The sequence below is a fragment of the Armigeres subalbatus genome, chromosome 2, assembly GCF_024139115.2.
Source record: "Armigeres subalbatus isolate Guangzhou_Male chromosome 2, GZ_Asu_2, whole genome shotgun sequence".
Taxonomy (NCBI): domain Eukaryota; kingdom Metazoa; phylum Arthropoda; class Insecta; order Diptera; family Culicidae; genus Armigeres; species Armigeres subalbatus.
The window spans coordinates 204,729,376-205,005,246 of record NC_085140.1 but is presented as its reverse complement, the minus strand read 5'-3'; the positions used below and the strand labels follow the sequence as shown (position 1 = coordinate 205,005,246).

General features: G+C 40.0%; 7 protein-coding genes and 2 long non-coding RNA genes across 20 annotated transcripts; 5 read left to right on the top strand and 4 right to left on the bottom strand.

Annotated features, from left to right (window-relative positions):
* The first annotated feature begins 12,275 nt into the window (after window positions 1-12,275).
* On the top strand, window positions 12,276-14,586 carry LOC134215793 (uncharacterized). The gene is made up of 2 exons (XM_062694908.1): window positions 12,276-12,428; window positions 14,295-14,586. The coding sequence occupies exons 1-2, from the start codon at window positions 12,414-12,416 to the stop codon at window positions 14,520-14,522; spliced, it is 243 nt and encodes an 80-aa protein (XP_062550892.1). The 5' UTR covers window positions 12,276-12,413; the 3' UTR covers window positions 14,523-14,586.
* A 20,654-nt stretch (window positions 14,587-35,240) lies between these two features.
* LOC134215791 (uncharacterized) lies at window positions 35,241-35,862 on the bottom strand. Its single transcript, XR_009980312.1, has 3 exons — window positions 35,550-35,862; window positions 35,431-35,466; window positions 35,241-35,364 (listed from the first exon to the last, which is right to left on the bottom strand). It is a non-coding gene; the product is annotated as an uncharacterized LOC134215791 (long non-coding RNA).
* A 181-nt stretch (window positions 35,863-36,043) lies between these two features.
* Window positions 36,044-37,343, top strand: LOC134215792 (uncharacterized). Its single transcript, XR_009980313.1, has 3 exons — window positions 36,044-36,553; window positions 36,620-36,687; window positions 36,767-37,343. It is a non-coding gene; the product is annotated as an uncharacterized LOC134215792 (long non-coding RNA).
* Window positions 37,344-50,109: 12,766 nt separating this feature from the next.
* LOC134215790 (bifunctional endo-1,4-beta-xylanase XylA-like) lies at window positions 50,110-53,150 on the bottom strand. 2 transcript variants are annotated; one of them, XM_062694906.1, is made up of 3 exons: window positions 53,021-53,150; window positions 50,612-50,662; window positions 50,110-50,522 (listed from the first exon to the last, which is right to left on the bottom strand). In XM_062694906.1, exons 1-3 carry the CDS (start codon window positions 53,030-53,032, stop codon window positions 50,247-50,249), a joined length of 339 nt encoding a protein of 112 aa, XP_062550890.1. In that variant the 5' UTR covers window positions 53,033-53,150; the 3' UTR covers window positions 50,110-50,246. The 2 variants fall into 2 exon arrangements, with proteins under 2 accessions (XP_062550890.1, XP_062550891.1); XM_062694907.1 differs by having other exon boundaries at window positions 50,110-50,498; window positions 53,021-53,149.
* An 11,710-nt stretch (window positions 53,151-64,860) lies between these two features.
* Window positions 64,861-65,687, top strand: LOC134211538 (uncharacterized). The gene is made up of 3 exons (XM_062688478.1): window positions 64,861-65,016; window positions 65,250-65,563; window positions 65,619-65,687. The coding sequence occupies exons 1-3, from the start codon at window positions 65,008-65,010 to the stop codon at window positions 65,662-65,664; spliced, it is 369 nt and encodes a 122-aa protein (XP_062544462.1). The 5' UTR covers window positions 64,861-65,007; the 3' UTR covers window positions 65,665-65,687.
* Window positions 65,688-78,347: 12,660 nt separating this feature from the next.
* Window positions 78,348-79,085, bottom strand: LOC134215789 (uncharacterized). Its single transcript, XM_062694905.1, has 3 exons — window positions 78,969-79,085; window positions 78,819-78,869; window positions 78,348-78,751 (listed from the first exon to the last, which is right to left on the bottom strand). Exons 1-3 carry the CDS (start codon window positions 78,978-78,980, stop codon window positions 78,455-78,457), a joined length of 360 nt encoding a protein of 119 aa, XP_062550889.1. The 5' UTR covers window positions 78,981-79,085; the 3' UTR covers window positions 78,348-78,454.
* Window positions 79,086-113,329: 34,244 nt separating this feature from the next.
* LOC134211535 (coronin-1C-A) lies at window positions 113,330-211,740 on the top strand. Of its 5 annotated transcripts, none has more exons than XM_062688470.1 (6): window positions 113,330-113,484; window positions 147,401-147,874; window positions 189,154-189,276; window positions 192,932-193,783; window positions 210,578-210,823; window positions 210,881-211,740. In XM_062688470.1, exons 2-6 carry the CDS (start codon window positions 147,677-147,679, stop codon window positions 211,160-211,162), a joined length of 1,701 nt encoding a protein of 566 aa, XP_062544454.1. In that variant the 5' UTR covers window positions 113,330-113,484; window positions 147,401-147,676; the 3' UTR covers window positions 211,163-211,740. The 5 variants fall into 5 exon arrangements, with proteins under 5 accessions (XP_062544454.1, XP_062544455.1, XP_062544457.1 ...); XM_062688471.1 differs by lacking the exon at window positions 113,330-113,484 and adding an exon at window positions 118,604-118,847; XM_062688473.1 differs by lacking the exon at window positions 113,330-113,484 and adding an exon at window positions 118,604-118,969 and having other exon boundaries at window positions 210,599-210,823.
* Window positions 211,741-212,877: 1,137 nt separating this feature from the next.
* LOC134211533 (AT-rich interactive domain-containing protein 2) lies at window positions 212,878-255,575 on the bottom strand. 6 transcript variants are annotated; one of them, XM_062688467.1, is made up of 10 exons: window positions 255,248-255,575; window positions 251,720-253,952; window positions 243,400-243,540; window positions 242,623-243,003; window positions 215,615-216,724; window positions 215,124-215,447; window positions 214,215-214,961; window positions 213,382-213,654; window positions 213,210-213,301; window positions 212,878-213,147 (listed from the first exon to the last, which is right to left on the bottom strand). In XM_062688467.1, exons 1-10 carry the CDS (start codon window positions 255,445-255,447, stop codon window positions 213,033-213,035), a joined length of 5,616 nt encoding a protein of 1,871 aa, XP_062544451.1. In that variant the 5' UTR covers window positions 255,448-255,575; the 3' UTR covers window positions 212,878-213,032. The 6 variants fall into 6 exon arrangements, with proteins under 6 accessions (XP_062544451.1, XP_062544448.1, XP_062544446.1 ...); XM_062688464.1 differs by having other exon boundaries at window positions 214,215-215,447; window positions 215,615-216,393; window positions 216,457-216,724; XM_062688462.1 differs by having other exon boundaries at window positions 214,215-215,447.
* A 1,432-nt stretch (window positions 255,576-257,007) lies between these two features.
* LOC134211531 (tyrosine-protein kinase transmembrane receptor Ror2) lies at window positions 257,008-268,333 on the top strand. 2 transcript variants are annotated; one of them, XM_062688461.1, is made up of 5 exons: window positions 257,008-257,648; window positions 264,717-264,996; window positions 265,064-265,306; window positions 266,619-267,798; window positions 267,864-268,333. In XM_062688461.1, exons 1-4 carry the CDS (start codon window positions 257,316-257,318, stop codon window positions 267,788-267,790), a joined length of 2,028 nt encoding a protein of 675 aa, XP_062544445.1. In that variant the 5' UTR covers window positions 257,008-257,315; the 3' UTR covers window positions 267,791-267,798; window positions 267,864-268,333. The 2 variants fall into 2 exon arrangements, with proteins under 2 accessions (XP_062544445.1, XP_062544444.1); XM_062688460.1 differs by having other exon boundaries at window positions 266,619-268,333.
* Window positions 268,334-275,871: the final 7,538 nt, after the last annotated feature.

Sequence of the window (275,871 nt, the reverse complement as noted above, 5' to 3'; positions counted from 1 at the left end):
GTGTATTCTCAATTTGCAATAATAAAAATAAGCAGCCATATTAAATTTTGCCGCCATCTTGGATTTATTTTTAAAAACTATTTTTCCGCCAAGTTTGCAACCGCCGATTTTGAATATTAATACAGCGATGGAAAGCTTAGCTTATATTGTGCATTGTGTTCGAAAATCTCAGGTGTATGTTTTTTCTATCAAAAGTTATGTACGATTTACTAAATTATATTTTTAAGGGCCATCTGACCAACGAATATTATTTTTATGGTTAAGGTGATTATACAATCAAGCCATGTGATGAATTTTAAATTCACCACACGGTTGTCTACTCCTATTATCGAAAGTTCAAATCTAGCGTAATAGTTTTCGTACAATGTTGAAATTAAAGTCGATTGTTTAGCATAAGTAAACAAATGATCTACGGATGTATCATTCCTATGGGCGTTGTAGTTCTCTCAATTCGTGCTCTTGAAAAATCACTAGAAAAAACACGTTGCTTCCAAGATGGCCGATTTGTGGCTTTGTTGTATAACCACCTTAATGTGGTACTACGACGTCAGTTCCTTGATTTCATACACTATTCTAAGCCAAATATGTTTTAAAAATGAAAAGCATATCTACAACAGTATTTTATTTGAAGGGCTCAAAAGTGTTGAGCATAACGGAGCCGTATTCAAGTTATTGTATTATATAATTCAAGGATTTTTGTATTGGTAAATCGTACATAACTTTTGATAGAAAAAACATACACCTGAGATTTTCAAACACGATGCACAATATAAGCTAAGCTTTACAGCGATGTATTAATATTCAAAATTGGTGGTTGCGAACCCGGCGGAAAAATAGTTTTCAAAAAGAAATCCAATATGGCGGCCAAACTGAATACGGCTTCTTATATTTTTATTATTGCAAATTGAGGATACACGCTTCCTCTTTCCAACGATATACTGATCTCTAAGATCGGTTCAGAAATGTTGGAGTTATGACAGTTTGATTGATTTCGTGTATAACTAACGAGGGGTTCATCTTTCTGAAGAATTTAACTCGGATTTTTAATATACTCGCCGAAAGCTTTCGAAAGCTTTCGAAAGTGGCCCGGTTTCAGCGAGAATTACTCATTTGTGTGTGTGCAGTAATTATTACTCAAATATTTAACCGTTTTGAAAGAGACTTATATAACGCAAATAATGTACCCTTAGCTAATTGTGTGAACAATTCCGAATGGTTAGCTCTATAATAACATATAGGGATACATGTTATTAGTATCTTACAATACCTTATTTATTATAAATTATTTTATCAAGTACATCCCATTAACAAAACGAGCCAAATTTAATTGCGCACGGGTAACCAGTTGAAAGCATAAAATGTAGAAAAGTTATCCCGGCCTATTTTTTTCTTTCTTTTGCAAAGCATCCGTTTGCACTTCTTTCAGAGCGATACTTTGGCTTAACAACTTCAACCTGGGGGCACGTTCTGCTTTTGCAATCTGCGTTCTACATTCTGCTAAGCTGATACCACAACGCTCAGGAATGTGCCCGATACATACATATGTATTTATTTTGTGGATGAGTAGTTAATAATGCTCTCGCGACTCGATGGCAGTCGGCTCTTTTTCCGTTGAAAAAGGGTCAAATTTTCGAGCTGACGCTTTTATTAGAATGAACATGATTAGCGATAAAATACATATAAAAAGAGTGTGTAAATGCAAATTTGATGGAATGTTGCCTTACCAAAGAACACTGAGTACAGTCACTCTCAAAATTGAACGTACATTATGGATTAGATGACTACATTCGAAAATTTCATAGGAAATGAAATTGTTGGCTCGGTTGTTTTTAATGCATTTCAATATTCATCTCTTCCTTCAATGTATGCGTACATAAAATGGTTGAAATTTGTTCTCTAAAGTTTATTTATTTGAAAATTAACTCAAAATACGCCTGTTAGATGTGACAAAATTGAGCGTCCAGCGATTTTTTTTCTATAAAATTTCTTATTATAAACACGATTAATGTATTTTAATATCGTTTTTTCATGATTATATTTATAATAATAAACATTCAATGTTTTGAAATTAAACCATGTTTTGGTCAAAATGGCAAACAAGTGAGAGGTAACAACAACGCTATTTAACAATTCAATGTTTTACAATGTTGTGAAAACTCATATGTGAATATGTACGTTATGTGGAAGATATTGATTTGGAAAATGTATTGGAGGTAACCCTTTCCCTTCGATGGGACTCGAACCCATGACCCTACAGTACGCTAGACTGGTGCTTTAACCAACTAAGCTATGAAGGACCTCCGTCGGCCTTCGCAATCTAGCGGCTACTGACGAGCTCGAGATTCCCTAATTGGACGCATAGTCAAATCACTCGCAATCCATTTCTTAAGCCAACACAATTCAATGCTGCTGGGCAAAATAGATGCTTTAATTTGTATGTTTCACCGGCATCGTATCTTATATTTGATAGATGATCGAAATCGAGCGAGAAATACGACTAATTTGGGAAAACTCAGTCGGTAAATGATGAAAATAGATGTAAACATATTAAGAATAATATTATTGAATCCAATCATTCACAGTCAAATTCTAAAAGTACAAGGTGTATCTTAAGGTACCGAACATAAAAACAGCTTTTCAACCCTGTAGAGCACTTCTGATTTAATATTGAAAAGATAGCTTAAAATCGTAATTTCATAATTAAATTTGGATCAAACTCCACGACCATAAGGGACACAATTGGAAAATTTCCATTTGGCGTGTAAAAATAAACTTTTTTAAGAGTTCGGCAGCATATTTAATGATATATTGGTGAATTTAAATAATTCAACCAAATTTTATTAATACGGTGACTGATTCTTCAAATATAAAATTATATCTTATAATATATCCGTATGCTGCTCTTTTATTAATATTATTATTAATGAGTGTCTGGAGCTTATAAGCTACCTATAGATCGACTTCTAAATAAAGTTATACTTAATTTGAATTATGCCATTCCCAATCATTTACATGTTTTCATCATTTACCGACTAAGTTTTCCCAAATTAATCGTATGTCTCTCTCGATTTCGATTAGCTATCATATATAAGACACGATGCCGGTGAAATCCATATCTTAAAGCATCTATTTGGCCAGCAGAATTTTTAAATGGCATTGTTTATACATCTTACTTGTTCGCCATTGGGGGCAGCAGGGACTATGTCCAAGGGCTTGACGATCCTTCCCCAGGCCATCTGCGAGTTGTGGCGCCTGCCTAGGATGTGATGGGGTTTGACAGTGGGCCCTGTTAAACCTCTATAAAAAGCTGCATGTATCCGCAAGTAGGCTCCGCCAAAGCGACTGTGTGCCGCTCAAAGCGCACAAGCCCAAGTTCTGGTGTTAGGTGGGACGCTAAACAGCCCTGAAACGACGGCTCTCCGGCGAGACAGGATTGCGCAGGCCCAATAAGCCGCCTGGAAAACCAATAATTACGAACAATATAAGAGATAATGCGACTCGATATAATCGACAAAGACCTAGGCGACGAATAAAGGATCACGATTGGAAGCTTGGAACATGGAACTGCAAGTCGCTAGGTTTCGCAGGTTGCAACAGGATGATCTACGATGAATTATAATTCAACCGGCTCCGGATCTCCAGGAAATCCAGGAGGAGATTGGCCGGCTGAAGAACAACAAAGCCCCTGGGGTTGACCAACTACCAGGAGAGCTATTTAAACACGGTGGTGAGGCACTGGCTAGAGCGCTGCACTGGGTCATTACCAAGATTTGAGAGGAGGAAGTTTTGCCGCAGGAGTGGATGGAAGGTGTCGTGTGTCCCATCTACAAAAAGGGCGATAAGCTGGATTGTAGCAACTACCGCGCAATCACATTGCTGAACGCCGCCTACAAGGTACTCTCCCAAATTTTATGCCGTCGACTAGCACCAATTGCAAGGGAGTTCGTGGGGCAGTACCAGGCGGGTTTTATAGGCGAACGCTCCACCACGGACCAGGTGTTCGCCATTCGCCAAGTACTGCAGAAGTGCCGCGAATACAACGTGCCCACACATCATCTATTCATCGACTTCAAAGCCGCATATGATACAATCGATCGGGACCAGCTATGGCAGCTAATGCACGAAAACGGATTTCCGGATAAACTGACACGGTTGATCAAAACGACGATGGATCGGGTGATGTGGGTAGTTCTAGTTTCATGGGCATTCTCGAGTCCCTTCGAAACCCGCAGAGGGTTACGGCAAGGTGATGGTCTTTCGTGTCTTCTATTAAACATCGCTTTGGAAGGGGTAATACGAAGAGCAGGGATTAACACGAGTGGTACAATTTTCAATAAGTCCGTCCAGCTATTTGGCTTCGCCGACGACATAGATATTATGGCACGTAACTTTGAGAAGATGGAGGAAGCCTACATCAGACTGAAGAGGGAAGCCAAGCGGATCGGACTAGTCATCAACACGTCGAAGACGAAGTACATGATAGGAAGAGGTTCAAGAGAAGACAATGTGAGCCACCGACCGCGAGTTGGCATCGGTGGTGACGAAATCGAGGTGGTAGAAGAATTTGTGTACTTGGGCTCACTGGTGACTGCCGAAAATGATACCAGCAGAGAAATTCGGAGACATATAGTGGCTGGAAATCGTACATACTTTGGACTCCGCAAGACGCTCCGATCGAATAGAGTTCGCTGCCGTACCAAACTGACAATCTACAAAACGCTCATTAGACCGGTAGTCCTCTACGGACACGAGACCTGGACGATGCTCGTGGAGGACCAACGCGCACTCGGAGTTTTCGAAATGGATTCAAATTTAAATTGGACAAACCAGACAAACGCTGTTTCCAGTGAAGTCTACAACGCCTTGCACTCCCTACTTATGCTGCTGCATTGTACTCCTCAGCATATCAGGATTCAACTTGCCAGGTCACTTTTAGTACCTCTATTCGATTATGGAGGCATATTGTTTGGTCTTGTATCAAAGGGCCCTCCTTAGCCGTGCGGTAAGACGCACGGCTACAAAGCAAGACCATGCTGAGGGTGGCTGGGTTCGATTCCCGGTGCCGGTCTAGGCAATTTTCGGATTGGAAATTGTCTCGACTTCTCTGGGCATAAAAGTATCATCGTGTTAGCCTCATGATATACAAATGCAAAAATGGTAACTTGGCTTAGAAACCTCGCAGTTAATAACTGTGGAAGTGCTTAACGAACACTAAGCTGCGAGGCGGCTCTGTCCCAGTGTGGGGATGTAATGCCAAGAAGAAGAAGAAGATCAAAGGCAAATCTAAAAAAAACCAAACCAGGCTTTCAATGCAGTCGTAAGATATGCATACAATCTAAAAAAATATGATCATATATCTGCCTATAAGAAGTCTTTACTTGGTTGTGATTTTGTGAATCATCTTAAGCTAAGAACATGCATCCAAACATATAGAATTATAAATGATCCCCCAATTTACCTCCGAAACTTCTTCAAGGTTGCCCGCTCTTCTCGAGCATTAGGGTAAAGGATGTATTTTGGACCACCCTTACGGGGGATCTTATTTTGGACCACCAAGAGGAATTTGCACTCGGTGGTCCAAAATAAGAGCCGTCGAACTGGTGGTCCAAAATACCTCCCTTACCCTACTACTTATTGTTCCAAAAGCCCTTTCTAATAATTTGAGAGATTCTTTTCGTGCCCGTGCTGTCAAAATTTGGAACGAATTACCTCGTAATCATAGAAGCGAAATGACATTTGTCTCTTTCAAACGAAATATAAGCATTCACTTCAATTCCCAATAGTACTTTGGTAAGAAATTACTTATTTTGTGTTAGAAAATAGTACATAATTGCGTAAGCTTTGATAACTGTTAAGTGGTTATTTATGCGATTATAAAGATTATGTAGATAAATAAATAAATAAAAAAATAGTAACAATTCTAATGCTGTTTGGCATAATATCGTTTGTCATAATAGCCCTTCAGCATAATGGTCGTTTGGCATAACAGCCGTTTGGCATAATGGTCATTTGGCATAATTGTTCTAAGAGCTAAGTTATTGATGAATAACATTTGTCATGCGATTCATTTACTTTGTTTCCACCATATGGACAATACGTGATAATTGGAAGTATGGTAGAACGACGCTGCAAAAGAATAAAAAGGCTCCTCAATCATTATTGATTTATTGGTATTTATCGGTAAGGTGTCGAAAACGAGCGACCAGTATGAGGCGAACAGAAATTGAATTTTGGCAGAGGGCCAGGTGTAAGAACAGCATTGTTGGAATCGCTGTTATTTTGCCTAACGTCCACCCAGGAAGGGCTTGGTTAGTAGCGTGGTGAATATTGCCTCAAATCCAGTAAATGCCAGAATTGAAAGATGGAACCATATTCTCTCTTGTCTTCTGGTGGGAATATGTTTCCCTTTTGAAGGAATCGTATCTTCCTAGCAAATGCCTGAATTTAATAAAGGAACAATATCTTCTCTTCCCTACTTCCGGAGAAAGGCATCCTTTGAAAGAAGGGATCATATGTATCTGTTCTTGCTTTACTACCATTAAATGCCAAACGACTTTAAGGTAGCCTCAGACCTCGGGAATTTGGTCGGCGGAATTTTTCCCCATGCATTTTTGCATATGCGATGTTTTCGAGATTTGGGCACGGAAAATCAAAATCCCGGACCCATTTAAAATGCACGGGGACCAAAATCCGGCGGAAAATTTTCCCGAGGTGTAAGGTAGCCTTTACGGGTTAGTACTATCCTTGGATTACTCGTCCTATGATAAGTGAAGACATTCCACTGGAATATTTTCTACTCAAAGTGTCTACAGAGTTTAGTTCAGTTCGAGAACCTCTGGGAAATAGTGAATCGAAGAATAAATTATAATGATGATAATATTACTACCATCTATTGTAACAAGGCACATGCAAGTAGCACTGGTCATATCTGACAAAAGATTTGATCATGCTTATATTATTGTTTGCATTTCATCAAACTCGTGTATGAAAGGCCAAAAATAGGATTTAATCAAAATAGTTTAAAGTGGCGACGGTGACTGTTATTATTATTATTTATTCAGACTAAGGCCGAAGTGGCCTGTGCGGTATATAAGAGTCTTCTCCATTCGGCTCGGTCCATGGCTACACGTCGCCAACCACGCAGTCTACGGAGGGTCCGCAAATCATCTTCCACCTGATCGATCCACCTTGCCCGCTGCGCACCTCGCCTTCTTGTGCCCGTCGGATCGTTGTCGAGAACCATTTTCACCGGGTTACTGTCCGACATTCTGGCTACGTGCCCGGCCCATCGCAGTCGTCCGATTTTCGCGATGTGAACGATGGATGGTTCTCCCAACAGCTGATGCAATACGTGGTTCATTCGCCTCCTCCACGTACCGTCCGCCATCTGCACCCCACCATAGATGGTACGCAGCACTTTCCTTTCGAAAACTCCAAGTGCGCGTTGGTCCTCCACGAGCATCGTCCAGGTCTCGTGTCCGTAGAGGACTACCGGTCTAATTAGCGTTTTGTAGATTGTCAGTTTGGTACGGTGGCGAACTCTATTCGATCGGAGCGTCTTGCGGAGTCCAAAGTACGTACGATTTCCAGCCACTATGCGTCTCCGAATTTCTCTGCTGGTGTCATTTTCGGCAGTCACCAGTGAGCCCAAGTACACAAATTCTTCTACCACCTCGATTTCATCACCACCGATGCAAACTCGCGGTGGGTGGCTCACATTGTCTTCTCTTGAACCTCTGCCTATCATGTACTTCGTCTTCGACGTGTTGGTGACTAGTCCGATCCGCTTAGCTTCCCTCTTCAGTCTGATGTAGGCTTCCTACATCTTCTCAAAGTTACGTGCCATAATATCTATGTCGTCGGCGAAACCAAATAGCTGGACGGACTTATTGAAAATTGTACCACTCGTGTTAATCCCTGCTCTTCGTATTACCCCTTCCAAAGCGATGTTGAATAGCACGAAAGACGAAAGACCATCACCTTGCCGTAACCCTCTGCGGGTTTCGAAGGGACTCGAGAATGCCCCTGAAACTCGAACTACGCACATCACCCGATCCATCGTCGCTTTGATCAACCGTGTCAGTTTATCCGGAAAACCGTGTTCGTGCATTGGCTGCCATAGCTGGTCCCGATCGATTGTATCATATGCGGCTTTGAAGTCGATGAATAGATGATGTGTGGGCACGTTGTATTCGCGGCATTTCTGCAGTACTTGGCGAATGGCGAACACCTGGTCCGTGGTGGAGCGTTCGCCCATAAGACCCGCCTGGTACTGCCCCACGAACTCCCTTGCAGTTGGTGCTAGTCGACGGCATAAAATTTGGGAGAGTACCTTGTAGGCGGCGTTCAGCAATGTGATTGCGCGGTAGTTGCTACAATCCAGCTTATCGGTCTTTTTGTAGATGGGACACACGACACCTTCCATCCACTCATGCGGCAAACCTTCCTCCTCCCAAATCTTGGTAATGACCCAGTGCAGCGATCTAGCCAGTGCCTCACCACCATGTTTAAATAGCTCTCCTGGTAGTTGGTCAACCCCTTTGTTGTTTTTCAGCCGGCCAATCTCCTGGATTTCCTGGAGATCCGGAGTTGGTAGAATTATGTCCTGCACGCGTTCTCTCAGGTCCATCGCCATACCGCCATCTTCGTCTGCCACATCGCCATTCAGGTGTTCTTCGTAGTGCTGCCGCCACCTTTGGATCACCTCACGCTCGTTCGTAAGAAGGTTCCCGTTTATGTCCTTACACTAATCAGGCTGTGGCACGTGGCCCTTACGGGAACGGTTAAACTTCTCATAGAACTTTCGTGTGTTATTAGCGCGGTACAGTTGCTCCGGCTCTTCGCGATCTTCCTGCTGGCGCTTTTCCTCCAGAAAATCGAGTTTTGTCTGTTCCGCGCCCGTTTATATCGTGTCTCGTTCGCCCTTGTGCGGTGTTGCAGCAATCTCGTCCATGCTGCATTCTTCTCTTCCACTAACTGCTAACATTCGCCGTCGTACCAGTCGTTTCTCTGATCTGGGGCACCGTGCCAAGTGCAGCGGTTGCGGTGCTACCAATGGCGGATCGAATATCTCTCCAGCCATCTTCAAGAGACGCTGCGCCTAGCTGCTCTTCCGTTGGAAGTGCCACTTCCAGCTGCTGCGCGTATTCTTGGGCTAGTCTACCGTCTTGTAGCCGCCCAATGTTAAGCCGCGGCGTCCGACTTCGACGCGTGTTGTACACCGTCGAGAGTTTTGAGCGCAGGCATACTGCAACGAGGTAGTGGTCGGATTCAATATTCGCACTGCGGTAAGTGCGGACATTCGTGATGTCGGAAAAGAATTTACCGTCGATTAGAACGTGATCGATTTGGTTTTCCGTTTCTTGGTTAGGTGATCTCCATGTGGCCTTGTGGATATTTTTGCGGGGAAAGAAGGTGCTTCGGACTACCATTCCGCGGGAGGCTGCGAAGTTTATGCATCGTTGGCCGTTGTCATTCGATACGGTGTGCAGACTATCCGGTCCGATGACCGGTCTATACATTTCCTCCCTTCCTACCTGTGCGTTCATGTCACCGATGACGATTTTAACGTCCCGCAGTGGGCATCCATCGTATGTCTGCTCCAGTTGTGCGTAGAACGCTTCTTTCTCGTCGTCGGGTCTCCCTTCGTGTGGGCAGTGCACGTTGATGATGCTATAGTTGAAGAAACGGCCTTTAATCCTCAGCTTGCACATCCTTGCGTTGATTGGCTGCCACCCAATCACGCGTTGGCGCATCTTACCCAGCACTATGAAGCCGGTTCCCAGCTCGTTGGTGGTGCCACAGCTTTGGTAGAAGGTAGCCGCTCGATGCCCACTTTTCCACACTTTCTGTCCTGTCCAGCAAATCTCCTGCAGCGCCACGACGTCGAAGTTGCGGGGATGTAATTCATCGTAGATCATCCTGTCGCAACCTGCGAAACCTAGCGACTTGCAATTCCATGTTCCAAGCTTCCAATCGTGATCCTGTATGACGGTGACTGTAGCTCGTGGATAGAACTGAAACTAGTTTGTAATTTATTTCATATAAATAAAGTTCAGTAATAATTGATAATTGAATAATAAATTTCAGCTTTCCAGCTGTGTGAAATGGACACTGCTGTAAAAGCCATTACTTTCGAGCCAGAAAAAATCCGACGCCACAACCAGCTTTTTGGGTAGAAGAATATAAAAAAACAAAAACCACGTGGCTCAGTCGCCGAACGGTGGTATCACCACTGAATGGAATCTTCCTGAATATCTTGCGGTTTCCATAACAGTAAAAATAAGTTCAAGCCACAAGAAGCACAATAAATATTTTCAAATTACTGTTCCGCACAATGCAATGTCGAGAAGAGATTTCAGTCCATGAGTCTCCATTTGCCTTTAATATAGGCAGCTCCGAGATAAATAGCCTTCTCCCGACATGACATCAAAAGATACACAACCAAAAGCACTCCGAACACATCATAAAGCATTCAAGCTCCATTGATTTTAAAATCTCCGCAAGGAACATTGTGGATCATAATTAAGTGATTACCACGAATGCAGCGATTGATAATCGATAGAAGAGAGGTCAGATCAATTTGTCTATTACTCTATATTTCTTCTTCTTTCTTCTTCTATGGCTCTACAATCCAATTGGAACTTGGCCTGCTTTTCAACTAAGTATTTTATTAGAATTTCCTTAGTTATTGAAAGCTTTTCTACGCCCGCCATTGCATGAGAGTATGTATCTTGTGTGTCAAGTACAATGAATACACTATGCCCAGAGAGTCGAGAATATTTCCCACCCGAAAACATCTTAGACCGGATTAAGAATCGAACTTGCCATCTCCAGATTGGCAGTCCTACGCCTTTGTTCGCAAGGCTAACTGGAGACCCTAAACAAGCTCTATATTTGCCTATGTGTAAATTGTTTTGGGAATGCTTGGATTCCAGAAGACATAATAAATCTGGCATTTGGCTTACTTCTTGAGCTCTGCTTATTGAAATTTCGACATGAGCATTTACAACACACATTAATTACCCGGTCACTATTGAATTGAACATTAACTAAACTGAAAAGTTGAAGTAATAATTTATTGAAGTAATAAATTATAATTGATGATATAAGATGGCCATTTCAAGACTACAGTATGTTTTTATCAATGAATGTCTCTGCAATTTATAGACTTGTTTATTGATGGCACTGTCTTGCTCACATTTAGTCAGAACATCAACTTTGTATGGTTCGATACACCTTTTATTTTCATCATAACTTAATAACGCAATGGTCGCTGATTATTTAATCGGGATCAACTAGGTTTTATTCCCTGTCGAATGTTGCGAGAAAATCGGTTAAGCATTACTATAAGAAAAGTTGCACACACAATACACACGAACAGACAAACATATGCTTAGTTCGTTGAGCTGACTCGATTGGTATGAAATACCATGGGTCTCCTATTCTTCTATAAAATGTTCGTTTTTGGTGTGAAATGATAGGCTTTTGGCATAATTAGCTTGTACGAGAAATGCAATTAGTATTAGGAAACTGAATATCTGGTGAGACACAGGTGATAAGAAACATAAAATAATTGTAACATTAAAAATGCGAAAAAGTTTCCAACAGCTATATCAATGAACTTGTTTGATTTTCTGTAACGGTTCGCTTTTCAATCGAATAGGGTAGTGTACTACTTCGGAATTATAAAATGCAAAATCAGACATAATTCAGTTCGCCATAGCTGTTTTTAAATTTTATTCTGTAGTGACCTAGATATTATAATTGAAGCTTCATTATTCAAATATAGAAATAAATTTCAGGCACCCTAACCTTAAATTCTGATCAACATAATGATCTTCATTTTATATTTTAGCACAGACTCTACTATCATCCTGAAGCGCAGATAGTAGAATCTTCAAAAACCTGTTTTTCGCATTTTGTTTATTGTTTCCTCTTTATTGAGTTTGAAATTTCCCTACACCGTCCAGTAAGATGGCTTTAGCCTGATGATCGCAAAACATGTATGTAGGCATCGAAGTTAAGCAAGAAAAAAAAACAGAATATCCATTCCACTACGTCATCGTGGTCGCTTGTAGTTCTCTGAGTGGCTGCTGTTAAATATACGAAAACAGAACGAGCAGATTGAGGCAATAATAATGCTGTTTGCTCTTGATACTTGAATTCCTCCGCTTCTTGAAATCTCCGGTCACAGGCGAGGATCGACCGCCGGACGCGGGCTGTAGCGGAGATATGTGTTTTTCTCTGTCATCTTTCAGGTCTTTAATTAAGGTAACGCTTCTTCTCGTTTTTCGTGGTTTTAATTTTTGTCCTGTATAAAAGAGTGTGTCCAGCGTGGAGTTCAACTTAGTTGATCAGTTAGAAGGATTGCGTTCAGAGCTTTAGACGAGTTCCCTAGTTTTCGTTCCAAAATGGCAAAGTTGGTTGTACGTGTTGTTTTTTAAATTAAATTTTTAATAATAGTTTAGAAGACATGTGTGTTTCTATAAAAGTGCAAGATCAAACTTATAAGACACTATTTGGATAATTCGGTTGCTGACAAAATGAACAAGTGATATTATTTGTTAGACGTTTGCTGCGATGTGGCAGTATTCCAAATTGTGTATTCTCGTCAAAAACTGTATCGGCTCAATCGATTCATTATTTTATTAAAAGTCAACTCCCCTAAAGAACCCATACTTTTTGACGCGTTTCAAAGAAAAAACAAGTCGAAAAAGTGCTGCTATCCAATGCTTGATATTTGCCCAAATGTAGACCAACATAAGAAAGGGGTTTCAATCAAGTTCAAATAGAAAAAAAATCGGTTTTCAATCTTTAAAATACCTAGTTGGAAGCGTAAAATATGTAGGCGCTTTTGGAAAGTTGACCAATAAGGGGCAATCCACAAAGTACGTCACGCTCCTAGTGGGGAGGGGGGGTTCCGAGCAGCGTGACGACTCATACAAAATTTTTAGAGGTTTAATACAAAAAGTGTGACGAGGGGGGAAGGGGGGTTTAAAATCCTGAAATTTAACGTGACGTACTTTATGGATCTTCCCTAAAAGAAGGTATTTTTTTCTGATGGAAAAGTTCAATCGACCTATCTCGTTAAAAATTGTGTCTTGTTTTATTGGCCATATTCTAGGAGATTAATTTTTCCAAAGAGCATTATTTTTCGATGCTTCTAACAATTCGATAAATAAAAAAAATAATAATAAAAAGCGCTTGATACGAGCGATGTTGTCTTAATTCGGGCTAACATTAGGTTAGAGTTTGATTGCAATTTTGTTTTTTATTTGTTTTATTTTTAAAATAGTTAATGCCCTTGAGTACGGAAATAAAATTAATTGAGCTTTCACAAGTTTGTATCATCAGTTGTTTGGCGTCAGATTAGCATTTCAAGTGTAACAGTTCAGATTCCTATTCGCTAGTTACATGCGTTGCATCGTAAAGCGTGATTAGTTATCAATTGCTTACCATTCTATAATAAATATGTCTACAATGACAACACAAACCCGTACATTGCTTATATTTACAAAACCTTATAATTTCACAGCAAAAAAGTGGACGGGTTAACTACGTTATAGTCATCGAACATTGGTCAGACCATGAGTTAGATAAAACCGTGCCAATAACCTGAACAAATTTCTACCAATTTAAAATCATATAAATCTTGAATTCAGTTCTTCGAAGACATTTAAAATTCTCATGATTCCCACCACAAAACAAGGTTTTGTTTTTCGTAAATTAGTTTTATTTACAAATTTCAGTTTTGTTTCAAGTTTTATTTAAAAAATTCAGAACAATCTGTTAGGTTAAAACTAAGCATTCCCATTTAGCCCGGCAAACATGAGCATTATTTTCAATTATCAGAATTTTGTTAGTAACTGGATTGCTCGCAATTCTTTGATTTGAATTTATGACCCTCCTTACCGATTCAATAATCCTGTTTTGTTCTGCACTGAGAATACGAAGAAACATTTGTAACTTTTTTATTTTGATAGTAACGCGTAGACCGTAACAACGAAATTTATGGAGTTTTGTTCAAATTTTGTGTTCTGAAGCTTTCTAATTGAACTTGTGACGATCGATATGAATTTTTAATCATATAAAATGATTTTGAGGAAGATACAAATCATACCTCCGCTTAAATCTATTGATGCATTACTCAGCAGGACATTTATTCAACATTATATAAAAGTGCAAAAAAATGCATGTCAGGAATGAACACATTTTGAAATGATTAGTTTCAATAATCACTTTTAAAACCATTGACCAGTATGCTAATCTCACGGTGATAAATTCTATTACAGATCGCCCTTGTTCTCTCCGTTTTGATCGTTGTTGTGGCTGCCAGGCCCGATCATGGAAAGCAACATAAGCCGCAGGCTCACCACCAACCTCAGCCGCATCAAGCGCAAGTGCACCACCAGGCGCAAGGCCATAAGCAGGCTCAACACCAACCACAGGCTCATCACGGTGTCAGCAACCACGGTTCCAGTCATGGACCGCAGCATAATAATCAGAAGAAGCATCACTGAGCAGCGTCCGGTAGTTCAATATTTAATTAATAATGGAAAATAAACGTTTGAAGTTTTCGTGTAATACGGTTGTTACCCTTTATTTCCTCTTTCGTGCCAACCTAAAGATTATTTGGTAAAAAAAATAATTTTTAATGATAACTGTTTTCGAAATTTCGTGAAATTTTCATTGCTTATAGTCTTCATTTGCTAATTGGTTTGATCAGGGAAATGAAAATTCGAGAGTGCGCATAACTCGCACAATCGTAAATGTTTCGATTTACTCGAGTTGCATTGAAACAGTCGATTCCCCGAAGACTTGCATGTAAGTATTCCTCAAACATTGTCCTAGTTTCGTATCCGTGGACCAGGTGTACTAAAAAGACAAGATCACCGGCTTCGACCAGAAGTCGCACAGACTGAATACATACATTACACCTAGCATTAGACAACGAACAGGACATTATACAACAACCCAGAGGACTTGTGAAGAGTTTTTCGTTTTCCAAAATAATTCTCCTTACTAGGGCAGGAATCGAACCCACACCCCACAGCATGCTAATGCGCCCAGATGACTGACGTCGCTAACCGCACGGTGCAATCTTTGATTGGCCAGGCGATGCCTTCAACTTCGAACTTCCCCGCATTACATCCGACATGGTGATAGCAGCAACGCAGAAATTGAAGCTATCGTTCGTTCCAGGTCCCAACGGAATACCCACATCCGTGCTTAAACTATGCAAAGACGTTCTAAGCCACCCATTAGCAATGCTTCTTCTTCTTTTTCATTGGCATTACATCCCCCACCGGGACATTGTCGCCTCGCAGCTTCATTCGCAGTGTTCATTAAGCACTTCCACAGTTATTAACTGCGAGGTTTCTAAGCCAAGTTACCATTTCTGCATTCGTATATAATGAGGCTAACACGATGATACTTTCATGCCCAGGGAAGTCGAGACAATTTCCAATCCGAAAATTGTCTAGACCGGCACCGGGAATCGAACCCAGCCACCCTCAGCATGGTCTTGCTTTGTAGTCGCGCATCTTACCGCACGGCTAAGGAGGGCCCCACTGATAGATTAAATAGCAATGCTATTTAATCTATCAGTTCAGCGTAGTGAGTTCCCGACACACTGGAAATTTTCCTTCATGTTTCCGATCCACAAAACAGGAGACAAACGCGATATTGCAAACTATCGGGTTATTTGAAATAATAGTGAACGATTGCCTGTTTAGGTGTGGCAAAAACTACATCGATAAAGATCAGCACGGAGTCTACCCGAAGCGTTTAGTATCCACGAATATGATACAGTTTACTTTCTCCTGCTTACGGAGCATGGACTTAGGTTGGCAGGTTGATGCTACATACATGGATTTGAAGGCGGCATTCGACACAGTTTACCACGGAATTGTGCTTGCCAAACTGGAGAGACTCGGATCATCCTCAAGGAGCGTAGATCCTACTTGCGAAACCGTTCAGTCAGCGTAAAAATCAGCCTGGTGGCATCCCTATCTCACACAATAGGTTTGTTTTGCAGCCAACATTGCGCGACCGTATCCCACTGACAGTTCTGTATCCTAATGGGAATCAAATATGATGTTTGTAAACAAAACACATACCATCATGAATTTTACACTGAGATGTTGGCTACAGAAACATGGCGTCGTGCCAGGTGGCTGGTAAAAATAGGTTGTTCGGAATCCCAACTGTTTGCCAATAATAAATACAATTTTCTATTTTCATAAATGACGCCTCCCTGTTGCTACCTCTTGGATGCCGCTACTTATTCGCAGACGACACAAAAATAATCAAAATAGTAAAATGTTACTCGGACTGCTATTATTTACAAAACATGGTAAACATCTTTGCTGAGTGGTGCTCAAGAAACTTGCTAAGACTAAGTTTCGAACAATGCAACATTATCTCGTTTCATCGAAAAAATCAGCCATTCACATTCGACTACGTCCTCAACGGACAGACTCTTCTTCGGGTTCAGCAAATTAAGGACCTTGGTGTTATGCTGGACAGTGCCCTCACATTCCGTGTCCACTATAACGATATCGTGGCTAATCGTCAACTTGGCTTTATGATCAAAATCGCTGAAGAGTGAAGAGTTCAAGGATCCGATGTGCCTCAGGTCTCTCTATTGCTCCATTGTGAGATCTTTATTGAAATCGGATACGGTTGTGTGGTGTCCTTTTCAAACCAATTGGATTGCTCGAAGCCGTTCAAAAAAAAAGTTTGCCAATGAAATTTGTCACCATACGAGGAGCGTCTTTTGAGAATCGAACCACTTGACGTGAGAAGAAGATTCGCTCAAGCAACGTTTGCAGGAAAATTGCTCACAGGTGACATCGATTGTCCAGCATTGCTGGCCCAAATTCAGATATACGCTACAGAAAGACCGCTCCGTCATCGTAACTTTCTTTTTTTTGAATCGAGGGGCAGAAATTATGCTTTGAACGAGCCCGTCCGTGCAATCTGCCATCAATTAAATCAATTCTTTTCATACCTTGACTACAATGTTTCTGCTGACGTGTTCCGTCAAGGACTACTAGAAGTTTTCCGGACCGCCGGACGTTACCAAATAGATTTAGAATAGAATAAAGTCATATTAATTGAGACAACCATTGTCCGTTGGATAATAAACAAACAAATGTCAAATAGTATTCGAAGACATAGCCCTGGAAAATTATTAAATTTTGTGATATTTTTGCCTTTCTCGTATACTAAGTATACGTAATTGCCTTTCTCGTATACTAAGTATACGTAAAGGCTATATGTTCGCTCCAAAAACGAACTTTTTATAGGAGGCCTGGAGACCCATAGTGTTATATACCGATCGACTCAGCTCGACGAATTGCGGTAATGTCTGTGTGTGTGTTTTTTTTCTTCCTAAGCAATGGAGGGGGAATCTGCTCAACAGACATCCTGGGTTGTCCAGGAAGTGCGGGGTTAGGGACCACCTCCAACAGCAAACGAGGGAGGCAGGACTACATCCCCAACCCGTTAAACCGTTTCCATTGCCGCCAAGCCCATCGTCCCTTTGGTACAACCAGAAAGTAATGCTTCAAAGGGGGGCCAGTGCACAACGCACCCTCGAGGTTAGCTGCGTGTCCTTGCAGCTTCGAACATCGTAACTCGCTGTTTTTAGCAGAACACCATGGTATCGTGCCAGCGCATTGCCGGCTTTCCAGTTGGCCTTACCACGCCCTATGTCCTCGGAAGGTGGGAAGGGTCGACTTCGCGCCTGCTCCCTCTGCACGACTGGTATCAAGAATGATGATGCCGCGTGCGTCCCAAATTGAACTCTCTGCGACAGGGCCTATTCGCCAACACACAGAGGGACTTGCCGACGCGGTGCCTACGCCTGCCCCAGCCTTGTCCGGTTGACCGATGCCGCGAAAGCGACGATACCATGTTGTTCTTCATGCGGCCACTTGTTCGATAAAAGGATCGAGTTCGACCACAGAGCATGGCCACCGGTATGACCCATGAAGCCTACTCTGATCCCTTGGACCACCTCTTATTTGCGCCTGAATTAGCCATCCTTGAGTCCACGCGCCACCTTCTGTGTAGCTCCGAGACGATTTGGGCGATAGCCGATAAAACGGCGTTCCAGCCAACTTCATCTTTACACATCCACCGAACTAGGTTGTCCGGGGTAGTGTCCAGACCACATGTGGCAAGCATGTGGTCACGCATTGCGCGAAAACGTGGGCACACGAACAACACGTGTTCCGCCGTTTCCTCTAAACCTGCGCACACCAAACACTCGGGCGAGGCCGAGCAAGCCAGCTGCGTTACCTGCACTGTGATTTTGCAGCACGCTTAAACGCTGGGCACATCGAACCCCCCATGGGGTGCTTTCTGTTCACAGCTTTGCTGGAACAAATCAGACAATGAATCGCCTGCTTTTAGCGTGCTTACAGCGGCACACTAGAAGTTAACTTTCTGAAATCAGTATGGCGAAAGGCATCTAATGTTCGATTTCTCAAAATTAAGCACTTTAATCGAAAAAATATTTGGTAGGCGTAGTAGCAGACACCATCCCTCATAACCGGTACCAAATAGTTTTTCATGAGAAGTTCCTAATTTTGAGAAAACCAGCGTTAGATGTCTTTCGCCATACAAATTTCTGGCGGTTAACTCTTGCTGGCTATTTTGTGCATATACTATAGCGCCTGGATGTGGCTGCGGCGAGTAGAAAATCAGCCACTGCCAATAATTCATTGGGAGGGTTCGTGCAGCATTGTGCCTTATGTCCTTCCAATCCGCAGCGTCGGCAGAGATTTCTTCTGTCAGGGCCTTTGCAGCTCCATTGCTTGTGCCCCGGTCCCAGGCACTTGAAGCAAAATTCGGGTTCCTCGTATATGCCCACAGGGCACACCGACCATCCCACCTTAATGCTACGTTTAGACAAGGCAAGTGAATTGAGCAAGTCGCTTGAATCGAACGCGAACTGAACGTGTAAACACCTTAATTCAATTCACTTGAACGAAAAGAAAGTTGAACATGTTCAACTTTTGGCAAGTCAATTGAATTCAACTGAGTTGTTCAATTCACTTGCCCTGTCAAAACGTAGCATAACGCTACCTAACTTGACTACCTTGGAGGCGTCCGCTGCAGATAGCCGAACCAATGCTACAAATATATTATATTAACAATATGGTTCACTTCGAGTTTTCCCATTCATCGAAATGGCGAACAATTTGCCGGTGATAACAACATCATCTAGCGAGCAAAGAGAAATCTAAACATGTTCTTTTTTAACTTGTGCGGGAAAACCCTCCTGCCATCTTCCGGTGAGTAGTCACACAGTTGTTCGATGACATTCTACAGTGTGGGGATGTCCATACATTTGTCAATACATCGATTACCGAAATATCGTTAAATGCACACTACTGTAAATATTGCGAAGAAGCAGTGCAATGCAGACAAACTACAATTTTGCTTTAATCGTTCAAACTGTAAAAGCCGTTCTGAAAAACATTAAAATGATTGATCCACTATAAACATTTCAATCATTATCTTCAGCAAGAAATTTGATTAATTCTTTATGAATATTATCGATATTATTCCAGCATCGTTCTTCTTCCTCTTCGGTGTCCTAAATTCCTACTGGAACTTGACACCTGCGTTTCAACTTATTGTTTTATTAACATTTTCCCTAATATGAATTGAAAACTTTTCGCTGCCCACCATTGAATGAATATGTATATTGAGTGGAAAGCGAGGAAAATGAAACTCATCCGATTGCGTTTTGTTATGTTGCGCTTATCATAATGGGTATGACCATTATGTTGCGTTTAGACAAGGAAAGTGAATGAATTATTGGCAGTGGCTGATTTTCTACTCGCCGCTATCACATCCCGGCGCTATAGTATATGCACAAAATAGCCAGCATGAGTTAACCGCCAGAAATTTGTATGGCGAAAGACATCTAACGCGGGTTTTCTCAAGATTAGGAACTATTCATGAAAAACTATTTGGTACCGGTTATGAAGGATGGTGTCCGCTACTACGCCTACCAAATATTTTTTCGATTAAGGTGCTTAACTTCGAGTAATCGAACCGTAGATGCCTTTCGCCATACTGATTTCAGAAAGTTAACTCCTAGTGTGCCGCTGTAAGCACGCTCAAAGCAGGCGATTCATTGAACAAGTCGCTTGGATTAAACGCGTCCAAACAGCTTCGTTCAACTCACTTGAACGGACAGAAAGTTGAACATGTTCAACTCTTGGCAATTCAATTGCATTCAACTAAGTTGTTCAATTCACTTGTCCTTTCAAAACGAAGCATTTCGGTGAGCCATTTCCACTAAACTTCATTGCGCTAATTTTATTGGGCTTTTTCGATTTCGTATCCAATATCAGATATTTTTTGGGATTTGATAGATAATTTTGCAAGAAAAACTGATTTTCATCAATATATTGTTGTAATTATGTTTGAATTGTATTTGTATCAGACTCTTATATCGGGCATATTGTTCACAAAATTTCTTTTCTCTCTGTCAAATCATTTAAAAAATTGATAACGATTTGGGAATTCTCATAAATGGGATTATACATGCTAGTTAATTTAGAAAATCATCATAAAATCAGGATAATCCAGAGGTATCGTCCTTTTCGGTGGCAAGCACATTGGATACACTATGCCTCGGGTCGGGAGCCCCAAACCTCTTTACTCACAAGGTTGACTAAAGACAGTCAAAGATGAATTATTCATTTTAATTTGGAAATGAATTTAAAATGTAAACTAAATTATTTGAATCCATCCTATCATAATGATTATAAAAATAAATTTTCCCATTGAATTCCACCACTTAATTGTATCTTGACAGATACGTATTTCGACCTCAACAGTAAGGCCGTCTTCAGTGTCTCGTACTTGACTCGACTCGGAATTCAATGGGATTGTACAAACTCGTCTTATGACAAGTGAAGACATTCCACTAAAAAGCTCAAAATAATTTTCTTAACTATTATAGTAGTTAAAGGTAGTTATTTGGTAGTCTATGAAGTCGCAAATAAAAAGTCGCAATATAAAAATATTACAGAGAACACGTAATAAAGCTTTTTTAAAAAGTCGTGAAAAATTGGATTTCAACAACCTTAACCAAAGACGTTTCATAGCCCCCTATAGTATTTAGTGCCAAAATAAAAACCATTCTCATTCACCAAGCAGTGATGCTGCCTTTCTCGCCTTCAGTAAAGACACCAACCTTATGTGAGGCTTATATGGTAATATGTACCATTTTCTTCATAACTTTCAAACGCAGCGGTCGATCGTTATGAAATTCAATAGTGATCAACAAGGCTTTGTTCCCTATCGAATAAAACTTGTTGCGAGAAAATCGGATAAAGATTACTACCTATGTAAAAAAATGTCTAATGTTTTTCTTAGGTTTTGTGCACACACATACATACACACGGACAGACAGACATGTGTTCAGTTTGCCGAGCTGAGTCGATTGGTAAATAACACTATGGGTCTCCGATGCTTTTATAAAAAGTTTGTTCTCGGAGTGAAATGATAGCCTTTTGGTACAACTTCGTTGTACGAGAAAGGCAAAAAGGTTACAAATCCTTATGTGCTTGACAGCTTGACATTAAAAAAACAACATGAGTCCGTTTGCAGGTATGAATTACTGCTGCCGAGCTCTCCACGCTTGTGTCCACATGGCAAGGGCATACTGTCCTGGCTACACTGAGGCGTTTTGACCGATTAAACATATTTTCGAAAAACGTTACATTTTTGAAGATGAAAGCAATTTTATATCATACTAGCTTTATGTACCCGGCCTTGCTCAGAATTGCCAGTTTGGTTTGCAGATTTTTTTTACAATCGGAAAATGATAAAACCAATTGGTCATCAGGGTAATTGTGTTTACTTATTGATACTTCATCATTTGATTAAAAGAAGGCTTTTGGAAACATTGACTGATTTTGAAGAAGGGAGCGTGAGTTTGAATAGTCTTATTCCGGGCTGTGTGGGGCGAGACAGCCCTGTTGTATACCACTCTATATTATATGCTGTTTATGCCGTCTTGGTGTTGGTGACGAGCAAGCAGCCAAGCATCGTTCTTCCTCAGTCAGAGTCCACCAGTGATCCGAGTAAGGCGATACCTTCGCCGAGTGCAATAATGCGCAATGGGTGATTTCCTGGCGCAGCAGCAAGCTACACATTTGGCGACAGTGGCAGGTTTTACTGCTCATTTTTTGTTAGTATCAAGTGGAATAATGTTAAAACTAATGTGCCTGACAAAAATACTGCGTCATGGAAATCACCCACTGCGCAATCTCAGAAGAAAAGGTAAATTCCTGAACCAAGAAGGAAGTTTGCTTTTTGCAGTGTTTACGTGGGGACCGGTGCTCCAAATTGGGAGAGACGCGGTTGCGTAAGTAAGTAAAACGGAAAAGATTCTAAATTGTTTGAGTGACTTGAGTACCACAATGGCGTGTTTGGCCAAAAAAAAATGAAATGATTGGCGAGTTTTGAGGACCGCAATGGTGAGTTTGGAGGACCGCCAAGAAAAGATTAATTGTTTTGCGAGTTTTGAGGACCGCAATGGCGTGTTTGGAGGACCGCTTAGAAAAGATGAAATGATTGGCGAGTTTTGAGGACCGCAATGGCGAGTTTGGAGGACCGCCAAGAAAAGATGAATAGTTTTGCGAGTTTTGAGGACCGCAATGGCGTGTTTAGAGGACCGCCAAGAAAAGATGAAATGATTGGCCAAAGGTTGAACATGTTCAACTTTTTTTTCGTGCAAGTGAGTTGAACGGAGGAGTTTAGACGTTCAAGTCAAGCGACTTGCTCAATTCACTTGCGTAATCTAAGCTTAGTTCATGATTACCAATGACTCACCTGGTCACGTATCAAATATCAAGTTTACCTCAGCCTAGCAGCCAAAGTACCAGTACTATAAGTGCCAAATCGATGTATCAGGTATCAGGTATCAGAACGTCGGCTCAGGAGGCACGTTCCCCGCAATTTGGGAGATTTGTGCCATCGCCTTCACTGGCCTTTCTCATAATTTACCTGACGGAAAAAGAAAGTAAAAAGAGGAAGGGAAGAGGAAGTGAAGTTGGAAAGGAGAATGGAACCATTTATAGGAAAGCCAATTATGTAGACTCACACGCATTCAGCTAGGGACTAAAGAGTGGTGTCACAAAAACACAGAGCACGTAACAATGGACGAACGTCAAAGAGGAAACACAGACCCTACTCTTATTTAACCTCACGATGAGGTTGAATAATAGTAGCCGATTATCTCGGAGAAGTAAGAAGTCAACTACGCAATAGCTCCGGTTAGCGCAGCGAGGGCTAAAATACTGTGAAGGGGGCCCTGGTGCTTCACAGGCTCCGTTTGCGGTTAGGTTCTTATTAGACCCCCCTAACCATTCATTTGTAGGCACGGTAAGCATAAAGCCGCATCACACCGAAAATTAGGGGTCACCTGTATGGTGGACTTTTACCACTGGAACAGGCAATCCGTAATGTTATTCTTAGCCAGATAACCAGCTGCCGACACCACACGGCTATCTAGGCTGTTCGTGGAGAGAAGTTGACATTGACTTTACGTCAACTCTCAATGTGGCCGAACAGCCGAATTTTCGTGCAAGTGAGTTGAACGGAGGAGTTTAGACGTTCAAGTCAAGCGACTTGCTCAATTCACTTGCGTAATCTAAGCTTAGTTCATGATTACCAATGACTCACCTGGTCACGTATCAAATATCTAGTTTACCTCAGCCTAGCAGCCAAAGTACCAGTACCATAAGTGCCAAATCGATGTAGGTGATAAAACAAAACTCACACTACAACATACTGCATAATAATCTGCCAAATTCAGCTTATTGTAGCATGGTTCTACTTCTCAGGTTCTACTGAACCATCGAATAAAAAAATGCGAATTGAAAAAAACGGCAAAGGCACGTTGTAAGAAAGTAATATTGAAGTTGTGGATGCCGCAATGACGCTTTTGAAGAGCTTTGATTTCAAATTGCAAAAAAAAGTAATGTTTAGCAATTGTGATATCCCATCTATGGCTCTGCATTTCAACTTCGTATTCTATAAGCAGTGACAATTCTACGTTTTTGCTCACAAGGCTAACTGGAGACCCCAACTTGGTGCAGCTAATATCGAATGTTAGGAATAATATTGAATGTATCTCCAACCATCGTGGTTAAATAATACCCAGATCCCTGCCCAGATCTTAATATTGGAGTCCTAATGTTTTGGAAAACTTGCTCGCAAATTTGAAGAAATGGATTATGCTTGAGTTTTAATTCATGCGAAATCACGATGTTTCGCTCCAGAAGCGAATAGAATTAGTCGAGGTTCTTGTCTTATGAGAAGAACACTGCATTAACAAAGTAGAGTCAGTGCATGATAACCTTACATGTCGTAGTTGCTACTCCGTGTTTTACCAGAACATTCGCAATTGCAAAGAGAGCCAATGGCATGGGCATGGGATTTGCACTGAGCACCTCAATGTGCTCAGTTCAAAAGCTCTAGGGGGGTTAACAAACGGCGCTGGCCACGTGCTCCGCCACGGTTACCGTAGATGTAAAGGAATTGATAAAAGATGCAGTCACTCGCCACATTGTAAACCAAGAACACTTCTGCACTCGCCACGAGAATATTATTGGAATCTAGGGGATAGGTTCTATGGAAGAGGCTCATCTTGATTAACAGGTTGCAATGGATGCCAAAACGAGCTTTCTTTCGCTCTTTTCGATTTCAAACAGTTACGGCTAGAATTAGTCAAGTTGTAGATAAAGAATAGAAGATTGAACCGGTATTCAGTCTATTTCTAACCTTAGCGATTGCTAAAACATCAGAAATATATGGAGAGAAAAAAGTAGGAGAATTGAACTTGGGATTGATCCCACGACCAGCTGCGTATGAGGCAGAAGTAATTATCATATGATTACCTTCCTTTACATGTTATGGGCATACTAGAGAATATAATACTAAAAATAAATCTGTATCGTTTTGTTATGTTCGTTTGCTATGGCATTTAATGCACGAATGTGAACTTTCGGATAAACTAACAAGATGTTAAGGCTACGTTGGAAAGGGGAAAAACGAGTATTTCAAATTACACGAACGCTTCCGATCCTTTCGGGAACATTCAGAGAGTTACGCTTTGGTATGGAATAACTCTATTAGTATGATTTGTATAAGGACCGTTTAGAAATGTCGGAATTGGTGCTTTGACACGGAACGACAAGATAGAGGAAACCTGGAGTCATGACCACCTGGAAAACGATGTACATGACAGGAAAAGACATAAAAAAGACAATGTAGCTGCACTATGAGTTTGCATCGATGGTGATCAGTCTTGTCTTGAGATGTATTTATCATTCAGATACAGTTTCATATAAAAAAGAATTTGATATTTCGCTAGCTCTGATGCTCCCTAAAATATCGTGTCAAATTTGATCAGTACTCGGAATATGGCACATATAGTGATGTCGATCACTATTTTTAGAGAATGTGCGTGTGATTGAATAACGGAAAAAAGAGCGGATAATAAATGCAGAATTTGCTTATCTGCTAAATGTGGCCGATAATTTTGCTTGTGTAAGGAATGAAGGCTCTTGAACGAATGCGAAGATGCACAAGATAGTGGTGCACTGCTAGCGTGTTTTATCGATGCGAGATAGCTGGTGTTTATGTCATCATAGCATGCAAGATATAGGCTAGAAACTAAACTTCGGACGAAGTGCGTTAGATTCTCATAAAATTGCACTAAAAAACGCATCATTTAGTTTGACAGATCAAACTCCGAGAGAAAGTTCGTTTCAGAAGAATTTCGGAGCTGAAACTAGGGCGGTTATTGTGTTCGCGTACTTTGTTTGACTGTAGATCTACGGAATCAATACCAGCCACGACAGATCCAGTCAATTTATTTGTTTCGCGAGTGACATGGACATTGTCGGCTGAACATTTGCAAAGGTGGCAGAACTGTACACCTACCTAAAACGTGAAGCAACAAAAGTTGGACTGGTGGTGAATGCATCGTAGACAAAGTACATGCTTGTGGGCGGAACCGAGCGCGACAGGGCCCGCCTGGGAAGCAGTGTTACGATAGACGGGGATACCTCCGAGGTGGTGTAGGTATTCGTCTACCTTAGATCCTTGCTAACGGCTGATAACAATGTTAGTCGTGAAATACGAAGGCGCATCAACTGTGGAAGTCGGGCCTACTACGGGCTCCAGAAGAAGTCAAAAAAGATTCACCACGGCACCAAATGTGTCATGTACAAGACACTGATAAGACCGGTAGTCCTCTACGGACATGAAACATGGACAATGCTCGAGGAGGACTTGCTTTATTCGAGATTATTCGAGAGACGGGTGCTTATAGGACCATCTTTGACGGTGTGCAAGAAGACGTTGTGTGGCGGCGAAGAATGAACCACGAGCTCGTTCAGCTCTACGGCGAACCCAGTATCCAGAAGGTAGCTAAAGACGCAAGGGTACGATGGCAGGACATGTTGCAAGAATGCCGGACAGCAACCCTGCAAAGATGGTGTTCGCTTCCGATCCGGCAGGAATGAGACGGCGTAGAGCACAGCGGGCGAGGTGAGCAGACCAGGTGCAGGCCTCAAACCGTGTATTATAGCGTCAAATTGTTGATTCAGTGTTGTCTGTTTAGATGTAAACTGAATAAATGAAATGAATGAACCAGCGACGAAATTCGGAGACGCATCTGTAGGGATTGAGACGGGTATGGTAAATGACATAAACCGAATAAAGGGCATATATATTAGCCATTAGCGGCAGATTAGCCCTAGATGGGAAAATGACAGATGAGAGAATGGAATATTTGGTAGGAGGTCGAGGTGTTGTGTTGATGTGCTTCGCTCAGCAGCTGGAAATTGACGCGCCAAAATTATAGTAGAAAATCGTACTTACAACTACCTACAAAGTGCGATGGCCCTCTATGGGTTGAAGACCAGGAAGACCAACGTACAAATTGAATCTTGGAGCATATGAATGAGGTGAATGAACAACCGTTGGAGGAAACTTCATCTATTCAAATCGAAAATATCTGTTCGTTGCCTGAATATAAGACAATATTCCGTAGAAAATGGTTTTCGATTTCCTTGGCCTTTGAATAGTGCCTTCGGCAAATAAATCTTTGTAGTGGTATTTTTACCGTGTGTTTAATTAAATATAAGCTCAATAATACATTTACAATAAAAGAGAAAACCTAGGACAAATTATAATTGCAAGAGACTAATAAAAAAGCCGGAGATAAAGGGGGATGTGTGGGGCGAGACAGCCCTGTTGTATACCACTCTATATTATATGCTGTTTATGCCGTCTTGGTGTTGGTGACGAGCAAGCAGCCAAGCATCGTTCTTCCTCAGTCAGAGTCCAACAGTGATCCGAGTAAGGCGATACCTTCGCCGAGTGCAATAATGCGCAATGGGTGAATTCCTGGCGCAGCAGCAAGCTACACACGGGCAAACGTTTATTTCTAAAGAAGGAAAAACATCCACCGATGCCTTATTCCGGGCGAAAGCATATTTTTAAAGAAGAGATCACACCCTCCGGACAAATTCCTACTTTTGAAGAAGCATTCACATCTACTATCCAGAAGAAAACACATTAATCATTGCTTTTCACTGGGCAAACCATTATTCTGATGAAGGGTAACAATAATCATTGTTTTATACCCAACAAATGCTTTCTTTCGGAGCCTTGTACAATGTCAAAGAACATCGGATGAACTAAATAAGAGGGATTTTAAATTAATTCGTTTTCTAAACAATACCAAACCCCAATAACCTCCTGCATTCCTCCTAGCCTCTCTTTAATAGCTTCCTTTGGGTAGAGATGACGTGCTTACAAATTTGGTTTGAATTGACTCATGCGATAAAAAGGTATGCTAAACTGTTAGTTTATCAAATATATCCTCTCTCTCATTCAGCTATGACACTCCTACCCAGTCTGATATAGTCTTCTTTAGACAGAGAATATGGGTTCAGATGTTATGCTGAATTAGACGATAACTAAACAATACCCCTCTCTCACACCCTCCCTCTTTTAAAATGACCTACCCACATCCACTAAAATCGCTTCCTTAGGACAGAAATTATTTGATACAAATTTGGTTCAAATCGGTCATAGGGTTCAAGACTTACACTGAGTTTATCGATTACCCAGACAACCAGAATGCATGCATAATAGAATTGTTTTTCTGTTACGCGATGCCTATGCGCACAAATTTCATCGCTTACCAGTCGCGAAAACACTTTTTACGTACAAAAGTGGAGGCGATATAAGTGTATTTCTTATCCGACGTTGCACGGAAGTGTATGCGATGTGCACGATTTTTATGCGAGTTTGTTCGTTATGCATTGCGATGTAGTTTGTGATAACAAACTCTGTTTGACAGATAATCCGATTTCATGTGAGTTTGATTGCAGGAATATGCGATGTCAACAAATGAAGCTGGAATAAACTCGTAAAATAGCCTACTGTGCGGGAAAATTTATAAATAAACTGATGAGCTTTGCACAAGAATGCGAATCTGATGAAACTTGGATCGGTAAACGATTTTGATCGTGCATTCTTATGCGATGTGTGGTTGTCTGGGTACTAAGGGTACCCTCCCCCACACCCTCTCCCTTTTCCAAAGAGCATCCATAACCCCCATATAGTCGTCTCCTTAAGATAACGAATTTGTGTTCCAAATTTGGTTGAAATCGTCCAAGAGATTCAGAAGTTACACTAAGTTATAATATAATCAATAATATGATCAAGCAATACCCCTCCCCCCACACCCTCCCCCTTTTCCAAAGATTATCCCTAACACCTCTATCGCCGCCTCCTTAAGATAAAGAATGTTTGCTCCAAATTTGGTTGAAATCGGGCAAGGGATTCAAGACTTACACTGTGTTGATAGATAACTAAGCAATACCTCTCCCCCCCAGATCCTCCCTCTTTTCCAAAGAGCATCCCTAATCCCCATATCCCCATTATCCTTAAGATAACGAATTTGTGTCCCAAATTTGGTTGAAATCGGCCAAGGGGTTCAAAAGTTATATTGAGTTGATCGACAAACTAAGAAATACCCCTCCCCCCACACCCTCCCCCTTTTCCAAAGAGCATGCCTAACCCCCCTATCGTCGTTTCCTTAAGATAAAGAATGTGTGTTCCAAATTTGGTTGAAATCGGTCAATGGGTTCAGAAGTTATGCTGGAACATACATACAAACATACAAACATTGAGTTTTATATAGATAGATAGATAGATAGATAGATAGATAGATAGATAGATAGATAGATAGATAGATAGATAGATAGATAGATAGATAGATAGAAGATAGATAGATAGATATAGATAGATAGATATAGATATAGAAGATAGATTAACCACTGAGAAAAGTTATTTTATTGCCGAACTGAGTGTTCCAGTGCAAGTTTTGTGGACAGTATGCTAGAATGTTGAGCAAACAAACATTGAAAGTTTTGCTATTATTATCATTGTGTTATACAAACATATTTCCAGGTTCACATAGTATGATGATTTTACTAATACTTAAAGGTACCAATTGATTTTTACCCTGAGTTAGTTATAGTTTTCTAGAAATCAAACAGGGGCGTTTTGGCGTGGTGAGGCGAATTATACCTTCTTTTACCCTATTTATATATATTGTTTGAGTTTTCGAACTTTCGTATTTTCATATTTTTATTTTTTAGCATGCTAGAATACAAGGTCCGTCAATTGAACTGCTACATTAGTGAGTGAAAATAATATTTTACAAAATACGTATTGGAAACTAGGTAGGAAACTGGGTTAGATCAAAAAACGTCGTCGAGGCGTGGGCTCGTCATTATTTTGGTACCAGAGGTTGGATTTTACTACAGAATTAGATGCCGGCTCAAAAAGTGAAGAAACCCCAACTAAGGGTTCATTCCGAGCTCACTATGGGGCGGCTCCATACAAGTAGGTGACCGAAAATATTTTCACGACATTTCTGCAATATTTAACACTTATTTTGAAGATTAATGGCTAAAATATAAAAAATGATGTATTTTGGACATCTGAATATATTTTGGACTTTTGGCTATATTTTGCGTGTTTTTATACGTAGCTTCCGTTTAGTAAATAGGAATCATGTGTCTCTTTAACCTCTTTCATAATCACATTTCTGACCATATTTTCGTGTTAAATTAGAGAAAATATAGCCAAAAGTCAAAAATATATTCAGATGTCCAAAATACCATCGTTACCCTATTACTTCTATGGTCTTCAAACTATCTGGAATATAGCCCTTTGATCTCCATTATATACATCTCTTTTATCTACGAACATAATGTACTTAATGCAGCAGTCTATTGATGTGTATTTCATTATGGTACATACCTATTGGGGCGCTCCTTAGCCGTGCGGTAAGACGCGTGGCTACAAAGCAAAACCATGCTGAGGGTGGCTGGGTTTGATTCCCGGTGCCGGTCTAGGCAATTTTCCGATTGTAAATTGTCTCGACTTCCCTGGGCATAAAAGTATCATCGTGCTAGCCTCATGATATACGAATGCAAAAATGGTAACCTGGCTTAGAAACCTCCAGTTAATAACTGTGGAAGTGCTTAATGAACACTAAGTTGCGTGGCTGCTCTGTACCATTGTGGGGAAGTAATGCCAATAATAATAAGAAGAAGATGAACATACCTATTTATTAGAGTGGGGCGTCATGGTCATTTTTTCAAATCTATGGTTTTTCGAAGCCATTCTGGGTCCTAAACAACTGTGCAGAATTTGGGACCGATTGATTGCTTCCTCGCTTCCCGCATCGCGTTTGAAGTTTGTATGGAATTTAGTATGGGAGAACGTATATTTTTGCATTTCTACTACTAGAAGTTTTAGTTCATCGTAAACCATGTGGCATATTGCATTAAAGTATAACACAAAGGATGCCGAAAAACTCTGCTGAAGAAGGCACGTTGCTAGAACGTCCACGAAAAAAGTTATAACGCTTCGAACATTGAGTGTTCAAAACATATGCAAAAAATCGTTTATTCTGCCAGCACTGCCGTACTACGTAGCCCAATAATTTACTTGAGTGTTATTTCAAAATAATTGATCTTATAGGGCTTTAGAGCTAATGGGAGGTATCCGGATTTATTTCACAAAGAATTCACAATTCAACTAGGAGGAAGATGGGTTTTGCCCTTTGATAACCATAGGTTGTCCGGTAGTGCTGGCAGAAACATTGAATTCCTGCATATGGTTTGAACAATCAATTTTCGAAACGTAATAAATTTTTTTGTAGACCTTCCAGCTACGTACCTTCTTCGGCAAAGTCTTTCGGCATCTTCCAGACTATATGCTAACGTTTTGAGTCACGTGATTGATGATAAATTGAAGCCGCTAAGAGCAAAAATATAAAAAAGTACGTTTTTACGTCCATATTAATCTCCATGTAAATTTAAAACGCGATGCGGCATGCGAGGTTGCAATCAATCGATCCCATATTTTGCACAGTTGATTGGGGTCCCAAAACGATTCAGAAAAACCTTGATCTCACTTGATCGGACGAAGTTTGCGTTTTTCCATACAACTGCGCCCCACTCTACTATTTATAGTATTCAAACTAAGAAAATGTGTACTGTACTGAGTTGTACAGATGTACTAAGTCCAGTGGCGTAGCCACGGGGGTGGTTTTGGACATAACCCCCCCCCCCCCCCAGAGACAACAAATTTAGAACAATTTTTTTTTCCAAAAAAAAATGTTCTGAAACCCCCATACCTTCGCCATACCTCAGGAATTGATAGCTAACTTCTGAAAAAAAATCTGGGAAAAATATACAAACGAATGTAAATGACATTTTACAACACTGACTGCAACAACATTTATTTATTTATTATGTTTATGAACATCTTCAACAAAATCATAAGTATCTATTCAAGATCGATTAAAACATCTGCTAGAGCTTTCAGTCACTAAAAAACTTTGAACATCTTCTAGATATTCCAGATTGGATTAATTTTGAATTTACCTAGTTAAGTGAGCTTATCTAAGGATTCGACTAGTTCATAGCACTAATGAATATGTCATGTAAATTTTCCTTTCGTGATGCTTTCCTGGCATGATGAGTCAATTTTTTTAGAGTGCTTGTGTTGACACTCAGCTGCTTCTTCAGCCAACATTCCAAGTGATGCTGGTGAATGAATTATTATAAACCCGGCTTGGGCATTTTATATATACTTACCATTCATACAGCTGCCAATATAACCGGTAGATTACTATTTTTGTATGAAATAGTTTGTATGAAATAATTTTTATTTATTCATCGGGCCATTTTTAGGATGTTTTACTACCTATTTTTCCGCATGTTACCCGCTATTTGAGAATCCATGAAATAAGCTTTCAAAAACTTTTTAAAGAGTTGGAAATAAGTTACTGTAGTCGAAGATATTAAAAAAAAGGCTAGTGGATAAAATCAAGGATGGACCTAACCAGCTTTCAAAAAGTGATGTATTTTCTTATGAAATTGGATAAAATTGAAATGAAATATTTTTGTTTTGGTCAGTCTATCTGAAACAATGTAACCGTTCGGTTTCATGTGATTGACTTGCGGCTCCACCGCAAGATTTCCTTTCTTGTCCCACCCTATCCATCCAAACCGACAGCATTCAATGAGAGTGCATACACCATTTCCATCCGTTCCATATCAATGCACGTTCATGCAAACGGTGACACAAATAGCGAAACAAATGAAAATGTCCAAAAAGATTTGACAAACAGAGGTCACTACTAATTTTGATCAGAACATACATACAAAGGTCGGAGAAATATGAAATGTCAAACTTCGTATTTTTGACGAAGTTTGAGCTCCATCTTAACACTCGTTTTATAATAAATACCTCAGCCAAAGGCAATGAAGATTCTCTTCTCTGTCGTAACCTCCGAGGAAATCGTAGTGCGCGTCGTGTATTAATTGTTAAAAATTGTCACAAAATTGTGTGTTTTAAAAGCTTTGTACCTTATTCTAAGTGGGAATTGTGTCCTTAATACTAATAGTACGGTAAAAATAGTACGGCAAAACAAACTACAAAACTATAGTACGGTTAGAGAAGTTAATTGTAAACGTAAAATAACCTAACCTAAATTATAATTGTAATGTTTCTTATAGCCTATTATACATTTATGCCGTCTAAAACTAAGAAAACACTACTGTGAAAGTTATGTGCAAGAAAAAGGTAATTAAACTTAGTTTAGTCAGAAAGTGATAACAAAATCCTACTGTCACTTGATAGGTGTAATAATACCACTTGGCAGGTCCACGAGTGGGCCTTTTTCTTTTAATTACAAGCTACATCCACGACAGGCTCTTGGTGACAATCCAAGAGGCCTAATCCTCACGCACGTTGATTTCAAGGTTATGTTACCTAGCTCGAGGACCTCATTCCGAGCGAAACTGCCATCCGGCATCTCCCACAAACGCCGGCAGAAGCACAGCGACAGAATACCTATTGTCTGAAGACGTGTATTGTTCAGACCGCTTTCCAAGCCATACCCGCCATCTTGAATCGGCCATTCCGCCGATGTAGCAAGCTGTCCAACATGCCGACGCTTCCCATCGCCGACAGCTCACGGCCATCATCAATCTCAACCGAAAGCGGCCCGTCGCCGCTTGTTCCCCATCATCAAGCTCACCAAGATGTCGACGTGGCCCGTCTCCGCCAGTCTCGCAGCCTTAAGCAGTGGCCACTTGCTGATCAACGGAATCACCGAGGATCCGGATCCCGAGCATGACGATGCTCCAACCACGCAAGTACCCCTATCAAGTGTGACAGTGCTAGCATAGTGTAGGACCAGAAAAGTACATTAAAATTAGCCATAAGTTAAATTGAAATTCGTGTTCGACTATTCTTGACAAGTGCGCATTCCCTGAACAATAAGGTTAAAAGTTTATTTATTGTCTTTTCGCTTTTCCGGGCTTGTAAAGAAGCCATCAAGCCTCGTCCTCAGTGTGTTCCATGAAAGCTAATTTTCCTTCAGGCTTTTGAGTTGTTTCTAAGTGTTAGACTTTAGATTTATGTTCATTCAGGATGACGTCACCTCGCTGGGCAGACATTTCGTTTTCCACTGTTCCCGGCATGAATGAACGTTTCATTGAGAGAGAGAATGGACGTGAAAGGAGTGTGCCAATTCATCCGACCCTGAATAATCCACCTTGTAGTGAGACCGAGTTAGTTTCAATGGCGCCCGACTAAAAATGCATAACTCCCATCAGTTTCCATTCCCTCCGGGAAGGGGCGAGAAAACAGATTCCTGTTTTGTTGACGCCTTCGTTCTCCAAACGAAGAGAACACATAAGTTGCAAAGTCTTCTCGGAATCGGTGATCCGAAAATCCGAGGAGCCGATAATGATTCTAGAATTTCCAATTTCCATTTTTTGAGTAGGTTTTGTCATAGGTTTTTTTTTCAATTGCATGATAATTATTTCTATTTAAGGCATGTACGTCAAATCAATTACTTAGAATAACAAATTCGAAGCAACATGAGAATCAAGGATGTTAGGCATTTTATAATTTAGATCGAGATCAAGAAGAAGATCCCGCGGTTCGGAACGACGTAGACAGTGATCTCGGAGATCGACTGATTGTATAACGGTTCGCGATGAAGCAGATTTTCTGCTGGACTGTAAGGAATTCGTGATGATTTGCAGTCGTTCGAGATTACGTTTAAAGCGCGAATAGAACCATATCGATGGAATAAGTTACACAATCGAACAAAATACGGGAACAAATAACTTCACGACGAACTAACGCGGTTCCTCGGGACTTTCCGTCTCTGCAGAACGGGAAGTCATTCGGAAATTCCAATCGAGTCCGTGGCTAGGATGATCATAAACGTCGCGAAAAGTTCGGTAAACTGTGCGGACTCAATCGCAGAGTCTAGCAACATTGTACTCCTACATCAAATAAATACGCGAAACCGGTAATAGAAACCCAAAAGTCCCATGACCAATTAAAAGTCAATTTTCTTCGATTCCCGACCAACAGGGAAGAAACGAAGGTTACAATAAGACTTTCTGTTGAGGAATAATTTCTTCATAAAAAAAAACAGACAAGCAAAACACCCATTTAATCATTCAATTTGCTCCTGAATATACAGCGAGATACAATAATGAATTATATTCTGCTCGGGTCTTCCAGAGAACCTGAGGGTATTTAAGAACGGCCAGTCCGTTATGCAGATAAGACGTGCAACTCCTCCGAAGTCAGGAAGTACGCTCTATTGGTAGTCTCGCGGGACCAGTTCGAGACAAGCGAACTGGCGAATCCATACATCCCGTCGAGCTACATACGCGGACACACGATGTCCCAAACCTGGAATCAGGATTCAATCAATAATTCAGTCTTCAACTCAGTCGTAATGATTAGTTGATTACTTACCATTCATAAAAGGTCCGGACCGATTTCCATGAAATCCTATTCAATGAAAATGAAGTCGCATTATTAGGAAAGCATCGAATACAACTTAATCGATTTTTGTTTACAGAAACTATTCTCACCTGGCAAACTCGAGATTCTCGGCGTAAGAGTTTGGTTCCCATCTCCGCGGATTCACGAACAGCTAGGGAAATAAGACCGGAAAATGATGTCGAATCGCGGTATTCAGTGCACCCCCGGGAAACGTTCTCTTCGCGGATACTTTTTTCGACCGTTTTAGCCATCGACCGCGATAAATTTCGTATCAAAAACGCTACAATTCATGGCTTCGCGAACCATCGAATTCGTCGTTGCGTTGTAAACATAAACAACGATAATCTTTTGACATTTCCCAACACAAAGTGTTGAAGTTCATTCACTGCGAGTACCATTGCTTCGTCAACTGAGTGACGAAGGTTAATAGGGTGCTCCAGAGAAAAACCAATTCATAATTTTGATTCACCACAATCTGAAAAAGATAATGGTTGAAGTTAATAATGATTATAATTATGAGATTGATTCAAAATGAAATGCTTCCTTTTTGAAAGAGGAACGATGGGGTAATGTAACCGTTCGGTTTCATGTGATTGACTTGCGGCTCCACCGCAAGATTTCCTTTCTTGTCCCACCCTATCCATCCAAACCGACAGCATTCAATGAGAGTGCATACACCATTTCCATCCGTTCCATATCAATGCACGTTCATGCAAACGGTGACACAAATAGCGAAACAAATGAAAATGTCCAAAAAGATTTGACAAACAGAGGTCACTACTAATTTTGATCAGAACATACATACAAAGGTCGGAGAAATATGAAATGTCAAACTTCGTATTTTTGACGAAGTTTGAGCTCCATCTTAACACTCGTTTTATAATAAATACCTCAGCCAAAGGCAATGAAGATTCTCTTTTCTGTCGTAACCTCCGAGGAAATCGTAGTGCGCGTCGTGTATTAATTGTTAAAAATTGTCACAAAATTGTGTGTTTTAAAAGCTTTGTACCTTATTCTAAGTGGAAATTGTGTCCTTAATACTAATAGTACGGTAAAAATAGTACGGCAAAACAAACTACAAAACTATAGTACGGTTAGAGAAGTTAATTGTAAACGTAAAATAACCTAACCTAAATTATAATTGTAATGTTTCTTATAGCCTATTATACATTTATGCCGTCTAAAAACTAAGAAAACACTACTGTGAAAGTTATGTGCAAGAAAAAGGTAATTAAACTTAGTTTAGTCAGAAAGTGATAACAAAATCCTACTGTCACTTGATAGGTGTAATAATACCACTTGGCAGGTCCACGAGTGGGCCTTTTTCTTTTAATTACAAGCTACATCCACGACAGGCTCTTGGTGACAATCCAAGAGGCCTAATCCTCACGCACGTTGATTTCAAGGTTATGTTACCTAGCTCGAGGACCTCATTCCGAGCGAAACTGCCATCCGGCATCTCCCACAAACGCCGGCAGAAGCACAGAGACAGAATACCTATTGTCTGAAGACGTGTATTGTTCAGACCGCTTTCCAAGCCATACCCGCCATCTTGAATCGGCCATTCCGCCGATGTAGCAAGCTGTCCAACATGCCGACGCTTCCCATCGCCGACAGCTCACGGCCATCATCAATCTCAACCGAAAGCGGCCCGTCGCCGCTTGTTCCCCATCATCAAGCTCACCAAGATGTCGACGTGGCCCGTCTCCGCCAGTCTCGCAGCCTTAAGCAGTGGCCACTTGCTGATCAACGGAATCACCGAGGATCCGGATCCCGAGCATGACGATGCTCCAACCACGCAAGTACCCCTATCAAGTGTGACAGTGCTAGCATAGTGTAGGACCAGAAAAGTACATTAAAATTAGCCATAAGTTAAATTGAAATTCGTGTTCGACTATTCTTGACAAGTGCGCATTCCCTGAACAATAAGGTTAAAAGTTTATTTATTGTCTTTTCGCTTTTCCGGGCTTGTAAAGAAGCCATCAAGCCTCGTCCTCAGTGTGTTCCATGAAAGCTAATTTTCCTTCAGGCTTTTGAGTTGTTTCTAAGTGTTAGACTTTAGATTTATGTTCATTCAGGATGACGTCACCTCGCTGGGCAGACATTTCGTTTTCCACTGTTCCCGGCATGAATGAACGTTTCATTGAGAGAGAGAATGGACGTGAAAGGAGTGTGCCAATTCATCCGACCCTGAATAATCCACCTTGTAGTGAGACCGAGTTAGTTTCAACAAGTATCATAGTTCTTCATCGTAAGTTGTGCCGACCAACTGCAGTTCACTGTTTTTGGATGTTTCTGCATACATTTTTCCATATAAACTTCCAACGAGTCTAGCATTGTCCAAACATTGACCGATTTTGTCCAGAGCATCAAGGCATCAAATAGAATAAATACCTAAGTAGAAATTGAGATATAAATTCTCTAAAATTAACCAATGGGGGAAAAACTTAGTTACTATAATGAACCCAAACTAATCTTAATTAATGAATAATTTATTTCGTGACGTTAGAAAACTAGTGGAGTAGCCTAATTAATCTAGAAGTAAGTTTATTATAATTCAAATCCAATGCGCAGTTAAATTCAATCATATATATTCTAATTTATCGAGTTTAAGTTCATCCTTTAAATTAACTGCAAAATTTATTGATCAAGGAACGAATTAAGGCAAACCTATTGTCCCTACTGTGACGTCACGTTATTGTCATAGTTACTAGTAACTTTTGGATTTAGCGATTTATTGTGGGCTTTGGACCGGTCTAACCTTAGCTCGGGTCAATCCCTCGTCGGATGTCCCACGGGGTCCGATGGATGGTTCGAGCTTTTTGGAGGCCGACTTACCGGGTTTACATGCACCGGGTCGCAAACTGGCAAACTACAGTGGGCTGGTATCACCACAAGACTCAAGTCCTTGTAGGAAAAACCCAGACTTGACGCCCACGTTGATTGGGTAATTTGGCCTGTTCTACACGGAGTTTCACATTATGCTACCTTGAGTTAACTATTAGACTAATAAGGCTTAACTGAATTTGAATCTATTTTAGGTTTATTCAAACAGACACTTTCTTTTTAGAATCTAACTCGATGAATTAAGGATCTAGTTTCGAACAAAAATCAAATGATTTAAAAAGATAATTAAACTAATCACTCCCGAGACTTACTTCGAGTTTAATTTTTCAATCGCGCAGTTTAAGGTGAAGGTGGGTTGAGTACCAAAACAAAGCTTTGAAAGTATTGGTACAATAAAAACTGTCATATACTGTAGTAGTATTGGTGTCGTATTTATAAAAAAAAAACAAATAATATTAGTAGGGTGCTTCAAAAAACGACCCAGTTCCACCACACTCACTCGATTCCGTCCCATACTCCGAGTGTCCTCCAAAAACCGATTTGAACAAAATCTGGTTGAACACTAGCCGGTCCGAGTTTGTATGAAAACTAGCATGAGAAACTAAACTTTTCATTACATTGGCTACAGCGCCTTCCCTCCAAACGGGTGCGAAAAGAGAATCCACATAGCTTAAAGCAACATTTCGGAGACTTCACTGAACGAAACCCGCACCGCAGGTAAGATGCATTGATTATGTAACGCAAAAAATAATCCTAATTATCATGCTAAAGATTCGCAACCTCAATTAAAATCGACTCCCAACCATTGAAGCCACCATTCAATGACCATTGCCTATGGAATTAAAGCTCTTGAATATTTCATCCAGTCATATGGTCTCCCCCCTCGCCAGCGCCCAATGACGCCCATTAACGTGATGAGTGACACAATCAAAATAATGTAAAATTCAACCGCGCCATATCAACTGTCATACAAACCTGAAATGACCTGTGCACGGTAAGCCTCTATTCAAACCAACCCAAACCATCGGATGACACCCAAAACATGAATCATAATCGACTGAGCGCGGCAGAGCAAAATCATTTTTTGAACCACCCTATGTATTAGTTTGCTGCTGCCGCTGCCGCTGCCGGTGTTTACATTCGCTCCGCGGTCAGTTTTTAATCGTTTTTTCGGGCAAAAATAGCAGTTTATATTAGGTTTTCGGTTCAAACGAGTGACTTATATCAAAAAGTGATGTTTAATTTGCATTCTATCAACATTTCGGACTGCTCATGTGCGGAGAAGTGAGTAAAAACTTGATTTTTCTATGTCCTTTGAGAAGAAGTGAAGTGCAGTGATAAGCCCACCGAATCGCGAACGGCTATTAAATTGGCACGAAACTGCTGATTTACGATAAAATTCGAGCCGAAATTCATAGGACTCTTTGAAGAAACATGTTCATTATCACGGGAAGTGAATAAATATGCTGTGAACAGGTTAGTAATTTGAATATTATACTTTTGTTCGATGCTGTTCGATGCATTCGAATGTGCGAGGAGTGCGGGAGGTGTGGGGTTGACCCGTGGAAGGTCCGGTGCCATATTGACTGCCATCGTGGTACTCCTCCAACTATGTCCTTAAAGATGGATGATTTGATACCACTTGGCTTTATCGTGATCTTAACGTTCCGTTCTCGACTTTGCACTCCACTATAATGAAAAAGCACACGCGACGCCACGATGCCATTTCCTCCAAAAAATGTACGACGTCGTACATACCCGTCTTTTTGTTGGTTGATGTTAAAGAATCAAAGTAATCTATGACGCAATTTGTTTTAACAAGTAAGAGAGTGACTCGGATTAATTCTTCACGACGCAATTGATTTGAATTTGTGAAATGTTCCAGTAGTTTGCGGATTACACAAAGATGGCGCATCGTAGGTTGTAGTCTTGACTAAGCTTTTTTTATCTTACAGCATTTTGCGACATTCACCGCGAATAGTACTATACACTACTACATGCTAATCGAACTGAAATAATAACATAAATAGGGTTCTAAATAACGTTACAACTCACCATAAAAACCATACGATTATGAAGTTTTGTACTCATGTTTCCTGTTACTGAATTGCACCATCACCGGAATAAGTTGTGAGTTGTCAAAACGTTGAACCACAGAGAACAGACGTTCATCTTCATTCGCGAGCTTGTGTAAAAGTTTGTACTGGTCATTTTAAAGTATGTCGTTATGCCCTCGTTGCGCGGTGCTAGTGTGCCAATAAATATGGTTAAAATTTGCCGTGTTTTACTTTTTAGCGCTAGTGTTCATTCCGAATTGCTCCTAGGCTCGCTCCTAGGTGGCAGCACTACATTGTTTATGAGGTATATGCCAACGCCATCACTTAGTGAGATTGAGTTTTTATGTCGGGCAGCCTGCGTTGGCGGCGCTGAGGTACGATTTAAATCTTTACACACGTTTTTAAGAAAATTTTGTTCGAGCATCCATGTCTGTTCTCTGTGGTTGAACGATGCTAAATCAAACATGAAGATACACTCAACTTATCTGTAACTTGATTTAAACAAACAATTCAATTTTGAAAGACGCATTGAAGTATTATGGTAGAAAATATGCAACCTAATGATTGCAGTGCAGTATTCTTTGGTTGTTTGTTTCCAAATGCCAAACGCGTACTGCATTGCAATGTTAATGAAACATTGATCACAATTCGAACGTTTTTGATATCTTGATGCAACTTTTTCGTGCTTTGATGTTTTTTCAATGCCTTTAATGAAACTGAATAGAAACAAGGTGCCTTTTGGAAGATGTTGTGTGTGCTACTTGGGGCGCAGCGCTGATCTGCGCCACCTTAGTAAAGTCTAGCTCTTTGATTTAAATGTACTCATTTCTATAATCAGATTGCAAATATATTCTACACGAAGGACTACCCAATAGCTTAGCTTAGCTAAGCTTAGCTTGATTGACTGTACCCATCGTAGTTGCTAGTCGTGATTAACTGAGAAATAACAAATGATGCACAGCTCACCAATTAAATAGTTTTTTCGAGACTAGAAAGCCATTTCTACTGTACATGCTTCGGAGTTTCTTTAATTCAAGACCAATAACGATACCGGCCACGTCCTCACAGTTGATTAAAACAAGGGGAGGAAAATTAGTTCGACACTCATTGCTACATGAGATCGAGGAATCCTCTGCATCTCCATGAGCGCACTGGAAAGGAATAGTATGTTAGTTGGGAAGGAAATATATTGGAAATCGCCTTGGTAAGCGACTAATTATTTCATTTGAACGACGTCATATTCATGATGATACAAAAACGGAAAAGCAACGCGTGTCTTACGTATTATTTCCCGAAGACTGATTCGATATCTTAACTACTTCGCGACGACTAAAACACGCACTGCACGACGCATGCTCGATAGCTACTCCGAAAAATCACGCACTGAACTAATTAACTTTATGACCGGCTGCACAATGCAGAACACAATACAGTGGGTCCAAAAAGTATTCGTCTAGCTGCATATTTTTCAGTAAAATGTAAAACTTAGGCGTGATAGAAGTGAAATCAAAAAACTTTCTTCTAAATTTGGTAGAAAACTTATCAACACATGATTATTATTCAAAAACAAATAGAGATTTCAATTACTTTTTCTGGTATGTAGAGAATATCTAAATTTCGTCAATTTCGCTCGCTCAAAAAGTATTCGTCTATTCAGAAAATAATCGCGTAAAACACGAATATATTAGTTTTATTCGCATGTTGTTACACTAGCACACTCTAGTGATGTCTAGCAACGTTTTTGTCAATACTCAATGACAGATCAAATAATGTTTTTGTTTTGTTTGAACTTGGCGCGGAAAATAGAAGCACCATGGGTGGGAAAAGTAAAAAGATGAGTCCCAATGAAAAAAAACTTATTCTGCGCCTGCATAATTAGTGCAAGTTGACTTATAACTTTGCAAGAAATGTGGGTAGACCAAGGGTAGCAAGAATTCAACCATTTAATTGGTGATTGATCGCATCAGCGACAAAAAAATCTATCAAAACAAATAACAGAGTGGTCGTCAGCAATAGTAAACTGATAACGATGAGCGATTTATTATGCGGAAAATAAAAAAAAAACCTTAAAAACGAGTTCACCCATATAGGCAAGTGAGTTGGAGAGAAGAAGTGCTCAAATATGAATCAATACGAACTGAAATACTTGTAAAAAGTATGGGTATAATGGGCGAGTATCACGGGAGAAAATTCAAGTGAGCCATCAAATTATCAAAAACAGCTCGATTTCAGCTAAACATATTGCTGGAAGAAGGATGACTTTCGGAATCAAGTCATGTTATCTGACGAAAGCAAGTACAGCATATTTGGATCAAATGGCCGATGTATGGTATGGCGGAAAGGAATATTGAGATACAGCCGCAGAATCTCTTTTGAGCAGTAAAGCATGGTGGGGGCTCCGTCATGGTCTCTGAGGTGCTTGAGCGCAACCGGTGTGGGAAAATTTCACATTACTGAAGGAATTATGTGTTGTTCAAAATGTTCATCCGCATTTTGAAAGAAAATTTGAACACCAGTGCTGAGAAATTAGGCTTACAGGGAACATACATCTTACGGGGTGATAATTACCTCGAGCACACAGCCCAAAGTACTAAGCTGTAGCTACTCTATAAAACCCCAATCAACTCAAAACGCCTCCTCAGAGACCAGATATGAATCCAATTTAACTCCATTGGAAGGTTCTGGACGACAAACTTTTCATGAAATTCGTGAAAGTCATATTTCCAATAAAAACGAATTGAAATTAGTGTTGAAAGAAGAATGGAAGAATATTCCGTCCCCTGTTACGGTTAATTTGGTCAGTTCCATGCCACAAGAACTACAGCCCGTCATAGATACACAGGGGAATCCAACGAAATATTGAATTCCATTTTACAACTCCTGTTTTCGTTTCAAAAGCGAACAAAACCTGAATAGACGAATACTTTTTGAGCCCGTATTTAATGAATTGTTATGTTTTGTTACCTTTATTTTTGTTATTGTGTTATTTTTCTGTTTGATTTTTAACAATGAAGATGAATTGATGAATTTGCTACACAATGTAATCGATAGTTTTATTTTTTGAGCTTACTAGATTCTATCTTTGACATTTTCTAGAAAACACACAGCTAGACGAATACTTTTTGGACTCACTGTATTTCGGCAGATCGCGCGATCGTTCTGCTGTCCGAAACAAGAGAAAACACGCACTGAACTGATTAATTGTAATTCCGGCCGCGCAATCACTAACTAATTTTTCACTTTCTGATTAACTTACTCACCCGCACAAAGCAGAACAAAATTTCGGTGACCGGCCGATCGTTTTGCTTTCCGCACAAAGCAAAACTAAACTTCGACGACCGGCCGATCGCTCTGCTTACTGGAGAAACACGACAGGACAAGAAAAAAATCCTTTTTCTTCATCTGCTGCCAGTCACCTGCTCCATTATGACTTATAGTACAAAAGAATACATATATTATCTGCTACAACAAATCGAAAAATAAAAAAAAAATTGAAAAATTCGTTTTTGAGAAAATCGATTTTTAAGTTTTATTTTCAACTGGTCGGGTCGGCAGACGTTGTCCTCCATAGTAGGCGAATATTCCCATGCCAAATTTCCATACGAATCTTCATTTCAGTTTTTCACGATTTACTGAACTTTACTCATAATTTTCGCATGAGGGAATATCATATAAACCCTTTGGAAACTATAACGAATATATCTGCTGAAGGAATGAAGAAAAACCATCCAGCCGTTTTCGAGTTATGCGGATACGAACACAGACCATTTCATTTTTATTTTTATATACTAGTCGACCCGGCAGACGTTGTTCTGCATAGTAGGCGAAAATGCGTGTTCTGAGCTACCCATGTAAAATGCCCATACAAATCTTAATTTTAGTTTTTCACGATTTACTCAACTTGAAATATGATTTTCACATGAGGAAATATCATATAAACCCGTCGGAAACTATAACGAACATAACTATTGAAGGAATGAAGAAAATCCATCCAGCCGTTTTAGAGCTATGCGGATACGAACACAGACCATTTTATTTCTATTATATAGACTAGTCGACCCGGTAGACGTTGTCCTGCATAGTAGGCGAAAATGCGCGTTCTGAGCTGCCCATGCAAAATTTCCATACGTATCTTTATTTTAGTTTTACAGGATTTACTCAATTTTAGTTTAGATTTTCGTAGGAATAAATATCATATAAACCCGTCGGAAACAATAACGGATATATCTTCTGAAGTAATGAAGAAATTTGATCCAGCCGTTTTCGTATAGTAGTAAAATTCTTCTTTATTTCATCATTTTCTGTTCTACAATTATTATTTTTCTACATGTACAGTGCTCGGCCGGTTTGGCCCTCCAACTTCAATTTTAAATTTTCATGTTTATATTGTTATTTGAGTGTTAATATGATATATCATGACGGCCTTTAGGAGGCGCTGGTGTGTTTTTTAAAATTTGATAACCTAACTACTATGTACACTAATATTTACAATAAAAAATTTGATAACCTAGATTGGAACTAGCGCCCTAATTGGAGCCTGATCCGAATGCAAGCAACGGACCCTAAACTTTTCTTTACACTCACCAAAGCGTTCATGTAAGGTTTTTATTCCGGCCAGACGGTGGACCTCGGATGTTCTTGTCCTGGGAGGGGTGTTGAGGATCATCCCTAGGAATTTGTTTTGGACCCGTTGAAGTTTGAGGTGGTGGGTTTTAGCGCAGCTCTCCCAGACCGGCATGCCATATTCGATCACAGGGAGGATGATTTGCTTGTAGACAGCAAGCTTATTTTTCAGGGACAATGACGACCGGCGGTTGATCAAAGGGTACAGTAGTTTCAACAAGACGTTACACTTTGTCACCGTTTTGTCAACCTGTTGCCTGAAAATAAGCTTGCTGTCGAGGGTCAAGCCAAGGTAGCCGGCCTCATTGGCCCATTCCACAGTCGTGCCATTGAGGATGATTTTACAGTCCCCAGGCGGAACAAGTTGGAATTGGAGTGGGGGAAAATGATGACCTGGGTCTTCGCCGCGTTGATACAGATCTTCCAGCTGGTGAGGTACTCTGTCAGGGCATCCAGGCCTCGTTGGAGTTTTGCCACTAGCGCTCTGATCACTCTACCGTTGTAGACGATGGATGTGTCATCTGCGAACAGAGACAGAATGCCGCCTTCTGGAGGTTCTGGCATGTCGGAGGTGAACAGATTGAAAAGCAGGGCCTGAGGATATTGCCCTGGGGACGCCTGCGACGATGTTGTGCGCATTGGAACTCGCTCCGCTGATTGAGACCCGGAATGTCCTTGCCGACAGGTAATTGTTGATGATTTTCACCAGGTAGCTGGGAAGATTGTAGCGTTGTAGTTTGTACACCAGGCCATCATGCCATACATTGTCAAATGCCTTCTCGACATCGAGTAAGGCCATGGCGGATGTTTTCGAGACAAACTTGTTCCGTCTGAGGACGTTGGTAACTCAGGTCAGTTGGTGTACAGTTGACCGACCGCGTCGGAAACCAAACTGTTCCTCGAGCAAGATGTTGAGATTTTCGGCAGACTCAAGTAACCGATGATGAATAGCTTTTCGAATAGCTTGGATAACCCTGAGAGAAGGCTGATGGGTCGATAACTTTTGGGGAGGAAGGATCCTTCCCAGGCTTCCGGATAGGGATGACTTTCGCTGACTTCCAGGACGATGGGAAGTAGCTAAGCCGGAGACACTGATTAAAGTTCAGGGAGAGGTGCTCAAAGAACGGAGCACTCATGTGTTTGAGCTCGAGATTCAGGATGCTGTCGAAGCCTGGGGCCTTCATGTTCTTCGACGATTTGTTATAGGCCGTCAATTCGTCAGCTGAGATCTAAAACTCCTCCGAGAAGTCGTTGGGAATCAAATGGATGTTGTTAGCATGCTCGTTGACGGCTGCTTCGTGTGGACTGACGATGTTCTGCCCAAGATTGTGTGAGCTGACGAAGTGACGACCTATTTCAGCGACCTTCTCTGCAGGAGTTATCAAGCGATCCTTAGAGCCATTATTGTCTAGTGGGATCAAAGGTGGAATGGGCCGAGGCTTGGATTTTAGAATTTTGGTCATTTTCCAGAACGGCTTAGCATAATCTGGGAGAGTGCGGATCTTATTCGAGAAGTCGTTATTTCTGAGGTCCACCATTCTGGCCTTGATAATTTTGTGATTCGATTGCAGCGTGTTTTAAGCTCAGAGCAGTCCAGTACGCTGAAACTGCCTGCGAGTGACATTCCGCAATCGAATCAAATCTTTGGTGAGTGTATCGATGTTTAAGGAGTTGCTTACCTGCCGAGCCGTCGGTACGTGTTGCTCTCGGGCCGCCGTGATCGCCTTCTTGATAGCGCACAGCTGGCGGTCGATACTTTCCGGCGTCTCCGGACGCACCTCGTAGTCGACGGTGTTATCGACGCTCTGCTGGAAACGCTGCCAGTTCACTCGGTGGTAGTTCCGCCGTAACTGCTGGTGCCGATTGACCGAGGAGCCCAGTTCCGCCACCACCGGATAGTGATCCGAACTGAGCTCCTGGTATACAACCGGCTGCGAGACGTGGTCACTCAGGTTTGTTACGTAGAGGTCGAGCGTTGCGTGGGCACCGGACCGACTCAGCCGAGTGGGGGAATCCGGGCTCAGGATCGTGTAGTGGCCTTCCTCCATGTCGTTGCTCCAGATGGTGCCGTTTCGATTGCCGCGACTGTTGCCCCAGGCTTGATGTTTGGCATTCAAGTCGCCGGCAATGATATACTGGCCTTGCCTCCGCGTCAGCTTGACGATGTCCCTCCGAAGGGCAGCCGATGATCCATCGCCGGCTTTGGCTTGCGTTGGACAGTACGCCGCGATGAGCGCGATTGTGCCGACCGAAGTGGTGATTTCGACACCGATGGCCTCGATGACACTGAGCTGGAAGCTTGGAAGCAAACGACAGTTGATGTTGTAGCGAAGAGCGATGGCCTCATCTCCGCTCCTGGTCGGCCGGTCGAGTCGCACGATGCGGAAGTCCGGGATGTTGATGTTCACCTCCGGTTTTAGGTGCGTTTCGGTGATGAACGCCACGTCTATTTCCTTCTCCTCAAGGAAATCCTTCAGCTCGATTGTTTTGCTCTTTAGCGAGCAAGCGTTCCAGTTGACCAGGCCCACCCTAGCAGCCATTTTCAATGATGAACATGCCAAGTGTGAAGACCTGGTCGAATCGGGTTTTGCAGCCGCGCAGTCGAGTGGCGAGCTGCGCGAAGATCGGCATCAGTTGCTCCGGAGTGTACAGCGGGGCAGATTCTTCCGGTGGGACGGCTTCGTTCTCCGACCGCCGACGGAACCCAGGAGGAGGAAGCGGGGCCATTCGCTGGTGGATGGTACCGACGATGCTGGAGCTTGGACCGATGCAGCTGCCGCTGCCAGTCGCTTGTGCGGCTGTAGCGGTGGGAGTATTGGAATCACACGACGGGGAGCCGGGATGGCTGGAAAGTTCCACCTCGTTGATTACAGGAACACGGTTCTTCTTCGGAATGGTCCTGGTGGAAGCCTTCTTCCGGATTTCCAGGAACTCGGCTCGCTTTGGGCAGCCCTTTGTGGTGGCCCGATGTTTGTCGCCACAGTTGGCGCACTTGGGATCGGCAACCTCCATTTTGTCGCACTCGTCAGTCGGATGGGGTTCGCCACACTTGTTGCAGCGCGGCTTCATGCGGCAGTTCCTGGTGCCGTGCCCGAAATTGAAGCAGTTGGTGCATTGCGTGACATCGCGGTGCACTGGCCGATATCGCTCCCAGTCAACGACGGTGTAATTTATAACGCCAACCAGCTTCAGGTCCTTCCAGGTAGTGGAGCCGTGCTCCAGATGGATCAGGTAAAGCTGGTCGCGATATTTCCTCGCCTTGTCGTGACGAGCGATCTTGTGGACGGCTACTGGCTTCAGTCCGCAACTTTCAAGCTCTGCTTGGAGCTCTTCCTCCTTCATGTCGTGAAGTCCTCGCAGCAAAGCCTTGAGCGGCTTCGTGCCGGGGTGGTCATGAGTGTAGTACTCATACTTGTGGACCTCGAGGAACTCCACGACGGATTGATGATGGTCCCTGTTGGCCGGCATCACTTTCACGCCCTCGCTGCAGAGCCGAAAAGTACATTTCAGCCCCTTAGCGATCAGCTGGCGAATTTTTGGGCGTAAATCCGGCGGATCACCCTTCACAAACACGGGCGGGCACTTCTCCTTCCGCTCCGGTTGCACCTGCGGCAGCTGCGATTGCTGCTTCTTCCTCTTTTTCGGCGGATTGCCGGCGTCATCAAGCGGCAACGGCGAGAACACGTTGCTCTGCAAAAGCTGCTTGGAGGGGTTACCCGCGCCTCCAAGAGCAGTGCGCTTAGGCACTTTTCCAGCGACCGAATCGGCCACCGACTCTCCCATGACGGGTCCGGGAGAAAATAACGCCAACGCGACAAGCGAAAACGTAAACAGCGAACGAACAAGAAAAAACACTTCGAAAAAAATGCGCGAGCAAAAAACACGTCCGTACGTGTTGCTGTCTCGAACTGGAATGCGTGTCTGCTAGCGATAGCGAGACGGCCGTCCCGTTTTCGTATTATGCGGATACGAACACAGACCATTTCATTTTTATTCTATAGAAGACTAGTTGACCCGGCTGACGTTATCCTGCATAGTAGGCGAAAATGCGCTTTGTAAACTGCCCATGCGAAACATCCTAATTTTAGTTCTTTATAATTTCCCTAACCTTACTCGTGATTTTTACATGAGAAAATTACATATAAACCCGTCGGAAGCGAAAACAAACATTTCGACTGAAGGAATGAAGAAAATCCATCCAACCGTTTTCGAGTTATGCGGATACGAACACAGACCATTTCATTTTTATTATATAGACTAGTTGACCCGGCAGACGTTGTCCTGCATAGTAGGCGGAAATGCGCGCTGTGAACTGCCCATGGGAAATTTCCATACAAATCTTCATTTTAGTATTTCATGATTTACTCAACATAACTAATGATTTTCCACAGAGGAAATATCATATAAACCCGTCGGAAACTATTACGAATGTAACTGCTGAAGGAATGAAGACAATCCATTCAGTCGTTTTTGAGTTATGCGGATACGAACACAGACCATTTCATTTTTATTATATAGATAGAAGAGAAGTTTGAACAATTTTTCTTCGCAGTGTATATTTTTTCCACATAGCCCCAATGATTACCTAGAAGTCAAAAAATACAAAAATAAATCGACCTCCGATTTCACAGAGAATTGCTCTTATGTGTCATAAGAAAAAAATTTTTCCGCTGTACAATGAGCACGTGCTATCAAAAAAATCATCCACTCGCTTCACCACGTGGTGACCAAATTTTAATAAAAATATCAAGTAGCCGAACAAGTATTATGTATGGACGATACTATATTTATTATCAATGAATCAAGTAGGAGAACTGTTCCAATTTCCATCTCACTGAACATATATTCATCTCATCGCAGAACAAAGAAAGACAGCACCAATCTCGTCACTTCTTTTTGCTAACACGCGTGCTCACTGGTGAAAAAAAAAATCACAAAAATAAGAAACAAACCAAATTCCTTTTCATTGCTTTGTTTTTGATGGGATGAAAATAGGAGCTATGGGATGAAGTGCCGATCCGTTCCCTTATTTGATTTGATTGACTGTGGATGCAGCGCCGTGAGGATAATCCGAATGGTTACAGTTAGGGCCGTCAAAAATGAAAAGTTAAAACAACTGCACTAATCAGCATTAAGGCGCTACAAAAGTGGAATTTATTTTTATTATCCAAAAACTTTATACTCTGTACAGCAAAAAATCGAAGCCTTTTGTCAACATCTCAAATCTGGTGTATCGACATCTCCCACTCTAATCCCCGTTTACCAAGGGTTCCAGCCGCGGGCAGCAGCTCCGGCTCCGGCACCGGGCCAAGCACCGGCACGGTTCCACTGGTTCCATCCGGGGTTGGCTCCTCCCCACTGGCGGCTCCATGGGTCAGCTCCCCATCGGTTCCAGCGGGGATCGGCATTCGGGGCATTCGGGTTGTTCCACCGGTTCCAGCTGTTGCCTCCCCAAGCGGCATTCGGGTTTGCCGGATTGTTCCAGCCAGCAGCGTTCCACGAGGTTTCCGACTGTAATAGTTCGTCAGACTTTTCCTAGCGTGTGAATGAGATTCACGCGGGAAAAGTGTTGACGTTTTTTAGTTTAGCGTATGGTGGGTTTAGTTGATAATTGCAATTAGTACCTTCTCGGCAGGCATACAATAGGCAGCCACGAGCAGAGTGGATATGAGTATCTGCAAATAAGGCAGTTCAACTATTATCTTTAGGTAGTCAATAAAGATTTATAAAACAAAATTCATGGTACTATTTTCATAATAGGTAATTCTAAGATTTTCTTAAAATATATTTAAACATAATTTGCATAATTGTTCAATTATGTTCCTCCATTTGTTGACTCATATGAATGGGGAGTCCCATTGGGGACGTACAGTGACCTATTCTCTCTATTTTTTAATGAAGTATTTTAACTAACCCTCTAATACTCAAATTTGTGTTTTCGCTCAAAATCACTATCGGGTATAAGCACGATTTCGATGCGCTACTGTTGATTTCAGATGATGTTTAAACAACAGATCATTACTGTGCATCAGTTTTTATGTTTTAATCCATCGCTCTGTGATTAATAACTGCCATTTGGTAAAGTTTTTATGGAAATGCGAAACATTTTCCTTGTAAAACGCAAATAGACTTTACACAAATGGCGCACTGTTGCCAACATTCACTGAGTCAGATAGCGAAATGGAAGATAAGAGCATCGGAGCTTGTAACGTGAATCGGATGTACACAGCAAATAATTTTGAAAATTCAACGACCTGTAAAATTGCACCTAGTCCCAACAAACGAATAAAAACTCGATATTCAATTAAATTTGATTGATTTTTACAAGCAAGTTAAATTTATTTCGATTTGAAGGAACAGCGAGATCGATTGAATGTTACGTTTATTTGCATGCTCCAAATATGTGCATGAAAATACATTTAAAATCACAACATATTTTATCTGTGTATGCTGAATAGTTTTCATTTCAAGAGATGACAAAATCTGGACGTAACTCGGCCCATACTTTTTCTAATAGAGATTTTTTTTACAAAAATCTATGAATTTTATGAAATTCGAAATGTTTCTCACCATCTCATTATTTTTTTAAAATTTTGCTCCTGATATGATTATTTTTCACTAAAGATTAAGGGCCATAATTTTCAAACATACAGTTTATTGATTGTATTAATTGTATTGAAATCTCATAGAAAAAATGTGTAATACTAAAGAACTATGTCTAGAGGGTCAACCACTGTACAGGTAGGGGTTCCACTATAGGACAATTTACTATACTGGTATTTTTTTTTGGTATTTTTCATGAAGAATATTTCTTGTGTTTTTCTTCCACGTAGTTCAATTATTTAAAACCATTTTAGCATATTCATTTCATTTATTTAAATAACACTGAATCAAAAATTTGATGGCACATTTCCTGTCAAAATTTAGAATAATTTCCCGAAGTAATTTTTGATTTTTTTTCTTACACATTTTGAGCAATTTTCTGTGGAAAATCCAAATAATTTCCTACACTACTAAAAATTCACACATATTTATTGGCAAAAATCCATAGATTTAACTTATGATGTATATCAGCGCACACATAATCATTCTCCACGCGAACTACTAATAAAATATATATCCAAATAAACTTAATGTGTGGTCTCGAATAAACAATTATTTAATTTATGTGTGGTTCTAAATCGATTATATTAGGGTGGAGCTATTGCAAAAATTTATAACGGCGACACATATATCTTATATAGATATTTTTGGCAGTGTACAGACATTCTCAAGAATGATCGAAAAATTTTCAGTGATAATTTTGGAGAATTTTAACTGAACACTTCGGTGAATATTTTGTTAAAATTCCGGATAAATTTCTATGAAAACTACAAAAGCTTTTCTGCGGAAATGGCGAAGATTTTTTTTATTGGGAACTCGAAGAATTCTTGGTGGGAAATTGAAAAGATTTCTTGCGGAAACTTTCAACAGTTTTTTTAGGAATCCCGAAGATTTTCCATTGATAGTCCCAAAGAAATTGCCGTTGAAAGTTTCTAGTTTCTGGTGACATTAAAGAATTTTTTTTCAGGAAATTTTAAAAGAACTTTCCAATGACTTTATGGAAAGTGTCCAGCGGAAACTTCGATGAACTTCCCTTGCAAATTCCAAGACCTTCCAAGATTTCGCAAAATTCCAAATAATTTCCAGTGAAAATTCTAAAAAATGTCTTGTGTAATATCCAAAGAAATTTCTATGGAAACTCCAAAGATTTTTACCGTGGAATCTGCAAAGAATTTCAAGTGGAAATACTGAAAAGTTTTCCAAAAGTTTTTTTAACTTTCTTTCCTTGAAGAATTTCCTAGAGAAATCTGGAATAGTTTTACTCCGATTTTTCATAAATTGCAACCAAATCTCCTATTTGAACGAGAATTCTCCGTAATTTCCTTTTGGTAACACAGTATTGCGGTTCACTACACTTAATCCCTTTTTCGTCGTTCGTCACTTCGCTATCGCCGAAATCACTTTCGATCTGTTTAGTTATCACACTTTACCAGCTTGAACATCTTGATGTTTTGGTTAGAATTCCGGAGTCGGAAGCTTCTTCCTAAGTCACTAGTTGGCTGTTGAAATTGCAATTCGATACTAGATGAAAATTAAGCTAATTGGTGAGCTTTATATAGTGATTGTAGTTCGCATTTCGCACTGCAGTTGCATCCGCCGAATGGCACCGTGGATTGAGTAGCATTTGCCAGCGTTCGGTGCTGATGGCTTTTCCATCGGCAGTAGGCATACTGCTGGTAGTCTCTCCGCGGCGGATGGGTGATATTTTAGCTAACACAAGGACCGGGCAATAGGTTACCGGGCGTGCAGGAGGAGTTACAGAGCTAATAACTAACGCGTGTGTTCGTAGATACCTACCGCGCGCTGATGCATGGGTAAGGGCGGGCGATGCCAGCTTAAAATTAAATATGATCCGTTGGGACAGCGAGGGTGGTGTTCTAAGTATAAATTCTAGCTCAGCTGACAAATGCTCAATCAATGCAAAGTTCCCCAAGTGTTAGCAAGATGCGCCCATATTCCCATCATTCAGGGCAGCGACACGAGCAGGTTGCTGTTGTCAGACATACTGCTGCTAGTTCCTATGAGTCTGTCATCTTCCATATTAATGGAACGTAATTTGCGATAATATTTTATTTATTTTATTAGTCCAGAAATAAATCGGTTTTGAATATACCTTTATTAGCAGGCTGCTCCCATGCGGTGGCAATTAATCATAATGGACCAAAAGCAACGGGTTCTGCTCAGGTGTCTTGATTACAGTAAGCATTTCGCGCGCCAGGATATTGGGGATTGAGGCAGATGAGACTGCATATTGAACTATAAGGTAGCAGAAGCTCTGAGGTGGCTGAAATGATTAATGTTTGGAGACAAAACCTATATTTACCATTTTTCAATGAATATCCAGTGAAGGCCAATTACATCTTTTTAAATTACCTCATATCCCGAATGTTACATCTTTTCAAGTGCTTCCATTTGTTGAGCAGTTGATTTTAATACACACTTGAATTTGTACAGAATCTATGAAATAGTGTGAGAATCTTGGCATTCTCAGGAATGATTTCCATTCTTTGCACTGGGCCTTGAGGCCTCTGTTTACTTTTAAATTATCCATGAAAGTGATATCTGAAAAAAGATTTGGAGCATTGAGGGTTCAAATTTACTTAAACCGATAAAAAAGAAGCGTTGTTTCAATTTCTTTGACCCTTTGTCCAGAAGTGTCTATTATTTTACTTTGTGCGAATGTAAATAGTAACTTTCAATTGACGAATTTCGCGCCAACCCTTCTATGGGGCTGGCAGTACCATCTCAGAATCGAATGAAACTTGGAGGGCAGAAAGATATGGTATTTCTAAGCCACTCTGCATAATCCCTTTATTGAAAGCCTACATTGTCGTGTACGTCTGCATGGCAACAAAGGCAGTCCACCTGGACCTTGTCATGGATCTGACTACTGAAGCATTCATCGCCTGTCTTCGACGGTTCACCGGTCGTAGAGGGATTCCCGCACATATCTACTGTGACAACGGGACAAACTTCGTCAGGGCTCATCGAGAACTGAAGGAACTTCGAAAACTATTCATCGGACAACAGCATCAAGAAGCAGTAGCCAAGGCATGTGCAGAGGATAGTATTCACTTCCATTTCATTCCGCCGCGGTCACCAACATTCGGCGGCATCTGGGAGGCCTGCGTGAAGTCCGTGAAGCATCTGTTGCGAAAAATCCTTGGCAATGCCAACTTATCCGAGAGCCAACTTCAAACTGCACTAGTACAGATTGAAGCCCAATTAAACTCGCACCCGATTACACAGTTCGTTCCCTTATTATCCAGACATACACTGCCGTAATCTGAAAAAGTGACGTATGCGCCAAATTACAACATACACCCGATTCTGTTTTTACACGGATTTTTTTTAAACGGCCGTGTAAAAAAAATCCCATACAAAATTTTTGCAAAGTTGCTCCATTTTGCATGATTCGTCGAGAAACGATAAAACTTTTTTACACGGATTTTCAAATTTTGAACTGAAAACTTTTTTTACACGGAACGCATCCCCCGTGTAAAAAAAGAATCGGGTGTATTAGTTTTACATTTTTCTGTTAAAGAGCACGATGAGTACTACTCGTTAACACCATTTTCGGAAAATGGTTAAAACTAGAGTCCTATAAGAAGAGTAACGTCATGTGCCACGTTTGACAGGTCTCCTGCTCGTTTGGAACGCGCATTTGTATGGAACTGACAGACGATTCTGTTCCAATTCTGACACTTGACGACACTGTTATTATAGTCACTGTAGTTAAAACGTCACTTTTTCAGATTACGGCAGTACAGCTAGGGACGTTCCGATACTTCCGATATATCGGAATATCGATATTTTTGTTTCGATATCCGATATTTTTATATCGATATTTTGCTTTCAATATATCGGTCATATCGATATTTTTGCTTTCGATATCGATATATTGAATCAGAACAAAGTAACACAAAAATAACAATTGCAATGTCAACCGTCTAACCGTTAGACGGTTGAATACATTTCACTAAAAAGAGCTTAAAATATTTTTTCTGAATTGCTATGTATTTTGTGAAATAAAATACTTCAAAATTATGATGGCCATGATGATTTTTCTCGGTAGCGCTGATGGTGTGAATTGTGCGCTGCCATCACAAATAGTTTTGGCAACTCGTCACTTTGCATGGTCTGCCGTTGTGCAACATCTGTCATGCCGCTGGTTCTTGAATCCTTACTTGAATTCACTCAAATATTTGACGTGTTCCTTTGATTAATTAGATAAATTACATTTATAAATTAGGAACAGATTTGCAAAATATGAATTTAGAAGAATTTGAAAACAGGCAAATTGTCTTCTGTCATTCAAAAGAATGAGAGAGAATTTCCTTAAAATGTTTCTACGGATTTTCTAATGAAAATTTTGTTTTTTTCTTGTTGAAATTTTTGCGTAAATTTTGAAGAATGCCCGTGAAGGTGATTATACAATAAAGCCAGAAATCGGCCAATTTGTAGACCACGTGGTTTTCCAATATTTTTTTCAAGAGCACGAGATGGAAGAACCATAACGCGTATGGGGCTGAAATAATGGTAGATCGTTTGCTTAGTTATGCTGCACAATCATAATTTGATTTTCGGCACTGTACGAAAACTATTACGCCAGATTTGGGCTTTTGGAAATGTATGTAAATAAACGTGTGGTGAATTTGAAATTCACCACGGGCTTCATTCTATAATCACCTGAAAATCATAGAGAATTTTCTCGTGAAAGATTAAGAGAATTTTCTTTTTAGTTAAGAATATTCTAATGGATTTTTCCGTGATTATTCTGAATTTTCCTTGAAAATTATATTAAAAAAAACTTACGTGGATATTCTGAAGAAAGAATTTTCTATTGATAAGAATCAGAATAACCAGAGGAGAAATACAGAAAAATTGTCAGTGGAATTTCAGCAAATTTGTCGAAACTTCAGTTGATTTTTTCGAGCGAACGGAAAATAGCGAGTATCATGCCGAAAACGCTGCCGCTACCGGTTAAAATTACGACGAACGCCACCGCCGATGATTGTTGGATTGGCACACTCTAGAAGCAGATTGGATTAAGTAATAGAAAAAAAAGTAATTTCCAATCATTATTGTAAATGGGTAATACGATAATAATAAAATAGCTACAACAAATACATTCTAAATATTCTCATTTCTGAAATATCATATGATTTTCCGATATATCGATATTTTCATTCCAATATATCGGTCATATCGATACTTTGATTCGATTATCGTATCGAATCAAATATCGATATTTTGAAGTATCGGAACGTCCCTAAGTACAGCCGTTCCACTCTTTCATCCATGTATAGCTTCTAGTCGTTCACTAAACTTTATTCGACCGGAATGACGTCAGCCTCGGTAGAATCGAAGACCACTTTATCAAGAAGACTGGCAGCTCTGGCATTTTTCCATACAAGCGGCCAACTTCATTGCCGGCAGAGCCTCTTCTGAGTTGAAGTGGTAGCTTGTTATCTGTGTGGTAGTGATCTTAGCTAGCTGAAGTAAATGAGTTCTAATAAAGGTGCGGAGGAAGTCGCTGTCTGCTAGTGTTAGTTAACTGTCAACAAATAACTTTTAGGGTAAATTTTTTCCACAGTAGGGACGAGTAGAGTTCTACTCTAAATTGCTTCGACATTGACAGATACAATACTTGCGATCTCTCTCGCAATATGTCAAAAATTTTGTCATGAAGCGTGTATACAAACTATTTTCACAAATCGCCAGTACCAATCAATTTACATTGGCCATCCACGATTATTCCTTCAGAAATTGCCTAGCTTCTGGCTATTAGTCAACCAGTACCACGAACCTTCGCCGCTTGGTTCAGTGGGTTACATAATTTCTCTTTAATGTTTATTTTGCTGATGGTCTACCAACACAAGCAAACGTCGATAAGCTCCGCACCTTTATTATTTGCAATGGAATAAAACTGTCAACCCACAAAACAAACCACACGGAATCACAAATCAGCTCAGTTTTGTATAGGCAGAACAATTTCTCGTAAAACTGAGATTGAAACAAAAAGAGTTTTTCGTGGCAATATAGAAAAAAAAGACACAAGGAACAAATTCGAAATTATTATTTGTATGAACATCTCGCATGGGCAGTTGCTTAGTACTTAACACCAATCAAGAGAAAATTGAGGTTGTTTACTTAGTTTTATATGCTTTAAACATATTTCTTTGGGGTCTTATTTGCGTTCTTATCTGTTTGTCTACAAAATAAAGTATTGTGATTAAAAAACTAATTTGAACCTATTGGAACCTTTGAAACATCAAAAACTGAAAAGCGATAAAATGATTTTTTTGCCTAGGAAAATTATTAATCCGTCTTATAAATTCTGGCTTGCTCCGAGGTAACATAATCACGGCTAGTGAACCAACATTCTGAATACTTTCCGTTCTGTCTATATATTAACATCTATTTTTGTTATCTATTATCTGAATTTTCTCAATAAATTATTGGTTGGTTGGTGATGGCTGGTTTCCTACTCGCCGCTGCCAGCATCCAGGCGCTAACGTATATGGGCAAAGAGCCAGCATGAGTTAACCACCGGATATTTGTATGGGGAAAAACATCTAACGCGGGTTATCTCAAAGTTAGGAACTTTTCAAGTAAAATTATTTGGTACTAGTTATGTGCACGCCCGTTTCAAATCACTCAGAGCCAGAGTGAAATTGTATTGACATCTCTTTTTTTGCCTTTCTCGTACAACTAAGTTGTACCGAAAGGCTATCATTTCACTCCAAATTCGAACTTTGGATAAAAGTCCCGGAGACCCATAGTGTTATATACCATTCGACTCAGCTCGATGAGCTGAACAAATGTCTGTCTGTCCGTGTGTGCGTGTGTGTGTGTATGTGTGTGCGTGTGTGTGTGCACAAAATTCCATAAAAACATTAGCCAAATTTTCACATAGAAACTCTTAACCGATTTTCTTGCAACAAGTTGCATCCGACAGAGACTAAAACGCTGTTGATCACTATTGAATTTCATAATAATTGCAAATTGCAAAAAATAGATAACATTAAAATAATGATGAGACATAGTCACATAGAACAATAATGTGTTATGAAAAATGCCTTGCATCTATGAATATTTTATCCGTGGCTTCCCATTAAGAGTTTCATCGCACTATAAAGATGCTCGTGTTGCACGCATTTAGGCGTAAGTATGCTCTTCGTTCAGTTTCATAGTACTATGAAATTGTCCGAAAGTCAAAATTCGAACATAGGAAATTCGAGAAACTTTTGGCAGCGCCATCTGTCGTCTACTAGTGTAAATTTTCTATCATAACATTAGACGGTGTAACTGTTTTGCCTTTCTTGTACATCATCGAGGTGTAAGCGTAAAGGCTACATTTATTACCTTTTGCGCGAGAAAGGCAGTATCACCGTTAGGTGGATTAATCTGGGTTTTTTACGGAAATCTTACTCATTTTTCGTAAAAAAGTTCCACTTGTCAAATTTTAACTAAAACTCCTAGTGTGCCGCTGGAAGCACGCACAAGGTGGGTGATTCATTTTCTACTATGTCTAGGATAGCATAACCTTTTAATATAATAAAGTAATAATAAAGATAAGAAAAATCTAAAGAGTAAATTGTTTCAAATCATATCATGAACACAGTCTGCAGTCGAGATGTGAAGGAAATCAACAGGTCCGTACAGAAATTAACATAGAGTGTGGCACTTTCATCAATTCAAGACCAAATTCCGAATATTATTCGGCTTAAAGTTATGCTGATCTCATAAAATTGAAATACGTTTAATCTCAGTGGAGTTTTTTCGAAGCATAATTTAAATGTGGTTTTCATACATTTTGATTGAACGTGTAACTGACTATACAGTGTCAACTCACTCACACAAACAAACATAGTACCACCTCGGCTCACCGACAGCGCTGCTAACAGTGTCGCCCGATTTCAGACTGTGTTGCCAGTCTTCTTGATAATGTGGTCTTCGCTTTGATCGTTAATATCTCAGCCGCTTACTCTATTGATGCCAGTAGAAAGGCTCGGAATCTTCTTCGCTGCTGTAGTGGATGCGATGCGTTCAGGGAAACTTTCTTCGGCTCGTTTTTTCTGATTCCTAGGTGTCTGCCGGAGTAGACACAAATCAGCCAGGGTTGTGCTGAATCATTCTCATACGATAACTCTTTGATAATTTCTCAGGTGTGAAAAGTAGACGAGTTTCAAATTTTAGAATCGATTGATAATAAACACAAAATTATCAGTTTAATATAATGTCAACAATGAAGTTCAATCGGATGTTTGGCATTATGTTTTGATGCCATGTAGGAAAATAAGTTCAAAAGTAGCATTTACCAATCGAGTAGCTTCGAATCTAGATACAATTATCGAATGATTCTAACTCCCTAGCGAGTTTTTTATAATTTGATAATTTGGATATGTTATTGCTTGAGAGTGATATCCATCCTCGATTATTTGAAGATTTTATTTTTATCTTCCGTTTTCAAATGTTAGTCTAAAAATTATATAAATCACCAGGGATCATAATGCTCACTAAATTTCAGAAGCACAGGATAAACAACGTAAACAGATTCCCCCTGAGCTTGAAAAACGCTTGCTTTGGTCTCATAGAACAGAAAAGTCGAAAACCTATATATTACATACACCTACGTACATAGTTCAACGTCACCTTTGCGTACAACCCGATCGGGCTGCACCTTTGAGTTTTTTACTATAGAGGCGACTAAATAGAAAGTTTGTTGGAAAGTTTACCTGTATTAGTCGGATAATCGAAAATGTTGACGTTGGAGTTATAAACCAATACGAAATGTTGATGATAAAGGCCAAATCAACATTTTATGTTCCGTAATGATCAATTTTGAAGGCTTCCAGCTCGTGTTTTCATTCTCGATCAGTATCTTTCGATCGGCCGCAATTCTGGTGATTTTGGGATCATAGGCACAAAATTGGATTACTAACATCTTTTTATAAGGAGGTGAATGCGCAAGATTTATTTGCACACGCCCTGTTCCTTTGGCTGTATTTTATAAACTATTGGAAATTTCGTAATGAAACTCTTCTTCTTCTTCTTCTTATTGGCATTACGTCCCCACACTGGGACAGAGCCGCCTCGCAGCTTAGTGTTCATTAAGCACTTCCACAGTTATTACCTGCGAGGTTTCTAAGCCAGGTTACCATTTTTGCATTCGTATATCATGAGGCTAACACGATGATACTTTTATGCCCAGGGAAGTCGAGACAATTTCCAATCCGAAAATTGCCTAGGCCGGCACCGGGAATCGAACCCAGCCACCCTCAGCATGGTCTTGCTTTGTAGCCGTGCGTCTTACCACACGGCTAAGGAGGGCCCACGCAGTGTGAATAACATATGCTGAAGCCGTCTTCCACAAAATTTCGTTAAAATCGGCCCAGAAGGCGAACTGTTATCGACTTTTGAAAGTGATGCAATTTGATTCCGTACACCCTTTAGTACGAGTTTCTATGGACGAGAAATTCTGCGCTTTTTTGCTGCTCCAGCTCTACGTTGTTCTTGCTTTGTGCTCTTTCGTTTTTCCTGTGCTGCTCTGAAACATAACTTCCATCAGAATCCAGAGTGTCACTGCTGCTTACATCTTCCACCAGCTGGTTATCAGTCATAACAGAGTCATCAATCGGATTAGAACATTTCGTATGTAAAGAACATTTCGTATGTAGATTGAATGGACCAAGGAAACCATCGACATAGAGAGATATCGAGATATAGAACATCGAGATGTAGAGTCGACTGACTGTACAATCTAGGATGTTACAAACCGACAATGCCAGCATGAAGAGTACCATGGATAATCATAATTCGGACATACTCAAACTTCGGACACTCCAATTTGTATGGGAGTTTTTCAGAAATATGTCATTGAAATGTTTCATCCAGCTGAATTGAAAGGGCTCATAGTTTTAGCTTTATTTAGGATAGTTTTATTCTAGTAATCCATGTTAATTCAATGTGATGAAATAATTGAATGTCAGTCTGAGCTATGTACTGATAATCATTTGCAATATTTCTTTTCAATATTGTGTAACTTGTTGTCCGAAGTTTGAAACATTGTATCCGAAATATGAATCCAATGTTGCTGCTGTCCGAAGTTTGAGTAAAACAGAAGCCGATATTTCTATTAAACGGAAGGATTCTACACAATAGTTCGTACATGTTAATCCCGTGTTACAAATATAAGCGATATGCTCTATGATTGTGATGGTAATTAGAACGGTGAGACTTAAAATGTTTGTTAACAGACTGATTTCACAGCGAAAAGTGCTTAAGCGTCCGAAGTTTGAATTTGCACGGTACCGTCTTGAACAAAACTTGATGATCACATGATTTGTAGCGCCATTAGCAATCTAATTTATTTATTTATTTATTTATTTATTTATTTATTTATTTATTTCGTCAACCGACGTAGACTAGTACATATACAATATACATGTTTTTCTTTATTTTCTTAATGCTATAAATACGGTATTATAGTGTATAAAAATAAAAATAGTTTGGTTAAGTAGTGTTTAATTTTACGATTTAATGTAAATTTAGATGTGTAGGTTTCGAATTGTGACAAAATATTTTTTTAGGTTCTGCCGAGACATTGTAAAGTCAATAGTTTCGCAGTGTTGATTATAGATAGCCATCATCTGATTAAGAGGTCCGAATTTTGCATAATTTGTACGGCAGTGATTAATTAAAAATGTATGTCGATGACGCAGTTGTCGAGATGGTATGTAGAAATTTAATTTCGATAAAATGTTTGTTGAATCAATACGCTGCGAAACTATATCGTTAATAAATGAAACCATTGCAGTTTCACGACGCTCTTTCAAAGATTGAATGTTTATAAGCTTGCAGCGTGCCTCATATGATGGAAGTGGGAATGTTGTCCAACCTAATTTACGAAGAGCAAATAATAGAAATTGTTTTTGTACTGATTCTAATCTTTCTTCGTATTACTCATGCATTTACTATCTAAATGGATTTTTTTCTGATGAAAAGTAGTCAGTTGGTTTCATAGTTTGAAACATTGTAAACAAAGATAATCTTCGAGGAAGTTTGAACTACACGACTTTCGCAGCGTTATTTATAGACCAGTTTAAAGAACAAAACACCTGGCCCATAAAAAATAGGGTAAGAACCCCTAGTACCGGAAACCTAAACCATAAATTCTTCGGATTTATGAAATACCGTTTATATTTACGAATTACATTTGAATATTCTATTGAAGATATATTTTAATAATTAGTTTTGGTTACAATTTTTACGGTTTAGTATCTAATATTTTTTAAAACAGCATCGACGCGTTCAAATATGACACAAGTTTTTGTTACTCGGATGATGAGATTTTTTGTTTGCAATTTGTAAAAATGTTCGGGTCCATGTTAATTCAAACTTGGGACGGCGCTAGCATTGGATTCATATTTCGGACACCATGATTCAAACTTCGGACACCTGTACTGATGCAGTACCGAGAAGAATAATTGCAAATAAATCTAACTGGATAGCTCAGATTAACTTTTAATTACTTCGTTGCATCAAATGAGCTTGCATTACTATGATGCAACTACACTAAAACAAGCTGAAGTCATGAGTTCTTTCGATCAAGCTTGGTGAAACATTTCGATGAAATATTACCGAAAATTTAGCGGGGGCCAGTTTATCTCGGGGAAATATTTCACATTTGGATGAAACATCTAACATTTTAGCGAGGTAGAACGTCCTAGCGGAACTAACCTACAGTGAACTACTTCTTCTTGTTGTTGGGATTACATCCCCCACTGGGACATTGCCGCCTCGCTGCTTAGTGTTCATTCAGCGCTTCCACAGTTATTAACCACACGCAACCAGTAGATGGCAGATTTTAATACAGTTCTCCATAAGAACCTAACAGAAACTGTATAATAATTGGGCATATACAATTTTGGAAGATTTTAATACAATTATTGTATTGAAATAATACAGATTTGTATTATTTTATTATAATATTTGTATAAAAAGCTTACAGAATTGTATATGCCCAGATTTTATACAATAATTGACAGATTTGTTTTTTGGGTGCACGAGGCCAAGTTACCATTTTTGCATTCGTATATCATGAATCGAACCCAGCCACCCTCAGCATAGGCTAATGGGCCAAACACAATGGATACGTTTGCGTGCGTTTTGACAGTTTTCCCATGGAGAAACTGTCAAAACGCACGCAAACGTATCAATTGTGTTTGGCCCATAAGAATGGCCCAGATGTACTACAATGTAGGGTAAGACGGTATAATGCGCCCCACCTGGCCAAAACGCCCCCCTTTGATTTCTAGAAAACTATAACTAACTAAGGGTCAAAATCAGTTGGTTCCTATAAATATTTGTAAAACTATCATACTATGTGAATATGGAAGTATTTTTGTATTACATAAAGAAAATATTTGCAAAATACAAAAAGTTACAGTTTTGATGTAACTTTAAATGTTTGTTTGCTCAACATTCTGGAGCGACGCTAGCATACTGGCAACAAAATAACTTTTCTCAGTGGTTAATACGATATGATATTGCTTCCATCTTCAAAAATGTAACGTTTTTTCAAAAATTTGTTTCACTGGTCAAAACGCCCAAGTGTAGGCAGGACAATATGCTTTTACCAACTGCACACAAGCGCGGCGAGCTTACAGCAGTTGCTTCCAAATTATATGAAAACTATTGAAATGTAATTCAAACCTGTTTAAGCGGACTTATATTGGTTTTTAATGTCAAGCACATAAGGATTTGTAACTTTTTTATTATGGGATTGATAAAATACTAATGAAGGGCTATGAATCGTCTTTGGTTAAGGTGGGTGTATTGCCCAGGCACTTTTTGAAATCCTTTTTTTTACGTTATTTCAAAAAAGCTTTATTACGTGTTATCTGTTATATTTTTATATGACTTCTCATGGGTAATGCATTTGCGACTACCAAAATAACACAAAGTTTGCATAAAATGCGTTGAAAAGTAAAAAGTTATCAAGGAGTTGCCTTAGGGGGGCCATATTGTACGGTCTTACCGTCTTACTAAGTATCCGTTTCCACTGTCCACAACAGAATGCTGATTAGCCGACGCGTATTGCGTTGTTCAACGACATTGAAGCATTCTTTGTTTAGCTAGAGCGTGTTGCCTCCCCTTCCCCTACTATTTTTTTCCATTTTCCACCATTTAATAGTCAATAATGTTAGATAAAATAGATTTTCTTTCAGCGTGGCCAAAACCGCAACAGCACCCTACATTGTTTTACGTAATTCCTAATCTACATTATCTCTTATTCTGATTCTATTTCAGGTTTTGGCGGTCTTCGCAGTATTAACGGTTTCTCTGGCGCACGCCGGAGGATACGGATCCGGAGGTCAAGGTAGTTCTGGTAAAAATACTTACACAAAACATGGTGAAGGTTGGTAGTCAAGGTTTTTTATTTGTTTTGTCTCTGTTTGTGAATAACAAATATGCTTATTACAAATTTATTCCATCAAAAAGAAACCTGTTAACCAAAACCAAGTGAGCGTACCATGGGTATAATTGGACTGCGACCATAAAGGTTGATGAATTGGCAATAGGAATTGTCAACAATTGACTATGATAAAATATTTTCTTTGATAATAAAAACAAAAAAATGTTTCACTTCAGGAGGAGGTCACGGAGGTGGCTTTAATCAAGGAGGCGGTGGTGGCTTCGGACCAGGAGGAGGCGGTGGACACGGAGGTGGCTTCGATCAAGGAGGTGGCTTCGGACAAGGAGGCCACGGACAGCAAGGATTTGGCGGAGGCGGCAGCCAAGGAGGTGGCTTCGGAGGTGGTCAGGGAGGTGGTCATGGAGGTGGCTTCGGAAGTGGCGGTCATGGACAGCAAGGATTCGGTGGAGGCGGCAGCCATGGTCAAGGTGGATTCGGCGGTGGTCAAGGGGGTGGTTTCGGACAAGGAGGCCATGGAGGCGGTGGACATGTAAGTTGATGTAATTATCTATGATATTATAGATTGATAGAATACACTTTTCCAGGGTCAACATGGATACAAGAAGCATGGATATTAAGTATGGAAAATAAAAACAGCGTTTGATTTTTGAAAACAGATTTTTATCTCATCTGAACGAAATCTCTACAGTTGTGTACCAACAAAATCCCTACAGTTCGTTACGCGTTTTATTGCTTCTATTCGTTAATTGCAAACTAAGATTTGGAAAAAGTCATAACAGATTAGGTGTTTGATAATTAAACTGGTAGTTGGTTAGCTACATACTACAGCTAGAACATGTGGATATGCTGGGATTATAAAAGATTTGTATTGACCGTCTTACGATCTACGAAGAGTACCGTAGAGTGTAATTATCCAATTCAAGCATACAATTGAAGGTTGGAAGAAGTCGATTCGTTAATCCAATAGTTGAAAAGCCAAGCAAGTCTCAACACTATCGTCTATATTACATGTACTGAAAATTTTCTCAAGCATACTTTTAGTACCTATGCATCTTAAAGTCACTTAAAGACGCGACGCGAGACAAGACATAACATTTCTTGTTCTTACAATCGTCAAAGGAGTTAAAAATTATAAAAATCCTTTTAAAGTGCATCTGAAAGCTTTAAGACTTCTTTTGATTGAAGAGTAGGGTTGGTGTACTGGTTATAGCCATACAACTAGCTATGGCCATTGTTGGACAATAATCAATAATTTCTCTTTCTTCTTCAATGTCTTGTGTCGATGTTAAAGAAGGTATCATTCGTAAATTGGTTCAACAATTCTTAAATTAGAAGGATTTGAATAAATAGGACCTCGTTTAGGCCACTTACTTAGCACTAGCTAAGTGGGATTCACATTGAAATAGTATTTTGATAAGTTATTCAATAATTTAATAAATAGGCTATGGTAATCGCAAATAAGCCTATTTAGCCAGTTGTGATACAAACTCTTTAAGAAAGGGCATATACTGGAGTGCGCCAAATACCGAGGAAAACTCCTCCTTAATTCGGCTTACAAAATTATGCCCCGTATTCTGTTCAACAGATTGAGATCGCTTGAAGAGTCCTTTATTGGCGAATACCAGGCAGATTTTCGCGTGGGCCGATCAACGACGGATCAAATGTTTGCCCTGAGACAAATCCTTGATAAATTCCGGGAGTATAACTTGTAGACAAATCATTTGTTTCAAAGCAGCGTAAGATTCAGTGGAACGAAATGAATTATGGCAAATCATGCTATAACATGGTTTTCCAGCAAAACTTATATGACTGATTCACGTTACGCTGAACGAATCGAATTTTGCGGATGATGACATAATGATATGACATAATAACCCTTCCTGTGATTTACCATGTTTATTTCTTTCAAATTTCAACACTTTTCTCTTAAGACTCTTGTGAAATTCTGTACAACATCCACTGGGGAGACAGAGGTGGGGCAGCACGCGATGCAATCACACCCACCAAAACAATAGCTGGCTCCGCCAGTGACAACATCAGAATATACATGATTTGGACCTCGATCTCTTTATTTCTTCATCCGTTAACTAGGTGGTTTAAGTTGTGCACACACAAATGAGTAATTCTCGCTGAGACTGGGGCACTATTTGCACGAGGTTCTTAAAAATGCCTAAATTTATATTCTTTCGAAAACTTTCGACGAGTATATTAAGAATCCGAGTTCAATTCTTCAGAAAGATGAACCCCTCGTTAGTTATACACGAACTCATTTTAATGGACCCCTCGATTTTTGTCAATTCTTGACTCACCAAAACTGTCTTAACTCCAACATTTCTGAACCGATCATAGAGATCAGCATATCGTTGGAAAGAGGAAGAGTGTATCCTCAATTTGCAATAATAAAAATAACCAGCCATATTAAATTTTGCCGCCATCTTGGATTTATTTTTAAAAACTATTTTTCCGCCAAGTTTGCAACCGCCGATTTTGAATATTAATACAGCGATGGAAAGCTTAGCTTATATTGTGCATTGTGTTCGAAAATCTCAGGTGTATGTTTTTTCTATCAAAAGTTATGTACGATTTACTAAATTATATTTTTAAGGGCCATCTGACCAACGAATATTATTTTTATGGTTAAGGTGATTATACAATCAAGCCATGTGATGAATTTTAAATTCACCACACGGTTGTCTACTCCTATTATCGAAAGTTCAAATCTAGCGTAATAGTTTTCGTACAATGTTGAAATTAAAGTCGATTGTTTAGCATAAGTAAACAAATGATCTACGGATGTATCATTCCTATGGGCGTTGTAGTTCTCTCAATTCGTGCTCTTGAAAAATCACTAGAAAAAACACGTTGCTTCCAAGATGGCCGATTTGTGGCTTTGTTGTATAACCACCTTAATGTGGTACTACGACGTCAGTTCCTTGATTTCATACACTATTCTAAGCCAAATATGTTTTAAAAATGAAAAGCATATCTACAACAGTATTATTTTATTTGAAGGGCTCAAAAGTGTTGAGCATAACGGAGCCGTATTCAAGTTATTGTATTATATAATTCAAGGATTTTTGTATTGGTAAATCGTACATAACTTTTGATAGAAAAACATACACCTGAGATTTTCAAACACGATGCACAATATAAGCTAAGCTTTACAGCGATGTATTAATATTCAAAATTGGTGGTTGCGAACCCGGCGGAAAAATAGTTTTCAAAAAGAAATCCAATATGGCGGCCAAACTGAATACGGCTTCTTATATTTTTATTATTGCAAATTGAGGATACACTCTTCCTCTTTCCAACGATATACTGATCTCTAAGATCGGTTCAGAAATGTTGGAGTTATGACAGTTTGATTGATTTCGTGTATAACTAACGAGGGGTTCATCTTTCTGAAGAATTGAACTCGGATTTTTAATATACTCGCCGAAAGCTTTCGAAAGCTTTCGAAAGTGGCCCGGTTTCAGCGAGAATTACTCATTTGTGTGTGTGCAGTAATTATTACTCAAATATTTAACCGTTTTGAAAGAGACTTATATAACGCAAATAATGTACCCTTAGCTAATTGTGTGATAATGTGGTCTTCGGTAGAATGTAACTTAGCAATTCAACCAAATTCCGCCAAGTGAGAGGACTGCTGGCCCAAGCTCGGGGGAATCGAGCGTGATCCTGGAGCATCTGTAAAGAGGAACAAAGTTCTCCGTTGGGTCCGGACCCAACGGACAGGACTTGACAATAGGCAAGTGCCCGTTCGTTTCCCTTTCATTCAAAAGCTCAGCCGTTCCCACCTTCCAGATTTTCCGGGTTCCTGTTCCATCTATTCGATAGATTTCAACCGACGACATCAACATACACATATAGGTATACATAGGGGAACTGTTCCGATCTCCATCTCACTGTACATATATCCATCTCATCGCTAAACAAAGAAATACGGCACCTAATTCGTCGCTTCTTGTTGTCAACATGCGTGCTCATTGATGAAAAAAATCACAAAAATAATAAACAAACCAAATTCCTTTCCATTGCGTTGTTTTTGATGAGATGGAAATAGGAGCTATGAGATGAAGTGGCGAACCGTTCCCCTATATCGTTCAAGATCAGCCGTCCAAAAGGGGCGTCGAACTGTGTCACAACCCAGTGTATTTGAAATTTTCATTGACGGCCGGGATGTTTAATGCTAAATTATTTGTTTTTGCTTGTAAAATGAAAATTGTTATAAATGTAAATATTGTAAATAATAAGTACACAAACCTGTAAATAGAAACTTAACTTACACTACACAACACGCAATACACAAAAAACACTAAAATAATACTTACCTTATTATTCCACACTAGGGTGGCTCAAAAAACATTTTTTCAAATTTTTTGATGGGCCGCCCTCTTATTCGGTTCTATTTGTTGCCCTGATGCTCTGGACGAAATTTCAGCCAAATCGGTCAACGTTTGGGCGGTGCTAAACTTGTTGGAAGTTTATATGGAAAATTGTATGCCGAAGCATCCAAAACAGTGATTTACAGTTGGACGGCACAATTTTCGATCAAGAACAATGATACTCATTCAGTTCTTGTAGAATTAAATACAGAATGTTATGCTGAAAACCGCGAGAAGATTCGAGTTTATTAGGCAAAGATATTAGCATTTTACTGGAGTGTTGTAGGGGTGAATTTATTTCTTTTCAAAGGTAAAAGAAACGAAATTTGCCCCTTCAGAGAAATGCTAATAACTTAGCCGGGCAAACTATAATCTTCTCGTGGTTTTCTGCATAACATTATGTATTCAATTCTTCAAGATCTGAATGAGTATCATAGTTCTTCTTCGTAAGTTGTGCCGTCCAACTGCAATTTACAGTTTTTGGATGTTTCTGCATACATTTTTGCATATAAACTTCCAACGAGTTTGGCATCGCCCAAACGTTGACCGATTTGGCTGAAATTTTGTCCAGAGCATCAGTGCATCAAAAAGAACCGAATAAGATGGCGGCCCATCAAAAAAATTGAAAAAAGTTTTTCCCATACTAATTTGAGCCACACTATTCCAAACACGAACCCACTGTGCGCAGCATCATAAACCAAACAAGAATGTAGTATAATATTAAGGATTTGTTGTATGTGTTAGATTGCAAAACGTAAATAAAAATAGATACAAATCGTCCGACGCGAGTTTCAGTCGACGTGAGTGCAAACTGCAAATTATCACTAGATAAAGTCCGAAACAGGTCCAAAATTATTTACGCGCGCACGGGAGTGAAGTGAATATCATCAGGAAGTGATTCACTTATCGTCAGGAAGTGATTCCATTTATCGGAAGAAAGTGGCTTGATTAGTGGAAGAAGAAATTAGACATTGCGGAGGAGCGATCCGGAACAAACGAGAGGAATAGTAGCCGTACACGAACGGCGAGTGCTTGAACAACTTCTATAGAGTGGATCTTGCCCCGATGTCAGGCACCGAAGTTGTCGCATGTTAGGTGACTATTCTAGGGAAAGATCTCAGTATCGTCTCGATATATCTTCCTCCAAACACCGCGATATCTCGTAGAGACTTCTCGCACATCTGCTCGGCTACGCCTGAGCCACGTTTGCTTTTGGGAGATTTTAACTTCCACGGAACAGGCTGGGAGGAACTGTACGACGACAACCGTTCAACAATGATATACGACCTTTGCGACGACTTCAATATGTCAATTTTGAATACAGGAGAAGTTACACGAGTGGCTCCTCCAGCAAGAGATAGCCGTCTAGATCTTTCCATTTGTTCGAGCTCATTATTGTTGGACTGTACTTGGAAGGTGGTCCAAGATCCCCATGGTAGTGATCATTTGCCGATCGAAGTTTTAATTTCCAATGGACTTAATCAATCCGCTTCTATCGACCTCTCATATGACCTCACAAAGCACATCGATTGGGGGAAATATTGGGAGGCCATCATTGATGGCATACAGTCGATAGAGACACTTACACCGCGGGAAGAGTACCAGTTTCTATCTCAGTTGGCTATTGACAGCGCTCTCCATGCACAACGCCGCCCGGTGCCAGGAGCTTCGGTTCCTAGGAAACCACATAGTCCGTGGTGGGACACCGCGTGCACACAGCTCTATCGTGGGGAATCCTCCGCGTTTAAGGAATTTCGGAAACACGGTTCGATCGTTCTTCACAAACGGTACATCGCGCTCGAAGTCCAGTTCAAGAAGCTGGTCAAGGTGAAGAAACGCGAATATTGGCGCACTTTCGTTGAAGGCTTGTCGCGCGAGACTTCAATGAAATCTCTTTGGACCGTCGGAAGGAGAATGCGAAACGCGTAGTCCGTTAACGAAGATCGCGAAAGCTCGCCGCGGTGGATACTCGACTTTGCAAAGAAAGTTTGTCCGGATTCGGTACCGGTGAGGCAAGAGCTACGTGATGCTTTTGCTGACAGGGATGAGATGGATCGTCCCTTTTCGATGATTGAATTCTCACTTGCTCTCCTTTCATGTAACAATTCCGCTCCAGGGATGGATAGGATCAGGTTCAATTTGCTTAAAAACCTCCCAGACGTCGCGAAGATGCGCTTATTGAGCTTGTTCAACCAGTTACTGGAGTGCATCATTGTTCCGGATGATTGGAGGCAAGTGAGGGTGATAGCCATCCAGAAACCCGGAAAACCTTCGTCGGATTATAATTCGTATCGCCCAATCGCGATGCTGTCCTGTCTTCGGAAGTTGCTGGAGAATATGATTCTCTTCCGGCTAGACAAATGGGTTGAATCGAATAGTTTGTTGTCAGATACACAGTTTGGTTTTCGTAGAGGAAAGGGGACGAACGACTGTCTTGCGTTGCTTTCTTCAGAAATTCAATTAACTTTCGTTAAAAAAGAGCAAATGGCCTCAGTATTTTTAGACATTAAGGGGGCTTTTGATTCAGTTTGCGTCGATGTTCGACACGTGTGTGGACTTTCTCCAATTTTAAACAACTATGTATACAATTTGTTGTCAGAGAAGCGTATGAGTTTTTCTCATGGTGACTTGGCAACTTCACGAATTAGCTACATGGGTCTTCCCCAGGGCTCATGTTTGAGCCCTCTTCATTACATTTTTTACGTCAGAGACATTGATGAATGTCTCATGTCAAATTGCTCGTTGAGACAGCTTGAATACGGTAGCTTCTGCTTCCAGTTCGCGGCGAAAACTCACATGCTGAAGCTTCAACGGATTCAGTACCGCTGTCTCCGTATCGCGTTGGGTTGTATGAATTCGACTCATACGATGAGTTTCAAAGTACTTGCGGGAGTACTTCCTCTGACAGATCGTTTCGCGGAATTATCGCTCCGATTCCTCCTCCGTTGTGAGGTTCTCAATCCATAATGTGGAATATTTAGCAAAGACTGAAGCAATTGATGGCCCCAGAAATCGTACGTTTCGGCCAATGAGGAAGATTTGATTACGGTACTACAGTGGAACTGTCATAGTTTTAAAAATAAATTAGACGTGTTCAAGTTTTGATTCGCAATCCTGATTGTGATGTACATATTTACGCTCTGTGAAACATTAATCGTCAAGATCGTGATGATCACTTTGGTATATTGTAAACCAAACCTCGAGTCACCACGAGTACGTTAGTACGAGTACCTCTTCTTACTAATTTTAAGACATACGATTTCGATGTAAATATCATAATAAACACTGGCTCTGTTAAGTGTCGTGTCCCTGTTTCTTAAGCTTGCGCCGTTTCTAATTTTAATAACACTTTTCCGATCACTCTGCATATACTCCCGTCCGGTCTGATTTGCTGTCCGTTGCCAACTGACTCAAGCAGTTCCCCGAGCTTCTCACTCTCCGTAAAATCATATTCATTTCGCAGGGGTGAGTTAATATTTTACCGCCAAACTGTTTCAGGGGTTGGAACGGAAATAAAGAATAACAAGTGAAAATGGATAATATTTATTTGATCTCAGAACTCTACATCTCTTTAACGGTGTAAGAAAAAAAAAGGCAAAAAAAAGGTTCAATGCTCATTAAATAGTGCCGATTTATGAACGGTACTTTGCTGGCAATTTCTTCATCCGCTTTGGTCGATTAGGGGAAACATCCTGGTGATTGTTGTTAAGCAATATCCTCTTCGAAATGGACACAGGCTCAGCGTTCTGCTTAATACTCTTTTCTAGTGCCTGTTCGGAAACCTGCTGCGATGTCGACGGCTCATTAATTAATGGCCACTTCTTCAAATGGGAGATGGGTCGACGATATCGAACACCATCGTCATTGATAACGATGACGTCAATCCCAGTTTTCTTCAACACTTTGAACTTTTCAAGTTTGAAATTTGGCTCCAGTTTGCCCGACTCATAATTCTTCAGCATAACCTCATCACCTACATCGATTTCGGAATACTTTGCATGTCTCCGGGTGTCGGAATATATTTTACCTTTCATTTTTTCTATTGCATCATTGTCATGTATTCCTTCATCACGTAACCAATAGGGTTCGGTTCGAAGAGAAGGCAGCAGATCCTTGATCGGTCTTCCAGTCAGTAACTCCATAGGCGCTTTTCCGGTAACGGAATGTGGCGTTGTGTTATACATGTATTCATAGTCCCTGACGGCTTTCCGCCAATCTCTCTTCGTGGCCTTCGCAATCCTTAATGCTCGCAAAACGCCTTGATTATGTCGCTCAACAAGGCCGTTCATTTGCAGCCAATAAGGAATTGTTTTAACGTGTTTGATATTTTCGAAATACAATAGTGGGCAAACTCTTCAGAAGAGAAAGGCGGACCATTATCGCTTCTAATCGATTCCGGATATGTTTGTTCCATGAATACGTTTTCCAAAGCCTCGATGGTTTTCTTAGCTGTAGTGCCATTCATCTCAACAACCTTCGTGAAGCGGCTATAGTAGTCAATGATGACCAAAAATGTAGCACACTCTTTAGCAGAGAAAAAATCTATCGCTATCTCTTGCCATGCTCGGTTTGGCATTAATTTCCGTTGCATGGGTTCAGGCACATCCATTCGACTTACGGCAGCACAACCAGCACATTGCTGTACAAATTCCCCAACGTCTCGATCCATACACGGCCACCATACTTTGTCTCGTAGATTTCGGCGCATAGCCACTATTCCTGGGTGGCCACGGTGAGCGATTCCCAGGGCTCTCTGGCGCAATTTCAGTGGTAAGATAATTCTATCCTCCCTAACGACTATATCTTCGATCACTCCTAGCTCTTTTTCGAAAGCCTGATAGCGGAATAACTCTTTAGACCAATCTTTAGTTGCTAATGCCCTGATAACCGCAGACAGGGTTTCATCACGAGCTGTTTCGGTTTTAATTTCTTCAAGAGTAATAGCATTATGGATCTCTCCGATGGAACATAAGTAGTGCTCTGTTGTTTCATCGAATGGGACATCTGAACTCTTACACAACCGAGAACATATATCCGAGATGTTTGAAGATCCTGGAATGTGGTGGACCGTGAAATCGTAAGGCTGGAGGCGAAGGGCCCAACCTTCAGCTCTTGTGCAAGCTCGCTTTCCGTTTTGGTGCTTTCCTCCATATATGTACTCCAACGTCTTATGGTCTGTGAATACCGCGAATTTCGTCCCAAACAAATACGGGTAGAATTTCTCAACAGCCCACACAACCGCCAATGCCTCCCGCTGAGTTTGTGGGTAAACTCTTTCAGTCTTCGTCAAACCTTTAGATGCAAAGCTAACAATCCGTGCATCGTTTGCGCTATTTCTTTGCGTTAAAACCGCCCCAAGTCCGACTGGAGACGCGTCGACATATAACTCAGTTTTATCCGCCGGATCGAAGAATCCCAGTCTTTGAACGTTGTTCGATATCTCATTGCGCAAGTCTTCAAATGCTTCACGTTGATGCTCGCCGAAATTAGCTACCTCACCTCTAATGAATAGACGTAATGGCTCTGTCCTTGTTGACAAATCTGGTATGAAGTGTCCGATAAAGTTCACGAGGCCCAGAAAACTACGGACCTCCTCCTTCGTCTCTGGGCATCTGAAGTTTTGAATCGCAATGATCTTCTCCTCTGACGGACGGATACCAACTGCACTGACTTCGTAGCCCAATATTTCAAGCTTCTCCACGCCAAATACGCATTTTTCCATGTTCAGCAACGCATTGTTTTCCTTAAGAACCGCAAGCGTTTCCCGCAGACGTGCATCATGTTCTTCTCGGTTTCTTCCGGAAACCACCACATCGTCAATGTACACAATTATTCCTTCGATACCGCAAAGCATTTCTGTCATAACCCGTTGAAATATCTCCGGGGCACAATTGATACCAAACATCAATCTCTTGAAGCGCATGAGGCCCCTACCGGTCATGAATGTCGTGATTCCTCGGGAGTCTGGATGAAGCTCAATGTGATGAAAAGCGGAAGTTATATCGAGTTTTGAGAAACATCTAGATCCTCGCAGCTTATTCAGTAATGTGTCGATCATGGGGAGCGGATAGTGTTCTCGCTGGATGGCCTGGTTGGGATACTTCATATTGATGCACATGCGAATATCACTCTTTCCTTTTGGAACGACCACCATCGGTGATATCCATTCAGGTGGACCTATAGCTGGTTCAATGACATCGCTGTGCAACATTTCAAGGAGTTTTTGGTCGACTTTTTCTTCCATTGCAACTGGTATACGCAAGTATGCTAGCTTTCTCGGAGGAACGTTTGGATCCACCGACAGCTTTACTTGCACATTCGGAAATTTCGGAAAAGCATTGGTTTTCAATTCAATGTGACAGACATCAAGGCCAACTTGTAGTACCTTGAGTTCTTCTGCAGTTCTTTTGCACAGCAGTGACTTTTTCGCTCCTTGGATGACGAAAAATTCTGCGTAGGTTTTTGGTTTGTTGTCGTTTACTGAGACCCATGCCTCGAAAATCATGACTACCTGCAGATAGTACTCCGGAGCCCTCGTTCTCTCTTGAATGACGTGTCTTCTCCTTCTGCTTCAGCAGCATCTCCCTGTTTATCGCGTAGTTTGTCAAATCATCCAAACACATGGAGTTTTCCAGGCCTTTATCTCTCACTCGTTCGTCGCGGGCTCCCATTGTCACCTGGTGGAGAATTTCAATTTCCTCGCGAGATCGGAAATCGCACCGCGCCGCTTGTGTGCGTAACTTGAGGATAAAATGGCTGAATGACTCATCTTCCGATTGCTTCAATGAGCGGAAAAGTTCCAACTCAACACGCTCATTTCTTTTCCCGACAAAGAAGTTAGTCAATCTTTTGATTGCATTGTCGTATTCAGGTACCTCTGGTTGCATTAGCGGAATTTTAACGGGAACAGGATTAATCTCGTCGGCCACTGGTCGCAAATTATAGTAAATTCTTTGGAGACCTCGGCCCCCTCGTGCCAGGAGGAGAATTAGTTTATCATGCTGTGATTCGATTTTCCGAAGTTCCAAAACCAGTTCAAATGCTCTGAACCATTCTTCCCATTCGCGTCGAAGATCAGATGGACCGACAGAATCGTTGAACGGTTCCAAAGGCCAGTCTTTGTCGTGTTCCATCTGCAATATTAAACATTACCTCATATTAGAGAAAATTCATCTTCTTATGTTATCCGTCAAAACATGAGACATATGTGGAAAGAACAAATTAGTTATTATAGGTATAGGAATGTCCCATTAGCAACATAATCTAGAGGTTTCATTTTGCAAGTCACTAATTATTCATCTATAACTCTACTCACAACTCTATAGGATGTTCTTCCAGATAACATGCGCTAATATCTCTTTTAACATAAAATGGCCGTCAAAATAGCTTGCATTTTGGCGTTGCGAGTGTCACTCATCCCGTTTCACACGGTTTGTTATTCATCTCGTTTAGAAATGTGCTGTATTCATAGCACTGCGAAATCATCCGGTCTCACTCACTTTGTTGAACCCTAAAGTCATGCGCTTCGGTCTTCACCCGGACTCGTAATGTGTGCTTTGTACTTTGGCGCTGCGGGATTAACCCGGTCTCGCTTATTACACAAACCAAAAAAAAACGGCACGCGCTTCGGTCCTCTACCGGTCTCGCAATATGTGTTATGTACCTTTGTGCTACGAGTTTCACTCGGTCTCACTCTCTCCAGTTAACACTAGCAGAAATGCACTTCGGTCTTCACCCGGACTCGCAATATGTGCTATGTACTTTGGCGCTGCGGGCTTCACCCGGTCTCGCTTATTTCTATTTACAAGAACCACAAACGGCACGCGCTTCGGTCTTCAACCGGTCTCGCATTATGTTATGTACTTCGGTCTCACTTCTTTCTATTTAACACTAACAGACATGCGCTTCGGTCTGACCCGTTCTCACGATATGTGTTATATACCTTGGCGCTGCGGGCTTCACCCGGTCTCGCTCTTTTTTTTTCTGTTGCTAACGCGACCACAATCTGCAGAACACTCCTCGACTAGCTTATTGCACGCGATACTACATGCCACTGAACAATTTAACACCATTTTCGATAACAATCTATTTCGCATTATCACAATTCAACATTTAAAAGAATTCACCACTAAAAATTTTGAAGAAAAAAAACTTTCAGTACTGTAAGCTACCATTACATTTAGCAGTCGCCGCCATTTTGAGAGTATCGAAGATGTGTAGCACTGCTTTAGCCGCCATTTTGATCAAATAAACAAAATTTCCACTAAAATAACTACTAGAAACGACGAAACTAATTAATTTCTCCTCAACTCACCTTGATTGATCCTACCGGCTGTGCCAATTTGTCGTGTCCCTGTTTCTTAAGCTTGCACCGTTTCTAATTTTAATAACACTTTTCCGATCACTCTGCATATACTCCCGTCCGGTCTGATTTGCTGTCCGTTGCCAACTGACTCAAGCAGTTCCCCGAGCTTCTCACTCTCCGTAAAATCATATTCATTTCGCAGGGGTGAGTTAATATTTTACCGCCAAACTGTTTCAGGGGTTGGAACGGAAATAAAGAATAACAAGTGAAAATGGATAATATTTATTTGATCTCAGAACTCTACATTAAGTACACGTCTGAACCTACAAAAAACGAATTGGAAAAACATCTGTATACTAACTATATACACAATATTGAACAAACTTTAACGAGATGTGGGAAGCGGGACGCAAACAATCGATCCCATGCTCTGCACAGTTTATTATGGCCTAAAATCGACTCAGAAATAAATGATTTCTCTTGATTCGATGAAGCTTGCGTTACTAGACTAGTGTGTATTCATTTTACGCTACAAATTGTCATTGGCAAAATTTGGACAAATGGACAAATTAGACAACAACAAATAAAAATAGGTTTCGGAATTGAAATGCAAAAGAAGGCAATCAATTTTCAATTGTTTTTTTTTTAATACTCAAAAACCCGGTACAATGGTAGAGTGTAAATCATCATATCATTTTGTCATTTGTGGCGTGGTAACGCTCATTCCTTATTACCAAGTATTCCAGCCACCACGAGTAGCAGCAGCAGCACCGGCAGGGGCCCCAGCAGCTGGCCACGCAGATCCGGCACGGTTCCACTGGTTCCATCCGGCAGTGTTGGCTCCTCCCCATTGGCGGTTCCACGGTTCAGCTCCCCATCGGTTCCAGCGGGGATCGGCATTTGGGCTGTTCCATCGGCTGTTCCAGCTGTTGCCTCCCCATGCGGCATTCGGATTGGTTGGGTTGGCCGGGTTTGCCCATGCAGAGTTCCACGTAGTTTCCGAAAGCTCCAATTGGCCAGCTTTGTCCTATTATTGATTTAGCATTAGTGAGAAATTGTATGTTTGCATATTTATCAGAATGTCTTATTAGCACCTTGTCAGCGACCATACAGCAAGCAGCCACAATCAGAGAGGAGATGATTACCTGAAAAAAAGGAAAGAATAATGCATTTTCGTTCCATCCAAGATGATACATATGTATTTTGATAAAAACAGTTTACTGCAGAATTTCCAGTCTTCCTACCAATTTGATCATTTTGAAGTAATGTAACTTTGGGTGTTGTTTCGACAGAATCCTTTTGGAGGCAAAGTTGTTTACTATAAAGATTGCAATTCACTACTGGATAAACATCATTGATATTGATTGGTTTATATAGTGATTGTAGTTGCATTATCCACCCGCGCACGGAAGCAGTATTTGCATATTTAGTAGGATCTCAGTTCAGGTGTGTCTTTTACAGGCGGATTGCGATGATGATATTTGAACATAATGGCATTAGAGGACATCGTTTTAGTCGCGTAAGAAGTGTTCAGCGGATTAGGGCACTTGTTTTTAATTAAATGAGCTTGACAGTGTTAGAATTAAGCGTCGATTACTTCACTAATAGATTTCATTTTCCCAAGATGATTTATTGCTTTGCCACTTCACAAGAAGCAAACTCTTTCTTGCATTTACGTTGTCGTAATAAATTATGCGTGATTTATATCTGAGAAAATTGATCCAACAACCGCCCCCACAACACCCCCTGGTTCACCGACCATCAAAGTAGTTTTGTCCTAGCGTATTTTAATTATAGATCCTCTAGATAAATGAGCATTATGTGTTAACTCATTTTTTTTGTATAGAGAACCGTACCTATTTGAATAACTTCTCCTAACATTGGCCAAATGCTATGATTTGTTTACAGTACAAAGCCATGAATACACAAAATGATTGTTATTGATAAAATTTCAACAATCTTTCACAGTTTCATGATATCTTGATTTAAAGTTTTTAACTCAATATGGGGCACTTGATCCTTCATTAATCAACCATCCAAAACTTTGGCGAAAAAAATTGAAAGCAAAGCATATATTTTTTTCCACATGTGTCTAATTAATGGACTAAAATAAAAACTCCCCCTAAAAAAAATTTTTTTTAAATCGGAAGTTGCCAATAAAGAAATCAGGATATAAGCAATAAAAAAATATAAAATTTCCGCGAATAGTGCAAAATTTCCATAAACAATTACGAATTTTCACCAAACCAACCATAAATCAGCAAAAGTTGCATTTATAAAAGAAGAATTTCCCATAATGAAATCAAAATGTTCCACGTTTTCCACGTTCCACAAAATTCCCATAAATAAATCAATATTAGCAATGAATAATCACAAAATTTTCCACAAAATAAATATTTTTTTCCACAAAAAACCAAAAACTTCCCACAAAAAAACAATAAAGAGAAATAAAAAAATAATAATTTCCATAAAGAAATATAAAAAAGCAATATGAGTATTTTTTTGGGAACATGCTATTTCCGGTGCGTCTTTTTGTGTCAAGAGTATTTAACTGTACCAACTGCAAACAACTTGGTCACACTGCCGAGTTTTGTGACAATCAAACCACGTTGTGGCAAATGTTCTGAAAGGCATCGGGAGGAGTCCTGCCAGCAACAAGCAACATGGTTTGCAAGAATGCCGGTTTGCAAGAATGCCCGGTGTACAAAAAGCGCACCCAAAAAGTGAAGCGCTCGTTGGAACAGCGCTCCAAGCAGTCCTATGCGGAAATGTCGCAAGTCGCAAGACACATCCGCCACAGCCACTGCATCGACTGCTATTTCAGCCACCGCTCGTGTAAGTGATTATTATGATTCCATATCCATTGATGAATTGGACTCTGACGTAGCTGATATGGATGATTCTGCGGAGGTACACGTGCCCGAAAAGAGGAAGCAACCGTCTTCCCCGGGATCGCGCCGTAAGCGAACAAAAATCATCCATAAAAGCTTGCTAAAATCTGAAAGTAATGGGGGTTTATTTGAAATCCTGAAGCAACCTGTCCCTACTGCTTCTTTGATCCTAGTTGCAGGAAGACATTCCCGTCATTGCCTAAATCCGATGTTTCAAAGAAACATCCGGCTAGGAGAATCAACGAAAGACAAAAAGTAATTCGCACTTCTAAAAACCCTGATTGATCTACCTAGCGGTGTTGGTGCCTTTCTCGTGCAAAAAAAAAACTAAAAAATATGAGTGAGTGCTTTTTAGCGTGTTTTGCGCATAGAAAATAGTATGTTGGCCATAACTTTTGATCCCATAGTCCAATTTGGCTAATTTTCAATAGCAAACAATGGGACAGGATTTTCAGTCGATTAAAACTTGTTGCGAGTAATTTGGCCAATGCTAAGTTCCAAAAAGTATGTCTACAAATTTTGTACACATACACACACACATTCTTGGGACTCCATATACAGATGTACTCGACTTGCGGTTAGCGGCAGTATATTTCGACCCTGGAGCTTTGCTTAGATTTTACTTCATGACTTTTAGTTAACACAAGTCATAATTCCTAAAATATCGTTTTCTTCTGAAATATAAACCATATTTTAAGAAAAAAGGCATTGTATGAGCAATGTTTAGCTGGTGTATAAACAATTTTCGAGACGTCATGAAAGAAAGTCTTAAATTCCGCTATCTCTAACATAGGACATTTCCATGTGTTTTATACAAGACATCTTCAATATTATATACATTATCAAAAAAGCTGCTGTAGTTTTATCTTAAGTTTAGCATCAGTTTACACATCGCACATTTCAGTATCATTTTACACATCGGATTTGATAGCTATTGCAGGCACTGATCTATAAGATTTTTCAAGTCAACATTACTAGATGTCGGTGGTTATCCGCCTGAAAATTAGATAAAAGCGTATGGGAATGAACTCTTCGGGTTCTATTCAGTGTAAAACTGTCTTGTGCATTATATTGTTTTTGTTTTATTAGAATGTTGCAAATGAACTTACGCAACAACAATAAACTAAATTAGGCACCATAATTATTCTCATATACCTAATTTCGCGCACAAAGCGAAAGTCTAAATAAACACAAAATACATAAAATTTCACACTTTTCAATAGTAGTGACAAATAAACATATCCAACAGAGCATAATGGATACAAATATTTCCAAAAAGTAGCCAGTTTTGTACAGTAAAATCATTTGTTTACTTGGGTCATGTTCTTCGTCTCCTGTGCTAAGCACAAACAAATATGGCGGTCGATGGGAGGACCAAATTGAAATAATTTTATTTGGTGTACTAAACCAAGTTTGTTTTCCAATTTTTTTTCGTGAAAAACATTCAACAACAATGATATTTTGTAATCCTCCAGATTTTTCAATTTTGACTGGCACCTAAAAATTGAAAAAAATAAATGATTTTATAATGCGCGAAGTTAGGACGCGCGCGAAATTAGGGCACATCACGGTACGCATTCCAAATCTTAAAAAAACAAAGCACCCTTTATTGATATTCTTCGCGTTTATATATTGCCTTTCCTATCAATGTTTAGACTTCTGCGAAAATTGTCAACGACTGGACTGATTTCCTCATCCTAGTAATCTGTCAAATTACTGTTGATCAGAATTGAGAAGTTGACATTCTACAAATGCGTGTCAGAATAGATTAGCTTCTAATGTTGTTGTCTGATAAGCAGAGACCCTTGCAAACCTTTTCTGATTGGCTATTACGGCGCCAATACTATTAGCAGTAACTCACCAGCAATCAGCATTGTACTAACTAACTTTTGGTATCTTATTGTTCAACAATAGGCTTTGAATCCTGGCAATCGTTAAGCAACGTTAAAGAATTATGTATACGCCTTCACGTTAATTGCCAGACTGAATACAATTCATTTCCATAAAGTTTTCCATATATGCTGACATTTTTTTAATGAATTTTATTTCGAACCTTTAACTTATGTCAGCCCCAGTTAAACTGCTCTTTTCACCAGCTCCATTTACACAGGTGGTCGGATGAATCTCACATGGCAAGCGTCCTTATTGCGTTATTGTGTAAGCTGTTGAATAGGTTTGGTTTGTAAAACGTTTCATTCAATCATTATGTTTCATGACTAACCTCCACCCTCGACTACCTGTAATATTTGCTTAGCACTTTGGAGAATGCAGCAATTTGACAAACGAGTCATCGGAAAAATAATCAAAACAACCCTAGATCGTAGCAATCATGCATTTAATATTGACCTGAGAGATCGTAACTGAGCAAATAATTTCAGCTCAGGAGTCTAATAAAGTGCAAAGTACTCAATAATAGGCGACCGAAAATTTAAAGTTTCGTGTTACATTTTTGATTTTTTATTTAAAAATTTTCGTTGTAAATTTGGTCGCCCCTGGAGAGAGACCATGAACTATATTTTGGAGAATTATTACCTTTAAGAGTATTGTTTTCTGCAGAAGACAAGATATGTAATTTTATGAATTAGATCAAATATTTTTCATCGACTATATGTACTTGATCCGTATATTATCTCTTACGCCCAACGTTCCCTATTCTATGATTTCTATAATGTAGTATTCAACATTTGTTATAGCAATGCTATAACTAGAAATAAGTAAAATACTGGTTTCTACACTACATAAAGCTGTATATTATTGATTCTATCCTCCAGTTCTATCATTCCAGTAGTTTATGTTATTTTAAGATCGGTAACAATTAGTTTCTTTATTTCTTTATTTCTTTGGAGCAGGGAAAAGCCCGTTTGAGTAGAGCACTTTGCGCTCTTTCTCAAATGGGCGCAAAACCTCCTCTTCTTTTCATATCAACAGAAAATACAATGTTTCCAAATGATACAATTTTAGCTAAATACTACTATTCTCAACTATTATATAACTACTTCTATTTACAATTCCATCTAGAATCTATTTTACCAGTTCATTTTGATGTTACGTGTGGCGAGGAGGGGATAATATTAGGAGAAAACTTCTTCGAAGTGCAGAACGAGAAAGAGAAAAGTCAAAAGCAGTAGAACATTGATTAAATATACGACACATGCTTATAAAGGGCTCATTATGTGCGTAATTTGTTCGGGCACCCCTGATGGAAATAAAGGAGCTTGAACGAAGCTCTTGAGTAGGAATATGAATGCTTAAATTTGACAGCAAGAACGGACAGTCTATTTTAGATTGCAAAAGGTCAGAAATAAAAAGTGCTTTTGATACCTGACGACGTGTACTTAAGAGCTCTAAACCTATCAGTCCGCATCGTTCTTCGTAACTGGGCAAATTATTTGGGTCGTTCCAGGGAAGGCGACGCAGGGCGAAGCGTACGAATTTGCGCTGATATACTATTTTGGTAATAAGGGGCCCATACAACACACGAATATTCTAACAAAGACCTCACCAATGAGCAATATAATGATTTGAGACAATGAATATCATCGAAATTTTTTGCTATGCGAAATATAAAACCTAGTGTTTTTGAAGCCTTGGATGATATGAAAGCGATGTGATCCTTGAAAGATAGTTTAGAGTCTAAAAACACACCTAGGTCCTTAACGACAGATTCTCTCTTAAGACTTGTAGAACCAATTTTGTAATTGAAGTCGATTAACGTGCGCTTACGGGAAAATGAAATTATGGAGCATTTATCAGCATTGAGAACCATGCGATTTAATTCGCACCATTCAGTAAAAACTTTAAGCTGAGATTGAAAAAAATAATGCATCACGGACGCCGTTGATGGCCCAGTATAGTTTAAAGTCGTCAGCAAAGGAGAGCTTAAAAGATTTAAGTTGCATATTTACATCATTGAGATAAACCAGAAATATCAACGGCCCCAAATGACTTCCTTGCGGTACACCTGAGGTGGCGAGAAAATCAACTGAAATGGAATCACTCATCTTAATGGCCATTTCACGGTCGCATAGGTACGAATCGAGCCAACGAAGAAATGATCCAGAAAATCCAAGGCGTTCGAATTTCGCAATAGCAATTTTATGATTAATTTTATCAAATGCTGCCGAGAAATCTGTAGAGCTTACGTGATGAAGGATGTGTAGTCAATCAGATTGGTATTTGTTGACCGCTTTGGCATGAACCCATGTTGGTGCTCGGAGATAAAGTCTTTGCAGTTGTGGAACAGAAAATTGTATACTACTTTCTCGAACAACTTTGAGATTGCACATAGAGCAGCTATCCCACGATAATTGCTAACCTCACGTTTGCTACCTTTTTTAAAGACAGGGAAGATGTACGATTTTTTCCAATGATTGGGGAATATTCCAGCTTGAAGCGATGTGTTGAATAGGCATGACAATGGTACGGATAGATTACTCGAACATTGTTTTAATACGAATGCTGAGATACCATCTGGTCCAGGATTAGTTGAGGTTTTCATGGAACAGCACATATTGGCTATTGTTTGCACGTCAACTAAAGGATGGTCACCTACTGGAGGACGCGGGGGAATGAAGTTGGCGGCTTTGGAAACAAGGCTGACACCAAGTGATTCTTGCGTAAAAACACTCGAAAAATGGCTTAGGAACAAATCGCATATTCCTTCTGGAGATGAACATTCGTTGCTTCCCTTGAACATGACTGTAGGTAGACCAGACTCGTTCCTCTGTTGATTGACGTAGCTCCAAAAACCTTTTGGATTGTGACGAAGTTTCCGTTGAACTTTGCGTTGGTAGGCGAAAAAAAGTTTGTTGTTCAGGCGTTTATAGCGGACATTCATGGAGTTGTATAGAAGTTTGCACCGGTGTGTTTTATGCTTAGAATATTTACGCAAAGCAGATCGCTTCCCACGCCGTAAGCGCTTGAGATAATTGTTGGTCCACGGTGGATTTAGCGGAGGCTTCCTAGATCGTTTTGGTGCGAATTGGTCAATAGCATATAACACAATATTGGAAAAGACAGTAACTGATGAGTTGAGGTCTTGATTGAATAATTCGAGCCAGTTCGGTAACAATTAGTAGAATAGAAGTTGCATAGATCACATCACTTTCCATGGTGAATCCCGATCTATGTTCTTGATTATCCCACCCAACTTACTTCCTTCCCGTGGTAATTGTGGAGATGCAGAGGTATTCTCGGTCTCTAGTAGCAACAATTACCACACACTAACATTCCCTTCCTATCACAACTGACTGTAAGGACTTGGCCAGCGCCGTTATTGATCAACATTATCGAGCTGCTGAAATGTGCACTTTGAGAATATTTGGTAAATCCCAACCACTATTCATTTGGATCAAAGTGCAATTTGCACCAGTTCAGTTCAGATCAATCACGAAGTAGCAACCGTTGACATGTACAGTCAATCTAAACTAAGCTAAGCTAAGAAAATGGTGGCAATGCATGTTAATCAATGCAAAATGTGATATATTCCACTAAAGAGCATTTTTGAACTTTTCTAATGTGATTTTTTCAATATATTTTATAATGCACGAGAAAGGCATGATCACTGATAGGTGGCTTAATATGGGTTTTTTATATTTCTTTATGGAAATTTTCATATTTTTTATTGCTCTTTATTGATTTTTTTCGTGGAAAATTTTGTAATTGTTTATTGCTAATACAAATTGATTTATTTCTGAAAATTTTGTATTTTTTTTATTTCTTTATGGAATTTTTTTCTTTTATAATTGCAATTTTTGCTTTTAAAATTGCTATTTTTTAAGATTATTAATTGTTTATGGAACTTTTGCATTATTTGTGGAAATTTTATATTTTTTTAATGCTCATACTCTGATTTCCTAATTTTTCATGGAAAATTTCTAATACTTCATGGAAATTTTATTTTGCTGCCAATTTAATGTAGGGTTCACTCGAAATTTATTGACTAACAAATTCGTAACAAATAAGTAACAATTTGCATGCATTGCACGACTACTGTGAATATACTTAATCTAAATCTAAAACACATCTAGTTCTATTTTATTTATTATTTTTTTATATAAACCTTTTCAATAATTTGTTTCAGAGAAAAACTGCAAATGCGTTACTTATCATTATGGTTGCTTGAAATGAAAAGTACACATATGTATTAGGGTGCCAATGGAATATATGGGAAAAAATTGTCATCGGATTTCACAAAACTACATTGCGCACATTACCCCAAATTGCGTTTCATTACCCCAAAATATGACCCCATGCAAAATTTGAGATCAATCGGACATGATTTAGGAGTGCCTAAAATTCATCAAAGTTTTGAAATTCTTACCCAAAGGAAAAGTCGAAAATCGAAGTTTTGTGAATTGACTTAAAAATGGATGAAACGTCGAGATCTGAAGTTTAAAAAAAAATGGAAAAAAATCGAAAAAATCCCAAAAATGTTCTAAGAGACATTTTTGGATTTTTTTTTTCAGATGATGAAAATTTATTTCATCGACTTTTAATACCGGACAATACGCAAACGTTTTCGTAGCCAAAAATATCCCCCTATGAAAAATTTGAGCAAAATTGGACATGCTTTAGGGGTGCTCAAAATTAATCAAAACTTTTTTTTTCCATTCTAGGTTTTCCCAGGTTTATTTATTTGACCTTTAGAAGTGAAAGCAGGCACACTGTTTATTATAATTATTTTGCATAAAATGGAGGATATTCTGTTTGCTGGGGAATATTTGCCATTGTTTCCCAAGTCATATAATTTGCCGTCGTATGGAGAAGTTCTTCGTAAGTTCATGTTTCATTTGCGAGCTGAGAAACATACTGCTAAACAAAGTGCGCAAAAAACAACAGAAGCGTTGATAGCTAGATGGAAAGGAAAACAAATTAATCAAGTGATTGGTAATAGGGCAATTGAATTCAAAAATTTGCGTTACCATAAAAATTGGAGAGATCTACAGAAAAATAGGCTGTTAATGTCGACGACTGAACTTGATAAGAGGCAATACTTTTCTGATTCTATGGAAGATTTATTCGTCATCTGCAAGTAGTGTAAACCGAAGAACAAGTTGGAAAAGCAGGCGAGACCGCATCGTGCTTTCGTGCTGTGCGGTTCTTTCTCTCTTTGCGGAAGGAAGTTTTTAATACTACCCGAAGCTATTTTAATTTCAACTGTGCTTCTTAGCGCTATTTGTACCCACTGATCCCGTTACGATCTTTGCAAGGACCCGTGCCTTCGTTTTACGTTGGACCCGTTTGCGGAAGTAAAATTCCGACAAGCGGTGGTAATCCTGCAGGGACACCGTTCTGGGAAAAAAACCTCTTAGAAGGTCACGTCTCCACGCTCAGCCATGAGCATTAATAAAAACAAGAGGAAGGGGGAGTCTCTGAATTCTCCACTTCCTTCAAAGAAACAAGGTTTCAAGACCGTCCTGCCAAAGCGCGGAAAAAATAGAAGGAAGCTGGAGAATTCAGATATTCCTCTCTCTAATATCGGAAATAATTCTTCTCCAATCGAACTGAGCAATCAGTTCGATTTGATTAATGATGAAATTGAGCAAATCGAATATACCTCTAGCCCAGGTAATTCGATTCATGCGAAAAAGCAAAGGATTCCGCCAATTGTGGTATCTGTTGCCGAGTTTTCTGGCTTCCGGAATGAGATTTTGAGTAACCTTCAGGGGATCAAGGTTTCATTTCAGATTGCTAGGAAGGGTGACTGCCGCGTTTTGCCGGGATCCTTTGACGATCGCAAACGTCTTCTTCAGTATTTAACTGAGAAGCGCCATAAATTCTTCACATACGACGACAAAACTGAGCGATTGTTCAAAGTCGTCTTGAAAGGTCTCCCCAGTGATGATAAATCACTAGATGAGATTAAAATTGAAATTTCTCAATTACTTGGATTTTCACCAGTCCAAGTAATTAAGATGAAAAAGAAATCCCACTCTGGTACTTCCCAGAGGGGCATTTCTCAAGAATTTTATTTAATTCATTTTAACAAAAGTGAACTAAATAATATGAAAAGTTTGGAAAAGGCCTGTATTATGTCTCATGTCCGTGTTACATGGGAACATTTCCGCAGGCCTGGGGGAAATTTCCAAAACCCCACCCAGTGCCGTAAGTGCCAAAAGTGGGGTCATGGAACCAAACATTGTCACATGGATGCTAAATGCATGATTTGTGGTGGAACCTCTCACGCCAAGGACGCATGTCCTGTGAGAGAAGATTCCAATAAATTTAACTGCGCAAATTGTGGGGGAATCATAAATCCAATTTCTGGGAATGCCCTTCACGCAAAAAGTTTTGAATTCCCGTGCAAAATTGATGACGGAAATTCCTATCGGATCCCAGATTCGACGGGTAGAAATTTTTCAAACGCTCAAATTTCGAAACCGGTTACCGGTCGAGCAATTCATACCCACCACAATTCACAAACAAATTTTGCCGCTCGTCAACGGGTAGCAAGCACTTCAGTAAATTCCAATTTTTCCAATGTACCTACGTATGCAAACATCGCTGCTGGTAGACAAAATTTCTCTTCTCAAAATGAGGTTTATACCCATGTCCCAACGGAAAATAACGCTCATGTTGCCGATTCAGGTAGCATGACTGCCTCCGATTTTGATTTTTTAACTGAACAATTGCATCACATGATTGATGCAATGTTCAAAGCAAATACCATTCCTGAAGCTGTTCAGGTTGGTATAAAGTACGCACAAAAAAATGTTATCGGACTCCGTTTCAATGGATCCAAATAATTGTGTGAAAGTTCTAAATTGGAATGCCCGCTCTCTAAAGGGTAAGGAAGATGAATTATTCAACTTCCTAACAGTTCATAATGTGCATGTGCCATTATAACTGAAACGTATTTAAAACCAGGACTCTCCATTAAAAGAGATCCAAATTATTTCATCTACAGAAATGATCGTCTTGACAGCGGCTGTGGTGGGGTCGCCATTGTCATTAATAGACGTATCAAACATAAATTATTTTCTTCGTTTGACACCAAAGTTTTTGAAACCTTGGGAGTTTCTGTTGAAACAAATTTTGGACAATTTTCCTTCATTGCAGCCTACTTGCCTTTTCAATGCAATGGGCAGCAAAAGAATTTGTTGAAAGCTGATCTTCAAATTCTGACTCGCAACAAATCAAAATTCTTCGTAATTGGTGACTTCAACAACACCGTTCATGGAATAATGCTCAAAGCAATTCCAATGGCAAAATTTTATTTGAAGATTGTTCTGCGGGATATTATACTATTCAATATCCCAATGGCCCTACTTGTTTTTCTTCCAGTCGAAATCCTTCTACAATTGATTTAGTTTTAACGGATTCAAGTCAGCTGTGTGGCCAATTGGTAACTCATGCTGACTTTGACTCTGATCACCTTCCTGTGACATTTGAAATCTCACAAGAAGCCATTTATAATCCAATCAGCTCTACTTTTAATTATCATAGAGCTGATTGGGATTTATATAAAACATATATCGATAGGAATTTTGATGTTGATATTCAAAAGTGATATTGACAATGCGCTCGTATCTTTGACAAATTTAATTGTCGAAGCCAGAGGCATTGCAATTCCTAAATGTGAAATTAAATTCAACTCCATTATTATTGACGACGATCTTCAGCTACTGATCCGTCTTAAAAATGTGAGGCGAAGGCAATACCAAAGAACTCGCGATCCCGCGTTGAAAGTTATTTGGCGAGATTTGCAAAATGAAATTAAAAAACGTTTCGCTATTCTGAGAAATACCAACTTTGAGAATAATGTCTCTAAGTTGGATCCCAGTTCGAAACCCTTTTGGAAATTAACGAAAATTCTTAAAAAACCTCAAAAGCCAATTCCAGCGCTTAAAGAGGGAAATAAAATTTTATTAACAAATGGCGAAAAGGCTCAAAAACTTGCTCAGCAGTTTGAGAGTGCCCATAATTTTAGTCTAGGTCTCACTAGTCCAATTGAGGATCAGGTTATACGAAGCTTCGAAGACATTCTCAACCAAGAGAATGGTTTTGACCCTTCGTTGGGAACTAATTTGGATGAAGTGAGATCTATTACTAGAAAATTTAAAAATATGAAAGCCCCTGGTGATGATGGTATTTTCTACATACTTATCAAAAAACTTCCTGAGAGCTCTTTATCCTTTTTGGTTAATTTATTTAACAAATGTTTTCAATTGGCATACTTCCCAGATAAATGGAAAAACGCTAAAGTTGTTCCAATTTTGAAGCCGGACAAAAATCCAGCTGAGGCTTCTAGTTATCGCCCAATCAGTTTGCTTTCTTCAATAAGCAAACTGTTTGAAAAGATTATTTTAAATAGAATGATGGTTCATATTAATGACAATTCTATTTTTGCTGATGAGCAATTTGGTATTCGCCATGGGCATTCAACCACTCATCAGTTATTAAGAGTTACGAACTTAATTCGGCTCAACAAATCTGAAGGATATTCGACTGGAGTTGCTCTTCTTGATATAGAGAAAGCATTTGACAGTGTTTGGCATGAAGGTTTGATTGTAAAATTGATGAATTTTAATTTTCCTCTGTACATTATTAAACTGATCCAAAATTATTTATCAGATCGCTCACTGCAGGTAAACTATCAGAATTCTAAATCTGATAGATTACCTGTCAGAGCTGGTGTTCCCCAAGGCAGCATACTGGGGCCCATTTTGTATAACATTTTTACTTCTGACTTACCTGATTTACCACCAGGGTGTCAGAAATCTTTGTTTGCAGATGACACAGGTCTCTCAGCCAAAGGGCGAAGCCTTCGTGTCATTTGTAGTAGATTGCAAAAAAGTTTGGATATTTTCTCCACTTACTTGCAAAAATGGAAAATTTCCCCGAATGCTTCCAAAACTCAGCTTATAATTTTCCCACATAAGCCGAGAGCTTCTTATTTGAAACCTTCTAGCAGACATATTGTCACTATGAATGGAGTTCCAATTAATTGGTCTAGCGAAGCTAAATATTTAGGACTTCTGCTAGATCAAAAATTAACTTTTAAAAATCACATTGATGTTCGCCAAATGTAACAAATATATTAAGTGTCTATATCCACTTATAAACAGAAAATCAAAACTTTGTCTTAAGAACAAACTTTTGATTGTCAAACAAATTTTTAGACCTGCCATGTTGTATGCTGTGCCAATATGGACTAGTTGCTGCAATACCAGAAAGAAGGCACTTCAGAGGATTCAAAATAAAATTTTGAAAATGATTCTGAAGTTGCCTCCGTGGTACAGTACCAATGAACTTCATAGAATTTCTAATATTGAGACATTGCAACAAATGTCCAACAAAATAATTTCCAATTTTAGACAAAAATCGTTGCAATCTTCTATTGCAACGATTAACTCCTTGTACCCTTAGTATAAAATAGATTAGTTTAAGTTGAAAACATTGTAATTCCTACATGGTACAATTCTACCAGAGGAAAAATTCTAACTGCCAGAGGCAATTGAAATGTATTAATAATAACTCAAAATATAACATAGCAAATAAGGATGATAGTGTTAAGAAAACACGGAACACCTAGTCTAAGAGATGAATGCATGTATTAGAAAATTAGCAAATAAAATTAGTTAAAAAAAAAAAAAAAAGTTGGAAAAGCAGGCAATGCGCTACTTGTTCACAGCGACACCGGACCAACAATCAAGAAACGAATACACGTGGACCCACAGATACTATTTCATGCAGTGACTTTGAGAAGGCAGATGAGAATCTTGGAGACACGAATGAACCGTACCTTACAGAAACTATCTCGACCAGTACCTTTAAAGAAAAACAAACCAAACAAACAAAATTCGACGCAGAAAATGTATCAGATCCAACCAAAACTTGTGAGAAAAGCCAGCAAAGAGGCCAACAACTCCTTCTTGATGAGCCGAATGGAGAATCCGGTCGCCCTGAACATTCAGCTCCCCCAGGTCCTTTTAAACTGCAAAAACCCATCATGAATATTATCCTCGCTCGGTACTCTTCCCGCAAACAGACAATGTATCCAACTCACCGTACTACAAAAGTTTAATGAAATGGACGCAGTGGTTCATCCCGAACAAGAAAAAAGAACCCACCGTAGTCCTCTGCGTTATATGGGAGTATTTATCCATGGTCGCATTAATTGCTAGTTCCAAAAATTTGATTGGAATGGAATCGTTGAGTTGCAGAAACTAGCAGTTAAATATTTCTTTTAATTTTTGGTCAATCGGAGTGTTCTTCTTCTTCTTTAATGGCTCTATATTTCAATTGGAACTCCGGATTGGCAATCCTACGCCTTTGCTCACAAGGCTACTGGAGACCCAAGTGTATTTGTCGTTATTCTGAGGTGTCATAACTGGTGATAAATAACGAAACTGCTAAGGAGAATGGTATTGCCGGCGTAGCTTAGAATACGGAAGTTGGGACTTCCGAACCGAACTTTCTTCCGAAGTTTTATCTGTCAAACTAACTGATGCGTTGTGTAGCGCACCTTTAGGCAAATCCAGCGCACTACTTCCGAAGTTGGGAAAGTTGCCTGTATCTGGAAAAAAATCCAACTTCGGTATAAAAAGCGTTCTAACTTTGTTCCGGATAGACAATATAATGGTTGATTATGTTCCGATTGGTAATGTGCGGTGTTAATGATGTTCAACGCATTTTTAATGGTTAAAAGCAAATCTAGAACAATATGTATTGAGTTTCATTATGAACACAAAATTACAAAGGGCTTAGACATCTCAAAATGCCACACATTACAGTTGTGAAATTTCGGGTTAAATGTATAATTAATATGGAATTCAATTAAGTAGAAGACATCGTAGAAATATATGTGACGAAACAATTTTCTACATTATCAGCAATATCAGAATATTGATAACTGAAGATTATTGACATTTATTTGATGCACCTCACAGCCAAGCATTTACATTCATTAAGCAAATACCTATCTAAAGTTCAAATGCTCATGTAACTGTAAGGAAAATCACTTGAATTCTAATAAAATAAATAAAAACTGCCCATTTGTGTCACAGTTCATAACTAATAGCTCGAGCGATTTTCATCACCACCAGTCATCTCCCATCGAGTCCGCAATCCATTGGCGCTAGAAATGATTTACGTAATCAAATACGGCGCAGGATTTTGCATAAATAATTAAGTTCCGTTTGGTAAGTTATTTTCATTACCTTGTATCTTCCACAATATTGAGAAACGATTAAAATAAAAGAAGCCACGATTTAATGAAATTATCATATTTTTATGGTGAAGGTCACACGTGCGGAAACACTGCCTAGACATTTTCGGAAGCTTTTGGCATTTTATTCAGCAACACGATTTTTTTCGGATAATGGGGGGAATTAGAATAATTTGGTTTTGGAATGGACAGAAAACCCTCTACCCCTTTCATAGGTAAATCTTTTGTTCAATTTCAAAAACCAAGCCGGAATCAAAACATGACAATCAAAGATGCTCCCTGTTTATAAATCCAAGTAGTCAAAAATGAGTATTTTAAAGTCTCAAAAAACAGTGATATTTTGTGATATTTGCTAAATCATTTTGAACAACTGTAAGTACTATTTCAATAACATCAATTCTTATACCTTCAACGAGTCCATCGTGCAAACTGTTAATGGTGAAAATTTGATTTATTAAATGTTACCCGCAGTCGACTCATTCACAGAAAATATCATGGTCAGCGTTAACGTTGGGCCGCGACGATTTCCCTATCGCATAGCTCGTGTGACAGGCAAAACGGCTCGATGATGGGGCCAGAAGATCGAGCTTATTGCGATTAATTATATTATTCTTTACGCGAAGTCTAACTATCTCAGAGGACGCTGCGCTGCGAAGAGTAAATTTAGTAAGGTTGATTATTGAAAGCACATAACTTTTGACTGAATGGGAATCTATTGATGGAGTCCTGAGCACTCATTCACACAGCCCTGAAAATGATACAAGGTGAATATTAACTTTGTGTCGTGTCTTGTCTTCAATAAGGTACCAGAGTCTATTATATATAGAGTTACGCAAAGAGTGAAGCCAAATCTACCTATTGAACTGTCAAACCGTCTACCTATCGAGCAAAGTAAACAAATGCTTGTTGGTAAGGCGGAAGTATTGTTATCACCTGATGATTATTATGGCGAATTAAAACTCATGAATTGAAATGTATTAGATTTGTTCTAGAAACAGCTTCAAAAAACTTTAATACACCCCCCAATAAAGTTGCAACAAGAAACTCACGTGTTTGCACTCTGTAGGTGACTTTGGTTATCGAATTAAAAAGCTTTAGAAGTGATCACTCCCGTGAAGTCACTTGAAGGGTTGAACAAAAATGGAAGTTTTCAACATAATAACAAGAGCATCATTCAGAATAAGAGTAAGAAGATCCTCTTTGCGCAACTCTATATAATAGACTCTGTAAGGTACCAGTCAAAACGATTAATGCAAGAGATGGCGTTTTTTCAATGGTAGTAAAATTGAAATTTCATCACTATTAGACTACTAATCAGTGCAAACTAAGTGCAGGAGATAATCTTTTCACCTCATACTTCATTCCTTTTCACTACTTTCTTCTAAAACACCACCATTTTCCATAAATTTGCAAAATACTTGATTTTCCCATACATTTTATCGATTTCCAACTACCATTCTTCCATGAGCTCATGGTGAAAATTGTGAAAATCTCAGAACATAGAGTAGCAGGCTTAACAACACAGATAGAAACGCCGGTATCGCCACTCAGTGACGAGTACCGGAAACATGGTGGAAGGTTGTTGTCTACACTTTTTACGGCTGCTGCACCCTGGAAGTAAATGTCATCGAAGTAAACAGTCGGTCCCTTATTATCATTAGACGGTTTTGTACTATTATGTTTAATTAAACTATTCTTCAATACTTGACTTGGCTTGAAGAAATCCATCATTTTTCTAGATTTCTGTTAGTTTTTTGTTTATGACAATTTCTGGATCCATTTTCACAGATATTAATTAAGACCTTTCGATAGCTATCAAATGTTTGAATTTGAATATTGTGTTCTTTTATGCCCATTGCCGAGTAAAGTTGAGAAAATTATAATGTTTTGAAAACTCGATGTCCACAGCATGTGTGATTAGTGTCGACAGGCATTCAACCGCATTATTCTGCAGAGTGTGCGTTCGATTCCATCCTCCCTTCCCAAACTTTTCGTAAGCAAAAAGTGTTTGGCAGAGCCAATGGACGTTGCATTCTGTTTCGTTGTCAAGTATTGTGCTTCTTTTAAAGAGCAAAATGTTCACTCACGGCCACAAAGCCCGCAATATGTTCACTTTCCTTCTTTGTAATCTTGATCCTTCCTACTGAGATCCGCATAGAAAATGTTTGGTTGGAAGTGTCAATGTCCCGAACATGAGTGATGTTCGGGATTTGAGCGAGAACGATATTTATTATTGTCAATGTCAAGTTCATTTAATGCAAGAAATTTTTTATCGCTGTTTTCAAACCTTTCGTGAAAAAAATTAGAGAAATTTTCAAGAGTTTATCATTTACCACCATATAAAGCTTTTTTTATTTTGTTAGGCTAGTAATGGAAAAATACTTAACTATATGTATTTTACTCTTTTTGTTTTTTAATAGAGACGTCAAAAATGGGAAAGTTTACCTTAATTAAATTAAGGAATCGTTTGAATAGAATTTTTAACGCGTTGGCATTTCATTCTCCACTGAGACATTGCCGCTTCTCTACCAAGTGCTCTAAAAGCTCTTACACAGTTTTGAACTGTGCAGTTTCTAAGCCAAGTTACAATCTTCGCATGGGCAGCATGGACTTTTGGTGGCCAAGTGTTTGCAGTGTTACCGACCAATCGGAACCAATGTAATTAAACCTACGATATGGAAGTCAAGTGACGATAACTTGTTAGTTTGAGACAATACTGTAATTAAAGTTCTTAATTTTTGTTATATAACACTTATCCCTTGCTACGCCTCTGATAGAAAATTAGTACACCTCACATCTTCACTAAAGATTATATTGAATATTGTATCTCTACGAGAGTGGCAACCTTGCCCGAATGACAGTTCCGGGAATAAGGTAGAATTGGAGGAGGAGAGAGTGAGAGAAGAGGAGGAGAGAGTAAAAACGGGAAGAAAAGAGGAGTGGAGTGTGGACTGGGAAAATAGAGGAGAAGGAGTCTGATCGTCAAACCGAGCACTACGGACGAAAAACTCTTTTATAAAAAAAACGTGGACGGTAAAATTCGGTGGCGACGGAAAATCACGGAAAAGTGGGTGATAGTGCTCCGGCAGTGGAAAAAGCCGAAGAGGGAGCAGCACAATTTTTGCCAAAGTGGACGGTGAATCTCAGCACGATTTTCGATCCAGCTGTGGAGCAGACATCGTGGACGATTGTCAGAGCCGACATTAGCTAGGACGGCGAGCTCAGCACCGGTGATCAACGAGTTGAGCTATCGTTGAATCACACGCCGCGAGGGTAGGGTGACGGACGTTTTGGCGGTGAGAGCGACGGTGAGGTCCGTGGGCTTGCCCCGCTTGCCGCCGCTCAATATCCTATGAGTCACCACCCCGCCTGCGGGTGCTGGGACGTCGACGAAGGTTCAACGGCAGCTCCGAAAGCCAACAATCATCCCTGAATGAACACCCGGTCGCCTTGTCACCATTGACCTTGGCAGCGCCCAGTGCCATCAATGATTCACCAGTGAATGGGTACCAGAAGTCAGAAAGACCACGGAAGTACACTTTTCGGAACGACGGATGATCCGATATGCGAAGCAGATCGTTCGGCAAGTAAAATCATCGTACCTCTCCTCCTCTCTAATGCACGTGCACGGCCGCAACGAATATCTTTCCTACTCTTTGTATTTCTTATGTAAATAAATATGTTTAAGCTTATTTCCTGGTATTGTATAGTTTAATCTTCATACGACCGCCTTGATTTCCCTTTCAATGGTTCTGCCTTCTTTGTTTTGTCTACTTCAGTTTCGTTGGGTAAGGTAAGTGTGATCACCCGAAGCAAGCAGTCGTCGACCCTGAGAATCCCAAGTTAGGAGGTGAGCTAGTTAGGGGCGTGCGGACGTCCACTGCCCAGGCGTAGGGACGTCACTGGCAGTATCAATTGGCGATCCAACTAAAAAAAAAAAAAATCTCCAATTTTTTTTCTGCTTGCTCCGGGAGACTCACGATTCGTTCCTCTATTCATCGTGAATGTTTTGGTATGTCGTCGAAATAGATGCAAAAAGGTAAGATTTACGATCTGTTTGATCCAGGTTCGTAAACCAAATCGATTATATATGCTATTCTCCTGATTATCGAGTTTATTTTCCATAGTTCTACTCTTTTTCTTTTGAATTTTACTGATTAAGTTAAGTTTAGTGAATTGAATTGAATTTAAGGAATTAAAATTAAGGAAATTGAATTGAACTGAAAAGTGAATTGAAAGTATTGTTAGTATTTTATTTAAAATTTGAATGAATTGAAAAGTGAATTGTAAATATTGTTAGTATTAGGGATTTAGTTAGCTTATGAATTAAATTGAACAGTGAATTACTTAGGGTATTAAGCTTGAAATTAATTGAAAATGGCGATCAGTAATCAAAAGTTGATTGTGATGAAGCTGAGACAGTGGTTCTTCGACATTAGGGTGGATCATTTAATAGAGGATGAATTAGATTTTGAATTGGAGGTGAGGAAAATTATGTTCAACGACAATGAATCGATTGCGAGGAAAAGGAGGGCTCTTAGAGAAGCATTGAAAGCAGAAAGGACAGTCGAGAACCCCTTTCTGATTATGAAGCGCGATCCCAATACAGAGTTTGAGGTTTGTGTGGACAAGTTCACAGAAATTGACGGTACTATTAGAGTTTCAGCCAAAGCAGTGCCACCAAGGTACCAATCGAGGTTGTTGCACCTAGGAAATCGATTGATTCTTATAGAAGATCAATTGCCAGCAGAAGATAGAGTAGAGGTTGCAAAAATGCAGGAAGCAGTTTTGGCTCACTTAAACGAATGTTTTTACGGGAAGCGGTCTGCGTTGCCAGCTGATCATGAAAATGCGGGAATAGAAGAATTATTTGAGGACGCGGAGAATTCGTTAGTGCAAACGGCAAGAGGGGTCCCTCCAGGACAATATGTTAGGGAACCGTTATTAGCAGATGACGCAGATATCGCGGAGTCTTTGCGTAGATTGGGATTAGTGAAGAGCGATGTGCAGAAGGTAGAGTCTGCCGATGTCAAAGAGGCACTATTATCACTAGAGCATGAAATCTATTTGTTGAGAAAATTCAAAGAAGTGCATTCGACTCTGACGGCTAATCCGGTTTCAAATGTGGCACAGGCGGGGATATTCTCACGTCCGAACCCTACAACCTACACAGGTACAATACCCAAACAATCGGGATCAGGAGTTGTTAGCTCGAGCAATGTCCTACCAATAGGGACACTTCAGTTAGAAGCTAACCAACACCGTAACCCTGGCACATTCCCTGGCATTATACCAAGTACATACCCAAGTAGCTCAGTCGCCACGGCGATTACGCCCGGTTTTAATCCCGGAGTATCAGCGACCTATCCTACCATTCAGTTCCAAACGTTGACTACGACTACGAATCCGAACCCTCGTGTTTCCACTTCCATGTATTCTAGTTCACACTTAGCAATGGGATACACACCGGAGACACACGCTCCTTACGTAGTGCCATCCACTGCTTTTCCAGGCGCGGCTCCTGTCTCGCAAAATGAACGAAGACAAATTTGGCCGCCTTACGGTGACCCTTGGAGATGCTCAATGTCTTCATCGGCGAGTTTTCACCCTTTGTTAGGACAAGATTCAAGCTCGTCGTTCCTACCGGGTGCGAGGAATGTTCAATTTCCTCAGACTCTTCCGAGTCAGCTTTATCAAAGCCAGGTTCCAATCTCACATCAGTATGTGAGTACGGCGGACCCGTCTCGTGGTCAATATGGCCACAAATCATTACCGGTGTCGAAGTGGAAGCTGGACAAGTATGCTGGAACCGATCAGGGACTCAAACTGAATGAATTCCTGGTTCTGGTATCACAGCTAGCACTATCGGAACGAACTTCCGAAGCAGAGTTGTTCGATTCCGCTTTTCATCTATTTACCGGACCAGCTCTCAACTGGTACATGACCATGCGTTCTTCGGGACGCCTTATTAACTGGCCACATCTGGTCAGTGAGCTCCGGAAAACGTTCGCCCACCCCGAGCTCGATTCGCTGGTTCGCACAAGGGTTTACCAAAGGCGCCAGCAAAGGAATGAAACATTCCAAGAATATTTTTACGAAATGGAGAGCATGTTTAGATCTATGATCGTCCCCATGAGTGATCATGAACAGCTTGATATCCTTAAAAGGAACATGAGAGTGGATTATAAAGACACTTCTATGGTAGCCAATTCTTAGTTTGCCCGATCTGTTGGAAGCGGGGCGCATAATTGACGCTTCCAAATTCTCTTTGTTTGCCAAAGTGTTCGGCAATGAGATTGAGAAGTCAGCTAATGCTATTTCCGAATCGAAGTCGGAGAGACCAGACTCAAAGAGCCAAAATAATAAGTCACCGTTTAAGTCAGGTCAGAATCAGGGTACCACCTTCTTTCCCAAATCGAAGGACATGTTCCCAAAAAGAAAAACGAACCAGAAAATAAGAAACCCACCCTTCCTTTCACACCAGTCAGTCGAAAGAACTGGATCCAAAAGAAGGACCTTCCAGGCCAAGAAGGACTTTGGAAATGCTTATCGAAGCACATCGTCCTCCTCGGAGTTATGAGTGTCTGTATTGTCGGCAGACAAGCCATGCCATAGAGCAATGTAGAAATTACAGAGGCTCTATCTGTATGGTTTGCGGGTTCAAAGGTTTTGAAACCCAGAACTGTCCATATTGCCAAAAAACGGCTTGCAGACGGTCCAAAAACGCAGACCGTCGAGCCCAAACGCGTAAATCCTGTTCCTAGAGGAATCACTCTTGCCGAATTTTGGGAACCAGTTCGAGAAGAGTTCTATAGACGTGACGAGTCCCAGGTTCTCAACATTACGATTGGTGACACGCACGATAACCGACCCTACGCAAAAATTAAAATCTATGGCCGACCATCCAAGGGCCTCTTGGACTCAGGAAGTCAACTGACGTTGATAAGCGAAGAAGTATATTACACTCTCAATAACCAAAAACTGCGACCAGTCAGGCAACCAGTAGTGGTAAAGTCTGCGAATGGGTCAGAACTAGAAGTTCTGGGCCAACTTTCTATTCCGTACAACTTTGCAGGACGCCTCAAAATTGTTCAAACCCTCGTAGTGAAAACTCTTTCTGTAGAATGTATACTGGGGATGGACTTTTGGCAGAAATTTCAAATTTGGCCAACGGTCAAGGATTGTGCCACCGTAGAGATGAGCGTTTCTCCAAATATTAGTCCAGCTTCGAATCCATTCACGGAAGCCGAACGTCAGAAACTAGAGCAGGTTAAAAAACTGTTCCTCTGTGCTCGACCAGAGAGAGTAACACTTACTCCTCTACTAGAGCACCGTATAGAACTAGCAGAGGAGTGGAAACACAAATCTCCGGCACGACAATATCCCTATACTCTTTCCCCGAAGGTACGGCAGAAAGTAGTGGATGAATTGGATAGAATGCTGAAGATTGGTATTATCGAGAGAGCGAATTCCGATTGGAGCTCGAACGTTGTACCAGTCATAAAACCAACCGGAAAGGTTCGACTCTGCCTGGACGCTCGCAAAATAAACGAAAGGACCGTACGTGACGCTTATCCCTTGCCCCATCCCGGCCGCATACTCGGTCAATTGCCCAGGGCTAAGTTCCTGAGTACTATAGATTTATCGGAAGCATTTCTCCAAATCCCATTGGAAAAATCTTCCAGAAAATATACCGCGTTTAGTATTCAGGGCAAGGGAATGTTCCAATTCACCAGATTACCATTCGGGTTGGTGAATAGTCCAGCAACTCTATCCCGACTCATGGACAGAGTTCTTGGTCACGGTGAATTGGAACCGAACGTCTTTGTATACCTTGACGACATAGTCATTGTATCAGAGACGTTCGAGCATCACGTGCAGCTCCTTCGGAAGTAGCGAAACGCCTGGCAGAAGCGAACCTTTCTATCAACATCGAAAATCTAAGTTCGGCGTTAATGAATTGCCGTTCCTAGGATACCTGTTGTCAACCGATGGCCTGAGGCCAATCCCGAAAAAAGTCCGATCTATTGTGGAATACGATCGGCCCATTACGGTTAAGCAAAATTGCGACGGTTCCTAGGAATGGCAAATTATTACCGCCGATTCATAGAGGATTTCAGCGGGTTACGTCCCCATTAACGGACTTACTAAAAACGAAGTCGAAGGTTTTAGGATGGAATGAGGGAGCAGAAGAATCGTTTAACTTGATTAAGGAGAAACTTATTTCGGCGCCAGTTCTTGCTTGCCCTGACTTTTCTAAGGAGTTTACCTTACAAACTGATGCGAGTGACGTCGCCGTCGCGGGTATCCTCACTCAAATTCAGGAGGGATTTGAGAGAGTCATCGCTTTCTTTTCGCACAAGTTGACGACTCCCCAACGGAATTATCATGCGTGCGAAAAGGAAGCGTTGGCCGTCCTTTTGTCCATAGAGGCTTTCCGTGGGTATATAGAGGGTTCACACTTCACGGTCATTACCGACTCCTCAGCTCTAACCCACATCATGACCGCAAAATGGAAAACGGCTTCAAGGTGTAGTCGCTGGTGCTTAGAGCTACAGCACTACGATATGACGATACGGCATCGTCGAGGTAAAGAAAATGTAGTGGCTGATGCCCTTTCGCGGAGTGTAACCACGGTGAGTTCAAATACTCTCTCGGTGTCCTTGGACATGGCTAACACTAATCCGATCCCTAATGACATGGCTACTTACGAGAACCTGCTTGAGAAAGTTGCTGAGCAACCGGACGAACATGCAGACTTTCGAATTCGTGATGGCGTGCTGTATAAATACGTGGTGAACACAAGCGAGCCTCACGATAATCGGTTTGATTGGAAAATCGTTCCTTCTCCGGCCCAACGTAAGCACATTATTCACGAATGCCACGATGGTTCAATGCATCCTGGCATTGATAGAACCTTGTCCCGTATCCGCTTGCGACACTTTTGGCCTAGGATGGTTCTGGATGTGAGGAATATGTAGGTAAATGCACTACGTGCAAAGAAACAAAAGCCCCTAACATCGCGTTGGCACCCCCGTTAGGTGAACAGCGCGTAACGTCTCACCCTTGGCAGATCATCGCACTAGATTTTATAGGGCCTCTACCCAGAAGTCGGAACCAGAACCAGTATATCCTTTCCGTCGTTGATCTGTTCAGCAAGTGGGTTATGCTGATTCCCTTTCGCAAAATAGAAAGCAAAAACCTCTGTAAAGCTCTAAGGGACCAGTGGTTTTACCGAAATTCAGTGCCCGAAGTACTTATTACGGATAACGCTTCGTGTTTCTTGTCCCAGGAGTTTCGTTCACTTTGTACAAGGTTCGATATCCGACATTGGCTGAATTCTAAATATCACTCCCAGGCAAACCCTGTGGAGCGAGTGAATAGAACAGTCAATGCCGCGATACGAACCTACGTAAAAAGCGATCAGAAACTGTGGGATACCAAGCTGTCCGAAGTAGAAACCGTCTTGAATTCAACCGCGCACTCAGCGACGGACTTGACCCCATTCTTTGCAACGCACGGGTATGAGATGTGTATAAAAGGGTCTGACCATCATTTCGGCAAAGATGATCCACAAGTTTCCTCCGCAGAGCAAAAACGACGTCAATCTGAAATGCTTGGCGATATTAGAAAGTTAATCCAAGTAAAACTAGAAAAGGCCCATCAAGAAAGCCACAAACGATACGGTCTTCGTCATCGTGCCTATGGCAAAGCTTTACAAGCCGGACAAATGGTATACCGCCGAAATATGCGGCAGTCAAGTGCGCTCGAAAATTATAATGCGAAATATGGGCCGCAATATCTCCCTGCTTCGGTAGTCCGCAAAATCGGTTCCTCATCCTACGAGATTGCCGATCTGGACGGAAAATCTCTTGGGGTATGGCCGGCAGTTCACCTGAAGCCTGCCTAAAAAAACCCTAAAATCTTTTTCGTGTCACTGAGGTCATTGTTCTCCGTATTAACACTCGAACCCAGCCCAACTACGTGCCCTAGAGTTCTTTGACCTCAGATGGAAAAAATATTAGATTTCCTGGTAACAATCACTTTCGATAAAGATTCCTTTCTTGCACCTGAACAGGATCGATAATGATTGGTAAGCGGTCCTCGGCTGTAGCTTCTGTACAAGTAGTGATTCTCCATTCTCCAAAATAGGTCGATTTGTCCAAACAGCTAAATAAAAATCCACGGCTGCTACGGCATGCTGATTTTGGTTTCTTCCTCGCTATCGTTGAAGCGAAAGGTTGATTGATGTTAGAAGATTTAATCGTATTTTGTTTTGATTCCTGTTTTGCTTTGCACGGAATTCTGAACCGTGCGTCCAGAATAAAACCGAAGACCACATTATCAAGAAGACTGGCAACACAGTCTGAAATCGGGCGACACTGTTAGCAGCGCTGTCGGTGAGCCGAGGTGGTACTATGTTTGTTTGTGTGAGTGAGTTGACACTGTATAGTCAGTTACACGTTCAATCAAAATATATGAAAACCACATTTAAATTATGCTTCGAAAAAACTCCACTGAGATTAAACGTATTTCAATTTTATGAGATCAGCATAACTTTAAGCCGAATAATATTCGGAATTTGGTCTTGAATTGATGAAAGTGCCACACTCTATGTTAATTTCTGTACGGACCTGTTGATTTCCTTCACATCTCGACTGCAGACTGTGTTCATGATATGATTTGAAACAATTTACTCTTTAGATTTTTCTTATCTTTATTATTACTTTATTATATTAAAAGGTTATGCTATCCTAGACATAGTAGGAAATGAATCACCCACCTTGTGCGTGCTTCCAGCGGCACACTAGGAGTTTTAGTTAAAATTTGACAAGTGGAACTTTTTTTTACGAAAAATGAGTAAGATTTCCGTAAAAAACCCAGATTAATCCACCTAACGGTGATAGTGCCTTTCTCGCGCAAAAAGGTAATAAATGTAGCCTTTACGCTTACACCTCGATGATGTACAAGAAAGGCAAAACAGTTACACCGTCTAATGTTATGATAGAAAATTTACACTAGTAGACGACAGATGGCGCTGCCAAAAGTTTCTCGAATTTCCTATGTTCGAATTTTGACTTTCGGACAATTTCATAGTACTATGAAACTGAACGAAGAGCATACTTACGCCTAAATGCGTGCAACACGAGCATCTTTATAGTGCGATGAAACTCTTAATGGGAAGCCACGGATAAAATATTCATAGATGCAAGGCATTTTTCATAACACATTATTGTTCTATGTGACTATGTCTCATCATTATTTTAATGTTATCTATTTTTTGCAATTTGCAATTATTATGAAATTCAATAGTGATCAACAGCGTTTTAGTCTCTGTCGGATGCAACTTGTTGCAAGAAAATCGGTTAAGAGTTTCTATGTGAAAATTTGGCTAATGTTTTTTATGGAATTTTGTGCACACACACACGCACACACATACACACACACACGCACACACGGACAGACAGACATTTGTTCAGCTCATCGAGCTGAGTCGAATGGTATATAACACTATGGGTCTCCGGGACTTTTATCAAAAGTTCGAATTTGGAGTGAAATGATAGCCTTTCGGTACAACTTAGTTGTACGAGAAAGGCAAAAAAAGAGATGTCAATACAATTTCACTCTGGCTCTGAGTGATTTGAAACGGGCGTGCACATAACTAGTACCAAATAATTTTACTTGAAAAGTTCCTAACTTTGAGATAACCCGCGTTAGATGTTTTTCCCCATACAAATATCCGGTGGTTAACTCATGCTGGCTCTTTGCCCATATACGTTAGCGCCTGGATGCTGGCAGCGGCGAGTAGGAAACCAGCCATCACCAACCAACCAATAATTTATTGAGAAAATTCAGTTAATAGATAACAAAAATAGATGTTAATATATAGACAGAACGGAAAGTATTCAGAATGTTGGTTCACTAGCCGTGATTATGTTACCTCGGAGCAAGCCAGAATTTATAAGACGGATTAATAATTTTCCTAGGCAAAAAAATCATTTTATCGCTTTTCAGTTTTTGATGTTTCAAAGGTTCCAATAGGTTCAAATTAGTTTTTTAATCACAATACTTTATTTTGTAGACAAACAGATAAGAACGCAAATAAGACCCCAAAGAAATATGTTTAAAGCATATAAAACTAAGTAAACAACCTCAATTTTCTCTTGATTGGTGTTAAGTACTAAGCAACTGCCCATGCGAGATGTTCATACAAATAATAATTTCGAATTTGTTCCTTGTGTCTTTTTTTTCTATATTGCCACGAAAAACTCTTTTTGTTTCAATCTCAGTTTTACGAGAAATTGTTCTGCCTATACAAAACTGAGCTGATTTGTGATTCCGTGTGGTTTGTTTTGTGGGTTGACAGTTTTATTCCATTGCAAATAATAAAGGTGCGGAGCTTATCGACGTTTGCTTGTGTTGGTAGACCATCAGCAAAATAAACATTAAAGAGAAATTATGTAACCCACTGAACCAAGCGGCGAAGGTTCGTGGTACTGGTTGACTAATAGCCAGAAGCTAGGCAATTATCTGAAGGGAATAATCGTGGATGGCCAATGTAAATTGATTGGTACTGGCGATTTGCGAAAATAGTTTGTATATACGCTTCATGACAAAATTTTTGACATATTGCGAGAGAGATCGCAAGTATTGTATCTGTCAATGTCGAAGCAATTTAGAGTAGAACTCTACTCGTCCCTACTGTGGAAAAATTTTACCCTAAAAGTTATTTGTTGACAGTTAACTAACACTAGCAGACAGCGACTTCCTCCGCACCTTTATTAGAACTCATTTACTTCAGCTAGCTAAGATCACTACCACACAGATAACAAGCTACCACTTCAACTCAGAAGAGGCTCTGCCGGCAATGAAGTTGGCCGCTTGTATGGAAAAATGCCAGAGCTGCCAGTCTTCTTGATAAAGTGGTCTTCGATAAAACCGAAAGCGCAAGCATTGCGGCTTAGATCTCTTTTAGAAAAAGAGAAGTACGAGGGATTCGTCGTGATGATGCACACGGCGAGGCCACACATCAGATTTAAGGGAAAACTTCCTCTTTCCTAGAGAAAGGCGAAAGGTTTTCCTATTTTGCATAAGAAATAGGACGACAAGGCATGCACTAAAGCCTAGTTGTAATATTGGAAGAGGAAGATTATCTTCCAATACCAATCGTCTATGAAGAGTTAATAAATTTTCAAGACAAATATAAATAAGGTAGTTTACAAAATAAACATGAATGAAAGAAGAATGAGTGAGAGAAAGTAAATGTTAAAAGGGTACCCACGAATGAGAGAATGTGGAATGAAGATGAATGAGTAAAGCATTAATAAGAATTAGTTTAAGAAATAGAATGAGAATACAGAATTGCGATTGAAATAAATGAGATAGGAATGCGATTGAAACAAATGCACTGCAACCTACTCAGTAAAAATTCATTGGAACATGAGTACAACAACGAAAAACTAAACACCAATAATCGGTAAACAAATAGTATCTATAAGTGAATAATAAAAGAGAAGGATCCGGAGAATTACTTACCCAGTGCATACTACGGTACGAACATGTCGAATCAGGAAAAGATGAATTCTAGAAAAATTACCAAGTTGGAATGTACCGCTTGGCAATTTTTCCTTGGGAGGAGGGATGATTGTTACCGACCAATCGGAACCAATGTAATTAAACCTACGATATGGAAGTCAAGTGACGATAACTTGTTAGTTTGAGACAATACTGTAATTAAAGTTCTTAATTTTTGTTATATAACACTTATCCCTTGCTACGCCTCTGATAGAAAATTAGTACACCTCACATCTTCACTAAAGATTATATTGAATATTGTATCTCTACGAGAGTGGCAACCTTGCCCGAATGACAGTTCCGGGAATAAGGTAGAATTGGAGGAGGAGAGAGTGAGAGAAGAGGAGGAGAGAGTAAAAACGGGAAGAAAAGAGGAGTGGAGTGTGGACTGGGAAAATAGAGGAGAAGGAGTCTGATCGTCAAACCGAGCACTACGGACGAAAAACTCTTTTATAAAAAAACGTGGACGGTAAAATTCGGTGGCGACGGTAAATCACGGAAAAGTGGGTGATAGTGCTCCGGCAGTGGAAAAAGCCGAAGAGGGAGCAGCACAATTTTTGCCAAAGTGGACGGTGAATCTCAGCACGATTTTCGATCCAGCTGTGGAGCAGACATCGTGGACGATTGTCAGAGCCGACATTAGCTAGGACGGCGAGCTCAGCACCGGTGATCAACGAGTTGAGCTATCGTTGAATCACACGCCGCGAGGGTAGGGTGACGGACGTTTTGGCGGCGAGAGCGACGGTGAGGTCCGTGGGCTTGCCCCGCTTGCCGCCGCTCAATATCCTATGAGTCACCACCCGCCTGCGGGTGCTGGGACGTCGACGAAGGTTCAACGGCAGCTCCGAAAGCCAACAATCATCCCTGAATGAACACCCGGTCGCCTTGTCACCATTGACCTTGGCAGCGCCCAGTGCCATCAATGATTCACCAGTGAATGGGTACCAGAAGTCAGAAAGACCACGGAAGTACACTTTTCGAACGACGGATGATCCGATATGCGAAGCAGATCGTTCGGCAAGTAAAATCATCGTACCTCTCCTCCTCTCTAATGCACGTGCACGGCCGCAACGAATATCTTTCCTACTCTTTGTATTTCTTATGTAAATAAATATGTTTAAGCTTATTTCCTGGTATTGTATAGTTTAATCTTCATACGACCGCCTTGATTTCCCTTTCAATGGTTCTGCCTTCTTTGTTTTGTCTACTTCAGTTTCGTTGGGTAAGGTAAGTGTGATCACCCGAAGCAAGCAGTCGTCGACCCTGAGAATCCCAAGTTAGGAGGTGAGCTAGTTAGGGGCGTGCGGACGTCCACTGCCCAGGCGTAGGGACGTCACTGGAAGTATCAGCAGACCCCTCACGTGACCACTGCAAGTGTGGGGCTTACCTAAGACGTGGTGAAGGTTGACAGTTATCTCTGTCTTTTATAAAAAGCTGCATGTATTTGCAAGCACCAATGCGACCGTGTGCCGCTCAAACCGTATTAGCCCTGGTGTTGGGAGGGTCTCCAAACAGACTTAACACGACGACCCCCATCAAAACAAAAAACTTGTGCAGGCACAATACGTCGCCTTAAAAACCGAACAATATAAGCGATTATACGACACGATAAAATCGACAAGCGACGATGAAAAGATCGACTAATAATATCTCCGCAACTTTGAAGTCGTGGTGCTGGAAATTTTCAGTCTAGGCCAGAAAGTGTAGAGCGGCTACCTTCTACCGACTAGTCTCATACCGTATCAAATGATAATTGCCAAAGATGCATAAACTTTTCAAGCTCTTGCGAAATGCTAGTCCGAAGCACTTCCTTTACCTGCAAAAATATCAACAAGGCCATGGAGAGATCTAACCAAAAAACGGGAAATCAAATCGACCACGTTATAATCGACGATAGATTCTTTCCCAACATCACAAACGTCCGCACTTACCGCAGTGCGAATATGGAATACAAGCATTACCATGTTACAGTATTCACGTACAGTAATCGAACACCGTGGCTAAACATTTGGCGACTACAAGATTAACCCAGGAATACGACTACCAACGGCATTCTAACAGAAGGCCCGCTAGAGTAGCACGTTATTCCTACACGAGCATTGTCCAGGTCTCATGTCTGTAGAGGACTACTACTAGGTGTAATGAGCGTTTTGTAGATAGTCAAGTTAGTACGGTGGAGAACTTAAATCGGCATGTCTTGCGGAGTCCAAAGTACGTACGATTTCCTACCACGATGTGTCTCCGAATTTCTCTGCTGGCATTGTTTTCGGCGGTAACCAGTCAGCCAAAATACACGAATTCTTAAATCACCTCACCAAATCGCCTCCCGGAATCCAAATTCAAATCACTCAATAGGGAAGCAACAAACAACTGTGATTTTTATTACTTCAACTAGTCGACCCGGCAGACGTTGTCCTGCATAGTAGGCGAAAATGCGCTTTCCAAACTGCCCATGCAAAGTTTCCATACGAATCTTCATTTTAGTTTTTCACGATTTACTCAACCTAACTCGTGATTTTCGCATGAGGAAATATCATATAAACCCGTCGGAAACTATAATGAATGTTTCTGCTGAAGAAATGAAAAAAATCCATCCAGCCGTTTTCGAGTTATGCGGATACGAACACAGACCATTTCATTTTTATATATAAGATTATTCTGCGACGCAGCATGCGTTAAATAATATAAATGACAGTTGTACGTTTTGTATTCAGCGGTGTGCTCTCCAAAAAGGCAAGTGGTTTTGCATTCCGGGCGGCTTGTCCTTAAGGACACTCCTCACGGAATCCAGATTTAGAAGTGCTCGAGTTTTCAAGGGCACACCACTCAATACGGAAGCAACGCACAATTGTCATTTTTATTTTTTCTGCTTTGCTGCGTCGTGAAATGCATGCGTGCATGCGTGAAATAAAAAAATGACAGTTATGCGTTGCTTCCGTATTGAGTGGTGTGCCCTTGAAATCAAGAACTTTGGATTCCGTGAGGAGTGCCCTTAAGGACACTCCTCACGGAATCCAATTTTTAAAGTACTCGCGTTTTCAAGGGCACACCATTCTATACGGAAGCAACGCACAACTATCATTTTTATTGTTTCAGCTTTGCTGCGTCGCAGCATGCGCGAAAAATAAGAATCACAGTTATGCGTTACTTCCGTGTCGAATGGCGTGCCCTTGAAAACGCGAGTACTTTGAAAATTGGATTCCGTGAGGAGTGCCCTTAAGTAGCTTTCCTGCATGTTATTCAGCCGGCCAATCTCACCTTGGATTTACCGAAGATGCAGAACTGGAACTAATGTCCTGGCACACGTCTTCCCATCCCGGGCAGAAGCCATGAACAACATAACAAAACATGATATGGACTTGATTGATATAAGAGATGAAAGAACAGGCAACTTCTTCTTCTTATTGGCATTACATCCCCCACTGGGACATTGCCGCATCGCTGCTTAGCTACCATTTTTGCAATCGTTTATCATGGGGAAGTCGAGAGCTACCATTTTTGCAATCTTTTATCATGGGGAAGTCGAGACAATTTCCAAACCGGAAATTGTCTGGACCGGCACCAATAATCGAACCCAGCCACCCTCAGTATAGTCTTGTTTTATAACCGCGCATCTTACCGCTAAGCTAAGGAGGGCCCCAAAGAACAGGCAACAATATCAAGAATTTGCACCGAAAAATCATTTAAATATAAAAATATGGGGAAGGATCGTTTGGGCGAGACACATTCGGTCGAAAGCCATTTGGCCGAATAGGTCATTTTAAAAGTGAGAAATGAGGTGTTAGAAGTGACTCTCTTCTCACTACTTATTTTCCACTTCTCACTGTGAAAAGTGAGTAGTGTGAAGTGGGAAATGAGACGTCTTACTACTCACTTCTTACTTCTCACTGTTCACAGTGCGTAGTATGAGATGAAGAGTGCGAAGTGAGACATCTAAAATCTTACTTCACACCCCTCATTCCTCACTTATCACTTCTCACTGCATAAAGTGAGAAGACCAAAGTGAGAAGGGAGACGTTTCTCTTCTCACTCATCACATCTATCTTCTTATTTCTCACTTTTCACAATGATAACGACCTATTCGGCCGAATGACCTGTGCGACCAAATGACCTATTCGGTCAAACGACCTATTCGTCCAAATGACCTTCTCGGCCAAATGACCTTTTTGGTCAAATAACCTTTTCGGCCAAATGGTCTATTCGGTCATATGACCTATTCGGCAAAATTACTTATTCGGCCAAATGGCCTATTCGACTATAAGATCCTTTCGGCCAAATGACTTTCGGCATAAAGCCCCAAACGCAATACAACGGAACGGCGACGGAAACGGCAAATTTGACAAAAAATATATGGGCCAGTGGCGTAGCCATGGGGGTGGTTTTGGGCATAAAACACCCCCAAGGAACAAAATTTTTAGAAGAATTTTTTTTTTGAAAAAAAAATTGTTCAGAAAACCCCCCCCCCAGACCAATTTTCTGGCTACGCCACTGATATGGGCTGTCAAATGTCAAATTTTCCGTTTCCGTCGCCGTTCCGTTGTATTGCGTTTGGGGCTTAATGGTATGTTCGACCAAATGGTATATTCGGCCAAACAACTATTCGACCAAATGGTATATTCGGCCAAACAGCTTTCGGCCGAATGATATTCAGCCAAATGGCCCTTCCCCAAAAATATGCTATGGATAAGAACAAGCCAATAGCACGTGGTATTGATCAATTCTTACAAATAACATAATTTGTAACTCTTGATTTTTTTGTGCAAAATATTGATATTATCGGCTGATCTTTTAGCTCTTATATCAATCATGTCCTTTCTTGGCAATCATTTTGCTATCTCATTAGGTTTTCGTATTGTTGAGCTATTTTCGGCATCGTTGTCTGTTAAATCGCCACATCGTCACAACGCGTACTTGGAGTTTTTGTTTAAGATATGTGTTGCGTACCATAATATATGACCAATAGTGCAAAGGGAAGATAGTATGTGGAGGAGGCGAATTAATCACGAGTTGCTTCAACTGCTGGGAGAACCATCTATTATTCACATCGCGTAAATCGGATTACTGCGGTGAACCGGGCACGTAGGTAGAATGTCGAACAATGACTCGATGAAAATGATTCTTGATAGCGATCCGATGTGTACAAGAGCAAGGTGGAAGACGATTTGCAGACTTCCGTAGACTGCGTGGTAGAAGCCGCAGCGGCCTTTATCTAAATGAATAAATGAATCATAACGCCAAATAGCAAATAAGCCTCCCAAAAAACGCAAGATTTCTTTGCCTTTTTATCGAGACTTCCAGAACGCAAGATTTAAAGAAATAATAATTTTTTAAACTAGGAATCTATATGGAAGATTTGGTTCCCTGAGGCGATTCATACAAAATTTTCAGATGCTTCATACAAAAAGTGTGACATAGTTGGGAGGGGAGTTGAAATGGCCAATTTTTTAGTATCGGATGTATTGGATCTTCCCTAAGCCTTCAATGCAGGCTCTCTCTGAATTTCCGAATCAAACTCAAACTAAACTCAATAGTAAACGTGAATAGCCGCTTATGCAAATCGTTGTGCTTTCTAGTAAGACATCCATCAAAAACAATCGGTTGTCTGCCAAAAGTAGCCATAGTGTGTGAACAAGATTATTTGAAACTTTTCCAACTGTAGTTGTTTGTTGCGTTGCTTTGTCTCATTTAAGTTTAATTTCAATTAAACTTGAGAATAGACAATTAGTTTTAGTAATGAAAGATGGAAAGGGCAGAAGTATGTGGCAGAACTGTTGCATACAATGTGTATTTCCATTCAAGTAGAAGCATCTTGAGAATCATACTAACGCTCCTCGCTAGCGTTATCTACTGAAACGAGAAACTGACTTATACGCCATGTGGTTCAAGTCACCGCTTTCTGACATTTGTACAGCAGCGCCCACCGCGCCCAGCGAGATAACTAATTTTAACGTTTAAAACTTCAAGTCAATAACACATACCATTGCCACATCGGGCAAGCCCCAGCTTGATCATTGCCTTTTTTGGATTGATCGTGATACATTAAAATTTAAATATATCCAGTTTTTGAGTTCTTGTTACAAGTTTTAGACGTAGAAATTGTTAAATTTTGTGATTGTTGTCAATGTAGGTATCGTCACTGGGCGAAGGGAACATCCCAAACAGAACGGTAGTGGCCGGTTTCAGTGAGAAAACGGGTAGATTAGGTTTGCCGAAACTCGTCGATACGAAGAAGACGGGGGCGTTTGTGTGTGATGGAATTTCTGTGCTGTTTCTGCTCCTTTCTCTCTGTGTAGTTGGCGATTTTTTTTATCACATTTCGTTGATAGAGGTGTCTGTACATTGCCGGAACGACGTTCATTAGAACGGCGAGACTAGATACAGCCGAAGCGGCGTTCCAATGTGAGGTGTATTCGGTATATGATGGTACATTTAGAGTAAAAGTTTGTGGTAAAAGTGTAATAATTAGCCATGACATAATATTCATATTTGAAAAACATATATCGTTTTGCCTTTCGCGTATAATAAGTATACTTATGTGCTTTTCTTGTTACTCTTAGTTGTTTTATTGTTTTATAATATACGAGAAAGGCACCATCACCGCTAGGTGGATTATTCTGGGTTTTTTGTTTGAACTTCGTCGAAAATTCAAAAAAATATAAAACAACTTGTAAATTTAATCGTTTTATAATTTATAACATTTTTAATAATATTTAAGGTTTTGTAGTAATATTATGGAGCAAAATATAGCCCATAAAACGACATGGTTACTTAAATTTACTATCGTATGACTATGAAGCTTGACATTTTTTATGTAGATTCGTACTCTACGGTACACTTTATTGATTATTATTACCAAAATTAAATCTATCGGACTTGATTGTCTACATGAACAAAAATACTATAAACTTAACACATTTGAAGTTGCCACACGGTTACGAACGCCACTAGACTAACATTGAATTCAAAAACACCTTCGTATCTCGAGTAATCAGTTCGATGCTGCTGAAGTCTGAGGAAGCTTCGTTGCTGAGAGGCCGAGGGATGATGTTCAGAATAATTTGCACCAGAATTGAAAAGCATCAATCTCGCCCAGAAGAGTTTTAGCAACAAAGATCGTCCCCATGTTGTTCCGTCGCTTCTGGAGGGTTTTCTCAATAATCGGCATTGGCTTTCGTAAGATGGCTAACTCATTGGGGTTACGCCACGGCAGTGAACGCAGAGCGTATCTAATAAATTTGGATTTAACCATTTCAGTCTTGTCGATCCAAACTCGGTGGCAAGGACTCCAAACCACGGCAGCTGTTTCTAAAACCAACCGAACTACAATGTACGTAAATAGTATGGACCGCGAAATTCAGAAAAAAAATCGAAAAATGAATCCAAGATTTCTATTCATAACTAAAATGATTTCGTAATTACGTAACAAAAATGTTTTCGGAAGTATGGTTCTGAGTCGAGCACAACAACAAGGTCTTTCACGACGTGTGTTTTCTCCAATGATTAGCTCCCAATGTGTTATTTCCATGGCGAAAGTTGGTGAAATTTTCCTACTGCATTTCGTCACGCTCAAGGTCAGTATGTTGCGATCACTTACGAAATCCTCTATGAAGATTTGTAGTAATGTGTTTGACCTCGAGATTCAGAATGTTATCGAAACCTGGGGCACAGACAAACGGACGTAACAGCTAGAACAATTTGTTTCAAAATCCATCGCCCAGTTATTTTACCTCCACCTAACGTGCATGTTGTATGAAACAAAGTTTAGTATGACAATGTCAACAGAAGGCGCTAGTGTGAGATGTCAAATACAAAGGTATACGATGCGCGCGCTCCTGGATGTGAAACTTGCAAGCAGTTGAATTTAAAACGACCGTTGGGCTCATGGTCGATGGGAATTTCCTCAGTGTTACGTCTGTTTGTCTGTGCCTGGAGCCTTCATGTTCTTCGATGATTTGATATAGGCCGCCAATTCGCCTGCTGAGATATCCAACTCCTCCGAGAAGTCGATGGGAATAAGATGGATATTGAAGATTGTGCTAGCTGACAAAGCGACGACCTATTTCGGCGACCTACCTATGATCGTCCATGTTGGTTATGCACAGGTCTAACGTTGCGTGGACTGCGGACCGACTCTGCAGTTTGGGGGAATACGGGCTCAGGATCGTGAAGTGACCTTCCTCCGTGTCGTTGCTCCAGATGGCACCGTTTAGATTGCCGCGACTGTTGCCCCAGGCTTGATGCTTCGCGTTCAGGTCACCGGCAATGATGTACTGACCTTACCGCCACGTAAGCTTGACAATGTCCTTCCGAAGGGCGGCCGATGTACCATCGATCTCCTTGGCTTGAGTTGGACAGTAGGCCACGATGAGGGTGATTACTTTAATTGTCTGGAAGATTTTTCGCAAGACTACTGGACATCTGAATGAATATTTCTAGAAATTTCTGGAAGAGTTTTCTAAGGAGCTTTTAAATAAAGTTCCCTAAAAATTCTTGAAATTCCTGGCAATATCCGAAGAAATAAGATGATGGATCGGCCGTAATCGTGATTTTTAAAGTTTTTTTTGGAATGCAACCCCAATCCCAGAGTCAAAACAGGGTTTTGTTTCACTACATCCATGGCCAATAGTGCCTAGAAAAAATCCTAAAATATCGAGATTACAGTCGATCCATCATCATGCCTCTTTGGATCTTCTTCTTCTTATTGGCATTACATCCCCACACTGGGACAGAGCCGCCTCGCAGCTTAGTGTTCATTGAGCACTTCCACAGTTATTAACTGCGTTTCTAAGCCAGGTTACCATTTTTGCATTTGTATATCATGAGGCTAGCACGATGATACTTTTATGCCCAGGGAAGTCGAGACAATTTCCAATCCGAAAATTGATTAGACCGGCAACGGGAATCGAACCCAGCCACCCTCAGCATGGTCTTGCTTTGTAGCCGCGCGTCTTACCGCACGGCTAAGGAGGGCCCTTTGGATATTCCAAGGAATTCCAGGAATCGGAAGTTTCTAGAGAAACATTTCGAGGAATTCCTAGAGGCTTTTTCAATAAATTACTAAATAATTTAAAGATGATAAAGCACAATTAAAATTTTGTAATATTGGCAACAACGTTGACAACGCCTGACAACGTTCTATTCGATCAATCGCTTAACTGATTAACCCCACCAATTATAGTTATTACTGCTGACGCCAAATTAGTAATGAACCGTTTACGCCCAAATTATTGATGTCCCACCATTACCAAAACTCTGGCTCCGCCAGTGACTATTCTGCAGCCTTCCGCCTAGCTAGACGAAGCAAACGTCATTGAAAAACAAGGAGAACAAAAGTGAGCCTAAATTACTTTGACTCGTGTACAGGCTCGTAAAATGTCATCTGCATGTCATTTGACTAATTTGTTCATAACTTTCTTTAGAAGCCAAATTTATTCCATAATTTTGAATGTAGTCATAACGCTTGAGTAAGGCTATATTTTTGTCCATGGGTACATTGCTCTAAGTATAACATCTGAGGCTGGAGAGTGAAAACTCTCCAAAATGTCACGTGTCATTTGACATAATGTCATTTGAATGACATTTTGCCTCCCACGCCCCAGATTACATATTTACAGCAAAGCTTGTTAGACAAAGTTGTAAGTCCATTTAAGCGCTATAAGTTCGTCATACAACATGAATCGATAGCTACCTTCTGAAAAAAGGTCTGGGAAAATTATACAAACGAATGCAAATGACATTTTACAACACTGCTCGTGCACTCCAGAGTTGTTGCACAAAAGCACATTTTTATTTAAAAAATCGAAGGCGGTTGTTGGGCCATGGTTTCTGACGTGGGCGACGTGCGTTGATAGCGAATTAATTTCGTGTGAACCCTTCAGGGCGTCTTTTTTACGTAGATCTATCGTTCAGATTTGGGTTTACTCACTGGATCCTGCCAAAACTAGTATGAAAAGAACAAAAAAAACGGTGAACTATTTTTTGTTATATATGTTAGGCCGTTTCTCAAACTGTTCTGCAGTACATATCCTCGAATGTATTAGAAAGTCTCCAAGACGTTCTGGACATCAGAACAAGCGATCTACACGATCAACCAAGTCCTGAACGATGTATCCGTTCAGTGCTAAACATCCCAGAAGGTCCATTCAGCCGATAGGATTTCACTCTTGACTCTTGACTGAATGCTGTATCCGTACATCCGTGCTAGGACTTTAATAGCTATGAACCAAGTCCTGATTTTCCAGCAAGTCCATCGAGATGATAGGGTTTCACTCAGCCCTTTCACAATCTGCTACAGACCTTATTAGTTCTTCAGAATGTCCTGTAGTTTAGAACATACGATCTACCCGATCAACCAAATCCTGAATGATGTGTCCGTGCATCGCTAAACATCTTAGCAGGTTTATCGAGCTGATAGGATTTCACTCACTACTCTTACAAGCTATTACAGACCTTTTTGATTCTCCGAAACGTCCTGGACCTCAGGATATACAATCTACTCGATTAACCAAGTCCAAGTCCAAGATACATCGCTTAACTTCCCAACATGTCCATCAAGCTGATAGGATTTCAATTGTGACTTATACAAGCTATAACAGACATACCTTTTTGGTTCTCCGGAATGTCTTGGAATTCGTAATGTTTGAACTATCCGATCATCCAAGTCCATGAACGCAGCGGTTCTATGCTCCAACAATAAAAGTCCGTGGCCACTTGGTTTTCTAATCAACACCATTTTGAACTACCTTGAACATTTCATGTTCATGAAAATTCGGATCATATGCTTATTAAACCGGATTAGGTATATGCCAATGATGAGGACATTGGGCTTGTCTTATTAATTTTAATGATAGATACCTTAAACTGAAATCGAGAAAGTTTTGGAGTACCTCCTTGAACGTATTATATTCAAGAAAATTGAGTTATTATGATGCGCATATTGAACCAGATTTGGAATTATGAACTCATCGAAGCGTAAAAAATCACTTAAATAAAGTTAAAAACAAAAATATTGCTAGAACATGAGAAATGTGGAGGAAGGTAGAAAGTGCTGCTAAATAGCATCGTTGCTAGAGCTACACAATTTATACAGAGAAGTCCGCGATTTAAACACCGATAAAATAGTGTATGATAGTGTGTAGATGTAGTGGGCACGTAAACGCAGCAAAAGTCAAGTTGTGTTGCTTGGGCGAGTGTGTTTGGCCGCAGAGCAAAAGTATGTTTTTTTTCCTTGCTGTCTGTGGCAGTATAATTCGGCTAGATAGCAAAGAGGCCCACCATCGTCGCTGCCAAGCAAAGGTCCTACTTCAAGTAGTAAAATCTCGGCCGTTCGAAAATGACGTGTTTACTGTGAGCAAGCGACCGACCAGAAGTAGTGCTGTGAAGTGCTTAGAGTGAATTTTCGGACCGAGTTTTTGAGGTCCTTGCCATCGTTAGTGACTGGCCAGCAGGAGTGGCGAACTAGTCGTACGTACGCGTCAAGTGCTCAAGTGAGTCGAGTGTATACGAAGATACCGTCAATAAGCAAACTGTTGCGCTGCGGAGCAAAACTTGTGCCAAAATTCAGTGACTGGAGAACCGGGTTCCGTGTGGGTGCGCGGCGAACATTGCGGTACGATATCAGTAATGGTACAACCACTATCTGTGTAATTACGTGATTGCGTGTATGCAGTTCCTGCGGAGGTTATGTTGTCGTTGAATAATGTTGCGAGTACTATTCTCCAGGATCTAGGTTCAAAGTGGGCGAGATTTTAATTTGTTCAAGGTCTAGTCACGGCTGCAGGGTGATCTTAGTACATTCATATTAAGAGTGGCACGAAAAATTTCACCAACTCTCCAACCGCTGACCGTCGTCGTCGACTGTCGTTTGGATCGGTTGGTCGTGTCGGTGTACGCAAACTAGGTCAAATGATGTGTTAGCATATAGAGTAGAGAGTTGACGTGAGAAGAAAATAAAAGCAGTGTGGCAGAAGTGTACGCCTCACTCTGATTTATGCTGCGCGCACGAGGGAAAGCTATCCTGCGAGTCCCCGAATATCATCTAGAATCATCGGCTGAGCGGGCCACCTCCAGGCAGGGTTGGGTTGAGAAAATTCACTTCGCGGCGATGTCTTTATTTGTTTGTTGACGTCGCCGTACAATGGGAGTAGTGATCTGAATAGAACGGACACAACTTACATATCGGTGAGGTAATGATATCTTCAGGATGTGTTCATAATGTTGTCCTGTAATTTGTGAGTATTTATTCGAATGCTAGTCTACTAGGAATTCAAAAAAGTAGGTAGGGGAAGGTGGGTAGACTTGATCCCCGGGGAGACCTGATCACCCCCTGTTTTATCGAGAACTAAAATAGTTTTGTTCTAGCGTATTTTTTAGTATAGATCCTCTAGGCAAATGACCTTTATGTGGTGAGTTATTTTTAGGATTAACAACCTTATTTATTATCCAGGGCGGTTTGTATGTTTTGACCTTCCAAAAGATTTTTTAATTGGCCGCGCAAAATTTGAATAACTTTTCAAAACAATGACTCAATGCTTTCGTTTTTTCACAGCACAAAGCCATAAATGTGTTTAATGATTTGTACTGATAAAAATGTCAACATTCCATCAAAGTTTTAGGATGTTTGGATTTTAAGTTATTGCCTTAATATGGGGACATTTGATCACCCATAAGTCACCCATACAAAAATTTGGAGAAAAAATTAAAACAAATATAAATCTGTTCTCATGCTTCTAATTTTTTGTAGATTTGACAGATTTGATAAAGGGTTGGCAGGAAAACATATTTATTGCGTAGATATCATAGAAAGGGGATCGAGTCTCCCCAAATTTTAAAATTGCATGTGTTGTCGAATTCAATAACAAAAACCGTTCATGTATACGCACAGCAATTCGAAAATTGCGCGTATTTTGAAGGAAAAATATTTAAAAAATCTGAGGGCACTTTCTAATTTTATCATAGCAAGTTCTTAGAGAGGGATCAATTTCCCCCGAATATTTTAAAAGTAGGTTTTTGACAGCACTCTAAAAAATCAATTGTGTATCAATAACAACAATAATTTAAGGACTGTCATACATCAGTAAAGTTAAATACTATATTTCTTAGAGAGTCTGTGTGAAAATCGAGTATGTTTATTTATTTTTGGCTGTGCTACACTTTGATCTTAGCCGAGAAGCGATATTTTTGGCTGTGATACATCGGAAATCAGAAAAGGGGATCAAGTCTACCCAGTCACCCCTACTTGGTAAAATGTGTTAGTTCAACGTTTTGTGCAAATCATGATGGAATTGCTAAAAGTTTGTACTGCATGCTGTGATACGGAAAACTGGTAATATTTGACGATTCAATAGTCCGCTTATCAGCCCCTATAAACAGAGTTATTCAATATGATTCAATTATATGCGATTTTTGCAAATAATGTAACAAGAACTATCGTAAGGCCTTCAATACATCTGGAAGAACGTGATGAAGTTGTTCTAAATAAATGAGAACTTTATGCGCATGCTTTTGAACTTTTATATAGTTTTCGGCTGATTTATTAGGAGCTGATTTGTCTATTTTTGGATTTTTTGATCGAATCGCATCAGCCGAAACCTATATAAAAGTTCATTTAATCATCATACAATGTTCTGTGAAATTATTCTGTAGCATACCAACTGCCGTTTTTGCAATTCTGAGGTCAATCGAACAATCAGAACCAATTTCCAGATCGAATTAGTGACGGCGGTGTATTTTCCTATACATTTTGGCTGAAATCCCCATACAAACTTCAAATCAAATGCGCCAGCTTATGCAACAAGCGATTAAGCTGAAATTTTCAGAGATTGATTTTCTCACCCAAAGACACAATCCTGGGGGGTGCCCCGTGGAATTAGACAACTTTTTGTTTCCTGGGCCAGTCTAGTGTGGAGGGATGGAGTAGTTTCACAGCAGTTTGAATAGGTTAGATGGCTTGAATTATTTCACCTACCGTCTTAAAATCATCATCACTGTGTGGTTGAATTTGGATTGAAGCTCCGAAACAATCATAGTTTTTTAACGGACCCCTTCAACTCATAGAACCGTATGAGCATGGATAATATGCTATTCCAGCGTGTCTTGATATCAGCCATCGATACAAGTTATTTTCCGAATTCAGAACGGAAATATTTTTGTAGCAAATCATTTTTCACAGGTGATCGCCGGAAGAAAACTGCTATAGCACGTACCGTTTTCACAATTTCATATATTTCAGGAAAATTGTCAGCAAAATTTGAAATACCAAAAATCCCGGTATTTTCCGTCTTTGAAACCGGTATTTTCGGTACTCAAAATTGGGCGTAATACCGGTATTATCGGTTTCGGTACTACTGGTTAGATCACCCTTGTTCCTACCTATTGTGGAATCAAACAAACATCATAAAAACATTAAAAATAATACGAGCTTCTCAAGTGCCAGTACATAGGGGAACGGCTCAGCACTTCATCCCATAGCTCCTATTTCCATCCCATCAAAAACAAAGCAATGAAAAAGGAATTTGTTTTGTTTCTTATTTTTGTGATTTTTTCACCAATGAGCACGTTTGTTAGCAAAAAGAAGCGACTAGATTGGTGCTGTATTTCTTTGTTTTGTGATGAAATGAATATATGTTCAGTGAGATGGAAAATGGAACAGTACCCCTACTTGGAAAAAAGTCGGTACATTTCGAGTTTTTCGGATCTGGTCAGTCAAATCTTTGACGGTGTTGGTCAAAACAGATTCGCTTACGGGACATCCTGCTCTAGCCATGTAGATGATCCATTTCACCAATCGAACTTTTTTATTTACTCGCAAGACTGTTGATGGCCCAGCGTTGATATTCTTATGGGGTGACTTAAGATGACGTTTCAGCGTTGTGAAAGGAACCTGGTGAAGTTTTGCCGCCTTACGGATTTTTTTTCCGGTTTTTCGAGCATCGAATGCTGCTTTTTCTAAAGCTTCGGAATTGTATTGCATCCGTTTTTGATGTTTCCTGCAAGTTAAAAATGATACGCTATAATGAGAGGCTAAAGCCAGAGAAACAGCGATAGCTGGTTTTAACTGAATCTTATTGAAATTCAATTTCGACGGATTTCCACAGATGTGTCTATATTAGATCTCGGTGATTTTAGCGGACCTACGGATTCCCAAGAACGACACGGCAGTGTGGGAGAATCACTAGATTCAGGGGAATACTTCGATGGAAAGTGATCCATAATTGTGGGAATCTACTCGTTTCCGGTCAAAATTATGGATCACTTCAATATCCTTCAATTTTCAACAAAATGAAGCGAAAATGAAGTAAACTCCGTGTGATTTGTAAGAAACATACCTTAACTTTGGTGTACGAACCATTTTTTCACTTTGATGTGAAAAATTTAACAATTTATAAGCTTATGAATGAAGGAACCACTTCTTGTGAAGCCACCAAAAAATGTTGATATTTTGAGAGATGCTCAACAGCAAGTTTGCAAATGCGCAAAACTACTACTGTTTTTAGGTTGAAACGCATGATAAACGCAATAAATGTTAGATAATAAGTGTTTTTATGTAACAAAAATATGTCTGGTGTTATATTATTGATATCAAGCTAGAAATTCAATGTCAAACACAATTGTGGGTGATCCATAATTGTGGGAGGAGTGTATAATGCATTTTTTGACTAAGACTCTTCACTAAAAAATGTAAGGAGCCTTGTTTTGATTTGTTTTACGTGAAACTTAATTTTAAAAAAATCTCTTATTTATTTTTTGTTGCCTGTTTTCCCGCTTGCAAAGCAGTGACGAGGTGTGCGCCGGTCCACAATTCGACGGCGGCGGCGTTTGTCAGAATTTTGGTCGACGGCGGCGGCGTTTTTGGCGTCACGCCGAATGCTATTTTAGCCGGCGGCGGTGGCATGAATCGGCGTGGCGATTTTTTTATTACGTTTCTTTAAGATTTTCTTTTACATTTTTTCGGGACATTAACTGAAGAATCTTTTGAATTTCACCTGAAAATCTGATGAACTACTCTACTACTTTGAAAATTATTTTCGGATCTTTCACGAGAACTATACCTTCGTGTTTCGAGAATTCATTTGAATTACCAACAGAAGCTCTTTGGAATTTCTAAAAAAAATGTTCGGAAGTTTAGCAGGAAATTCTTCGGAATTAACATGAGAAATTCTACAGAATTTCCACGAGCAATTGTTCCAAATTTCTACAGAAAAATGTTTGAAAAATCCACGAAAAATTCCTGTTAAGTATTTTTCGAAAACTACATAGAAAATTCTTCATAATTGTAGAAGAGTGCGGCTGGTAGAATGGGTGTTTTAATGTTGGCTCAGTCTAGAATCATTAGGATGGATAGGTTGGCATAGCACAGAATAGAGAGGAAGAGTTTTCAAGGGAAATTCTCTGGAATTTTCACGAGAAAATTCTCCGGAATTTCAACGGCAAATTCTTCAGAATTCCCAAGGAAGATTTTTCAAAATGTAGATTTCAATGGAAAATTGCTCAGATTTTTTAAGGAATTTCTTTGGATATCTACGAGAAGCTCTTGGTACAGTAGACATTCGATAACTGCAAGTAATTAAATGCAACTCGATTACACTTATATTGCATCTGACATCGACTCACAACCGTTCGACGTCTATAATACATTGCAGGTATCGAACGGTATTCGCTAAATGAAACGTAAACATGTTGCAGTATTGTCCATAAATAAATCTTGGGAAATTTCATTGGCTAAAAGCAAAATATGGCCGAACTTGAAAATTGGCCGAAAAAGTCGTTTTCCCTAGCAGGTCGTTTGGTCGAATATGTCATCAGCCCGAAAATGCCGTTTGGCCGAAATGGTCGTTTGACATAATGGACCATTTGGCCGAAAATGGGCCAACGGGTCATACGGCCAAATGTCAATTACTGAACGGATAATATGGTCAAAAATGTTCACCCGTTTGACATTTACGACAAAATAGCCTTTTTGTCAAATGACCATTTAACGAAATTTTGTAACTTCTCTATTTTTTAAGTTAATACTGGCCTTTAAGCCAAAAGTCATCTAACCAAATCCTATCAAGCCGAGTTGAACACACATCCGAAACTATTATCAGGTCGAAAATAGTTTGTCCGAATATGTAGTTTGGCCAAAAGCGCGTATAGCCGAAAGGGACATTCGGCCGAACTGCTTGTGGTTGGTTGTTAAAAATCGTTAGACCGAAGAGGTCATTTGACCGAAAATGCCGTTGGGTAGAAATTTCCGTTTGACAGAAAGAACCATTTGGACCAAAAATGTTCTTTCTGCAAAACAATCCATTCGGCCAAATTACATTTTTTGCCACAAGACATAATCGGCTAAACGACTTTTTGGCCAAATGATCAATTCAGGCGAACGACACTTTTTGCTGAAAATGCCAAATGGCCGAAACGGTTGGTTTTTTTTTAAAAGGACCATTCTTACCAAATTACCTTTTTAGTGAAATGATCTATTTGGTCAAAAGACTTTTTCGGCAGATGACCTGTTAGGGCAAACAAATTTGTCGGTCAAATTATCAGTTCGGCCGAATCTTCCTTTTAACTGTAAGTCGCATTCGGTTAAACTACATTTTCGGCCAAACCATTGTTGACCTGATAATATTTTCAGATAAACATTCAATTCGGCTCGTCTAACTGGAATTTGGCTAGATGAATTTTGGCTTAAAGGCCAGTATCGACTTAAAAAGTAGAGGTTACGTAATTTTGTTTAATGGTCATTTGTCAAAAAGGCCATTTAAACAAACGAGTTATGACCATATGATCCATTCAGTAATTGACATTTTCGGCCAATCGGCATTTTTAGCCTAATGACTAAGCATATGCGGCTTTTAGAAAAAAATCGCTCCAGGTGGTTCGAAACGAAATTCCGCGGAATTTCGCGGAATTTGAGCATGGCGAAATCTAATTTCTTGATTTCGTTTCGTAAAATTACAAAAATTTCGCTAGAAAAAACTAGCTTTTAACGAAATTTTACGGAATTCCGCGGAATTTCGAAATAAATTTAAACTTAAACCATACTCGTACTATCGTGTACTATCAAAAAATTTGGCTACGTAGCCTAACTCCTTATAAGGCTCATAAAGTTGTTTTCAAAACTTTATGTTATACAAATTTTTCTATTAACGCTTACTACATAATCTTATTATGAGTCGACAAATACGTTATTAATTTTCTTCTCCTTCACATTGATTTTGCGTTGGATTGATTTGAAACACGGTTTTCGTGTTCAAGTTTTCAAAATACTTCGTTTACAATGAATATTAAGTCTCTTATCAAGGTGGCTTCACTTGAATTACCTTTTCAAATAACCAATGATTTCTTTCCCACGACGCATACGGAGTTGCAGAGCATTTCTCGGTCTGTTGAAACAATAAATGTCAAACCAATTGGTGTAATAGCAGTTCGTCGTGCTGATTGTATATAAAACTGTGAGCCTTCGAGCCTTATATAATTTAGATGGCAATGGTAGTCAATATTTCTTCATACCTGGCAAACTGCTTCCGTAAACCTTTGCGATCACATTTTTAAAATACAATCTGAAATTAATATTAAATTAAAAAAATAATTCGTGAGCCACAAATCTCTTTATTTTTTGTAAATGACAACATTCCACATTCATTTATATGTACTGCATGTGATGAGCTACTAGTGCTATATTTTGCCTTACTCCTGAAAATGCTTTGGGTTCAGTATCAGTTCTCAGTGGGGGAGTGAATATAAATGGACGGAGGTTATCATATTACCCGAAATCCAAAAACTGAGATGGAAAATTTGCAACTCCTCGAAGGAACCTGGGGTTCATCTTTCTGAATAATTGAACTCGGATCCTTAATATACTCGCCGAAAGCTTTCGAATGAATATAAATTAAGGCATTTTTGAGAACCTCGTGCAAATAGTGGCCCGGTTTCAGCGAGAATTACTACTACGAGGTTTTTTACATATTTCACATATATAGTAAAAAAAATCAGCTGTAATCTACATACCGCCGAATACTGCTTGCTATTTGAAGCATCTTCATTCCACTGAATTCCTATTCTTAGATAAACCGAAATGTTGATTAAATTAAAAACATTGCACATTTTTTCCTAAGTAAGAGGGGCGCCCAAAAAGATTTCGCCGTGTTTGCGTACATATACGGAAAAACGGAAAATTCTGTTGGGAAAGCAGGATAATCATGAAAATACAACGGTGGAGAAGACAATCTAGTCGATCTAGAGTACGGCTCATCTATTGGCAGTTTGAACACAAAAAATACAAACCCGAGCAAGATCGGGCGGGTTCTACTAGTATGGCATAATTTACTTCCATGAGTCGATATCGAGTCATAGAATATCGACACATGGAGATTTGAATGTAGTATTCTTTCTTTATCCTACATCTCGGATAAGTCCACGGACGCTGGAGATGTTCCGGGTTTACCGAGGGTATGCTGAAAATGCATTCTTTTTTCGTCTGCTTGTTATTTTATATGACGTTCACTTTCACTATATTTTATGCTTTGCCCAGAAACTAGAACTTATTTGCTGACCAATTCTTGCTGTAATAAATAAATGTCAAATTTCCCTAAATAGTGCAAAATTTCAATAAACATAAGATAATTTTCCAAAAAGCAAAAATATGGTAGCTACCATTGAAGCGTAAAACAATTAAAAAGAAGATTTTTTCACTAAAAATTTACAAAATTTCCATAAATAAATCAATTTTTATTCTGTGTGGAAATTTACTATTTTTTATTGTAAAAATATTTATTTTGTGGAAAATTTAGCAATTATTTATTGCTAATTTTGATTTATTTATTTTGTATTTTTTTTTTCAATGGAAAATTTTGATTTATGATAGAAAATTCTGCTTTTTGTTTATGCTCATATTTATTTGGTTTTTGGAAAATTATCTTATGTTTATGGAAATTGTGCATTACTTAGGTACATTTTGTATTTATCTATTGTTTCTACTATAATTTTATTATGGGCAATTAATTTTTTATTACGTTTTTTTCTAGGGAGAGTTTTTATTTTAGTTCTACGCCTTAACACATTCAAAAACTTTTGACCATATGTTTCCCATTGTGCGTCGCCCGCGGCTCCGCCAGTTCGCTGTCTCTGGTTCATTCCGTTGCGCTATGATGTGTCATAGGATAAACTAAGAGACTTCAGCATGAAAAAAAAACATCAGCCCCTCACCACCGATCATTCCTTTGGCTGTACTGCAGAAACTCCGTGGGTGTGTTTATTTTTTGTGACCGCGAACGTCAGAACTCAGTCAGCTTATATTATTTTTTTCATGTGGTGCACCTTGAAAACGGTCCCGAAAAAAGATTCGTTGCCCAAAGTGTGCTTCATATATTACCATGTTCGTCACATTTCGTTCAAATATTATCAAAACGAACCGAAGAAGCACAACCCATATGGAATGGGATGGGGAAGCAAGTGCGGAGAGTCAGAGTACAATCAAAAAGAAAAGCGCGTGAATTATTGTTACTCTGATCGACTGGTACTGGCACTGTGCTTAATGCTGTGCTGTTATCTAAGAGTGCAGCAAGTGGAACAACAACAGCCGAGAATATTCAATGAATGCGAAGAAGTGCTTATGCTGCCCCAGCAGAGATGATATCATCGAGTGTCCGGTTGAGTTTTCGAGCTGAAAGGCATCGCATCGTTCCATTCCTCGACAATTCAAGAATTCTTCAATGATCATACTTTGCGCTTCTGATGACGAATGCAACACGCAATGCCCCGTTTACCGAATTTATGAGACGGTTTCTACGCCAGCTCATCTTAATCAAGAATATACATTTAGTTCAATATAATAGATATTTATGAATTTAAATTGTCGCTAGTTTTGAATCCAGGTTGGCTCAGGACATTATTGAGTGGATTTTTTTTACTATCGTGTCAAACCGCGCTCCATAAATTACCCACAGAGGCGCGGCCACGTTCCGAGTCATGGGTAGGACCAAAATTTTTTTATGTACAGGTTCGACTTCGTCAGTAGATGGGAATAACCAGCGCGGGGGGGAAACATAAATTTTCAGTGCAAAACGTAAATAAACGAGCATAAATTCCATACAAAAATCCAAGATGGCTGAGTTGGGGATATTGACAAGTCGGATAACCTGTACATACAAAAATCTTGGGTAGGACAAAAACTGGAGCATCAAATCTATAGAATACTTTTCTGGAATTTCAACGACTTCGACGACGGATTTCAAGAGATTTTTTCGAACATGCTCAAATAAGCTATAAAACTCCCTTTGATTCCTGCAAATTTTATAAAATATTATTTCATTATTTTCACAAACAACAGTTTAAAAAGTGATTTCTCCAATCGCAAGAATGGGAATTTCAAACTTTGCCGATTTATAATCACTCATGGTCTCATTGGTTCCATTGGTTCACGTCGGACTCAAGTGGGTTTATGATTGCAATCACTGGAAAAGTATTAGAATACGGAGGTACAACAAAGACTATTTCCATGTTTGAATCTCGATCGATCCTAACCATGAATTCTTCCGAAAAATGATTCGCAAATTTCTACAGAAATGAAATCCCACAGGAAATGCTTCAGTAACTCACCCTTACCCAGGAAGTCTTTCGAAATTTTTCACCGAAATTACTTTTCGGGGAAATTCCTGGAGGAGTATTAGAAGAAATTTCCGAGGGAATTGTTGGAGAAATAAGATTTTTGATACAGATTTTACGACCGTGATTATGATGATTGATTTCAGTCCTACTCAGTATGAAGCGACAGAATATGAAAGAGCGGGAGGCATAGAGATCATCCATTGAACAGCACACAATCGAAGCGTGAAACGGTGAAAAACGTCCTAGTTGTGGACGGTTTGGTTAGTGGTATGGAAATCACCGTGCCAAGACAAGCAAAAACATCCAGAAAAAAAATTCCCATGTGCTGTACTGTTTTTCATTCAGTTCTATAGATCAACAGGTTTAAAAATTAGAAGTAGCTCTGGAGAGATTTTCGGATACATTTTATAAGAAACTAGTCGACCCGGCAAACGTTGTCCTGCATAGTTGGCGAAAATGCGCGTTGTGAACTGCCCATGCAAAATCTCCATACGATGTAATAATTCTTATGGCTAGCTCGTGGCGAATCTAACCTCAGGGTCGGCTGGCTCACTTGCTTCGAGAGGACACACGGAAAACCAAACAACCTGTAACTATCGGTAGCGGACCACACAAGGACATTCAGGACCCTCTTCCAAACAAAATAATGGCACGGACACAACAGAATAAGCTTACATATCTATTTATTCAAATATTTACATGTTTTTGATTTGTGGAGCTTCGTTGCGGCCGAGCAGGATCTGGTGAGGCCCATCGATGGATTCGCATGCAGAGAGAAGGGAGGTGGAGGCGGCGACTGACAGGGAGCTGGCAGCATATGCTGTTTTAGGTTGGACCTTTTCGGATTTTGGGGCGTCTCGACGTTCCGCGCGCTCGCTAACGGGACGGTGGCACATCGGATTTTGGGCGCTAACAAGCGGGGCAAGCCCTCGGACCTTGCTAGACCCTCACCTCCATAGCGTTGGCCACCGCTATCCGTTGCGTGTGGTGTGGCAATTGCGTCAGGCTCACGAACCACCAGCACGGGACTCGCCGAAACTTTCCGATAGTGATTTGGTTCCTCGTTCGACGTTTACAATTTCCACAATGGCCACCAACCACGTGGGAGACACTTGGAAAACGATCCGGACGTAGCTTTTTTTTAGGGTTCGTAAGCCGCTCTCCGGTACATCCACCAGAATCACTTTGTTGGACTTGTCCCTCGCCGTGGGTGATCGTTCCTCGGTAATTGGTTTTGCTCCTTCTGGACACGAGGAGCCCTTGCCGGGCGTCGTCTGCCTAGCCCGATTTCGGGTCTGCTCGAGTTCTTCCTTCTCAAAACTCCCCTCCGGGGATTCTTACGCGGCACTCCACTGTCGGCACCGGATCAGGAATAATCGGAATAATTTTCCACTTTTCTTTTGGTACAGAGCGGTTCCGAAAAATTAAACATCCGTCTCGGATGGAGGTTCTCGACTTTCTCCCTGTTTTTTCTCCTTCCTCCCTATCCTCCCCTCTCGTCCTTCCGTTTTTTTCTCCCTTTCTCTCTCCCTTATCGTCGTTTCTTCCGGCCGTGCTCACTGCCAACCTTTTAGATGTGGTGAACGGGTTCAACGGTGAGGGGTACATTGCTCTTATTGTATAATTTTAAATAAACAGTTTTTTTTTTATAGCAACCTAATTCCAAATGAGGTATATAATTCAAATGTTTTTTTCCATTTTTATATTTATTATGTGCCAACGAATTCTATAAAATCTAAGCTATCATTACACTTTTAGTTAATAACATTTTTTTCAAAAAAGATAGTTTTTTTTATACATTACATGTTTTCCTTCTAGCCTGACTGACTACCCCGAACTCCCAGTGCTGGACCTCCCTCTTGTTACTAATTGTTGGTAACAATTATCCCTCCTCCCATATAAAAAAAATACCAAGAAAGGTATTTTTTTTGTTTTGGTTCCGTGACCATTCTGCTTTATAGATATACAACTCTCCGGTTCCTTTATCTGCGTTTATGTTCTGTTATAAACACTTACGATAGACAAGAAGTCCTTGGCTAACTCTTAGGTTTTTTTTTCTTTTTTTTTTGCGTTTGTTTGTCCACCGTATTTCTTTTTGATTGGTCCCCTTTTCTTTTTATTTCAACAAATTGTGTTTTTCTCGCTTAGTTGAAATATTTTTACTATTAGTTCTAGTTTTCTCTTTTGTATAACTAAATTATGCTAACCTTACACACTTTCATTCACGCTCTCATTCATTTGGGTACCCTTTTGTTTTCCTTTCATTCCTTTTCAACCATTCTTCAATCATTCTTAATTTACTAGAAGAGAATCTGTATTCGAATTAATCTTGTTTAATCTAGAAGACCACGATTATCTTCAGAGATTTCCTATGTTAGTAGACTACATACGTCTTCTAAAAGATTCGAGAGGCATGACTGCCTCGTCGATAATTATATACATTGAAATTAATACTGATTTAAACAAGTATCTTTCTCTTGGAAAGAAACAGTTTATTATCAAAGTTTCTACTCTTGAGACCACGCTGTTTTCGTCAAAACAGGGGGTCCCGTTGTCATAAATACGCCTTTTTTGGTAACCCTAATTCGAAATTTCACTATTCGAACATCGAAACCCGTGAACGAATGGTCACGTGTAGGGATCCTACATTCAGAGATATGCGAAAGCGGCCATCTTGAGCCAATCGAACATTGAGAACTGTCATAATCTGAGCCAAATGAACATCGTTATTGTTGCAGGTCGAAAGGTATTGCGATTTTGGTGAAATAGATTTTATGAAAAGTTTTATTGAATAAACAATTATTTTTGCTTTCGTAAGTGAAAGTAGTTTAGTTGATGCCTTATATTGTGTTCATTCGTATTGCTCTTTAATGTTAGCGAAAATGCACTGCTAGAGAATAGACAAAATAATCAAAAAGTGTCATCGAATGTAAAGTCATGTGCAAGCCTTAACATTTTTCACTGCGGCAAGTGCTGGCAGCGCTTGTTTACGAAAGTAACAGCGTTGCTAAATCGTCTGGAAAAGTATTCGCATATCTCTTAATATAGGATCCCTAGTCACGTGCACGGATTTTTCTTTAACGTACGAGAGATACAAGAGAATGATCGGAGCAAAACAAACCATAATCATATCTACAACTGTGTGGCTTGGCAAATGTAGATTCAAGGAAAACACGATCGGATTTCTTCCCAATTATAAGATTGCCGGATTTCTTATCGGAGCTATACAGGTGTTTATCGGATGGATTTGTTGCGATGCAGTAATTGATTATTTGGAACCGAGAAGTTTTGAAGGGGGATTTTGTTAACCAAATCCAGTGCGATAGTTACACGCTGGGGTTGATGACCTACCAGCCGAGGGCTAGTAAGTCGAGCTAAGAGGAGTGTGAATGAGTTGACGATTATGAGCAGCGGTATATGTCGTTAGGCTGGCTTCAGATGTACGGCTGGCCAAACTCCTAAACACTTCCCATCAAGATCAGCGATTTCATACGATGATGAACCAATCTTTCGTAGTACCTTGGCCGGTAAGTACTGAGGCCCATATTTAGCATTATAGTTCTCGATAGAACTGGATTGCTTCATATTGCGCCTGTATACCATTTGACCTACTTCAAGAGACTTTCCGTAAGCTCTGTGTCGGAGGTGATACCGTTTATTGCCTTCTTGGTGTGCCTTTTTCAAATTAGTTTGAACTAAGGTTTTAATATTTTTAAACATTTCAGTTTGACGTTCTTCCCGTTCAGAGGGAGTTAAAGAAGGCTCATCATCACCTAACTGATGATCAGGCCCTTTGAGGAACATTTCATGTCCGTGCGTCGTAAAGAATGGAGTGAGATCGGTTGCCGAGTGCACGGATGAGTTCAGTACTGTCTCTATTTCGGACAGCTTAGTGTCCCATAGTTTCTGGTCGCTCTTGACGTAGGTTCTGATGGCAGCGTTCACGGTTCTATTCACCCTCTCCACAGGATTGGCCTGGGAGTGGTATTTAGAATTCAACCAGTGTCTAACATCGAATTGCGTGCAGAGCGATCGGAACTGATGGGACAAGAAACACGAAGCGTTATCCGTGATCACCACTTCTGGGACCGAATTACGGAAAAACCATTGGTCTCGCAAGGATTGGCAAAGTTTTTGGCTGTCAATTTTTCTGAAGGGTACCAGCATTATCCACTTGCTGAACAAATCAACAACGGACAAAATGTATTGATTTTGTTTACGACTTCTTGGTAGTGGCCCGATAAAATCCAGGGCAATGACTTGCCAAGGATGTGTAGTTACTCGCTGTTCACCGAGTTCAGGAGCAAGTGCAATGGTCGGAGCTTTCGTCTCCTTACAGGTGGTACATTTATCCACGTATTCTCGAACTTGTAGGACCATTCGAGGCCAAAAGTAACGCAAACGTATTCTTTTGAGGGTTCGATCAACTCCGGGATGCATTGAGTTATCGTGGCACTCGCGGATAATCTCGAGTCGATCTTTCGGAGGAGGAATCAATTTCCAATCAAAACGGTCGTCGTGTGGGTCGCTTGGATTTGACACATACTTGTATAAAACGCCCTCATGTATTTGGAAATCCACATGATCGTCTGGTTCCATAGAGACTTTCTCGAGCAAGCCTTCATACCAGTTTTGTGCTGAGTCCTGAACGAGAGGGGGTTCATCGATAGAATGATCCTGTACTACTGGGGCGACGATAGCAGTAGAAGTTTTCCTTGTAACAGCCGCAGTACCGTAAGCAGCAACCGAAATACTACGCGAGATGGCGTCTGCCACCACATTTTCCTTGCCTCGACGGTGACGGATCGTCATGTCGAACTGTTGCAACGAAAGGCACCACCGACTGCAGCGGGAAGCTGCTTTCCACTTTGCTGTTAGGATGTGCGTTAAGGCTGCGGAATCGGTAATAACCGTAAAATGAGAGCCCTCGATGTAGCCTCTAAAAGCTTCTATGGAAAGCAGGGCCGCCAATGCTTCTTTCTCGCATGCATGGTAATTTCGCTGTGGGGTAGTCAGCTTGTGCGAGAAAAATGCTATCACTCTCTCATAACCCTCCTGAACCTGCGTTAGGACCCCAGCCACTGCTACATCACTCGCATCTGTTTGTAGAGTGAACTCCAATGAAAAGTCGGGACAGGCCAGAATGGGTGCGGAGATAAGCTTTTCCTTAATTAGGGTGAAAGCTTCTTCAGCGAGATCATTCCAACCCAGTATTTTTGATTTTGTTTTCAAAAGATCGGTAAGTGGTGATGTAATCCCACTGAAATCGTCAATGAATCGACGGTAATAATTAGCCATTCCTAAGAACCTGCGCAACTTGGTGAGGGTAGAAGGCCTTTCGTAGTCCACTATGGCCCGAACTTTTTCTGGGTTCACCCGTAGGCCTTCAGTTGTCAGCAGGTACCCTAAGAATGGCAATTCTTTTACACCAAACCTTGATTTGTCCATATTGATGGAAAGATTGGCCTCTGCCAAGCGTTTTGCCACTTCCCGAATCAATCGCAGATGATGCTCGAACGTCTCCGATACTATGACGATATCGTCAAGGTATACGAAGACGTTCGGCTCTAGTTCTCCATGCCCCAGCACTCGATCCATTAATCGGGACAAGGTAGCGGGGCTGTTCACGAGGCCAAATGGCAGCCTCGTAAACTGAAACATTCCCTTGCCCTGGACACTGAAAGCTGTGAACCTTCTAGAGCTTTCCTCCAATGGTATTTGAAGGAACGCTTCAGAAAGGTCTATCGTACTCAAATATTTCGCACGAGGTAGTTGGCCGAGAATTCGGCCGGGATGGGGCAAGGGGTAGGCATCGCGTATTGTCCTCTCATTTATTTTGCGAGCATCTAAACAGAGTCGTATCTTGCCAGATGGCTTCACAACCGGAACAATATTTGAGCACCAGTCTGAATGTGCTCTTTCGATTATTCCAATCGACAGCATCCTCTCCAACTCTGCTCCTACCTTTTGTTGTACTTTTGGAGAAAGCGTATAAGGGTATTGTCGGACAGGGGCTTTGCCCTTCCACTCCTCTGCGATTTCGATTCGGTGTTGACACAGTGGTGTCATGGTCAATTTATCTGCAGTCCCTGCTCGAAACAGCATTTTAAGATTTTCTAATTGCATCTTTTCAGAATCGGTCAATTTTTGCTGTTCTTCAACTCTCTTGCTGGTCGCTTCGTCATCAACGATGGCGCATTCTTGAACGATGGGCCAAATGCGGAATTTATCCCAAAAGTCCATACCTAATATACAGTCTACTGACAAAGTCCTTACAACTAAGGTTTGGATTATCTTGATACGCCCAGCAAAATTGAAAGGAATGGACAGTTGTCCTAATATTTCTAACTCAGACCCGTTCGCAGAACGGATCACTGTGGGACGATTCAAAGGCTTGAGCTTCTGGTCCTTCAATTTGAAATAAATTTTCTCACTGATTAGGGTAAGTTGGCTACCGGAATCCAGTAAACCTTTAGAAGGAATACCGTAAATTTTAACTTTCGCGTATGGTCGGTTATCGTGGGTATCGACTAACGAAATATTGAGAATTTGAGTCTCTTCTTGTTCATAAAAACTTGGTTGTGCCGGTTCCCAAAATTCAGAAGGGGTGACATCTGATGGCACCAGATTTACGCTGATGGGCTTGACGGCCGGCGATTTTGGACCGTCTGCAAGCCGTTTTTTTTGCAATAAGGACAGTTGTGAATTTCGACCCCTTTAAACCCGCACACAAGACATATAGAACCTCTATACGATCGGCACTGGTCAAGTGAATGATTTGTCTGTCTACAATACAAACATTCGTAGCTACGAGGGGGGCGATGAGCCTCAATGAGCATCTCTAATGTTCTAGTAGGCTTTGATGGACCTTCTTTAGGATCGGGTTGCTCTGGAGATTCCCTCGACTTTGGGTTATTTGACTTTTTCCCCTCGAAGTCGCTTTTCCTCTTTTGAAACTCGTCTTTTGTTTTATTACGGTTAAATCCCTGCTCATGGTATTTTTGGGATCTGTTATTCGAGGACTGGAATTGACCCTTTCCTGGTTTCACTTCCACAACCGCATTAGTACTCCGCTCACTACCGAACACCTTAGCGTAAAGAGAGAAATTAGAAGCGTCTATAATGTGACCTGCTTCTAGTAGTTCGTGCAGACTAAAGAGAGGCTTCCAGAGAAGCGTTTTCTTATAGTCCAGCCTCATGTTTCTTTTCAGAACATCTAACTGCTCCGCGTCTGACATGGGCTGAATCATAGATCTGAACATCCTTTCCATGTCGTAGTAATACTCCTGGAAAGTTTCGTTCCTTTGCTGGCGTCTTTGGTAGATTTTTGTTCGTACCAATGAATCCAATTCAGGGTGTGCAAAAGTTTTACGAAGCTCGGCCACTAAATGTGCCCAGTTCGCCAAACGCCCTGATGTTCGCATGGTCATATACCAGTTTAATGCTGGCCCGGTAAATAAATGCAGTGCTGAGTCGAAGAGTTCGGCCTCGGAAGTACGCTCCGATAAAGCCAACTGCGAAACCAACATCAGGAACTCATTTAATTTGAGTCCCTGATCTGTACCCGCATACTTCTCCAACTTCCACTTAGCCACTGGTAATGATTTATGACCGTAATGAACAGGTTGATTGTTAGCAGGTAATGTATAACGATGTGGGAATGGCGCCTGTCCAACGTAATTTCCCTGATTAGAAGATAAACCTGGTTGAATAAAATTCAAAGGAGGTATCGCAGTCGCATGAGGCAGACCTAGAGGTACCGAGTATAAGGCATTCGATTCCTGTGCTGTTCTGACAAAAGAGTTCGGATTCGCTGATGTTAATACCCGAGGAGCGGCACTGCTGGGTGTGGCAGTTGTATCGAAACTTATTCTTGGAAAAGGTTCCGGGGCCTGAGGAATTGTTGAGACAAATTTGGATGCACCATATCCTGAGTTAACATTTGTTGGCAACGAAAACTTTGGTATAGTACCAGTATACGTCACAGTACTACTTGGCATAGTGTGATTTGCACTAGTCACCGGATAAGTGTGTGCTTGGCTAACTTTAGGAGAGGAATGTGAATCCTTAAATCTACGGAGTAGATAAACTTCGTGTTCTAGCTGCATTAACGCCTGCTTCACTACCTTTGGCTCTGTTTCCTCTGGATTGCCAGAGTCCAGCAAACCTAATCTGAGCAACGAATTTACTATTGCATTATCGTCATCTACTATCGCGTTCTCAACATTGTTCTCCATCCCCGATTGGGGTGGCGCCTCCGAGTTTACAGGTAGCGTACCTGTCGCCCCTGTCAATGGAAACCCGTTTTCGTCAAACAAATTAATCAGATCTGATTCGTCTACTTCACCTGAACCCATTGACCGTTTTCCGTAGAAAAATCTATTCAACCGCGACAACACTACTTCCTGCATTCGCCCAATTTCTATTCCATCTTCAGGACGTATGTAATCTTCTAACAAAATTAGCCGACTACCAATGTGCAACAATCTCGACTGACATCTCGGTGGTACGCCTTTGGATGAAATGCGAATGGTTTCATCAATTTCATTGAACTTCGCCACACAAACTCTAAAGTCTTTCACTGGATCTTGTTTGAGAGATTTTTTTGGGATTTCCCCTGATTTTTCATTTTTCAAAGTCTCTCTTAGAGCCCTTCTTTTTCTCGACATTGATTCATTATCATTGAAAACAATATCCCTGACATCTAATTCAAAATTAAGCTCGTCCTCGTTCAAATGGTCTACTCGAATGTCATAGTAGCATTGCTTCAACTTTTCACTTACCAAATCTTGCAAAGTTGCAGTCATTTTGCAATATAAAGAGAAAAACTATATACAGAAAAAATATTCAACCTATTCTAATCAGTTTCAATTTCAAGTTTCAATTCAGTTAGTCTTAATTATAAATTAACCTATTCTTAATTCAAATTCACTTTTTTCTTAATTAATGATTTCTATTTCGTTTCAAGTTCACTTATTTTTTTAAATATGATGGACAATCAGCAATAAATAGAGTAACCGTGAAGAAAAGCCAAATATTCTGCCCGTAGTATGTGCCTATAACCGAACTTTTATCTTTAAGAGGATCAAACAGAGTTTATGTATTTTTCCATCGACCAGAACGCTTACGTAACACCACTATACAATCACGATGAATGGGAGGATCGTGAGTCTCCCGGAGCAAGTGTAAAAAAAATGTTCTTGGAACAAGGATATTTTTTTTTTTGGTTGGATCGCCAATTGTAATTATTCTTATGGCTAGCTCGTGGCGAATCTAACCTCAGGGTCGGCTGGCTCACTTGCTTCGAGAGGACACACGGAAAACCAAACAACCTGTAACTATCGGTAGCGGACCACACAAGGACATTCAGGACCCTCTTCCAAACAAAATAATGGCACGGACACAACAGAATAAGCTTACATATCTATTTATTCAAATATTTACATGTTTTTGATTTGTGGAGCTTCGTTGCGGCCGAGCAGGATCTGGTGAGGCCCATCGATGGATTCGCATGCAGAGAGAAGGGAGGTGGAGGCGGCGACTGGCAGGGAGCTGGCAGCATCCGTTGTTTTAGGTTGGACCTTTTCGGATTTTGGGGCGTCTCGACGTTCCGCGCGCTCGCTAACGGGACGGTGGCACATCGGATTTTGGGCGCTAACAAGCGGGGCAAGCCCTCGGACCTTGCTAGACCCTCACCTCCATAGCGTTGGCCACCGCTATCCGTTGCGTGTGGTGTGGCAATTGCGTCAGGCTCACGAACCACCAGCACGGGACACCCCCCTGAAATGAGATGTAGTTCTTGAAGCCGTCTACCGATTGGGTGGCGCTAGTGTTGCCTTTCCTATTTTAAGCTCCGTTCATACCGCCGCGAGAGCATTGGCGATTGGCGCTTTGATGTTGCATGAAGAGGAAGAAGCAGAAATATGATAATCAAAAATATTCGCACGGGAAAACATACGAAGAAATTTTTGAAACTCTCTTTAAAATTCTAGAAGCAATTTAGTTATAAACGGTAAGCAGTACGAGTTTAGACTTGTTTTCTACTGCACAATAAACACAATATTTCAATTTCAATTTGATATCATACTTAATGCACAGTATAAGGAAAGTCCAATCCCGTACTGTTTACCGTTTTTAATTAAATTGCTTCTAGAATTTTAAAGAGAGTTTCAAAAAAATTTTCTTATGTTTTCCCGTGCGAATATTTTTGATTATCATATTTCTGCTTCTTCCTCTTCTTCTTCATGCAACATCAAAGCGCCAATTAATCACGTCGAAAATCACGCAACAATGCAATACATCTCGTTGAATATAATTTAACAATGCAACACATGCCGCTTGCGCATCCGACTGTTCTAACTTCGTGTGTTTATTGCTTAACCGGCAATGTTTACATCCAGCACCATGTTGCAGCACCATGTTTTTGGCTTCAGGCAAGTTGTTCGTGGATGACAGCCGTTTCATGGGGGTGGCACGGGACTCGCCGAAACTTTCCGATAGTGATTTGGTTCCTCGTTCGACGTTTACAATTTCCACAATGGCCACCAACCACGTGGGAGACACTTGGAAAACGATCCGGACGTAGCTTTTTTTTAGGGTTCGTAAGCCGCTCTCCGGTACATCCACCAGAATCACTTTGTTGGACTTGTCCCTCGCCGTGGGTGATCGTTCCTCGGTGATTGGTTTTGCTCCTTCTGGACACGAGGAGCCCTTGCCGGGCGTCGTCTGCCTAGCCCGATTTCGGGTCTGCTCGAGTTCTTCCTTCTCAAAACTACCCTCCGGGGATTCTTACGCGGCACTCCACTGTCGGCACCGGATCAGGAATAATCGGAATAATTTTCCACTTTTCTTTTGGTACAGAGCGGTTCCGAAAAATTAAACATCCGTCTCGGATGGAGGTTCTCGACTTTCTCCCTGTTTTTTTCTCCTTCCTCCCTATCCTCCCCTCTCGTCCTTCCGTTTTTTTCTCCCTTTCTCTCTCCCTTATCGTCGTTTCTTCCGGCCGTGCTCACTGCCAACCTTTTAGATGTGGTGAACGGGTTCAACGGTGAGGGGTACATTGCTCTTATTGTATAATTTTAAATAAACAGTTTTTTTTTATAGCAACCTAATTCCAAATGAGGTATATAATTCAAATGTTTTTTTTCCATTTTTATATTTATTATGTGCCAACGAATTCTATAAAATCTAAGCTATCATTACACTTTTAATTAATAACATTTTTTTCAAAAAAGATAGTTTTTTTTTATACATTACATGTTTTCCTTCTAGCCTGACTGACTACCCCGAACTCCCAGTGCTGGACCTCCCTCTTGTTACTAATTGTTGGTAACAACGAATCTTAGTTTTAGTTTTTCACAATTTACTCAACCTTACTCGTTATTTTCGCATAAAGAAATCTCATATAAACCCGTCGGAAACGATAACGAACTTGTCTGTTAAACAAATGAAGAAAATCCATCCATTCGTTTTTGAGATATGCGGATACGAACACAGACCATTTCATTTTTATTATATAGAAGATTCAATGCGGTTTTGTTCAGGAATCCAGCTATTTAAGTATTAGTTTTCTCAGGAAGTCCCGCGGTAATTACAAAAAGAATATCCGAGGGAATTTCGGGAGGAATGCCCGGAGAAATTCTCTGAGGACATTCTGAACATGTTTTCGATTTACCGATTAATTCCTGTGGAAATCACCCAAGGAAATTCTGAGGGAATTTCTGGAAAAAAATCCGGAAATTATTCTAGAATTTTGTTAAGTATTCCTAGGGAAGTTGTTAGAAGAATTGTTGGGGAGATTTCCGAAGGAGTGCCTGAAGGAATTTTTCAATGAATTTCTGGGAGAATTTGTAAGCGAATTCCGTAGTAATTGGGAGAAAATTTCCCAGAGAAATTTCGGAGGAATTCTAGGGGAACTTCTGGATGAATTTCTAGAGAATTTGTTTGGGGAAATTTGCCTCAATTTTTGGAGAATTTCCGGAGAAATTCTTGGAGGAATTTTACAGAAATTGCTTAGGGAATTTCCAGATAATTTCCTGGTGGAATTTTTAGTTTCCGCCATATAACGTGCAATAGCGGCGCCAGTCTGAAAGAATTTTCGACGGATTACCGGAATTTTAGAATGAATTCTGGGGAATATTTCCAAAAGAATTATGAGAGGAATATCCGGGAAATTCCTGTGGTGATATGCGGAGGAATTTCCGTATCAATATCTGGAAGAATTCCTGTGGGAATTTTTAGCAATACTACAGCGGAGGGGAAATTTCTGAAAGAACTTCTGGAAGAACTTCCGGAGGTATTCCTGAGTGATATTCGAAGTAATTTGGAGAATTTCCAAAGGAATTCAGGAGAATTTTATTAAAAACAAGTTGACCCGGCAGACGTTGTCCTGCATAGAAGGCGAAAATGCGCGTTGTGAACTGCCCATGCAAAATTTCCATACGAATCTTAATTTTAGTTTTTCACGATTTACTCAACCTAACTCGTAATTTTATCATAAGGAAATATCATATAAACCCGTCGGAAACGAAATCGAACATATCTGCTGAAGAAGTGAAGAAAATCCATCCAGTCGTTTTCGAGTTATGCGGATACGAACACAGACCATTTCATTTTTGTTATATAGATATTCCTTGGGAAGGGGGTGCCGTGGCGTAGTTGGTCACACGTCATACGGTCATACGGACTTGATTGGATGAACTACTAGAATGCACACTGCAACAACAAACAACTCATTGTCACGTCATGTGCTCATCGCTGCTACATCGATTAAGTAGAGGCGGAAGTAGCAAATTGAATACCAATAGGTGCAATAAATAAAATCTAATAAGAAAAATCGACTCTGTACAGTTGGTTGAAGGTTGTGACAACACATGGATTCCTGGGGAAGAGTGAAAATTTTGGGAGATTTTTTACAGGCAATTGTAAGGGGAAATTCCAACGGATTTTCATAACAATTGTTGGCGTTATTTTCGGACAAATTTTCGAGGGAATTTTTGAAAGAATTCCGGTGGAAATCTTGGAGCGGATTTCGGAAGAATTCTTTGGGGAATTTTCGGACACACTCCCTGGGGTGGGGCTTAGGAGCAATTTCCAAAAGAATTCCAAAGTGAGTTTTGGGAGAATTTGAGAGGAATTTCTCGGAGAGCTTTTGAAGAATTTCCTATGGAATTCTTTCCAGAGAAGTTGCTAAAGGAGGAATTACTGGGAGAATTTATTTTCAAAGTAATTTCTTTTGGAATTGATTGATTATTGCCTGTGCAATTTCTGGAACACTTCCTGTAAGACTTCTCAACAAAGTACCTGGTAAATTTTTGGAGAAATTCCTACAGCAATTCTTCAACAGTCCAAATTTGCTCTCCGGGCCTTGATAGTAGGGGAAGGTGGGTAGACTTGATCCCCGGGTAGACTTGATCACCCCCTGTTTTATCGAAGACTAAAGTAGTTTTGTTCTATCGTATTTTTTAGTATAGATCCTCTAGACAAATGACCCTTATGGTGAGTTTTTGGATTGACAACCTTATTTATTCTGCAGGGCGGTTTGTATGTTTTGACCTTCCTAAAGATTTTTTTATTGGCCAAGCAAAATTTGAACAACTTTTCATAACAATGACCAAATGTTTTCATTTTTTCACAGCACAAAGCCATAAATATTCTTAATGATCTGTACTGATGAAAATGTCAACATTCCATCAAAGTTTTAGGACATTTGGATTTGAAGTTATTGGCTCAATATGGGGACACTTGATCCACCATTAGTCACCCATACAAAAATTTGGCGAAAAACTCAAAAAAATATAAATCTATTCTCAGGCTTCTATTTTTTTGTAAATTTGACAGATTTGATGAAGGGTTGCCAGGAAAAATTATTTATTGCGTAGATATCATAAAAAGGGGATCAAGTCTCCCCAAATTTTAAAATTGCATGTTCTGTCAAATTCAATAACAAAAATCGTTCACGTATACTCACAGCAATTCGAAAATTCCGCGTATTTTGAAGGAAAAATATTTAAAAACCTGAAGGCACCTTTCTAATTTTATCAAAGCAAGTTCTTGGAGAGGGATCAATTTCCCCCGAATATTTTAAAAGTCGATTTTTGACAGCACTCCAAAAAATCGATTGTGTATCAATAACAACAATAATTTAAGGACTGTCATACATCAGCAAAGTTAAATACTAGGGGGATTCACTTAACGGCGTAGGTTGCTGTGTATCTGTTTATGGAAATGTTTCACAGGCGATTTGAAATATGTCCCTTGTGATTGAGTGTGAAACATTTCTATAATCAGATACACAGCAACCTACGCTGTTAAGTGTATACCCCTACTATATTTCTTAGAGAGTCAGTGTGGAAATCGCGTATGTTTATTTATTTTTGGCTGTGATACATCGGAAATCAGAAAAGGGGATCAAGTCTACCCAGTCTCCCCTACGCATGCTGTGGACAACTGACTTAGCACATCCATTTAATATTTAGATCGTAAATTGCATCTTTTGAACAGCATGAACATGATGGAATACTAAAGGTACAACTAAATGTAGATGACTTAGTCAAACGGTATGAGTTCCAGAAAAAATTGGAGTACCTGGAACATTTGCGTTGGGCATAACCAAATTGTAAATGATTCTCTTGGACTCTGTATGAACACAATTACTTAACTTCGATTGCCTGGTGTAGTTTACCTAGAAGAGAACCTAGAACATCTGTAGGAATATTAACTGAAGCATGAGTTTTATCGTTTCTTGGATCCAGCACCGAGTGGTTTAACCCCCTAAGTTAGGCAATTAACTTTCAACTACCAACTTTGATATTTCTCTTGGCTTGAACATCCCCAATTTCCCATATAAACTCCCGTCTTGGATTTTAAATCCGCGTTCCAACTTTTTAAAAATTCTTTAACCAGGGACCTGAAACCTCGGTTAAGTTTTAGTTTCATCTTGAAGCAAGATCCAATGTTGCGCAGTGTTATTATTATTTGAGAGACTTGTAGCCCCTTACTGGACATGATTTATTACACCGCCCGCCGCCGACAATTTTTGAGTCTAGCTGTTGGTCTAGCTGCGATTCCCTTTTAAAAAGCAGGCGTTCGTCTGGAATAATGCAGTGTTGAATTTGATCCTTTCTTCCTTTTTTTTTATTTTTCTTGACAACAAAATAAAAATTCAATAAAGAATTAGAAATGTATCATAGGCAAACAAAAAATATTAAATTTTCACAAATAAAACAAAATTCCAAGAAACAATAAACAGTGATGAACTTAATATTAAATATTGTTTTAAAAAAAATCACTCCAATAAAGATTAATAAAAACAAAAACAAAAATATATTTGCACTTTTAAAAGTAAATATTGCAATAATGATTGGCATATGACTGTCGGCCTCCCGGGCCTCCTATCAAAAATGTGTTTATGTAGTGAACATATAGCCTTTTGGTTACTTCTTGGTATACGAAGAAGGCAAAATAAGCAATTAAATTGATTAAATTTTTCATGAACAATAAACGTTTTTGAAGAACGGATCATCTATGAAAAAACGCTTAGTTTTATTGCCTTTATACATTTTTTCAAGGAAACTTTCTTATATTTTTATTCCTCGATACTGATTTATTTCGTATATTTTGAGGGAAAATGTATTTATGTTGTGGAAAATTTTGTAAATGTTTATTGCTAATATTGATTTATTCATGAAAATTTTGTATTTGTTTTTTAAATGAAAAATTGATTTATTTCATTACCTATTGAAAATTTCGACTTATATATTTGCAAATTTTACTTTTAAAAGTTCCAATATTTTTTTGTTTCCTGGAAAAATCTATTATGTTTATCTAAATTTTATATTAATTTATTGCTTCTATCTTTTATTATGGGCAATTTCCTATTTTTTTATGGAAAATCTCTAATTTTTATTTTAGTCTTCTTCAGAAGTAGGTGTTTGCCCAGAAGAAGGCATTTGTGAATGTGATTCTTCCTCAGCTGATATTGCATCTGTCCGTAATAACATTCCGAAACCGAATATTTACCATCAGTTTATCATCCATTTGTATTTATAAAAACATGTCCCCTAAAATCATGCAAAATGTCAGTTACACTAAAATAATACACAGATAGAAAAAGTTGTTGAACTTTACACGAAAGTAATGCACATAAAGGGAATGCCGAAAAGAGCGTAAATTTAAACTGTATTATCGCCTGAATGTATGCGATTTCTAATGCATTATGCCAGTTTTTATTTGATTTATGCCATAGAAATTGACATAATGCTATAGAAATTGCGTACATTGAGGGCGAACTTGTTGAAAAAGATCTATGTACGCCCAGAATAGTGTAATCTTCCGCGTGTTTATTTTTTACGCGCTTATTAGTTTTCATTATTTTTTTCTGTGTAGGGTAAAAGTACCGATTTCAAATAATTTATTTATTTATTTGCCCATCCCGGGAAGATATTTATTCGAAGGTTGTCTATCAGCTTCAATACAGCAGCAATTCTTCAAATATATCTATTGTTGGGTCGAAGAAAATAATTTAAAAATCCTTCATTTAAAAAATATTAGCAACCCTGATAAATCAGAAGCCAGAATTAAGCCTCTACACCTTTCACATATATTCTAGCGTACATGTAATTGTTCTGTTACATGTAGATTTTATTTTTAATAGGAATTTTGTTTATATGATTTAGCGGAAAACCTATCAACAAGTTGATGACATTGTCGCCGCATTTTACGCATTCTGCTTTTGGTCTTCCGACTCAATGAAATATTGAACTTATCCCACAAAAAGTTGACTAGCTGATTAAACCGAGTTTTATGTAGGCTTAGAAATGTATTAAAAACCCAACTTTCTATGAAACTGGCAGCTCAAGCTAAATTTAGATGGAACTGTTCTTTTAATCAAATTTCAATTTATTTAATCAAAACAAAATATTCTAATAAATTATCAATAATTTGTCAAATTTTGATAACTATTTTCCAACAAATGAATAAAATAACTTATGTATTGGGTTTTCTAATATTTTAGTGAAATTATAATTCACCTAATCAATAATTACGAAGCATCAGTATGTATCGCTTGTTGAATTTTTCATCAATTTAACCTCTCCCACAGGTCAGCTGGAGTTGATCCTAGTATTCATGTGACCAGCGTAGCATTTGTTATCTAATTTGCGATAATCATTCCACAATAAACATATACACTTATTTATTCGGCAAGTTTGACAAGAAAATTGTGACTTCAATACAATCGATAAAACACACCATCACAAACTCGTATTCAGCGAAGATATTATTCGCCAGTCACCACACCCGACCGGTCCTTGTGGCGGTTGATAATCACCGTCACCGCAGCCAGCAAGCGTCGTCAGGTTGAACCGCGGCAATAATAAATTCTAAATCCACACCGCTGACATCATCCCCGTGCGCTTCAAAATTCAATTTGACGGCATGGGCTGCGCAAACGCTACCAGCTCACTCGTCAATCGGCCAAATCCTCCCGAAAAACTGTTACGTTCGTTTCTTGCGTTTTTGATCTCTTTCTCCACGAGGTCCACTATGGGAGGATATCCGACGGACTGAACGGGGAATATCGACATGCATTGGTTAGTTATGAATTAAACCCTAATTATCAGAGGGTCTCAAACTTCTAACGACTAATCTAGACCAACATTTGAAAAGGGCGTAACAGCCAAAATTTATTCCTTCTGATTTTTCGTCCACATATAGAGCTATATATGTAGACGAAGAATCAGAAGGAATAAATTTTGACTGTTACGCCCTTTTCAAATGTTGGTCTAGTAATATTATAAATTTTGTATCGTATATTCAGAGAGTACATGTAGACGTAAAGTTTCGATCAAGTAGTGAATACTGAATAGTACTAACTTCTCTTCTGAATGAACTGCTGAGGATATTCCACCATTTTATTTTTATATAAATACTATAAATTGTGGAGAATATCTATTAATTTGTATTCGGGTAATGTAGAGGCGTTTCCAAAACACGTTACTTTTGGCCATCTGTTCGCATTGAAATATTCAACCGTGCGATCCATCCATCGGTGGCAATGCCACTGAAACTTGCTTGCGGCTATGTTTTAAAGGTCCTACACTGAAGGCTGATCAATGCGACGACAATGATAAACTTTCTAGCGAGCCAACCGAAACTGATAACTATCGGTCCAACAACGTGGATGTGAAGTGCTCAAGGCAAAATACTGTTTATTAACATTTTTATTTGATTTTATATTGGAAACTGAAATGGGAAAATGACACTATCGTGTAATTAACATGAATCACTTGTTTTTTGGGCCTGGCATTGATAGCAAGTTCCAATCAAAACCTTATCGGATATCGATTACTGACCCTGCCTTAAATGACCCGAAATTGTTTTTGATTTCGTTATCAACTGAAGCAAATTTACATACACTAACGTTATTTTTCTCTTCCAATCTTTCCAGGTTGTAAATTTTAGTGACGAAACAAATTGTGCTTTTTACCATAGGAAACCAATTGTGCTAGTGTATTTTTTTTTAATTCGAAATCCAATGTGAACGTGAAGCTCCAAATTGCGTGTAATCCAAATTAGTTACCGGTGTTCTAAATTGCTGAGTAACCTGCAATCATATCTCGGGGAAGTGCGGCGACAGATTAGTGGCTGCCGGTGGTAACAAATTGATTCAGTTTATCAAAAATTGTGAAGAAGAAGGCAAAGCAAACGCGCTGAAGAGAGCAAAATGTCGTTTCGTGTTGTGAGAAGTTCAAAATTTCGGCATGTTTACGGCCAGGCGCTGAAACGTGAACAATGCTACGACAACATCAGAGTCTCCAAAAGCAGCTGGGACTCCACGTTCTGTGCGGTCAATCCAAAGTTCCTCGCCATCATCGTCGAATCGGCCGGTGGAGGTGCCTTCATCGTGCTGCCACACAATAAGGTGAGTGGATTTTCCGTTTCTATTAGAGGGATATACTAAGTACGGTCGACAAAAATAGAAGTTGAATAACATGCGAAAAACCCATAGTTATGATGAGACGTACGTTTGAACCAAAAACATGGTCAAACAGTGTGCAATGAAAAGAACATTAATTTTAAAAATAAATCGCAACGAAATGGTTTTACCCAAACCATGAATTATATTATAATATATCATTATACACTTGTTGTTGAGAACTTAACTAATTTAAAAACAAAATTAATGAAATACTAAAAGGGATGATTTTAGTCAAGAAACTACTTAAATAAATTGCCTATGTATTGCATATTATCTTATACTAATTTTAAACTTTGAGTCTAAATCATTCTGGCCTTAGAAAGCAAGCTGTACCAAAAGGATGTTCGGAAGTTGTTCCGAATATCGTTTTTTGACAAATTACGAGGAAGGCAATGTCATTACTTAAATAGTTTTTTTAAGATCATGATATCAACACCAATCCCAGCGTGCAGGATAAAGTATATTCCTGATTCATACACACACTATACGATATTTAATCACAAGTTTATTGTTTATCCTAGTCAGACCATAAATTTGATCTTGAACTTTTTTGGAACCTACGCGTAGCTACGCTCGTAATAGAAATGAGAGAACTCAATCTACCTTCAACAGAGCTCCCGTTCTGATATTTAGTGGATCGTTTAAAATTTGTTCATTATCAAACATTAAACTCGTATTAAACCCTAAAATAATGTGACCTACTATATTCTATATTCACAGCAAAAAGAAGTGAGAATTCAACGATTTGATTGAGTTTGACAAGGTAGCACGGATTGAATTTACAGTCGACTCTCTACATCTCGATGTTCCATACCTCAATCTCACTATGTCGATGGTTTCCTCAGTCCCTTCAATTGGCATACATTTGGGCTTTCTACATCTCAATAACCTCCCTATTTCGATATCACTCTATCTCGATGGGTACTGATCATATTTTGTTCAGGAATCACTCTCCTTATGTCGATATATGTTCAAAATTTTAGGCTACTAGACCATTTTGGAACAATAACAAACGAATCAACAACAGAAAGCTACATTTGTTTTGTTGTTGTTTTTCATAGCAACGAGTGTTTTGGATCTAGTACCCATTTCAATTTTCCTTCCATTGCTCGATCTCTCCCTATCTTGATGATCCCTTCAATATCGAGCTGTGGAAAGGCGACTCGACTTTATTTCGATGTAAAATAACAATTTTGATTGAATATTCCATTTATTTGCATGTTCTACTATGTGAATAAAAATACATTTAAAATAACTAAATATTTTTATCTGTGTGCTAGTTGAACATTCAAACTGTCAATCGTTAAGTTCATTGCAGCGCTGCACTCTAGATCATTTTTTGTACCCACCTCGCCCTTATATTATATTTTGAGAATTTTCCATCTTTCACCGTCAAATTCGCAAACCTTTTATTTATATAAACACAGTTGACCCCAAGACGAATCGGTTAGTGAAAATATCTTGCAAATCGGTACATGCGTTCGTGATTTATATTGCCTCAAAGGAAATGCAAACTCATTTTTGACACTTACTAACTTTTTGAATATATAAACACAGCAGAGCCCAAGACCAGAGCCCGATTGATGAAAAAATCTTCCAAATCGGTCATCCCGTTAGTTATATTGCATCAAGGGAAATGTATTTATTCTATATACAAAACCATCAGAGCACCCGTTTGAAGCGATTTGGATAGGAAGAATGGGATTGCCAGCTTCCTATTGTTAACATTTCGTGAATGAAGGGCGGGCTCTTTTAGAGGTGTGCGCCGCCGCCGACAGTTTTTGGCACGCCGGCGCCGCCGACATTTTCGCATCGGCGTGCCGCCGTTTCAAATATTCAAATATTCCACGCCGATTCAAATTTTCAGTGGAAACTCCAAAGATTCAGTGCAATTTCCATATAATTTTTCCATATAGGGTAAAACGACCTATTATGGAGGGGTTAAGCACCGTGTCAAAACAAAATTGATTACAAAAATTCTTCAAAAATTACCTGTTGGACGATTTCCTCATTGTAGTAGTTGAATATGATGCTCGTTAACTATAGTTTCGTAAATATTACGTCAATTGTGCTGTACTTATGCTGTTTTGTTTTTATCACAATAAAAACAAACTACCGCAATAATAGGACGCAGTTGCCTATCGTTGCGGTATTTTTTGAAGGTCAGTCCTATTGTTGCGGTATTGCATGTAATTCTTATGGGGAGCGATACCGCAACAATAGGACCTTAGCACTACCGCAATAATAGGCTCAAAGGATTCAAATTTTTAACGAAAAATGTTGATTTTTCATCATTTTGAACGGAATTTTGTCAAACAAAAGCTGTTCTAGTCGTTAATCCGAAGAGTTTTAGCGTACCCACAATTGTTTTCAATGGTATTATATCCAGAAAGGACTACTTTAACACTACCGCAACATTAGGGCATACCACAACGATAGGACGTTTTACCCTAATATGATTAATTATTTTTAGAGCGTCCTAACCTTATAATTTCTTGATAGATCTCTACAACATCACGTTGAAACTCCAGAGAATTTTTCGTGAAGATACCAATTATTTCCATGAAAATTATATACAATGTCTTGTTGAAATTTTGAAAAGCTCTCCGTAAAAACTGAGCGTGAAAATTGCGAAGGAGTTCCCGTTGAAATTCAAAAAAATCTAATTGAAATTGAATTTTTGAACAGAAAAGAGTCGTTCGGCAGAAAGCCACAAGGCTGAAAGTTGTTAGGCCGAATATGTCGTTTAACCGAAAAGACTATTTGGTAGAAGCCTTCCCGAGCAAACCGATAACTTTTATGTTTACTTAATTTGATATTTGTTTGGTCGCTTTAACGGATAAAATAACAAAACGTAATAGCAGAAATATCTTACTGTGACATTCAATCATTAACTATTCCTGCCGTCGATGAGAGTAAATCGAAAACTACTTTTGATATTGGTTTCCGATAACAAATTAAGTACACAGTTTGATGTCATATCATTCAATTTAGGCTTTGGTCCGATTCGTGAATTAAAATAGAATTAAACTTACAAGTGACAGTTCGGAAATTATTAAATTCCCCGCTCATAAGAATGGCTGGTGCTACCTGTCGTAACCGGACACAAAAATCTTCAACAGATTGCACGCATGCAACTGTGTCAAGATTCGCCAACAGAATGACCTCTTTGACTCTGTATCCAGAGAACCTCAACGAAATGCCGGTTCAACGAATACCAACACTAATACAGTATCGAACGATGAGTCGCTCTTGCATCAAAACATCAGCACATACACATTCACACTTGTTTCGCTTCCCATTTCATTGCTATGTCATCTTCTATGTCATCATCGTCATAATCATTAACATCATTTTGGTTCGAAACTAGCTCGACAACAAAATCGATCCAAATTCAAAACTGAAATCGATTAACTCATTTTTATCAAGAATTCAATTTCAATTATATCTACCACATTATCCTTTGCCTGTACTCTTGCACGTTCAAATTCTATCTAAAAAAAATCTAAATTCAATTAAAATACAATACAATCCAAATGCAATCCAAATCCAATCTAAATTCAATTCAAATTAAATCCATTTCCAAACAAAATCCAATTCAAATACAATCCAAATCCCAATCCAATCGTAACTCCAATCCAAATCTATTCAAAATCCATTTCAAATTCAAAATCCAACCCAAATCCAATTTAATCCAATCCAAATCAAATCCAATCCGAATCCAGTCCAAATCCAAATCCAATCTAAATATAATCCGAATATAATCCGAATCCAATCCAAGTCCAATCCAAATCCAATTCCAATCCAAATCCAATCCAAATCCAATCCAAATCCAAATTTAATCCAATTCCAATCCAAATCCAATCCAAATCCAAATTTAATCCAATTCCAATTCAAATCCAATCCAATCCAAATCCAATCCAAATCCAATCCAAATCCAATCCAAATCCAATCCAAATCCAATCCAAATCCAATCCAAATCCAATCCAATTTCAATCCAAATCCAATCCAAACCAATCCAAACCAATCCAAACCAATCCAAACCAATCCAAACCAATCCAAACCAATCCAAACCAATCCAAACCAATCCAAACCAATCCAACCAATCTAAACCAATCCAAACCAATCCAAACCAATCCAAATCCAATCCAACTCCAATACAAATCCAATCCAAATCCGAATCCAAATCCAATCCAAATCCAATCCAAATCCAATCCAATCCAATCCAAATCCAATCCAATCCAAATCCAATCCAAATCCAATACAAATTCAATCCAAATCCAATTCAAATACAATCCAAATCAAAATTTAATTCTAATCCAATGCAAATCCATTCCCAATCCAATCAAAATCCTATACAATCCAAATCCAATCCAAATCCAATCCAATTCAAATCCAAATCCAATCCAAATCCAATCGAAATCCGATCCAAATCCAATCCAAATCCAATCCAAATTCAACCCAAATCCAATCGATATGCAATCCAAATCCAATCCAAGCGAATTAATAAATTTGCAATTAAATGCGAAACCAATCCAAATAATATCCAAATCCAATCACAATCTTATTCAAATTCAATTAAATTCTAACAAAATCCAAATCTAATCAAATCAACCTTGAAATCATTTGTGATATTTACATAAAATCCTAATATGGTTAATAAATTTCTAATTCATCACACCATTTAAAATCTAATCAAATCTAGCTTCAAACCATATACCAAAAAAATGCATTGGTCATAAAATTCTTTCTTCATGAGCATAATAATGATAAATGTTGCTTATTTTTTTTCAACTTCGTCAACTTCCAATAAACAATCATTCAGATTCATAATATTTTTGCTTGCCACGCATTGCCATACTTATATCACACATTGTACTAATCATTCATATTTCACCCATCAGAAAAGTTCCATTAGTTGTAGCTTAATTATTAGCTTTGAAAGTAAATCTACACTCATCGCATCTCTACTTTTGTTGTTGTTTATTACAATTTTTTTCCAGCCTAGGAACATTCGCAGCCTACTCACCACCGTTATTGCGTCATGGCGAGCCTACTGGAACTCCTTTACTCTTTCTAAATTTTACTGCCATCGACACTTTTTTTTTTGCTTTGGCCTTGGATCATTCGCAGCCTACTCATCACCGCATCGGCGTCATGATGAGCCTACTGGAACTCCTTTACTCTTTCTAAATTTTACTGCCATCGACACTTTTTTTTTTGCTTTGGCCTTGGATCATTCGCAGCCTACTCATCACCGCATCGGCGTCATGATGAGCCTACTGGAACTCCTTTACTCTTTCTAAATTTTACTGCCATCGACACTTTTTTTTTGCTTTGGCCTTGGATCATTCGCAGCCTACTCATCACCGCATCGGCGTCATGATGAGCCTACTGGAACTCCTTTATTCTTTTTCTTCATTTTGTCAATTCGATTTTTTTTTTCGTTTTAGCCTCGGATCGTTCGCAGTCTACTCACCACCGCATCAGCGTCATTGTGAACCTTACTGGAACTCCTTTATTTTCACCAAACACATTATTTAAACATTGCGACTACCGCAATTACTCCCTTGATATCGGTTAACACACAATAATACTTACTTAATCCTACCAACTGCGCCAATTGTCGTAACCGGACACAAAAATCTTCAACAGATTGCACGCATGCAACTGTGTCAAGATTCGCCAACAGAATGACCTCTTTGACTCTGTATCCAGAGAACCTCAACGAAATGCCGGTTCAACGAATACCAACACTAATACAGTATCGAACGATGAGTCGCTCGCGAAGTGCGTGCATCAAAACATCAGCACATACACATTCACACTTGTTTCGCTTCCCATTTCATTGCTATGTCATCTTCTATGTCATCATCGTCATAATCATTAACATCATTTTGGTTCGAAACTAGCTCGACAACAAAATCGATCCAAATTCAAAACTGAAATCGATTAACTCATTTTTATCAAGAATTCAATTTCAATTATATCTACCACACTACCCAGCAAGACCAACATAACATCTAAAAAAAATAATTCAATATCTGTCAAAAGTAATCTTGCTCTGTGAGCAGGGTTATTTAAAAATTTTTGAACTGTCACTTTTAAGTTTAATTCATTTTTGATTCACGAATCGGACCAAAGCCTAAAGGTGCCGTCAGACGTTGCAAGCAAATCACTCGTGCGAGCGAATGATTTCTAAGAGCACTCGCAATTGCAGTCACACGTAGGGGAAGTGGGGGTAGCACGCCCATAGGGGTTAAAACGCGCCACCCCTGAATAAGGTTAAATATCCCCATTTTGATTATTTTCAATAGTCTATACGATAAAGCAATGAAAAATATTGCCATTGGATACATATATTTCATGATTTTCTCTAGTTATACATGAAAACTCGAAAAAACGATTTTGCGTGTTTTGATGCAATTCTAGCTCGGTGGAATTTAGTCTTTCTGTCGCTGTTATACATTGATAAATTAATAATTGAGCCATGAGCCATGCTGCTTACTCGTGTTCTTTATGTTCCACACGAAATCGTCGTCAAAAATGGTTTTAAAACGATTTTATGGGCCTTCAAACTTCTGAGGTCGGTGTGGGGCATTACGCCCATGCTCATTTCGTATGACCGAAACAGCTGAAACATTATAACAAATAATATATAATATATAATATAATAATATAATATATAATATAATATAATATATAATATAATATAATATATAATAATAATAATATATAATATAATATAATATAATAATATATAATATAATAACAAACATCGGTTAATTGCCTTAATGTAGGCAATTAAAATGAAAATCAGTACGATAAGCACATGCGCGTTTTAACCCATCCACTGGCGCATCTCACCCCGCATGGTTTCAAAATCATTTTTTTTCGGGTGCTTTTTAAAAATCAAATTTCTGTGCAATAAAATGGACAATTAGATATCTGTTATCGGTAGTCAGTCGCAGATATGCTGTTCTTCAGTATGCGCTGATGAAAACTGGCTGAAATGGTGGTTTTCATTGATAAAAATGGCATTTTCCTTAACGTGGGCGTCCTACCCCCAGTTCCCCTAGCAATTTTTTACTTTAAGCAAATGACAGATTTACTCTCATGCAAATATAAACAAAAACGAAAAACTTGTTTTTCGGCCACAAAATCTAATTTCATTCCTATTTTTGCAGTGCAACACTGCCACCTGAAAACGTTTTCACTTTTGCGAGCGAAAAATTTGCTAGTGCTGCACTAGCAAGCGTAATTTCGTTTCTGCGAGTTGAAAATTTTTAACGCTTAGCAGTCACACATTGCAAGCGAGCGTTTGCTTACGAGTTGTCATTTGTTTGCATGCAATCACTTTCAGTGTAGTCAAACAGGAAAATTTTTGACAGTTGTCACTTTCTGCGAGAAAAATGCTCGTTGCGAGTGATTTGCTTGCAACGTCTGACGGCACCTTTAGTAATCTAAGGTACACCGGGGCAAGTTGAAATGCGGGGTAAGTTGAAACGGAAGCTGTAATTCAGATAGGAAACGACCGAATGCTCTGATAATTTTTTTCAACAAACTACTCGCCTAAACGCTCCTTCTGACTGCCATTCCCGAAAGATTGCAGCTTCCAAAAGCAATCCCTGCCATTATTTATTTATCGCCCTTTGCAAAATCCAAACCAACTATTTGACGTACCAATGAAACAGGTCTCAAAACGATGTTTGGAAGAGTTTTTTCATCAAATTTTTACGGTAGGTAATCATTCAATGTTGAATAAGCATAATGATTATGAAAAATCGATGAAAGACCCATTTTAATTTTTGTATTTTGGTTGTTTGATATTGCTCTGCATGTTCAACTCATCGGGGCAAAAAGAAATGCATGGTGCAGGGCAAGTTGAAATAACGATTCAAAACGTCACCCTCGCAATTAAAAGTAATTTTTCTCAGAATTCAACATGGTCCGTAAATACATATATTCGAAAATCATAAATTTATAAAAAACATGCAAACTTCTGAACCTTAATTTAATAAATTTCTGCCCATTCCGTCATGAATGCAACCCTCCTACAATCTCCACTAGAATGAAAAGGGGTCATGTTTAAACTGCAGTTTTGAGATTTTTAATCTACTGAGCACTGATTCTCAGAAAAATAAAACATAGAGTATGTAAACATTTCGTTAACTCCACCTTTCACTTCCCCAGCTGCCTATTTCTCTAATCGAAGAGTTTATGATGGCTGGTTAATTAATGTGCATTTATGAAGAAGCCACAGCCGAATTAATCAACTGTGCAATATACAAGTCAACCAAATAATGAAGCATCCTGAATAGTAATCCGAGTTGTCACCAGTAGCAGGAAATCAATTTGATAAATTTTCAGCGTAGTGCGTTCTCCAGAATTTGGTCTTTGAAAATACGCTTGTGACTTTGTTGTACACAGCCCTTATTCGCATAAGAGTCCCATGTCATTTTCGCCGACTTGAGTAATTTGCCGTTGAATTTATCAAACTTGTTTTACATGTAGAAATACAAAAAAATCTAATAAATTGAAAAAAAAAACCCTGATTAATCCACCTAGCGGTGATGGTGCCTTTCTCGTGAATTATAAAAATAGCATTTTGGCCATTACTCTTGAGCCCATAGTCCGATCTGGCCAATTTTCAATAGGAAACAATGGGAGAGTATACTGTGTCGAATGCAACTTGTTGCGAGTGAATCGGTTGAGGATAAGTGCCTGAAAAATGAGTGACATTTTTTTACTCAATTTTTCTAGAAAAAAGTGGTATTTTGGCCATAATTTCCGAACCCATAGTCCGATCTGACCAATTTTCAATAGGAAACAATGGTAGAGTATCCTGCGTCGAATGCAACTTGTTGCGAGTAAATCGGTTAAAGATAAGTAGTTGAAAAATGATGCAGGGACTATGTCCAAGGGCTTGACGACCCCTCCCCATGGACACTGCGAGTTAGGGGGCCTGCCTAGGATGTGGTGGGGTTTGACAGTGGGCTCTGTTAAACCTCTACAAAAAGCTGCATGTGTCCATAAGCAGGCCCTATCAAACCCAGTCAACACATGAACGTATATGGTGTCGTGTAGGATGCTGGAGTGCAGGCGATAGATGTACTTTTCCACACAACATGTATGTATATCGTCTCCAATTTAGCATCTTGTATTGCACCATGTGCGATTTTATGTAGACTGGGAAGCGAACGTGTGCCGCTCAAAGCGCACAAGCCCAACACGAGTGCCAACCGGCACATCAGGATTAATACCAGTGAGATCCTGATTACGGTATACTGGTCAATGCAAGTGACACACACGCGCGCGAAAGTAATGCAAAATAAACGACATGTAAAATGAACGTAAATTTACATTCTTACTTAACGTCAAATAGAGATAAAATAAGGGTTGCTGAATAACATTAGCTTTCCGATTACTATCAATTATTTTCAATTTAAATCCCGTTTCTTTTTTACTTTTCTTACGTTAATGAAATGATAACGCGGGCGCCTAATCCAAAATTCAAATGAACAATCGCTCACTTTGAGCGATTGATTTTTTATTCTCGCGAAGAATGAACAATTGAACAAATTAAGGAAATGCTAATACTGCTGTGTAGAAGTTTCATAGGTCACATCACTTTCCATGGTGAATCCCGATCTATGTTACTGATTACCCTACCCAACTAACACTACTTCCTTCCCGTGGTAAATGTGGAGATGCAGAGGTATTCTCGGTCTCTAGTAGCAACAATTACCACACACTCACATTCCCTCCCTTTCCCAACTGACTGTAAGGACTTGGCCGGCGTCGTTATTGATCAACATTTGCGAGCTGCTGAAACGTGCACTTCGAGAATAGTTGGTAAATCCCAACCACTATTCACTTGGATCGTAGTGCAATTTGCACCAGTTCTGATCAATCACGGAGTAGCAACCATTGATATGTACAGTCAGTCTAAGCTAAGCTAAGCTAAAGATAAGTAGTTGAAAAATGAGTGACATTTTTTTTGGGGTGGGTGCGCACAGACACACACACATACACACACACACACACACACACACACACACACACACACACACACACACACACACACACACATACACACAGACATCACCTCAATTCGTCGAGCTGAGTCGATCGGTATATAACACTATGGGTCTCCGAGCCTTCTATAAAAAGTTTGTTTTTGGAGCGATCATATAGCCTTTACGTATACTTAGTATACGAGAAAGGCAAAAATTGGTATCTTTCCAAAAAATTGACATAATATTCTTTATCCGTATTGTCTTTGTCCCACAATTAAATGGACCACACTTAAATTTATTTTTTGTGTGAAAGAATACATATCAAAATCTAGAATCTGATTTTTATGAGAGTAAATATCAAGATTTGTTTTCAAATTTCTAGAACAAAGCCTACTATTTTATCAGTTTTTCTTAAACAGAAGACAATTTTAAGCTAATTACTGAAAGAAAATCAAAATCGTCAAAAACTGACATGGGACTCTTATGCGAATTCTGACAGTATTATAGTCACCTTTACAACCTCGTGCTTCTTGAGTCTCACTGAGTACATACATTTTGTTATTAATACCGCAAAATTAGCTTACGTCTGAATATATCGCAGTAGCTTTCAACTTGCCCCTGATTCGCAGGGCAAGTTGAAACGATGCACATAAAAAAATAAATTAAATATAAAAAATATTTATAAAAAAGATTGTTAAGGTTGCTTATTTTTTATGTATAATATTTGGACGGAACTACCAAACACCGCAAACGGATTCAAAATATATCAAAGGGTGATTTTTTTACAGCACTTCGAATTTCAACTTTGAAAATACCGTTTCAACTTGCCCCGGTGTACCTTACAGCTAAATGAGATCAAAATATGTAATCAATCATAATGATATATACATATTTGAAAACGAATTATGACTCAATTTGATGTCAAAATCAAAATATGTTTTCTATATGATCTCATTATGTTTTCAGACTTCGCTAGGATATCTAGCCTAAGTTATTTGGCCGAGAATATCATTTGGTCGAACAGTTCTTTTGGCTAAAAAAAATCGTGAATATGTCCTTCGGCCGAAATAGTCGTTTGGTCGAAAAGGACTTTCGGTCCAAAGTGTCGTTCGGCTGAATTGGTCATTTTGAATATTTTCAAGACAATAACGGGAGAATCTATTGATTTTCGCTTCAAAATTTCAACGAAATATTTCTAGGTTTTCCAGAATAGTTATCCGAAAATTATTTTCAGATTTTCCACGGAAACTACTTTCAAGTATCGAGAACTCTTTGGAATTACCAAGAGGAGCTCTTTGGATTTACTAAGGAAAGTTGTTTGGGATTCACATGAGAATCTCTTCGGATTTTTCACGAGAAGTTGTTCCAAATTTCTACAGGAAAATGTTCGGAATATCCACGGAATGTTCCTATTGAGTTTCTTTTGAATATCCTTTGCAATTCACACAGAAAATTGTGACTGGTAAAAGAGATGCTTTACGTTGACTTCCCCAATCTAGATTATATAAGACGGTTAGTTTTTTATCCTTTATTAAAATGATTTTTTCGCAGGGCGAAGTTCATCACTAAACGGCTAGTTTGGCATAGCCAACTTTAAAACATCGAAAAAATGCTCGGAATTTTTGAGGATTTTTTTGGATTTCTTCTGAAAATTCTTTCTATTTTCGATTAGAAATTCTTGGTAAGTTCCATTGACCGAAAGCGACAGACGGCCAAACTGGCCATTCGGCCCAAAAAGCCAGGTTGTCCGGCCGAAACGAACGTTGGCCAAAAATGCCATTTTGCAGAAATAGTTTTTTGACAGAATGGGTCATTTGGGCGAAAAAGTCATTTGGTCCAACTGATAATACAGCCAAATTTCAATGACTGATCCTCGTACTGAACGGGTAATACGGTCAGAAATGGCCATTTGCTTGGCAAAATGGTCTTCTTGTCTATTGACCATTGAACAAAATTCCGTGGCCTCTCTATTTTTAAGTCGATACTGGCCTTAAGGCCAAAAGATATCTAACCAGGTACCATTTAGCAAAACTCAACGTTTCACGGAAACTGTTATCAGGTCAAAACTGGTTTGACCGAAAATGTAGTTTGGCCGAAAGCAATGGCTGTGGCAATGGCAAAAGGAAAATTTTGGCAGACTTGTAAAAAGTTGTCTACCCTAACTATTTGGCTGAATTTGCCGTTTGAATGAAAAAGTCGTTTGACCGAATATAGATCATTTGACCAAAAATGCCGTTTGGCAAAAAATGTCATTCTGTAGAAAGAGCCATTTGGCCCAAAAAATATACTTTCTGCAACCTTCTTTGAAAAGTGTTGTTCGGCTGAATTGATCATTTTGTCAAAAATACGTTTATCCGAATTTACTTTCTGTAACCTTCTTTGAAAAGTGTTTTTCGGCTGAATTGATCATTTTGTCAAAAAGACGTTTATCCGAATATCAATTCGGCTTAATGGGATTTGGTTAGATGGCTTTTGGCTTAAAGGCCAGTATCAACTTAAAAAGTAGAGAGGTTACGAAATTTCGTTCAAGGGTCGTTTGACAATTAGCCTTTTCAACTTAAATGTTATTAGGAAAAATGGATGGATATTTTGGATTAAATTACCCGTTCAGTTATTGACATTTGGCCGTATAACCTGTTGGCCTAAACTATATTTTCGGACCAATATTCCATTCTGCCAAACGACCATTTCGGCCAAACAGCATTTTTGGTCTGATGACCTATTCGGCCAAACGACATGTTAGGGCAAACGACTATTTGGGACAAATTACCAGTTTAGCCGTGTGTCGATTGCGGCCAATGGGATTTTCCAACAATTTCTTATGGACAAAACATTAGTCGTTCGATAACTGCAACATGTTTTCATTTTAGCTAGTCAATGGCGTTCGATAACTGCGACGCATTCAAGACGGCAAACAATTGTCAGACGGCGTCAGAATAGAAGTGCACCTGATTGTTCAGCGTTATCTAGCTTTCCACGCTCGTCAATGGCGGCTTACCGGTGTGTAAAAATCAATTGATCACAGTACTGTTTGAAACTAGCTGGAGGAAAGCCTAATGGCGTTCCTGGGTGAGGGGAAGGGAAAAAGGCCTTTTCGACAGTGAGTTTCCCTCCAGTGTCAAACAGTACAGCGACCGATTGATCTTTACACTCCGACAAGCCGCCATAACCGAGCGTGGAAAGCTGGATGCAGCTATCATCGACATTGACATCGTTTTGAAGCTCAGCTGTCCGATAACTGCAAAACTGATGTAACTATCGAAATGCTGTTAAAAGCATTGCAGTTAAATTACTTTCAGTTATCGAACGTCTAATGTACAAAGAATTTCCCGTAGAAACCCAATAATTTTAGAACAATTTTTCTTGAAGACATTTTGAACAATCCTCCGCAGAAATTCTAAAGAAGTTTCCGTTAAACTTACGGACAATTTCTCGTGAACATTCCAGAGATTTTTCCTGGAAATTCTTAAGAATTTACTGTTTTATTGTTGGTCATGCCAAGCTAGCCGTCTTTACTATTCTAGACTGAGAAAGCCAACGGTTAAACACTCATTCTACCAACCGCACTCTCCTACAATTATCAAGAATTTTCTGTGAAAATTTCGAAGATTTTTCTGCTGAAATTCCAATCAATTTTATTTGGGAATTACAAAGACCTTCATTTAGTAATTCCAAAGATTGCTCGAAAATATTTTCCATTTTTCGGAAGCCACCTGCTTATTTTCATTACCAGCTAAAAAATAGATGGTACCTCAATGAATGTAAAAGTTCGAAAAGGTACCTCTCAAGAAAAAAAGTTGAGAGTTGGGGTTTTCACAATAAAAATCAAAATTTTGATACAAAAATATATGCATCAACCAAGAAAATAAAATAACTTATCACGCAATTATAGGTACGAGATTAACTTCTTTGTTATTATATTTGTTTTGAGTTTTGATTTTAATTTGAAAATTTTTGTGAAAAATAAATGCAGATTCTTTCGAAGATGATATCATTCAGTAGCAAATTTATTCAAAACTAGTCGACCCGGCAGACGTTGTCCTGCATAGTAGGCGAAAATGCGCGTTGTGAACTGCCTATGCGAAAACCTCATACGAATCTTTACTTTAGTTTTTTACAATCTACTCAACTTTACTTGTGATTTTTACATGAGGAAATATAATATAAACCCGTCGGAAACTATAACGAACGTTATTGCTGAAGAAATGAAGAAAATCCATCCAGCCGTTTTCGAGTTATACGGATACGAACACAGACCATTTCATTTTTATTATATAGATTGAGATACCTAGCTCACAATAAGTAATTGTGATAACAGGAAATAATATTCTATTCATTTATTGAAAATTGTGAAATTGTTCAATGTGACCCCGGTGATCAATGTTCTCCCAGATTACGGTACTTGTATTTGTATGCCCAGGGAAGTCGAGATAATTTCCAACTCGAAAATTTTCTAGAATAGAACGGGAATCGATCTCAGCCACCTTCAGCATGACCTTCCTTTGTAGCCGCGCATCTTACCGCACGGCTAAGGAAGGCCCCTCATCTTATTTGAAAAAGTTAGAATCAACAAAATTGGAATCGAAAAAAATTGAAAAAAATTGAAATATTGTGAATTTGAGCAACAATTTGGACAACGATCATGAAACAACGGTCTGAAACTAATTTGAGTATCAGAGTAGCTGTCCACAGATCTGAACAGAATATTTTTTTACGTAATCAACAACCATTTTTACAGCTGTATTCTTGAATTCACTCTAATTCAATTATTTTTTAATGAGGAATCAAAAAGCTACAAAAAATAGTAGAACAATGATTTAAGATAACATTAAAAGAGATGGGAATTTAAAATTGACTGTATGAAATTTATCTGGATATTAGTTTTGAGACAAATGAGTGCAAAGTTTTTCAATATTTTTTCGCTGCAAACAAATTGTATGAAAGTTAAAAATTACTAACTTCCTGTGAATTTACACACTTTTTATAAGCATCGTAAAAAATATATCAACATATTGACGCAAAGCTCGAGAACCAAAACTGTTGTCAACTCAATGTATGTCACCTACAAGTAAATGTAGTTGTCCGGGGAATCCAAGAAACAAAGTGTCCCAGGATCAAATTTGATGGATATATGATGACTCCCGGTGGCCTGCAAGGCAGCTTTACATTTTGTAGAACCTGGAAGTTCAGTGCAGATCCAGAAACAGAATCTCGTTATGTTGCACGCGCTGGTGGTCGGCAAGCCTGTCGGGCCAGCGGGTGAGCCATAGTAACAGCTATGACGGTGTTGCAAGGTCCACGTGGTCCGTCCCTGCTTGCAAGATTCCAAAATCCTATGTACTATGCCCCGCATGTGAGCGCGTGGAACGTAGGGAAAATAGCAATCTCCATTTGCATCGAGGATAAGAACCTGCTGTTACTGATGCAGGGTAAAGTCCAAGCTACTTCGATTATCTCTCTGTCTACGCTGCGCGAGCTCCATCAGTTCCCGAACGACACCGCAACATGATGCCCTATGGGATTGGATTATCATTCATGGTTTCATTTAATTTGCACCCGATTTCTGCGAAATTTTTATCGATTCACCTACACAGTGCACACACGATAACACATTATTGTCGCTATCAACTTCTACAGGGGATATACCAAATGAAACTCGACTTTGGATATCATGACAGTTTCAAATTTCACCTAATTAAATTTCGTGAAATATTACGCAGGTTATGGTGTTGACTAATAAGTGCCTGGATATATTGGTTTAGCCTCGTTAGTATATATCTTGGTTTGATAGAAAAATAACAAAGCCTCAAATTGATATATTTTATTCACGATGTTTGATAATGAAACTATCACATCAACTCTAGGGTGTTTTGAAAATAGGTCAAATGAGCACTCAGTGAAATACATTTTAATCAATTAATTATGGTTTCATGCATGTAATATGGTCGGGGTTCTACCAAAGTGCACCAAACGGCTTATTGACAGACTTGTAGAATTTCGATCGTAAAAGTAAAACGGAAATCATTTCATATCAATTCATCCACACATTTGTATGAGGTAGTGGGAAAACCAATACGATTTTTAATGAATTAAATCTGCTAAGCGAGTTGGGCAAAAAAATGAGTAATTTTTTGTTGGCGCTTGGTGCGATTCGCCAGAACCCCGGCCATATACGATTTGATTACTTTGATAGAAGTGATATCAAATAGAATAGATAGAAGTTCTAGTTTGAATGGGAACTAAATTATTTATTGATGTTTTTTGCATATTGAGGGCAAATTAAATCAATTCAAATAGTTGGCTAGCTGCTACAAGCTTGGAAAATCAATTATTTAAATGATGGAGTTAGAAGCAGAGAACACATACTTACTTTCAATGAAACGAGTTGCAAAGTGTGTAAATCATATTTTCATTTCATAAAAACTGTATGGGAGTTTAACATTTCAATTTAATTCCCGGATTATCTCATTCATCGCTCCAATTTTTTTCATGCTGTGCCTACTTCGAAAATAGACATATCTCTGCGTATTCCTGATGGATTCTTGATCTGCATGCAATTAACATTGGCTACAAATTAGATCTAGTTTATGGGAAATGCATTAACCCTCTAGTGCCCAAGACCGCCTTTAGACGAGGTAGTGTGATTTTTGTTGTTGTAATTTTCAGTTGAATTTCGAAAAGTTTTTGATGTTGATCAATAATATAAACTTAATTACATGTTTAAATGTGGTTTAAAGTCAATTTTCAAAGTTCTACACATTTATAAAAAATGTATTGAAAATTGAGTAATATTTTGTTTTTGCCTGTTTTCGCTAGTATACCTTTGAAGAGTGAAATATTTGTAGTTTAGTATTTTTCTACAACTAACCTTATTCAATAGAAGGTTATAGTGGTGATTGTTACACTCTAAAATATTTATCCAATTCGTTACACGAAAAAAAAAAGAACGCTGAAAATTTAAAAATTGTAATAAGTCAGGATTGGATAGGATTTTTCAAACTCTAAATATGTTAAAAATCATAATAAAAATCAAAAAAGATCAATAGATTCAAGAAACTATTTTATTGGATAAAAAACTTGAAAAACAAAATTCTAAAAAATCAATGTGTGAAATTGATAAAATCGCGAATTAAATTTTTCAATGTCCAAACCGTATTAAGATCGATTTTAGAAAGCAGAATAGTGATTTTGAGCGAAAACAAAAATTTGGGTTGTAAAGGGTTAAGCATGATGAGGTGTTACAAAAATAACAAGCAGAAGCAAAATGCCTTTTTTACAAACCCTTGAAAACCCCGATACAATTCCGGTGCCTATAGGCTGATTTGAAATGTAGGATCAGGAAAGAAAATTAGAAGAGTTCTGTTTCCGATGGTCCCGGTTTTATCAAAATCGGATTATCTTAAGAAATATAATGCTGATTTGAGTTTTGAAATTTGTTTGCCTATCATATACAGAAATCGACCAAAAAACTAGCTGAATATATTCAGTACTATAGCAAATAAAGAAGTTGGTTTTCCATTTGTACAACAACACAAACTCATGACGACCTCACAGATTGTATGCTCAACATAAACATTACACTATGCCTTTACCAAGTCGTCAGATGCACCCAAAAACATTTTCGAATGCAGACGTGCACAAGTTTTCTTAGTATATGCATGTGCGGAATGCAATTCTCGCATCAGTAAACATAAACAGAACGAAAGGTTATTCTCTAAGCAGTCTTTCCATTTTCCTTACTATAGGGTTACTGTTCGAAGACTTTATCTTACTTGTAAACACATAATTGAAGCGCAGTTTTTCAGCCGTAAATGACATGGCATCAAAACAAAAAAAAATTGCTCAAACCGTTTGTTTTCAGAATGTTTTAATTGTTTTGTTTATTAAAATAGAATTGTGTTATCAAAATGAAATAGATACCCTATACGAAAGCGACAACGACGGGAACAATATGACTCATCCTCTCATCCAACATTCAATTGCACGCCGGAAGAGTGAATAATTTCGCTTTCGTCGTATATACATTCAAGAGGTTCAGCTGAATTTGATAGAATCATTTTGAATGGTATGGTTTCCCTTTCGATTTTTATTTTCCGTTCACGCTACAACTGTGTGAAAAATAAAACACATTGTAACGGAACCGGTATAGGTATGCACCTCGTGCTGACTTATGATGTTTAGTGCAACGATGTCAACTCGAATTCAAATTCTTGTTCGAGCATACGACATGCAGTCTAAAATGTCGTTATTGGCACATTAGCATCTTCGCACGAAGAAAGTTCAACACAACGATCTTGGACTAGCACTAGAGTGACGATAAGTCAAGACTACGCAAAAGGGGTTTCTGATTGTTTACCATGCCACAGTTGTTGTTCAACCGTTTGATTGTACTGTGCTCTGAATTCACGATTGATAGCATTATTTTCGTAGTAAAGGTTTCTATTTTTCAAAAACTCAATATTTTTTGTTTGATATTACGACTAGGGGGCCCTCCTTAGCCGTGCGGTAAGACGCGCGGCTACAAAGCAAGACCATGCTGAGGGTGGCTGGGTTCGATTCCCGGTGACGGTCTAGACAATTTTCGGATTGGAAGTTGTCTCGACTTCCCTGGGCATAAAAGTATCATCGTGCTAGCCTCATGATATACGAATGCAAAAATGGTAACCTGGCTTAGAAACCTCGCAGTTAATAACTGTGGAAGTGCTTAATGAACACTAAGCTGCGAGGCGGCTCTGTCCCAGTGTGGGGATGTAATGCCAATAAGAAGAAGAAGAAGATTACGACTAGAACGGTTGCAAATGATTTCCAATCTCATGTTTTGTACATATGTGATTGAACATGAGCCTGAAAAAGTTTTTCCTAAAATTTTCAATGGAATTCCAGAAATAATGAATACCTAAAAGAATTTCAGAAGGAATTCCTAAAGAAAATTCCAAAGGAATCGCTCAAGGTTTTTTTCGAAGGAAGAAATTGCGAATGAAATTTTGCAGAAACTTCTAGGTTCATTTCCGAAGAAATTCCAGGAGGCGTAATTCTTGGAGGAGTTTTAGAATGAATTCCTGAAATAATTTTCTAAAGAATTCCTCAAAAAATTTCTGAACGTGCTTCGTAAAGAATTCCCTGAAGTATTTAAGAAAAAATGTCTAGAGGATTTTAATATTTCCTGATGTGTTTTTCAAAAAATTACGGAAGGAATTCCTGAAGTAAGATCCCAAGGAATTCCGAATATCCGAAGATGTTTCTAGAGAGACATTCAAAAGGATATATCCGGGAATTTAACAATTTCCAAACGATATAATGCCAATAAAACTTTCGTAATGTTTAAATCTGCCTAAGGTAAGCCAGCAATTTTTTAAGCATTCAATGAAGGATTGTAAAGTGCACGTGTTTTAGGAAATTCATTTTAGTACCCTTTCAATCTTTTCACCATTTAGGGGGGTGGGGGCAACGGCCCCCCTCTGGCTACACCCTTGGAAGGTTCAAGATGCACGATGCAGTACATATTATAATCTTAGTTTCTCGATTAAAAGCCCAAGTAACTTAATTTTCGGAAGATCCATCAAATATCAATACTTCTATCATATTTTAGGCAAAAAATGAAATGGACAGCGAGTAATATCCTTGGAATCCCTGGAATTAAAAAAAATGATTGCTCTTTGTTAATTATGATGGGCGTTCAACAACTGAAAATTCCCCGTTCAGTTATTGATATTTGGCCGTATGATCTGTTGGCCCAAACGATATTTTCGGCCAAATGACCCATTCTGCCGACCGACCATTTCGGCTAAACGGTATTTTCGGGCTGATAACCTATTCGGTCCAACGACCTATTAGGGCAAACGACTTTTTCGGCCAATTTAGCAGTTCGGCCTTATGTCGCTTTCGGCAAATGGAATTTCCCAAGAATTTCTTTTGGACAATACAATAGTCGTTCAATAACTGCAACATGTTTTCGTTTCAGTTAGCGAATGCCGTTCGATAACTGCGACGCGTTCTAAATGTCAAACCATTGTCAGACGTCAGATGCAATCGAAGTGCACTTGATTGTGCGCGCAATGCAGATCATCGACTTTGACATCGTTTTGAAGTTCAGCAGTCCGATAGCTGCAAAACTGATGTAACTATCGAATTGCGGTTAAAAGCATTGCAGTTAAATGACTTTCAGTTATCGAACGTCTACTGTACAAAGAATTTTCGGTAAAAATCCAATTCGAACTATTTTCCGTTGAACAGATTTTTTTTATTGAAATCTACATTTTGAACAATCCTCCGTGGAAATTCTAAGGTAGCTTCCGTTAAACTTACCGTACCGTGCCGATTGATTCGTAGAGATTAGTAGAGAAAGTAGAGAAAGTATCGTTTTTCGTAGTGTGTGCCCACTAGAGTGATTCAAATTTTGAATTTTTACACCCCCGATGCTTAAACGATTGCTTTCTCCATTTTAATAATCCTCCTAAATTTTTAGCAATTTTGGATAAAATTTGAGTGTGCACACGTCATGTAAAGTTTTTATGTAAATTACTGTGAAAACTGACCCTTATGTGAAAGACCGTTCCGTGAGGTGGCCCATGAACTATTTAAATATGATCAGCACATTGACTACAAAGAATACTTCTCAAGCTAAACGGCAGTTGTTGTTGCGAAGCGATTTCTTGTTTGAAAGCAAAGTTATGAAGAAAACAAAAATGCTCATTATTGATATTGATGTTATTCTTTTACGTGTTAAATTGAATTTCCCACGATTCAATATTTCCTTTTTAACTTTTCTTGAGAGCATCAAATCGTTTCGCAACAAAGACGGCCTGTTTCCTTGTAAAATTTCTTATGTTGCCGATGTACTCATATGTTTTTAGAGCTTAAAGGGAAGCGTTGGGGAACGGTTTTCCATGAAAGTTACTGTTTTCATAGTAATTTTCATACAAACTTCAAAGCGCGCGTGCTCACTCAATTTACATCCAAATTAGCTAAAAATTTAGTAGGATTAATAAAAAGGTAAATGCAATCTTTTAAGCATCGGGGGGGCAAAAAAGTCAAATTTTGAATCACTCTAGTGCCCACTGTCACTACCTTTTTCTCTGGAAGATAAACGAAAATCGTGCCTACTGAATTTCTTTTTTTTCGCTTCATAATTTTAATGCCTCTTTCACTTTTATCGAAAATTTTTAGTATGCACGTAAAAAAAGTGTACGACCACTACGGAATTTGAACCTAGAACATAATAACCCAACTTAATTCACCTAGTAGTGGTACTGCCTTTCTCGCATTCAGCCAAGACACCACCCTAGTAGCATTTATGTTTCAGGTCAATTTCCGTAACTGATATTCGATCGAATTTGGTTACAATCAAGGTGCTATAACCAGATTCGATAGAAATGTGCTACTTGGGCAACCTTATATGGTGCTAATATGGTTCGATGTACCATTTTCCTTATAACTTTTAAACGCAAAGGTTGATCGTTATCAAATTAAATAATGATCAATAAGGCTTCTGTCGAATAAAACTTGTTGCGAGAAAATCGGTTAAGGATTACTATATAAAAAGTTGCCTAACGTTTTTTTAGATTTCGTGCACACACATACACACACACATACACACACACACACACACACACACACACACACACACACACACACACACACACACACACACACACACACACACACACACACACACACACGTTGGGGGCAGCAGGGACTTTGTCCAAGGGCTTGACGACCCCTCCCCATGGCCACTGCGAGTTAGACCGGGACCATCGTCCCTAACCCCTAATCCCAAGGCGTCAAGCGACCCGTGCCGAGGGGATGCATGGCCAGGGGGGTGAAATAATGAGCTAGGCTTTTAACGGAGCCTGTGGGGTACCTGGGCACCCTCCACAGTAATTGTCCCTTACCGCGTCATGCTGGGCTCTGGCGTGGTGGACCTCTTTTCCCGAGCAACTCGTGGGACCAAAATGGAAAACCAAGTCAATTCTTCAATTTATGGTAGTAGTGTAGGCGACAACCCCTTCGCAAGAGGTGGGTTGTTCAGGTCTCCGCCTAGGAGGCCAGAGGCAATAGTCGGCAGCTCAGTGCGCAGCGCCAGCGTGGGTCACTTAACCATCTTCCATGGCTTGTGAAGGCGATGAACCGCAAACGCGATGGGCTTTCGGCCTTCGAGGTGGCGACGGAACAGCTGGACGCCATCATCGACTTTGCGTCATCGAAGCATAATATCAGTAAGGAACTCAAGAGGAGCTTGCTGAAACTTCGAAAGTCGATGCTGGACGCCAAGCTGCAGAGGGCGGTCGGTACGGCCAAGTGTAAACCCGTGAAATCCGTGGTGTCGAGGTCTACCCAGACTGAGACCTAAGGATTCGCGGACTCGGGCAAGGTCGAATCGACCGAGGGCGTGCCAGCGAAGACGGTGGTGCCAAAATCTACCCAGACTGAGGCTCAAGTATTTGCGGGCACGTCGGGGGTGACTGCTCCAACGGAGCAGACACAAAAACGGGGGAGACAGTCTCCAGGGGATGAGCTCCCTGGGGGCCGCTCCAAAACGCGGAGGGTTACTAACCCGAACAAGGGTAGTGGGGCTGGGAAGCTGAACCCCGGCCAGGTACCTCCAAACCGGGGGAGGAAGGACCTGGAAAGGTCCGTCCACTCAGGAAAGACGGTGGTAAGGGGTTACGGCAGGCTGAGAGCTCTCAGCCGCACCAGACCAGGGAAATAGAGAGGGATGACGCCTCCTGGACCCTGGTCAAGAACAAGAGGAAACCGAAGACGTCAAGGGCCGAAAAGAAGGCCCAGGCGAATGAGGGTAGCAAGAAGTCTAGGGTAGGCGCCAATCGCTCCAAGGGCAATGCTCTAGTCATCAAAACGGACGAGACTAAGTACTCGGACGGCTTGAAGGCGATGAGGAGTGACGTCATACTCGGTGAACTCGGCGCCGACGTACGTCGAATAAGACGTACTCGGATGGGCGAGATTATCCTCGAGCTGAAGCGGGTCGTCTCGCAAAATGGCACCGCCTACAAGAAGTTGGCGGATGAAGTCCTAGGCGAGACGGTCAAGGTGAGGGCACTCACGACGGAGGTGAATCTAAGGGTTAAGGTGGGATGGTCGGTATGCCCTGTGGGCATATACGAGCAACCCAAAGTTTGCTTCAAGTGCCTGGAACCGGGGCACAAGCAATGGGACTGCAAAGGCCCTGACAGAAGCAATCTTTGCCGACGCTGTGAATTGGAGGGACATAAGGCACAATGCTGCACGAACCCTCCCAATTGTTTGATTTGTTCCAGCAAAGCTGTGAACAGCAAGCACCCCATGGGGGGTTCGATGTGCCCGGCGTTTAAGCGTGCTGCAAAATCACAGTGCAGGTAACATAGTTGGCTTGCTCGGCCTCGCTCGAGTGTTTGGTGTGCGCAGGTTTAGAGGAAACGGCGGAACACGTGTTGTTCGTGTGCCTACGTTTCACGCAATGCACGTGCTTGCCACATGTGGTCTGGACACTACCCCGGACAACCTAGTTCGGAGGATGTGTAAAGATGAAGTTGGCTGGAACGCCGTTTTATCGGCTATCGCCCAAATCGCCTCGGAGCTACACATAAGGTGGCGCGTGGACTCAAGGATGGCTGGTTCAGGCGCAAATAAGAGGTGGTCCAAGGGATCGAAGTCGGCTTCATGGGTCATACCGGTGGTCATGCTCTGTGGTCGAACTCGATCCTTTTATCGAACAAGTGGCCGCGCGAAGAACAACATGGTATCGTCGCTTTCGCGGCGTCGGTCAACCGGGCGGGTTCCGAGCCCGAGGACGGAAAGGGGTCCTCGTCAAGGCTGGGGCAGGCGTAGGCACCGCGTCGGCAAGTCCCTCTATGTGTTGGCGAATAGACCCTGTCGCAGAGAGGTCAATTTGGGGTGCACGCGGCATCATCATTCTTGATACCAGTCGTGCAGAGGGAAGCAGGCGCGAAGTCGACCCTTCCCACCTTCCGAGGACATAGGGCGTGGTAAGGCCACCTGGAAGGCCAGCCGGCAATGCGCTGGCACGATACCATGGTGTTCTTCTAAAAAAGCAAGTCACGATGTTCGGTGCTGAAAGGACACGCAGCTAACTTCGAGGGTGCGTTGTGCACTGGCCCCCTTTTGAAGCATTACTTTCTGATTGTACCTAAGGGACTATGGGCTTGGCGGCAATGGAAACGGTTTAGCGGGTCGGGGATGTAGTCCTGCCTCCCTCGTTTGCTGTTGGAGGTGGTCCCTAACCCCACACTTCCTGGACAACCCAGGATGTCTGTTGAGCAGATTCCCCCTCCATTGCTTAGGGAAAAAAAAGGACAGTCAAACATTTGCTCAGCTCGTCGAGCTGAGTCGATTGGTATATAACACTATGGTGTAGTGGCAGAATCATAGTAGGCAAATATTGAGATGTCAGATAGTGAGAACCAACACTTAATTATTGTAACACAGAACACTCAAAGACACCGAATAAAGCAGACGTTATACATGAATGCTCCCTTGTTACTTCAATTTCAGAAGTGGGATGAACCTGAAACTCTGAACCTGTAAAGTCGTAAAGATTTTTTTTATCTGGCGCAACAGAAGTTTTTTTCAAGACCAGAAATGTTTCAATCAGGCGTCATCCAAATGTTTCTGCACCCTGAGGATGTACGAAATTTAATTCCCGAGTTCAATCCAAAAATGACAGCAACAGAAAAATGGTTACGGAAGATTGAAAGTTTAGGAGGTATGTACGGTTGGGATGAACGTGCTGCACTGCATTATGCAGTAATGCGATTAGGACCGGTTCCAAGAATATGGTTTGAAAGTATTGAAGAAAATATTACTGCATGGGCTGATTTCAAGCAACGTATAATACGAGCGTTTCCTACTAGAATAGATGAGGTGGATGTTCACATTGAGTTGATGAAGCGGACGAAGAAGCCGAATGAAAGTTATGAAAATTTCGTTTATGAAATCGTTTCCAAAGCAAGAATTGTTGACCTGAGCATAACAGTTATAATCAAGTATATAATTAATGGCTTATTGGACTTTAATTTGAGGATGGCTCTGAGTACTATGAAATTTGCTGATGTGGAATCCTTACTGGATGCAATCTTACGTTATGAAAACCAGATGCAGATGCGTTCATCGCTACAAGATTCAAGTAACAGAAGATGTTATCCATGCGGAAGTTTAAATCGTGCGACGCAGGACAGGCTTCGAAGTAGTCAACAAAATTCTCATTCTCGGGATGTTGGTTGTCAGCAATCGAATACTCGAAACGTTGCAGCGTGGTCATGCTTCGATGGAGGAATTATCAATGAAGAACAATGTTCTACACGAGTAACACAACACAATCACGGTAGGGTTAGTATAGAAAAGTATATTTCAACATTTTAATAAGAATTAATAATCATTTAATTAAATCAGATGCTTTATTTGATACAGGTAGTCCTATATGTTTAATCAAAAGTAGTTTTGTTTCAGATAAAATTCAATATCATAAAACATTTTCAAATTCATATGTAGGTTTAAATAATTCAAAACTGAATGTTTTAGGTATTTTTGATTCAGAAATTGTAATTGATGATTATATTTATAATTTGCAGTTCAAGATTGTGCCAGATTCCACAATGCGCCCGATGTGTATTTTGGGATCGGATTTCGTTAAGCGCAATAACTTGATAGTTGGGTATGACGGTCGAACATTGCAATTTGCAGTCAAAAACCAATTAATTACAGAAGCTTCTTCGAAGTCGGTGACTTGTGCAGATTATCCACTGTTTGAAATTAACAATATAGAGGTAAGTACAGACACATTCTTGAAAACTGACGTGGATCTATTAGATATTGGTGATAACGGAACTTCATTAACGGATATACGAAGCATCAAATCTCTATTCCTTGATAAATATAACAACAGTCGTTTAACTCCATCTAATCCAGATTTATGTTACACAATGAATATTGAACTAACAGATAAACGACCATTCAATTTTTCACCGCGACGTTTGTCACATAGCCAAAAATAGAAGTTGAATCTCAAATTGATAAATTATTGAAAGACGGTGTTATTAAAGAGAGTAATTCACCTTACGCTAGTCGAATAGTTTTAGTAAAGAAAAGGATAAATCATGGAGAATGTGTGGATTACAGGGAATTGAACAAGATTACCGTTAAAGATAGATACCCTTTGCCGATAATTGAAGAACAATTGGACAGTTTAAAGAATAAAAATATTTTACTACATTGGATTTAAAGAACGGTTACCACCATCTTCATATTGATAAAATTCACAAAATTTACTGCTTTTGTAACACATGTAGGCCAGTTTGAATACACACGCGTTCCGTTCGGACTATGTAACGCCCCTCTGCGTTTATGAGATTTATAAATACAGTATTCCGGCATCTTTTAAAAAGGCAAAATCAAAATTTATATGGACGATATATTAATCGCAACTGAAACAGTTGAAGAACACTTGGAAATTTTGAAAGAAGTTTTCAAATTTTGAATAAAATTCATTAGCAACTCCAATTGAGCAAATGTTCATTTCTTAAAACTAGAATTGAATATCTGGGATATAAAATTGATGAATCAGGTATTCGACCAAGTGATAGACACATTGAATGTATTAAAAAATTTCCAGTTCCCAAAAACATCCATGATGTGAATAAATTCATTGGTTTGGCTAGTTACTTCAGAAAATTTATCGCAAATTTCTCAACTATTGCAAAACCTTTATATGATTTATTGAAAAGAGATAAAAAAGAATTTCATTTCAAAGAATCAGAATTCACAGCATTTGAAACTCTAAGAGACAAATTAATAGCTGACCCGTTTTGAAAGTATATTCTCCTTATGCCAGAACAGAACTTCACACTGACGCCAGTTCTCATGGATTCGGTGGTGTTCTGATGCAAGAGCAAAAGATGGAAAGTTGCATCCAATTATGTATTATAGTCAAAGAACAAATAGTCATGAAGCAAAATTACATTCATTTGAGTTGGAAACACTAGCAGTGGTCAACTCTATTAAGAGATTTCATATTTATTTGCAGGGAATCAAGTTTACTATTGTTACTGATTGTATTGCTTTAAAAGAAACTTTAAAAAAGAAAGATATTAATGTTAAAATAGCACGATGGGAGATTTTTCTATCAGAATATGATTACGACATAATACACAGAAATTCAATTCTCATGAAACACGCTGATGTTTTATCTAGAATTCCAGAATTATGTTTTATTGAGAATGAAAGTAATTCTTTTGAACGGGCTATAATTGCAAGTCAAGTTCAGGATTCTAATATAGAAGCAATTCGTCAACTGTTAGAAACAAGAGAACACAAAGATTTTGAATTAAGAAATGGAATTGTGTACAAGAAAACCAAACGAAGCCGCTTGTTGTTTTACGTTCCCAAAATATGATTGATCAAGTTTTGAAAATGTATCATGACGATTTTGGGCACTTTGGCACTGAAAAGGTATATGAAAATATAATCAAGTCTTATTGGTTTCCCAAAATGAAAGAAACAATATCAAAATATATAAAAAACTGTTTGAAGTGCATTGTATTTTCAAAGAAAAATTTCAGTAAAGATGGTCTTTTAAATATAATAGATAAGGGGAGTGTACCATTTCATACTGTGCATATTGACCATTACGGACCGTTAACTTTATCCAATTGTAAATATAAATATGTGTTTGTTGTTGTTGATGCTTTCTCTAAATATTTAAAATTATACCCTTGTAAAACTACAAATACAAGCGAAGTACTAAAGCATCTAAGGTTGTATTTTTCTAATTATTCATTACCTATTCAACTAGTCTCAGATCGCGGAAGCTGTTATACATCAAATAGTTTTAAAGAATTTTTAAATGACTTCAATATTAAACATATTCTTACAGCTACTGCTTGCCCTCAAGCTAATGGTCAGGTGGAGAGGTTCAACAGGGTACTAACTCCAGTTTTAGCCAAATTAGTAGACTCGAATCCTAGCAAAGGTTTTACTCCTATTTTGCAAGATGCAGAAAATTTATCAATAATTCTTTTTGTAGATCGATAGCTAATACTCCTTCACAAGTTTTATTCGGAATTAATCAACGTTACTCAGCTAATGTAGATATTGAAAATGTTTTAAATGCAAACACAGAAATGCAAAGAGATTTGACGAAAATTCGCGAAAAAGCTATAGCGGTTAACAAAGCCGTTCAAATTTACAATAAAAAGCAATATGACTCTAAATGTAAAACCACATCAGTTTATCAAGAAGGTGATCTTGTATATATACCACATCATTCGAATTCCGGTGGGTCGTCAAAACTGAAACCGCATTTCAAAGGACCTTATGTGGTTAAGAAGGTTCTCGCGAATAATCGTTATGTTATTAGTGACATAGATGGATACCAACTATCTCGTCTGCCATTCACGGGTATATTTGATCCAACCAAAATGAAATTATGGAGAACGGAAGTCGATCAGACATAGTGCACATCGGGGGCGATGTGTTTGATCAGGATGGCCGAGCTGTAGTGGCAGAATCATAGTAGGCAAATATTGAGATGTCAGATAGTGAGAACCAACACTTAATTATTGTAACACAGAACACTCAAAGACACCGAATAAAGCAGACGTTATACATGAATGCTCCCTTGTTACTTCAATGGGTCTCCGAGGCTTCTATGAAAAGTTCGTTTGCGGAGTGAAATGATAGCCTTTCGGTCGGTACAACTTTGTTGTACGAGAAAGGCAAAAATGGTGGTGGAAAGCGTTTAGTCTAGCCATACCACCTCATCGACTGCTTTTAGGGGAATGGTTTTTTATTCCACAAAGACTACTCCTGTATGTATTGATGAAGGTACCAAAAAGATGAAAGGAATGATAAAACGAACATGTCATCAATTTTTAGCTGCGCTGGAAGTGAGCAAAAAAAATTTTTTTGGCGAAATAAAATTTCCATTAACAATTGAAAAGTATCCAAAAAAAATGGCTCTTTTTAAAGTAAAAATTGCAATTAAAAGAATAATTTTCCATAAAAAAAACAAAATTTCTCATTAAAAAAAAACGAACATTTCCATACATAAATCAACATAGCATTAAACAATTACAAAACTTTCCACAAGATAAGTATTTTTTCCACCAGATCAATGAAAAGCAAGCTGCTAACTAATTATAATATCAACATTGAACAAAAATGTACAACATTAATGAGCTGGGTTTTTAGCAAAAGAAACTGATATACACCCAGGTTTTTGCCTTTCTCGTATACTAAGTATACGTAAAGGCTATATGGTCACTCCAAAACCAAACCTTTGATAGAAGGCTCGGAGACCCATAGTGTTATATACCAATCGACTCAGCTCGACGAATTGAGGGGATGTCTGTTTGTGTGTATGTATGTATGTGTGTGTATGTGTGTGTGTGTATGTGTGTATGTGTACAAAATTTTGTAGACACACTTTTTGGAACTTAGCATTGCCCGAATCACTCACAACAAGTTCCATTCGAAGGGAATTCCTGTTCACTTGTTTGCTATTGAAAATTGGTCAGATTGGACTATGGGATCAGACGCAAACACGCTAAAAAACAATCACTCATATTTTTTAGAAATTTCTTTTGCACGAGAAAGGCACCAACACCGCTAGGTGTAGTACTTACTAAACGAGAGGCCCCCGACTCAGCGACACCCTCATAAGTACCACGGAGTTGGATATTGGGGAAGGTATTCGTTGGGTCAGGATTTGCCTGTAGCTGACAATGTGACCGTGGTAGATCTTACACCGTAACACACCACGCAAAGGTGTCTACCCAGCGTTACATAAGACAAAATTGCCAGTAGACCAAAAAGGATCCCTTGTCATAAGACGAGTTTGTACAATCCCATTAAATTCCACCACTTAATTGTATCTTGACAGATACGTATTTCGACCTCAACAGTAAGGCCGTCTTCAGTGTCTCGTACTTGACTCGACTAAGTCGACTTAGTGAAGACATTCCACTAAAAACTCAAAAACTTTTCTTACCAAAAAGGATTTTTTTTGAATACCATTGTTAATCATCTGAATGAGAATGACCACGAAGTTTTCAACTGTTGTCTGAAGAAAATCACTACTGTTTAGATTAGTTTTGGATATTTATAATCCTTCTTGGAGTAGACGCAGTGGCGTAGCCAAAACATTGGTCTGGGGGGGGGGGGTAGTTTCGAACAATTTTTTTTTCGAAAAAAGAAATTTCTTCTAAAAATGGGGGGGGGTTAAGCCCAAAACCACCCCCGTGGCTACGCCACTGAGTAGACGTGATGTCATCTTGATTTGAAGAGTATCATAAATTTAAGTCATGCGGTTGCTCTTTGCCTCACATATTCTAGAGAACGTACCGTGCGATGCGTTCGAAATGCAATTCGATATGTGCTTAGAAGCTATTTCACAATTTCGATTCTTATGCCATCTTCGAGAGTTGGTTAATACCAAAAATTAGATTTTACCATACAAACTGGAATTCTGGATAATATGAAGGAATTTTGCTAAAATACAGAATAGGATATCAATTTAGCAGGATTCAGATAAATAAAAAAATCTACAAAATCCTGAGCATATAAAATTTTGACAAAAGTGATTTTCGCTATAAACGAAAACGAAAGAGAAGTAAATAAAAAACCGACCACCAATTGATTAGCATCGGCAATTTAGCGTTTGATGTGCTTTTTCTACTTAACAGATACCTCTGATTACCATAAACATCCACGTATTATTCGTATGCTCTAACCTACCGCACCAGCTAGACGTCTGAGTTCGTTCGATACCAGAGGAGAAGCTGCGGGTGGCGGGTGGATCGCGGTAATCAGCAGATCGGAAGCAATTCCGAAAAAAAGAAAAGAATCATGCATCTTTTCTCGCCTATGACCACAACAGAAAAGTTTCGCTGTTTTCGTTTGCTTTTACAAACAAGCCGGCGAAACGCAAAAGGGTGGTGATTCCTACTTGCGGACTTGAAGAGCATCCACAAGACGGAAACTGTGTGTGAATAAGTAAAAGTGTAGCGAAGCAAAAATGTCTATAACCTGAACCAACACTTTACATATCTTAAATTTGGATGGGGTAAAAATAGACCTTTATTCACCATAGGTCTATTTTCGAGCGCGTAGTTCTTAGACTTTTGCAGTTGAGCGTTTTTCGCTCGATCGTTGTAGCATCGTGGTTATGCGTGGTGCGTCTTATTAGAGGAATACATTTTTTGTGTGGTAAGACACAGAAAAAATCCATTCTATATGCATTTTTGCAAAATGATCATGTCTTGGAAATATCATTAGTACATTATCAGAATTTCAGGCAAGGAATGTGTATGAATTGTGATATTCCTGATAAATTAAGAACGTCAAATCATGCCTTAATTTTAAAGTGTTTTTAAAGGCCAATATCACACTGAGAAGTGGTAAATTACTTTTAGAAATATTGAGAAAAAACAAATTTTTCTTCGTATAAATTATTTATACGTACTCTTTCTGAAGGGTTTCACGCAAGGGGCTATTAGGGAATTTCATTTTTTAAATTCTCTATGGATTTGATTTTTTTAGAGACAAACTGTAAACTTTCATTGAGCGTATACATTAGAGTGGGGCGCAGTTGTATGGGAAAACGCAAACTTCGTCTGATCAAGTGAGATCAAGGTTTTTCTGAATCGTTTTGGGACCCCAATCAACTGTGCAAAATATGGGCTCAATTGGTTGCAACCTCGCATGCCGCATCGCGTTTCAAATTTACATGGAGATTAGTATGGGAAAACGTACTTTTTTACATTTTAGCTCTTAACAGTTTTAATTTATCATCAATCACGTGACTCAATACGTTAGCATATAGTCTGAAAGATGCCGAAAAACTTTGTCGAAGAAGGTACGTAGCTGGAAGGTCCACACAAAATGTTATTACGTTTCGAAAATTGATTGTTCAAACCATATGCAAGAAATTAATGTTTCTGCCAGCACTACCGGACAACCTATGGTTATCGAAGAGCAAAACCCATCTTCCTTCTTGTCGGATTTTTTTATTAGTGAAATAATTCCGGACAGCTCCCATTAGCTCAATAGCCCTATAAGATCGATTATTTTGAAATAACATTCAGTTAAATTCAAGACAAAATTTTCAAAACGACTTATCTGCTTTTGTAAACAAAGATTCAAACGACGATTTGACGAATCTGACAGCTCTCCCACGCAAACTAACACCATCAATAGGTAGGTGAAGGTTTCCGCTACCTGTTGATGATGTTAGTTTGCGTGGGAGAGCTATCAGATTCGTCAAATCGTCGTTTGATTATACGATTACAAAAGCAGATAAGTCGTTTTGAAAATTTTGTCTTGAATTATTGGTCTACGTAGTTCGGCAGTGCTGGCAGAATAAAGGATTTTTTGCATATGGTTTAAACACTCAATCTTCGAAGCGTTATAACTTTTTTCGTGGACGTTCCAGCAACGTGGCTTCTTCAACAAAGTTTTTCGGCATCCTTTGGGTTATACTTTAACGCAATGTGCCACTTGGTTTACGATTAACTGAAACCTCTAGTAGTAGAAATGCAAAAATATACGTTCTCCCATACTAATTTCCATACAAACTTCAAACGCGATGCGGAAAGCGAGGAAGCAACCAATCTCTCCTAAATTCTGCACAGTTGTTCAGGACCCAGAAAGGCTTCGAAAAACCATTGATTTGAAAAAATGACCATGACGCCCCACTCTTGTATACATAAACAATGTTAGATTCTCGTAGGCTTTTTAGAAAATATTTCCAGTAAATAATGATCTGTCAGTTTATCAATATCTAGTACATACAGTGTTTTATAGGAAAGCGTTATCTAGCTATACTATAAAGAGATTAATAAAACTTTCTAGCAAGTTTGATTAATTTTCCGCATCAAAGTGTTTGATCTGTAGAAAAATGGCTTTTACACATATAAAAATCAAAATCACTTGAACTTGAAACGCTTCCGACACTGGCCGTAAGTCGAAGCCGTCGAAGCTCACTGACCATCACAATCTCATTCTTCTCCACGAAATTAGGCAAAATCCTAACGATAGTACCCCTAAAGTGTGCGATCACCAAGATCAGTCCGCGAACCATCCGGAAGGATATCGGATACCATAGTCGTTGAAGGATAGCGTGATCGCAATTCGCCGAAGAATCTATGTCAAGAATATGGAGAAGCGACTGGAGTATGCTCATAAACATGTGACTGAGCTGTTCTAGATGAATTTCATATTCATGGACGAGAGAAAATTTAACCATTTCGGGACCAACGACGGACTGGTTAGGGAATAGCGTAAAACAGCTATAGAATTGGATCCAACAAAATTTCCACCGACTGTGAAGCAAAGTGGAGGTCATGTTTTGGTTTGGAGTGCTCTACATAGGTGACAACGGCATCAACCACTTAAGGTTCATCAATAGTTCTATGGATCGTTTCATTTATTTGGACATTTTGAAGGATAACTTGAAAGCAAGTGCCGTTTAATTCGGTCATAGATCCAATGTGTCCAAAAGCAACAGTTCAAAACCTTCTTCGAGGTGTCGAAACGACGTGGTGTTCATTTCACTTCAAGCATGATGTCACATGACAAGTTATCTTGATCATATTTTCAGCTTCAATAAGGATTAAACATTACACTTTGACCAAATTTATTCGATTTATGTATCCGAGAGCCGGCTTTATAACCAAAGTGTAAACAAACGTCCAAGATGTATGTCAGCAAAAAAAATATAGATGTACACATTCAATATCCTAGTATCTGACACCTCTTTGTTAGAAATGTCAATGTTCAGATTCTTGACTTTGACCCAATTTTTTTTTCTACCGTCTAATAATAAAATTGCATACATCACCTTTCCGCTTCACTTCATCATCCCTCAAACCTTCCAAATTGCGATTGTCACGTTTTTCGCGCCTCGCTAAGTCCCAGGTGCTATGAGGCAAAGATCATCATCGTCGGTATGCCCACTTCGCTTAGCGGATGCCAACCGGCATCGGCTTATTTTGGTCAATAAACAAGATCGTGGTCTTTTTATTTTGGCTGTTAACGCAAGGAAATGGCAAACACGAACGCGTTTCCTTTCCTCGTGCTTTACAGTCACAACTCGAAAATAAATAATTTCTTCCCGAGCGAGAAGGGATGCGGCTGTGGAATCTATTTTTGGTGCACCGACGAGCGTTTATAAATCCATAAAGAGCAGAAAGGTCTCTCGATCGCATCGGAGGGCCGTGCCGTGATGTGTCAGTATGCGCGCGTGTCTCATCATCAGGGCGTAGAATCGAACAGGTTCAAAGTCACCCAAGCGCAAAACGGTGAACCGTCGGGAAACAACGAAAACACACCCGCGCGTGTTGATGAAAATTTAAGGTCAAACGTGGAAAATCGTCAAGAACTAGCGATGGTGGTACGAGTTTTCATCGAAGTTTGCGTTCGTGGAAATTCTCCCAACCACAGTGGTTCAGATGAGTGTCCTCAATAGTTAACTTCAACAATCCAAAATAATTTTCGATTATTTAGAATAGACGAATCCAAGTAAAAATAAGAAGAAGACACACGAAGGTGTTAACTTTGACAGATCCTACAGCACAGCATAGGGAGATCATTTTAAAATGCTTATAATAAATTCTAGACAAATTGTAATTAAAATCTGATTGATGTATGGAACGGAAAAAGTTCCGAACTGTATGATAGATACATTTTTGGAAAATATTCAAAAAATTGAGATAAGCTTCCAGATACGTAATTCAGAACTTTTTCGGTACCGTTCATCAATCAGATTTTAATTACAATTTGTCTAGAATTTATTATAAGCATTTTAAAATGATCTCCCTATGCTGTGCTGTAGGATCTGTCAAAGTTAACACCGTCGTGCGTCTTCTTCTTATTTTTACTTGGATTCGTCTATAGGTAATGGTGAATATTTATCATCATTAGCCACCATATAATATGAACAATGCACATCGTTGCCGTAACGATTAGTGGCATCAGTCGTTTATGTACATTTGCGTTTGTTGTGTGATTTCGATTCTTCCCTTTGTAAGGAGAAAACTTCTCACGAAACGAAGTATTCTCTACTAGTCCGTTAGGTGTTACGTAAAAGTATTTTTTGTCTTTATTAGCGAGACTTTCAGCCCAAGGCCTTAGTCTGATTAAATAATAATAATTCAGCCCAAGGCTGGCTCGTCTCGAGGACGTAAAAGTACTATATTTGTTTGATGTGGTTAGTCTGTGCGATCTCTGGTCAAAGACAATAAAGCTATATAAATACATACACAAAGAAACGTTTCGATCATTTATCTATAAAAAATATATATATAAAAAAATAAAAAAAATAGCAATCGCTAGAACTGGAAATAGACTTCCACACCGTTTCCATTTCTATCCCATACCTTCAACTTGTAACTATTCTGGCTGTAGCTGCTAGAATTGGAAATAAACTAAAAAGCTCGTTTCCTACATCCAATTAGAAATTCCATCAGTTGCTTTCTCCTATCTATCACATTGGCAGCTCGTTAACCAAGACGAACCTCTGCCTCTCGAACCTAACCCAAAAATTCCAATAAATTCCATATGAACTCGTGGCAAGTGCAGAGGTATATTCGGCTTGCAGTGGGCGAGTCTTTGCATAATCATTTCCTTCCCCTTCACTACATTGACATTCTGACGTGGCAGGCGCCAGTATGACCTAACAAATGAGATCACCAGTACTTGTGCATTGAAGATGGGTGCTTCTCCCAAGCAAACATCTGTTGGTTATCTGTGCAAGAACAGCTGATCTGGTTATAATGCAGTAGCAACTACAGGCAGTAAATTAAGCTCAAGCTCAAGGTCAACAGAAAATAATATTTTATTCATTTCTTGAAAATTGTGAAACTGATCAATGTTACCCCGGTGATCAAAGTTACCTCGGATTACGGTACTGCTATTTATAGCTTTGAGAAATGACTTACGCCGACTTTCCAAAGCACGCCTCTTAATCAGTTTCGGCTTCAATAAACAGTTGGGATGATACTGATGATACAATATTATGAAAGCGAGGGCTGGCAGTCTGACATTCTACTCTCTTAGTAGATCCTGGTGACACTGACTCAAAACGACGAATGGGCTAATGGCTAGGCTGTCTTTCGTCCCTTAAAACCGTGGCGGGCCTTGTAGCACGCTGTCCAATCCTGCCACCAAGCTTTGCCCGCTTGGTGGGAGTAGGCTCAGATGCCCTTTCCTGACTTGCGCTGATCTGGCTCTAAACACGAAAGTGTCAACCTGTGCATTACCTTCCTGCATGCCGTAAGGCATGTAAAGATAACCATGGGATCATTAAAGGCGACTACTCCAGGAGGATTCGACGGCAGCCATAAGGGGGACCCAGTTACAATGAGTGAAGCAAAACCAAATAACTCTTTAGCCTACTTTAGATTACCGGTAGCCTACCTTAGGTTACCGGTTGCGGAAGGCAAAAAGGTAATGGAGCGAGGCTGTTGAAGATCGGCTGGTCAGTATGCCCAGTGAGCAAACTTCAGCCGCCTTCAGTGGACAAGTGCTATCGGTCCTACAACTGTAAGGGCCCAGACCGTAGCAACCTGTGTCGTCGTTGTGGTGAGGAAAGGCACAAGGCGCATGAATGTGATAAGGCATCAAAGTGCCTTATCTGCGCCAGCAAAAAGCAAGCCAGTAACCACCTTATGTCCCATCGGAGAGAAAAATAAGAATAAGCCGTGCAAGTAACAAAGCTTAATCTTAACCACTGTGTAACTGCCCAGCAGCTGTCGGAGTCGAGGACTGATGTCGCCCTCCTGTCCGACCCGTACAACGTCCCTGTCGATAACGGCAATTGGGTGGCGGACGGGTCTAGGATGGCGGCTATTTGCACGACGGAACAGTACCCGATCCAAGAGGTGGTACACTCATCTGCTGAGGGTGTCGTGATAGCTAAGGTCAATGGTGTGTTTTAATGTAGCTGCTATGCCCCACCAAGGTGGCCATTAGAACAGTTCAATCAGATGATAGATAGGCTATCGTCTGACCTAGTGGGTCGTAAGCCGGTCGTCATGGCAGGAGATTTTAACGCTTGGGCAGTGGAGTGGGGCAGCCGCTGCACAAATCGAAGGGGTCAAGCGTTACTAGAGGCGCTAGCGAAGCTCGACGCAGTGCTAGTCGATGATGGTTCCGCTAGCATGTTCAGAAGGAACGGGGTCGAGTCATGGATTGACGTAACGTTTGTCAGTCCTGGTCTGGCACCAGACTTGGACTGAAGGGTGGACGAGGGTTACACCCATAGTGATTATCTAGCAATTCGCTTCAAGATCGACTATGGCGTGCAAAATCCGAGGTCCGGGGATCCCTGTCTGGTCCGGGGGTGGAGAACCAATCACTTCAACAGCGAAGTTTTCACCGCGGCCCTGGTACTGGAAGCCAACACTGAAGGTCTAAGCGGGGATGCGTTGGTAGCTGTCCTATCACGCGCGTGTGACGCCACCATGCCGAGGAAAGCCCTGCCGAGAAATGGTAGAAACTGGTCTTTAACAAGGCCATCAAGAGCAGTAAGAGAGCGTGTTTCGACAACCTATGCGAAGGAGCCAACGCGAATCCGTGGGGTGACGCCTACAGGATAGTGATGGCCATGACCAAAGGGAGCTCTTCACCTCCCGAACGGTCCTCGGATAGGTTGGCGAGGATTATCGAGGTACTATTCCCGTCCCGAGCCACACGTCTCTGGTTTCCTGCACCACAAGGCAATATGGGATAGAAACTGGTGTTGTTGTCGAAGGCCGGGAAGCCGCCGGGCGACCTATCGGCGCATAGACCAATCTGCCTTATAGACACGACGGGCAAGTTGCTAGAGAGGATCATCCTCAACAGGCTGACTTCTTCTTCTTCTTCTTCTTCTTCTAATTGGCATTACATCCCCACACTGGGACAGAGCCGCCTCGCAGCTTAGTGTTCATTAAGCACTTCCACAGTTATTAACTGCGAGGTTTCTAAGCCAGGTTACCATTTTTGCATACGTATATCATGAGGCTAACACGATGATACTTTTATGCCCATGGAAGTCGAGACAATTTCCAATCCGAAAATTGCCTAGACCGGCACCGGGAATCGAACCCAGCCACCCTTAGCATGGTCTTGCTTTGTAGCCGCGCGTCTTACCGCACGGCTAAGGAGGGCCCTTTGTAGCCGCGCGTCTTACCGCACAGGCTGACGTTGGACGCTATTAACTCGGTGGTAAAGACCGCCGAGATGGCGATCCAACAGAAAAGGCGAGGTATTCGATACTGTGCGTTAGTGACACTTGATGTGAAGAACGCATTCAACAGCGCAAGCTGGGATGCCATCGCGCTCTTGTTACACCGCCTTAGCCTGCCGGTGTTTGGAAAGCTATTTCCAGAACTGTGTACAATTATACGAGACCGATGCCGGTCAGAAAAGCGTACCTATTACCGCAGGAGTTCAACAAGGTTCAATACTGGGCCCAGTACTATGGAACCTTAGGTATAACGGGGTTCTGAAGCTAAAGTTCCCTCCTGGTGTTAAGATCGTCGGTTTCGCAGATGACGTAAACTTGGAGGTCTACGGGAAGTCAATTCCCGAGGTAGAACTGACCGCAGCACACGCGATCAGCACGGTGGAGGATTGGATGAGCGCTAGAGGCCTGCAGCTCGCTCAACATAAGACGGAGGTGGTTACCGTCAACAACCGCGGTTCAACATGCAGTGATTCACGTGGGTGCAGTCGCGATTGCATCAAAGCGGAATTTGAAGCTCCTTGGGGTCGTAATAGACGACAAGCTGACCTTCGCCAGCCATGGCGACTATGCGTGCAAGAGGGCTTCGACTGCTGTTGCGGCATTATCGAAGATGATGTCCAACAGTTCCAAGGTGTGTGCCAGTAGACGTTCGTTTGGACGGCTCCGGTATCACGACTGTGCTAATCGTCGAGACGCGGACACCATTGACTCGGATAGTGGAAGTGTTACGCCAGTGATAAGGTACAGTGCAGGCGGATAACCCTAACGCACCAGAAATTTCGTACGGTGGCGAGCTCATAGGCTGGTGGCCGGCAAGTCACAACGATATTGTCACGCCGCACGTGGTAGGAGTGCGGCAACTTACGCCTTAGAGGTAAGGGCTTCTGTGAGGTCCAGTGGGACCAGCCCACTTCTGTGAGTCCTCCCAATATCCGATTGTTACTCACAATCCATGGGACGTCATCCTACAGTTTTGTCCTAATCATCGTTACAACCAACCTGGCAAGTACTCAGGACATTCAGAGGTGATTCTACCACAATAAACGCCATCGCAGTACAGGTATAGACCTCACTTGAGGCCGCTCGAGACCGTCTGATGTAAAGAACCACCCAAGCTACTCAAATCTACCTTTCCCAGTATCCAGTACTGGCAAGTAAACCAACATTCCTCCCTCTATCTCGCATGCGAATGGGCCTCAACTACCTTTCCTATACCTACCTTTCCCACCTACTTCTCCTATACCTTCTTGAGACGATGTAGAAGACTATTTAGTTGTGTTGCGTCACTTTATTCACGGAAAAAGGGTCCATTCTTGGTGTATCGTGGCCTTCTATTGTTTCTGTTGTGGTTGTGAGCCCTCCCTAAGTGGTAGCCGGCCCTAAGAGTAATTAGCCCTGAGCTAGTCGGCTGTTACAATTGGCGCCCAACGTGTCCCTACGGTTTTTATCCCCACAAGTTCCTACGGGTCGACCAATGACAAAAGAACGCAAGTTAAAGGTTGCGTACTAATCTGGTAATGCACCCTGGGCACTATTGTCCTTCTGACATCAGCTAATAACGAAACATTGTATTGCAGTGGCAGCCGCACCAACGGCATGTAGGTAACGCGACCCCGGTAAGGTAACTTAATGAAGCCTTTCCAATGATACGAAAAATGGTGAAAGAAGAAAAAGAGAACCTTATGTTTGGCAATCGACCCGGCAACGCAATAAGGACTATGATTGAAAACTCGGTACAGTAGACGTTCGATAACTGCAAGCAGTGTTGTAAAATGTCATTTGCATTCGTTTGTATAATTTTCCCAGAACTTTTTCCAGAAGGTAGCTATCAAATCATGATGTATGACGAACTTATAGCGCTTAAATGTGCCTACAACTTTGTCAAACAAGACATTGGTGTAAATATGTAATCTGGGGCGCGGGAGGCAAAATGTCATTCAAATGACATTATGTCAAATGACACGTGACATTTTGGAGAGTTTTCACTCTCCAGCCTCAGATGTTATATTTAGAGCAATGTACCCTTGGACAAAAATATAGCCCTACTCAAGCGTAATGAGTACATCTAAAATTATGGAATAAATTTGGCTTCTAAAGAAAGTTATGAACAAATTAGTCAAATGACATGCAGATGACATTTTACAAGCCTGACTGCAAGTCATTTAACTACAATGCTTTTTAACAGCAATTCGATAGTTGCAACAGTTTTGCAGTAATCGGACCGCTAAACTTCAAACTGGTGTCAAACTCAATGACAGCTGCATTGCGCTGCACATTTAGATGCACTTTTATTGTATCTGACGTCGATTGACAACCGTTTGACGTCTAGAATGCGTTGCAGTTATCGAACGACATTCGTTAACTGAAAAGTAAACATTTTGCAGTTATCGAACGGCTACTGTATCTGGAATGTCAGGGCTCGAAATGAAGAAAACAAAGATTCGGAACGCCATAATCAACACAGTCAAAATATATTTAATGAAGCTAATGAACAAATCAAAAATATATCGATGATCACATCCGGGATACAAAACCATTCAAATTTGAGCTCAATACTGCATAGCAGTAAACAAGAAATCAATCAGTACTAGACTACCTTCTCGAGTCGAGACCACTGCGCATCGGCGATGATGAGTCGCAGAAAAGCGATGTAGGTTAGTGAACGTGACCCTCATCGGTGCGCGAGACAAACCGACGGTGATCGTGCGCAAAACTATTTTTAGCAATAAAGACGTATGCCCGAAATATTTTCCTCAATATTTCCCTTCGAAGGTAAAACGTGGGTGGAAAATTATTGATTGCGATATACGTAAATATGTAGCGATCATCATGGGAAACTAGGGAGAATTAGGGAATGCGCTTTCAGATCTTTTGCTTGCCAAGGTGATTGGTTAGATAAATAAATAATTTGCAATGAAGCAATCGAAAATTCTAATAAACATGCTATTTTGTTTCTTTTTTAGGTTGGACGTATCGCAGCAGATCATGCCCTGGTGGGAGGACACAAAGGACCTGTACTGGATATTGCATGGTGTCCACACAACGATAATGTGATCGCTTCCGGATCAGAAGACTGTGTAGTCAAGGTAGGTTTTAAGTATAGAATCATTTATATTTCATTGGTTTAATATCGTAATGCTTCCTAATTGTAACGAATTCTTGGTTACTTCACGCTATGAGTCTCTGCTGTTAAAGCGTTGGCTTAGTCTTCAATACTTATGTTGTGGTTGTCCATCATCACCAATCGAGGACTCGAAACGTTGAAAAAGCAGACTGCACTTATGTTAACTCCTTTTCCATAATCAGCAAAACACTCCTTTATTTTCTTTCATTTCTGTTTATTTCTTGAATTACATCAACGACTAGATACAGTCCCAATGATGATATAAAAAACATAAATACAATATCACATCACTACAAGGTAAAAACATTGTCAAGAGGATAAAATACAATAGAATTAACTACAAATAAATTAACTATAATCTACGTGTTTCAATTTGATTAGATTTTGGTAGACAAATCCGTTTTTTGTTGACGCTATGTTGTCATGAGCCTGCGGGTAAAGTCTTGCTGGCTTCTAACTTAACCATCTTTTATAGATTTAATTTCCTACATCGGTGTGACCGACTCATCTCCACATCCGTTCCCAAACTTCGTGTGACAACGTCGTTGAAGCCCAGGTTCAGAGATCTAGTTGTAGGGATGCCACGCTCTTATGCCGCAGGTGTTGATGAACACTAGCATACATTGAGCATTTTCTACTGATGTAGGGGAACTGTTCCGATTTCCATCTCGAAATCTTTCCCTATGTCGATGGTTTCCTCGGTCCCTTCAATATTCATACATTTAGGCATTCTACATCTCGATAACCTCCCTATCTCGATATCTCTTTATCTCGATGTGTTCTGATCATATTTTGTTCTGGATTCACTCTCCTTATGTCGATATGATCAAATTTTTAGGCTACTAGGCCATCTTTGGACAATGACAAACAAATCAACAACAGGAAACGGCATTTGTTTTGTTGTCGTTTTTCATAGCAACGAGCATTTTTCGATCTAGTACCCATTTCAACTTTCCTTCCATTCCTCGATCTCTCCCTATCTCGATGGTCCCTTCAATATCGAGATGTGGAGAGGCGACTGTATACAGAACCAATCTTGTCGCTCCTTTTTGCTAACCCGCGTGCTCACTGGTGAAAAAAATCACAAAAATAAGAAACAAAACAAATTCCTTTTCATTGCTTTGTTTTTGATGGGATGGAAATAGGAGCTATGGGATGAAGTGCCGAACCGTTCACCTACAATGCGTTTCGCGTATAGCAGTGAAGATTTCACGTTGAACTTTCTAACTTACTTAGGGGACCAGCCCAAGCGGTCGCCTTAGAGACCAGGTACAAAGGGTCGAATGATCTCCATCCTGCATGACATCTCTTTAACATGCTCCCAACTTCGATTTTGGTTTATTTTTTTTTTTGTATGTAGGTTCCTCCATCAACCTCTGGGTCTGCTTCTGTTGCGATATCCTGCTGGGTTACAATCTAACACATGTTTGCAAATTTCACTCCCGCCTTTACGTAAGGTGTAGCCATTCAGCCCCACTTCTTCTCCCGAATTTAAGTTGGTATTTTGGCCTCTGGTGGCACCGACGATGGACTTCGGTGTTTGATATCCAATTGTGAAGCCAACAGGCTCGCATTATGTAGCGCAGGGATCAGTTGGTGAACGAACACATGCAGTCGTTGAGTGTTCTCCACTGATACACACCATGTTTCACAAGCGTAGAGCAACAAGTATTTCACGTTGGAATTGTAAATTGGTGTGTTTTGCATAGGCAGCTCTTGATTTGTGCACATTTGTCGAAATTGATACTGACGTTGAAGGCCATTTTTATAGGCTTTCAACATTTAAAATATAAAGGCCTTCAACATTCTCCTGATTTCCCGGCTACTGTAACAACATCATGAAACAACAGGCACGAAAGTCCATCACCCTGTCGTAGTCTCCGGCTGGTGTTCATCCGAAATCTTCAAACAACAATGAACACCATCAATCGTTTTTTTCAGTCTTGTAAACTTCCTGAGAAGCTGTTCTCGTCCATGATTTTCTATGGTTTTACGCGGTCTATACTCAACTGTCTAAGACGAGTTTAGTACCTTCAATATCACCACGTTTTGTTATCTTTACAGATACGTACTTCGACCTCAACTGTGAGGCCGTCGTCAGTGTGTCATATTTGACTCGACTTAAGTGGGGCATATGACCCTTTCCTTCCACTTCTCCAGTAGCAGTTTTGTTTCCCAGATTCTGACTATCAGTGTACTTCTTGATGAGCTCAGCTCCGATACCAACCTTACCAGCAGCTTTATTGTACTTGAGCTGTTGGATGACATCTAAGTCTTTGCGGGATGCGTTGTAAGTCTTTGCGGGATGCGTTGAGTTTCTGATAGTACTTTTCAGGCGGCTTTTCCGTTTCTTTCAGGCGGCGTTTCCTGAAAGATGCGGACCTGCTTTTCCCGTCCCACGTTCTGCCGGGTCTTGCTGCAACGCGTCCGCCCGCGTATCGACCTCTCCTCTAGAATCTGTCTGCACTCTTTGTCGGACCAATTATTTCATCGACTTCGTCCCACATACCCGACGTTGTACACCGCATTGATGGCTGCTTTAACTGTACTTCAGCAGTCCTCCAGAGGGGCCGCATCGAGCTTACCCTTATCCGGCAACGCTACCTTGAGATGCTGCGCGTATGCATTGGCGACATCCGGTTGCTTCTGTCGCTCTATGGCGTACAAAGGCATTGTTAATGACGGGTGTTTTTGGACGCAGTTCTCAGAGCCGATGTTAGCGACACGATAGGTCCTTACGTCGATAATTTCGGATAAGTGAGGTCCATCAATCAGAATGTGGTTGTCATTCTGCTTGCAGTGGTGGTCTTCAGGTGTACCGATACTAAATGGTGTGCTGGAACTAGGTACTGCGAATAGCCATAGGGAAGGCGGCAAATTCTATTAGTCGTGGCTTGATTTCGTTCGTCTTCCGGTGGGTGGTGAACTATCCAATAGTCGGTCTAAGCTCCTCCTTCTGGCCAACCTAAGCTCTATGATCTCCTATGATAATTTTGACGTGGTGGCTTTGGCTGCTATTCTCACGTTCAAGCTGTGCATAGAACGCGTCGTTATCATCATTGCTTCCGGAGTGTGGGTTGCAGATGTTGATTATGCTGAAATTGAAGAAAATGCCGGATCAGGCACGTGATCGCCTTTTATAGTTATCGACTTTTATTGTTATTGCTTGCAACCAACTACTAGATGAGGCTTCAGGACCCAATTCGTTGATTTCCATTCCTCTAATAATTGCCACTTGCTTAAGGAAATCTTTATAAAACGAGAGTCTGATTGGGGACTCAAAGACCAAATGGTCATAAAAGAGACATTCAAGGTGATAATTACGCAATTGTCGTGATTGATTAAAGTCAACCAGTTTTTTTGTCTTCTTAGGGTTGATGTCCACGTAGCGTTTGCTCTCCGCCACTTGCACGCAGCGTGAAAAGAACGCAGGTGTGAATTGGCGCGGCGACACTGCGTTACCGCTTTTTTGCGATTCACACTTGCGTCCCTTTACCGCCGCGTGTACATAGCGTTGAAAAAACGCTACGTGGCCATCGAGCTTTATACAATCAAATCATTGCTTCTAAATCACGCTTTAGATAATTCAACATATTGAAGTTTTATTTATTTCGCAGGTGTGGCAGATCCCAGACGGCGGACTGACACGAACCTTAACCGAACCCGTGGTAGATCTCGTGCACCACCAGCGGCGAGTAGGTCTGGTGTTATGGCATCCCTCAGCCCTGAACATTCTCCTCACGGCCGGATCAGACAATCTGATCGTAATCTGGAACGTTGGCACCGGTGAGGCGCTGGTGCTGATCGAATGCCATCCGGATACAATCTACAGCGCTTGCTGGAACTGGGACGGGTCGCAACTGGTGACCACATGTAAAGATAAGAAAATCCGCATACTCAACCCCCGGACGGGAGAAATTCTGACCGAGGCTATTGCACACGAAGGATCGAAGGCGACACGTGCAATATTTTTACGACACGGACTCATTTTTACGACTGGCTTCAATCGATCCTCGGAACGACAGTATTCCCTACGAGCGCCGGACGCTTTGGGCGACCCCATCGTGATGGTAGATCTAGATACATCCAATGGAGTGATGTTCCCGCTGTACGATCCGGATACGAATATGATCTACCTGTGCGGTAAAGGCGATTCGGTCATTCGGTACTTCGAAGTGACACCAGAGCAACCATTTGTGCATTACATTAATCAGTTCCAGACACCAGACTCGCAGCGAGCCATCGGTATGATGCCCAAGCGAGGATGTGATGTCAGCACCTGCGAACTCGCGCGGTTCTACCGGCTCAACAACGGTGGCCTGTGCCAGGTGATCTCAATGATTGTGCCTCGAAAGAGCGAGCTCTTCCAGGAGGATCTCTACCCGGATACGCTCGCCGATGAGGCGTCCATATTGGCGGAAGAATGGATCTCTGGGTCAGACGTAGACCCTCAGCTAGTATCACTAAAAGTAAGTAGCGTGGTTCCATTTTCCACTTTTGCTTACTACAATTTAAACTACGTACGAATAGGACAGGACTTCATCATAAAAATACGCCTCGGCGATGTCATTAATGCAGCTCCATGTGCTTTATCGTATCATGAGATGCTTATGATCGCTTACATAATGGTTCAGGAATCAGGTCGATAACCGTGTCTGATTTCTTTACTTTCTTTGTCTGAGTCTTGGTCCTTTTCTACGGAAAACAATTTAAACACACTGAACCAATGGTAAATAACAGCATTCAATAATACTACTAAATTTTTTAATTCGCATTCTTGACGCAACGCCTATCTCACCGTTGTAGCAAACATAAATATGTGTTAAATGGCTTGTTCTGTTGTTTGTTACCATGCATGATTTTTTTTTCTTTCTACATTTTTTTTAAACAGTCTTAATATTTGCATGCTTACCTTTCTTTTGCTATACGTACATATTTTCCAAGGAAATATAATGGAAATACATATATTCCCGACAGGCTTGTGTTTAAGCAGACCCTTCATATTTATGCGCATTTTGTTTCTTTTATACCAGCGGTTCTCAACCTGTTTCTTAAGAGGTACCCCTTCAAGCTTTTACATTCATTGAGGTACCCCTTTTTTTCGATGTGACTGAAAATAAGCCACCAATAAGGTCACCGAAAATTTGTGTGATACTTTCCAATTCAAATTTAGTTTATACATGCAGCTTCCTATAGAACTTTGAAGACTTTTGGAGGGTTCGAGGAAGTAAACTTCCTCGCCTCTTGAAAGGAGGCTTTCCGAACGTCGCAAAATGAGGGTTCTTAGCATTTTGAAAATTATTTAGAGGCTTCCGAGCCGCTTGAAAGGAGGCTTCCGAGCCTATTGAAAGGAGACTTCCGAGCCTCTTGAAAGGATGCTTCCGAGCCTCTTCAAAGGAGGCTTCCGAGCCACTTGAAAGGAGGCTTCCGAGCCTCTTGAAAGGAGGCTTCCGAGCCTCTTGAAAGGAGGCTTCCGAGCCTCTTGAAAGGAGGCTTCCGAGCCTCTTGAAAGGAGGCTTCCGAGCCTCTTGAAAGGAGGCTTCCGAGCCTCTTGAAAGGAGGCTTCTGAGCCTCTTGAAAGGAGGCTTGAGCCTCTTGAAAGGAGGCTTCTGAGCCTCTTGAAAGGAGGCTCTGAGCCTCTTGAAAGGAGGCTTCCGAGCCTCTTGAAAGGAGGCTTCTGAGCTCTGAAAGGAGGCCTGAGCTCTTGAAAGGAGGCTTCCAGAGCCTCTTGAAAGGAGGCTTGAGCCACTTGAAAGGAGGCTTCTGAGCCACTTGAAAGGAGGCTCTGAGCCTCTTGAAAGGAGGCTTCTGAGGCCTCTTGAAAGGAGGCTTCTGAGCCTCTTGAAAGGAGGCTCTGAGCCTCTTGAAAGGAGGCTTCCTGAGCCTCTTGAAAGGAGGCTTCTGAGCCTCTTGAAAGGAGGCTTGAGCCTCTTGAAAGGAGGCTCTGAGCCTCTTGAAAGGAGGCTTCCTGAGCCTCTTGAAAGGAGGCTTCTGAGCCTCTTGAAAGGAGGCTTCCGATCCTCTTGAAAGGAAGCCTGAGCCTCTTGAAAGGAGGCTTCTGAGCCTCTTGAAAGGAGGCTTCCTGAGCCTCTTGAAAGGAGGATTCTGAGCCTCTTGAAAGAAGGCTTGAGGCCTCTTGAAATGAAGTTTCCCAGCCTCTTGAAAGGAGGCTTTCGAGCCTCTTGAAAGGAAGTTTCCGAGCCTCTTGAAAGGAGGCTTGCGAGCCTCTTGAAAGGAAGTTTCCGAGCTACTTGAAAGGAGGCTTCCGAGCCTCTTGAAAGGAGGCTTTTGAACCTCTTTAAAGGAAGCTTCCGAGCCTCCTGAAAGGAAGCTTCCAAACCTCTTGAAAGGAAGTTTCCGAGCCTCTTGAAAGGAGGCTTCCGAGCCTCTTGAAAGGAGGCTTCCGAGCCTCTTGAAAGGAGGCTTCCGAGTCTGTGTTTGAGATGCATGAAAGGGATTGGTTGGTAAACGCAAATAATCAAAAGTTTCATACCTTGAAACGGTCCCCAATTTAAAATTCTGATTTGACACCTGATTTGTTTCGTCCATGGTGGGACTACTCTACGTTGGGTGTTTTTTCTCCAAACTCCAGACGACGAATAAGAACAACTGATGACTTAGAACTGTTGATTTATAACCTCCGAGAGGCAGCTTACCAGCTCGGAGGTTACAATAAAGAGACGTTGTCCAACGAAAAAAAAACAGTCTAAAAAACTCTGCGGAAAAAAATTATTCCGTTTTGTTTCGTAGCATACTGAATCTGATGGGACCTCAATTACGTAAGAAATGCCTTCCTTTTTACCCATCGGTAGAACCAAAGTTGTTCTCCTCTCAGAACATTTGATCTGGTAAGCCTAACCTAATCAGGACTAGTGTAAAGGCCATAAAGGCACGCGGCCACAGCCTGTGAACACACTCTCTGAACTATCTTCTCAGGCGTCTGGTTGCAAAAATAACAACGGGATTTCACGAAGCAAGGGGTGGTGCCTAATGCATGCTTTTCTGTTCGTTAATTTTTTTTTTTACTAAAACGAAAACAGTAACCAACGTGTAAAATTTGAATCAAATGGAAGAAATTGCATCCGTGGATGATCCATGAGACGCTTTAAGATTGCCTTCGCTGCAATTAGTAGGAGTTGATTCAGGGGCTGTCCATAAACCTCCTAGACTCTTAAGGAGGGGGTATACAAACAGTCTACGTTTGTCTACGAAGGGGGACGGGGGTGTATACAAATGACTTTTCATTATTTTATTTTTTTGGAAGACGATCAATGCAGCACCTATTCCGAAATAGACGCAAACGGCGTTATTTGTGTTTTATTGCGTCTATTGCTTTGATTTTTTTAGGATTTTTCTGGATTGCAAGACTTTAATGGAATAAACTTCCAAATTTCTCCAGAAAAATCTAATGAATTTCACTAATGGTTTATCCCAGGAAATTATTCTGTGTTTAGCAGAAAAAATCTTCTGAACAAGTTTTCTAAACAATATTTTGAAGACCTAAGAGTGGTATTTCTACTTCAAATGTTTTGGAGATTTCATGGGAAAATCTTTAGCATTTCTACAGGAGATTGTCCGGAAATCTTACAAGATTTTCTTTGATTTTTTTACCGGGATTTTTTTTTCAACCGAAAATTCTTTTTCTTTTAAATTTCGAAGGAAATCTTGAAATTGAATCTTGAAATATTGAAAATCTTAAAATATTTGAAAATTTCCACGGGAAATTATTTGAAATTTTCACCAAAAAGTCTTTGAGTTTCCATTAAAAAAAAATCGTTCTTGAGTTCAGGCCTCGATATCTACCAGATCAATCAAGTATTTGACAATATCCTCATAATCGTCATATACCCAATCCGGTTCAAAAAGCATATGCGCAAAATGCAAATTCAATTTTCTTGAAAATGATGTGTTCAATATACTCCAAAACATACTCGAGTTCAGCCCACGATATCTACCAGATCAAACGAGACCTTTGCAATGCCCTAATTATCCAGATCCGGTTAAAAAAGCATATGCACACCGTGTAAACTGAATTGGATTGAAAACGAGATGTTCAAGGTACTAAAATTCGTTCCCGAGTTCAGCCAACGTGATCTACCAGATCAAACGAGGCTTTTGGAATGTTCTCATCGTCGATGCATACGCAATTCGATTCAAGAAGCATATGCGTATCATGTAAACTGAATTTTCCTGAGTACGAGGTGCTCAACGTACTCCAAAACATTCTCGAGTTCAGCCCACAATACCTACCAGATCAACCAAGTCCTTGCAATATCCTCATAATAAGCCAATTATCCAAGTCTTTGGCAATATCCTCATATACCCAATACAGTTCAATAAGAATATGCGCATAATGTAAACCAGTGATCCCCAAAGTGCGGCCCTCTATAATAAGAATGCGCAGCTCCGTAATAAGAATACTTTTATTTTTCAAAATAAGTTAGGTCTTGGTGAAATTGAACTGAAATTTAGCTGGATTACTACCTGCAGAACCCCCTTTTTTTTACTAATTTTATTTGCTAATTATCTAATAAGGTACACTGGGGGAAGTGGAAAAGGAAAAATCGATAGTGCATGTTTGAATTAGTATAAAACCAGTTTAAATGATCTAAATGCGTTCAATCAAAATGGGCTATCAAAAACAGTCAATTTTGCACCAACTGTGTGGTAATTCATACCATTTTGATCGCTTGAAATTTATGGAAATATATTTTAAAATTAGAAGTTCTTTTTCCACTTACCCTAGTGGGATGGGGTAAGTGGAAAACCCATGTAACCTTGACCTTCAATAGTGATGAATAGTTACATATAACTAAAATCAATACGATAATTGCTCTGAGTATCTTTTGTGGAATAATTTCATTACCTTAACGGAATAAATCCTCAAGGAATTCTCGTTATAGCTAGGGGAGGGCTGGTTTTGCCTTCTCGAACACTAAGTGTATGTAAAATCTATATGTTCGCCCCAAAGATGCACTTTTTAAAGGAAAAATGGGACCTACAGGGTTATAAACTAATCAACTTACAATGATATGGAAATGCTAATATCATCTTCCAAACTTGGACGTACATGTTCATGATAGAATTAGAGGCGAAAGTATAGAATTGATAGTTCCGTTAGGATACGGCAGGCACGAAGAATGTTTTTATAAAAAGTCGATTTGAAAGCGAGCGGAGGGCAATATTTGTGATGGCACACATCACACGACCTTCCTTCTGCCAAGCTCCCGTATGAAGGGGGAGGGAAGAATATCAGTGTGGAAGCTGATATATCTCCACTGGCATATGCATATCGGTGCTATTTTTAACCTTCTTATATATTTTTTTCCACATGTAAAACATGTGAAAGGCATCAATACCGATAGGTGGATGATTCAGGCATTTTCTCATTTATATTAGTCCAATCACCACTGGAATCATAATGATAACAAAGAAGGAACATATTAAGATTCACAGCTATCGAAATAAACCCTGGCGGGAAGAAAAAAATTGCGTAATTAGAACATTATCCACTTCCCCCGCAGTGTTTGATACCTGTGGTAAGTGTTAAGTCTTTGAATTACTTGCGTTCTTGGTACAAACCACTACCAATTGAATGGGATTAGTTTAATTGTTTTATAATGCTCACCTGTGATATAAATTCACTTGAAAAAAGGACAATTGGTGCAAATAAAAATTGATTTTATGAAAGCAAAAATCAACTTTTTGCGAAACCTAAAATTACAGTTCAAGCGTTAACCGTGTTAGTGCATGTATTATACAAATTTCAACATAGTATTAGTGTGAGCATCAAAGAATATTCCTGCATAATGTTATGATGTGGTAAAAACTGTAAAGTATGCACAATTCCAATTTTTCGAGTCGATTTTTACACTTACCCCCTTTTTCCACTTCCCCCAGTGTACCTTACATGCATTCATCTCTTAGACTAGGTGTTCCGTGTTTTCTTAACACCTCTTAACACTATCATCCTTATTTGCTATGTCATATTTTTAGTTATTATTAATACATTTCAATTGCCTCTGGCAGTTAGAATTTTTCCTCTGGTTGAATTGAACCATGTACTGCCGTTATATGCATAACTGTCCCATGTACATAGGAAATCCCAGCAAACATGGGACAAATATGCGTATGACGGCAGTGTAGGAATTACAAACTAAACTTCCTATGTTATACTAAGGGTACAAGGAGTTAATCGTTGCAATAGAAGATTGCAACGATTTTTGACTAAAATTGTAAATTATTTTGTTGGACATTTGTTACAATGTCTCAATATTAGAAATTCTATGAAGTTCATTGGTACTATACCACGGAGGCAACTTCAGAATCATTTTCAGAATTTTATTTTGAATCCTCTGAAGTGCCTTCTTTCTGGCATTGCAGCAACTAGTCCATATTGGCACAGCATACAACATGGCAGGTCTAAAAATTTGTTTGAAAATCAAAAGTTTGTTCTTAAGACAAAGTTTTGATTTTCTGTTTATAAGTGGATATAGACACTTAATATATTTGTTACATTTGGCGAACATCAATGTGATTTTTAAAAGTTAATTTTTGATCTAGCAGAAGTCCTAAATATTTAGCTTCGCTAGACCAATTAATTGGAACCCCATTCATCGTGACAATATGTCTGCTAGAAGGTTTCAAATAAGAAGCTCTCGGCTTATGTGGGAAAATTATAAGCTGAGTTTTGGAAGCATTCGGGGAAATTTTCCATTTTTGCAAGTAAGAGGAGAAAACATCCAAACTTTTTTGCAATCTACTACAAATGACACGAAGGCTTCGCCCTTTGGCTGAGAGACCTGTGTCATCTGCAAACAAAGATTTTTGACACCCTGGTGGTAAATCAGGTAAGTCAGAAGTAAAAATGTTATACAATATGGGCCCCAGTATGCTGCCTTGGGGGACACCAGCCCTTACAGGAAATCTATCAGATTTAGAATTCTGATAGTTTACCTGCAGTGAGCGATCTGATAAATAATTTTGGATCAGTTTAATAATGTACAGAGGAAAATTAAAATTCATCAATTTTACAATCAAACCTTCATGCCAAACATTGTCAAATGCTTTCTCGATATCAAGAAGAACAACTCCAGCCGAATATCCTTCAGATTTGTTGAGCCGAATTAAGTTCGTAACTCTTAATAACTGATGGGTGGTTGAATTCCCATGGCGAAAACCAAATTGTTCATCAGCAAAAATAGAATTGTCATCAATATGGACCATCATTCTTTTTAAAATAATCTTTTCAAACAGTTTGCTTATTGAAGAAAGCAAACTGATTGGACGATAACTAGAAGCCTCAGCTGGATTTTTGTCCAGCTTTAAAATTGGAACAACTTTGGCGTTTTTCCATTTATCTGGGAAGTATGCCAATTGAAAAGATTTGTTAAATAAATTAACCAAAAAGGATAAAGAGCTCTCAGGAAGTTTTTTGATAAGTATGTAGAAAATACCATCATCACCCGGGGCTTTCATATTTTTAAATTTTCTAGTAATAGATCTCACTTCATCCAAATTAGTTCCCAACGAACGGTCAAAAACATTCTCTTGGTTGAGAATGTCTTCGAAGCTCCGTGTAACCTGATCCTCAATTGGACTAGTGAGACCTATAGGTCTATAGACTGAAATTATGGGCACTCTCGAACTACTGAGCAAGTTTTTGAGCCTTTTCGCCATTTGTTAATATAATTTTATTTCCCTCTTTATGCGCTGGAAATGGCTTTTGAGGTTTTTTAAGAATGTTCGTTAATTTCCAAAATGGTTTCGAACTGGGATCCAACTTCGAGACTTTATGCGCTGGAAATGGCTTTTGAGGTTTTTTAAGAATGTTCGTTAATTTCCAAAATGGTTTCGAACTGGGATCCAACTTCGAGACATTATTCTCAAAGTTGGCATTTCTCAGAATAGCGAAATGTTTTTTAATTTCTTTTTGCAAATCTCGCCAAAAAACTTTCAACGCGGGATCGCGAGTTCTTTGGTATTGCCTTCGCCTCACATTTTTAAGACGGATCAGTAGCTGAAGATCGTTGTCAATAATAATGGAGTTGAATTTAATTTCACATTTAGAACCCCTTCTTCGTTATTTGCTACGACACGTTATAGTGAACAATAAATCTCGAGCATGAAAGCATAAGACATAAGATCGAACTTACAGAATCGGTCGACTTATGATCAGCTATACTGCATCTCTGGGTGGAGTTTGAAAAAATCGTAAGGCCCGTTTTGAAGTTACGACCTTTTTAAGCCGTAACTGATATATATCGAAGAAATGCAGAGGATTCTGTTTCAACACGATTTACATTTTCTCACTTTTGCTCCCATCTAAAATGTTCATCGTAGGGTATCTGTTCCCATATTAATAACAGCCCGTATATTAATCCCAACTGCCGATAAACCGAATGAAAAATCAATTTAATCACAATTTCTCACATCGTAGGTACACAATAATGCTAGTTCAACATTTGAAAAGGGCGTAACAGCCAAAATTCAATCGCTCCCGTTTTTCGTGTATGTAGATGGCTATATATGTAGGCAAGGAATCCGAAGGAATAAATTTTGGCTGTTACGCCCTTTTCAAATGTTGGTCTAGAATGGATGGAACACATTCTTGAATGTTTGGAATATTATTCAAGATTTTGTTTAAGTAATGTTTCAATTCACAAGAATCAAATTATTAAAAGATAAAATTATAAAGCACTTTTATTTTCGTTTTCCTACCTCTGAACTGATGGTTTGATGCACTGCTCGATTGCTACTAGCAGATTCATCTGTTTTCACGCCGTTGTTTTCCACTCAATTTCAAGCTAACACAAGTGTATCCTTTCAAAATTCACTTCACAACACATAAAGCACATCACATTTTCACTATAAATATTTTATATTTCAAAAACCAACGCGGTTTCCTATAGTTTGATATAGGTTTATTTCGAACAACGTTTAAATTATCCTTGCCCGTATTCTAAACTGTTTACATGGCTGAGAGTACTGTCAAGGGTTGCCGACCTAGATTTTTATTTCAAAAATGCTTGAATGAACTATCACTGTGAAATTCAACTCTTATGTTTGTAAAATAAGGTATATCGAAAAAATAATCTATGACAAACATTAAATTAAACTGATAAGTTGAAAAACTACAACAAAAACTGCAATTTTGTAATTTTATTTTAACTCAAATACAAACCATTGAAGAATTCGGCATCACTGAAATCATATCCATACACACAAGTAATAGTGTGTGTATTATATGTTGGAAACAGTATTATTGATATAGGTACAAGCATAGGATTAACTATTTTTGAATGTTATTGAAATAGGTACATGGCGGTGATGATGTTTTTTAGCTAAATACTTCTATAATGTGATAATATTTTCATTTTTGAAGTTACCAAATTGTTGTCAATTAAAAATTACGTAAGCCGAGCATAATTATTCTCATGTTTCTTGATTATTGGGTGAGATATCAATGCATTTCATATGCGCATTGCCTTATTGTTATTGATATAGGAACAGATACCCTATATGAATAACCATCTGATTTTTCTCTGTTTTATTTAAGGGGGTTTAGAGAAATCCCGCTTAACTTTTCAAAAGGACCTAAGTAATATTTTTTTCATGAATTAATTTGAATAGCGCAATCAACAGAACAACATAAAAGCTTTTGATTGCAGTACTCAAATTAATTCATGAAAAAAATGTTACTTGGGTCCTTTTGAAAAATTAAGCGAGAAATGTTACATGGATTTTGGTCGTAAATTGAAGCCACACGATCAAAATTACAACCGAAACAAAATCGTGTAAAAACAGAATTAACCTTATTTATTTATGTTTAATCTGACAATATTGAATGCACACATGTCCTTCTTTTGCAATAAATTTCAGCTTGCAAGAGTTGGGTTTTATAAAACATCGCGGTATTTGATGTTATGGTTCTACATGTGGAATTAAAGTTGCAATGCACGGAAACCGATATATGCACATTGTGCCATCCCTGCCCATGGCCGAATGTATTAAAAAATCCTTTTATATGAAACTTAGTGATATAATATTTATAGGTCTTCGGAAGATCCAAACTTTCCCAGGAGACAACAAACTTATCAATTACCAATCCAGGTAAAAGTTTATATGAATACTACTAGCACAAAACAGATAGGAATCATAGAACAAACTGGAAGTTTCAAAGTAGGCTTTTCGTGTATCAACAATCGACGAACGGCTCTCCCGTGTATCCAAGGCGAAAGAAAGAGACGACAAAGCATGCGATGCTGCTCTATCTTATGCGCGATGTTCAGCAAAGCTTGACTTCCACCGCTAGGTTCGCTAGCGTTACAAAATCCTGGGAGGACCACATTTCACTGCAATGATGCCTATATGTTATGTGCTACTAGCCTCAAACGTACGAGTTTCAGATTTTGAAATTTTGGTTTGATCTGGATTTTTTGAAATCAGGGAGAATGAAAAAAATCTCCCTCCACTAAACACATTTTCGTCAAGGATATGCATACTGTTTTTAATACATTGAATATGTACAACTTATATATCAGCGTACTACTTTTATCGCTGCCAACTCATTGGAAGTTGAAAAAAATGCATTCGACGAGATATTATATTCATTTTCTTCTATATCATGTAGTTACGGCTCCCCGCGATTTTTTTTTCAAATTTCGTCCGGAGATGCAGTTTAGGGTAACTGTCCTATTTTGGACCCCTAGAGGAAGTGCATTCCAATATATGCTTATATATATTGAAATACAGGTTCGATATAGGCGGAAATAACACCATTTCAAACATGAAAGTCTTATTTATGAAATAGAAATTCGAAATGGGCTTCAGTTATTGATAAATCACTGAAATTTGCCATTTTCTGAAATGAAAATATTCTTCGTTTTGGATAGTGCAACATATTTTGGACCCCCAAATGTACACATTTTGGACACCCCCAATTTAGTCTCTTCAAAGTCGAATTTTTAATTTGCCCTGGTCAATTGTGTCGAAGCCAAGTCTTATCTTTCGATTGGCATGCATCAATGAGTAGATTCCTGCGTTTTAAATTCACAATTTCGACAAAAGCTTATTGTGTACGTTCTGAGATTTTCAGTGATGTATACTTTTAAGCGTAACGCATTGTAACGCTCGCTTTCTTGAACAATCTAATTTCCTCAAAACTTCATCTAAATATCGCTTTTTGCACGGGAAACCAGTGAAAAAGATGCTGAACAATAGTAATTTGCTGAAGCCAATGGGAGAATTAGCAGCGACATTGTTCTTAGTTCAGAGATCAGAAAAATGTCGCCAGGAGGGTCCAAAATGTGTAGGGGTCCAAATTAAGTTGGTTACCCTAGCCTTAGAATTCAGCTTCTGGTATTAGTTTTGTTACACGAGTGGTTAATACCAAAATAATTGCTGAGGATTTTTTCAATCCACGTGCGTTGAAGTGGTTATTCAAACCAGAACTGCTCATTGGTCATGAGAGGTGGGATTTAAGAAAAGATACATTTGTAGGATGATTCAAATAAAAATAGGCGAAAAGCATGTCAATTTCTCATTTCCTTATCCTCCTTTAAAGATTAACCTTTTAACCTTTCCGTCCCCAACGTCTGTTTTTAAGGGCTTTCAAAAATCTAAACTGCTGTAAAAAACGCATTTCTTGACCGATTCTTTCGCAACAAGTTGCATTCCATCCGGAAAGATCCCAATTTTTGATTTATACTAGTTTCGAGGCTATCCACAGTACGGTTCCAGAATTATTCCAGATTCCGTTGGGGTCAGTTGTCCCCGGAATAAGTGGCCATTTACAATTTTAAGTCAAAACAGGTCGTGCGACACCTCAAACTTCATGATTTCACAAAGCAATGATGCGAATGATATTTTTAGGGTTCCTGGCCCACTCGGACTCAATCTGGCCACATCGGTCACAATCCGGGGACCAACGGAATGGCCATTTTTTTAATTGTTTCAAAATAGGTCGTGCGACACCTCAAATTTCATGATTTTACAAAGCAATGATGAGAATGATATTTTTGGGGTTCCTGGCCCACTCGGATCCATTCCGGCCACAATCCGGAGGACCTACGGAATGGCCATTTTATAAATAGATGAAAAATAGGTCGTGCGACACCTCAAACTTCATGATTTCACAAAGCAATGATGAGAATGATATTTTTAGGGTTCCTGGCCCACTCGGATTCAATCCGGCCACATCGGTCCCAATCCGAGGACCAACGGAATGGCCATTTACTAAATTGATTCAAAATAGGTCGCGCTACACCTCAAACTTCATGATTTTACAAAGCAATGATGAGAATGATATTTTTAGGGTTCCTGGCCCACTCGGATCCATTCCGGCCACAATCCGGAGGACCTACGGAATGTCCATTTTCTAAATTGATGCAAAATAGGTCGTGCGACACCTCAAACTTCATGACTTCATTCCTTTACAAAGCAATGATGGGAATGATATTTTTGGGGTTCCTGGCCCACTCGGATTCAATCCGGCCACACCGGTCACAATCCGGGGACCAACGGAATGGCCATTTTCAAAATTGATTCAAAATAGGTCGTGCGACACCTCAAACTTCATGATTTCACAAAGCAATGATGAGAATGATATTTTTAGGGTTCCTGGCCCGCTCGGATTCAATCTGGCCACATCGGTCACAATTCGGGGACCTACGGGATGGCCTTTTTCTAATTTAATTCAAAATAGGTCATGTGACACCTCAAACTTCATGATTTTACAAAGGTATGATGGGAATAATACAAGGGCGTGGCCAGAGTGAGCAGGTTGGGCTCAAGAATTCTCCTTGAAATCCTTGAAAAGTTCCCCTGGGAACTTCTAAATTCCTCCGGAAAGTAATCCACAAATTCCTCTGAAAATCGTTCGAAAATCTTTCTCATATAATTGTAATTTCTCCTTATCTAGAAACCCCTCACTAAATTTGTTTTTTAGGAAATTCATGAGGAAATTCCTTGAAGATTTCTTTTCTTCTCCAATTTTTCCTTCTAGACATTTCTTTGGCTATTATTCCAGAAAAAACCTCCGGCATTTCCTTCAGGAATACATTCGTGAGTTCCTTCAAGAATACAAACGGAATTTCTTTTCAAAATTCCGCTAGAAGTTTCTTCAGAAATTTATGACGGAAATCCTCCGATTTCGCTCTACAATTTCACTTGTAAATCTATAAGAAATTCCTTCGGAAATTCTTCTAGGAACTTCTCCGGGTATTCCTCCAGGAACTCTTCCTCTAATTCCTCAAGGATAACTTTCAGGAGTTTTTCCAGTAATACCTCCATAAATTTAATAGCGAAATCCTCTAGGATTTCATTCTGGAATTCTTACCGCTATTACTTCAGAATATCTTTCAAGAATTCATCTAAAAATTTCTTTGGGAATGTATCCAGGAATTCGTCCATATATTTCCTCGGAAATTCTTCCAGGTATTTTCCCGGGAATTGCTTCAGGTACTTCTTCAGAAATTCCTTCAGGAATTTCTCCCGAAATTTCCCGTGGAATTGTCCTGGAATGCTTTCCGGACTTCACAATTCACTCCAGAATTTAAATTCGGGTATTAATTTGAGAGTTCCTCCAAGATATCTTTCAAGAGTTCTTCCAAGTATTTCTTCAGAACTATCTCTGGGAATTCATCCGGTAATTTTTTCAGCATTTCATCTGGGAATTTCTGCAATAATTTCACCTGGTATTTTTCCGGGAATTCCTTCATATATTTATCCAGAAATTCCTTCATGACCTTCTCCAAGAATTAGTTCGGGACTTTCTTGTGAGAATTCTTCCGGAAGTGCTTGTGGGACCTCCACCAGGAGTTTTTCCAAGAGTTCCTCTGTGAATCCCTCCAAGAACTTCACAGGGAAATCGAGGAGGATATATGGCAGGAATTTCATGGGAAATGGAATTTCGGAAGTTCCTCTAGAAATTCAGCTCCGGGTATTCCAAAGACTGTTCCTCTGAAAATTTCTCCGGGAGTTCCAGCAGTAGCTCCTCCGGGAATTCATTCGGAGAATTTCTCTGGGAGTTGCTCTGGAAGATTTTTTGAGAACTCTTCCAGGAGTTCCTCCTGGAATTCTTACGGAAGTTCATTTGGGAGTTCATCCAAGAGTTCTTACGAGAGCTACTCTAAAAACTCTTCCTGTAGTCCTTTAAGAAATTCCTCCAGAAGTTCCATCGGAAGTTCCTCCGAAAAATCCTCTGATAATTTCTCCGGAAATTCCTCCAGAAATTCCTCCAGGAGCTCCTCCGGAAATTACTCCAGGAGTTCCTTCTTAGAGGAACACTCGGGGGAACTGCCGTAGAAATTTTCGCAGGAATTCTCATAGAAACTGCCGGTGGATCTCCTGGAGGAATTCTCGTAGTAACTGCCGAAAGAGCTCCCGGAGGAATTTCAGGAGACTCAGGGGACTCCCAGAGAAACTATTGGAAGAACTTTGGGAGGAATTTCCAGCTAAATTTCTGAAAAAGGACTAAATGATTTCCTGAAAAAAGACTGCATGATTTCCTGGAAGAGCTACTGGTAGAACTCCCGGAGGCATTCTTGAAATAACTTCCGGAGGAATTTCTGAGAATTTTCAAATGAACCCCCGAAGGAACAGCCAGTGAAACTACCAGAAGAATACTCGAAAAAAATCTTGGATAATTCATCTTATACACAAATCTTGTCTAGCTGAAATCTTTTAGGGGTATATAGCTGAGCTGGATCATCATCTTCATCAGAGGACCTCCTGGAGATTACCTTCTCGGTGGAGCTTCTGGAGGATTTTCTATATACATTCCTGCAGAAGCCTAAATGAATTCCATAAAGAAAGCTTGAATGAAATCCCGGAGGAAATTCTGGAGAAATACTCAGAAGAGGAACCCCGTAGGATCTGCCGATAGAACTACAGGTATAATTCTCAGGAGAAAATCCTGCAGGAACTCTTTGAGGAACTGCTGGTGGCATCAGGAGGAACTGAGGAATTTTCAGAAAAACTCCTGGAGGATGTCCCAGTAGAAATCTTGAAGTTTCCATCGGAATTCTATCAGGATTTCTTTGGGAATTAATCTAGGAATTCCTCCGAAAATTCCATTATTGATTTCATTTACGGTATAATTTCTGTATAAATTTTCGGTGGAAACCCTGGGTGTCTGGATTGTGACCGATGTGGTCGGAATGAATCCGAGTTGGCCAGGAACCCTAAAAATATCATTCTCATCATTGCTTTGTGAAATCATGAAGTTTGAGGTGTCGCACGACCTATTTTGAATCAATTTAGAAAATGGCCATTCCGTAGGTCCCCGGATTGTGACCGATGTGGCCGGATTGAATCTGAGTCAGAAACCCTAAAAATATCATTCTCATCATTGCTTTGTGAAATCATGAAGTTTGAGGTGTCGCACGACCTATTTTGAATCAATTTAGAAAATGGCCATTCCGTAGGTCCCCGGATTGTGACCAATGTGGCCGGATTGAATCCGAGTGGGCCAGGAACCCTAAAAATATCATTCTCATCATTGCTTTGTGAAATCATGAAGTTTGAGGTGTCGCACGACCTATTTTGCATCAATTTAGAAAATGGCCATTCCGTAGGTCCTCCGGATTGTGGCCGGAATGGATCCGAGTGAGCCAGGAACCCTAAAAATATCATTCTCATCATTGCTTTGTAAAATCATGAAGTTTGAGGTGTCGCACGACCTATTTTGAAACAATTTTGAAAATGGCCATTCCGTTGGTCCCCGGATTGGGACCGATGTGGCCGGATTGAATCCGAGTGGGCCAGGAACCCCAAAAATATCATTCTCATCATTGCTTTGTAAAATCATGAAGTTTGAGGTGTCGCACGACCTATTTTGAATCAATTTAGAAAATGGCCATTCCGTTGGTCCCCGGATTATGACCGATGTGGCCGAATTGTACCCGAGTGGGTCAGGAACCCTAAAAACATCATTCCCATCATTGCTTTGTAAAATAATGAAGTTTGAGGTGTCGCACGACCTATTTTGAATCAATTTTGAAAATGGCCATTCCGTTGGTCCCCGGATTGTGACCGATGTGGCCGGATTGTATCCGAGTGGGTCAGGAACCCTAAATATATCATTCCCATCATTGCTTTGTAAAATCATGAAATTTGAGGTGTCGCACGACCTATTTTGAAACAATTTAAAAAATGGCCATTCCGTTGGTCCCCGGATTGTGACCGATGTGGCCAGATTGAGTCCGAGTGGGCCAGGAACCCTAAAAATATCATTCGCATCATTGCTTTGTGAAATCATGAAGTTTGAGGTGTCGCACGACCTGTTTTGACTTAAAATTGTAAATGGCCACTTATTCCGGGGACAACTGACCCCAACGGAATCTGGAATAATTCTGGAACCGTACTGTGGGTAGCCTCGAAACTAGTATAAATCAAAAATTGGGATCCTTCCGGATGGAATGCAACTTGTTGCGAAAGAATCGGTCAAGAAATGCGTTTTTTACAGCAGTTTAGATTTTTGAAAGCCCTTAAAAACAGACGTTGGGGACGGAAAGGTTAATAAAAATGAATCTCGTCCATTAGGGCCCATCCATCGCTTTCTCCGTGTTTTAGAATCTATCCCAAATCCTTCTTGGATTTGTACTTATTGACAGTTACAGTTTAGTCGTTGGCTAATGTGCACTTACATTATTTTTATAAGTTTGCCCTCGAGTTTGCCTGTTCACATTTTTTCAATTTAATTTTTAAAATTTTCTTTTACTTATTTTCATTCAAATCGAGATAGGACGAAACAAAAAAAACTTTCCTTCTTCTGTCCTCTTGGTTTGTGGATAATAAAGCGCGTGAGAAACGAAAAAATAATGAATAAATGGACAAAATCTGTTTCCTTAAAAATATTCCAATATTTTGTTATTTTTCCAATAAAATTTTGAATTACACCCTCAAATAGTAAAATTTGACAACAACATAATCGAGAGGGGGAATATAAGAAGAAAATAATATTTGTTTCAGCCTTATCAGTTCTTAGTACATTGTGCATAAAAATCTAATAATATTCTCTTAACGGAGTTTGTTTTTGTTCTGTTTTGTCTTTATTTGAGAGACTTTCAGCCCTAGGCTGGCTCGTCTCTTAACGAAGGTTTCTCCTAATTCGCATGCATGGCTTTAAATTGACAATTTTCACAACACGAACATCATTCAGCAGCCATTCAGTACAAACTATCCCAAATAACACATATTTAGTTTGTAAGGCACCTTGTAGTATTATTAGTGCAGGAACATGTATGTAAACCGCTCAATAGGATCGTGTTTTCGTTGAAAAGGGTGGATACGTTTCGCAATCCCAGAGCACCGTGCTGACGGTAACGAAGAAATCCAACGTCCTGGACAAAATGCGTGGACCAAAGAGCTCCTCAGCAGCAGCCACCACGACACCTGCGGTCACATCCAATGGATCCTCCGGCGCATCCAACGGAACAACGCAATCGAGCACGTCCAACGCCGTCAGTCACCAAGCGGAGCCAACAGTAGTCATAAGCGGAGTATCGGTAAGTCCCGCCCTTTACATTATTTGCATGCTGAACATGAAAATTTTCCCCCGACAGGAACAAGCCCTAACTGACCTGCGCAGTAAGTTCGAAGATGAGTTCAGGAAACTGAAGGCAATCATCGTGAAACACGAGAACCGTATCCGCTCCCTAGAGGCGACCGTGAAGGCCATGGCCGATCGGGGATTAACCGAAACCGATACGCCCCTGCTCAACACCTCGACGCCTTCACCTACCATCGCCGGAACGAACCAATCGGTGGCAAACGCCCACGATGACCACCATGGCGACGGCAGTGGCCACTACACCAACACGACCCTAGCCCCGGATGAAGTGTAAAGAGATCAAGATCAAGTGAAAAAGAGAGCATGATGCATCCAGTCAAGAGCACACAACCTGAACAAATCAATTGGAATTGGCATACTCAAGCAGTGAATGTACTTGGTAGGTACTGGCAAAGAAAGCAAACTACTTCATATTAGATTGATGCATGTGAAACTACATTAAAAACAAAAACGTGTAAGAACTGTGGCTTAAGCAGGAAACAGATGCATGCACCGACACAAGCAAAGAGGAAAACGCGAGCGCTCAAACAAAAGTTTTTTAAATATTATTTTTAAAATAATATATAAAGTAAAACAAATTGTGTGAAAAGAAGAATATTTATTTGTATTGATTTTTATTGCAAAACCCAGAGAGAAAGAAAGAATGTGGTATCTTCCAAACTCTTATCAATTGCGGAGAACAAAAACAAAATATTGCCTTGTTGCTTGAAGCTAAAACAACATACTTAAGATAGAAAAAAAAACGAAAAAGCCTATATGTAAGTGGAACTAAATCAAACGAAACAACTAAAACCTTTGTAAATTTAATATCAGAAGCAGGAGAAACTTATTATAAATTTACTTTTATTAGAATGGGTTGTTAATTTCTTCTCTACATCATATCCAAAAGCATTTCCATAAATTATCAACTACTTAGACTTATTTCTGAAACTATCAACTTATTTACCTACCTGGATACCTTCTTGGCTACAGCGACGATACAACATGCCTAACGTACTGTAGAGCTCCATAATTGTTGGCCTCAAGGTTCTTCGAACGTTTAGGGTCTCAAGGTCTGATTCCACCGCGTGCAACCAGCGCAGCGTGTTCGTGGTCTTCCGCGAAGTTGCCGGCATCTATCCGGTTCTCTGTTGAAAATTATGTTCGCTATTCTTTCTTTCGACATTCGCACTAAGTGACCAACCCATTGAAGTCTGTCGTATTGTTTACGTTTCACAATATTTTTTGAACACTTGCTACAAAAGCTCATGATTCATACGTCTGTCCCACACACCGTTTTCTTGTTTCCCACCGAGTATTGTACGCAGCAGTTTTCAAAAGCCCGACCCACCGCTGAAAGCTTTCCGGTCTGCCTCTTAACGTCCACGCTTCATGTCTGTAAAGGGGCCCAATCAGAGTTTTATACAGAGCAAATTTCGTTTCAGTCTGCATGTTGCGGGACCTACCACGAAGTCTGCGGCTTCTTCCCGGTTCTCTGTTGAATATTATCTTAGATTGTCGCTGTTTCGGCATACGAACAACATGTTCAGCCCACCCTAGTCAGCCTTGTTATATAAGGTTAACAATATCCAGCCATTTATACACTGGTATAACTCGTGATTCATGCGACGCCACCAGATGCCGTTCTGTTAACGCCGAGTATGGTCCATATGCAGCAACTTACGCTCAAATATGCAATAAGCGTGATTGTGCCGACCGTAGTGGTAACTTCGACACAATCCTTCTTCGGGATTTCCAGGAATTCTGCCAGCTTTGGACAGTCCTTGATTGTGACCCGATGTGCCCGCCTAAGTTCGTGCACTTGGTATCGGTCACCTTCATCTTGTCGCACTCGTCGTTCGAATGCAACTGCGCACGATAAAGTAGAGGTTGCGGGAGGTTGTGCCATATAGTCGTCAGATCCCAACCCGACCCGTTCAGTTCAATCGAATTTATTTTATTGTTTTTCAAATGGACATGTGATGACAAGTAATTAAAGCTTCAAGCACGTATGTGTATAATACTTTTTACATAGTTTACTGAAAATAGTGTGTGGGTTGTAACACATTAAAATATGAAAATTTGCAAAGCAAATTTGAGAGACTTCATAATATAAACTTTTAGTGTAAATCTAAACTTTCAAGACTCAATCTATGACAATTGTTTCAATAGTTTGGTTGTGCATCGTTCATTTCAAATAATACTTGGGAAATAGTGCGGCTTGATTCAACATTATTCATTGCAACTCCCGCCAGATGAGGCTCGTATGCCCGAAGAGCTCTGAAAGTAACAACAGTAGCATTATTTAATAGCTTTTAACTTTAAAAATTAACAAACGTTACCTTCTAGCAGAATTATTGTAAACGACAAGATTTCTTAAAATCAATGCCGACGTTAGACGAATACTTTTCGTTACCGGTCCTTCAATGTCGTCCTGTAAAGAAAAAAATAATAATAAAACAACTTAGACAATCAGAAGACTAATGTCGTTTATAAAATCACGTTAGAAATTACCTGAAATTCTTTAGCGTTGATCCAATCAATTGCATGTCTTTTGATAGCATGCATCGCGGCAGGTCCAGCCGAAGATAAAATTCCCGCGCCTTGCGGTTGCGGGGCTGATGGCGGTGCCGGAGAGCTACATGCTGACGATTCCGATGTCGTTGACGAGGCGGACGATCCCGGAGCATTGCTGGCCGGTTGACGAACCAGGGTCACCGGGTATGCCTGTTGGGTGGTGGATGTGCCGCTACTGGAAACGCGTCGCTGTACAGCTTGTTTGAAAGACTAGAGTAACAAACAAAAAACGAAAGAAAGTCGATAATTGAAGATGACGATTCCTGGAAATCTAATCCTACATAATAAAAATCCAGATTAATTCACCTAGCGGCGATGATACCATCTCGTGCACAAAATGTATTGAACAAATCATAATAAAGGTCAAAAGAGCATTTCTACCATTCTTGAAGAAAAAAAAATCGATTTTGAAGAATAAAATTCCAAGCGGGGATACCCTTGGAAAAAAACAATGATTTTTCAATCATTTCCATAATGCAACGTCCGCTCGGGACAATTTTCAATAGCAAACGTTTTCAATAGTCCCCGTCGAAAGCAACTTGTTGCGAGTCAATCGGGCAATGCTAAGTTCTAAAAAGTGTGTCTACAAAATTTGTACACATACTCACATACATACACACACAGACATCACCTCGGTTCGAACTGAGTCGATCGGTATATAACACTATGGGTATATGGACTTCTTTCGAAAGTTGTTTTTTGGAGTGATCCTATAGCCTTTCGGTACCACTTTGTTGTACGAGAAAGGCAAAAATGTTGTTTACACCTACCTCGCTGGTGCAGTGCCGATCGAAAATGTGGGTCATCAGCGAGAACCGCTTCCGTGGCAGATTATCGCACAAGTTTGGCCCTGGTCCCCACTGGCAGTAGATATCGGCAGCGGAATCGACCGTGTCCGGACAGTGCACCGCACATGCATGGATGTACACCTCGTTGGCCGAGGAGAACTTCTTCCGGGGACATCCACGCCAATCGCACACCCACGGCCAACTCGGATCAACATCCTCATCTACGGCCTTGGATGGGTCCATGGCAGGAATCATCTGTATGGTACTGTTAGAACCGGCAACGGGAACTGTGGCTGTCGGAAGTCCCGCTGTGACTGTCGTGGTAGTGGATGACGCTGTAACTGGAATCACGGAGGTGGTAGTAGCACCTTTTGTATGAACGGCGGTTACTGTAGCTGAAGATGCGGGGGCAACTGTAGTTGCAGGTTCACGCGACACCAAAATCGTAGATTTGGAAGCATGCTTGGTTGGTTCTGACGTTAGGGCAGCTGAGGTTGCACTCGCGGAATGAATGGTTGATTCCACAGAAAGCTGGGATTGTGGAACGGCTGCTTTCGCGGGAAGGGGTCCTGGTCCATGCACAATTTGAGATTTTTGTAGTACGGCTGATTGGGGCGACGGAGATGATATCTTTTGCTGGAGAACTTGAATGACCTGTTTTTGGGGCGTACCACCAGTTGTTGATGGCTGCTGTTGAACGATGATGGTCTTGGTGGGAAGCTGGCCAACCTGCGGAGACGATGTAGTGGCTGTTTGTTTAGTAATTGTCGTGGCGCCAGAGCTGTGTGAGATTGGTTGTTTCTGCACCGTAATTATTTGCGGTTGTTGTTTTTGTTGATGATGTTGAGAAGGTGCATGAACGAGTTTTTGTTGAATAATTTTCTGAACTACCTGGGGTTGCTGTTGGGTCGCTGGTTGGATAATTTGCTGGGAGATTATTTGCGGCTGCATTTGTTGACTCGTATGTGGTTGTTGCTGTATCACTATTTGCGATTGTTGGGGTTGCTGAGGTGGTTGCGATTGAATCATAATTTGCTGGGTTGGCTGAGACGAAGTCTGCTGGGCCGGTTGCTGGATGATTTGGAATGTCTGGCCGCCGCCTTGTTGAATGATTTGTTGTATCTGTTGGTGCGTTTGTTGCTGCATTATCTGCGCCGGCTGTTGACTGCTTTTGATTATTTGCTGCGAAGTCCCTTCGATGCTGATGGTATTACCCTGTTGATTGAAACGTTACACAATAAATTAAGGTTGCTTCATGCTCGTTGACATAAGCATTGGTTTGACTCAAAATAAGACAAATAGGTTCGAAACTATGAATGAAATTTTGCTAATTTTCCGCCAACGATTAGGAATATAACCAATAAAAAACAATGGACACTTACCTGATGCTGCACCTGCCTAGGAACCTGTGTCATGATGATCTGCTGCCCCTGCTGATTGACGAACACTTTCTGCGGAGGATGTCCTTGAGATTGTGCCTGCATTTGCTGCGTCTGAATTTGTTGTGCCTGAATTTGCTGTGTCTGCATTTGTGACCCAGAACTCTGCTGTGGTTGCTGTTGCAAAATAATGATGGTTTTTTGCTGGGCTCCGGTTTGGGGGTTCTGCGTAAGAAGGACGGTTTGTTGCATCTGAGGCTGTGGTTGTGGTTGCTGAGCTACAACGTACGTCTGTCCCTGTTGATTGGTTGCTAGAATATATTGCGTGGTTTGTTGAGGATTGGAAATGACCGTTGGTGTCATTACTGGTGCCGTTTTCTGAATTTGGATCTGATTTTGATTATGCTGTAAGAGAATCGGGACTGTTTGATAGCCACTGTCAGTTTTAATCGTGGCGGTGGTTTGGGCAGTTAAATGCTGACCGGAACCACCAGGCGAAAGCAGCATCGGTTGTGGATTATTGGGAGCCATGATGATTTGTCGCTGCATGGGCATCGTGATAACTTGCTGAGCTGGAGCTGTTTGGACCTTTATCTTTGGTTCCTCTTTCGGTTTCATCTCGATATCTTCCATGTCTTCATCTTCCAAAATCGACCCAGCGAGTTCTGCATACAAATCGGCTGCCTTCGGAGTCACTTTGACTTCTTCGGTTTCCATATCTATCTTCTTCGAAGGAGGCTCCGTTCCGTCTATGTCACTTTTTCGTTTCACGGTAGTTTCACCTATGGCAAATACCGGAGGATCATTGGTTTTCTTATCCAGCAAGTCTGCCAGCATCTTATTACCTGTTAACGATTTCATGTGTCCACCTGGATTCTGACTCAAAGGTGCAAGCGGTGGCGGATTCATCTCATGAGGATTCGTTGCGGTTATTACGGTATTAGTTGGGAGTGTACCAGGTTTAATAGATATCGTAGAATTGCCCACTTTGATGTTGGTCAAATTATTTGGATTGTTTGATGTAACAACCACTGAGCTGTTAGGTGGTGGGCTTGCTACTGGCGAAGGTGACTTCATCTGCTTTTGCTTTAGCAATTGTTGGCGTTGTGCAACCTGAGAATAAACATCATTAATATTTGGATGCATTTTTGCCTTTATTCAAGCATGTCTGTGTGTATAAGTTGCGAAATTGCTGCAACATAAAATATGAAATCATTCATTACTAAAGCAGGTAGTGAGATTAATTCTCCAAGCGATGATGGTGCCTTTCTTTATCATTGTGAAAATTATCAAGAAAATCACATTAGAAAAATCAAAGGTTCAAAGCACAATATTTGAAGATCTTCCCGGAGGCCATCCAGGATCCACGTCATCATGTGGGGGGAGGCCATTCAGGAATCACGTGATCATGTAGTTGGAGGCCGAATATATTTAATCTTTTATCGTTTATATGCAGTTTTCATATAGTCATGAAACAGCTCTGTATGAATTAGCAACCCAGTTTATCGGTTAAGAGCTCATATATGCAATTGTGTTCTTCTGTACCTTTGAAAATTGTACAACGTTTAAATAAACCTTATTCTGCTTCTTTTAATAGCTTGTATGGAACGTAAAAACCGCAATGTCTACATTTGATTTTTTGTTGCTGAAGCTGTGTATGAGCTATTGATTTCTATAATGCAGCTTCAAAGGTATTCACCTGCTCTTATAGCTACTGACAAAGCGCTGTCGTTGATGCTAGCAGATAGTGTAAGAAAACAATATTTCTGTTGACGGTTACTTTCAAACGATTAGCATTATGCTACTGTATGCAGGTCGAGAGATTGTTGTCTAAAAACAATTTCGTTGATTGATGATGCATAAAAGTTAGCCAACAGAACATGCTGATTGATGTTTGAATAATAGTTGAAATAATGCTGAAAGTATATTTTTTAAACGTACAGTCAATCTCAAAATTGAGCGTACAGCATGGATTAGATGAATATATTCGAAAATTCCAAAGGAAATTAAATTGTTGGCTCGGTTGTTTTTAATGCATTTCAATATTCATCCCTTCCTTCAATGTATGCGTACATAAAATGGTTGAATTTTTTTTCTCTAAAGTTCATTTATTTGAAAATAATCTCAAAATACGCCTATTAGATGTGACAAAATTGAGCGTACAGCAAATTTTTTTCTATGAAATTTCTTATTATAAACACAATTAATGTATTTTAATATTGTTTTTTTTTTCATGATTATATTTATAATAGTAAACATCCGCTACATAAACATTAAATGTTTTGAATTTAAACCATGTTTTGGTCAAAATGGCGAACAAGTGAGAGGTAAGAACATTGCTATTTAACAATTCAATGCTGCTGGGCAAAATAGATGTGTGGGGATTTCGGACGTTACGGATCACGACGGATGGCGAGACAAAATAATAAACGCGTCGGTTAACGGACGATGAAAAATAAAAACTAACTTTATTTCGCGGTATGGAATAATGCTCAACTGTCATTTCTCTCTCTCCCTCTATTCACGATGGCAGGGTTGCCACCACACTACCCCCCACCAGTTATGCCAGAAATCTTACTCGATGACCTGAAGGCGTAACTTTGGTATTCGTATCAGGGAAGGTCTCAATCTGCTGATTACAGGAATACGCAGGTTTTAATCTATCGATAGATATCCTTTGTTCTTTTCCTTTCATGAAGATCACCATGTATTTTGTTATTAGAGTGGCCAATTTCCTTGAGCTCCAATCGAAGAGAAGTTTTGCTATTCAGAAGTTTTTGCAACTCAGGGTCTTGCACTTGGTCTATAGCAATTTTTTCGAAATCTATAGCAGATGGTGCTGCAATTGTGTTCACTCTAGACAGGGCGTCAGCAACAAAATTGTCCTTCCCGCTGATGTGTCTTATCGAGCGTGTGAAACCAGAAATGTACTGCAAATATCGGTCTTCGTGTGGCAAGTGTGTTGAGTTGGAATCGAGAGCGTAAGTCAGGGGACGATGGTCGGTGAATATGGTAAATGTTTTACCTTCAACCAGATGCCGAAAATACTTAACGGCAAGCTTAATCGCCGTTAACTCTCGACCAAATACAGAGTACTTTTTTGAGATGATGAAAATTTTTGGGAGAAGAACCCCAGAGGTTGCCAAGCGCAGCCTGAGTACTGTTGCAACACTGCTCCTGCTGCGAGATCCGAAGCGTCAACCATTAGCGCGAGTGGTTTTGAAGTATCTGGATAATGTAATAGAGTTGCCTTCGCCAAGCTTTGCTTACATTGCACAAACGCTGATTCGGTTGTAGGGTTCCATTCCAGCTTGCGAGTGTCGTTTTTTCGGTTTCCATGTATCAAATCCTGTAAAACCTTCTGCATTTCCGCGGCGCCGGGGAGGAAGCGTTTGTAGCCGTTGACAAGAGCAAGGAATCGCCTCAATTCCTTACGACGGCGCTCACTCTTTCTTGTTGTGGTTTGATGCCTTCTGCGCTGACACGGTATCCCAAGAAGTCTACTTCCGTTTGCCCGAACTTGCATTTGGTGAGGTTCAATACGAGACCGTTTCTTCGAAGTCGATCAAACACGATGCGGACGTGCCGTTGATGTTCTTCTTCGGTGGCAGATGCTATGCAAATGTCGTCAACAAAAACGATAACAAATTCCAAGTCTCCGAAAATGCTATGCATAAAACGTTGGAACGATTGGCTAGCATTGCATAGCCCAACTGCATTCTTGTAAATTCAAACAACCCAAAAGGGGTTATGACGGCTGTTTTGGGTATGTCACATTCTTCCACGGGCACATTGTAATACGCTCGAACCATATCCAGAGTGGTGAAAAACTTCTTTCCTTGGAAATTGTTCAGGAGGTCGTGAATATGAGGAACCGGGTACCTATCAGGAATGGTTACGCGATTCAGGCTTCGGTAGTCTCCAACGAAACGCCATTCTCCATTCTTCTTAGGGACACAGTGCAGGGGACTGGCCCAGCAGCTTTTCGATGGCCGGCATATTCCCAACTCCATCATCATCTCGAACTCTTTTCGTGGTTTACATGCAACGGGAGGTCCTTTAGTCTGAATATGGTGTGTCACATTATGCAAGATTTCTGATCGCATAGAAGGTGGAGTGGTTATCTCACGGTATTCCACCAGTAAGTCACGAAGCGGATGGCTGATATCGATTGTCGTCACACCGTGTAGCGCGGTTTTTGCTAATTCTCCAATAGAACGTAGCTTCGTTGTCCCATCGATTATCTTGTGACTGCCGAGGTCTACCAAAATTCCAAAATATGCCAGAAAATCGGCACCAATGATGGCAGTGGTGACATCAGCGATTAAGAAGTTCCACGCAAATCGACGACGTAATCCTAGATCCGTAGTGACGAAGCGGTTTCCGTATGTCCCTATCGTGGATCCATTTGCTGCATGTAGCTGAAAGGCAGAAGGACCGTGGCGTTTTTCTTTGCTAGATTCCGGAATAATCGATACATCGGATCCTGTGTCAACGAGGAATGCGAAGTTCGGTCGAAAATGTGAAGACGATGGCTTGACTGTTTTCCGCCCACCCCAGTGACAGTAGATGGGCGGCTACTTAGTTTTTTGACGACTGTTAGCTGCACGGACTGCGGCATTGTTCTGCTTCATCGCCGTACTTACGGTGGTACCAGCATATGCTGTTGCTTCCATTTGCCCGTCGGGCCCGTGAGGTCGATCGAGAACGGGAACGTTGTGGTTTTGCTTTTAGGCGACGGATTTCGGCAGTCAAAGCCGCAATTTGCGTTGCGAGATTTTCTTGCGAATTCGGATCTGGATTGAATGACGCTGATTTGTGTTGATCTTCAACGGCAGCCGTTGTTGTTGGGGCGATGTCGATCATTTTATCCCCCATTTCCGCGATTTTTTCCAATGTTCCATCGTGGATACTCAGCACAGTTCGAACGTTGGACGGCAAACGTTGCAGGAACAGCATCTTTAGCAAAGAATCATCGACATTCAAACCCGCCGAGAGTTCCTGCATTTTCGCCAGCAGGTGAGTTGGCCGCAAATCGCCGAGATCGCAAGAACTTAGGAGTCGCTCAAGGCGCGATTGTGGCGTCAGCTCAAAGCGAGAAATAAGACGGAGTTTGATAGACTCGTACTTGTCCGCGGCTGGCGGATTTTTCACCAAATCCGCGACGTGGCAGATCACGGATTGATCAATTTTTGCCACAATATGATGAAACATTGTGGTGTCTTGAGTTACTCCTGCCAAGGCAAATTGTGCCTCAGCCTGCGCGAACCACATCGCCGGGTCCGATTTCCAAAATTCCGGCAATTTGACAGCAACAGCAGCAGCTGCAGCAGGCTGACGCTGCGGGCTTGTCGACATGATGTTGTTTTTACTCAACAGTTCGTTTAGACGCGCATAGACGACGACGTAAATAACACTGTCGGAGGTCACCAATGTGGGGATTTTGGACGTTACGGATCACGACGGATGGCGAGACAAAATAATAAACGCGTCGGTTAACGGACGATGAAAAATAAAAACTAACTTTATTTCGCGGTATGGAATAATGCTCAACTGTCATTTCTCTCTCTCTCCCTCTATTCACGATGGCAGGGTTGCCACCACAGATGCTTTAAGATATGGATTTCACCGGCATCGTGTCTTATATATGATAGATAATCGAAATCGAGCGAGACATATGAAAATTTTGGGAAAATTCAGTCGCTAAATGATGAAAGCAGATGTGAACATACAGAGAAAACGACAAATGTTGGGAATGGCATATTTCAAATTAACTATTAGGCTATCCATCTTTATTTAAAAGTCGATGTATAGGTAGCTTATAAGCTCAGGACACTCATTAATAATAATATTAATAAAAGAGCAGCACACGGATACATTATAAGATGTCATTTTATATTTGAAGACTCAATCACCGTAGGAACAATTTTGGTTGAATCATTTAAATTCATCAAGATATCATCAAATAAGCTGCCAAACTCTTAAAAAAGTTTATGTTTACTCGCCACATGGAAGTCTTCCAATTGTATCCCTTATGGTAACAGATCGTGGAGTTAAATCCAAAATTAATTATGAAATTACGATTTGAAACTATCTTTTCAATATTCAATCAGAAGTACTCTACGGGGTTGAAAAGCTGTTTTTATGTTCGGTACCTTAACATGCACCTTGTACTTTTAGAATTTGACTGTGAATGATTGGATTCAATAATATTACTCTTGATGATAGACCTGAGACAATAATCGAGCTTTAAAACAAATGTAAGTTAAAGATATACTAAATTTGAATTATGTCATTCCTAACATTTTTCGTTTTTTCTGTATACCGTGATGTGCCCTAATTTCGCGCGCGCCCTAACTTCGCGCATTATAAAATCATTTATTTTTTTCAATTTTTAGGAACCAGTAAGAATTGAAAAATCTGGAGGATTACAAAATATCATTGTTGTTGAATGTTTTTCACGAAAAAAATTGAAAAACAAACTTGGTTTAGTACACCAAATAAAATTATTTCAATTTGATCCTCCTATCGACCGCCATATTTGCTTGTGCTTAGCACAGCGACGAAGAACATGACCCAAGTAAACAAATGATTTTACTGTACAAAACTGGCTACTTTTTGGAAATATTTGTAACCATTATGCTCTGTTGGATATGTTTATTCGTCATTACTATTGAAAAGTGTAAAATTTTATGTATTTTGTGTTTATTTTGACTTTCGCTTTGTGAGCGAAATTAGGTATATGAGAGTAATTATGGTGCCTAATTTCGTTTATTGTTGTTGCGTAGTTTCATTTGCAACATTCTAATGAAACAAAAGCAATATAATACACAGGACAGTTTTACACTGAATAGAACCCGAAAAGTTCATTCTCATACGCTTTTTCTAATTTTAAGGCGGATAACCACCGACATCGACTAATGTTGACTTGAAAAATCTTATAGATCAGTGCCTGCAATAGCTACCAAATCCGATGTGTAAAATTATGCTAAAATGTGCGATGTGTAAAATGATGCTAAACTTAAGATAAAACTACATCTTTTTCGATAATGTATATAATATTGAAGATGTCTTGAATAAAACACATATTTGAAGATGTCCTATGTAAGAGATAGCGGAATTTAAGACTTTCTTTCATGACGTCTCGAAAATTGTTTATACACCAGCTAAACATTGCTCATACAATGCCTTTTTTCTTAAAATATGGTTTATATTTCAGAAGCAAACGATATGTTAGGAATTATGACTTGTGTCAACCAAAATGCATAGTAAAATCTAAGCAAAGCTCCAGGGTCGAAATATAGGTACATACCATTTCGACTAAAGAATGGGTCACTGACGGCTGTCTGATACCGTTATCTGTATATTTTGAACAATGAATGCATGCTTCTATTGGTCAATTGATTATATTTCATCAAATCAATAACGATATTCCATTCCAAACATGAGCGAAGTTAGGAACACTTTTGCGCGAAATTAGGAACTATCCTGTTTTTTTGCGCGAAATAAGGAGCATATAACGGTCTCGGATTCATACTCCAATTTTTTTTAAATAGCAGCAAAATTTGCAAGTAACATTTTTTTGAGAACCTAGAATCATTCTACTACGTGATGCAGTAGCAAATGTTTCCAAATGGCCACTACATGTTTTTAATGAACGTTTTAACCTTGTCAGATCTTAAGTGCGCGAAATTAGGGTACTTCACGGTATTTACTTCTGTTTTCATCATTTACCGACTGAATTTTCCCAAATTAATCGTATGTCTCGCTCGATTTCGATTATCTATCATATATAAAATACGATGCCGGTGAAACGTACAAATTAAAGCATCTATTTTTCCCAGCAGCATTGAATTGTAAAATAGCAATGGTCTTACCTCTCACTTGTTCGCCATTTTGACCAAAACATGGTTTAATTTCAAAACATTTAATGTTTAAGTAGCGGATGTTTATTATTATAAATATAATCATGAAAAAACAATATTAAAATACATTAATCGTGTTTATAAGAAATTTTATAGAAAAAAAATTTCTGTACGCTCAATTTTGTCACATCTAATAGGCGTATTTTGAGATTATTTTCGAATAAATAAACTTTAGAGAAAAAAATTCAACAATTTTATGTACGCATACATTGAAGGAAGGGATGAATATTGAAATGCATTAAAAACAACCGAGCCAACCATTTAATTTCCTTTGAAATTTTCGAATGTAGTCAACCAATCCATACTGTACGCTCAATTTTGAGAGTGACTGTATGTGCTAAAAGCTGCATGTGCAACTCTTTCTAACGTTTATACAGCACGAAGACGAAACTAGCGTTAGTAAAAAAACCTATGGGGTATGCGAAGAAGCACATCCATAATTTTCTTTGTTAGGGGACCAGGGGCCATTATGAACACCAGAACACCCGGGCCGATAATACATCCCCAATATTCTTGTTAATTCAATCATTTTTCTACTTTCAATACAACGAAATCTATAATCCACCACCTTTGATTGCATGCGTATGTTTTAATGGCAATTCATGAATTTCAAAGTGCTCAACCCAACTCCAAAAAAATCAGCTAAAAACTGATTTAAAGTTTATTTAGTAATAGTAGAATTTTATGTCGAATTGTTCATGGGCATGTTAACTTCATTTCCTGCAAATCTGGGCTCAATCGGGCTGTTCCATCCAATTTCATGTCCGAAATAGTAACAGAGGTGTATTTTCCCATATATTTAGGCTAAAACCCCCATATTAACTTCAAATCAATTCAAATCCAGCTTATGCAATAACCGATCAGGCTGAAATTTTCAGAGAATGATTTTCTTAGCTAAAGGCAAAATCCTAGAGGGTGTAGAATCCGACGACTTTTTTCTCCCCATACTAGGCTGGGCCACTCTAATATATACCATAGAAGTCGCTGAAAGTCCACCAAAAAAGGAAGTGTTTTTTATAGATTTGGCAATCTCGTTGGCAAGTTGATCGGTACCACCCATTGGAAGGATTGGCGATGCCAGTAAGGTGGATAAGAGCATGCATAGATTATGCAATGCTTAGAGGAGAGACGATTGGGAAGGGGTCTTGCAATAAGTGTGAGGATCCATATAAACAAAATCATATGCTTCATACAAAAAGTTCGACATACATGTATGAGGCCGGCTGAAAGTGGCAATTTTTTGCGTTACGTAATCAATCTTCTTTAGCTCCCGGCTGAACTTCTCAACCATGACAGTGAGCAGCTTTAAGAAGTTCTGCACCATATTATGTCGAAAATATGGGAAGACGAAGAAATGCCTGCTAGCTGGTTGGACGGTCTCATTTGCCCTATTTTTAAGAAAGGGCACAGACTGCAGTGCGCCAATTACCGAGGAATAACCCTCCTTAATTCGGCGTACAAAATTATGTCCCGTATTCTGTTCAACAGATTGAGACCGCTAGAAGAGTCCTTCGTCGGCGAATACCAAGTAGGTTTTCGTGAGGGCCGATCAACGACGGATCAAATGTTTACCCTGAGACAAATCCTTGATAAATTCCGGGAGTACAACTTGCAGACACATCATCTGTTTATTGATTTCAAGGCGGCGTACGATTCAGTGAAACGGAATGAATTATGACAAATTATGCTTGAATATGGTTTTCCGGCGAAACTGATACGGTTGATTCATATAACGTTGGACGGATCGAAATCAAGTGTAAGGGTTGCGGATAAAATATCGACGTCATTTGTTACCTTAGATGGACTAAGGGAAGATCCATAAAGTACGTCACGCAAAAATCGGCGATTTTCGACCCCCCCCCCCCCCCTCCTCCCACCTTTTTTTTTAAACCTCTAAAATTTTTGTTTGAGTCGTCACGCTGCTCGGAACCCCCCCCCCCCCCGGAGCGTGACGTACTTTGTGGATGGCCCCAAAGCAGGGTGATGCACTCTCGAATCTACTGTTCAATATAGCGCGCGAGGGAGCGATTAGGAGAGCTGGTGTGCAAAGAAGCGGTACCATTATCACAAGATCGCATATGCTCCTGGGATTTGCGTACGATATCGATATTATCGGGAATGATCGCCGTGTCGTGGAAGAGGCTTTTGTGCCTTTTAAGAGGGAGACAGCGAGGATTGGACTCACAATCAATACTAGCAAAACGAAGTACATGGTCGCTGGCAACAGTACTGAGATTTTCATTTTCATTGAGAGAGGTCACGCGATATTTACACTTTATTCTCTCCCGCTTTCATAGAAAACATAAACATTGAAAGGAATTCTGCTAAATTTTCACAGATTTTTATTTCATGAAAGCGCATCAAACTAGTGTAAACAAGCTGTTTCTTCTTCAATAATGTTACTTCTAACTCGAAAATCAAAAATAATACAATCATTGTATCGATTAGTCATCGTCATTTGCACTGATCTATTAAAACTATTGAGAAATTTAGATTTCAAAACAAAGCACATTTACATCATGACTGCTTGTAATATAACAGGTGACCTGGAGACGGCTACATTTTCATTTGGTCTCTTGAAAATGAAAATGCAACTGTTTTCGCTTTCACATGACAGTCACGAAAACTAGCAGTACTGGCTGGCAATCAACGTGGGTTCATTAGTGGTGGTGGTAGCGAAATGGTGCTGGATGGTGAAAAATTTAAAGTGGTAGAATAATTTGTGTATCTTGGAACATTAGTGACGTGCGATAATAATGTTACCCGCGAGGTGAAAAGGCGATTTGCAGCTGCAAATAGGGCTTATTACGGACTTCGTAACCGGCTTAAGTCCCGTAGTTTGCAAACGAAAACAAAACTCGTGCTGTATACTACTCTGATTCTTCCGGTGGCTTTATACGGCCATGAAACATGGACGTTAAAGGAGGCTGATCGGAGAGCTTTCGGAGTGCTTGAGCGTAAGGTGCTGCGGACAATACTCGGCGGTAAACAGGAGAACGGTATCTGGCGGCGCCGCATGAATCACGAATTGTACCAGGTGTATAAAGGGCTGGATATTATTAAGCTTATACATCACGGCAGACTACGATGGGCTGGTCACGTTGTTCGTATGCCGGAAGAACGTCAAGCAAAGATAATATTTAGTAAAGAACCCGGAAGAGGCCACAGGCTTCGTGGAAGGCCGCGTACTCGATGGATTTTTGCACTTGAAGAGGACCTGAGGGCGCTCAATGTTCAGGGCGAGTGGAAGCGATTGGCCCAGGATCAAGTCCAGTGGAGAAGGATACTCCATTCGGCGTAGGTCATCGAAGAGCTGTACTGCCGCTAACCGCAAGTCGAGCACATCTTTATATGGAACCCCATATACAGATGTGCTCGACTTGCGGTTAGCGGCAGTGTAGCCCATCAAGGATCTGTCTCATTTGGAGAATTAAACTAGAATTAAAATTAAAAGTGACATTTCAATAATTATAGAATAACCCTGCTCGCAGAGCAAGATTACTTTTGACAGATATCGAATCATTTTGCATCGATGTCTTATTGGAATTTCTGGGTAGCACCAGCCATTGTTTTGGCCGGGTTATTTGCTAATTTTCGAACTGTCACTTTTAAGTTTAATTATCCAATTGAGACAGACCCCAAGTATCAAGTAAGTAATCAATCTTCTTCTATTCACCATGGATTTAAAATAGAAAACGACCATATGTGACCTCGCTTAAGAAGAGGGAAATAGATTTTCGGATGTTGATGATCCAAACACAATTTTAGGTGTCTCATACAAAAACATGACAGGAAGATGAACAATTGGGTAATATTTTTGTTGGATTATCCATAAAATAGGTTACGATGGCATATAATCACGAGTAAGATAATTTTCTTCATATTTATAAAAGTGTCCATACTGCCCCATGGGGGTGTCCAATCTGCTCCGCTACCTTCCCGAGAGTAGTGAAAAATTAACTATTACAAAATCGTCCGGTTTGATTGAAATTGCTTTATTTTTAATACGATTCAAAACAGAACTGGTAGTTAACGAGTAATAGTATCATGTAATTGCTAGAAATCCGAATTATATTCAATTTAAATCACCTAATATTGAATAAAACCTTAGGGTGTCCATATTTCCCCTTGTTCCCCTATTTACATATTGTCGAATTTCAGCCAAACCCCACCAAGTGGCTTTTTGACTGACTTGAGGTATTTTGTTCGCAAAATTAAAACGGATAGCGTTTCATATCAATTCATTCATACACTTGTTGAAGGATATCCACAGTTATGCGGTTGGGGTATATCCGATACGAAAGTTTGTGTAGAAAAATGGGAAAATTTTTATTGGCGCTTAGTGCGGTTTGGAAGAACCCCGACCATATGTCATAGTGACGATGATGACAGAGTAGCAGCCATTGAATCAGATGATCAGGAGTTCAAATCTATGTAGCAACAAAATTGGTATTCCAGTTTTCACAACAAAAAAAACATTAAATAAACTCCAAAATTTACTCTCCTCTCAAAAAAGATTTAATCAAATTGAATTCAGTGGCTGTATAAAACTTATTAAACATTATATATTAGATCTGCGCCATTGAAGTGAATTATATTACTAAATGTAAATGGTTTAGTAAAGATTGAGAATAAATTGTGTAACGTGAAGTAGTTGTGCAGGCACGTCAAAAACAGCTGAATAGGGTATAAGGCTCAAACCTAAGTAAAAGTTATTTTCATACCAAAAGTAGGAAAGCGAGATAAGACGCATCCTAAATCATTGAGGCCCATTAGTCTTTCATCAGTTCTGTTGAAAACTATGGAAAAGGTGTTGAGTGATTATATCAACTCAAATTACATGATCAAACATCCACTGTCTAAGTTCCAGTTTGCTTACCAGTCCGGTAAGTCAACAATTATGGCACTTCATACAGTGGTATCTAAGGTGGAAAAAGCGCTTTCGGTAAAAGAAATAGCACTTTGTTCTTTCTTGGACATTGAAGGAGCTTTCGATAACGCTTCTTATTCGTCAATGGATCGTGCCATGAAGAAAAGAAACTTCGACACGAACATTATCAAATGGATTGCAAAAAGAGAAATCTCTTCAGAGCTGGGAAGTTCGTCTCTTACAGTATGGGCCCCTCAAGGAGGGGTCCTCTCACCACTAATGTGGTCCTTAGTTGTAGACGATCTTCTAGGAAGCTTAGAAGAAAAAGGTTTCGAGGTTGTAGGCTTTGCTGACGATATTGTCATCATAGTGAGGGGGAAATTCGACAATATCATTTCTGAAAGAATGCAGTGGGCTCTACATTTTACCCAATCGTGGTGTATTCAGGAAGGCCTTAGCATTAATCCTTCAAAAATTGTAATTGTACCATTCACTAGGAAAAGGAAACTTGATCTAAAAGCTCTAAAGCTTGGAGGACTAGAAATTCAGCTTAGTGAACAGGTCAAATACCTGGGAGTCATTCTGGATTCTAAACTAAACTGGAATGCTCATATTGAGTGTGCGATAGGAAAGGCAACTAGTGCCTTCTGGATATGCTCTAAAACATTTGGAAGAAAATGGGGCTTAAGACCAAAAATGATAAAGTGGATTTATAGTTCCATTATTCGTCCAAAACTGACATATGCTGCTCTTGTATGGTGGCCAAAAACAAAAGATGCTACTGCACAGAAGAAGCTGACAAAGCTGCAAAGGTTAGTGTCCATTGCTATAACGGGAGCGATGCGTAGCACTCCTGAGGCATTCCACGGGGGCATGTCAGTCGATCCTGAGCGACCATTTCGAAAATATTTGAAACTCTGCACAGTTTTTCAATTTCATCTAAATCGTCATTTTTCGATATCAAATCTTCATATTGAGTCACGACTAACTTTTCAAAAGGGTGTATGTGAAAATGGTTCAAAAATATTTAAAAAGCTGCACAGCAAAAACGGAATGTTCGATTGTTATGATTTTTTCAGCAAAGTTAGACAACTAAATGGTGATTCTTAAGAAAATGTGCAGAGTAAAAAAAAATTGTTTTGCCTTTAAAAATATAATTTTGTCACAAAACTCAAATATCTCAAAACCCTATCTTTTTTCGAACGTAATTTTTTAGGGAAAACGGTCCATTATATTAGCTATCTACCATAGAAATTTGGTGATGTTAAACTAATAAACAAAAAAGTTATGACATTTCAGACATTTCACAATTTTCACATTTAGTAATAAAATTTTTTTCTGTGTAAGTTATTTCGAGAATTGCAGTTTGATGCAGATTTTATTGTTAAGGGACGTGATTTAAACAAGTTGTTTTCATGATATTTTGATTTAATTATTCATAGCATCTATAAGAAACTAAGACACGATCCAGTGTTGTGATCAAAAGTATTGATAGTGTCATAATTTTCATTGCACATGACTGGCGAAAATTCTTTTAATAGTGTTGAAACCTGTTGATAATAACGTTGATAGAAACATATCAGAAATGTTATTTTTAAGACAAAAGCTGCAAAATCAAAGATTTATATACACGTGTACGTCTATAGTTTACCTGCAAAAAATATACCTCTTAGAGAATAGACTTTATGATCGGGAGGAAACGGGTATCTTCAACAACAACAAATGCATGATAGGTACATACCATGACAATGCTCACGAAAAAGCAAAAAAATTACTACTACTAAGGTTGTTAAAGATCTTATAGTAATTTTTTCTTCAGTCAAGCAAATGACACCAAACTAGTCAGTAAAAACTTAAAAGTGATTTTGTTTATTGAAATATTACGAACAACATGAGTAGCCGCTTTCTCAACTGTTGTAGGCCGTTTGATGGAAAAAGTGTTCAAAAGAGTTACGAAATCTCACCGAAAGCACCATAGATAAACTGAAAGCGACTGGTTATGCTCCAATGTCCACATTGAATACAAATTTACGCATTTGCACGTCCTGCCGTCTAAACGTTGACAAAAGAGCAATCTGTATATCATCGGTTGAGCAGATCGCAGGAAGTTCGAAAACGACAGCAACTGAGGAATTGCCAGATGTATCGACAACAACTGAGGAATTACCAGAAGTATTAAGTGCTGAGAGCCTTGCCACCGTACCATCAGCGAAATCTGTTTCAACAAATCAATCGGAAGATGAGTGTATCCAAAAGGTCAACATCGAACGCTTTAACGAGGGCATAGCTGGGATAAAAGTGACTCCGATTAAATGGAGTAAGATGGACTACGTTTATTACCCGGAGAAAAAATACCGTGAAATAAACGAAGCTGTACGAAGGAACCTCTTCAAATTAGGACCTGATGATGTGGAAAATACAGACTACGATGAGGTAATTATAAATTTGAAGGAAAGGTTCTCGAATGCAGCCACGACAAGGAAAGAAAAATTATTGATTTTGTCGATGCTGCCAAGTTCGTGGTCTATTCAGGATGCCATTGATGAGTTCAAAACCAATAGAAATACAGTAAAAGAGGCAAAACAATTGAAGAATAACTGTCTTTCAACCAAAAATACTAGGTCTAGTACTGCATTAACAGATGAGACAAAAGAAATAGTAGTTCAATATTTTGAAGATGATGAAGTAAGTCGAGCTATGCCTGGTCAAAAAGATTATGTATCAGTAAAAAGATGGAAAGCGTCAAGCAATCCAAAAACGATTAATGATGACGACTTTGAAAAAAGCGTACACACGCTTCAAGGAAATTCACGATAATATTAAAATAGGTTTTTCCTCATTTGCAAGCCTTCGGCCAAGGCAATGTAAGCTTCTTTCCAATTCAGGAACACATAATGTGTGTGTGTGTGCACAACCCATGAGAATATTAATCTTATTTTACATAGTTTGAAAAGAATCAATTTAACAAAGGATATTAAAATGTTAACTGGTAGTCTTTTGTGTGAAAATACAACATCAAATTGCTATCTACGATCTTGTTCGGATTGTCCAGATTCTTCATCATTGGAAAATACTTTATTCGCTGAGTTTGAAGAAAAATATATTGATCAGTTATCATTTGAGCAATGGGTGACCACGGATAGGTGTGACATAGAAACTATTGTAAAACCTGTAGATGAGTTTGTGTCATATTTTTGCTTGAAATTAGAAAGTTTAATTCCTCACGATTTCATTAAAACAGAACAATCCAGCTTTTTAAAAAATACGAAAAATACATTACAAAATGGTGAATTTTTAGTCATTTGTGATTTTTCTGAAAATTACAGCTTTGTATTGCAAAATGAAGTGCAGTCCCATCACTGGAACGTACAACAAGCTACAATTCATCCATTCGTTATTTATTTTAATGGAAGTACGCAAATTGAACACTTAAGTTTTATTATAATTTCCGAAGATTTAAGACACGATTCAGTATCCGTAAACTTGTTCATTGAAAAAATGATTAACTTTTTACGCGTGGATAAGCATAAAGAAGTCAAAAAGATATATTTCATGTCTGATGGAGCAGCGTCGCAGTACAAAAATCGTAAGAATTTTTCGAGCCTATGTCAATTTAAATCAATGTACGGAATTGATGCAGAATGGCATTTTTTCTACATCACGTGGCAAAGGTCCTTGTGATGCTATTGGAGGAACAATAAAGCACATGGCCACAAGAGCAAGTTTAGCCAAAGAACGTGAGCATCCAATTAAAACTGCGAAAGAACTTTTGATTGGGCAAATCGTAGAAAAGAAACAGATTTAACCAAATTATCATTTTGTTTTACTACTACTGAAGAGTACGAAATAAAGGCTTCAGAGCTCAGCGAGCAATTTAATAACGCGAAAACGATCCAAGGAACCCAAAAATTTCACTGTTTCATTCCATTGTCGGAAAATAAAATTAAAGCAAAACTATACTCAAACTGTGCTGATAATAATTCAAAAGTGTTCGATATTTTAAAAAATTTGAATAAAAATAAATAAAAAATAAGTATTAATAAACTGTTTTCATGATATCATAACCCATACCAAAATTCAAACCCAAAACTAGTTTCTATAACAACATTGTGTAACTGCCACATTTAATTTAATACTTAAGATAATATTAATTCATTTTTATTTATTTATACATATAATATTTATACATATAATATACATAATATCTATGAATACATAAATATGGAACATCATACAAACAACTTGTTTAACTCACGCAAGGCCCTTAACAATAAAATCAGCATCAAATCAGCGATTCTTGAAAAAAAAAATACGGAAATTTTTTTTGTTTACTATATGTGAAAATTGTGAAATGTTTGAAATGTCATAACTTTTTTGTTTATTAGTTTACCATCACCAAATTTTTATGGTAGATGGCTAATATAATGGACCGTTTTCCCTAAAAAAATTACGTTCGAAAAAAGATAGGGTTTTGAGATATTTGAGTTTTTGTGACAAAAATGATATTTTTAAAAGCAAAAAAAAATTTTTTTTTACTGTGCACATTTTCTTAAGAATCACCATTTAGTTGTCTAACTTTGCTGAAAAAATCATAACAATCGAACATTCCGTTTTTGCTGTGCAGCTTTTTAAATATTTTTGAACCATTTTCACATACACCCTTTTGAAAAGTTAGTCGTGACTCAATATGAAGATTTGATATCGAAAAATGACGATTTAGATGAAATTGAAAAACTGTGCAAAGTTTCAACTCAATAGAAAATCATGAATTAAAAATTTTCTTAAATTTTGATGCTGTTGCTTGGAATCGCTCTCCTTCAAAATCGTTAGATGCAATTCTAAATCTGCTACCATTGTATGAATTCGTGCAGTTAGAAGCGGAAAAGGGTGGTAGGTCATTTAGCATAAAGTCGTTTGGCATAACGCCGTTTGGCATAAGGCCGTTTGGCATAAAGGTCATTTAGCATAAAGTCGTTTGGCATAACGGCCGTTTGGCATAATGGCCGTTTGGCATAATGGTCATTTGGCATAATAGTTGTGTAATCATCAATTTCGAGACTTATGCATAATGTGTTCAATTATGTATAATGATTGTCAATTTAACATTATAAGAGAGATGTTTTAATTTTTTTTTTTCGAATTAAAGTTCAGATTCTATCAAATCACTCTGATAGACTTTTTATTATCTGCCTATTTCACTTAGAATCTTATTATCTCTGGGGCAGCAGCAAGATCGTCGTTGACTAAAACAAACTACAAAATATGGAGAGTCAAATAGCAAAATTGTAAGTGCTCAAGAGCAAAAAACAATTTTACACAAAAAAGACAATGAAAAGCAAATGAAGTTATATCTGGATGACATATATTCATCTCTTTAAAAGCATACTTTGTCGTTCATAAGTCTAAAATGGCTTCTTTTTTCAAATAATGCATTTGTCAGGCATAACATAAGGGAGAATATGTATGGTTTTTTTCTCAATGTATGCAATATTCAGTTCAGGGAAGATATAGTTCTTTCTTTTAAAGGATGCATTTTCTTGGCGAAGGCAAGGGAAGATTTTTTTCATTTGTTCAATGAAGGCATTTGCTCGGTTTAAGGCAAAGTATGATATGATCCCTTCTTTCAAAGGATGCATCTTCCCGACAGTTACATCAGAGAAGATATGGTTCAAAGGATACATTTGCCCGGCAGATAGCGAAGTTCGAAGATAGTTCCTTCTTCCAAATCAGGCATTTGCTCGGTTTAATGCGATGGAAGATATGATCCCTTCTTTCAGAGGATGGCAGAAGGTCCAGTAGAAGGCAAAAGATGATATGGTTCCTTCCTGCATTTCAAGCATTTACCCGGTTAGAGGTAAGGGAAGATGAGATCCCTTCATTCAGAAAATGCATTCGCCCGGCAGAAGTCAAGAGAGGAATTGGTGGCTCCTCTCATGTACCACGAATGCCATTACCCCTGAAGGCAACCACCCCCAATGGGACAGTACCCCGAAAGTCATTACCTCGAATGGGACACTACCCCGAGATCCATTACCCCGAAAATCCATTAGCCCGAATACATTTCGAATCTGTAGATTTCTACTTATTATTACTATTTTTAACACCCACAGATACCAATGAATCGTAAAATGACAATCTTTGAAAAGAATTTGTTTAGAACAAAATTATATACACCCGATTCTGTTTTTAAACGGATTTTTTTACACGGCCGTGAAAAAAAAAATCCCATACAAATTTTTTGCAAAATTGCTCCATTTTGCATGATTCGTCGAGAAATCATAAAACTTTTTTTACACGGATTTTCAAATTTTGAACTGAAAACTTTTTTTACACGGAACGCATCCCGGAACGTACTACTTAGAGTCACTTAGAGAAACGCAATAAAGCTTCTGTTTAATAAACATTTTTGACTTAAATTATCATTCATTGTTATCTGGAAAAGTTCTATCCTACGAAATGGTTCTTTCTATTAACATAAGTGTACACTGGAAATAATACCTCTTTAAATGAACGCATTTGTCCAGTATAAGGAAAACAGATGAGGTAAAGCTTTTTTCCAAATGAACGCATTTGCCCGGTTTAAGGCGAACGGAGATGATCTTCTTCTTCTTTTTCTCCAATGACATTGCATCCCCCACTGGGACATTGCCGTCTCGCAGCTTAGTGTTCATTCAGCACTTCCACAGTTAATCACTGCGAGGTTTCTAAGCCAAGTTACCATTTCTGCATTAGTAAATCATGAGGCTAACACGATGATACTTTTATGCCCAGGGAAGTCGAGACAATTTCCAAACCGAAAATTGCTTAGACCGTACCGGGAATCGAACCCAGCCACCCTCAGCATGGTCTTTCTTTGTAGCCGCGCATCTTACCGCAGAGCTAAGGAGCGCCCCGGAGTTGATAATGCCTTAATGAACGCATCTGTGCAATATAAGCCAAACAGAGGATAATAGTTTAAGGCGAACACAGGTGATAATGCCTTCTTCAGATGAACGCATTTGCCCGCTATAAGGCGAACAGAGTCGATAATGCCTTCTTTTAATGAACGCATTTGCCCGGTATAAGGCGAACATAGGAGATAACACCTTTTTTTAATGAATGCGCTGGCCCGGTTTAAGGCAAACAGAGTTGATAATGTATTTTTTAATGAACGCAAATACGCCTGATATAAAGCGAACATGGTTGATAACGCTATCTTCAAATGAAGCTTCTGACCGTACTACTTATTTTCGAAGACGGTGTGTATTCCAGCTTTCCACGCTCACCATAATGGCGGATGCTATAAATTTTTTGACAAGAACTGCTTCCCGACACTGAACTGAAATTCCCATCTAAGCAAACGTTGATATCCTCGTTACCAACGGCATCCATTGCGTTGTTTATTTTTCTATCAACAATGGCATTTGCGCAAGATTTATATTCTTTCATTAAAATAATCCAACAATTTACTAATTTACATCTTTTTTCAGACATTATTTTCAAATACTGCAAAGGATGATGAGCACGAATATAAATCAACAAAATTTCATTAGTATGATATATGATCGATATCAACTGCAGGAATCTAGCAGATAGTTCCAGTTTTCCAGACAACCTCTTTTCTTGCTATACTTACTGTGCCACCTCTTCGAAATCAAGTCTCACCCACATCTTCGTGTTTGATTTTTTTTACAATATGGCTCCACTTATATAACGGGTAACAGAACCACAATATTTTCATCCCCACAATCCCTCCCTGATTGTTATACACACTATATTTAAAGCGTATTCCTCCACCGATGATCCCCACATAAATCTTCGTTAAGCTACAGTAAAAAACATTTCAGCCACCCACGGAATAAATTCCGAAATCAACCGAAGCTATTTTACAATTATACTCCTTGCGAAAAATATCAGTAACCATTAGCAAAACATAATTTGACTGCAGATTGAATCATTTAATTTTTATTTTCATTTTGCAGCGTACCAATCCAAGGCCAATTATATGGGGAGGAGGTAATGGGCATGGCAGGAGAGTCCGTGCAGACTCCTAAAACGCCAAGAGGTCGGGTTGAGGTTAGGCCTTTATCGACTCGCAACAAACGTAAATGAATAAAAACGTGGAAATTGATCGAAATTGATAATTTAAAAATTGTAATTCAACATCATTTAGAATTTTCAAAAAATCTGTTCAAAATTTTATGTTGCTTATTTCCGTCTTGGAAGGAGCTAAATTCGAAGTGGGGAAAGTCATGTCTTCTATTTATTAAGTTATTTTATATAGGAGTATCGCGTTATCAAGTTTGAGAAATAGGAGTGAATTTATCATTTTAGTGAACATTCAGTACTATTATAGTACTATCATTATGATAAGAAAGACTATGAATTGCTGAAAAAATATATTCGATTGAGAACAGTAGAAATTGTCCATTCAAATACAAACATTTAACAGTACCTGTTCTAAGACGAGTTTAAACAATCCCATTGAATTCCACCACTTAATTGTATCCTGACAGATACAATTAATTGATTAAGTGGTGGAATTGAATGGGATTGTTTAAACTCGTCTTATGACAGGTGAAAACATTCCACTAAAAAGCTCAAAATAATTTTCTTAACATTTAACAGTAACTGTTCTCTCTTATGCATGCAGCGACACAGCGACAGATTGTCGACAGTTTCGTAACTAGGATTTGGTTCATTAGATAGACGGAGGACTCAATTGGGATTTATTCTGTGTTTGACCTAACGGGTACTTGAGAATGTTCACTGTTCGTAACCAAATCCAATTTATCATGCGCCTTATCCGGCCATCTTAAAAGCACGAATTTAATTACAAGCTATGTTTCTCATATGCGTATTTCATTTCTAACAAGACCTGGAATGAAAAAAATTAACAGGCATAGTAAAACAAATTAGAAAAATCGAAATCTTGCGCAAATGTCGTTTCTCGTTTGTTGATGAAAGAATAAACAAATCAACAAGTATCGTTGGTAACAAAAAAACAACGTTTGCTTAGATGGGAATTCCAGTTCAGTGTCGGGAAGCAGTTCTTGTCAGATTTTTTATAGCATCCGCCATTATGGTGAGCGTGGAAAGCTGGATAAATAAATAAATTGAACGTGTTTGCCCGGTTTAAGGCAAACAGAGTTTATAATGCCTTCTTTAGATGAACACGTTTGCTGGATGTAAGGCGAACAGAGTTGGTAATACCTTTTTTTTTAATGAACGCATTTGCCCGGTATAAGGCGAACAAAGAAGATAATGCCTTCTTTAAATGAACGCTTTTGTCGGTTTAATGATAGATGATAATGAGATTATAATGCCTTGTTTAGATGAAGGCATTTGCCCGATATGAACAGTTTTCAAAGGTAGCACATGATATGTAATGAGAGTTTTTGGACCGAGAACTATTCGTTCTATACTGTTTTCAAACAGTTGGAGTTTGATGAAACGAATCACGTGTCCAACACGGTGAACCTTGTAAAAGGATCGAAAAATAAGTAAGGATCAACGATAAAAATTATTATAAAAATTGTATTATTTACTCAACTGGAGTCGCCCTGCTATTGAATAAGTTGGAAAACAAGTAGTAATCGTTCACATCAATTATAAATAAATTTCTATTGATTAATTTTTTTCACTGAAATAAACTATAAATTTGAAATCAGGACCACTTGGGGTACTGGCTTATTTGGGGTAATGGCGTTCGGGGTAGTGGCCTTTGGGGTATTGGCATTATGGGTAATGGATATATGGGTGGCGTCATAGAGTCGAAAAGGTTCCTTCTTTGAATTCAGGAATTTGCTTGGTTTAAGACACGGAACAATATTTCCCTTCTTTCAAAAGGTGCATTTTCCCGGCAGACGGCAAGAGACGATATGACTCCTTCTTTTAATTCAAGCATTTGTTTCGCTCGGTTAAATGCAAGGGGAGATATGGTCCTTTCTTAGAAACCGTTTGCTTAAGTTCTCTTTCTTGCCCCTACAGAAAAAATATTCAATGTCAATTTAATTTAATGCTGATCTATCTTGCTGGTAGGTGCGTTAATATTTCAAATGGTCCTGTTCTGACAGGAAGCATCTTTATTCTAAATTTGTCACGCCGTACAACTCCGTTCCCAATTATTACTCATATGAAGGATATCACGTAACTGAATGGCTCTAAAAATCTTACTTATCAATTACCCAGCTCAAAAACCAATTATGCCAAATGACCTTATGCCAAACGACCATTATGCCAAACGGCCGTTATGCCAAACGACCATTATGCCAAACGACTTTATGCCAAACGACATTATGCCAAACGGCATTATGCCAAATGACTTTATGCCAAACGGGGTACAATCGCGGAAAAGAATATGCAAAAACTTAAACGATTGAAGTTATTCAAGTCAGGCGATTTAGTGGGCCACTTGAGTATCTCACAAAATTTCAATATAGGCCAGTGATGAATATGAGTGGAGACTGGATGAAACCTGTGGAGAACTATGACATTCCTTATTACATACGTGAGCCATCACGTATGGACTGGGAAGTCGGAGGTCCCACTGTTCGGGACGGTTCCATAACATTCTACACAGATGACTCAAAAATAGGAACAAAAACGGGAGCAAGAATCTTCGGCCCTGGGATATCGATCTCAGTGGCAATGGGAAACTATCCAACTGTGTTCCAAGCGGAGATTTTTGCTATAATGAAATGTGCTAATATCTGTGTAGAGAAGAAATATAGATATGCAAATATTTGTATCTTTACAGATAGTCAAGCGGCACTCAAAGCATTGAGTAGCTTTAAATGTACATCAAAACTTGTCTGGGACTGCATTCTTTCTTTGCGAAAAGTGTGCCAAGAGAACTCCGTAAATCTGTACTGGGTTCCAGGACACTGTGGCATTGAAGGCAATGAAAAGGCAGACGAGCTTGCAAAACGAGGTTCAAGAACACAGTTTATTGGCCCAGAACCTTTCTGCGGTATATCATACTGTACTATAAAAATGGAATTGAAATCCTGGGAAGCACAAAGGTTGATGACCAATTGGTTGGTTGCCGAAAAGTGTGCTCAATCAAAGAGATTTATAATTCCCAATGTTAAAGTAACCGAAAAGCTCTTGGAGCTCAGCAAGAGCGCTCTTTGCACCTTCACTGGCCTAATAAACGGACACTGCCCGAGCAGATATCACTTGAAAAATATTGGCCAGATTCAGAATGATATCTGTCGTTTCTGTGACATGGAACGTGAGACCTCAGAACATCTGCTTTTCAGTTGTGATGTACAAGGGTAGATTGTACAAGGGTAGATTTAAATTTCTAAATAGTGGCTTTATGCAACCAGGAGATATTTGGACTGCAAATCCTGGAAAGGTAGTGGGTTTTATTAACTCAATTATACCGGACTGGGAAAAGACGCGTCTTAGGTTGTTTACTTGACAAATGGTGATCAACCTACAAGATGCGAATACATAGTTAAGAGTAATCAGGGGTATACCACAAAAGTTCAACTCAATGGACGCAGTGGTTCTACGCCCCAACAAAAAAAAAGGCTCTAACCTGAGCCTATTATGCTGTGGTTGAGCACATTTATCGATTTAAATCTTCTATATAATAAAAATGAGTTGAGATTTCCTTCCTGACGATTTAACTCACGAACGGGTTGACCGATTTGCAAGATTTTTTTCCCTAATCGATTCGTTTTGAGATTCGCAAGGTTTGTATATACAAAAAGTTAGTGAATTTAACGGGGAAATGTAAAAAATTATTGAAACACAATTTTGGGTCAGCTGTTGAGAAGATCATTTCTGAATGAAAAATAAACAAAGAAGAAGGAAAGAGGAAGGAGTAAGTATCAAGGAAGAAAAAAAAACCAGAGAAGAAGAAAAAAGGAAGAAGGAAGAAAGATGAAGGAAGAAGAAAACACTAGGAAGGAAAAAGGAAGAAAGAAGAAATGTGAAGAAAGAAAAAAGAAAGAAGAAGGAACAAGGAAAGAAGAAGAAGGAAGAAGGGGGAAGGAAGAAGGTGGAAGGAAGAAGGGAGAAGAAAGAAGGAAACAAAAGGGGGAAGAAAGAAGGAAGAATGGTAAAGGAAGAAGAAAGAAGGAAGAAGTGTTTGAAGTGAGTAGTGAGTAGTGAGTAGTGAGAGGTGAGAAGTAATTATGGTGGGAAACGTGAGAAGTAACAAATGACAAATGAGTAGTGTGGTAAGAAGTGAGATAGCGAGTAGCAAGCAATACAAAGCAAGATCATTTCTGAATGAAGAATAAACAAAAAAAAAACGAAAGAAGAGGAAGGAGAAAGAATCAAGGAAGAAAAGATAAAAACAAGGGGAAGGAAGAATGAAGAAGAAGGAAGAAGGAAGAAAGATGATGGAAGAAGGAAACATAAAGAAGGAAAAAGGAAGAAGGAAGAAAGAAGAATGCAGAAGGAAGAGAGAAAGAAGTAGGTAAGAGGCAGAAGGAAGGAGAAAGGAAGAAGCAAGAAGGGAAAAGGAAGAGGGAAGAAAGAAGAAGAAAGAAGAAAGAAGGAAAAAAAGAAAGGAGAATAAAGAAGGAAGAAGGGCTTGAAGTGAGTAGTGAGAGGTGAGAAGTGATTATGGTGGGAAGCAAGAAGTGAGAAGTAACAAATGAGAAATGAGTAGTGTGGTAAGAAATGAGATAGCAAGTAGCAAGCAGTATTAAGAAAGATCATTTCTGAAAGAAGAATAAACAAAGAAGGAAAGAGGAAGGAGAAAGAATCAAGGAAGAAATAAGAAAAAAACCGCGGGAAGAAGGAAGAAAGAAGGCAGAAGGAAAAAGGAAGAAGGAAGAAGGATGAAAGAAGAAGGAAGAAGGAAACATAATAAAGTAAGAAGGAAGAAGTAAGAAGGAAGAAAGAAGAAAGAAGAAGTACGAAGGACGAGGGAGGAAGGAAAAAGCAAGGAAGAAGAAGTAAGAAAGAAGGAAGAAGAAAGAAGGAAGAAGAAAGAAGGAAGAAGAAAGAAGGAAGAAGAAAGAAGGAAGAAAGAAGAAGGTAGAAAGCAGTTTTGTCATCATGAATTAAACGAAATAAAAGCAAAAACATTAGACGCCATATTACATGACTGATGGGTAGACGAATTAGCCACCTTTTCAGTCCCCTGTGCAGGAAAAATGAAGAATATTGTTATTTACGCAACTTATGACAAATTCCATTAGAATGGGGGCCACTATTGGTCATTTTACCCGAGCTGTACGGCATTACAAACCAGATTCACTGCTGATTGAAATGTTGTTTTATGATTTTCTTTCATAGTTGGAATTAATGGAAGCAATCAAAATCGTCAAAAATGAAATGGGACGCTTATGCGAATCGGGGCAGTGTATATAATAAGTACCTGTGTCTCATACTTAGACAGCAATGAGGAAAACTATTCTTATTAGCAATTTCAATCCCAATCCCCGAAGTCACCCTTTCGGCTTTCATATATGCCCTGAATGTGGAACGGTTAGTACGGATATATCCGTTTTTTACTTTTATGAATTCAAAAACTCTTCGTTTGTTATGTTTTTCATTACTAAGTGCCGATAAGCAATAATTTAACTGGGTCAATGTTAATTGTTTTATTTTAGTTAAGGGAAAATAATTCAAAACATATTTCATCAAACGAGCACAAACAGCACACTGTTATGCGATAGGTTAGCAATACTTCTTTTGTATGGTGCAAGCTTGCGCACATAAAAATTAGTTGACACTCATACATATTTCAAGATTAATTAAGTTAAGTAAGTCACGGCTTGGTTATTTCATACTTGGGATTATTGGCAGCACAATTCACTCACATACAAAAAATACACACATGAACATTCTTATTCTAAACTTCAACAGTTTAACAGGTTTCATTACAGCTTATCTCCATAAAATCAAAGAAATTTATTCCGAAAAACTGTGATAAAACGTGTAACATCAAATGCCCAAGGACACCATGTTGTTGAAGCCCCAATGAATCGCATATTTAAGATATATTTGTGACATATGCTAACTATAAAACCACAATGAAAGTTAAATTTAAGCCGAAAAGGGCCCCGGAATGACCGTATTATGATTATGGCTCATAACTATAACACAAATGAGTTTCATTTCCGCTTTGATTCAACTTCAATGGTGGCTTAATAGTTGGTATAGGTTTTAAATCAGCTCTAAATATGCAAATCTTGCTATTTCAACCTCATGGTTTCTTGGGTTGGTTGAAGTGTTAAAACTACTAGTTATGATATTGCAAGAGTTACCTGATGCACGTTAACATTCGATGCAATCAAACTTTGGCTAGTAGCAGGAGTAGAAGGGCTAGTGGTAGTAGACGAAAAACTACTGGTAGCAGTAGAATAGCTAGACGAAACAACGATGCCGCCGGATGAACTGGTAGCGGCCGACTCGTTGCTAGTCACCGTCGTTACCTTATTGGCCAGCAGGCTCTTGATCAGGGCCGACGGGTTCGTCGTCGTGGACGAGATCGTCCCGGACTGGTTCATGATCGTGGTGGTGCCGGTGGCCTGCTGTGGTTGCTGCAAACCTTGAACCATCGAACCGAGCGGTTGTGGTGAAATGGTCGTTTGGTTGACCACGATGACGTTGTTTTTCGAATCGCCGGATAATTGAGAGGTTCCTTGCTGTTGGGAAGTTAAAAATAAGTGTTTTAGTTTGATTTATGAATAAGCTTATCAGCTTTTAGCTCTCTGATAAGTTCTGGCCATGCTTTATTAGTAAAAATACAAAATTCAAAATGGCACTGTGTTCATTGAATATATAATTTTTGAATGCTGATACTTAGATACCTTATTTTTTTATTTTTTCTACAATCAAAATATTATATTTTTTCCTTGTTTGATAAAAAAAAGCTCATATTGATTACTCCAAATAGACTTGAAGATTATACACAAATTTTTAAACTCTAAATTAAAATGATTGAAAGTGTACGACACATTATATTCGATTCAATGACACAAGGCCAGGGGTGTTAGACAACTACTACGATAATAATTAGTAAAGCAGTGACAAGATCTTACGGAGTCATTCTCGGGATTCATTACCACACTCTTATTGGCCAATTGTGTAATATAGACGGGTTTTCCGGCAGCGGCGCCTTTGCCGGATATTGGTCCTCCGCCGGCTAGTTTGGGCTGCACAAGGGTTTTATCGGACTGTAGCTGTTAGGGGATATTGATCGGATCAATTATGTGGGATCTGTGGAATCTGGGGTTCATGGTTTAAGCTACGTTCACATCAGAGTGAATTGAAAAATGTTTGTGTTAATCTATTGTCCATTTTATAATGAAAGAATTGTATGATTTGAAATATGCCTATAATATCAATAACAAATTCAGGAAATATGTGAACGTAGCTTTATCTAACTGATATTAATGCTCATAATAGATTGTTGGAGCTTGTCTCGGTTTGGCATCTATTCGAATCAAAGGAACATAAATTGAATGTTCTGTAACTGATATTCTCTTCATCATCGTTAAAGGATTCTATAGATGTATTATAGTAAAAATGAAACTTACGTGCAACGATGCAATGTGAGGATAATAAACCATATAAACGGAAATTCATTGAAGATTAGTACAATTTAATCGATATTGTTGCATTTTTTGATAACAGCATAGAGTATAAGGAGGACACATTTGTGTTGGGTGAAATTTGATTACATCTTTTTCTACAATGATAATAAATATGCTAACATTAATGAGATAGGAGGGCTAATTTTTCAACAACAGCCTGATCAGCATTTATGCCTTAACAAACGTTAATGGTGCGTTCTATGATAGCCTTAATAAGGGCTACGGAGAGTTGCCCAACATTGTAAAGATTGTCATCGGTGACGCAAACGTATGTAGTTTAAGGCCTTCGCCTAGCGGTAAGATGCGCGGCCATAAAAAAGAGTATGCTGAGGGTGGCTGGGTTTGATTCTCGGTGCAAGTCTAGGCAATTTTCGGTTTGGAAATTGTCTCAACTTCCCTGGGTTTAAAATTATCATTTTGTTAGCCTCATGATATAGGAATGCGAAAATAGTAACTTGCATTAGAAACCTCGTGATTAATTACTGTGGAAGTGCTGAATGAACACTAAGCGAGGCGGCCCAGTGGTAGATGTAATATCAATCAGAAGAAGAAGATGTAGGATAAGGCAGTGGAAGTCAAGGCAGCGGAGGAGGCCACATGGAGATCACCTAACCAAGAAACGGAAAACCAAATCGACCACGTTCTAATTGACGGTCAATTCTTCTCCGACATCACGAACGTCCGCACTTACCGCAGTGCGAATATTGAATCCGACCACTACCTCGTTGCAGTATGCCTGCGCTCAAAACTCTCGACGCGTCGAAGTCGGACGCCGCGGCTTAACATTGGGAGGCTACAAGACGGTAGACTAGCCCAAGAATACGCGCAGAAGCTGGAAGTGGTACTCCCAACGGAAGAGCAGTTAGGCGCAGCGTCTCTTGAAGATGGCTGGAGATATTCGATCCGCCATTGGTAGCACCGCAACCGTTGCACTTGGCACGGTGCCCTCGGATCAGAGAAACGACGAAAGTGAGCAGTTAGTAGAAGAGAAGAATGCAGCATGGGCGAGATTGCTGCACGGGGGCGAACGAGGCACGATATAAACGGGCGCGGAACAGACAAAACTCGATTGTCTTGAGGAAAAAGAGCCAGCAGGAAGATCGATACCATGAAGAGACGAAGCAACTGTACCGCGCTAATAACACACGAAAGTTCTATGAGAAGTTAAACCGTTCACGTAAGGGCTACGTGCCACAACCTGATATATGTAAGGACATAAACGGGAACCTTCTTACGAGCGAGCGTGAGGTGATCCAAAGGTAGCGGCAGCACTACAAAGAACACCTGAATGGCGATGTTAGCAGACGAAGATGGCGGTATGGTGATGGACCTGGGAGAACGCGCGCAGGACACAATTTTACCGGCTCCGGATCTCCAGGAAATCCAGGAGGAGATTGGCCGGCTGAAGAACAACAAAGCCCCTGGGGTTGACCAACTACCAGGAGAGCTATTTAAACACGGTGGTGAGGCACTGGCTAGAGCGCTGCACTGGGTAATTACCAAGATTTGGGAGGATGAAGTTTTGCCGCAGGAGTGGATGCAAGGTGTCGTGTGTCCCATCTACAAAAAGGGCGATAAGCTGGATTGTAGCAACTACCGCGCAATCACATTGCTAAACGCCGCCTATAAGGTACTCTCCCAAATTTTATGCCGTCGACTAGCACCAATTGCAAGGGAGTTCGTGGGGCAGTACCAGGCGTGTTTTATGTGCGAACGCTTCACCACGGACCAGGTGTTCGCCATTCGTCAAGTACTGCAGAAATGCCGCGAATACAACGTGCCCACACATCATCTATTCGTCGACTTCAAAGCCGCATATGATACAATCGATCGGGACCAGCTATGGCAGCTAATGCACGAACATGGATTTCCGGATAAACTGATACGGTTGATAAAGGCGACGATGGATCGGGTGATGTGCGTAGTTCGAGTTTCAGGGGCATTCTCGAGACCCATCGAAACCCGCAGAGGGTTACGGCAAGGTGACGGTCTTTCGTGTCTGCTATTCAACATCGCTTTGGAAGGGGTAATACGAAGAGCAGGGATTAAAACCAGTGGTACAATTTTCAATAAGTCCGTCCAGCTATTTGGCTTCGCCGACAACATAGATATTATGGCATGTAACTTTGAGCAGATGGAGGAAGCCTACATCAGACTGAAGAGGGAAGCTAAGCGGATCAGACTAGTCATCAACACGTTGAAGACAAGGTACCATTTCCCTCTGATTTTGCTGGTACAGTTGCTCACTCACAGTGAGAACACATCCCCGGTATTCGTGGCGTCCGCCATATTTTTCTGGTTCTTCTTATTACTTATTACACGTTCAAACATGTTCCGCTCTTTTTGCGTAAACGTTTTACCGTTTCACTTCCCGATCTCGCAATTTCCACGCTAGGAAATGCGATCAATACGAATTTTCGAATTCAACCACACATTCGGCTTGTATGGACCAAAAAATGTAGCTCCAAGAGTCAAGTGGACCGTATAAACCGAAGGGCTCAGCGTAAGCTTAAAAAACGCAACCGTAAATGTGAGCTTCTGAATTTGAACGGATGTATTTCCGCTTTTTACACACCAGAAGTTCATGCCAATTTTTTACACAACTCGGCATCGATGGTACTAACAGCATTGGCAACGTTTCACTCCGGCCGTTGTATGCAATAGGCAAGTTGACAAACTCTGTAATGTTGTGTTTTGTTCCGTCTGCAGTTTGTACTCCTCCTTTCACAGCACTCCTGTACAGGCGTAATTCTTCGACTATTTTTAGATGCTGGCCACCAAGCAACGAACAGTTAGCGCCGCTGTCCAATAGCCCTGTCAACTGTCTGCCAAGAATCGATATTACTGCATGCGGTCTGTTGTCATTCTCGGTGTTGATGATGATGGAATGTGTTTGACTGAGTTCTGGAAAATCCGAGGAGTCGTAAGGAGCGGGCGAAGAATTTTGTTCCTCGGTTATTGTTGATTCCCCGCCTTGCCGTTTCCCTGACCCGGTGTACACGTTGGGCAGTTCCGTAAGGAGAATCCTTTCTGGCCACACCTGTAACAGAAGAACATGGCTTGCGGCTTGTCACAGTCCATGAATCTGTGTCCTTCCTCGTCACAGTTCCAGCATAGCAATGGAAGACGTTGTTCCTCTTCGATCGACCGTTCAGATGCTTGTGTCTGGTCTCGTTGTTGTTGATATTTCTGTGGATTCGGCTGGATTGCTGGAACTCCAAATGTTCCTGATTCGAAGCGGGATGGATGTCGGAAATGCTCCTTGCGTTCGAACCGAAATTTCAGTGCGTTGACTTGTTGAATTAGGTTTTCCAGCTGCTTGCTGCAATTGTCTTCGTCGCGTTGCTCGTCTTCTGTACGGTCTCGGTGAAACTCATGTTCGATATTTTCTTGGTGGCTTTCCAACGCATGAACTCTCCCAAAACGCACAGGAGTGGGCTGCTGAATGTGTTTTTGAGCCGTGTTGGGTGTCGCCTAATTTGGTTCCAAAAGTGAGCTATGTGGCATCGGGAGTCTCCGCTGACGACTTAATAGCATCCTTGTTTCGTCGAATCCGTTGTAAATCTCGACCATCTCCTGCAAAGATCGCGGGCGAGCTGCCGCAACAATTGATGCGTACTCCGTGTTCATTTTTTTTCTTTACTTTAAAAAAAACCCTCTTCTTCTGACATTGGTGGACACACAAACCGGAACAGAGCTGATATGTCTCGGTAGAATTTTGCGAATGACTCAGTCGCTCCTTGAAAACGAAAGCATGCCTCCACACGTAGCATTTGTGCGTAGCTACATGGTAAGAATTCCTGCCGGATTATGTTTTTAAAGTCATTCCAGGTTAGCAATGAACCTTCGTTGAACGCCCTCCCATACCAATCTAAAGCATCGTCTTGCAGCAAATGTTTTATTGACCGAAGGAGAGCGTCGTCCGACACATTTTCTGATTGAGCGAAGCATTCTACCCGATCTAAGAACGTGTTTAGCGTTGTTGTATCCTTCTCCCCTCTGAATTTGAATGGCCAATTATGAATGGCCTTCGGATACCTCGTACCTTCAGTACGTGTTTGTTCATCTCTCAACCGGTTGTATTCTGCAGATTGATCTTGGTGCATCGTATTGTTGGTACGGTAAGGTGGAGGTGGAACTCCTTGGTATTCGTGATCGTCCCGTCGGGGACTGAACTGCATCCTCTTCTCCTAGTAGCTCTATCAGACTTCGTTGCGCTGAGTTTGGACCCCTCTGTCTACCATCTCCGTTGAGAACAGGGCTGCTGTGGATTCTTGGCTCGATTGAACTAATCACTTGCTGATGCACTGGTTCACTGATTGATGTAGTTTTCCTCACGGCACCAGTGTACACATTCACTGTTGCTGCGGATGGCACTTCACCAGCATTCACTTCACTCGCGGAGCTGACACGCGTCGGATCTAACGCGATGATAACCCTTTCCAACGTAGACGATAATAGCGCGTTTAGCTTTGAGCACACCTCTTGAAGGTGCATTGGAGGTGTTTGAATTCGTGACAGTCGATTCATGTAATGTTGTAGGCGTGACACTGTGTGTGTAAGAAATCCTACATCTTTCTTTTCCATTTCTAAAGCGGGAATAAGAATTCTAATACGAGCCTGACAATTCTCAATATTCGCTTCATCATCCATAACATGATTGGACGTCGAATACTCACGCGCTAGAGTGATATCTTCAGCCATAGCATCTCTGAGCTTAACAAGAACTTTTAATAACTTTAGCCACAAACGGTTTACAAAATGTCTAAATGGGTTTTTTAGTTGGGCGCCAATATTTCCTTAATCCTTCAACTCGTCCTCTCTGTGAGGCCGGGGACCCAAATTGAAATTAAGCGCAACTTAAAATACAAGGCATTATACAAGACTTTTATTCGTGCTAGCAAAAAGCCTAACTCTCCCTATCTCATTTTGGAACATCTTAACATTAAGGATGGAACTTAATCTAGTGGTTTTGCTCACCGACCGTTGTTAACACAGACCACAGATAAGCGGCGTTGCTCTGGTGACGCGTCGTGCCGTGCGCCTTGTCATTCGGTTGCCTTAGGGCAGTTGCTTGCCCCAATTGCTACCGGTCGTCGGTCGCCCCTAGTCAGAGCCGCACTGTGCACTTGTGCCACTCCCAATCACCGCCATTGTCTCTTTCGTACAGACCCTCTCGGCGCGGAACCGTTGCGGATAACGTCGGGTTAGTTCGTGGCTTACGGAAGCAATACAACAATACGGTTTAAAGTAAGGTTGAACTTCTACGCGGAATTTCCTTGTTCTACACCGTTGCGGATGGTGACGGAGCAGTTTGCGATTCGCAGAGGTGGCTACAGCGATACGATTTGTGACGTGTTGAATGGCGCTGATCGAAACACCGTGCTTACAAGGTTCTTTATGCGTAATCTCCTCGTTTGGCACGTATGCCGATGGTGTCGCCGATGAGTGACAGAGATGAGTACGGTGATGCGATTTGCGACGTGACAAACGCCGCTGACGGAATAAACGTTTTGGGGAATAATCCAAGCCCGTTTCGGCGAATATTCAACATGCAGGAACAATATTCCGATTTTAATTGGCCGATTCCTTCTTGTCGGCTGATCACTCGGCTTCAGAGCACACACACGCGGTATCGCGACCGTTCACTGCGATGGCTTTTTTACTTCTCCCCTTTTTTCGGCTTTTTCTTTTCCGGCCGGAATTTCGCTGCAGATGACACGACACGTCACCCATCGGCAATATAATTTAGCGGTGGCGTTTGTTTTCAACCCAGCATAGGGATGGCTATGTTTGTTTTGTGTTTATATAATCTAGTCTTTCCAATTGCACGCTAACTAATTCTACACAGCTGAACAGAATAATGTGGCTCAATTTCTGAACTGTAACAGAGTTCGGATTGTAGCTGGCACTGACACTAGGGCACTGGTATCGAGAATTCGATGTACCTATTAGTACCTTAGTAGTAAAGAAGTGGTAGTAAAATTCTTCTTTATTTAAACATTTTTTGCTCTACAATTATTTTACCACGTGTAAGTGTTCGATTGTTTATCATGACGGCCTTTTGGAGGCGCTGGTGTGTTTTAAAATTGAATGGTCTAAATATTTTTAATTAAAATTTGATAGTCTAGTTTGGGACGAGTTCCCGGATCATAAGCTGGTCAGAGTGCAAGTAATGAACCCCAAACTTTTCCTTACTCTGCCGACAGGCAGAATGCCGCCTTCTGCAGGTTCTAGTATGACGGAGGTGAACAGATTAAACAGCAGGGGCCCGACGATACTGCCCTGGGGGACGCATGCGACGATGTCTTGCCGGAATGCCGGAATGTCGTTGCCAATGATTTTCACCAGGTAGCTGAGAAGATTGTAGCGATGTAGTTTGTACACTAGACCATCATTCCATACATTGTCGAATGCCTTTTCGATATCGAATAAGGCCATAGCGGATGTTTTTGAGACAAACTTGTTCCGTCTGAGGATGTTGGTAACTCGGGTCGGTTGGTGTACGATTGATCTACCGCGTCGGGAACCATACTGTTCTTCGAGTAAGATGTTGTAGTGTTCGGCAGATTCAAGCAGCCGGCTGTGAATCGCCTTTTCAAACATAGCCTGAGAGAAGGCTGATGAGGCGATAAGTTTTTGGAGAGCTAGGATCTTTCCCAGGCTTTCTGATGGGGATGACTTTTCCGCCATCACCGGATAGGGATCCGAGTTGAGCACCTGGTAGACGACCTGCTGCGAGATGTGATCACTCATGTTGGTTATGTACAGGTCTATCGTTGCAGGTACTTCGGATCAACTCAGCCGAGTAAGGGAATCCGGGGTCAGAACCGTGTACTGGCTTCATGCGGCAGTTTCATGTATCGTGCCCGAAATTAAAGCAGTAGGTACACTGCGTGACTGGCCGATATCGCTCCAAGTCAACGACGGTGTAATTTATGACGTTGATAAGCTTTAGGTTGTTCCAGGTGGTGGAGCCGTGCTCCAGATGGACCGCGATACTTCTTCGCCTTGTCGTGACGAGCGATCTTGTGCACGGCCATTGGCTTCAGGCCGCAACTTTCGGGTTCTGCGTGGAGCTCCTCTTCCTTCATGTCGTGGAATCCTCGCAGCAAAGCCTTGAGCGGCTTCGTGCAGGGGTGGTCATGAGTGTAGTACTCATACTTGTGGACCTCGAGAAACTCCACGACGGATTGATGATGGTCCTTGTTTGCCGGCATCTCTTCCCCGCCCTCGCTGCAGAGCCGAAAAGCACATTTCAGCCTTTTCGCGATCAGTTGGCGAATTTTCGGGCGCACATCCTGCGGATTGCCCTTCACAAACACAGGCGGGCACTTCTTCGGCGGATTGCCGGCACCGAGTCTCCCATGACGGGTCCGGAAGAAAATAACGCCAATGCGACGAAATGAAAACGATAACCCAACGAATACATAAGAAAAAAAAACTTGTGCCTGAAGAAGGGTAGTGATTACCTCCAATCAATTTTTCGATCCAAATCTTCTATACGTTGTGCATAGAGTTTCTAAACATTGCGCGTCAATTTTTTTTACAAGACCTACGCTCCAAACAAAGCTGGAGTATTATAAAATGTCAACATAAACGTTACCTCCATATTGGTACTATTGTTTTACTGTTATCAATTGTTTGCACACCGTATCATATAAAACACTCGCTTCGCATCAATCAATGCTCATTCGTCATCCAACATTCCGTTAGTAAAAAGAAAAAGGTACAACATCTACGTATCACAGAAGAAACTACTTACCAGCATCGATACTCCCTTCTGAGCCCCTGTGCCGGACAGTGATGATTGTGGTAGCTTTGGTCGTAGCTTTATCCCCTCGTAAAAATAATTACTATTCTCCACGCCACACGGGCTAGTTGTTTTTATCAACGTTGGTCCTACACTTCCGCCAAACACGGTTCGCACACAGCGCGGAAGGTGAACCTGCGGAACCACGGCCTTTCGGCCGATTTTTGAATTAGCCGCCAGATACAGTTTGTACACTTCACTCTGTTCGATCCGACTGGTGAGGGAGGGAGTTGCTTCGAAGGTTGCTTTGAGCCAGGCGTAGGCAAACTGTTCGTTCTCTTGAGATTGCTGCTGCTGGGCGTGTTTGGCGGCGACCGTGATAGGTCCAGCGGAAGGCGATCCAGACGCTGATGCAGTTGAGTTAGTGTTTGCGGCTTGGCCGGATGCCTTGGTTAGCTTTTGATGCACGGCAGGTGAACTTGGGTCGTTGCGGCTGATTATGTTAACCGGTATCTGTGGAGATTGGGAACTGGGCGGACGAGTCACACTTGTCACCTGGATGGGGGTGGCTTGTGTTACGGCGGGAATAGCCGGAGCTGGCATGGTTGTTGCATTTGATTGAGATAGAGCCGGAGCCGGCGATGCTGGTTTAGAAGGCGGTGGAGTTTTCGTAATCTCCGGAAGTGCAGGAATGTTCGGTACCGGAATCGATGGCTGGTCCTTGTTGTGAACCGTTAATTGAGCCATGGTAGGACCTTGAGATGGGTTTACTGGAGCAGTGTTTTGGTAGTGATTACCTGGATAGACCCCAGCCATGTTTCCCGGAATTGTTTCGACAACTCTCATCAGAATGCAAGCGTCTGGACCATAACTTTGTGCCTCGACGGATACCAGTGATACCAAGGTGTCTATTATTCCTGTGACATGCATAAAAGCGTTGCATGGTTTTTCTCCGACTGATGTGAGAGAATAAATGCACTCAAGTGTGTAAATTAGCAACATGATGTCGTTCAGTGATAGAAACAGGCAAATTTGATCGTATATCTTCTGATTCAAGCATCGATTGAGATTGTCTTCGTTGCTTTCTTTCTGAGCCATTTTACTTAAAATTTCCAAACAGCCGATGATGACACCTCGGTCTACACCCTCTAAGCCTTCGGAAATAGTTGACACCAAACACCGGGTCACTTCATCCATCTGAGGATCGTTAACCTCGATTTCCGTAGCTACATTTCCCAACATGTCCAAACCCATGTGGCATAAATTTCCCCAACGGCTGTTGGCGGACATGATCAAGAACCTAAGAAATTGCCTGTTGCAAGCTAAGGCCGAAATATTTTCATCGTTGAAGCTCAGGTTTCTAAAAATTGAAGCAATTTGATAGACCCTCTGACCGATATAGTCGTTGGTTCCTAAACCGGGACCCAGGCTCAGAAAAGACCTTAAAGTGGCCATGTTAAGCATTCCGCATTCATCATCATCGTCAATGCTTTTGTTCAAATCCGGGGTGTAAATGCTTTTGATCAACTCTGTTGGATCTTTTTCCAACTTTTGAAAATAATCTTGGTAGGACAATTCCAGAACCTGCGGCTTCTCGTACAAGCAATCCTTCCAGAATCGATGTAAAGAGTTCTTTCTAATGTTACCATAATACTCATCGAACATATCCCGCAGCGTATAATGACTGAAGACCCCAGCATGGGCCAAGAGTACATCGATCAGCTTCGGACATTTGTCCACCTTCAGGGTGTGTTTGCTCTCGTTCGACATCAGCGTACACACATTGATGGCAAAATCCTGCTCATTGGGAAGCGGCGACAACAGAGATAAAATCAATTTTTCGTACTCCGTCGGTTGGTATAGATCGCAGGACATGTTCAGGGAACTGCGCTGCGATTCCGGCACGTTATGCTGGGCATGGTTGTACACCGACGGAATCGAGTGCAACATTCGAGCTGTCCACCTTCGGTTGTGTCGCTTCTCGTCGTCTTCCTCTTCTGCGGGATCTTTTTCCTCGCCATGAAAATTCACCCTTTCGTATTTGTCCAAATACCGTATGTAGATCTGCTTCAGCGCAATTTCATTATTGACGCATCGCTTCGGCAGTTTCAGTTCCTCGATAACTTCGTCCCAATCTTCTCGGGAATTCACTTTCAACCAGCCACCCCGTGAAATAACAACCGAATACAATCTGTGCAGATCGACGTCTCGACTCCCTATTTTTGGTGGACGCATGAATGGAGTGCTGAAAAAATGAAAAAGGATAAATGTTGTAATTTTTTTTCATCACAAGAAAATCATAAGAAAATAAAATAATTTCAAATTTCGTTGTATAATTAATAATTGGTTCTCTGTACCAAGAAAGGTTGCAATACAGTAATACCTATACCGATTTTATTACCTTCCTGGTGAATTTTGTTTTTCAATTTTTTTTTTGTCTTTATTAAGGGGACTTTCAGCCCGAGGCTGGCTCGTCTTCGAATTTTTAAATTCATTTCACAAATTTGAATCAGTTTATGCCTTGGAAAGGCCAGATGCATGAACGGTACTCGTTTTTTTTTTGTTCAAAAAGAACCCTTTGATAAGTACTCAGAACTGATTTATATGAAACCACAGGCGGTGAAAGTAGTTTCATGAAAATCATTGTTAATTGCGGTATTATTTACAAAGAACGACAAAATTTTACATTTTTTTTAGGTAACAAAATCGGGTCGAAAACGTCATAAAATCGGGGGAAGACAAAATCGGGTCAACACTATATCATAGCAAAAGTGTGAAAAAATATATTGAGATGATTGGCATCGAGTAAAGGAGAATATAATTTTTATACTTAGGTTTCTTTTTTCATTAGAGTGCATAATATTTAGCTTCTGCCATAACAAAACACCACAGTACAAAAACGAAATGAATAACAATATAATATACATAGTTACAAGATCTACGAATTCCTTCAAATAAAGGTTAACTAGGAGGTCGTTTTCTTACGCAATATATGAATAAAAAAACATTTGTATGATAGTAATCTCACTTGGGGCAAGAGAGGGTTACAAAAATCCAGACCAAATTGCTTACGTAATAAGTGTACGACCCCTTAAAGTGGCTAATACAAGTTAGCTTATTATTATTTCCCTTAAAATATTTTTACAAACTCATTGCATAAGGCAATTAGCTTATAGCTAATAGCAGACTACACTTTCATTCTAAATGCAATATTCATAAAGCTATTAACTGATAGTGACAAGCAGAATGCAAGCATAGAATAATTATGAACCGGGAATCGAATGGCTTGGCAATGCCGCATCTCTACAAATAAATTGTTATTAAGCACATAAATTAATTAAAAAATAGAAATAATTTATAATTAATAAATCTTTTTTTAAAGTCAAAAAATTATTTTTTGTGCAAAAATAATCAAAAAATTTTGTTACCAGCCCTGGAGATAAACAATAAAAACAAAGCTGCAGCTTCAAAAAAACAATTTCTATCCTAATTTTTTTAAAGCGGTAGGTTAATATTTTTTAAATGTTATGCAAAGCTTACCCATTCTTTTCGTGAAACGCGTACAGATCCTGCAGAAACCTCGTCCGATCCATCTCAAACACTAGTTTTCCCCGGGCCCGGGATCTTCCCGGTTCCTTTGCCGGAGTGCCGCTGCAGCTATTTTGGTTGGAGAATGTTTCGTCCTCATCTTGGCTGCGGCTGCGTTCACTTTTGAATCTACTCTCCCCGTCGGTAGTCATTCCGTCGACGAACACTAAACACCACGAATTGCGGATTTTCCCGGGAAATTAATAAAACACAAGCCAAATTACGGACAGTTTTTCACAAACGCGGCGTTCTTTTCATCGAAATGTCGTCTGATGCGGAATGAAACAGTGTTGCCAATAATTACCATGATCTGCACGAACATTATCAAACTTTTTTTTTATTTTAACAACCCGATTGATAGTTATAAATTAATTAGTTTTTATGTCAGAAGTAAACAGTAATTATAGGTTTCTATAAACACAATCATTAAAGGTTGAAACAATGTAACTTTTAACGAACACAATCAATTAACATAATATTATTTTAACACTAAACGATAGTAAACAATTTGGTAGCACTTTTTTAAAAGTTTCGAATGCATTCACAAACACATCTCTACTGGTCGGCTGTCATTTTGTTGTCGCATCACACTAGTGAGTGGCATTTGTTTGTATCATTGAAATACGATGATACATCTATTCGCTGAGTACCCTGAGCGACTTTTCAAATGAGATCGGAACAGTCGTTTTCGGTTTTAATCTTTTCCATCTTTTCGCACCAAATGCTGTCTGTTTCCGCATAATGCATCAATCAAGGGTCTGTCTCATTTGGAGAACTAAACTTAAAAGTGACAGTTCGAAAATTAAAAAAATCACCCGGCCATAAGAGTAGCTGGTTGCTACACACTTCAAATTTTAAGTTTACCGATTGCCGAGAATCCAACAGCCGAGATATTGGTAATAATTTCGACGAATTTCGGTAAATGTTTTACCGAGATTTCAGTAAACTGTACCGAGTCATTGGTAATCGTTACCGAGATCTCGGCAAAAAATTAACTTTACCGAATTTCGGCAAAATATTGACGAAATTTCGGTAAAGGAATTACCGAATTTCAGTAAAAAATAACCAAGATCTCGGCTGTTGGAATCTCGGCAAAAATTTTACCGAGATCTGAAAAATAATTTAAGTGTGTATCCAGCAATTCCAATAAAATGATTCGCTGAAAAATGATTCGATATCTGTGAAAAGAAAATATATTTTAGTTACCAGATAAAGATTGTCGCTTCGATTCCCTTTGTTCTGCTGTCCGAAACATGTGTGGTACATAACTGTCAAAACGTATGTATTTTTCCTTCATTGACATTTAGATCCCCTATCCTCACCAGCAAAAGATGTTCCGGACAGCGACAATCTTTATCTGGTAACTAAAATATCTTTTGTCATAAGTAATCTTGCTCTGCCAGCAAGGTTATTCGATAATAAACAAGGGCCCCATACGCCTGTCACTGGCGAACAACGCTCGTGTACTCTGCATCAAAGCTTAGAACCAGTGTTATACTGAGATGAAATCACCATTATATTTTATGTGCGTGAATCATATAAAAAAGCGATTTGAGTTACCCCCACTACATGTGCAGCATTTGAAATCCTTTTATCAACAAGGATATTAATAACCAACTGAATACAGTAGGGATAACGCACAGCGCTAGTGTGAGTTCCTCATGCAATTTGCAACTCACAGCGGAGTGCTTCCGCGAAGAATGGGTTGACTGTCAAAAACGAAAAGATACACAAAACGTCAATGGACGCAGTTTTCGCCGTAAAATTAAAAAAAATGTAATTTTTAGGGTAATACATGTTGGAGAATCATTGAAAAATGTGGAATGTCATCATTCATTGTGCTATGAAGAAGATTATTTCGATTTTAGTGGAAAGTGTACAAGTGATTGTCCGGTAAGCAGCATCTTAAAATCGCGAGACAGGCATCGTCCGTAAATAAGAGGAAGGACGAATCGGATTACAAAGAAAGAATTATACACCGATTTTGCGGGAAGGTAGCACAACGTAAAGAAAAGCATAGATGGCACGGACACTAGTGATAAAACAATCATTTGCATTGATTCTGCTGTGCTTAACATTGTTTGGAACCACACCCGGGAAAATAAAGTTAGTAGCGGCTGGGGCCACAGACGGAGCATCCACGGTGGGGGGAGACTTTGACGATCCGCCTGATGATGAGGAAGGCTATTGTGCCCCGTACAATGGGAAGGTCTGTAAATCGTTCGTCAAGGGCCGGCAAGTTTGGTACAACCGAGAGGATGGCTCCGGGGGATGGCTGAACGAACAGATCACCGCAGCTCTTTTCAGGGATTTAATCAACGATCTTCCGGATTATTGTAGACCAGCAGCTGAGGTAAGAAACACATTTGGATAATTGTTGTAGTGTCTCAATATTAGAAATTATATGAAGTTCATTTGGCCGGGGTTCTACCAAAACACACCAAGCGCTAACGAAAAATTTCCCTTTTTTCTGCCCAAGCTTTCGTGTAGCAGATTTAGTTGATCACAAATTGTATCGAATATACCCCAGTCTCATAAATGTGAATATCCTAGAATTAGGCTGACCAGATCATTTTGGTGAAAAAAAGGGAAAAAGGCGCTTGCAAAACGGGACATGTCAAAAAACCTTGTGATAAAAATCAAGAGCTGTGGAAATTTCAAAATGTTTGGGCTAAATTTTCATTTTCCATGTAAAAAATTGAAAACATTTTAGAATGAATCATTCACATCATAATCTTCTATTGTACTTGGTTAGTTGTGGAAAAATACCAAGCTACAAATATTTCACTCTTAAAGGGATGCGGAAAAAATACGAAGAAACAAAATTACGCATCTCCAAAATTAAAAAATGTGGAGATTTTAAATTTTATTTTAATCTACTCTTGGGCAGGTATTAAGGATTTTATACTTGGCGCCTTGATGTTGCATGAAGAAGAAGAAGCAGAAAGATGATAATCACAAAAATCTCCACGGGGAAGTATACGCAAAAGTGTTTAAAATTCTTCTCAAAAATTCTAAAAGCAATTTAAGGTGACTCGGGGAGGCACTACACACCGTGTTATTTTTCCTATCTTTTGTCTTTTTCTAGTATTATCACCTCGTTATTTTGGAGCGGCGTATTTCGGTTTTTAGCTGTTTGATATAACTGTAAATGTATCAGCATATAGATTGCGAGTAAGCACGCGCCGGTGATACTTTTCCCAAATCATATTTGTTGTAGGAAAAAAATTAGGCTTATTAATTAAATTAATTATAAATTAAAATAATTATAAATTAAAATTAAGAGATGAAAATGATGACGATTTGATGATTGTTCGTGCTTCCCGTACCACCTTAATTAAAAATGATAAGTTAGACTTCTCTTCTTTTGTATAATAAACACAATATTTCAGACGGGCTTGGTAGTCATATGGCTACTGCTTCTGTCTCATACGCAGGAAGTCATGGGTTAAATCCCAGGTCCGTTCCATTCTCCTACTTAAGCGCTGCAGGAAGTTTGTTGGAAGGGATCAATGGTGCGAACATTTAGAGGTAATCATACCATCTACCAGAGCTGCGGCAACACATAGGAGCTGGGAACAGCTTTCATAGTGATCGGGTGGTGGCCGATCAACGAGAGAATGTGCAGGTTGAGCATCAAAGGCCGGTTCTTCAACTTCAGCATAATCAACGTCCATAGCCCACACTCCGGAAGCACTGATGATGATAAGGACGCATTCTACGCGCAGCTGAAACGTGAGTACGATAGCTGCCCAAGCCACGACGTCAAAATCATCATAGGAGATTTGAACGCTCAGGTTGGCCAAGAGGAGGAGTTTAGACCGACTATTGGGAAGTTCAGCGCACACCGGTTGACGAACCAAAACGGCCTACGACTAATTGATTTCGCTGCCTCCAAGAATATGGCCATTCGCAGCACCTACTTCCAACACAGCCTCCCGTATCGGTACACCTGGAGATCACCACTGCAGACAGAATCACAAATCGACCTTCTGATTGATGGACGGCACTTCTCCGACATTATCGACGTCAGGACATATCGTGGCGCTAACATCGACTCTGACCACTATCTGGTGATGGTTAAACTGCGCCCAAAACGGCAGCATCTCGAGGCAGCGTTGCCGGAAGAGGATGAGCCCTCTTGAGGACTGCTGGAATACATTTAAAGCAGCCATCAACGACGCAGCGGAGAACAACGTCGGGTATATGGGTCGAAGTCGACGGAACGATTGGTTCGACGAAGAGTGCAGGCAGATTCTGGAGGAGAAGGACGCAGCGCGGGCGGTCGCGCTGTGGCAAGGTACCCGGCAGAACGTGGAACGTTATAGACGGAAGCGGAGACAGCAGACCCGCCTTTTTCAGGAGAAGAAACGCCGCCTGGAAGAAGCGGAGTGCGAGGAGATGGAACAGCTGTGCCGTTCACAAGAAACACGCAAGTTCTACCAGAAGCACAACGCATCCCGCAACGTCCCGCGAGCCGAAATGTGCCGGGATAAGGATGGGAGCATCTTGACGGACGAACGTGTGGTGATCGAAAGGTGGAAGCAGCACTACGAGGAACATCTGAATGGCGCTGAGAGTACAGGCAGTGAAAGTCAAGGCAGCGGAGGAGATGACTACATCAGTTCAGCGGACGATGGAAGCCAATCAGCCCCACCTTGAGGGAAGTTAAGGATGCCATTCAACAGCTAAAGACCAATAAAGCAGCTGGTAAGGATGGTATCGGAGCTAAGCTCATCAAGATGGGCCCGGAAAAGCCTGCCACTTGCCTGCACAAATTGATAGTCAGAATCTGGGAAACTGAACAGCTACCGGAGGAGTGGAAGGAAGGGGTTATATGCCCCATCTACAAGAAAGGCGACAAGCTGGAGTGTGAGAACTTTCGAGCGATAACCATCCTTAATGCCGCCTACAAAGTGATATCCCAGATCATCTTCCGTCGTCTGTCACCATTAGTGAATGAGTTCGTGGGAAGTTATCAAACCGGCTTCGTTGACGGCCGCTCGACAACGGACCAGATCTTTACTGTACGGCAAATCCTTCAAAAATGCCGTGAATACCAGGTCCCAACGCATCATCTGTTCGTTGATTTCAAGGCGGCATACGACAGTATAGACCGCGTAGAGCTATGGAAAATTATGGACGAAAACAGCTTCCCTGGGAAGCTTACCAGACTGATCAAAGCAACGGTAGATGGTGTGCAAAACTGTGTGAAGATTTCGGGCGAACACTCCAGTTCGTTCGAATCGCGCCGAGGACTAAGACAAGGTTATGGACTTTCGTGCCTGTTGTTCAACATTGCGCTAGAAGGTGTCATGCGGAGAGCCGGGGTACGATTTTCAACAGATCCAGTCAATTTATTTGTTTCGCGGATGACATGGACATTGTCGGCCGAACATTTGCAAAGGTGGCAGAACTGTACATCCGCCTGAAAAGTGAAGCAACAAAAGTTGGACTGGTGGTGAATGCCTCAAAGACAAAGTACATGCTTGTGGGCGGAACAGAGCGCAACAGGGCCCGCCTGGGAAGCAGTGTTACGATAGACGGGAATACCTTCGAGGTGGTCGAGGAATTCGCAGGGCTGTTACAACAGTCGCGGATCTCGCGATTTTCGCGTTTTTCGCGAATTTCGCGGATTTGTCGCGGATTTACCCTTCCAGTCGCGAAAATCGCGGTTCCGTCAAACATTGTCGCGAAAATCGCGGATTTATAACTACAGTCTCGCGAAAATCGCGATTTCCTCTATTTAATTTTAGGATGAATTCAACATGTCGATTATTGTTGAACGATAGATAGGTTTTTTTTTCATTGCCCGACCATCAGTTGCGTCAATTTTTGTACCATGCTTAATGACCCCCACTATTGCAGGCATCTCATTCAAACCATTCAGTATTCGCCCTTTGTTTTATTATGTATTCCAATAACTTTGTATAGGCTAGTTTTTTGTTCAGTTCCATGTGTTTTTGTTCTATTACCTGTTCCACTTACTGTCTGACTGAACTTGAGCCTTGAGACTCCAGAAGACTCCTACGATGGATAGCACATACGGCGTTGTAATGCTCACTATAGATGGCTAATCACTAGATCCTGGCAAGTTCCTCTTTCGATTGGGAGATTACTCACTTACGAGCTAGCTTGCACATGTGGGGGCAGAATCTAACTATTTCCGCTTACTAAGCTTCACTCCGATATAGATTCATTAACTCTTACGTACTCAGTTAATCCTGGGCCAATTGCTAAAAGGCGCACTGAAGTTTAGTACCCTCAGGTCTACTTCAATTGCAAAACACCATCGTGTACGCGACCTACCATTAAGCCCACCTACGGTTAAGATTCGTCAAGCTTTGTTCGGGCCTCTGCCGAACCATTGCGCTTGCTTTTGAAGAAATTGGTCTTATTATTTCCTAACAGGCGGATTGATGGAAGTACAAAATCCAATGACTGATCAATAAATAGCGTACTAAAAAGTATAATTCAAATTTAACCCTTGATCTAACTGGCGTTTACCTATGACAACAGACTGCCATCCTATAACTAAATGCATATATACAACATCGATTAGAATGGAGGGTTTCCCGGAAACATTAAAACTTGAATTTCTTCCGGGCATAGTTCAACACTGCACATATAATTTCTGTGGCTCGTGATATGGTTGAAGCGTTAACTATGCAGTTTTGGGTATTACAAAAATTAGCGAATGTTCTTTCATTTTCTTTTCTATCAACGAATATGCCAATAGATTAGAAGCAAAAATATTGAAATTTCGCATTAATAAAACGTGTTTTAAAGGAAGAAACTATATTTTTGTTTGTCGCGGATTTCAATTTGCCAGTCGCGAATTTCGCGGATTGGAATTCGACTAGTTTGTAACAGCCCTGAATTCGTCTACCTTGGATCATTGTTAACGGCTGATAATAATGTCAGTCGTGAAATACGAAGGCGCATCATCTATGGAAGTCGGGCCTACTACGGGCTCCAGAAGAAACTGCGGTCAAAAAAGATTCGCCACCGCACCAAATGTGTCATGTACAATACGCTAATAAGACCGGTTGTCCTCTACGTACATGAAACATGGACAATGCTCGAGGAGGACTTGCAAGCACTCGGAGTATTCGAGAGACGGGTGCTTAGGACCATCTTTGGCGGTGTGCAAGAAGACGGTGTGTGGCGGCGAAGAATGAACCATGAGCTCTCCCAGCTCTACGGCGAACCCAGTATCCAGAAGGTAGCTAAAGCCGGAAGGGTACGATGGGCAGGGCATGTTGCAAGATTGTCGGACAGCAACCCTGCAAAGATGGTGTTTGCTTCCGATCCGGCAGGTACGAGCGAGCGAGATTGGCAGATTGGCGTATTCGAGGATGGAGAGATGCAGCCTCGAACCGTGTATTGTGGCGTCAAATTGTTGATTTAGTGTTATCTGTTTAGATGTAGACTAAATAAATAAAATAATAAGTAGGAAGAAAGAAGGAAGAATTAAGAAGGAAAAAGAAGAGAGAAAAATAAAGAAGAATAAATAAGAAAGTAATCTTGGCTTGGCAAGAATCAAAAACCAAATACAAGAACCAAGAAGAATAAAGTCTTGTTCCTTCCTATGTTACCTCAAAAAAAATTGAGCTGTATAGACTAAAAAATAAGAAATCCGTATAAAAATTGAAAGATAACAAAAAGTCGCAAGAAGGTTACGGATCATTTTAGTGTGTGCTCCTATTAACGTCAAATGTGAATTCTTCCACTAAAATTGGTTCCTCATAATTTTTCAGCCTTTCGAGTTTTAGCCTTTTGTTATTTCAACCTTATGTAAGATTGTTACATCTTCGACCTTTCGTGTTCAGCCTAATGAGCTTTCAGCCTTATGTGATTGAGCCTTTCGTGGAAGACACCAAAAAACTTATTCTATGTAGGGGAACTGTTCCGTTTTCCATCTCACTGAACATATATTCATATATACATATTATATTCAACAAAAAAAATACAGCACCATTCTCGTCGCTTCTTTTTGCTAACACGCGTGCTCACTGGTGAAAAAAAACACAAAAATAAGAAACAAACCAAATTTCTTTTCATTGCTTTGTTTTTAATGAGATGGAAATAGGAGCTATGCGATGAAGTGCCGAACCGCTCCCATATTTGATATTATATTCCTGCCTAAAATGTTGTATTTTTAAGCTCTTTGGAATAATCAATAAAAAAACGGGACAAATTAAGGATTTTTTTAGCTTACGATGGGACAGCACAATGAGGTCTAAACAACGGGCCTGTCCCGTTAAATACGGGACTTATGGTCAGCCTACATTCAGGCTGCTATGTTGCACTGCACATTTCAGTGATGCCCTCAAAGAAGTTTAACGATCATGACTAAAGATTCGCATCCTGTCTTAAAATCGATTACTAATTATTGGGGCGATTAATCAACATGCGGTTTTTGTTGGGTGAAAGCTATTGAGTATTCCTTCTAGCTATGTAGGTTTTCTTTTAACCTGCGCTTAAAGGGGAAGCGTCATTAACAGTATAATGAGAAAATAATTTTCCCCATACTAATTTGCATGCACATTTGAAACGGCTTGTGCTAAATCAGTTTTAATCCAAATGATCTCAAATTTTTAGAGAACACTCAGAATATGATAAAGAATCACATAAGCGCTGTGGAACAAAATCGGTTTTTTGAATCACCCTAATAGGCATCATAGAAACATCTTTTTTTTAAACAATTTATAAGATAATAAAACGTCTTTAATCAATGTTTATTGATACTTATTTCGAAGGCAGGTTATCATCAAGGTGTTTCATGGAAAAATCAGCAGATTTCGCCTCACTTCTCCCTACGTAAAAAAATAAGTGTATGGCCCCTATAGACGAATCCAAGTAAAAATAAGAAGAAGACACACGACAGTGTTAACTTTGACAGATCCTACAGCGCAGCATAGGAAGATCATTTTAAAATGCTTATAATAAATTCTAGACAAAAAGTAATTAAAATTTGATTGAAGTATGATACAGAAAAAGTTCCGAACTGTTTAATAGATACATTTTTGGAAAATATTCAAAAAATTGAGATAAGCTTCCGAATATGTAATTCAGAACCTTTTCCGTATCGTACATCAATCAGATTTTAATTACAATTTATCTAGAATTTATTATAAGCATATTAAAATGATTACATCTATGCTGTACTGTAGGATCTGTCAAAGTTAACACCGTCGTGTGTCTTCTTCTTATTTTTACTTGGATTCGTCTATTTGAGAGGATTTTTTTTTTTAATTGGATTGGAAAACTTTTCAATAAAACTTATGAGCTTAGGATTTTATCAATTCATTCACTTGTTTTTCAATCCCATGCACTCAACCAATAGAACAAAAGAAAAAAGTGACATTTGTTCGGCTTTTTAAAACAACTTATTTTCATTTCTGTATTTGATTCATAGAAACTGCTATGCGCCTTTGCGTTTCCCCAATGTGTCATCCGAGATGGAGTGACGATCCGTTTACCCTTGTGTTACGAAGATTGTGTGGCAACGCATCTACAGTTCTGCTACAATGATTGGGCCCTAATAGAGGAGAAGAAAGAGCGCGGCGATGTAATTAAGTCGAGGGGTCATTTCCGGTTGCCCAATTGCGAGGATCTGCCGCGATACAACAGAACGGCCCGACACTCCACTTGTTCGCATGTCGGCCTTACAGAGTTGGTTCAAGAAGAAGTGACATGTAAGGGATTATGAATATTGGAACGGACTGATGACAATGAATAATGTGTTTTATTACTCAATTTCAGATGACTGTCGGATGGGCAATGGTCGTTACTACTTGGGAACGGTGAATGTTACTGCAACTGGCATACCGTGCCAAAAGTGGGATTCTCAAGAACCACATTCTCATCATAAGCCACCGCTGGTATTTGCTGAGTTACAGGAAGCGGAGAACTACTGTCGGAATGCTGGCGGCGAAGAACCGACTCCTTGGTGCTATACGACGGATAAAGGTGTTCGCTGGCAGGCCTGTGATATACCATTATGTCGTAAGTATTTTAAAAATAAAAAGAGTAAATTAATGATTTCGTGTGTGTTACTTCTACGTGAAGTTAAACGATTTACAATGATATGGAAATGCTAAATATCATCTTCCAAACTTGGACGTACATGTTCATGATAGAATTAGAGGCGAAAGTATAGAATTGATAGTTCAGTTAGGATACGGCAGGCATGAAGAATGTTTTTATAGGAGTCGATTTGAAAGCGAGCGGAGGGCAATATTTGTGATGGCACATATCACACGACCTTCCTTCTGCCAAGCTCCCGTATGAAGGGGGAGGGAAGAATATCAGTGTGGAAGCTGATATTTCTTCACTGGCAAAAGGAAGGTGGTTTGACTTGCTCATATGCCATCGCGTGCGGAAGGATTTGCTATCGACGAGTACTGTCTCCAAGTTCTCTCCGAGGCAGCCAAGTTGGTTGCGACGAGACGGACGCAATGAGAAAACAGAACTGTGCAATAAAAATCCTATTCGACTAAATGCTGATGTCATATTAGAAATTTGGAGACAGTACTCGTCGATAGCAAATCCTTTCGCACGCGATGGCATATGAGCAAGTCAAACCACCTTCCTTTTGCCAGTGGAGATATATCAGCTTCCACACTGATATTCTTCCCTCCCCCTTCATACGGGAGCTTGGCAGAAGGAAGGTCGTGTGATATGTGCCATCACAAATATTGCCCTTCGTTCGCTTTCAAATCGACTTCTATAAAAACATTCTTCATGCCTGCCGTATCCTAACGGAACTATCAATTCTACACTTTCGCCTCTAATTCTATCATGAACATGTACGTCCAAGTTTGGAAGATGATATTAGCATTTCCATATCATAATAGAAAGAGGTTGTAAAAAAACATAAGCTTGGAAAACTATCAGCAATTTGAATTTACTACTCTGCTGTGGTAGGTTCGGACATATCTGTTCCACGGAATGCCAAGGACAAATTGATAAAAGTTTTGATCTTTAACCTCATTTAATCCCCTGCTGTTGTCCAGATCTAGGTATCATGAGGTAGCAGTTGCTGGGGATTTATCAAGTTGATAAAATTTGGCGCGTTTCGCAATGAATGTAACTCCGCAATTTAGTTCTTATTTGTCTTGCCCAGTATTCTTTAGTTTTATGACAGCTGACGTTGTTCATCTGAGTAAAAGCTGCTAATTTTGACAGCCTCCCTATGATGTTTGATTAATATCCTCTAACAGTATCAATTTAATGCTTATCAGTTTTCTCACGCTAGAACGTAAAGCATTTGAAAAAATAACTTCTCATTGGTTTTCTTCCTTTTCCATATTTCCAGCTAATTCTACCGACATGAGTGCCACCAAAAAGCCCGTTAACATTGTGATGGAATCGGTGTTCACTCCGTCAATGATTTTCTTGCTCTCCGGAATTGGATTCGTTGCGATTGTCTTATTGCATCTTATGGTGTTCCTATGCTACCGAATCACCCGTTACAATAGCAACCGTCGACAAGGGGCGGCTGGATACAATACCGCTTCAACCCAGGACACGCAAGGAATCGACATCAACAAACTGCCCAGTAATATAAATTACCATAGAACCGGAGCTCAACTGAATCCCAAGTTGGAGAAACTCGAGTTCCCTCGAAACAATATCATATACATCAAAGACTTAGGTCAAGGAGCGTTTGGACGCGTTTTCCAGGCGAAAGCTCCGGGTTTGATAGCCGGTGAAGACTTTACATTGGTAGCAGTGAAAATGCTAAAAGATGAAGCTAGTCAAGATCTTCAGGTGGACTTTGAAAGGGAAGCATGCTTGCTGGCAGAGTTCGATCATCCGAACATAGTGAAACTGCTGGGAGTCTGTGCTATTGGACGTCCGATGTGTCTTCTGTTCGAATTTATGGCTCGAGGCGATTTGAACGAGTTCCTACGACAATGTTCACCATTCGCTCAACAGAATCGGGCCGACAACATAACCACAGAGCTATCACACGGAGATTTGCTAAGTATAGCATCACAAATTGCGTCCGGAATGGTGTATCTATCGGAGAGAAAGTTTGTCCATCGGGATTTAGCCACGCGGAACTGTTTGATCGACGACAACATGGTCGTAAAGATAGCGGACTTCGGTCTCTCGCATAAAATCTACCTCCAGGATTACTACAAAGGGGATGAGAACGATGCCATTCCGATTCGCTGGATGCCTCTGGAGAGCATCCTGTACAACAAATATACAATCGAATCCGACGTTTGGGCGTATGGAGTTTGTATTTGGGAGATTTTCTCCTTCGCCATGCAACCGTACTATGGCATGACGCACGAAGAGGTCGTCAAGTTTGTCAAAGAAGGCAACATGCTGAGCTGCCCGGAAAATACACCGCTGACAGTGTATGATCTGATGCGGAAGTGTTGGAGCCGGAAGCCTGCGGATCGGCCCAGCTTCCCGATCATTTATCAGAAACTGCAGCAAATAAGAGCGGATTTTGACGGGAAAATGCTGATGTAGTCGATTCGGTAAGTAGCTTACGTTCATTTTGTTCTCGGTATGAATGGGTTTTGTTTATCAAGGGTATTTACAGGAGTATACCATTTTATCTATGACTGTTTTAGTTATCTGACTGCTTTATTTGCATTTGCAAAACAAATTCTAGACTTGACTTTTGTTCAACGATTATTAGAACTGAAAAGGTGACTGATTTTTTTAGTTTAACGAAGGCTTTTGTATAATAGACAGTTTTTTACAGATTCATCGCGCATCACATAGTTGTTTTAGAAGTTTTAGATTCAGGTTCACTTTTGCGGTACGTTGGGCTTTACAAAAGTAAAATGGTTTAATGTTGGTCTACGTTTATTTATTCAGGTCGCCACAAATATTGTTCAAGCTTTAGCAATTTCCAAATTCACGCTCTGCTTCCATAATTAAGTTATGTTTAGACTTCTTAAACAATAAGGTGAGATTCTTCTGATTGCCGGTACTTAAGTCCGAGAGATCTGCTTTCATTGCAATTACCATTTTTTATTCTACTTAACCATACCTCAGATAGTCGTACAATTCTAGACCAACATTTGAAAAGGGCGTAACAGCCAAACACTTATTCTTTCTGATTCTTTGTCTACATATATAGCTCTATATGCGGACGAAGAATCAGAAGGAATAAATTTTGGCTGTTACGCCCTTTTCAAATGTTGCTCTAGAATTCGTTTTGTGCGTATGCAGAATATGCGGCCGCACGCACATCTTCCTTGATTGCGCACAGTCAGCGAGTGCGTGGTCTACCCCGGAGCCGATGTCCTTTCCCAAGTTCTCTGCTAAACATCGCTTTTGCTGTTCTCTCCTCCGGCATATGCATTACATTCTATAACATGTCCACTGTCCAGTCAACCGATTATCTGCCGTATTTTGTCATCATTTTTGTACACTTAGTATAACTAGCGCCCTTCACCATTTTCCATCACGCCTCCAAGTATTGAACGCAGTATTTTCTACCTCAACACTCCGAGAATTCGTTTGCTATTCTTAATGTCCATGTTTCATGGCCGTATAGGGGTACTGGACGAATCAACGATATGGTCAGAACTAGTTTTGCCCGTTTCTATAAGCTGCGAGATTAAGGCGGCCTACACAAACAGTAGAATGTCCTTCTTGCAGCCGCAACACGTCGTTTCACCACGCGACTAACATCATTATACTTACTTGATACTTGATGGGCTACCGCCCTTCGATGAACCTGAATGGAGTATCCTTTTCCACTGGACTCGATCCTGGGCCAATCGCCCTGAACATTGAGCGCCCTCAGGTCCCCTTCAACTGCAAAAAGCCATCGTGTACGCGGCCTTCCACGAAGCCTGCGGCCTCTTCCGGGTTCTCTACTAAATATTATCTTCGCTTGACGTTCTTCCGGCATACAAACAACGTGACCAGCTCACCGTAGTCTGCCGTGTTGAATAGGTGATTCATGCGACGCCGCCAGATACCGTTTCCTGTTTACCGCCGAATATTGTCCGCAGCACCTTACGCTCTAACACTCCGAAAGCTCTCCTCCTTTAAACGTCCATGTTTCATGGCCATATGAAGCCACCGGAAGAATCAGAGTAGTATACAGCGCGAGTTTTGTTTTCGTTTGCAGACTACGGGACTTAAGCTGGTTACGAAGTCCGTAATAAGCCCTATTTGCAGTTGCAATACGCCTTGTCACCTCGCGGGTAACATCATTATCGCACGTTACTAATGTTCCAAGATACACAAATTCTTCTACCACTTCAAATTTTCCACCATCCAGCACCATTTCGCTACCACCACCACTAATGAACCCACGTTGATTGCCAGCGACCATGTACTTCGTTTTGCTGGTATTGATCGTGAGTCCAATCCTCGCTGTCTTCCTCTTAAAAGGCACAAAAGCCTCTTCCACGGCACGGCGATCAATCCCGATAATATCGATATCGTCCGCAAATCCAAGGAGCATATGCTATCTTGTGATAATGGTATCGCTTCTTTGCACACCAGCTCTCCTAATCGCTCCCTCGAGCGCTATACTGAACAATAGAATCGAGAGTGCATCACCCTGCTTTAATCCATCTAAGGTAACAAATGACGTCGATATTTCATCCGCAACCCTTACACTTGATTTCGATCCGTCCAACGTTATGCAAATCAGCCGTATTAGTTTCGCCGGAAAACCATGTTTAAGCACAATTTTCCATAACTCATTCCGTTTCACTGAATCGTACGCCGCCTTGAAATCAATAAACAGATGATGTGTCTGCAAGTTGACCTCCCGGAATTTATCAAGGATTTGTCTCAGGGTAAACATCCGATCCGTCGTTGATCGGCCCTCACAAAAACCTGCTTGGTATTCGCCGAAGAAGGACTCTTCAAGCGGTCTCAATCTGTTGAACAGAATACGGGACATAATTTTGTACGCCGAATTAAAGAGGGTTTTTCCTCGGTAATTGGCGCACTCCAGTCTGTGCCCTTTCTTAAAGAGAGGGCAAATGAGGCCGTCCAACCAGCTAGCAAAACTTCATAAAGCTGTCCACTGCCATGTTTGAGAAGTTCAGCCAGGAGCTGGTCCTACCCCGCAGCCTTATTGTTTTTCAGCTCTTTGACAGCGTTTTTAACCTCATCTAGTGTAGGCGACTCCACAGCTTGTCCATCGTCGCTAATGTTTATTCTGTTCACCGATGCACCGTCACTTTCACTATTCAACAAAGTCTCGAAGTGTTGCTTCCACCTGGCAGCCACTTCGGTTTTATCTGTCAGCAAATTCGCTTGTTGGTCGTTGCACATGACGGGAGACGGCGCTGTCTTTCTCCGCATGCCATTGACAGGCTCATAGAACCTCCGCATATCGTTCTGCTCCATTTTTTCCTGCGCTTCGTTAATCACTTGTTCTTCATATTCTTTCTTCTTTCTGCAGTGGGTTCGTTTTTCGGCTGCTCTTGCTTCCTTGTACCGATCTCTATTCGATCGGGTACCCGACACCAACATCCGGCTTCTGGCAACGTTCTTCTCGTCTGTCACTCCGTGACACTCCACACAGAACCAACCCATCCTGGGTCGCCTCTATGCAGAGCCTACAACCTCTCGTGCTGTTGTGCTCACCGCTCCATGGATCGACTCCCATAGATCGTTGATGTTGTCGCTTACGTTGATTGCACTTATCCGTTCGAGCTTCTGGCGGTACTTAGCCGATACAACTTCCGCCGACAATCGCTGGATATTGTAATGCACCTTTCGCTGTGGTCTTTCGTTCGATACAGTTGACAACCGTGATCGAATTTTACTTACAACGAGATAATGATCAGAGTCAATGTTTGGACCTCTGAATGTCCGCACATCGATAACATCCGAGAAATGGCGCCCATCCACCAGAACATGGTCTATCTGGTTGCAAGTTTCACCATTTGGGTGTCTCCAGGTGTGCTTTCGGATATTCTTTCGTGCAAAGTAGGTGCTACTGATGGCCATCCCTCTGGCAGCAGCGAAATTTACTAGCCGTAGGCCGTTGTCATTGGTAGCGGAGTGAAGGCTCTTCCTACCAATTATGGGACGGAAAAAGTCCTCTCTACCGACCTGAGCGTTATACCCGTAATCAGTCATGATGATTATCATATTTGAAAACAAATTATGATTTCAATTTGATATCTATATCAAAATATGTTTTCTATATGCTCTCTTTATGTTTTCAGATTTTGCTCGGGTAGCGTCTTCGATAACAATTTTCACGTCATGCTTTGGGCACTCTCCATCAAGACATTCATAAAATGTGTCCTTCACGTCGTCGGATTTATCGTTTGTCGGTGCGTAAACGTTGATTAGGCTGTAGTTGAAAGATTTGCCCCGTATCCTCAATACACATATTCGTTCGCTAATGGGTTTCCACCGCATCACTCGCTTCATTTGCTTGTCCATCACTACGGCCACGTTCACTCTAACCTTCTGTAGTTCACGAGCCAGAAGGCTCACTCGTCCAGGTTCATTTAGGGTCCTGACATTCCAGGTACCGAGTTTCCAATCATAGTCCTTATTTTGTTGCCGGGTCGGTTGCCTGTTGCTGTGGTATTTGAGAGACTTCAGTAAGCTACCTTACCGGGGTCGCGTTACCTACATCACTAAATAGTATAGTCTTCTCGTCCCATGTAAAAGCCCAAGCGAATGGTTGCTGTACTCAGTTTCGACAGATTTTATTAGCAGCCTTATTCTATTAGTCCCTCGTTTAAAAGGCACGAAAGCCTCTTCCATTGCTAAGCGATCTACACCAATAATGTCGATGTTATCCGCAGAACCAAGGAGCATGTAAGATGTAAGACTTGTTGATGATGGCTTCGTTTCTTTGCACACCAGATCTTCGCATTGCATCTTTAGGAAGTCTGTTGAACAGCAGATTAGAAAGGCCATCTCCCTGCTTAATTCCATCTAACGTTACAAATAAATTAGATGTTTGACCGGATATTCTGACGCTTAAATTGGACGCATCCAGCATCGCACAAATCAGTCTAATAAGCTTTTTTTAAATCAATTCGTTTATTTAAGGCTCACACGCCGTATTTACAGCTTTACAGAGCCGCAATCCATATTTATTTCACCATTTTCTGGTGTTACCCGTCACGCTTTTATTTTTCATTAACAAAACTTTCTCTCTTTTTCCAACATTGTGGGCCGTATTTGAGGAACACTGGCTACTACAAACTTTTTTGTTTCACTTTCTTCACTTCTTCGCTTTGCACGCCTCCGCTTGTGAGTAACTTCATTATGGTCAGCAGATGAGCTCGATGTGTTGTCATCAACGTCGGACCCCATTCGTCTTCCTTCCCCTGTCTTTGTTTTTCAGTTGTATGTTCGATTGTGATGATACTAGCGACGTATTGTTTATCGGAGGAAAATCGGCTACGGTAAATAGCTCGTCTGATTTTTTCGGCGTTGATGGCATTGCTGATGGTGTTTTATTTTCGGTAGAGGTGTTAGATTCATTGTAATTGTAATTGTAATTTTTATTGGGAACGATTACAATTACAATGAATGATTGAATGCATGATTCATTACATTTTTTTCCCCGATGGGCCGGGTGGCCACATTGCCGGCAGGATTTGGGCTGGTTGAAATAAGTCACCATTGTAATCTCGTTTTCCATTGAAACTAACGACGCAATGTGTTGGAACAAATTCATCCTAAGGACACGTACGCCATTTGCTATTCCCGGAAAATAGTGCTTCCATGTTTCGTCTCTTAAGCCCGCAGTCCACTGTTTGTCATAATGACAAATATTTGTCAAGTTGATCCGGACATGGATATCAGGCTGACTTGACAAATATTTGTCATTATGTCAAACAGTGTAGTGATAGCTTTATTGAGATAACTTCCCCGAAGTTTATCATAAAGTCGGTTATTTTAGAGTGACTCATCGATAGTGGGAGATCGTACACACGAACGGTTACCGCCTCGCAATCGACGTATACAGGGATTCTGAACTCAAAATCTCCACAAAGCATTGTTCGCATCCAATTGTGGTCCGCTTGATAGCGCGGAACAATTTCTTGCTGATGCATTTCTATAAGCACACAGTTGCCAGAATTATGCAACTGTATGCTTTTTACGTCACTTTACTGAAGCTTGATTTCATTCTCCAAAAACAATTTAACTTTCCCAGCATCAGGACGATTTGGGACTACACTAAAATCTATAACAAGAATGTTTTCGCGCACACCACACATTTTCTATAGCCTGCGAACGTGACGAAAGGAATGAAAGTAAACGCGTCCAACTAGAGCGATGTCTGATTGCTAACTGGTTTAATAAGCTTTGCCGGAATGCCATATTCTAGCATTATCTGCCACAGTTCATTTCGTTTCACTGAGTCGTACGCTGCCCTAAAGTCCACAACAAATGCTGACGAATTTTGTCAAGGATTTGTCGCAGAGTAAACAACTAGTCCGTTGTTGGTTGTTCTTCTCGAAAACCGCTTTGGCATTCGCCGGCGAAGGTCTCCACAAACGGTGCAGTCTGTTAAACCGAATCTGTGAGAGTACCTTGTAGACGGTATTAAGGAGTGTTATACCTGAATAGTTAGCACATTCGAATCTGTGCGCTTTAATATAGATAGGACATGTTTGCACAGATTTCAAATCATTCAAAGTAGCCCAAGTACCGCAATGTTTGAACCATCCTCGAGTAGTTTAGCAAACGCCATTATACCAGTTAGTGTAGTTCGGGAAGAGCAAGAATAGGGTTTCATTAAACTAGCTCAAGGTTTTATTTTCCTAGATTATAGCCATACCATACTATCTTAGTTACAATCTTACGACGGAGCAATTTAGACTTTTTTCATATTAATGTGCTGGTAACTGATATGTACTCAGCATGATCCACTACAACAAACATCAATTTTATGACGTTATAAGACAAAAATGAACTGAAACAATAATTTATTAATCCTCTCTACATTGATAAAGAATTGCAACACTCAATTTCTTTATCAATTAGGTTTAAGCTTTTAATGTAGCTCGTAGATTAATTATCGATTGTGTAAATTTTTATACTTTTTCCACTGCCCTAGTGCTGTATGATATGCATTTTGATTATTCCAATTCCATTGGCATTACCAGTTTGAAAATTACTATAATCTCAATCCCAGTTCACCTAACCAAACATTACGATAAGATGAAAAGCTAGTTAAAGTTTCCGAATTTGTTTCCAATTTTCCTGTGTATTTTCTATCGGACATAAAAGCAAAACATACACCTATATTGAAATAAAATGACAAAATTGCCGCTATGTTTGAACCGTACCTACTAATCATATTCATCTAGCCAGTTCAAAGATTGCTATTCTAGAACACCTGGAAATTGATGTTATACTACATAAAATGGTCTCAGACAGTAATGATGATTATGTCACTTTATTGCAGTTAAGTAAAATGAAGGTATTTTATGATTTAATAAAAAATTGAAAAGTACTACGAAATATAATAAAACAAACGGAAACGAGTGGTTAGTACTACAAACGCAGAGCATAAATTTTCTATTTTTCTATGGCTTATAAGCGAACGGCATCGTTTCCGATATTGAGTTTTTGTAGCAGTGATGAAAAGAATGAAGCATAATAGTTAGGATTCGGTGGCAGCAGAAGTATATATTCAAGAAGCAAGATTCAAAAGAGTGTTGATACGATTAAAGTATTGCCGGTGTTTTATACCAACCAAATAATCGATATGTCATAAAAGTGTATTGAAAACCACAGTTTACCTTAAGCCCACTGAACGATGAAAGATTGATGTGTGTGAAGGCATTAACCGGAAGTGGTAAATGCAAATCCAAAGAGAGACCATTCATTAAATCTAAGTGAGTATATAAAAAACGGAATGCTGTATAAAATTATCAGAGGTGTTTTACAGAAATAGAATATAAATGTGTTTGTCCCCAAGTAAAATAGTATCTGATAGAAGAAGTGGACCGAAAGAAAGCCTATAAATAATTCAAAGTTATAAGTTAAGTACTTAATTAACTAACTTTTTCACTGTTATAACTTAATGAGAATAGATATTAAGTTGAGGGAGAAGACCAAATCCAAATGCAAGCGTATTAGTGGATGATGGAAAATGTTGCTTGTCCGAATGTAGGTAGTAGTGAAAGCTTGTTCGCCGTATACGAACGTCACGCACACAGAATATGGATTTCCTTACCTTAGTATATATGCTCAATGGTTATAACTTCTATTTTTCAGTTTGATGATATTATTGGAAATTTTTTGTTGGTTTGGTGGCCGTGCGGCTAGCGACGTCAATCGTCTAGACGCAAGGGCTATGGAGCGTGGGTTCGATTCACGCTCCGGTAAGGAGCAAACTTTTCGTGATCGAAAAATTCTCCACCGGTCCACTGGGTGTTATGTGTCCTGTTCGTTGTCTAGGTGTTAAAGTGTTCAGTCTGTACGACCTTTGGTCGAAGATGGTGTTCTTCAAAAAAATGGAATCAATCCTATATGTTAATTTGCAGTCTTTTAAAATGGTGACAGTCAAAAACTGTCCAGTTGCGACCAAGATATTCTAAATAATCGTTAGTGAGGTAATTCTTAGTAAATTGATAAATTAC

Coding starts and splice junctions, on each gene's coding strand:
- LOC134215790 (XM_062694906.1), bottom strand. Junction 50,523..50,611: donor ATTGTATGCCTGCCGAGAAG/GTACTAATTGCA, acceptor TTCACACGCTAG/GAAAAGTCTGACGAACTATT.
- LOC134211538 (XM_062688478.1), top strand. Junction 65,564..65,618: donor GCCATGGAGGCGGTGGACAT/GTAAGTTGATGT, acceptor ACACTTTTCCAG/GGTCAACATGGATACAAGAA.
- LOC134215789 (XM_062694905.1), bottom strand. Junction 78,752..78,818: donor GCTGTATGGTCGCTGACAAG/GTGCTAATAAGA, acceptor AATCAATAATAG/GACAAAGCTGGCCAATTGGA.
- LOC134211535 (XM_062688470.1), top strand. CDS start 147,677: ATGTCGTTTCGTGTTGTGAGAAGTTCAAAATTTCGGCATGTTTACGGC. Junction 147,875..189,153: donor TCGTGCTGCCACACAATAAG/GTGAGTGGATTT, acceptor TTTCTTTTTTAG/GTTGGACGTATCGCAGCAGA. Junction 210,824..210,880: donor TAGTCATAAGCGGAGTATCG/GTAAGTCCCGCC, acceptor TTCCCCCGACAG/GAACAAGCCCTAACTGACCT.
- LOC134211533 (XM_062688462.1), bottom strand. CDS start 255,447: ATGACTACCGACGGGGAGAGTAGATTCAAAAGTGAACGCAGCCGCAGC. Junction 216,725..242,622: donor CGAATGTTAACGTGCATCAG/GTAACTCTTGCA, acceptor GTTTATTCTCAG/GTTGCACAACGCCAACAATT. Junction 213,655..214,214: donor ATCGGCACTGCACCAGCGAG/GTAGGTGTAAAC, acceptor TTGTTACTCTAG/TCTTTCAAACAAGCTGTACA.
- LOC134211531 (XM_062688461.1), top strand. CDS start 257,316: ATGGCACGGACACTAGTGATAAAACAATCATTTGCATTGATTCTGCTG. Junction 264,997..265,063: donor GGTTCAAGAAGAAGTGACAT/GTAAGGGATTAT, acceptor ACTCAATTTCAG/ATGACTGTCGGATGGGCAAT. Junction 265,307..266,618: donor CTGTGATATACCATTATGTC/GTAAGTATTTTA, acceptor CCATATTTCCAG/CTAATTCTACCGACATGAGT.